Source organism: Dendropsophus ebraccatus, chromosome 5 (genome assembly GCF_027789765.1).
Source record: "Dendropsophus ebraccatus isolate aDenEbr1 chromosome 5, aDenEbr1.pat, whole genome shotgun sequence".
In the NCBI taxonomy this organism is placed as follows: domain Eukaryota; kingdom Metazoa; phylum Chordata; class Amphibia; order Anura; family Hylidae; genus Dendropsophus; species Dendropsophus ebraccatus.
Genome location: NC_091458.1, coordinates 20,652,192 through 20,875,850, shown reverse-complemented (window position 1 = coordinate 20,875,850; position 223,659 = coordinate 20,652,192). Strand labels below are relative to the sequence as shown.

Here is a 223,659-nt window from a genome sequence, read left to right as displayed (position 1 = left end):
CCCCCTGTAGAATTAACCCCCTTTGAGCAGCCCCTCTATAGTATTATCCCCTTTGTGCAGCTTCTCTATAGTAGTAACCCCTCTGTTCAGCCCCCATATAGTATTAACCCCCTCTGTGCAGCCCCCATATAGTATTAACCCCCTCTGTGCAGCCCCCATATAGTATTAACCAGGGGCGGATTAACTTTCCCATAGGCCCCGGGCTGTTCACCAAGCCTGGCCCCCCCCCCACCCCACTGTAAATATGGCAGCACTAGCATGGTGTTCATAGTACAGGACAGATAATGTCAAAATTGTCAAAATTGCCATTAAAAAAACAGATTTTTTGCAAATCATGGCGGAAGTGTAGCCAGGAGACAGTACACCACTGAAAGTATAAGTCTTTTTGGGTGGTCATGGGCCCCCCAGGAACTCAGCTGCCGCCCGCAACGCCCCTATTATAATCTACTACTAGTATTAACCCCCTCTGTGCAGCTTCATGCAGTATTAGGCTATGTTCACACAACATATGAGACTGGCCGTTCCGTGACCCCAGCCAGGTCAAAGTACAGCCGGTCTCTGGCCGGATCATCACTTAAGTACTGGCCGGGTGATCTTTCCGGCCGCAGAGCTCTGATGCGGGCGCATCAGCGCGCTCCCGCATCAGAGCTTCCCATGGCACGCAGTGAAGCAAGCGGCCGGAGCCACTTGCTTCACTGTGTGAACTGACAGGTCTTTCTGCGTCTGGAATTCACTGAATTCCGGCCGCAGAAAACTGACATGTCAGTTATTTGCGGGGCCGCACAGATCCCGGCCGGAGCGTATACGATGTGTGTACGTTCCGGCCGGGATCCCATTGCTTAATAGGCTGTGTTCCGCTGCACAAAAACTACGGCCGTTGTTGCCATCGGCAACAACGGCCGTAGTTTTACGTAGTGTGAACATAGCCTTAAAGGCAAACACTTGAACATTGAGTAGGTTGCTCACCCAAAGATCCAGGTCAGGGTGTTCTGGATTCCCGGGATGGAGGACTGGTGGACTGCGGCGGTCTGGGCACTTGCTGGGTTCGCCAGAAGTTGTTACCCCTTTTGGCTGATGGGGTGATGCGACCTAAGGGCCCTATTCCTATCTATCTATCTATCTATCTATCTATCTATCTATCTATCTATCTCCTATCTATCTATCTATCTATCTATCTATCTCCTATCTATCTATCTATCTATCTATCTATTATCTATCTATCTATCTATCTATCTATCTCCTATCTATCTATCATCTTTCCATCTATTATCTATCTATCTATTTCCTATCTATCTATCTATCTATCTATCTCCTATCTATCTATCTATCTATCTATCTATCTCCTATCTATCTATCTATCTATCTATCTATCTATCTATGTATCTATCTATCTCCTATCTATCATCTATCTATCTATCTATCTATCTATCTTCTATCTATCTATCTATCTATCTATCTATCTATCTATCTATCTCCTATCTATCTATCTATCTATCTATCTATCTATCTCCTATCTATCTATCTCCTATCTATCTGTCTCCTATCTATCTATTTCCTATCTATCTATCTCCTATCTATCTATCTATCTATCTATCTATCTATCTATCTATCTATCTAGCTAGCTATCTATCTCCTATTTATCTATCTCCTATCATCTATCTATCTATTTATTTATCTATCTATCTCCTATCTATCTCTCTATCTATCTATCTATCTATCTATCCCTCTATCTATTATCTTCTATCTATCTATCTATCTATCTATCTATCTATCTATCTATCTATCTCCTATCTATCTATCTCCTATCTATCTGTCTCCTATCTATCTATCTCCTATCTATCTATCTCCTATCTATCTATCTCCTATCTATCTATCTATCTATCTATCTATCTCCTATCTATCTATCTATCTATCTATCTATTATCTATCTATCTATCTATCTATCTCCTATCTATCTATCATCTTTCCATCTATTATCTATCTATCTATTTCCTATCTATCTATCTATCTATCTATCTCCTATCTATCTATCTATCTATCTATCTCCTATCTATCTATCTATCTATCTATCTATCTATCTATGTATCTATCTATCTCCTATCTATCATCTATCTATCTATCTATCTATCTATCTTCTATCTATCTATCTATCTATCTATCTATCTATCTATCTCCTATCTATCTATCTATCTATCTATCTATCTCCTATCTATCTATCTCCTATCTATCTGTCTCCTATCTATCTATTTCCTATCTATCTATCTCCTATCTATCTATCTATCTATCTATCTATCTATCTATCTAGCTAGCTATCTATCTCCTATTTATCTATCTCCTATCATCTATCTATCTATTTATTTATCTATCTATCTCCTATCTATCTCTCTATCTATCTATCTATCTATCCCTCTATCTATTATCTTCTATCTATCTATCTATCTATCTATCTATCTATCTATCTATCTCCTATCTATCTATCTCCTATCTATCTGTCTCCTATCTATCTATCTCCTATCTATCTATCTCCTATCTATCTATCTATCTATCTATCTATCTATCTATCTATCTATGTAAAGTATTCCACCAGCACTCCAGATTAGGTGAAAAAGAACACTTTGATTTATTCAGTGAGTATACAGCACAGCAGGCGTAATCAGTCGGCAACGTTTCTGTGGCCTCTCGCCACCATTTTCAAGCCATAGTAGTAAACAAACAGTGATCATTTATACAGGTGCAGGAATTAAAAAAACACACTCATTGGTTGTGCAATTAAGCACTTCATTGGTTGTGCAATATGTCAATCACATGTGCAACATTCTGATACTTGTGAAAGTTCCAGTGTATTTACCATACATTAATAAAGGCAATCGCCTTGTGGTTACAAGTGCATATTAGGTATAAACAAGTGCTAATCAAGTCCATTGTATTCAAAGTCCATTAGATCTAATCACCTCTTCCTTGCGGAGGTGAAAGACTTGCTTGAAAACCTTCATCCAGGACGCATAGGAGCAGGAACTGGCCGATAGAGCAGGAGAAAGCGTCTGGTTACATTAATGTACATTAATTATGGGAAATGCACATATAGGGCTATTTCCCTTAATTTAGTAGATCAGGAAGTGTTAGAATTCTCTCAGATCCAGTGACGTCACGACGAAAGGTGTAATTCCTATGGAGTGTCCAGCAGGGGGCGCTCTCTATATAGAAGTCTATGGGACTTTATTGTTTCTATGGATTTCTATGAAATGTAATGTAATGTAGTGTAGTGTACAGTGCTTTATTGAATGAATACATCTATGGAATACTTTGGGGAGCAAGTGTCCCTGCTCCCCAAAGTATTGCATAAATGTATTCATTCAATACATTAGGATATCACAGTAAGCGCGCTGATCCGCCGCATTCCCACCGCCCGCCGATCCGCCGCACTCCCGCCGCATATACACTGAACTACAGCTCCCATCATCTGCTTATAGTATGAACAGGTGATGGGAGCTGTAGCTGGGTAATGGATATCACTTGCCGCTGATGCCACTGCTTATGCCGCCGGGCGCAGGGGGGAGCCCCTCAGTACACAGGAGCGCTCCCCCCTCCTCCTCCTTCTTCCGGGAACCTTCCCCCTATAGCACTGCTGACTCCCTGCCTGGCCGCCGCTCTCTGCTCTTATATACCGGCTCCCGATGCATCCTGGTGTCCGCGCTGATGCATCGGGAGCCGGTATATGAGAGCGGAGAGCGGCGGCCAGGTGGGGAGTCAGCAGTGCTATAGGGGGAAGGTTCCCGGAAGAAGGAGGAGGAGGAGGAGGGGGGAGCGCTCCTGTGTACTGAGCGGCTCCCCCCTGCGCCGGGGGGCATAAGCAGTGGCATCAGCGGCAAGTGATATCCATTACCCAGCTACAGCTCCCATCACCTGTTCATACTATAAGCAAGGACCCGAAAGGTCGCTACAGAAAAAAGCCGCATCCTGTGTGAACTAGTTTCAATGCACTTGCCCAAGCCATATTATGATTATCCTCCTTGCTCAAAAATACACGGTTCAGTCAGTTGTTCCAGCCGCGTCCCCTTTCCAGAATCTAAAGATATAGAAACATACATGAGTAAATATTATGAAGATATAGAAACAAACATAGATAAGTATTATAGTACATCTTCAAGAATATATGAATTTATTGTTCACTTTTTTACTGCATGATAGCTTCAAGAAATTGAGGAGTGGAAGCAAACATGATTACCTGTTTAGGTGTTTTGCTCCTTTATATTCCACATTCATCCCATGTTCACCCCTGGCTTCTGTTTTGAATATCCATTCTAGCTCTTTTCTTTCCCCACCTCTGCTGAGGGGGCATATTCTGTCAACAATCATGAATTTTAGGTCCCATTCTGAGTGTCCCTTCTCTGTAAAATGTTTAGCTACTGGGAGGTCTACCTTCTTTTTCCTGATGGTGTATCTGTGGTGATTCATTCTCATTTTTAGGTCCCATGACGTCTCTCCCACGTATATGAGGCCGCACGGGCACCACAACACGTACACCACCCAGTCCGACACGCAGGTAAGATACTGTTTAATTTTGTTCTGGGATGTATAAATTCTGCACCTTTTTTCATCAATTTGCAGTTGACACAGTTTAGGCGGGGGAATGAACCAGTATTTTTTCTGCCTATAAATTTTTGTGTTTCCGTCCGTTTATCTTTTACCGTAGATTTAACCAGTTGACCCCGTAGGTTTCTACCACGTCTATATGACATTAGGGGACGGCATTGGAATTCTTGAATATTTTTATGACTGTCCTTAATTATATACCAGTATTTATTGATGATAGAATTAACCCTTGGTGACATGTCTGTGTAGGTGGAGACAAATGGGATACGGGTTAGTACATCTTCCTTTGTTTTGTCAGTCAATAGTTTTTCTCTATTCTCATTTTGTACTTCTTTTTTACAATTCTCCAACTTTCTTTGAAGTCCCTTTTTAATTTGCTCAATGTTCTCTCCAGATTTATAGGTCTCTCTATTATACGTTTTGCTCGGAGCATTTGGCTCCTTGGTAGACTTTTTATCATGCGTCGAGGATGACAGCTATCGTAACGTAGTGTGTTATTACAGTCCGTGGGCTTCGTGTATATGTCTGCAGTCAGTTTGTTTCCTTCCCTGGTAACCAAGACATCAAGATAATTAATTTTACTATAATCACATTGCATAGTAAATTTTATCATTCTGTCCACTGTGTTCAAGTAATTGACAAATGTTACCAGTTGTGTCATGTCACCATACCATAACAGGAAGACGTCGTCTATATAACGCCTCCACATTCCAACATGTTGGAAATGGGGCGCGATATAGACCGACGTCTCCTCCAGATGTGTCACTACTATGTTAGCGTATGTGGGTGCATAATGCGCCCCCATCCCTACTCCACGCTTCTGTAGAAAAATCTGATCATTAAACATGAAATAATTGTTAGTCAGAGCAATATCAAGAAGTTGCAGAACAAAGTCCTCCTCTCTTGGTGACAGCAGTAACTCACCCATCTTGCTTCTGACCGCTTCCTTGCCCATTTCTTTGTCTATGGACGTATAGAGACTCGATATATCAAGTGTTACCAAGATACATTGCTCAGGTGCATCAAGGGCCCCAATCTCCCGTAAAAATTGTGTTGAGTCACGTACATACGATCGTGCATTAGTGGCAAGTGGCCTAAGAACCTTGTCCAAAAAAATAGATATGTGGTTAATAACCGACTCTCTACCCGACACAATCGGGTGTCCCGGTGGACAAACCGGATCCTTGTGTAGTTTGGGTAGAAAATAGATTACTGGCATTCTGGGATTCTCAACCACCAGGAACTCATCCATAATACCCTGTGTTAAGGCCTCCTGTACCACATTCATAATGCATTTGTTGATGTGAAATTTGGGGTCATTTTGTACCAGAGTATAGACTTCTTCATCAAGCAATTGTCTATATGCTTCCTGTAGATATGTCTCCTTATTCATAACCACTATTGCCCCGCCCTTGTCGGCCGGCTTGATGACAATATCTTGGTTATCCATAAGTTGTTTTAAGGAGACCATATCTGTGGAAGTCAAGTTTCTGACCACAACAGTGGTCTTTTTCCAAGCCATAGTGCCCCACGTGCCCCACAGGGGTATAAAAATGCAACTCAAGTGATAATTAGTGAAATCAGCTGGATCAAAGGTAGTGACCTCACACAAATACAATGTCATGTGATAACAAGTCATGTGATAAGGGGAATAAGCCCAAGAAAAAATACACTATACGTTTATCATGTGATAATGTTACAAAGTGCAATGTAAATCTATAAAATCATGGTAACATAAAGGAATCAAAAGTGATTGATCACCATATGCGCCGGAGCTATACGGTTAAGACCATCCATATGGGCGACTGCTAAGACAATGGAATGCACGCCCGCTTGGAACGCAACCTAGTATGTGTACGTTCGGGCTGCGCATGCTCAAGTCGACTACCGTGGAACACTAAAGAATCTCAGGTTCGTCAAGGGAACGCCCCCTAGTATAGAGCATATGCATAGAGATCTGACACCTAGTAGTAGATCTATGTAATGGCAGGTAATTGAACATACGCTACCGAAACAAATGAATGCTGATACAACATAGCAGACTTACTCGTTGGTAACTGCAAATAGTTTGAGAATATACATAAACCCAGAATCAGAGTGTAGGGCCAACCCATTAGCACGGACCAAGGACTAGAGACCAAAGGTCCCATAATCATCCCTGAAGGCAATCGCCGCCGGCACACACCAGTGCCACTGGGAAGCCGCATCGTGTGTGAACAGCGGCGAAACCCGCTGGTGTCCATGGGGGCCCATGTAATCTACCGGGTGGATGCTAACAGGAAATAAGATAGAATAAGATGTACGGCAAGAGCATAAACAAAAAAATTAATACATGGTGCAGATCTCTATTCATGATGTATGTTGCAGCAGACGATTCCTGGTTAAATGAAAGAAGTTGGATGGTCACCATATGTTCCTTTGCAAAAGTCAGGCGATCACTTGTTCCCACGAAATGCTTGGATCTATGAACAAAAAAAAAACGGCAAAGGTAAGTACATGTAAGTCATTAATGTAGAAACAAAGTAGATAAATATGATAATATACACGTGTGTCGTGGACCTGGTGTGTCACGTCCTCGCCTTCGGTAACACAGGTCCCAGACACACGTGTATATTATCATATTTATCTACTTTGTTTCTACATCAATGACTTACATGTACTTACCTTTGCCGTTTTTTTTTTTGTTCATAGATCCAAGCATTTTGTGGGAACAAGTGATCGCCTGACTTTTGCAAAGGAACATATGGTGACCATCCAACTTCTTTCATGTGACCAGGAATCGTCTGCTGCAACATACATCATGAATAGAGATCTGCACCATGTATAAATTTTTTTGTTTGTGCTCTTGCCGTACATCTTATTCTATCTTATTTCCTGTTAGCATCCACCCGGTACATTACATGGGCCCCCATGGACACCAGCGGGTTTCGCCGCTGTTCACACACGATGCGGCTTCCCAGCGGCACTGGTGTGTGCCGGCGGCGATTGCCTTCAGGGATGATTATGGGACCTTTGGTCTCTAGTCCTTGGTCCGTGCTAATGGGTTGGCCCGACACTCCGATTCTGGGTTTATGTATATTCTCAAACTATTTGCAGTTACCAACGAGTAAGTCTGCTATGTTGTATCAGCATTCATTTGTTGCGGTAGTGTATGTTCAATTACCTGCCATTACATAGATCTACTACTAGGTGTCAGATCTCTATGCATATGCTCTATACTAGGGGGCGTTCCCTTGATGAACCTGAGATTCTTTAGTGTTCCACGGTAGTCGACTTGAGCATGCGCAGCCCGAACGTACACATACTAGGTTGCTTTCCAAGCGGGCGTGCATTCCATTGTCTTAGCAGTCGCCCATATGGATGGTCTTGATAAACGTATAGTGTATTTTTTCTTGGGCTTATTCCCCTTATCACATGACTTGTTATCACATGACATTGTATTTGTGTGAGGTCACTACCTTTGATCCAGCTGATTTCACTAATTATCACTTGAGTTGCATTTATATACCCCTGTGGGGCACGTGGGGCACTATGGCTTGAAAAAAGACCACTGTTGGCATGTGAATAAACTTTTTTTACCGTTTTTGCCATATCGGAGTGCTGCAGCCTTTCTTGGACCCTATCTATCTCCTATCTATCTATCTTCTATCTATCTATCTATCTATCTTCTATCTATCTATCTATCTATCTATCTCCTATCTATCTATCTCCTATCTATCTATCTATCTATCTATCTCCTATCTATCTATCTATCTATCTATCTGTCTGTCTGTCTATTTATTTATCTTCTATCTATCTATCTATCTATCTCTCTATCTATCTATCTATCATCTATCTATCTATCTATCTATCTCCTATCTATCTATCTATCTATCTATCTGTAGAAAATGGCGTTAGCACCTGTAGTTTATGGCTCGCCGCAGTAGGATGACATCAGAGAGGTTTCTTTATAAAATGGAGATTTATTGCTTCTTCTTTAAAAGTAGTGAAATTTACAGAAATGAATATAAAAGAATATCAGAGAAACGTCTTACAGTCTTTAGTGTCTAGTGTCCATATGAGAGTCCTATGAAGTGAAGAGTTTGTCTTACAAATCGTCACGAGCTTCAGGCAGCTGTTGCTTCACTCAAGCATCCTGGGAGACATTCCTTCCTTCACGCTTCCATCATGGATTCCTCACGCTTACATCACAACCTTCTCCTTGAAGGCTCTGGATCCTTCTTGTGACATAGGGCTCATACCTGCTGTACAGCCCTGATCCAACCAACCTCCATCTTGGTAACTCCCATCTTATATAGGTTCATGACTCACTGTCAATGTCATGTGTGTGGGCGTGTTTATTATAATTGAGTGTTTGTGTCTGCACTTATATGACCATAACAAATATAGAACTCTTTCTCTATACATCAGCATAACCTGTTTCCAGCTATGGATGTATAGTTATCGTGCTGTGTACAGCATTACCACTCTACATAGTCATGTAACCGTGAATAGTGCTGTGTACACTTATTTCCAACTTATACACGTCTCCTTAGTATAGAATATGATATTATAATGTCAGTATTACAATCACTTTATACAGTGAATAGTGTTGTGCTATTATGGTGAGGTCAGCAGTATATATATGACTTACATTATATTATACCAAGATATTGTTCATTGTAAAACACATCATATTTAACATTTCCCCCTCTTGAGGATGAAATACATTGTATTGACTCCTCAAAGTATCTAGACTTTCCAATGAACAATACCTTTTATACATTAGAGATCACGGAATCTTCTTTCTTCATTCTTCTTATAAACACACAGACAACGTCTATCACTTTAATAACAAGTCTATGGAAATTATCACTTTACCCATAATATATTTGTAGCATTTAAATTATTATGTTATGAGAAACTGTGATTTGATTTTATAAAAAGATAGAATTCTAGCTAGGCCTAGTCTAAAAAATGTATCTTCTTGTCTTCATCTGGATCCATGGAAAACCTGGTAGTTCAGATGACTTTACTCTTCTTGGTGTAACAAAGTCTTTAGGTTATACATTCCTTTGTTGTTAACTAATCAAAATAAGATTGGCAAAGTCTTTTGAAAAATAATTCCTTCGCTGAAAAAGTAAACAATAAAATGAATGTCTTGATATTATCCTTTGCATGGTAAAGAGTCTTTGAGTCTTTGTCTCTCTGGAATTGAAGCTGTCAGCTGACACCTGCTAGGCTACTGAAAAAAACACACAAAGAGTTAGCACTTCTTGACCCCCCTTGTTTGTGCAAACGACTTCCTCATTTCATCTGACTTCTGTAGTCTTTACAAGGGTCATCTTTAACTCTGTAACGTCAGTACCTAGAGCAGACATCTTGTAACATAACACAGTCATTTCTCATCCAGATTGTGGAGATAAAGATTTAGCTTATAGCACAAAGTCCATTGTTCTCAGACTTTAGGAGCAATCTTTTCCCAACAACTCGCTGAGGATGATAGAATCTTGTATAACTTACACTTGATAAAAGCATAGTCCAGCAACCATCACTTACATATGCCATCTTTTGTCCTTTGCCATCATGACCACTGGAGGAGATTTAATGAAATGAACAAAGTCTTTTAAAACTCACTTGTAGACTTGCTGTTAGCAGAAGAGGATTGTGCAAGCAGAAGAGGATTGTGCAGACTTTTAAGCTTCCCTCACATTCTGCCCACTCGACTTCCGGTCATGGCATCTGTAGTTGGCTTGACATAGTTAAAAATGTTACAAACAAAAGAATGTCAATCATGAAGATACTCTAGCATAGTCCCAGGATAGATCACCTGAAGAAATTTCAATAGCCATCTAGAAGCTTGTGGTACTAGAAGTCTCAGCATGCTAGTAGATCAAAGAAAAGAATAGTAAAACAGTCCATGATTTATCTGTTCCCTTCAAGTGCTTTACTTGGATAAGAATTACAGCTCAGTCTCTTTCTCTGGCTACTGATCAACGCTGGAAAAAATCAAAAATCTATACAAAAATTCTAGGCTTTGATGTCTTGATTGAAGATCTACTTTTTCTTCCCTATCCTACACCAAAAACTTGGTGATTATTACTATCCTATGATAATCACAGTGTACCATAGCATATCACTCTATTTTACCTTAACTATTCCCATATCTATTTTACTCAAAAATCTCATTTACTAGAATATTCATGTATGTATTCAGTAAGAATAGAATATGGTCTTGCAATAGTTAGATCACTTTAAATTATCTTAAGCATGAAATGACTTAGTGTGCTTATACCCAAAGATGTTTTCAACATTATTCAGATAGAATAAATAACAGAATGTTTCATTCAATGAATATGTCACCAAAAATAATATTATCAAAAATGCAGACTATTGTAACCATATTCAGTGAAGAAGCATTACCACAATTTACCAAAAATATAGTTTGAATGTTTTTACCTTTAAAAAACACCATTCCTAATCAATGAAACAATATTATTGTTATAGACCTTGTTTTGTTAAAAGTCAGTGTGCTTTCACATGATCTTATATTATATACTACTTCCTTTATTTACTGGAACACTATCACCACATGTATTTGCTATATTTATAAATAATACCGCAATATAATATTATTCACCTTCTATAACCACCATATTTGTATGAGTGAATGAAATATTTTATGTGATATGTCTTGCTATTCTTGGCAGACAGTTATCTTCTTGTAACCTGAGGCAGACATCAGTAGTATCGTAGTTCTAATGAGAACACATTAAAAATAAACATACCCAAATGAAACATAAAGTTGTGTGTATATATGTGTGTGTATATATTCATACTGTTATCAAACACATATGCTTGTAGATATATGCACACACTGTGTATTCACACATTTGTGTTTGTGTATTGGACTTCTCAACTGAAAGAACTGAAATGACACCATCAAATAGTCCTGTAAGAAACTGAAACAACATTTGTTAAAGAATGAACTTAAACTTCTGATAATGACATATTTATAATGACATGATTAAATATAACCCCTAAACCATTATGTATCTCTGAAAATGTGTCTTTGTATATTATTTGGATAAACATCAAATAAATATCAGTGTTCTTATGATGATACTCAGGATAATTAAAATATTGTGCACTTATATTCCCTCCTAATATTATCTCATGTTAACCCTTCTAACAAATAAGACACTTTCCTTACTCATGGTTTAGTCACAACACACACACACACGCGGTACCATACACATACTGAGCAGCTGCTATAACACATGTCACACATCACTTATACCTGACATGTGTACATTCATTCATCTCAGAGGATTTTCACATTTAGTCTCTTCTTAAAAAATAATGCGCATAAAAACCTTAAGTATATTCCTAGGATACTTCTAAAAAATAGATGTTTAATGGATCCAACAAGTCTTGGTGTATTGGTTGTACCTCAATATACCGATTCTTCCATGTTGAAGAAAAATATAGGCCTTTCTTTAAAATGGTCTTTTCACAGACGACAACATATAGCCATGAAACACGAGAGGGTGAGAGAGGGTGAGAGAGGGAGACATGTATACATTCCAGGCCCTCCTGTTCCCATCAATCACTTATCCAAACACATGCCTTAATACTTGCACTGAATGAGAATAACATGCAACAGTACAATACATTGTTTAATCTCAGCAAATGCAATTCCTCTTATATTAGTGACAGATTTTGTTATGACAAATTAGTTACATCATTAAAAAGCATTGCAGGCTAACACAAAACTATTACTTTACATTCCATCATTAACCACAAAAATGCTCATATTCTTTTTTGTGAAGACTCTATAATGAGAGAAAATATCATTAGAATCATATATCATACATTTAAGAATTTAGCCATTGGGAGTGATTCCTGAAATTAACTACTAAAGTTAATAACAAATGGAAAGGTAATAGATTCAATACAGAATCCCTGTACATACATATCCTGACCTCTGAGAAGTAATCCATACACTTATTTATAGCATTTGACATTTAAAAGAATTCCTAGGGGGAGAAAGGTTATTAGCTTAAACCATATACACTGTATATATCTATACCAGTTACACTTTTAAAACTGTCATTAATTCCCTTTCTATGTTCTCAGGATCTAAACTATGATTATAAGTGCTCCGGAATCTGCTGGTGCTATAAAAATAAAAAATATTATTCTTATTATTATCCTTATTAGTATGTATTAATTTGCATTGCATTATACATTTTAATAATATCTCATATATTACTAATAATACATAATAACTACTTTTTATTCCGTAATTAAATAACTCAAGTCCTTAGTACAAAGCCGGGTCATTTACCAGTAATTAATATCCTTCACATATCATATGAAACATCTAGCCAATCCCTATTCCAGGTCTGAACACTTCATGATTTAGAAAATCATTGACTATATGAAATGCATTTCTCAAATATTGAGGTTCTCCTAATTTATGCATTTTCCTGATCTTGTTATTTATGAGTGCAAGCATGTCAGCTTTGGAACCATTTGGTACCAATCTGTCTTTGCTTGACAGCTCTGTGACAGGCCGAGGATCACGTATCCTTGGTCTCTCCCTACTTTTAGGTGTCTGAGCAGCTGTCACACTCACTCCTGAATCATTTACTTTTGACATTGTCTCAAAGTAAGATTTGGGTTTTACATGAATCTTTTTACGTCTCTCTAAATAAATTTCATCATTGAAATATGTCTTAGAGATGCATGGCTGTTTTGACATTTTAATCTCTTTTTGACTAATTTGTGGGATTTCTCTGTGGGACTTTGACTTACTCTGCCACTCCTGCCGTCTGGCAATATCGATTACCTTGGCAGCTTCCAAAATAGATTCCTTGTCAGATGCCAATACTCTGGTTACAGGATCTAAGAAATTGAACTTCTGTATAAAGCAATTTTTTACATTGGACAAGTTAGAACAAATAACTTTATAAGCTCGTTTGTACATGGACATGAATGTAAAAGTACATTCGTTCCAGCCAATTCTTAATTTATTCAAAATGTCCAAAGTAAGAACCTCTGTAGCATTGCAGAGTAACCTTAACCGTCCTACGTCATCACAATGTAACCATTCATCATTGTCAAAACACTTTTTTAATTCTAGGCATCTACTTATATTTACTGGTAGCCAAAGTCTAAACAATTGGTTTTTTTGCTCATTTGATAGATCAAATTTCTCAGCAAAACTCTCAAAAAGCTCTGAATTTCTGCATATATGCACTTTCTCATCATATGCAGTTAATTCCTTACTTAGATTAAATAAGTATGTTTTCACCTCCAGTTTTAAGCTGGCTTCCTTTATATTTAAAAGTTTCTTCTGAAAAGAACTGTCTTCAGCATGGCCCATTGACACATTCTCTTCAGAAATACTACACTGCGTAGCTGTGTCTATTTTTGGATCAGTTACAGTCGTTACACTAGGATCCATACATTGTACAACAAAAGAATGATAAACATTCACCAAATGTGCAATGTTTCTTAATCTTAAATCTTCATCTAAGTTTCTATTCATAGCACTACATTGTGAATACAAATGCATCCATGCTATACTTAAATCTGGCTTATTACTAGACTTTACTGTACATTCTACAGTACATTTCCCAATAGAAGATAAAGTTTCCATACTTACAAACTTGTTCGTGATCATCAGCACAGTCACGTGGCTGGATTCCCGTTGTCCTTCCTACTGTCCTTAGGTTCTCCGTGTTCCGAAAGCTTGAAACGTATGTCTCTGGGGTCTCGACTCTTCCCCCCTGTTCAAGCTAAAGGAGCTTGGTATGGCTGGCACGCCAACTGTAGAAAATGGCGTTAGCACCTGTAGTATATGGCTCGCCGCAGCAGGATGACATCAGAGAGGTTTCTTTATAAAATGGAGATTTATTGCTTCTTCTTTAAAAGTAGTGAAATTTACAGAAATGAATATAAAAGAATATCAGAGAAACGTCTTACAGTCTTTAGTGTCTAGTGTCCATATGAGAGTCCTATGAAGTGAAGAGTTTGTCTTACAAATCGTCACGAGCTTCAGGCAGCTGTTGCTTCACTCAAGCATCCTGGGAGACATTCCTTCCTTCACGCTTCCATCATGGATTCCTCACGCTTACATCACAACCTTCTCCTTGAAGGCTCTGGATCCTTCTTGTGACATAGGGCTCATACCTTCTGTACAGCCCTGATCCAACCAACCTCCATCTTGGTAACTCCCATCTTATATAGGTTCATGACTCACTGTCAATGTCATGTGTGTGGGCGTGTTTATTATAATTGAGTGTTTGTGTCTGCACTTATATGACCATAACAAATATAGAACTCTTTCTCTATGCATCAGCATAACCTGTTTCCAGCTATGGATGTATAGTTATCGTGCTGTGTACAGCATTACCACTCTACATAGTCATGTAACCGTGAATAGTGCTGTGTACACTTATTTCCAACTTATACACGTCTCCTTAGTATAGAATATGATATTATAATGTCAGTATTACAATCACTTTATACAGTGAATAGTGTTGTGCTATTATGGTGAGGTCAGCAGTATATATATGACTTACATTATATTATACCAAGATATTGTTCATTGTAAAACACATCATATTTAACACTATCTATCTATCTATCTCCTATCTATCTATCTATCTATCTATCTCCTATCTATCTATCTATCTATCTATCTATCTATCTATCTATCTATTTTTTGCATTGGAAAAAAAAATCAGGCAATGCATTTACAGTAAATGGTTTTATTTTTCATGTAGATGGAATTATTTCCCGGCCTGTCTCACTGGATCCCTATTGTTACTGATTTTAGCCCATAAATTTTGTGGGTCAGATTTAAAAGCACATTTTCCATTTCTGCATAATTCACATGTCCTTCTTTCTTCCATATTTTTCCTGTATTTCAGCAAAATAAAAATGTAAATAAATAGTTAACTTTTCAAAAAGTTCCTGAGCTGCAGAAAAATACTCGATTTGTCCTCAGGATATGGCCAAAGGGTTTGATCAGCTGGAGTCTGAGGGGGACATTTACAAAGCATGGAACAGCAGGGAACTAACAATGAGGGCCTGAGATGAATATATGGGGTATAAATTAGAAAAATTCAGATCAATAAAGCCTCTTTAGCAGTTTTTATACCAGAATTTTATATCATACATCATGATGCTTGTTCCAGTAAAAAGTAATCTTTTATCATCTGTGGATTGTGCTACCTGGGCGTGGCTTCACGGGCGCAGCCCCACTTAGCCCCGCCCACATTGTCATCGTAGGTCCCTCCCCTCTGCAACGTAATCAGCATATAGGCCATTGGTATGGGCCAACCTAGAGGGGGTGGGGCCTTGAGCTTTAGGCCAGCCTGTTCCAATGGTCATCGAGGGGGCAGGGCCTAGACTGTTATGATGTCACAGAGGGGCGGGGACTACGGTGCAGTTGTGGGCGTGGCTAAGTGGCACTTTGGCTGTGAAGCCCCAGATGATAAACTTTTAACTAGAACAGGCCCCATGACGTATGATATAAAAAAGGTATCAAAACTGCTACATTTACCCATTACACCTGTGTAGAGAAGTCATAATGCAAAAAGGGGGGGACAGTGTCACTTTAAGTGTGGGATTTAAATCAAAGTATGGCCAACTGTACAAAAAGATGTAGCAGAGCTGAATCGCGCCTAGGACTTTTCTACTCCGTATACACTATTACCAGTCGTCTATGAGCCCTGAAGACCTATGCGCTTCACCTACTCCTATATATATGTATAGGTTGAGCTAAAGCAGCAAATACTAATGCTTCCATTCACTGTCAGCAAGCAGAGATGCTGCAAGTGAAGGAGCTGAAGTGCAGAGGAGGTTATCACCATAAATTACACTTTATATACATAAGAGCGGACGACCCCTTGGTGATAAGTCAGCATATACCTGCTGGATAACCACAGGTAACACATCATGATATCACAATGAGTCTGCTGCAGTGACGGGTTCAGCTCTGCTACATCTGTACTGTGTTGTAGACTTTTTCTAGGTGTGCACGTCTCCCGCTCTTCCAGTGTATCTTCATGTTATGCTGTGGTAGCCTGAAATACAAGAGAGGACATCATGAAAAATATTCACTTTACATAAGACTTGTAATATGTGCATGTAGTGCCAAGATGGTAGGTGACATATTTAAAGGGGTACCCTGGAGAATTTATTTTTTCTTTTTATCAACCGATGTCAGAAATTTATGTAGTTTTATAAATTACTTTATTTAGAAAAATCTCTAGTCTTCCAGTACCTATTAGCTGCTGTATGACCTGCAGGAAGTGGTGTATTCTTTCCAGTCTGACATGGTGCTCTCTGCTGCCACCTCTGTCCATGTCAGGAACTGTCCAGAGCAGGAAAGGTTTTCTATGGGGATTTGCTGCTGCTCTGGATATTTCCTGACATGGACAGAGGTGGCAGCAGAGAGCACTGTGTCAGACTGGAAAGAATACACCACTTCCTGCAGGACATACAGCAGCTGATAAGTACTGGAAGACTGGAGATTTTTGAATAAAAGTAATTACAAATCTATATAACTTTCTGAAACCAGTTGGTTTAAAAATGTAATGATAAGTGTGATAAGAGTGGGCATGTGTGTTATACATAGGGTGGTGATAGTAATGCTACGTGTGATGGATATAAGCATATTCTGCAGTATAAATGCATAAGCACAGACGACTTACACTGATTCTTCTTTTCTTTAAGCACGTGCCGCAGAGCACTCCGATGACGCCATTGATGACTTGAATTAGGCACAGGACCCCCTCAATGGCGCCAAGCCCCAATAGGATGGAGAATAAGACGATGTTCCACAGCACCACGTTCTTAGGTTCTTTACAAACACTCCAAGTTTCTTGGTGAAAGAGGTAATTCTCCCTGCAGTCAGAGAAACGACATGTATGTTATATAGTGACATCACTAGAGGAAGATGACATCACTCAGCTACATGAAGTCACAAGGCAGCGCCATCTGGTGGCGATACACTTCATCTCAAAAACTGAGTCTTAATGTGAGGCTTCAATACAAAACTGGACATGGTTAGGCCATGTTCCCACTACGTAAAACACCGGCCGTTCTGTGACCCGGCCAGAACACAGAATGGCCGATGTTACTGAAGATCATCCAGGCAGGTACTGCAGTACTGGCGGGATGATCTTCATTTCTACTGTGCGCCCGCATCCGAATTCCCCGCTGCACACAATGGAGCCTGGGGTCGGAGCTGCACTCTCCATTGTGTGAAATGACATGTCAGTTCTTCCTGCGGCCGGAGCGAATCCAGGCCAGAGCGTATACTATGTGGCTGGGATTCCGTTCATTCAAATGCAACGTATGTGTTGTATAAATGACGGCTGTTACTGAAATTTGCAATAACGGCCGTGATTACATGGCCTTATACTGTATAACGGCCGTGATAACATGGCCTTATACTGTATAGCACAAATGGCTTAAAGGAGAGCTTTGAAAAGTTGGTCTAAAGGGGTACTCTGGACAGTTCCTGACATGGACAGAGGTGGCAGTAGAGAGCACTGTGTCAGACTGGAAAGAAAAGACCATTTCCTGCAGGACATACAGCAGCTGAAGACTTTAGATTGTGAAATAGAAGTAATTTACAGTTTTATATAACTTTCTGAAACAAGTACCCCTTGAATAAGAAAAGCTGATTATTCCAGGAACTTTTATGATGGCCATGTCCACCATTTTTAGAGGTAGATATATAGACATGTATGTGTATATAGTGATGATGAAGTCACATACTCATCTGTATCATTCCTGAAGGGGTATATGTATTGTCCATCGCCTGTGTCACATAGAGGCCCTTGAACCAAACCCATGGCAGAGACCACCACACAGTATGCTCCTCCGACGGTGCCCAGTGCGGACAGGATTACAGTCAGGAACATCTGGTGAATGGTGACCCACAAACATGGTCATGAATAGTGCAAATAAACACATAGGGGAGATTTATCAACCATGGTGTAAAGCGAAACGGGCTCAGTTGCCCCTAGCAACCAATCAGATTCCACCTTTCATTTTCCAAAGAGTCTGTGAGGAATGAAAAGTTTGATAAATCTCCCCCTTAATACGTAATATCATGTAATAATGGTCATACATGTGAGATTATAACATGAAAATCTTTGTCCTGGAGCAGTGGTACATGTTCTATGATGCACAAAGAGAACTTCCCCGCAAGTGACACTTAGCTGGAGTCAGCCAAGCCATGCCGTCTCTGTATGTATATTGGTCAGCACTTAGTATTGTGTATGTTACAGAGTAATCTGTGGATAAAAGGTGCTTTCTACTTTTTAGCCACCAGATGGCACTATTTCTCTGCAGCAAACAGGCTGAAGTAAATTATGAGGTCAAGTGCTGATGTGACACTTGTTGAGAGCAAGTTGCTAGCTACGCCCTAAACTCTGAGCCTATCACAGGCCGACCAGTTCTGATCAGGTGTCAAGTTACCACACGGCCTGTTCCACCGAAACAGATCTAGATATAAGACTGGTGAGCAAGGCTAGTCTAGTCTAGTCAGTATGTTGAGCTAGTGTGGAGAGGGGAGCAATTAGCTAATGTAAGTTATGTAACCTTTCTTCTTCACGTTCATCCAGACTATGCCCTGCTAACAGTAAAGAAGGGGTAAACTACCACAGGCGAGGGGATTCTACCTGTTCACGCTGTTGGGGATTGTTTCTCTTAAGTTTCTCTAATCTTTTAAATCCTTTCAATCTAAACAAGGAATATTTTATATGTGGTTGGAGAAGCTGCTGCCAAACAGGAATAGGATGAGCCCCGACATACACATAATCCCAGTCATATACTGTCCTCCTTACCCCGCATCTGTTTGCGCAGCATCCTTCTCCCCCGGCACCAAGCATCATAAATGCTGGTAGGAAAGCCTGCAGAACAAAGGAGAACTATGATTGTAGACACAGAAATGCACTGGTAAGACACTCTATGCCTTTAAATGCCTTAAAGGGGACCTGTTACAGTGAAAATACAGTCCAATCAGCCGGGCAGCAACTTACAGAGCAGGAGGAGCTGAGAAGATTAATATGTAAGTGTATGGGAAAAGTTCCAGGATAATGTAATATAGTCATGTAAATTTCTGCCCATTCTGGGCTCAGGAGTCAGCTGGGTGGTCCTACTCTATGATCGACAGCTATATGTAAATAATTATGGACATAGAGAGAGCTGTCAATCAATGAGTAGGACTGCCCACTTTATCCCCCCCCCCCCCCCCGGAGCAGTGCGTCCGGGCTGCTATGGTTTATAATGATCAGGCCCCTGCCTGATCAGGCCCTGAGCTGTCAGTGTAATGCTGACAGCTCATACGCTGTATAATACATTACAGCACAGATCATGTGCTATAATGTATTATATATACATTTGCAAAAGCTGAAGTTAAAAAAAGAACAACACAAAAAGACATAAATAAGTAAAATAAATAAAAAATAAATATAAGTAAATAAATAAACAAACACATTCCCCATCCCCCTTTATAAATGACCCCTATAAATGAGATACATACAGTATATTTGGTTTTGCCGTGTCCGCAATAACCCTGACTATTAACCTGTTACATTAATTATCCTGCACAATTAACGCTGCAAAAAAAAAACAAAAAAAAAAACAACTAACCAAAATGAATTTTCTTTTGTTAAAGCCGTCCCCTAAAAAATATAGAAAAATGCAATCAAAACATCACACGTACCCAAAAGGTGTACCGCTAAAAACGTCAGCTTATGTCGCAAAAAAAAAGATCGCTCACATAACTTTATTGGCGAAAAAATAAAAATATTACTGGTCTTAGAATATGCAAGACATGAACAGTTTTTAGGCTATGTTCACACGTCATAAGAGACCGGCCGGGTCACGGAACTTAAGTACCAGCCGGATGATCTGTCCGGCCGCAGAGCTCTGATGCGGGCGCATCAGCGCACGCTCATATCAGAGCTTCCCCCTGCACACTGTGAAGCAAGCAGCCGGAGCCACTCGCTTCATAGTGTGAACTGACAGGTTATCTGTCAGTTATTTCAAAAAAATGGTGAAAAACTGCTGCTAAAATGTGTTTTTTATTCGTACCACCTCATAAAATATTAAAATAAAATATCTGCCCAAAAAATTTACATTTTAAATTTCCCCTCCAACTTGCCTAAATTTCTGAGAAACGCCTAAAGGGTTAACGAACTTATGAAATGTTACTTTGAATACTTTGAGGGGTGCAGTTTTTACAGTGGAAAGATTTATGGGGGTAACTAACATACAGGTCTCACAAATCTTCAGAACTGAACTGGTCCCTAATAAAATCAGAATTTGAAATTTTCATGAAAATTTGAAAAAGTCCTCTAACATCCTAAAAAGTAAAAGGACGTTCACCAAATGACGTCACCATAAAGAAGACATGTTGTAGATGTTGCATTAATAATTAGTTCATGTGGCATGACTATCTTTCTTAGGAAAAGAGGATTTTGAATATAAAGAAATATAATTTTTTTAAAAAATTTTGCGCAAATGTTCTTTTTTGTTTACAAAAAACTACTGAGTGTATCAACAAAAGTATACCACAAACATGAAGAGAAATATGTTGCGAAAAAAACAATCCCAGAATAACCACGATAATTAAAAGCATCACAGAGTTATCATCAAGTTATCACTACACAGAGAGAGAAGCAAGGGGTTGAAGGGGTTATCTAGCGAAAATCATTTTCTTTCAAATCAACTGGTATCAGAAAGTTATATAGATTTTTAATTTACTTCTATTTAAAAAATCTTAAGTCTTCCTGTACTTGTCAGCTGTTGTATGTCATGCAGGAAGTGGTGTATTCTCTCCAGTCTGACACAGCGCTCTCTGCTGCCACCTCTGTCCATGTCAGGAACTGTCCAGAGCAGCAGCAAATCCCCATAGAAAATCTCTCCTGCTCTGGACAGTTCCTGACATGGACAGAAGTGGCAGCAGAGAGCAGTGTGTCAGACTGGAGAGAATACACCACTTTCTGAAGGACATACAGCAGCTGATAAGTATGGGAAGACTTGAGATTTTTAAATAGAAGTAAATTACAAATATATATAATTTTCTGACACCTGTTGATTTGAGGAAGGCACTGATAGTCTTATATAAGCATTGATATTTAGTACCATCCCATTCAGCTTATGAATATGTCGTATAGACTCACCAATAATCCGGCCCCAACGATCCCTTGGAAAAACCACACAAAATCTGTAATCTGCTCCACTTCCAGGATCTGGCCGTTTGGGAAGTACAGGAGAAGATTTGCAATAATAGAGCAGATTCCTAATGGGAATAAGGCTTTGCCAATGAACTTCGCACATTTCCCAGTGCACATGGTCAGGTCGGGCTGCAATCACAGAGCATGCTGGGAGTTATACTCTTAGCTGAAGAGCTGAAGGTTGATGATCTAAGGTCTAACATACATCAATATTTTAAAGCCCCTAAAAATGTGACTGAAATATAGCGTCTTTGAACTATTTTTATATATCTAATATTAGCTGTCACCACATGTGACCTCACCCTTAAAGGGAACCTTTCACCAAGACAATGCTATCTTATGCTGGGTTTACACAGAGCGATAATTCGCCCGATCGTACGATTAACGATTTCGAAGTAACAAACCAACGACCAACGACGATTTAAGAAAATGTTCAAAGATCGAAATAAACAATTTCTCGCTCGCCGCTTGATCGTTCGCTGTGTTTACACGTACGATTATCGTTCGAATTCGATCGTTATCGTGCAAATTCGCACGATAATCGTTCCGTGTAAACGCAGCATTAGCTATCACCATCATGTTAAAGAGCAGAAAAAACTGATCAGATTGATATATAACTTTGTGTGAATCTTTTCCCAAAAAGATACATATGAATGCGCTCAGCTCCTTCTGCTCTATAACGTGATGTTGATATCTTAGGTAGCATCTTCATTGTGACCGGTTCCCTTTAAAGTGTCCCTATCACTTCAAGAAACTTTTGACATGTCATAGTCAATCGATTGGGGTCAGGGTGTTGAGACTGACCAAACAGGGAAAAGTGCTTGAATAAGCACATATAGTAGTTTTTAACATGTGAAGACAGAAAGTTGCAGGCACTCACCAGTTCAATGTGTTCACATCTGATTTATTTAATAAAAAACTGTACAGGTAGGGGGGAGTGTGAAGCGGGCATGCCCTCACTGACTGACAATTGTTTTGCCTGCACAAAAATCTTGTTGTCAGTCAATGAGAATGTGCCCGCTCCACACTCCCCCTCCCTGCATAGAAGAAGTTTTTTATTAAATAAATCATATGTGAAAGCATTGGACTGGTGAGTGCCTGCAACTTACTGTCTTCGCATGTTTACATTGTATGGCCATGTTCACATGGTGTAAGACACCAGGGGGTCACAGAACAGCCGGTGTCAGAGAAGATGATGCCGGACGGTACTGCACTACCTGCCGGGTGACCTTTAATTCTGCTGAATTCAGATGCGGGCACACTCGTGGGCGCTCCCATCCAAATTCCCTGTTGCACGCACTGGAGCGTGCGGCTGGAGCGCATAGTGCTATACCGGAGCCTACACCACAGTCTATTTCCATACTGAGCCCAGGAGTTTGAGATTGTCTAGTAGTAATAAATCATATGAGAACACATTGAACTGGTGAGTGCCTGCAACTTTCTTTCTTCACATGTTTATAACTACTATAATGCTGCCCCTATATACAGTACAAGGCTATGTTCACACTACGTATATGTCCGGCCGCGTGTGAATATACATATACGTGTGAAACTCCGGCCGGGGATTTACGTAAGTTGCGGCCGGCTACGTACGGTCCGCGAACTTACGCCCGTAGTCTACTTACGCTTCCCGAGCAGCGTACGTAGCGATCTGACAGCGGTATTTTACTGGGATATCTTCGTCTAGCCCCGGACACCCCACAGAACCTTTTGGATCAGCAAATCAAAGTGCAAAAATGAAGAAATCACCACTACGTACGGGACCGCATGTTACTCTACGGGCGTAAGTTACAGCATTTTCGTCCTCAAACAATGGTCTGGTTAATTTTTTACGGCGCTGCATACGATCCTGGCGTAAGTTCTTACGTAGTGTGAACTGTGCAGCCGTAGATCGTATACTTTCCATTGTACGCAAACTACGTAAATCTCCGGCCGCTTATTCACGGAACGCGTTACGGACGGAAACTTACATAGTGTGAACATAGCCCAAGAATATATCTACTATAAGGCTATGTTCACACACAGTATTTTTTCTTAGTATTTTGATCCTCATTTTACCACCAAAACCAGGAGTGGATTGAAAACACAGAAAGGCTATGTTCTCACACTGTTGAAATTTAGTGCATGGCCGTCATTTAATGGCAAATAATTGGCGTTATTTTAAAACATCGGCCGTTATGAAAAAACAACCATTATTTGTCATAAAATGATGGTCATCCACTAGATTTCAACAGTGTGTGAATGTGGCCTTTCTGTGTTTTCAATCCACTCCTGGTTTTGGTTGAAAAATGAGGACCAAAATACTGAGCAAATATACTGTGTGTGAACCGAGCCTAAGGCTATGTGGCTAAGTTATGTTCACACTTTGTATGACACCGGCCCTTCCATGACCCAGCCGGGTCACGGAACGTCCGGTGTCAGAAAAGATCATCCTGGCCAGTACTGCAGAACCAGCCGGATGATCCTTACTGCCGCTGAATTCGGATGTGGGTACATCCGTCTCCGAATTCCCCGCTGCTCACAATGGATCATGCGGCCAGAGCCGCTCGCTCCATTGTGTAAACTGACAGGGTTTTCTACGTCCACTGTTCATTGAATAGTGGCAGCAGAAAACTGAAATGTCAGTTTTTTGCTGCGCCACTAGGGATCCCGGCCGGAGTATATACCATGTGTATACACTCCGGCCGAGATCCCTTAGAAGGTAGCACTACGTTAATTACTATGGAACTTACATAGTGGGAACATGGCCTAATACAGATTTTTTTCATAGGAATCTAGGTGAGATTCTAACATGGTGATGTTCCTCTTCTCAGTACAGTGATATCAGATCCTGGATAAGAGACATCCATGGTGATATATGATTTTTTTCCCCCCTGCCGGTTTCTCAGCTTGTTTATATGTCTGAGGATACTGAATTTTGTTTAGCTTTTTTTGGGCCGTTTTGGGCCAAATTAATTTGACAGAGTAATCTCTCTTGTGAATACTGTGGTGATCCTGTGTAATAAATGTTCCCTTTTACTGTGATCCTGATTAGAATGACTGCTGAAGATCCATCTCTTCAGTGTGTGATGATGATTTAGTTTTAGAGGAGTTTTCCACTTTCTAAAATCACTTTTGGTTACGTAGGCCTCTCCTGGTAAGCAGAGAGGATTGAGAGCCCTGGCGATCACTTGTAATCAATCATACAATTCCGCTATAGCACCCCCGGAGGAGAAATGAGGTATTACATGGTGGAATAGTTAGGGCAATAAATCAGTATTGTTTTTCTCAGCAATACACAGGTGGGGAGGTCAAGGATTTGAAGGCCTAAGATATGGTATATGCCTGGACACCCTCTACCCAAGTTTGGGTAGTTATATAGCATGTGTGAGCCGGGCATGGAAACCAATGTTGTTTATTGGTTCTAAGAGCTTGTATCCTTGTTTCTAGATATCTTTAGGGGGTTTGTATTGACCTGTTTCAGTTTAGGGCCTACTCAGGGGTCTGTATTCATTCCTTGTCTATGGGGGGGTGGGGATCATGGGGGCTCCCAGTGGATAGACCCCCAACAATCAGAAACTTATCCTCTTTAATACATCTCTTCAGTGAGTTGGAATCATTGGACATGACGGTGATCAGGACAATACAATACATTATTCCCATAGAAAGTATACATTTTCCACCAAACCTTATTGATTATATTGATTTGTTGAGTACACTATGAAATCAGCCTCCATAATGTCCATACACGAGGTAAACATATGGCAGGAACCGATAGACATTCTAGAGTCTCTGCTTAATAAATCTTTGCAGATGGCATTGTGACAGGACTCCATGGGCTTTGTTTGAGTCTGCTAACATGGAAACACGAAGGGGTAGCTTCTACTATAAGGTGTAACCATGGTCCTAATCTATATCAATCCAAAGGGCAACATTATGTTTGCACTATAATCTATCATTTTTAAGATATGTTAACTCAATGGGGGAGATTTATCAAATATGGTGTAAAGTGAAACTGCCTCAGTTGCCCCTAGCAACCAATCAGATTCCACCTTTCATTCCTCACAGACTCTTTGGAAAATGAAAGGTGGAATCTGATTGGTTGCTAGGGGCAACTGAGCCAGTTTCTCTTCACACCATGTTTGATAAATCTCCCCCAATGTTTTTTGAGGCGAAAATACAGCTGTATTTTGATCATTGCAGCCGCAAATCGATCATTAATTTCAGCCGTAATGAGCAAAATACGGCTGTATTTTTGCCTAAAAAAATGTTGTGTGGTCATACTCTTTGCAGTACCTCTCCTGTGGTGGCGCTGTGGGTGAACTAAACACTTGCTTGTCGGTTCTCTCACAGATCACAGCCGATTGCTGTGGAAAATCCTGCGATTTAATATACATTCAAGTAAAAAAATCTATCAAAGCGGGGGCTCCAGACGAGTTACGGTAAGCAGCATCATGATTTATGTCATTGTTTATACGTCGGAGGACTGAACCTTCTCCATCGCATTGCTCTGTAAATCTACCGATTAATCACACTAATCGGTTTAGAGAGAGGCTGTCCTGCTTTCACAATGATGGAGGATATTTATATGTACAGACTGAAAATTCCTCTAATAGTATATATTACCGGGTTCACACTGAGTTTTCCGTTTATGTTTCTATTTCATTGCCTTTAATTTTGCTGTATACAAAAGCATTGTCAACTGCACTATTGTATACAGCAAAAAACGATATGCTGCAATGTGTTTTTTTTTTTTAAATATATCTTAAAGGGGTTGTATACCAAAAAAATGTTTTCTTTCAGATCATCTGGTGCCTGAAATTGCCAGAGATTTGTAATTTACTTCTACTAAAAAATCTCGAGTCTTCCAGTACTTATCAGCTGCTGCATGTCCTGCAGGAAGTGTGTTTTATTGCACTATGGTTGAGCAGTCACTTGCCAGATGGTGCTGAGTGACGCCATTACTGTAGTGGTTGGTCGGAATATAGCTACGCCGGATGGTAGGTTGTCGTAATGCCAGTGCCGGTTGGGCACACAGGTATGGCACAGCTGCTTTTATTTTTCCCCTTTCCCCTGTGGTCGATGACCTCCTGGGCTGTAAGGGGGTCCCTTGTGTGCTTATCACGGTGGTCCGGAGTGGCCACCCACAGAAAGTGAAGATAACCCAAGGACAATGTAACTATTGTGTAGGTGCTGGAGTAATAACCACTGAGTCCTGTTACCATAAATAAAAATAAATAATAGACTTCTGACTTGACTGGACAGAATCTGTGCTGAGAGCTTCAGAGGTAGAATAGTAAGGTTGAACTGGTTGTGTGCTGAGAAGGAGAGTAAGTTCAGAATAGCGGAGTAGAGTAGGTTGTGAGAGTTCAGAGTAGTGGAGAGGAGTCTGTCTTGAGGGTCCCAACCCAATTTAGTACTGTGCTCTAACGGAACCTTAGAAGAAGAAGTAGAATACTTGAGAATCCTTGAGAGTAGAAGAATACTTGTGCCCATATTTCGACCTCTGTTGTGATACCACCTATTGCCCTGCAGTGTCAGGTGATCTGTCCTAACAAGGTGACACAAGCCCCATTCATTGTTACCTGAGTTGAGCAAGGTGGCCAAGATTACCTGGTTATACCTGTGCTGCGAGATAGTGTACGTAGGCTTCTAGCAACTTTGCTCTATCTGGATCAGTTCCTCTTGTTTCAGGATACTGTCCTGCACCTTTAGAGATGTTCATGGCGTGGGTTGGGATGACCCCTGACTTGTCCTCTCTTGAGTGATTTAGCACTGCATAGATAGAAGAAGGCTTGCTTTTAAGAAGAAGGTCTCTGTGTCTCCATGTGTGTCCGTACACTACAGACTAGACTACATGTGCGTCTTGTTCTCTTGTCCCTAACAGGGGACCTGGCATAGGCCAGGGCCCAGCTTGACTACAGCAGGAAATGTCTTGTCTTGTGTCTTCTCTTGAGACTGAGCTACTTCCACTTCCTCCCACCAGTGTAAAACTCCTCCTACAGGGCCTAAGTGAACTTCCCTGGGATTGGTGAGAAGGTGTGTGTGTGCAAGAATAAGAAAATAGAGATAAGAGGAAGAAGCATCTCCATTAGTCAGCACAGACCAAGTGGTGCAGAAATAACAGTAACCCATTCGTACCTACAGCTGTGCAATACACAGATATATACAATACTGACATCTAGTGGTGGACATTAAAATAACTTCTAAACACTCCAGCACCACTTAAGCTGACGAAAGAACTTTTTGGATAGGTGTATGAGACACAAAAAAAAAGAAAGAAAAAAAAGAACCTCAGTGGTGGGACACCACAAGTGGTGTATTATCTCCAGTCTGGCACAGTGCTCTCTGCTGCCACCTCTGTCCATGTCAGAAACTGTCCAGAGCAGTAGACAGAGGACATACATCAGCTGATAAGTACTGGAAGATTTGAGATTTTTTAATAGAAGTAAGTTACAAATCTATATAACTTACTGACACCAATTGATCTGAAAGAAAAAGATTTTTGGTAAACAACCCATTTATTTGGAAACGCATTCTAAAATGTCTATCTCTTATCTATGCTTTCTATGTAAGCGCAGCACATTACACCTTTGGCAGCTCAGCTCCTGGGCACTTCAGTGGAAGACTGATGGTCAATCCTGAGAATAGATTATCAATAAATGTTGCATGGAAGACCTCTTTACTGCATAATAATATACACCTATTGAAGACTCCATCATAATGTTGAACTGGTAGCCCTCATGTAAGATATTGGTTCCTGCTGTACAGGAAATACATCTGTTTGAATGAGCACTCAGCCCGAAAAAGCTGGCTGTGATCATGTGATGCACAATAATTTACACACAGCAAATTTATATAACATATTAAAAACAGCAAAACCCTTTGTTTTCTAAAATCTTATATAGGCACAGTTTTTTTTGTCAAAATTTGCATACATTAATAGTACAAGTGAACGTAAATAACTAAATAATATATCTTATCAGACGAAAATTCTCTTGTCTACTATATATATCTTATCAGACAAAAATATATATCTTATCAGACAACAATTCTTCCTTCTCCTTGCATCAATTATCTTCCCATGTGATATTATATAGATAGTCCATGAGGCACATTCTAGAAGCAATTAAAAGATTCTATATGGATTATATATAGATTTTTAGGTGTATTCCCATCTAATAAAATGAAGACATATATCAGATATCAGACTGCAAATACATGATTTTCACCACAAATCAGACACCCCCCTTGACAAAGGGGTGCGGATGGATGGGAAAGAGAGTGTGGCTATCACAAAAGTGGATATATGATCTGTCAAATCTACATGGGTGAAGGGTTTGGGGGTAATGAAGAAGGCTCAATAATGGACTTCACATGTATACAGATATTATATACGAATACACATATGCTAACACAACATGGATTATACATAAAGTACAACAATGAGAACATTACAATTCTATCATCTTCCTATAGACCCCCCCCCCCCCTCCATAAATCTGTACCCTGCAGATAGTCGCCATGTTAGGTTCTCATACCTGGTAGCCTTGTAAAGATAGATATGGAGGCTGAGGAACAGAGTGAGATGAGTTCCACCCAGATGAGTAGTATGACTCCGCTACCAGGGAGCAGCGAATTTAGGCGAACGTTGATGATCTGCCTGAGAAGAATTTGGAAGGACCCTGAACTCCCCGGCCAGGTTGCAGGGATGACAAATAAGCGAGTATTGATTTTCTGAGCAGTGAATGTAGCAGTGTTCTCCTGGTCACTGTTCCTGATACCTATTGATTAACAGCCATGATGTCATTTTTAATATTACTCGCTAGATATCCTGAACAAATAAGTGACTGAGACGGCCAGGCACTAGGTAAAAATAATTTAACTTATTTTTCCACTTTATAAGATGCACCTGATGATAGGATGCCCCCGGGTTATAGAGGGAGAAAACAATCTTGGCATTATTTTGGTGCAGGTCCTGTTACTTATTAGGATGTTATGGGATGTAGAAATTTAGCAGCAATTTTTTAAAACTTCACATACAGTAACAGGGGTGACGATTAGGTACAGTACCAGGAGCGATGATCAGGTACGCTAAGCCTGTGATAAGTTCCTGGTTAGTTGCTGGGACCTGTCACCAGTTGCTGCCTGCTGATTAAGTTAAACTGCCACACACTGTGACAGTTTAACTCATTCACATACATGTACATGGGATTGTAGATGTACATGTATGTGAACTTCTACTATTAATTACTATATGTAAGGCTAGATTCACACAGGACGGATCTGCAGCGGATTTCACGATGCTAGCACGCAGCGAAATCTGCTGGGGAAGTCATCTCATTGAAAATGACAGTTTGGGATCCGCAGCAGATTTAGCTGGGAACTCGCAGCGTGAAATCCGCTGCGAAACCATCCTGTGTGAATCTAGCCTAAGGTCACATTCACACAATATATCTTTTGCATGAATCACGACCTGTGATTTATGCAGAAGATATGTTGTATGTGAATGAATGGAATCCCGGCAGGAGCGTATACGCATAGTACATGTGTTTCACCACTAGGTGTCAGTGTTTTTTTTTAAACTCTGTTATGTGTTGCACAGCTAAAGTAAGCAAAGTGTTACTGTTATTATTGTACCACGTGGTCTGTGCTGTCCTATAGGAGATACTCTCTCTTCCTCTACCTATCCCTGCTCTCCACACACACACACACGAACACACCCACACTTAGCCCTTGGGGAAGTAACTAGTTAGCCCAGTGTGGAAAGGAAGTTAGTTCAGTCTAGTCTACACAGTGTGTTTAGTGAGTCGAGACATGTGTATGAACCAGCCAGAGACACTTTGTCTCTTCAGTCTATCTACTTTCACTATGCAGTACTAGACACTACAGAAAGAGCACAAGTCAGGGATAAACCCAGCCCACACCGAGAACATCTCTACAAAGTGCAGGGCAGTATCCTAAGCTACAGCGGAACTAGCCTGGATAGAACAAAGCTACCATAAAGAAGGTCTACGTATTCTATCTCGCAGTGCATGTCTGTTTATATTTGATCATGTAATATTTCACTTTTTGTTCACAGGTTTACCAATCACGATTGTTAATGAAAATGCAATTGAATACTCATTTATTTATTGGATATACACATATATATGCATACCTCCCAACCGTCCCGGATCCAGCGGGACAGTCCCGATTTCGGGGTTCTGTCCCGCTGTCCCGGAACGGGCCTCAAGTGTCCCGCTTCCCAAAACATACCTGTCTCTTTAACTGCGACTGCTCTTGGTGAGCGCTCGCAGATGCGGGGCTGTGCACTGGTCGCTCTAGTGGCCGGAAGCTGCATTCTGCTTCCGGTCACAAGAGGTCTCTCTCATCCCCTGCGTTCCGGCGCAAAGCAGGAGAGTGACGTCACCAGCAGAGCCGAGAGGAAGGAGACGCTGCTGCTGGAGGGCTGAAGAACAGAACTGCAGTAAGTATGTCATTATTCCAGGGATGGTGGGGGAGGCTAGCTGACAGGGAAGGGGTTGGACATAGTGAGGGGTCCCTGGGGGGGGTGCCGCTGCTGCCACACACTGACCACTGACTGACACTGAAGGCCATCTGACACTCAGCAGCTGCGGCCTTCAGTATCAGTCAGTGGCCACTGACAGGTCACATGCTCTGTCCCTTTCAAAGTCCTGAGCAGGCAGCTCACATACCGCCCAGCCCCCGAAGCTCTTATCTCCGGCCCCGCGGCACTGGCATTCATCTTCCCCCCTGCTTATCTTTCCCACTGCTGCTGATGAGGTCACCTGTCCGGGACAAGCAGGAGAGAAGAGAGTGAAGGGGCCTGGACATAGGAGCTGTGTGTGAGGTGTGCAAGTAGCCACTACGGGGGAGAAATCCACTGCTGTGCTGCCATGTGAGTATCCTTTTCTATTTTTCTGGTACACAGGGGGCTTTACTTAGATAGGTAGATAGATAGACCATCTATCTATCTACCTACCTATCTCTATCTATCCATCCATCTATCTATCTCCTATCTATCTGTCTATCTATTATCTATCTATCTATCTATCTATCTATCTACCTATATTCTATCTATCTATCTATCTATCTATCTATCTATCTCCTATCTATCTATCTATCTACCTATATTCTATCTATCTATCTATCTATCTATCTATCTATCTCCTATCTATCTATCTATCTATTATCTATCTCCTATCCATCTATCTATCTATCATCTATCTATCTATCTATCTATCTATCTATCTATCTATCATCTATCTATCTATCTATATCTATCTATCATCATCTCTATAGATAGATAGGAGATAGATAGATAGATAGATAGATAGATAGATAGGAGATAGATAATAGATAGATAGATGGATAGGAGATAGATAATAGATAGATAGATAGGAGATAGATAGATAGATAGGAGATAGATAGATAGATAGGAGATAGATAGATAGATAGGAGATAGATAATAGATAGATAGATGGATAGGAGATAGATAATAGATAGATAGATAGGAGATAGATAATAGATAGATAGATAGGAGATAGATAATAGATAGGAGATAGATAATAGATAGATAGATAGGAGAGAGATAGAGAAAGAAGTTTTTATTCCATCAACATGCAAAGCATTAACAAATAGTGCAGCACAGCAAACAGTCACAAACGCTACGTTTCGGCGAGTCTATCACCATTTTGAAGTGTGAAAATGGCGATCGACTCGACCAAAACGTCGCGTTTATGACTTATTTAGGGGTGTGTCTTGTGATTTAGGGGCGTGTCTTTGGGCGGGTTAGGGGCGTGTCTTTGGGTGGGGTTAGGGGCGTGTCCATGTCCCTCTTTCCTCTCACCTAAAGTTGGGAGGTATGTATATGGTGTAAGTTTAATGTGTATTGTATCACTGCTTGAGAAAGGCTACACATAGGGTCGAAACATTGCACTGGTGGGATAAGAGTGAAGTTTGTTTAAATGTGCTGTCTCCGTACTGCTGCGTTGAATTGACATACGTATCTGGGTCTGGTTCAGTGAGATGAGCACCCACCCTCCATTTTGTCTTGGTGCTGTTAGGATTGGTATTTTTTGTGGACTAACATACACAAACACATTACTGACTGACTGACACACATTACTGACTGACTGACACACATTACTGACTGACTAACACACATTACTGACTGACACACACACACATTACTGACTGACTGACACACATTACTGACTGACACACACACACACACATTACTGACTGACACACATTACTGACTGATATACATTACTGACTGACTGACTTGACTGGCACACATTACTGACTGATATACATGACTGACTGACTGACATAAATTACTGACTGACACACATTACTGACTGACACACACACATTACTGACTGACACATTACTGACTGAGACACATTACTGACTGACTGACACACATTACTGACTGATATACATTACTGACTGACTCACTGACATACATTACTGACTGACTGACTCAGGTCCTTCATCCCTCCCTCTCTGCAGGACGCCCACAGGTCCTGCTCCATCTTCTGTGTCTTCTGACGTTCAGCTCTAACCCTGCACTACCGTGACTACCCTTGCCTGGGTAAGCCCTTTGCTGATGCCGGCCCTATATATATATATATATATATATATATATATATATATATATATATATACACACACACACACACACACACACAAAGTAAAAAATAAAAAATCTTCACAAGTTTAATGAAACCGCAAGACCTTAATATTTTATTGCTGATATTTCCTTACAATTAGTATTTTGTGATGTCACCTTTACCTTATATCACCATCTGCAGTTGTTTAGGCATTGGTTCAGCCAGCCCGGCGATGTAACTGGAATCTATAATTACTCAGTGTCTTCAGCTCCTCCATTAGATCGGGGATTTTGACGGGTGGTGTCTCTTGTTTTTCATTCAATTCCAATTTTCTATGGGGTTAAAGGGTTAAATTTTTTCTTTCAAATCGACTCAGAAAGTTGTATAGATTTGTAAACGACTTACTAATTAGTCTTCCAGTACTTATCAGCTGCTGTATGTCCTGCAGGAAGTGGTGTATTCCTAAGTCTGACACAGTGCTCTCTGCTGCCACCTCTGTCCAAGTATTTATTACAAAGGGGAAAACCACAGTAAGACTAGGATATAATTAAAATCTAACATATTATTCTATTTAAAGATCACATATATACTAGTCCCTACGACTACGTGTATAGAATACCATATATTGTAGAGCACAAACAGCAACAAAGAGGAAGTGTCACTAAGGGGAGATGGATGGAGGGAAGGGGAGGTGCACTCTAAGCTGCCCCCCAAATACTGACCCTCCTTTTTGGGGTGGGCCACTAATAATGCTAGGAATACATGCATTTTACCCGTCTGTGGTTTTACCATTGAAATGAATGGAGAGAATACATGATCTATTTGCAACCACAATGTAACAAGGCATGAAATAGATTTAAAACCCGGAATTTTAAGTCTTTCAAGTTTCTGATTATACAATAAGGAGCCGCACAGCCAGAGAGATTAGGAGATCAGTTTACATGACCTTGTCTGGAAGATATCCCCTTCAAGTGCCTGGAATGTCATGCTGACCTGTGACCTGGAACGTGAGAGTGACTGTAATACATCCAGTGACCTGCAGGTGGAGACACGTCACTTGTTCATGAACTTGTAGTTTCTTTCCCAGAAATGCAGGAAACAATGAAGCAGCAAATGCTTTATGCCCCATTACGTGTTCATAGTCAGCCAGGGGGTGAAGCTTACAGCCATGCACTTCTCCCATCTCATTCTAATGATCAGTGGGGGTCTGAACTGTCCAGAGCAGTAGCAAATCCCCCATAGAAATCCTCTTCTGCTCTGGACAGTTCCTGACATGGACAGAGGTGGCAGCAGAGAGCACTGTGTCAGACTGGAAAGAATACACCACTTCCTGCAGGACACACAGCAGCTGATAAGTACTGGAAGACTTGAGATTTTTTTTTTTTATAGAAGTAAATTACAAATCTCTGTCTCTTTCTGGCACCAGGTATTTTTAAATAACCTTGTAGCACTACAAAGCTTCACAGTGTAGCCAAGGCCTTATATAGTAGATTACATTGTGATCATTATGAGTGGAGTATGTATGATAGGGACGTACTTTATTTTATGAGAGGTGAGAGTATTGTTTTATTCGTTGGAGAGATTATAGGTCTGTGCATTTACATTGCTCATATGGTGCAGTTCTATCTGGTATTATACTGCCACCTACTGGTGTGTTCTGATATTTGCAGAGCGACAGAAGAGTCAGCCTTCCTTGTGTAAAAAAGACAGCAGTCTTTCATAACATCAGACGTTATTTGTGCAATGACAGACGTTGTTATGAAACATGGATGTCATTTTTACATAGTGTGAACTTAGCCTTACTGGAAAGATGTTCTAACAAGCAACACTACTCTACCCATCCTGGGAAAATGGCCTAGTAAGGCCTAAACCCGCAATCCATTGGGTTCCCTTTGCTCCTGTGAAGGATATAACATATATACTATAATATTGCATATGAGTTTATCCCCAATCCTGGATATGTTGGAAATATTAGAGAAAGCAGAACTTTACGTATTGCACAGAAGTTGTATGAGGACTGCAGAGTAATAGACTAGGACCTTTCAGGGCTTCTGGCCGGGCCTAGTGCAGTTGTGATAATTCATCAGATCTTTACCTTGCAGTTTGAGATTGTGAAACCAGGAAGATAGGCATTAGGGTCTGTTCACACTGAGCAAAAGACTAGGAATTGAAGAGGAAAGTCTCTCAGAATTCTGCCACTTTAGCTCAGTGTGAACAGAGCCTTAGCCTGGAAGCCATACTGAAGGCTAGATACTAGGAGGACATGCTGAACAGACCCTCATACCCTGCTACAAGGAACAGGTATCCTCATAATATGCAGTCACTAAAATCACCTTCACCCCTCTATCTGGCAGGGACCATGTCTGGGTGAAACCTAACCAAATTGTCAACTGAATTTGGTTATTTTAGGGGGTGGGGGGGCAATCACATAGTGCTAGATAGGTCTGAACAGCAATAAAGAAAGCTGCCATATGAATACAGCGTCTTGTGCTTCCTTCTGTTATCTGGTCTAATGGTCTGAAACAGAATGTGTGTGTGGCGGGGGGGGGGGGGGGGGGGGCAGAGACTTTTTTCCCAGCACCATATGACTGAATTGCTTCCTCATTCTCCCTCCTTGGATTCCCTCCACATTCTGGACACTCGGTTACTTGTGAGTGTAAGATGAGATGACGGCAGCCATGTATTCAGAGCCGGGCGTTCGGGAAATTCCCACATGTTCCCCCCATTTACACAGACAGAGCCCTCACTCTCTGCGGTCTGTAGATGCCAAGGAAAACATTACGGGGAGCGCGCCCTGCTGGGTCAGGCCCTCGCTGTAGACCTTCTATGATTTAAAGGGATTTTCCTGTATTATGTCTATAAAGTTCTACAACCTTCCAATATACTTTCTGTTTCATGTATGCTAGCGGATCTAAGACTGTTTTTTTTTCGTGACATATTGTACTTTATATTACAGGCAAAATTTGGTCACTATCTTGAGTGTTTTTTTGTGAAAAACATCAAAATATAAAAAATTGTAAAAATTATCAATTATTTTTCCTGTTTTTTTAAAAATCAAACATACGCTATTCAGCATGCAGTAAAGATAACATAATTATTGTATTCTCTGGGTCACTACGGTTATGTTGATACCAAATTTTATATATATATATATATATATATATATATATATATATATATATATATTTTTTTTTTTTTTTTTTTTTTTTTTAACTATTACCACTTTGGCACAATGAAACTATCTACCTGAAAAAAAGGATAAAAACTGTTGCCACATTGCAAGATCCATAGCGTTCTTATCTGAGCTAGTTTGGGGCTCATTTTTTGCGGGAATATGTATAGTTTTTATTGATACCAAGTTTTGGATATATATGACTTTTTGATCCCTTTTATGACATATTTTCTTAAGTAAATTGATAAAATACACCAATTCTGGTGCTTTAAAAAAAAAAAAAAATTTATAGCATGTGCCGTGCGATATAATTATTGATAAAGGTTTATAGATTGGATCATTATGGACGTGGTTTACACCCTTTGATAAATCTCCCCCTTTGTGTTTTCTAGGTGGTTAATGTAACGGTTTATTATATATAGGGAATAAAACTGTGGTGGCTGCCCTGCAGCTGCGACCGGTCACTTGCTAGGTGGTTTAGAGTGACACCACTTATATGGTGGATGGTCGGTGAATTTTTCTCTCCCCAATGGTCGGTGACCTGCCGGGTTGTGATGGGTCCCTTGGGTGCTGTAGTGCAGTGTATTGTATGTGTTAGCACTGGGCTGACAGGCAATCTACACAGCCATGCCATATACATGGCAATACCAGGGGCATTCAGAAGGCCCCTGGAAATGCTATGAAGCTGATCAGAAATCCGGACCTTGGTGCAGAACTTCTGACCATGTGAGTACCAACACTCATGCCACCAAAACCTGTTACATGCCGCTATCATGACTTGACGGGTAATAGGTTCCGCTTGACTTCTTCTGCTCTATAACATGATGCCGATAGCTTAAGTAGCATTTTTATGGTGACCATTCATTGAAAGCAAACAAATCCCTAGAACAAATAGAAAGTTGTAGAACTTTTCATGTATGTAGTGATTAAAGGGGCACTCCCATCTCATACATGAGAGGCCAATAAATGAATGAGGCCCCCATCTCTGGAACTTGCACCTACCCCTTCCTCACTAGTGATATATACGCTATTCACGCTATTTAATTGCATTTAAATATTCGAACGATAACGCAGTGAAAATGCGATTCACCCTCCAACATCCCCCGGCGCTTTTTTCCAGCCAATAAACATGCAGGGGGTTGGGACAGGCACTAGGAATAGGCCGGACTTTAAAAAAAACCCCTCTAACTGTGATTGGCTGGCTAAACCATGTGACCTCCTGAATATATGAATAGTGATTTTATATTCATGTCACTTGCTGGTTGGAGCTAGAGAGGGACAGACTGTATACCAGGAAGAGAAAGCTTTTAGGTGAAGTTAGGTAGGGAGGGACCCCCAAAAGCCCTTGTTGGGGCTAAAAGTATAAAAACCATATATTTAGAAGCTGTTGTGAGACAGGCAATAAGTTCAGTCGTCTACTGATGTATATGTACACGGCTGTATACTGTGATTGCGGGATAATACCTTTTATCTTGCTACTACTGATTTGCGCAGTCTGCATCCTGTAAATGAGTTAAAACGCCTCTTTCATTTTATTATTGTAAAAAACAATGATCTATCCGGTATACGTCTGTATACTGTGAGTGTGGGATAATATCTGTTATTTTGCTATGGGTATATTCACACAAACGGGCTCGCAGCGAGATTCTCGCTGCGAGCCCGGCAGGTCCTGGCAGTTCCCATACACTACATACTTGCTGCGGTCTAAACGACCGCAGCGAGTATGTAATTCTGCCGCCCTTAACCCCTTCTGCTCCCGCCCAGCTCCCCCGCTGTAAGCATACTTTACCTGTCCTTGCTGCACGGGGTCCCGGCGTCCTGCTCTCCCGTCCGGCCAATTAGTGTGTTGCCCAGCCGCAGCCACTGATTGGCCGGACGGGAGAGCAGGACGCCGGACCCGTTCGTGTGAATATACCCTATTACTGATTTGTACTTATTGTTAATTTTTGTTATTACATATGTTACACTGCACCTGACCTGATATGTACGCAAGTGCATACCGCTAGACCGAAATGTACACTTCTACTTTACGTTCATAATTTGTTAGTGAATCTTCGGCGTACAAGAACACGAACCGATCACAAACATTTTTTTTTTGTTCGTCTTCGGGATCCGAACCGAAAATTTCGATGTTGGCTCATCACTAGTGTTAGATGCAGCCAGGCATACTTCCCCTGCTGTCCTATATGCATTCCAGAGGTGTTGGCATCATTTCCTGAGGTGTCATTGTGCACTTGGTGACCTCCTAGTGGTTGAATATTGATTTTTCAGGTCCCAAGTATTTTTCTCACATAGACTATAATGGGATTCAATATTCGTTTGAATATACGAATATCGTGAGATATTTGAATCAAATTTCGAATTATCGAATATTTCACTATTCGCTCATCTCTATTCCTCACCTTTGTGCGGTGGCCAGGATTACTAATGGCAGCGCTGCTTCCTACACTGTTCCTGTAATGCAGATAGATGTGAATGTGAGTTTCAGTGACAGAGGTGTGACCTCCATCTGTCAGTCGAGTATGACTGAAATGAAAACACCTGTCTCTGTGACCTGTCAAAATTTTTTTAGGGTGCGTTCACACGCACAGGAACTGCAGCAGATTTGATGGCGCAGATTTGAAGCTGCAGATTCAAAGAAAATCAATTCAGGGCCATCAAATCTGCTGCGGATCTGCTGCAGATTCTAATCTGCACCATCAAATCTGCTGCAGAGCCTGTACGTGTGAATGCACCCTTCAAGTCAGAATAACGCTATGAATTATTCAGATTTTATTATGTTTTAATACCATTGTCATTTTAATTGTAAATTCAAATCTCATAGCACTCCCTGAAATATATATTTATATACTGTATATAGTAATGACAGGTTATACGGGCGACTTCCACACCCTTGCACTAAGATATACAAATCTCACCCATCACATTATGAACTTGTCACCTCCCTTCATGCTCTATATATGTATTCTGAGCATGAGAGGTGTGAGACACAGCAGATCGCTGACCCTTGTATTGTGTGATTCACACAGTGCTGATGTGGACTCCACAACACTGTTACAGTACCTTCCCATTGAGAAACATTGACTATTGCACATAGAGCAGAACATAGTTTTATAGTACGCTGAGTATGCAGGTGTCTCTTCTCCCCCAACCAGAGTTGTACACAGAAGTAATGGAGTCCTCTTCTAGATGTCAGGTTTATCTGGTGCTTCACCCTCTCAGCTCTCTTAGTTCCTATAGGAATCTTTACTCCTGGACACCATCACAGTTAGCATCCTGATGCAGGTCCCAGTGTCTGCTCCTAGCTCTGTAGATGTTTAATGGGTCTGGGGTCTGCATTAGTATAGTCTAGTAGGGGGTTTGTATTTGTTTAGAGGGTCTTATATATGTAACTGTCTGGTCTGGGGTCTGCATTGTTTAGAGCAGCGTTTCCCAACCGGGGTGCCGCGGCACACTGGTGTTCCGGGAGAACCCGCCAGGGGTGCCGCGGGATCCCGGAGGGAAATGTGCGCTGTCACGGGATGTCTCGGGATGCACAGAACACTTTGATGTTCCGCCCGCACTGTGAGCGGGCAGAACATTAAAGTGAGCATAATGTAGAAGCAGGAAGTGTCGGCATCCTGCTCCTACATTCCCTCCCATAGGCTTCCGGCACTTCACGTGACCTCTCCGGCAGGCGTGATGATGGGAGAGTTGCTGCCTGCAGCCACAGCGCGGATTAGGTGAGTAGGATGTTTTTTTGTTTTTTTTTTAGTGGCAGAGCAAGGGGCATTATTAGTTCATAGGGGGCACCTCTGGGGGCATTATTAGTTCATAGGGGGCACCTCTGGGGGCATTATTAGTTCATGGGGGGCACCTCTGGGGGCATTATTAGTTCATGAGGGGCACCTCTGGGGGCATTATTAGTATAAGGGGGCACCTCTGGGGGCATTATTAGTTCATGGGGGGCACCTCTGGGGGCATTATTAGTATATAAGGGCACCTCTGGGGGCATTATTAGTTCATGGGGGCACCTCTGGGGGCATTATTAGTTCATAGGGGCACCTCTGGGGGCATTATTAGCTCATGGGGGCACCTCTGGGGGCATTATTAGCTCATGGGGGCACCTCTGGGGGCATTATTAGCATATGGGGGCACCTCTGGGGGCATTATTAGCTCATGGGGGCATTATTAGTATATGGGGGCACCTCTGGGGGCATTATTAGTTTATGGGGGCACCTCTGGGGGCATTATTAGTATATGGGGGCACCTCTGGGAGCATTATTAGTTTACGGGAGCACCTCTGGGGGCATTATTAGTATATGGGGGCACCTCTGGGGGCATTATTAGTTCATGGGGGCACCTCTGGGGGCATTATTAGTTCATGGGGGCACCTCTGGGGGCATTATTAGTTCATGGGGGCACCTCTGGGGGCATTATTAGTTCATGGGGGCACCTCTGGGGGCATTATTAGTATATGGGGGCACCTCTGGGGGCATTATTAGCATATGGGGGCACCTCTGGGGGCATTATTAGCTCATGGGGGCATTATTAGTATATGGGGGCATTATTAGCTCATGGGGGCACCTCTGGGAGCATTATTAGTTCATGGGGGAACCTCTAGGGGCATTATTAGTTCATGGGGGCACCTCTGGGGATATTATTAGCTTATGGGGGCACCTCTGGGGGTATTATTAGCTTATGGGGGCACAGCAGGGGATCCTACATACAGGGGGCACAGCAGGGGATCCTACATACAGGGGGCATCCCACATTCCTACTCGCTTTACTGCACATAACACCATACAGCGCAGTTACTTTGGGAGCCGACAGGAGGGAGAAAGGGAAGGAAGCTGCTAGAAATGTGCGGAGCCTAAATTGTTTTTCTCGCAGGTTCTGAAAAGATGAAAAGTAGCTGGAAGAAATCATCATGGAGGACTGGACTGGATGGAGAGGAAAAGGGAAAGTGACGCCTCAGATGAAAGAAGACGTCCCCTGTGAGTCACTGTATGACGGTTTTCTTATTTTGTAGAACATTGTTTAGTAGGGGTGCCCCAAGGAAATTTTTTTTCCGAGGGGTGCCCCGAGGTGGAAAAGGTTGGGAAGCACTGGTTTAGAGGGTCTGGTATTTTTATAGCAGGTCTGGATCTGTATTTAGGGGTTCTTGTTTGGTGTCTGCCAGTTTTGTTTTGAGGGTCTATATTGATTTAGGCTCTAGTTTGACATCTGCAACTTTTTTTTTTTTTTAGTAAGGCCTGTATCTTTAGGGGGTAAGGTCTGAAGTCTCTATTTATATAGGCAGTCTATTTTTGTGGTGGTGGTGGTTTTGGTTTGAGGTCGTGTATTTTTTAGGCATTTGGTCAGGGTTCTCTTTTCATTTAACTCTTTCACGACCATGGATCATTGATGCATCAATGCCCATGTCATTTGAGGACATCAGCTTATGGGATCATAATGATCCCATAAACTGATGTCCCTGTGTCTGCCCCCCCCCCCTCTGTCTCCTGCCGCTGTTACAATCTTGTGATAGCGGCAGGGGAGAGAGGGGAGGGGGCAGAGCGCACGGGCGCACGCCCTGCCTTCCCTCTCCCCTCCCACTGGCCCCTATAGCCAGGAAACCGGAAGCCTGAGGCTTCCGGTTTCCATGGCTACCATCAGGGCTCTGTGATCACTTCGCAGAGCCCTGATGGACAGCAGACAGAGAATTCTCCCTCTGTAGAGGGAGAATTCTCTGTCAGAAGCCCTATAGATGCTGCTGTCGTACTGACCACAGTATCTATGGGGTTAACTCTCAGCACCGGCTATGGTGCTGAGAGATGTGGCGGGTCTCCTGCGCCTGTGTCATCCTGCGGCGTAAATTAACATCGCTGCAGCATCAGGCATAGGTTGCAGTGACGTTAATTTACTGCCTGGCGGCGGGAGGGGGTTAATCTATGCTCCAAATAGAGCTACTATAAGAAAAAAAATTCTGTTTTGTTATTTTTTTTAACCAACTGGTGTCTAACAGTTCTAAATTTAAAAGTGACTTCTATTAAAAAATCTCAAGTCTTCCATCCATCACACCTAGCATTACTATCACCTAGGTATAAGACACATTCCCACTCTTATCACACTAATCATTACATTTTTAAATCAACTGGTGTCAGAAAGTTATACAGATTTGTAAATTATTTTACTATTCAAAAATCTTCAGTCTTCCAGCACTTATCAGCTGCTGTATGTCCTGCAGGAAGTGGTCTATTCTCTCCAATCTGACACAGTGCTCTCTGCTGCCACCTCTGTCTATGTCAGGAACTGTCCAGAGCAGGAGAGGTTTTCTATGGGGATTCCCATAGCAAGCCTCTCCTTCTCTAGAGAGTTTCCGTCTCGGCCAGAGATGTTAGCAGAGAGCACTGTGTCAGACTGAAAATAAAACATTTCCATACAGCAGCTGATAAGTATGGGGAGACTTGATATTTTTTAATAGAAGTAAACTGCAAATCTATATAACTTTCTGACACCAGTCGATTTGAAAAAAAAAGATTTACGCTGGGTAAACCCTTTAAGGAGATTGAAAAAAGAGTCCATCAAGTTTAACCTACAGAAACCCCACTGTGTTGATCCAGAGGAAGGCAAAAAACAAAACAAAACAGGGAGAAAAATTCCAACCAGAATGAAATGGCGCAGATGCTGAATTCCCCTTAAAGTGTATTAGAAAGTTGCAGAACTTCTCAGAATACAGCGATTACAGTAATGGAGGAACTTCCCCACCACAGTCCCGTCTGCTCTCGGAGCTGGGGCTGCATTATGTCTGCCTTCCCCCCATACATGGCTGCGGCTCATCTTTCTCTTGTGACTATAGGAACCTATGGCTTCCACTTCTGCTAGACGTCCTTGCACAATTTCTCTTGTGTGTCCAGAGCCGGCCTCTGGCTGGCAGGAGGAGTGTCCTGTGTTCTTCACACTCTGCTCTCCTAGCAGGCAGGGCTGGAAGCCTTTCATTCCGGCTGGCTGCCACTGACAGGCACACAAATGCCTTCTGTATACTGTGCGACCATTGAAACTCTGCTGCTCCTCAGCTCTTTGTCTGGACTGGGGCAGTCGATTATAAGGACCTATTATATTGGCATTGCGGAGGAAGCCTGGGACTATGCGCCAAGTGGGCAAAATCTCATGTCCGGAGTGAATATATCTGAAGACGAGTAAGTGCATTGTGTCTGTCACCTATTCTTTTATGCTGTATACATATAACATTGAGTCATGTGATGTTGAGCAACTTATTTTTTTCCGCCATCTGCATGGAAATTGCAAACAGGTATAATCGCATCCATTGCCTCGTAAGGATTCTGAATGAATGGGACTCGTACATCTGCAGTGACCAAGGTTGCAACTTTTGCGACTTTGCAGACACATCATGATGCCGTATACCATGTTCTGCTGAATAGGATTTTTTAGTTGCAGTCTCTGCAGTCGTGACCGATGGCCGAGTCTAAACCCTTGTGATTGCTGAGGTCGAGAACGAATACTTCATCATCACACTTCATAAGGTCACGGTCACCGGCAATCTATGAGTAATGGGTTTATTGTAACGGAATCTATGATAGACTACAATGATGTATCCATAAGTGGTGTAACCCAAACCTGTAGTAGCTATGAGCCAGGGTGACATTGATGGGAGACCCAAATTGACACTATAATGAAATGCTTTACAGCTCTTCAAGGTTAATGCATCACAGACAGGGGGCGATATAGAGCTAAACATTACTACGTGAGTGAGTGGAACTCCGGTGGGGCACATCTGGAGCACACATGTAGTCTTTGGGTGGAGAGTAGAAATAGGGTTGTCTGAATTCTGAGTTGTTCAAGGGGGGGTCTCATCTTTTATCGGCTACAGAGATGATGTCCCTCTCTCTTTCTCTGTAGGACCCAGTCTAACAAGATAAACCCATTGAACTGTGTAATCCTTGATTTTATCATAGTTTAACCATTTTTTTTAAAAGTGGTACTGTCATGTGACCCTATTAACCAAAAACAAATATTTATATATATATATATATATATATATATATATATATATTCAAAGTGGGCATTACTATTATAACATAGCTTAGGATATTCTGATTACATGGCTTTTTACAATTTTTTGATATGCCATTTTGTTCTGGAGATATGTGGGTTTAGAGTTTGTCGGATAATTTAGTTAATAGCCAGATGGGCGTGAACTTAATTTTGATTATAGGAGGGACTATCAGGTAATGGGCGGGATTATACTGTCAGGGGAGTGAATGTTTTACATTGAGGGCTGTGTCTGCCAAATACATACCCTCAGACTGTATATCACACCTATCACTTGATATTCCCTTTATAAAAATTAAGTTCACGCCCATCTGACTACTAACTGAATTGTCAGAAAAACTATAAACCCACATATCTCTGTAACGGTATCAGGTTCTCTTTAAATCTTAAATTGGTATTCCGCTTAGGCGCTCCCCCCTCCCCTCAAGAAAAAACTCCCAAACCCCACCCTTATTGTTCACCGCTCCTCCGCGATAATTTTGAGACCTCCGTCTTTCTATGTCCCGCCATTCCTCCGTTCCATCTTTTTTTAAAACTTGGGACTATTTTCTAATATGTCGCTGACCAGGAAACTACCTTTCCCGTCATATTGCACGCCTCTTTGTTGTTCTGACCTGTACCTGCACCTGTCTTCTTAGAGACACGGCCAGAGGAACCTCTTCCAGCGGTGACGTCAGTGGTGGACTTAGCTTACTAGTACCAGGCCAGGCCCGCCTCTAAGATGCCGGATACCGCGTGGGCGCCATCATGGAAGGGGAGGAAGTGAAAGGAGCGAGACGGAATAGACGTCCAGAACAGCAGCCAGGGATGTAACTACCAATGTAGCAGCCTATGGGGAGCAGTGGCCCACTCCTGTAGTACACTGGGCCCCATGAGCCGTCATCATTTGTAGCCCCCGGTGGTGGAGCGGGCCTTGTGGGTGCTGCAATGTCCCTTCAACTGTAAGCACTCCTTACGAGGGTCTATCTTTTTAGAGAGGTTCTTCCTTTACTTTCACCAGAAATTGATAGCTCTTAGTTAAATGTAAATTTTAGGTAAAAGTAACCTAAGAAAGTCTGGTTGCTAGGGACGCGCTGCTTAGCAACGCTATAGAAAATATATTACTAGCCGTCAGGCAATGTGCTGACAGCAGAGAAGGTTGGCAGTCACATGACTATGTGAGGTGTTATAGCCGTGTTATAGTGGCACATCCAGAATCCAGGCTATGCCATAAATGTTCTCTGGGACTCATCTATGTCTAGAAGAGGGCACCATCTCACCAGGCCCCGTCTCACCTGGATGTGTTGGCTATAGGATTCTGAAAACCGCCCTTTCTGCAATTATTCCATACTTCCCAGGCTGGTGTTTCGGTAAAATAAGACCACCTTTTGGCTTCTGCCTCTAGATGGGAAGGGGTCAGGGAAGGTGCTGGTCCCAGGGACTATTACTATGTGTGGACACAAAAGAGGACACCATTATGATGTAGGGCACTGCCACTGTCTGCAAGATGGGGACAACAGATGTCAGAGACAAACTATGCCTGGAAGAAGCCTTCATGGTGGTCCAGACAGATGGAGAAGAGAGAGAAGATGTCACCTGTAGACTCCGGATGTATCTGTAATCCCTGTAAATATGCAGTCAATGTGAAACTTTTTTACACTTTCACTTTTTTTCTATAAATTATTAAGAAATTCCAGGAAACACTTCCTAGCTGTTGACTGTTTAACTTGGTGAAGATGGCATCCCCCCCCCCACGGCTGTGACCGAGGAGCTGGCACTGATGAGGGGGACCTTTGAGCTAGGCCAAAATATACCTTACCCAGGTCGTGTTGAATGTACTGAAACTCAATCTCTCCATTGGTTGTTATATTTGGCTGAATGACGAGTGGGATTAGACAGCTATTAGTGGATTATAATTATCAATTAGGTCTAAGAGGATGCTATTCTGTTAGTGGAGCATGAACATAATACCGCAGTAGGAGGCTTATAGATCCTAATCCCTTATTGTTGTCTCGTCCCTTTATAGGGGCTCCATGTCACTCGTAAACAGCATTTCTCCCTACCATCAAGCACTTACAGACAGGTGGACATAGAGGATGTGCAGATGCATTATGTGTGAATATAGCCTAAGACCTGACTTTATACTAGATGACCCCACTCCATGGTGGTCTGAGGGAAACGTGTGGCTGCTAACTGGTAGACTGTAAGGGAAGATATACCTTGTTACTTTTCAGTACTGTCTATAGTGTTGTCTCTTGTACTTCTAATCCCCTTTTACAGGTATACAGGGGTTAACTTTCCCCTCGGTATCCTGTGTGTCCACTACATAGGGAAATGCTTGAAAGATTTCCCATCTGCAGATAGCTGTTTCAGGGTACTAACTCTCATTAAGGAGAGTTTGTCATAAAGACGTATGGAGACTTACAGACCATTGCTACTCCATTGAGAAATACCTTGCTCTGCACTGAAGAAGGGAAACAACCCTGAAACAGCTGTCTGCAGATAGGAAATCTTTCCTTTTGGAGAGATTGTTGGGCTTGGCATACAATCTCCAGTAAATATTCTAAGACTGCTAGATTGAGTGAGACTTGTTTTGAAGGGACATCTCTTTGCTCAAGAGGTGTGAGAGCTATTTTGCATATTCTTTCTTCCGAGAATTACGTCTTTGTCACAAATTCTCCTTAATAAAAGTTAGTACCCTCTTGACCCACATAAAACCCTACCTAAAAAGCCTTCAGCATTCCTACTGGGGGATATATTTCCCTCAACACTATCTGTTAAGGCAATAAACCTAATAATACTACCGTGTTTCCCCGAAAGGAAGACAGTGTTGCTAGGCCTTATTTTCAGGGGATGTCTTATTTTTCCACTAGAAGTCTGCATTAAAGTTCCAGTGCACCCCCCCCCCCCCCATGTTATATAATGGGCAAACCATGGGAAACAATGCTGGGAACGATCTGCTTCATGTTAACATTCACCTCTGTTCGTAGACGACTTAAATGTTTCTGTCGAAAGCATCTGGAGCTTTGCCATAGGATTAAATAACACATGTGTTTTGGGCCATGCAAGGCCCCAGGGGGTTAAGATGTCACAACACTTAACCCTATGGTGACCACTTCTATGCTTTGTTCTGATATCTACCATATGCTCCAGTATCTAGTGTCATTCTCTTTTACTCAGTATAAAGGAGATCTATTTTTTTTTTTATTTGGCTCTGCTAAACTTAGGCTATGTTCACACTACGTAAAAGTACGGCCGTTGTTGCCATCGGCAACGACGGCAGTACTTTGTACGGTGTGGACCTGCCTTTTCTTGTATGGGATCCCGGCCGGAGATACGCTCCGTCCGGGATCCCGTACAGGGCCACAAAAAAACTGACATGTTAGTTTTCTGCGCTCGCAATTTAGTGAATTGCGGCTGCAGAAAGACCTGTTAGTTCACACAATGAACCTCCCACAGCTTCATTATGTGCTGTGGGAGGTTCTGATGCGGGCGCGCGCTGATGCGCCCGCATCAGAACCCTGTGACAGGAAAGATCATCCGGGCAGAGACCAGCCGTTCCGTGTCTTACGGCCCGTCTCTTACGTTGTGTGAACATAGCCTTAAAGCGACTCTGTACCCACAATCTGCCCCCCCCCCCCAGACTGCTTGTACCTTCGGATAGCTGCTTTTAATCCATGATCTGTTTTGGGGTCCGTTCGGCAGGTCATGCAGTTATTGTCCTAAAAAACAACTTTTAAACGTGCAGCCCTGTGCCAAACGGCCGTGGCCTAGAGCCTAGAGTGTGTGAGCATTAGGCTGGCACAACCTTTCTGTCCCTCCTCATCATTAGGAATGCTCCAAGCAGATTTTCTCCTATTCATCACCTTTGAGAACATGGCACATGGGTTGGATTCTTAAAGGAGAGGTCTGGTGAAAATTTTTATTAAAGTACTGTATTGCCCCCCCAAAAGTTATACAAATCACCAATATACACTTATTACGGGACATGCACATAAAGTGCTTTTTCCCTGCACTTACTACTGCATCAAGGCTTCACTTCCTGGATAACATGGTGATGTCACTTCCTTAATAAAATAACGACCCGACTCCCAGAGCTGTGCGGGCTGTGGCTGCTGGAGAGGATGATGGCAGAGGGATGCTCAGTGTCCCTCCAGTGCCCTGTGTCCCTCAATGTACCCCTGCCATCATCCTTTCTAGCAGCCACAGCCCGCACAGCTCTGGGAGCTGGGTTGTGACATCACCGATTTATCCAGATAGTGAAGCCTTGATGCAGTAGTAAGTGCAGGGAAAAAAGTTTATAAGCATTTCCCGTAATAAGTGTATATTGGTGATTTGTATAACTTTTGGGGTACAATAGGATACTTTAATAAAATTTTTCGTCAGACTTCTCCTTTAAGGCACCTGTGCAGTGTTCACTGCAGAGGAATAGGAAAAATCCTGCCAGTGGCATTCCTAATGATGAAGTGGGCGGGGAGGAGGGACAGAGGGGTAGTGCAAGGTTAGGGCACAGATATACTAGGCCACGGCCGGTTGGCACAGGGCTGCAAGTTTAAAAATTGTTTTTTTTGGACAATAACTGCATCACCTGCTGAATGGACCCCAGGACAGATCTTGGAGTAAAAGCAGCTATCCGAAGGTAGAAGTGGTTTGGGGGCTCGGATTGTGGGTACAGAGTCGCTTTAATGGCTATTTGGTACTATTGTCCTGGAGGTCTACAATTGGGTTGAATGAGAACAGATAATCCAGGACTAGTGTTGAGCGGATCTGTCAAAATGTTCGAGTTCAGCAACATTATCCAAACCCGTTGAATGCAGCCCTAAAGAGTAGTAATGAGGGAACATTTTCGTATATTTGTATGTTCGTATGAACATAACGCTAATTGTACACGTTCGCCGATCAGGACAATTTGTTTGATGATCGGAATGGTTATAACAATCATTTTTTAACATATTTGAACATGGGAACGTTTATCTTGTGATGTACAGTATGCAACTGTGTAGGTTTCCTCCCACCAATATGAAAGAGCCAATGAGTGTGTGGGGAAGGAAGGGCACATCAGGTAGTGTAGTAGCCGTGTTCACTCCTGGCATTACCGTGAGCGTCATTCCGTACGTTATGTACATGCTATAAAAACGTGTCGCTGAGGAGAATTTTCTCAGTCTTTCCTGATTCTTGTACCTTTCAGTGGGGAGAGTGACACGAGCAGGGACAGCATCTGAATTTAGTGAGGCAGCAATATTCACAGTGGTAGCTAGTCAGTGTAGGGAGGGAGAGCTGACCGAGTAGGGCTTAGAACGTTGTGAAATTGTCAGTCTAGGGAGGGAGAGCTTACCGAGCAGGGCTTAGAACATTGTGAAATTGTCAGTGTAGGGAGGGAGGGCTGACCGAGTAGGGCTTAGAACAATGTGAAATTGTCAGTGTAGGGAGGGAGAGCTGACCGAGCAGGGCTTAGAACGTTCTAAAATTGTCAGTGTAGGGAGGGTCACAGAATCAAGTGTTTTAGCACTATAAGCATTTATTTCTTAACCCTGTAGTGACCAGGCATCCATCATAGTCCATCCTGTCTATTTTCTTCACAATGCATTTGAGTTTTCTGAGGCCAAAAGGGGAGGCTCGCTGGGACATGTTGACTTGCTGAGCTGACTGTACGCTGTGGCCTAGCTTTCCTCGTACAAATTGTGTGATACATGTATGCACGTCATTGCATATATACACGCAGGCAAATAAAAGATATGCTAATGCTACTCACCTCGTAATTGCTCCGCTATGATAATTTGTACGCACTGAAACATACACTTCTACTGTATGTTCGTTATTTGTTCGTGGATGTTCGTACATGAAGAAATTACATGCAAAAAATGATAACTTATGTTTTTTTTACATATAATTTCTACTTATACTGCGCCCCCTGCTGGACCCTTCAGGTATAGACCGGGTCGTGATGTCACATTTATTTAGAGAAATTGAAGCCTTCCTGATCTACTAACCTGAGAGAAATAGAGCTATATGTGCATTTTCTATAATTAGTGTATATTAGGAATTTGTCTAACTTTGCTTATGTTATAACATATTAAATAATACATTTTGGCCAGAGTTTTCCTTTAACTTGTTATGATATTAGATCTCATTGGCATCAGCTCTGCAGACCATCCAGCCTTCTGCCCTAGAATGACTGGCAGCCTCTGTTTACTCTACTAAACAACTGTTTACCCGCGTCCATGTAATGGAATCAGTCAGTTGTCAGGCCGGACTGTAGACAAGGACTCTGTTTTTCCCTCTGAGGCTGCAGACAAGTTATTTTCAGACCACTGGGCACTCACATCTGTCAGCAGAAGCGATTATGTACTATGTGGAATGTAGGGAAATTGGAATTTCCCACAAGAGTAAGACTGGTGGTGGCTTCTTCACACTGTGCCCTTAAAGGGATTTTTTAACAATTTTTTTATTTTTCAAATCAACTGGTGCCAGTAAGTGCCAGAGATTTGTAATTTACTTCTATTAAAAAAAATGTCATGTCTTCCAATACTTATCAGCTGATGTACAGTATGTCCTACAGGAAGTTGTATTCTTTCCAGTCATGGACAGAGGTGGAAGCAGAAAGCACTGTGCCAGAGTGGAAAGAATACACTATTTCCTGCGAACATACAGCAGCTGATAAGTACTGCAGGATTTGAGATTTTTTTTTTAATAGAAATAAATTACAAATATCTGGCACTTGCTGGGACCAGTTTTTTTTTTTTTTTTTTTTTTTTTTTTGGGGGGGGGGGTGAACTATCACTTCAAGGGCTTGATCAAGAAGAAAACAACATTTCTTGCAGGACATACAGCAGCCGATAAGTACTATAAGACAAGATTTTTAAATAGAAGTAAATTACAAATCTGTACAACTTTTTGAAACCAGTAGATTTGAAAGAAAAAGATTTTTGCTGGAGTTCACTTTTAAGGGCTCCACGTTTGATTTTTCCCAGAGCTACCCTCGCTTTTTCCATGTTTCTTATTAGAGCACATGGAAAAGCATTGTTGGGATGATAAAACCCTTTAAATAAGTTGGCTTTAAACCTTTGATCATTTCATATCTAAGTGATACGGAGGATATTATTGGAAACATTCGAGTGGAAATTTCTCAGTGCATTTAGCATCGGCTCAGTAGGAGCGTATAGTGATTACAGGTGATTGTATTTACTATTATTGACAGACCATTTGGTCATTAATGTGATTGTAAATGTTATTGATTTCTATAGATCATAGAGGTCATACAGACATGGAGGGGAACACAAATAGTCAAGAGGTGATGTGGTCTCCCACTAGGGGTGTTACTATTATTCACACCCTTCGCAAAAGTCTGTACTTTTTGTGGTCATTTTACAGTGAAAGTAGTATGAGGAGTTGGCCACTAGATGTCGCTATATTGTGTATTAATGTATGGAAGCTGCACAGCTAAAGGATCGCAAAGGGTTATTGTATTTATGTGTACCAGAATCTGTGAACCAGTAGGATTTCTGCTTTCTTCTCTCCTATCACCTCTTCTCTATATTCTTCTATTGCACTCTTTTCACCCAGTCATGGCGCATCCTACATGCTGTAGAGGAAGTTAGTCCCTTGGGTGGGGGAGAAGCAAGAGCTTTCTGTTCGGGACAGTGTGGAGAGAGGACGCAAACTAGAGAGCTCTCCACAGCGGTCTTATCCAAGCACTGGCCCTCTGCCAGGTCCCCGAAGTTTAGTCTTAGTCACAACCCTGCATGGGTAGGACGCAGGACAGCACACTGTCACCAACTTTCCCATACGTACCCACACAAAGCACTATGCAGTGTTTAACCTCTTAGGAGAGGACCAGCCAACAGATAACCTCAACCCACACCGTGGATTAGGAGAAGTAACAGTGCAGGACAGTATCCACTATAGAGCCACAGAGCCAGGAAGTGATCCGGGTGGAGCAAAGTTGCAGTAAGCCTATGAACTCCATCTTGCTGCGCCGGTGTCAGCAGGGAACCCTCAGCATTCCGCTCAACCCAGGTAACAAGGTCTGGGACCTGTGTCACCCATTAGTACGGTTCGGCCAACGCTAGTGGTCATAAGGTGGTGTGAAGGCTGAAGTCAAAGGTCAATACACAGACACAGTGTTCTTCTTCTTCTTCTACAAGTATTCTTCTATATCCTCCAACATCCCAGCAGAGCACATTACTACATAGGTTGAGACTCTCACTGCATCCACCTCAGTACAACTCTATCAACACAACTATCTCCTACTGAGCACTTATCTCACAGATCTGGTTGTCCTATGTGCAAGTTTGTATTGGAACCTTTGTCAAGTGTATCTCAAAGCTCTTCTGTATTACCTGCTGCACATTTGCAAGTAGTAAACCAACTCAACGTTATCTCAGAGTCTGTGATTATTCATCACCACCTGCACAGCACTTACACCGCAACCTTGGGACACTTCCCCTTTCTGTGGGTGGTGGGTCCTACTATCCAGAAGGGTCATTACACCACTCTGGCCACCTGTGACTACATCATCTGTGACACTATCCCAAGGGACCTGGTAGCAACCCGGCAGGACACTGACCACAGGGGAAAAGGGTACAACCGGCCTTACACTCTCAAAGCAGGCGTGCCATCACAGCTGTGTGCCCACCTGGCGTCACGTGACAATCCATTAAGGTTTGGCTGTATCTCGGCCCGGCCATTGTTTTATTAAGTCTTTATGCTGCTTTCAAAGGGCCATGTTTGCCTGAAAGAGTCCTGGAGCTGTATCCATGTTTTCCAATCACCTGGATCAATCAAATCAATGGTTCAGCTCGGGTTTGGCCAAGGCTGCCTCTGGTGATCATAATATACTGTAAAGTGGTACCTCTGTTTTTGAACTTGATTGGTTCAGGAGGGCAGTTTGAGAACAGAGCAGTGTTTTCCCATAAGGAATAATGTAAATGTGTTTAATTGGTTTTAGCACCCACCAATAATTAGAAACAATTAACTACAGAACTCATTTATAGCATTGGAAAGTGCACAGTAAAGTAGTACTAGTAGTTACCCCCTCCCTTCAGCATGTCCCTAGTAGGTAGTTACTCCCTTTCAGCATGTCCCTAGTAGGTAGTTACCCCTCTCCCTCCATCATGTCCCTAGTAGGTAGTAACCTCCTCCCTCCAGCATGCCCCTAAGTAAGTAGTTATCCCTCTCCTTCGAGCATGACCCGAGTAGGTATTTACACCTCTCCCTCCAGCATGTCCCTAGTAGGTAGTTAACCGCCCTTTCTCCATCAGGTCCCTAGTAGGTAGTTACCCTCTCCCTCCAGCATGCCCCTAGTAAGTAGTTACCCTCTCCCTCCAGTATGACCCTAGTAGTAGTTGCCCCTCTCCCTCCAGCATGTACCTAGTAGGTAGTTAATCGCCCTCCCTCCAGCAGGTCCCTAGTAGATAGTTACCCCTCTACCTCCAGCAGGTCCCTAGTAGATAGTTACCCCTCTACCTCCAGCAGGTCCCTAGTAGATAGTTAACCGTGCTCCCTCCAACATGTCCCTAGTAGGTAGTTACCCCTCTACTTCCAGCAGGTCCCTAGTAGGTAGTTAACTGTGCTCCCTCCAACATGTCCCTAGTAGGTAGTTACCCCCTCTCTCTCCAGCATGCCCTTAGTAAGCAGTTAACCTCCGTTCTCCCAGGCAGGATTCCCCTATTAGACAGTTAACCCCCCTCCCCCAGACAGGATTTCCCCAGTAGGCAGTTAACCCCAGTACTCCCAGACAGGTATCCCAATCCCCTATCCAAAAATAAATAAATAAACATCAAACTCACCTGTCCTCCACTCCCGCACTGGCAGGATCCTCTCCAATTAGCTGTAGTCTGTGCTGAAGTGTTGCAGTTCCTCTGTTTCAGCCATTAGATGTGCGTCGTCCTGGGAGACACTACAGGAGGACAGGAGGAGTTGGGATGCCAGAAGGAGGGGCAGATAAGCGGCACATACACTGCAACTGCGTTAAAACACCAGCCGAAAACGTTCGGCTGGTGTTTTAACGAGGACCGGGCCAATTTAAATTTTAGCATTTTCGTTTTTTCCTCCTTGTGCTTAAAAGGCCATAGCACTTGCATTTTTTCACCTAGAAACCCACAGGAGCCCTTATTTCTTCTGCCACTAATTGTACTTTGCAATGACAGGCTGAATTTTTTCATAAAGTACACTGCAAATCCAGAAAAAAATTCAATGTGTGGTGAAATTGAAAAAAACCCAAAACGCATTTCTTTTATTTGGGTTTTTTTCGTTTTTACGCCGCTCGCCCTGGGGTAAAACTGACTTGTTATACATGTTCCTCAAGTTGTTATGATTACAACGATATGTTACATGTATAACTTTTATTGTATCTGATGGCCTGTAAAAAATTCAAACCATTGTTAACAAATATATGTTCCTCCATTCCCAGGCATATAGCGCTTTTATCCTTTGGTCTATGGGGCTGTGTGAGGTGTCATTTTTTGTGCCATGATCTGTACTTTCTATCGGTACCTTGATTGCGCATATACGACTTTTTGATCGCTTTTTATTACAATTTTCCTGGATTTGATGCGACCAAAAATGCACAATTTAGCACTTTGGGATTTTTTTGCGCTTATGCCGTTTACCGCGCAAGATCAGGAATGTGATTAATAGTTCGGGCAATTACGCACGCGGCGATACCAAACATGTTTGTTTATTTATTATTACTAGAAAATGTACCCGGCGCTGCCCGGGTATAAAGTGTCAGTGTGTTAATTAGATTTGTTCTAAGGTGCCCAGGAGGCCAAGCTAAAGGTATTGTTTCTATTATTGTTTCTACTGATTATAGTTAATCAGTGGAATTAGTGTATACCTGTAGTGCATAGTTGGAGGGGTTCTGTATACCCACAATGTATAGTTTTTAGGGGTCTCACATATCTGTAGTGCATAGTTGGGGGGGCTGTATACCTGTAGTGTGTAGTTGGGGGGGGCTTTATACCTGTAGTGTATAGTTGAGGGAGGTCCTGTATACCTGCAGTGTACAGTTGGTGAACTGTAGTATATAGTTTGTGGAGGTCCCGTGCACCTGTAGTGTATAGTTTTGGGGTCCTGTGTAGTGTCCTGTATCCTGGTATCAGGTCTGGTATCACAGTGTTATCCAGTCATAGTATGGCGGTATTGGTCAGGTCTGGCAGTGTTATCCAGTCACAGTATGGTGGTATTGGTCAGGTGTGGTATGACAGTGTTATCCAGCACAGTATGGCGGTATTGGTCAGGTGTGGTATGACAGTGTTATCCAGTTACAGTATGGCGGTATTGGTATATACATGTACTGTATAGATGGAGTAGGGGGCCCTGTATATACATGTACTGTATAGATGGAGTAGGGGGTCCTGTATATACATGTACTGTATAGATGGAGTAGGGGGTCCTGTATATACATGTACTGTATAGATGGAGTAGGGGGTCCTGTATATACATGTACTGTATAGATGGAGTAGGGGGTCCTGTATATACATGTACTGTATGGATGGAGTAGGGGGTCCTTTATACATGTACTGTATAGATGGAGTAGGGGGTCCTTTATACATGTACTGTATAGATGGAGTAGGGGGTCCTGTATATACATGTACTGTATAGATGGAGTAGGGGGTCCTGTATATACATGTACTGTATAGATGGAGTAGGGGGTCCTGTATATACATGTACTGTATGGATGGAGTAGGGGTCCCTGTATATACATGTACTGTATAGATGGAGTAGGGGGCCCTGTATATACATGTACTGTATAGATGGAGTAGGGGGTCCTTTATACATGTACTGTATAGATGGAGTAGGGGGTCCTGTATACATGTACTGTATAGATGGAGTAGGGGGTTCTGTATACATGTACTGTATAGATGGAGTAGGGGGCCCTGTATACATATACTGTATAGATGGAGTAGGGGGTCTACCAGTTATTACTGTGGATGTTGTGAGGCAGCTTCCCTAGCAACCATTGCTCCCTGTGAAAATGAAAGCAGTAATCCTATTGGTTGCTAAGGCTCCAACTGCCGTGTCTGCTGCAGCTAATTATATCACCTGTGTTTGCAGTGTGGAGATTTTCCCATTCATCTCTATGGGGCGCCTCTCTTTCCCCTCCCCCTCCCCTCCTGTACATCTGGCGGGGACGGGACCTTCGCAATAACCTTCCCGGGCACCCAATCCAAACGGTTCAGGCGTTTGGAAGTCTATTTGGGACAGACAGACAGACAGACTTTCATTTTTATGATATAGATTTATAACATCGGAAAAGGGGGTGATTCAGACTTTTACACTTTACTTTTACACTTATACTAGAAGCCCCCTGGGGTTAGGGTTATTCCCCCTGGGGTTAGGGTTATTCCCCCTGGGGGACTTCTAGTATAAGCACACTGATCTCTCATTGAGATCTATCCTGTATACTAATACAGGATAGATCAGTGAGATAGGCACTGGATTGCTTCCAGCTGCTGCAGCCGGAAGCAATCGAGTGGCGGGACGGGATTAGCGTCATTACGGCGCTGAGCCTGGATGGATGAGGATATGTGAATCCACCCCACACCAGGGACACCAGGGATGGCTGCATTCAAGTAATCGGATGCAGCTGTCAACTTTGACAGCTGCATCCGATTAGTTTATTAGGGGGCACGGCAATCGGACCGTGCCCGCTAATAGCCGTGGCACCCGGGACCGCTGCGCTTCAGAGTGCGGCTGCCGTGTGGCCCCACTCTGAACACACGTTGGCGGCTCTGGACGTACAGGTACGTCCTGGGTCGCCTAAGGGTTAAGTAATGTTCTAAAACTGAGGTATTACTGTATTTTTATCACCTGAAGGGGTACTTCAGAGAATTTTTTAATCATCTAGTCACTCCTAGAATTATAAACTGCTGCGTAGTATGTTGGCACTATGTATATAAAAAGTATTATAAAAATTTGTAAATTACTTCTATATAAAAATCTCAAATCTGCTCTCTGCTGCCATCTCTGTCCATGTCAGGAACTGTCCAGAGCAGGAGAGGTTTTCTTTCTTTTCCTTTTTTTTTTTTTTTTTGCTTCTGCTCTGGACAGTTCCTGACATGGACAGAGGTGGCAGCAGAGAGCGCTGTGTTACACTGGAAAGAATACACCACTTCCTGCTGGACATGCAGCAGCTAATAAGTACTGGTAGACTTGAGTTGTTAAAACAGAAATAAATTACAATTCTATATAACTTTTCTGGCACCAGTTGATTGAAAACTTTTCCCCCCTCTGGAGTACCCCTTTAATTGCTAACCACCAGAAAATTCTAGACTTCTGGGGATATAAGACATCAACCCATTACCCCCTAGCCCACCAGGTATAATGTTAATCAGTAATATCACCATTTTGGGAAGGCACCTGACTGTTGCCGCCTTGTACTTTATCCTAAGAGAATTGCTAGATTTCTAGACCAGAATAATAGCTGCAATTGTATTGTCCATTTAGAAGATTTTTATTTATTTTTAAATCCCCTTTAGCTTTCTGTTCTGTATTCCATTCCCTCCGGTTTGGGGGCAGAGAAGAAAACTGCTCGCCAGCACAAAACTAGTATTGTTATATAGAGCCCTATTCCCAGAACAGCTTAATGATTGTGGAAACAGTAAAAAGGGTCAGAGAGGAGTTCACTGTACAAGTCTAAGTAGTTATTAGAGAGTAGTAGACAGAAGGTGTGATAGATGGCAGGAAAACACAGGGGCCAAAGATTAGGAAGATATATGGTATATAGATTTTACCTACCTGCTTCAATCCAGTCTAAGTCTGTGGGAAAATGTACAGGGTATATACACTTATCTTCTATATTTTGTAGTTTGCCAGTGTTCTCAAATGAAAAACAAAGAAACTTTATTAAAAAAAAATAAAAAATAGTTTAAGGATAACAGCTCAGGGGCAGATCTATGTGTCTCCATGGTTACAGACTACAAACTGTGTTGTCTGATCCTGCAGTCACTCTTACTTTTGATAAACTTCTGAATAGGGGATTGGTGGCAGGGGGTTACAAAAACATGACTGTAGGGTCAGTCCCAGCTCCCACCCATTTCATATACCTCTTTAGAGAGTTTTGAGTTAACAGAGATGGGTCCCCCATTTCAGGACACTTATATATGCAGGGCCATTTCTGCCATGAGGCGGAATGAGGATTCCACCTAAGGCGGCAGATTTTCTGGTCCCAGAGGGGACGGCAAAATCTTCCTTGTCATTTTAGCTAAGCCATCTTTTATTTATCAAGTGTAAAGTATTGTATCAAGGCAAAGCTGTAATATCTGCTGCCTATATCAAATGTCTTCACAGTAAACAAGATTATATTTCTGCTAAAGAGACTCTGTGATTCTTCATTAAGCACCGACACAGCAAACACACCTTCCTTGGGTCATCTCCCCTTTCTGTGGGTGGCAGTACCAATAGTCCGGGAGGGTCACTACTCCACTACGGACCACCGTGATAATTGCCCAAGGGACCCCGCAACAGCCCGGCAGGTCACTGTCCACAGGGGAAAAAGGTATAGCCAGCCCACAAAAATAAAAGCAGGTGTACCACCATACCTGTGTGCCCAACCGACACTGACGTCATGACAATCTACCACCTGGCAGGGCTATATCTCGGCTAACTACCGCAGAACTGGCGTCACACCTAACCATCTGGCAAGTGACCGGCCGCACCTCCACACCGGGGGTCACCACATTCATGCATTACAATAAGGGCTGGATAATGATTTATTTCACGCGGAGTGATGATGAATGGGTATTGACCCATTACTCTCTATAAAGGGGACTCTTCCATTTACAGCACATTTTCAGAGTACATTTCAGGATACTGGTAAAAGTATTCAGCAGCATACCCATAGACTAATAGTTATTTCGAAAACCCTCAAGAAAAAAGTCCACAGACTATGTGTAGCCACTAGTAGACTATGTTCGATCTATAAATGTCAATAGGGTATCCTTTTTTTTGTTTTGGGTAACCCACTGTATAACAACCTACCCTGAAAAATGTGATAGGAATAGGAACCCGACAAAAAAAAAATTGTCTAAAACTCCCTTAAATAAAGGGTGGAGCAACAAAAACTTTCTATAGAGGCGATATACGTTTTATGAAGACAATCTTTAACAGTGACTAGTAGATATTTTGACCGTGTTTTATAGGAGGTTTTACTGATATATAATTTTATTTTTATTTTTTTTAACCAGATATGCCTCAGTATTTCTGGAACCCGGCAAAGACAGAATAGGCCGAGTTTATAAGAAGGCTGTATACAAACAATTTACTGATGACCGCTACACTGAGGAGGTCACTAAACCGGCCTGGCTAGGATTCCTCGGCCCCATTATCAAGGCTGAAGTTGAAGACACCATAATTGTACACCTGAAGAATTTCGCTTCCCGGCCGTATACTCTTCATCCACATGGAGTGTTCTATGAAAAGGATTCAGAAGGTAAATGTGCTTGTCCTGCGTGTTAATACTGGAAACTGGGGCAATAATAAAGTGGAGTTTGTGGGAAAACATATTGTTTGGGCAATTTTTTCGGACCATGTTCTGGGGATATTATTGTAAAACACTTGAGTGTACATATAGTCCAACATGTTGGCTGATTCAAAACTTCTCTTTATATAGCAATGGTTCCAAAGTTACTGTAGGTGACCCACTGATGGTCAATCTTGGTGAGATATCTACATATTTTTGAGGCCTGAAAGCAGTGACACATCTGCCTTGAGGCGAGATGAGTATCTCTCCTCAGGTGGCAGGTTGTGTGCAGTGGCCATAAATCATACTAGCTCTATTTACTCCATAACCTGCAAATGATGGCTGGACATAGATGTAGAGTGTAATACAGTCAGAAGTGTGAATACAGCCATTATTTGGTAACTGTACAACTATCATATAGAGGTATACAGTACACTTTGCTGGTATTGTTATACGTTGCAGATTTTCTGCACACACACTTACTTACACTCTTACTTATGGTTTCAAATGAGGACAGTGTGGGAGGGGGCACCATGTTAGTTTTTAAAGGGGAACTTTCAGCAGGTTAGAAGAATCTTACCAGTCAGAGGATTTCATAACTAACAGCACGGAAACAGTGCCAAGCATGAAGGTAACAGAATACCTTCATTCTCGGCACCATGTGCCAACTAGGGAGCTATCGGCAGGTTAGAGTCGTCTAACCTGCTCATATTCTATTCACACTATTCTATGCACAGGCGGATTACGACATTAGTGACATGTCAGTTCTTTTGACGGAACGCGAAATCCGCCCGTGCATAGAATAGTGTCTATGGCATGGGCGGAAAAGCGCGCTGCCACGTGCGGGTATGAGCGACGGAATACGCCGCAGATTATACGCAGCAATTCCGTAGTATGCACGCACCCTTAATCAGGTAGCAGATAAGCTAGAATTGGCCTTGCCTAGAAGACATCTCCCCCTTCACCCCTTTATTTTTATTAAAATTTGATGATAGAACAACCATGGGGTGTGCATATGCCCCATCATGACTTAGATGCCCTGGCCATTAGTCAAATATAGGTGCTCAATGTGGATTTTGTTAACAGAGCAGAGGGTCTGTTACAATCTACAGATGACAAGGGTGACACTTTGAGGAATTTGACTTTGGGCAAAGTGTTTTCCCCATGGCGGTTCCCCTTAATATACTGGCAAGGATTACAAAAGATTATTAAGGAAAGTTCTTGCTACCTTTTAAGTTTCATTTAAATGGTAGTGGAGTAGTTGTTGATACAGTCTGATCACCCCAGGGGGTGAAGAAGGAAATTTGTATCCCTTTATTGTCATGCCTTCTTCTTCTGGATAAACAAGGATAAACTCCCCTCAATGAGATAGCACAAATATAATTTTGGAGCTTTACTTTACTTGTTTATGTGATTTTTATTATAGGAGCTTTTTATCCAGATGGAACCAGCAAATCAGACAAACGTGATGATGCAGTCCCTCCCGGCGGGCATCACACCTACACCTGGATTGTTAAAGAGGAATATGCACCAACCCCTGATGACCCCAACTGTCTGACCTGGATCTATCACTCCCATATTGATGCCCCAAGAGATATAGCAAGTGGATTGATAGGTGCCCTGCTGACCTGTAAGAAAGGTAAATCACAATGGAGCCCATATATCGTGTGAAATGTTGCATTGTTAAGTGTGGCATTTGAGTTCATCATATGCATAATAGTGGCACCTCACATTTTTCATGTTTATTGGGTGACACAGGCATAAGCTATTTTAGAGTGAATTTTTAAATATGAGTCTCTAGGTTTACAGCTACTTTAATATCTGTGACTCAGTACAGAAAATCCATGTCAAAAGGCAGTAATTCCATAGGCCTGTGGTCATTCCATATGTTAATTGATGTAGCCATGCACAGATAGACATGGGCCTGTTTACCTTCAATGGCCTGGTCATTGTCAGAGCATATGGAAGTTTTGTCTATAATCCACTCTTTTGAGCCCGAGACAAAACTAAGGCCATTTAAAGTCATAGGGCCCAGACCTCTCCATGCATAGAAACATCGGCATCCATGGGCATAACTACTACCATAGCAGACATAGCGACTGCTACAGGGCCCGCCACATGAGGGGACCTGGTAGCCCACTCCTGCAATACACTGGGCCCCCTGAGTCATCATCATTTGCAGCACCCGTTGGCTAAGTGGGCCTCCTGGGTGCTGCAAATGTCCCTTTAACTGCAAGCACTGGCAGTTAACTGTTTTGACTACACTAGATGGGTTTGTAGTCAGTCGGAGTGGAAGGGGCCCAATCAGAAGTTTTCTATGGGGCCCAGCCATTTCCAGTTATGCCCCTACTTTGGAACAAATTTTAAAATGGGGTACCATTGGCACCCTATTTAAATATTTTTCCAAAGTATCCATGCCACGTAGGGCTTAAGAGTGATATGAACGTTCCCTATCCTACTCTTTGGACTGGTCTAAAGGTAATCATACACTTAGCTCATAGATCATTTGGCCAACAGCTATCTGTCTTGATCCCACTATACACTCAAATGTTCACCTATTCTGATTAGAGAAGGGGGGGGGGGGGCGCGTTGGGGGACACCGCTGCCAGACCCGTTGAGAAGAAAAGAATCAGACAGTTCAAATCCAGCATGCCTGATCCTCCTATTCCCTATCATTTGAGTTTCAGTCGAGGTCCAAAAAGATACTCAAAACTTTGCAAGGCACCATTGAATACAATAAGCCCCAGTGGTTTCTATGAATGTGAATACTATCCATGGGCTGTCAGCTCTGGTTTGTAGAGAACACATAAAAAGGGTTCATCATAGTGTAGAGAGTGGCTATTTGCTCTGGAGGACCCAGTACTGTATGTCCACAAGTTATATAGACAGACTGTTGACATTTATAGGAACTATGTAATGCTCAAATTGGTACTGTCATCAAAAACAACTTTGCATATTCTGAGGCATTAGTATCATTAAAAAAATGTATTTAAAAAACAAATTTTTCGGTGTGAAATTCAAATTTATAACATTGACTACTAGATGTCAATATTTTGAGCTCCACTGCCTGTTGTCAATGAATGAACGTCAATAATTATAGCAATTTAGACTGTGATTAGGAAGTGATGGAGGGAGATTCAAAGCTATGCTCCAATGCTGTCAATCACAGTGCAGGGAGAGACAGACAGAGAGGCACATTTGCTAATCTCCTATATACTTTGTGTATATGATTGTGACATCTATAATTTTATTTTTACTCTATAAATAAATTTATGCTTATATTGAGAAATAACTAATTGTGGTTTTTTTACTGCACTTTTGTCTTTAATTTGCCAAAATCACAGTAAAAATTATGCAATTTTACAGTGAATGGTACAATTTTCTATTCACTTAAAATCACATAATTTTTTACTGTGATTTTGACAAATTCACGACAAAATTGCAAATAAGCTATTTCTCAATATAAGCATACATTTATTTATACTGTACAAATAAAATGAAATTATAGATGTCACAATCCTATTTACGAAGTAGATAGGAGATTACCTCCTGTCTGTTTCTCCCATGTCTGTTGCTCTCTCCCTGCACTGTGATTGACAGCATAGGAGCAGAGCTTTGAATCTCCTGCCCTCACTGTCTAAACTGATGTACTGGCACTGGAGCTCAAAATAGTGACACCTAGTGGCCAATGTTATAATTTCACACAGAAAACTTTTTTTTTTTTTTTTTTAATGAAGTGAATTGCAAATATGCTAGATAGCAATGCCTTTGTCAGAATATGCAAAGTTGTTTTTAATGACAGGTATCTTTTTATTTCCTTTGTGGTGGTGCTTCATAAAAATTCAAGAATCAGTAAACCTCATTGTTATTCTTGCGTCTCCATTCTTCAGGCACGTTGGACGGCTCTATGAACAGGGTGGATGTAGATAAAGACTTTGTAATGATGTTCTATGTCATTGATGAAAATGTCAGCTGGTACCTGGAGGAGAATATCCAGACGTATTGCTCTGAGCCAGACACAGTGGATGTGGATAATGAAGACTTTCAAGAAAGTAACAAGATGCACGGTGAGGGTCCCTGAATGTCACAATGACAACATTGCAACAGCCCCTCTGTCTGTAAGGATTCCTGCAGCAGTAATAGGGGTTATAATACTATCCAGAGTTTACAGGTCTAAAACAGAGGTTAGTCCATCAATTTTTAATGGGAATTTGCAATGACTTTGCAGCCTTTTTACTGTCACAGTTCCATACACTGGTTTGGCAGGCGTTGGACCCCAATGATCAAGCACTGATCGTCTTTAATATAGATTAGTCCTGGAGTCAGTGGTACAGCCAGCATCTCTCTCCTGGTAGTTGGTGGTGCAGCCAGCATCTCTCTCCTGTTGGTTGTTAGTGCTGCTAGCATATATCTTCCGTTAGTTGGTGGTGAAGCCAGTATCTCTCTCCTGGTAGTTGGTGGTGCAGCCAGTATCTCTCTCCTGGTAGTTGGTGGTGCTGCCAGCATCTTTCTCCTGGTAGTTGGCGGTGCTGCCAGCATCTTTCTCCTGGTAGTTGGTGGTGCAGCCAGCATCTCTCTCCTGGTAGTTGGTGGTGCAGCCAGTATCCCTCTCCTGTTAGTTGGTGGTGCAGCCAGCATCTCTCTCCTGGTAGTTGGTGGTGCAGCCAGCATCTCTCTCCTGGTAGTTGGTGGTGCAGCCAGCATCTCTCTCCTGGTAGTTGGTGGTGCAGCCAGCATCTCTCTCCTGGTGGGTGGTGGTACAGCCAGCATCTCTCTCCTGGTAGTTGGTGGTGCAGCCAGTATCTCTCTCCTGGTAGTTGGTGGTGCAGCCAGTATCTCTCGTCTGGTAGTTGGTGGTGCAGCCAGTATCCCTCTCCTGGTAGTTGGTGGTGCAGCCAGCATCTCTCTCCTGGTAGTTGGTGGTGCAGCCAGCATCTCTCTCCTGGTAGTTGGTGGTGCAGCCAGTATCTCTCTCCTGGTAGTTGGTGGTGCAGCCAGCATCTCTCTCCTGGTAGTTGGTGGTGCAGCCAGCATCTCTCTCCTGGTGGGTGGTGGTACAGCCAGCATCTCTCTCCTGGTAGTTGGTGGGGCAGCCAGCATCTCTCTTCTGTTGGTTGTTAGTGCCGCTAGCATATATCTCCTGATGGTCGGTGGTGCAGCCAGCATCTCTCTCCTGGTAGTTGGTGGTGCAGCCAGCATCTCCTCCTGGTAGTTGGCGGTGCAGCCAGCATCTCCTCCTGGTAGTTGGTGGTGCAGCCAGTATCTCTCGTCTGGTAGTTGGTGGTGCAGCCAGTATCCCTCTCCTGGTAGTTGGTGGTGCAGCCAGCATCTCTCTCCTGGTAGTTGGTGGTGCAGCCAGCATCTCTCTCCTGGTAGTTGGTGGTGCAGCCAGCATCTCTCTCCTGTTGGTTGTTAGTGCTGCTAGCATATATCTTCTGTTAGTTGGTGGTGAAGCCCGCATCTCTCTCCTGGTAGTTGGTGGTGCAGCCAGTATCTCTCGTCTGGTAGTTGGTGGTGCAGCCAGTATCCCTCTCCTGGTAGTTGGTGGTGCAGCCAGTATCTCTCTCCTGGTAGTTGGTGGTGCAGCCAGCATCTCTCTCCTGGTAGTTGGTGGTGCAGCCAGTATCTCTCTCCTGGTGGGTGGTGGTACAGCCAGCATCTCTCTCCTGGTAGTTGGTGGTGCAGCCAGTATCTCTCTCCTGGTAGTTGGTGGTGCAGCCAGTATCTCTCGTTTGGTAGTTGGTGGTGCAGCCAGTATCCCTCTCCTGGTAGTTGGTGGTGCAGCCAGCATCTCTCTCCTGGTAGTTGGTGGTGCAGCCAGCATCTCTCTCCTGGTAGTTGGTGGTGCAGCCAGTATCTCTCTCCTGGTAGTTGGTGGTGCAGCCAGCATCTCTCTCCTGGTAGTTGGTGGTGCAGCCAGCATCTCTCTCCTGGTGGGTGGTGGTACAGCCAGCATCTCTCTCCTGGTAGTTGGTGGGGCAGCCAGCATCTCTCTTCTGTTGGTTGTTAGTGCCGCTAGCATATATCTCCTGATGGTCGGTGGTGCAGCCAGCATCTCTCTCCTGGTAGTTGGTGGTGCAGCCAGCATCTCCTCCTGGTAGTTGGCGGTGCAGCCAGCATCTCCTCCTGGTAGTTGGCGGTGCTGCCAGCATCTCTCTCCTGGTAGTTGGTGGTGCAGCCAGTATCTCTCTCCTGGTAGTTGGTGGTGCAGCCAGTATCTCTCTCCTGGTAGTTGGCGGTGCAGCCAGCATCTCTCTCCTGGTAGTTGGTGGTGCAGCCAGCATCTCTCTCCTGGCAGTTGGTGGTGCAGCCAGTATCTCTCTCCTGGTAGTTGGTGGTGCAGCCAGCATCTCTCTCCTGGTAGTTGGTGGTGCAGCCAGTATCTCTCTCCTGGTAGTTAGTGGTGCAGCCATTATCTCTCTCCTGGTAGTTGGTGGTGCAGCCAGTATCCCTCTCCTGGTAGTTGGTGGTGCAGCCAGCATCTCTCTCCTGTTGGTTGGTGGTGCAGCCAGCATCTCTCTCCTGGTAGTTGGTGGTGCAGCCAGCATCTGTCTCCTGTTGGTTGGTGGTGCAGCCAGCATCTCTCTCCTGTTGGTTGGTGGTGCAGTCAGCATCTCCTCCTGGTAGTCAGTAAATTCAGCGCCTCATGCCTGGTGGTTAAAGTCAAGAGTAGCCTCTCTTCCTTGGTGCAGTTAGTATATTTAGTGGTATATGGCACACTTAGCATCTCCCTCCTTCTTCCTATCAGAGTCAGTTGTTCCATGGCAGCCGCCAATCCTCCAGTAATAACTATGTAGGTGGAGGGTCCCATTCTTGTAGAGGGGTCCTGTGAAATTACAATAGGGCTACACCTGTAGCACAACCTAATCTGATTAGTGAGTATAGTAGTGCATATGAGGTTAGGTCGGAGGCTTTACATAACACTTAGCTGCTTGTCACATTATATACAGCTCGATGAACTGTTTGAGCTTATTAATAATTGTCCCTTTTTCCCAGGTCTCAATGGATTTCTTTTCGGGAACCTTCCGGCTCTGGACATGTGTCTTGGAGACAAGGTGTCCTGGCATTTGTTTGGAATGGGTAATGAAGTGGATATCCACTCCGCCTTCTTCTATGGTCACACAGTCACCAACCAAGGCCACAGAACAGACGTCATTAACCTGTTCCCTGCCACATTTGCCACCGTGGAAATGACCCCCTCAACGCCCGGGTCATGGATGTTAAGCTGTCAAGTAAACGACCACATTCAAGGTAAAGGTGGGGCTAATGGATTCGGCAGTCTAACTAGCCACACCACTACTGACTTTAGTTGCTATATACATAAGAAAAAAAACGTAACAAATGGAAACTCCAACAAATTTTGAACATTTCCTAATAATGGCATAACCATATCTACCATCATCCAGTGTGAGATTTCAATAAACTTTTGACATGTCCTAGGGATATGTCGAAAGCTTTGGTCATTCGAGGACTGGGTGTGAATACTCTTTTTGATCACTAGAATCAGAAGGAGTCTGTGCGAAGCGGGTTTTCTTCCTCCTCTGTGCCTTATGACTGAGAAAGTTTCATAATGCAAGTGTATAAGACTGTTTCAGGTGGCTGCGCGGACAGCGGGAAGAGGCAATGCTCAGCTGTGCACTTCTCCCCACTAGTTCTAGTCAGGGTATGAACATCCAGAACCGACTGATAAAAACATTTGACGTGTCTCTATGACATATCGAAAGTTTTCTTAAAGGAGAAGTCAGGCCAGACCCATTTTTAGCAAGTGTTGGGGAGGGGGAGGATTAAAAAAATAACATGCTCTTACCTCCCTGGTCTAGCGCTGGTGGCTGCATACAACCACTCTGGTCCCCAGCCGCTGAGTGGGGACCCAGGTTGTGACGTGTGAGCAGGGTACAGGGCCGGCTCCAGCTTTTTGTGGGCCCTTGGGCGACAGAGCCTCGGCGGGCCCCTTTGAGGAGCAAATCATGGAGAGACAGGCGAGGAAAGATTTGCAGCAGAAGAAACATGCGGCTGCTGCATATCTTTCTCCTCCTGTATCTCCTGATCTCTGCAGTAGTCAGGACTCTGGAGGAGTCAGACCCAGTCACAGGATTATATATATATATATATATATATATATATATATATATATATATATATAATGCTGGTGCTGCTAGTTCTCTAGTATACAGCTCCTTCTGTGTGTGTGTGTGTATATACATACACACACACAGAGCAGGAGCTGTATACTAGAGAACTAGCAGCACCAGCATTATATATATATATATATATATATATATATATTTATTTATTTATAATATGAACATGGTGAGACCTCTAGTTCTCCTATATACAGGCCCTGCAGTTATATACAGTGTGTGTATATATATATATATATATATATATATATATATACACACACACACACACACTGTATATCACTGCAGGGCCTGAATATAGGAGAACTAGAGGTCTCACCATGTTCATATGATAGATAGGAGATAGGGAAATAGATAGATAGATAGATAGATAGATAGATAGATAGATAGATAGATAGGAGATAGATAGATAGGAGATAGGTAGGTAGATAGATAGATAGATAGATAGATAGATAGATAGATAGATACAGATATCTAGTTGTTTTGTGTATAGAGGTCCTGCTGTAATATATATATATATATATATATATATATATATATATATATATCCTGCTGTAATAGATAGATATATATATATTACAGCAGGACCTCTATACACAAAACAAGTAGAAGAACCAGCACATACAGGACACTTAGTTTGCAGAGCCTACCGTGCTGCCCTCTATCAGGTCAGGTGTCCGATCACATGACCCGTGACATCATCAAAGGTCCTTCAGACTCAAAGGTCCTCTTTCCTACTCGGCTGTAGGGAAGATTTGTGATGGAAGACAGGTGCTCGGGGGCCCCAGTATGTATCGGCGTGGCCCCTAACTGTCACATGCGGCCACTAGGGGCCCAGTCCCCTTTGTTACTACACTTTTTTTTCTTTTTTACTAACAAAAAAAATGTAGTAACAAACGGGAGTGGGCCCCTAGAGGAGCTGGGGGCCCCGGCATTTGCCCTACTTAGCCGGGTGCTGACGCCGGCCCTGGCAGGGTAGATGGCGCCCTGTGCGAAATTTGCTCTCAGTGCCCCCCCCTCAAGTACCCCCAATCCCAATAAATACATAGTTATAATGAACAAGGATCAAGGAACAGAGTCTCGCACTCAGAGTCTCTTGTCTTTCAACAACTTTATTGTTACCTGCATTGCTATTTAAGCACCTCCCCAGCACTCACAGGGCGTTCCTAGCCCGACGAAGCGCCTCTGTAGGCGTGAAACATTTTGTTGCTCTTGCTGAACACACCTGCTTCACCATCTCCCCTCTCCCCGCCTAGCCTACTCTGATGTATCGGAAATAAACCACTTGCATCTTCAGTCCGGTGAGTGCGAGACTCTGTTTCTTGATCCTTGTTCATTTATCCTGCCTTTTTTGTCTCTGCACCGCCGCTCCACGGTTTGGATACAGTTTGTGTGCTATATACTCCAGTCCCGGGTTTCCCACATTGGGTGTACCTTGTAGTTAGTGCCGGCCGGAACTCTCACCATACGTATACCATTATGTCTTTTCCTCCACCGACCCAGGCACAACCAGATGGACACCAGGACCCCAGCATGGACATAGGAGCTTCAGCACCTACAGAGGCTCTAAGCGCAGGGAGAGTGGGTGCAGGTGTGTTCTTCACCTCCTGTAACAGCAAGGAGGAGGTGCAGGTCATTGGACTTAAGTCCTTGGAAAACCGGATCAGTTCCTTAGCTGAAAAGGAAATCAAGTCTTTCTGGACTGTGAATTCCCTGCAGTCTTACGTGGAAAGTAATCGGGTCCCTCGTGGACTCCGCACTTACAAGTCGCCTTCCCAATACCAGGACGACGAGGCGTTTTTGAGAGAATGGCAAGAGGCGCATCATCTGCACGCTCTAAACCTCACTAAAATCGTGCTGAAAAAAAGCCAAATTGAATATGAACGGATCACCACAGAGTTACTAAAAAGCAAAACGGAATACCGGACAAGACTCCCCGATAACGAGTCTACGGTTTTTCTGAACAAGCTAGAGAAGCGTTTAGTTACTCTTCAAACAGACATTAAAGATCGGAAAAGGGAAAAGTTCGTGAGAGATAAAGCCGATTATGACCAGGGGAGAATTTTTGACTGGAACACAAAAGGCAGAAAGAAGCCTAAACCGACCAGGAGAACACCTGATTTCTGGACAACTGATTCCGAGTCCAGTCAGTCTGACAGTGGGCCGAATTATCCCCAAACGTCAGCCCCTTTAGGCGGCCGACCCGCAGGGGTGGGAAGAAGAGGAGACGGCCCCAATCGGGGCCCACTGAAGAGAAAACAGGTCTCATGGCGGCGACAGTAGACCCTCCAATGGTGGTCAATTTGACAAACGTCACCCTCCCGGACGGATGCGAATCTTTGTTCAACAAAGGACTCAATTATGGCATAAATGAAAAATTTTCCATCACAACCTTCGAAGGCGATTTACATAAAGCAATACGCAAGATTAACCTCCATAAATTCTTCGCCACGCAGAAAAAAACAAACCCCACCAGCAGCGTCTCTGATATACAGTACCACATCGGTCCACTGGGGTTTTTTCCTCCAACCACCTTCGATACCCGTGAACAAGGATGCCTTGCAGACCTCATTTCCATGGCGAACAATACCACTGAAGTTGATATGACCCCGGTCTCGGTATCCACAGATACCCCTTTTACTGGGGGAAACCCCTCCACTTTTTCGCCCCAAGTTACCCCAGGGAGCCCATTGGATTTGTTCCACAAGGCTGTCCTGAGAGATGTCAAGGCACTCTCCTACCCGGCACCTTCCTCCAACTTGACAGACCGTGAACATCGAGCCTTGAAGTGGCTTAAATCCAGGCCCGATTGGCTGGTCCGCCGTGCGGACAAAGGCGGCGCTGCCGTCATAATGACCCAGGAAGATTACCATTGTAACGCCTGGAGTAGTGGATCCACTGGACCGGCACCAGCGATGGCACAAACCTCACCAGGGAGCGGAGTCTAAGGGGCCGCTGGTTTTCACCAGAGCCCGCCGCAAGGCGGGATGGACTTGCTGCGGCAGGCGACCCCCAGGTCGCTACCCCTGGCTTGGTTGCTGGTGACGGCAGGCGAGGCGTGGCAGGAGCAGTAGGCAGGAGATGGCACTGGCAAAGGTCAGCAGGTGAGAGCGCACGTGACAGGCTGAACGCAGGAACAGATGGAGTGACAGGGAAACAGGAACCAGGAACAGGGACTAGGGACCGGGTAACGGATAGGACTCAGGAACAGGGACTGGGACCAGGTAACAGATAGGACTCAGGAACAACAGGGGGCTGGGCCAAACGCTATGGGAAGCATGTAGAGGCTCCAACACTAAGGACAGGGCATGCTGGGATTTATAGGGGAGTGATTGGGTGCAACTACCAATTAGGAGCGCACTGCCCCTTTAAATCTGAGACAGCCGGCGCGCGCGCGCCCTAGGAGGCGGGGACGCGCGCGCCGGCCGGCACAGCGGGAGACAGGAGCGTGGAGAGGTGAGGCGCCCCCCGGGGCCGAGGTGACAGCAGCGCCGGGTCCCCGACTATGGACACCGGCTGCTGCATAGGGCAGGTAGCGGTCGCGGCGGCGGCCCGGAACGCGGGACGCCGCCGCGGCCGTAACAGTACCCCCCCCCTTTGGCCTCCCCCTCTTTCTTGCCTGCAAATGGTACAGGAAGCCACAAAGTCTTTGACATCTTGGGATAGGCTGGGCCACCAGTAGTGGCGAGAGATCCGTTGGCCGGTCTTACGGACTCCCGGGTGCCCGGCCTCCAACGAGGAATGTCCCCAGTTCAAAATACCTCTTCGAAGCGCAGGGTGAACATGAGTCTTTCCGGGGGGTACTCTCTGAAGAGTGGAGGTGACGACTGGTACTAGGCGATCAGGCGGTATAACGTGGCAAGGGACCTTCTGTAAGTTCTTCCGGTGGTGAGAGGACACGACCTTAGTCTTGGGTACGGGGAGAGGGTACACCTCAGCAGAGAAGGCATCCGCCGAGTCTTGGTCTTCTGCCGGTAGGCCGGATAGAGGCTTGGCCGGGACAGGAAATGACATAATACACTTGGTCTGAGGTGACTTGAGACACTGGTGGGAACAGTCCTGACCCCAACTGAGAATCTCCCCGGTTCTCCAGTCCAGCTGAGGGGCATGTTCTTGTAGCCACGGGAGTCCCAGGAGGACCGCGGGGGAAGAATGGGGCAGGACGTAGAAGGATATCTCTTCTTGATGTGAAGGACCCACCTGGAGGACTAAAGATGCGGTCTGGTAGTACACACGGTCGGTAAGAATTTCGCCCGTGACCGAGGAGATAGTCAGGGGCCTGGCTAGTCGGGTCACGGGTAGCCGCCATCTTTGGACCAATGTTGCCGCAATAAAACTGCCTGCTGACCCAGAATCGAGGAAGGCAGTAGTCAGATGATTTTGTCCTGAGGGAGTCCGGATGGAAACTGGCATAGACAGACTTGGAATGGTGGCATTTACACCTAGGGACACCTGTCCCACCGGACCTAGGTGCGAGCATTTTCCGGATGTTTGGGGACGTAGGGGACATCCCAGCCGGAAGTGATCGGAACCACCGCAATAGAGACAGAGATTCTGCTCCAGGCGCCGGATTCTTTCATCAGGCGTCAGGTGAGCCCGTTCCACCTGCATAGGAATCTCAGGAGAGGGTTGGGACATCGAAAGGTCAGGATTCTGGAAAACTGGCGCCAGCTGGGGATGGCGACGGGAACGGGTTAGTAAATGTTCATGCCGAACCTCCTCCTCCCTCTCCGAGAAACGAGTATCAACTCGGGTGGCCAGTAGAATGAGTTCGTTCAGGGAGGTAGGCAGGTCTCGGGCAGCGAGCACGTCTCTCACACGACTAGACAGGCCCTTCTTGAAGGTGGCCAATAGGGCGGCCTCGTTCCAGTCCAATTCAGCTGCCAGGGTGCGGAACTGGATGGCGTAGTCACCAACAGAGGAGCTGCCTTGAGAGAGGTTGAGGAGAGCAGTCTCGGCAGAAGAAGCACGGGCAGGTTCCTCAAAGACGGAGCGAAACTCGAATAGGAAGGCCCGGAGATTGGCAGCAACAGGATCATCACGGTCCCACAGTGGCGTGGCCCAGGCCAGGGCTCTACCCTCTAATAGGCTGATGATGAAAGCCACTTTAGAGCGCTCGGTGGAAAACTGACTACTCAAAAGTTCAATGTGCATGGTGCACTGAGTCAGGAATCCTCTGCACAACTTAGAGTCCCCAGAGTACTTGCTTGGGAGGGCCAGTCGGAGTGAAGAAGCAGCGTCAGGAGATGGTGTGCGCTGGGCAGTAGTCTGCTGCTGTAAGGCGGCAGTGAGTTGCTGGATCTGCTGTGACTGTTTCTGGATTTGTTGAGCCTGTTGCGCGACCACTCTGGCGACGTCACGGAGATCTGGCACCTCGCCGGGATCCATGGTTGGAGCCTACTGTAACGCCTGGAGTAGTGGATCCACTGGACCGGCACCAGCGATGGCACAAACCTCACCAGGGAGCGGAGTCTAAGGGGCCGCTGGTTTTCACCAGAGCCCGCCGCAAGGCGGGATGGACTTGCTGCGGCAGGCGACCCCCAGGTCGCTACCCCTGGCTTGGTTGCTGGTGACGGCAGGCGAGGCGTGGCAGGAGCAGTAGGCAGGAGATGGCACTGGCAAAGGTCAGCAGGTGAGAGCGCACGTGACAGGCTGAACGCAGGAACAGATGGAGTGACAGGGAAACAGGAACCAGGAACAGGGACTAGGGACCGGGTAACGGATAGGACTCAGGAACAGGGACTGGGACCAGGTAACAGATAGGACTCAGGAACAACAGGGGGCTGGGCCAAACGCTATGGGAAGCATGTAGAGGCTCCAACACTAAGGACAGGGCATGCTGGGATTTATAGGGGAGTGATTGGGTGCAACTACCAATTAGGAGCGCACTGCCCCTTTAAATCTGAGACAGCCGGCGCGCGCGCGCCCTAGGAGGCGGGGACGCGCGCGCCGGCCGGCACAGCGGGAGACAGGAGCGTGGAGAGGTGAGGCGCCCCCCGGGGCCGAGGTGACAGCAGCGCCGGGTCCCCGACTATGGACACCGGCTGCTGCATAGGGCAGGTAGCGGTCGCGGCGGCGGCCCGGAACGCGGGACGCCGCCGCGGCCGTAACAACCATCTAGAGGCAACACGACAATTGCAGGACACTACTACTTATAGTAGACTGAGTAGAGACCCCACAGTCTCGATCAAGGAGCAGCTGCGCTCCTTGCTGCACACCCATGTGCAGACTGGTGCCATAGACCGTAAAACAGCCGAGCGGCTCATCCCCGAGTCCCCCCGTTCCCCCAAATGGTATCTGCTCCCCAAGATCCATAAGTCGCTGAGCCGCCCGCCGGGTCGTCCCATCATCTCGGCGGTCGGCTCAGTGACCGAGGGTCTCTCACAGTACTTAGATTGGGCACTTCGCCCTATTTTGCAATGTTTTGTCACATATCTCAAAGATACTAATAGTTTCCTGCAGGTTCTGGCCGATGTCCACTGGCAACCCGAGTTCGCCTTGGCCTCCGTGGATGTAGAGAGCCTCTACACCCGCATCCCTCATGATGCGGGTGTGGAGGCTGTCGATTGCATCCTCGGTCGCCTTGACAAGCCTTTAAACTTTCGTAATTTTGTACGGGACGCTTTGTTATTTGTGTTGAGGAACAACTGTTTTACCTACAGAGGAGATTGGTACCGTCAGGAGACCGGCACCGCTATGGGCACGCCGGTCTCCTGCACGTATGCCAATCTCTTTCTGGCACAACTGGAAATGGATTTAGTTTTTGCTCCATGCAATCCTTACATCACGGGTATCGTTTCTTTCCACCGTTATGTGGACGATATTTTTGTTGTTTGGAATGGCACCAAAGAGGAATTTCAGGGTTTTGTTTCTTTTCTGAATGATCATAACTCACGTAATATGTTTTTTACATTTTGTTTTGGAGGCCATACACTTGAGTTCCTTGACGTTTTAGTTGAAGCCTCGCCCCAGGGTCTTACTACCACTGTTTTCCGTAAAAAAACTGCCGTAAATTCTTTGTTACATTTTAACAGCTCCCATCCTTTGCAGACTAAAAGGTCAATACCCTTCAGTCAGATGCTACGTTTGAAACGCATCAACAGTACTGAAGAAGGTTTTCAGCTGCAAGCTACCAACCTCAAGGCCCGTTTGCTCAATAGAGGCTATCCAGCTCACCTCCTAGAAGAGGCATACGCTAGGGCTAATACTCTCCCCAGAACCTCCCTCTTGTCTGATAAATCCCACAGACAATCCAAGAAGGTCTTCGACCCTAGCAATAAAAGATTCACTTTTGCGCTACAGAACAGCAACCAAAACGATATGGTGACCAACATTATTAAAAGACATTGGTTTTTGTTACAGCATGATAGTGACCTTAGAGAGGTAGTTGACCGGAAGCCACTTATCACTTTCAGAAAGAACATCACTATAGCCGATTCCCTGACCGAGAATCGCGCCACTCCGAATAGGAACTGGCTAGATCGCAACCTGCCGGAAGGCAACAAGCGATGTGGCACTTGTCATTACTGCCCCCAACTGTTGAACAAAGCCTATGTCAACCTTGGAGGCAGAGAGTGTTTTGTCCGTGACTTTATAACCTGCAGAACGACCCACGTCGTCTATGCCATCCTTTGCCCGTGCGGCAGATACTATGTCGGTAAAACTAAACGTCCGATGTGGACACGTTTTAAAGAACATCAGTATTCTGTCCGCACGGGTAAGGGTGTCCCCAGGTTGATCGATCATATACGTACTGCTCATAACAGTGACACTAAGTCATTACGGTTCATAGGTCTAGAACGTATAGATCCCCCCAGCAATGGAGAGGATAGACTAAAACTTCTCCTTAAGCGAGAAACCCGATGGATTCTACGCTTAGATGCTACCGGGCCAAGTGGCCTGAACGAGAGGAACGATCTAAATACTTTGTTATAACTGACCGCAATGTCTATTTGCTTTTGTTGTAGGTTTTTTTATTCTTGTCTTTTGTAACAACTTTATTGATGGTTTTTTTATTCTTGTCCTTTGTAACAACTTTATCGATTGTCTTTCAACAACTTTATTGTTACCTGCATTGCTATTTAAGCACCTCCCCAGCACTCACAGGGCGTTCCTAGCCCGACGAAGCGCCTCTGTAGGCGTGAAACATTTTGTTGCTCTTGCTGAACACACCTGCTTCACCATCTCCCCTCTCCCCGCCTAGCCTACTCTGATGTATCGGAAATAAACCACTTGCATCTTCAGTCCGGTGAGTGCGAGACTCTGTTTCTTGATCCTTGTTCATTTATCCTGCCTTTTTTGTCTCTGCACCGCCGCTCCACGGTTTGGATACAGTTTGTGTGCTATATACTCCAGTCCCGGGTTTCCCACATTGGGTGTACCTTGTAGTTAGTGCCGGCCGGAACTCTCACCATACGTATACATAGTTATAATATTGTTGCCAAAACTATTACCACTACACAGTGAATACATATTGCCTCCATACTACAGCTGAACATTACCAATGATACCACTACATAATGCCGCCACACCATGACCACTATCACTACCTCTACAGACCCTATAACAGAGTGCAGTTGCATCCAGTGACTCTGACGTCTTCTTTTTTCTTTTTCCTCTCCATCCAGCCCAGGCCATCTTGAATTTTTCTCCTCGCTATAAAGTCTCTCTCCAGAATCTGCCAGAGAAATAGTTTAGGCTCCTTGTTCCAGTTCTCCTATACAGTATAGACTACTCTGTAAACTCTCTGTAATATAGCCCCCTTATGTGCAGCATCCCCATAAATAGCCCCCCTTATATGCAGCATCCTCATATATAGCCCCCCCTTGTGCAGCATCCCCATATAGTGAATCTCACCCACCCATGCAGTGTCCCCCATAAAAAAGAGGACTGCGCTGGGCCAAGTGAGTACGTATGTGCATGGGGAGGCTTGGATCTGGGGCATGTAGCTCTGAAGTCCCAAAGTGAGCTAGAACAAGGTGTCCGACGAACCCCCCAAAGCCTGGGCTGACACTGAAACTGCACAAATATTCCACCATTGTATACACCCACACAAAGGCATATTAGAGACATACACATATGCACACACAACACACTTTACATACAGTATATACAGCCAATCATACTAACATACTAGACACATTACATAAATACACAATAGATGGGTGCACACACATATTACATAGATGCACAAGTATGCAAACACACAAAAATTACACAGATATAACATATGCAGATTACATATAAATATACACACATCTATAGTACTAACACTCATAGACACATGATGACACACATGCACCAACACACAGACATTGCACAGATATGCACACTCACAGGCTGACTTTTTATCCAGGACAGGGAACTCCAGGGGATCTTCATGTCTCCTCTTCTTCCAGCCTGGACCGTGCAGCCCCTCCCCCTCCTCACCGACTGCAGAGCTGTATACGGAAGGGGTCACTGCAGGGGAAGGGGGGTCAGGAGAGAGGAGGGGGCCCTACTGATGCTCTCTGAATCTTCCTGCCTGTTCTGTGTGGAGGGGGCACCAGCTAACAGGAAGACAGCTAACCCTGTTCCCAGCCTGTGAGGTAATAACGACCTGTGCACAGAGACTGCAGGGGAGGGACAGGCCCCCGGATTTTAGTTCAGGCAAAGAGCTGCCCTGCAAAGGACCCCATCTTTTAATGAATATTGATGAACGGTGAAAGGTAGCAGCGCCCTGACAGCCCAACTGCTTATACTGCCCTGCTATCAAAGCTAGATCCATGGAGGCAGACCAGCTTTGCCTTCATGGATCTAGCTTTTCCTCATGCTTCTAGTTAACAGGGTCAGCACAGCAGCTGGCCCCAGGGCCCTCCTTTGTTTACTGGAGTGAGGCACCCTGTGCAGTGGCTCTGGTCGCACACCCCTAAGGCCGGCCCTGCGTGTGAGGTCCACTCAGCCAGTCAGCGGCCAAGGCGGGTCCCCACTACAGCCTCAGACTGGTTGAGTGGACTTAACACCTCATGACCCGGGTCCCCACTCAAACAAGAAATTGGCATGGGACCCAGGGACCAGAGGGTTGGTATGCGACCAACAGAGCAGGAGAGGTAAGAGCATGTTATTTCTTTTATCCTCCCCAGCACTTGCTAAAAAAATGGGTCGGGACGGACTTCTCCTTTAAATAAGAACAACGCTTAAAGGGGTTTTCCAATTAAAACTTACCGGTTTCTTATGCACAGGATAGGAGACAAGTAAGAGATCGCAGAGGGTCCGACCCTCGTGCCCCTCAAGGATTTCCAAATCGCTCCCTTTAGGTCCTTTGAAGACCGCCAGGGGGCACGGAGGTTGGACGCACTGCAATTTCCTACTTGTACCCCTATCCATAGGCAGTATTTAATTGGAAAACCTGGTGGGGCTTTATGGGTCTGGTCCTGTGACATGAGGGTTGCAGGGCCGTTCCATGGCCCCCCTTCCCTGTACGTGCACGCTTTGTGGGGGATGCGGTCACTGACCGACACGATGTGGAGGTAGCGTAGGGACCAGTGTGAACCAGAGGACCTGCACGTTGGTACACGGGGCAATATGGCTTGATCAAATCATATACAGACACCCTGGTGTTGATTTTTAATATAGGCCTGGCGGCATTAGTGTCAGCCATAGATGGGATGTGCAGCCGTTCCTTTCTCTCCAGTTTCCGAGATTTAATTGGAAAACCTTTTTAATATATTCACAGCCATTTTTTGCTTTTGCAAGAGCAGATACGAGATCCCAATCCTGACCCCTCCATATGGCCGGGCTCCCCTGTGGGTAGTTTCCCTCTATATCCAGATGTTACATTGTTTTGAGTGGAATCTCATAAAGTCGGAATGACACGGTGGGGTTGAATAGCAGACATATCTGATGGGCATGCTTCATTTATGGAGAAGTACAGCGCATGTTCTCTTGTGTTTTTCATTATGCTTCTTCTATACAGTTTCCTACAACTGCTTAAGAGATTCTTTCAGCCTGGTGTCATACAATACTGCTGCAGTTTTTGATCCAGCTTTTGAACCAATCATTTTATATTCCACTTCTGGTTTAGGCTTAGAAAATTAATGAAATTTACCCCAAAACAGCATCAGAATGAAACTACCCTTAGGCTATGTTCCCACTATGTAAAAACAAAAGCCATTACTTGCACAACGGCCATTGTTATGAAATGCGGCTGTTGTTTTTATATATTGTGGTACCTCGGTTCTCAAACTGCTCGGAACTCAAACTGTATTTTCAAGAAAACTTTGCTTTGGTTCTCAAACACTTTTCGGGCCCCCAGTCTTGAAGTACTTGGTATCTGAACGTTTTTGCGAACGTGGATGGTGGGTTGTACCTGGTGAGTTTAGCACTGGTGAGGCTTCACATACAGTACAGTACTGTATAAGACTGCTGGAGTGCATATTCAGTACAGTAGTAGTACAGTCAGTGCACCACCATCTCCCATCCTGTACTGTATAAGACTGCTGGAGTGCATATACAGTACAGTAGTAGTACAGTCAGTGCACCACCATCTCCCATCCTGTACTGTAAAAGACTGCTGGAGTGCATATACAGTACAGTAGTAGTACAGTCAGTGCACCATCATCTCCCATCCTGTACTGTATAAGACTGCTGGAGTGCATATACAGTACAGTAGTAGTACAGTCAGTGCACCACCATCTCCCATCCTGTACTGTATAAGATTGCTGGAGTGCATATACAGTACAGTGGTAGTACAGTCAGTGCACCACCATCCCCCATCCTGTACTGTATAAGACTGCTGGAGTGCATATACAGTACAGTGGTAGTACAGTCAGTGCACCACCATCTTCCATCCTGTACTGTATAAGATTGCTGGAGTGCATATACAGTACAGTAGTAGTACAGTCAGTGCACCACCATCTCCCATCCTGTACTGTATAAGACTGCTGGAGTGCATATACAGTACAGTAGTAGTACAGTCAGTGCACCACCATCTCCCATCCTGTACTGTAAAAGACTGCTGGAGTGCATATACAGTACAGTAGTAGTACAGTCAGTGCACCACCATCTCCCATCCTGTACTGTATAAGACTGCTGGAGTGCATATACAGTACATTGGTAGTACAGTCAGTGCACCACCATCTTCCATCCGGTACTGTATAAGATTGCTGGAGTGCATATACAGTACAGTCAGCGCACCTCCATCTCCCATGCTGTGCTGTAAAAGATTGCTGGAGTGCATATACAGTACAGTCAGTGCACCACCATCTCCCATCCTGTACAGTACTGTATAAGATTGCTGGAGTGCATATACAGTACAGTAGTAGTACAGTCAGTGCACCACCATCTCCCACCCCGTACTGTATAAGACTGCTGGAGTGCATATACAGTACAGTAGTAGTACAGTCAGTGCACCACCATCTCCCATCCTGTACTGTATAAGATTGCTGGAGTGCATATACAGTACAGTAGTAGTACAGTCAGTGCACCACCATCTCCCATCCTGTACTGTATAAGACTTCAGGAGTGCATATACAGTATAGTAGTAGTAGAGTCAGTGCACCACCATTTCCCATCCGTTACAGTGCTGGGATGGGGGAAGTGTACTCCATACAGTAAAGGATGAGTGAGGAGTTAGTGACTACTGTACTATAATTGCTGGTTTTGTTGAATGTTTCTTGTATATAATGTACTGTACAGTATAGTGCTGTTCTGTGTAATGTACTGTACAGTATAGTGCTGACTTGAGGAACATAGATAACATGTCAGTTTTAATACAGTGCGAATGGTGTAAAGACCAACGCGGTCCCCCCGAAGAGTTTTCTCTTTTTCAATTTCCCAATGCAAATAATTTATTTTCGGTTTCATAGCATATTTTATGACAAAATGAACCATGACATTGAAAAGTACAATTGGTGTTGAGAGAAATAAGAGCTCATATGGGTCTGTAAGTGAAAAAATTAAAGTGCTATGGCCTTTTCAAACACGAGGAGGAAAAAACAAAAGTGCAAAAACAAAAATTGGCCTGGTCGTTACAGGGTTAAGGAATTCGTGACTACCCCACTCTTTTCTATAGCTGTACAGGTTGCACGTTTGATATGGCCACCAATGGCTTGTAGGGTGACGTTCAGCTGTAATTAGTGGGGGAATTAGGAAATAAGTGCTCATTTTCCCTGCAGCGCTCCTAGAGGGGAAATGAAGAATTACAGGACCATCAATTCAATCAGTGAATAAATATGTTGGGTCCTCCACCCCAAGATATGTTCTTTGTGTCCTTAATTCCATTATACTTGTAGATGGGTTCTCTAGCCTCGACAGCCCCCAGTCCTCTACTCTATCTTTACACTTTCTCTTTTCTTCAGTCAGAGACTAATGTCAGAGATAAATAGGAGAACGTGGAGTGTTGGCCTGATATTGTATACTATTATCTGTAGTCATAAAAGAATAAATCCTCCTCCCCAGGCTGATAGCGGTAGTGATGGATTGACCTGCAGGTTATTGCCCAATGTATAGTTCTCTTATGTGAAGCGTAGGGGCGGGTATTACACTCTATTAATAATACTGATATCTGCGAACACCATAAACGTATACAGCAAGGCCTGCTCACTATAATGTGTATCCAGAGATGGAAGGGGCCTCAGGTCTGAGTTCAGGCTGGGTACGAGGCGGTACGGGCAAGCCTCCAAGTGTCATAAAGGTATCTATGAGAAGGTTTATGGTCATGGATCATATTCGTTTTACATTTCTATCATTCCACAATAGTAGTGATAGTAATATAGCAGCTGTAGAAGGTGCGGAGGCTGTGGTTTTATCCTGGACTCCTAGGGGGCCAACGGGTTCCTACTACCACATAAGGCTGGCTATAGTAATAATAATTTAGTGAAACGCTGAGGGCCCATAGCAAAGCCTGGAAGGGGGCCTCACTCCATACATATACATATATATTACAGTATGGCTATGTTCACACATGGTATTTACGTCAGTCTTTTTTCGACCAAAGTCAGCAGTGGCACTGACAGGGCATAATTATAATAAAAAGATTTGCACAGATTGTGTGTTTTCAACCCGCTCCTGGTTTTGGTTGAAAAAAGACTGATGGAAATACTACGTGTGAACATAGACGTTATGTGTAATGAACATAGTGATGTCACAATATGGCCACGATCATACAACGTCTTTTTTTTTGGTCGTTTTTTGGCCGTTAGTTTCAAATAAATATTTGGCCTCAAAATGACAGCCGTCCAGCAAAATGGCCGTCAAATTGCCAAAGAAAGAAGTTGTGTGGTTGTGGCCTTTGTGTGTAATAAACACAGTGGGGGAGATTTATCAAACATGGTGTAAAGTGAAACTGGCTCCGTTGCCCCTAGCAACCAATCAGATTCCACCTTTTATTCCTCACAGACTCTTTGGAAAATGAAAGGTGGAATCTGATTGGTTGCCATGTATGAAAAATCTCCCCCAGTGAGTTCACAGTACCTACCAGAAGTTGTGGTGCCTTTCCCCACCCCCTTCCTTCACTATTGAAAATCACAAGACAAATCTTAGTCCAGAAAGTCTGCAGCATAAACAGTACTAGCATAGTGTACTGTATACCACTTTATAATAGTCATATAGTTACAAAAAAATTACTGAATCCTGACTGTCTTGTATTCCACATTGGTGTCCAGTTGTCATTTTTAGGTGATTGGGGTCTGTGGAGCCAACAGTACAGAACAAGAAAGATGAGGGATAGAATCAATTATGGCGACATGGGACTCTGGCCTGAGGCGAGACACTCATCTCGCCTCCTATTATATATAGCACCGGCTGGAGGTGAAGTCTTTACACCAGGGTCCAAGAGCTTTAAGTAATAAATTACTATTTCTATAATTTTTTACACATATTTATCACCTTCCATATTATTTCCCAGTTAAAGGAGAAGTCCAGGGGTTTTGAAAAGCCGTCAGGGGCAGGGGGTATTTTGAAAGAGTAGGCACTTACCTCGTCTATGCCCATGGTGAGCGGCGGCCTCGGGAGCCCCGCCGGAAGTCATTTTCCCCCAAGTTGTGATGATGTCATGACTGGTGGGAAAAGCCTGTCCTGGCTGATGGACTGGCCGCTCCACCAATCAGTGACTGGAGCATCGTCTTGTTCCAGTCATTGACTGGCTGAGTGGCCAGTCCATGAGCAGGAAAGTGCCTTCCCGTTATCAAACACCCCCCTGGACTTCGCCTTCAAAGGCTTAACTTAAAGATCTGGGTCACAATGCAGAATTTGTACCTGAGACCCCCACCTGGTCTTTTATCATGTAGTAGAAGGGTTAGGGAGTGGGGCGTATAACACAAGGAGTTAAAGACACCAAAAAGAGAAGATCTGTGTTATGCTCCGCCCCCTAGGATCTGCACTAGATATAACACAGTGTTTTTTGGAGTGTTCCTTTAAATGTGTCAGTTTGTATCACTGCATTCTCAGTAGCATTCATGTCCGTGTTCAATCCCATTAGTTTGGCCCAACATGCGAGATCAGCAGTATTGCAGTATGACATTAAGTACTTGCACAGTCATCTGTAAGGGAAATAATAAACTTAGTAATAAGATATAAAGTCCTGCTAGACGTTTGCAGAAGTGATAACGTGGCCCTTGTCATGTTTCATGATACAGCACAGGGACAGTATGACGGTATGTTTTATGGATAGTACAGTGGTTACAGGCTCAGTATAAAGTGCACATTTATTGAGTGGAGCCCAAGAGGAACAATGGTCACAGCTCAGAGCCATAAACCAGTGTCAGGCCAAGGGAACGGGTTAGTCAGCAGAAAGTGACAGGTGTCTAGCTCTCCTCTATCTGCCCTGGTGGATGTCAGCAGAGATTCATCACTGCCGTGTGACCCCTGACCCCTAATGCTGATGGAATGTATGGAAAATAACAATAGCCTGGATGAACTTGATGGTGGCTTAAAGGTGAACTCCACCCATAATATATAGTATCATAATGCTTAGTTAACCTCTAGCATATTGATCATATTGATAACAGTCAGTGATCGAGTTTACGCAATTTCCTATTATCTATCTATCTATCTATCTATCTATCTATCTATAATGTGGAAGCGAGTGGCACTACAAGTCCCAACGCGGCGGGTGCCAGCCGATATGGTTCCGACCACGAACTTCAATCAATAAAGTAACGATGATCAGCGGCACACCAGTAACGTGAAAAACCGAAGGGATTTATTGTTCAAACTTCAGAGCATTCAATACATGCAGCACAGCAAAGCACGACGTTTCGGCGGGGTAATCGCCATTTTCAAGTGCAAATTTGTGAACTCAATCGCAGGTTGAAATATCCCCACACAATTACAAATACAAGCGTGATAGGTGCAAAGATCAGTCGATCAAAGTAAGGGGCCAATTGGTCCATAGTGGTAATCCAGGTGAATGTATCAGTGACAAAGTGAAATTCATTCATAAAAAGTCCATAGTGCAGATCAATAGTATATACAAATGTAGTAATCACTTGAAAACTCGAGTATACGTGTATACATTATGAGTGAGTCACTAAAACCAGGTTCTTGGAGAGAGAGACGCCAGTAGGGAACTATGAAAATACATACAAATAATAAACATTTAAATTGTAAAGGTAGCGACTGGGGAATAGCTAGCTGCTATTCACATTGTGAAACCAAATATACGTATTTAGTTTGAGGCAGTATCGATGCAGACGATAGATCTGAATTCCTCAGCCGGACCACTCACAGGTGAGAGTAGTCAGCGGGTGGAGAACGGAGCCCAACAGTTTCCATGCGACTGTTGGGCTCCACCCGCTGACTACTCGTCCTTCATTGGAAGAGGATCGGTGGAGCCTCTCACCTGTGAGTGGTCCGGCTGAGGAATTCAGATCTATCGTCTGCATCGATACTGCCTCAAACTAAATACGTATATTTGGTTTCACAATGTGAATAGCAGCTAGCTATTCTCCAATTGCTACCTTTACAATTTAAATTTTTATTATTTGTATGTATTTTCATAGTTCCCTACTGGCGTCTCTCTCTCCAAGAACCTGGCTTTAGTGACTCACTCATAATGTATACACGTATACTCGAGTTTTCAAGTGATTACTACATTTGTATATACTATTGATCTGCACTATGGACTTTTTATGAATGAATTTCACTTTGTCACTGATACATTCACCTGGATCCTTGTGATTACCACTATGGACCAATTGGCCCCTTACTTTGATCGACAGATCTTTGAACCTATCACGCTTGTATTTGTAATTGTGTGGGGATATTTCAACCTGTGATTGAGTTCACTAATTTGCACTTGAAAATGGCGATTACCCCGCCGAAACGTCGTGCTTTGCTATGCTGCATGTATTGAATGTTCTGTAGTTTGAACAATAAATCACTTCGGTTTTTCACGTTACTGGTGTGCCGCTGATCATCGTTACTTTATCTATCTATCTCCTATCTATCTATCTATCTATCTATCTATCTATCTATCTATCCTGGGTTAGGTAATTCTGAATCAGTAGACAACATTCAGGGTCATTTTAGACCCTGGAATAGCCATATGTTACCCAGTGATTTAAGTAAGAAGTGTGTAATTCTTCCTTTCCCCTGTGGAGGCGCTACAGAAGAGATGAACATTCATGTGCTGTAGAGATCGCTTCTCACTATCGTCATAGATAGGATCAGGCCACTCACAATAGTGGATGGTCTCAGCTTCTCTTCTTCCTCTCCCTGCACAATGATCTCTTCAAAGGCACAGAGCATACCAAGAAAACTCTCTTATAGAAGTCAATGAATCAGATCCAGACTGTTGTTTTCTATGTCCAGGTAGCTGCTGTAAAGCAAAACTTTAAATGCTGTTAACAAAATAGAGGCTCTGGCAATATAGACAACCCCATAACAGTATAAAGAATAAAGAAAGGGAAATAGAATAAAAGAACATCTTTTATTATCTGACTAACCAGTAATAAAATAGATGACATCCCCTTTAAGGGATTGTCAAAAAATGTACATTTCCTTTAAGAAATAATGCAAATTCCTTGTGAGATTGTGCAAGTACATTCCTAAAACTAAAGGAAGGGAAGTGTGAGTGATATTACACTTAGAATACCATGAAATACTGTGGGGGAGATTTTTCAAACATGGTGTACAGTGAAACTGGCTCAGTTGCCCCTAGCAACCAGTCAGATTCCACCTTTCATTTTCCGAAGAGTCTGTGAGGTGGAATCTGATTGGTTGCTAGGGGCAACTGAGCCAGTTTCACTCTACACCATGTTTGATAAATCTCCCCCAATGTTTATAACTTCTATGGTACATCCTAGTGTGTGAATGGTGATAAGACTGGGCAGCCTAAAAAATTCACATAATATCTTAACTATAGCCGATGCCTGCGCTAAACTAATGTCCATTTGGCCTGCTACAGAGGGATATTGGGGCCCTAAACGCCCCCCCCCCCCCCATGTCCAGTAATAGGGACCAAACTCTTTCTACTGGGGGGATTATAGCATTCGTACATAGTTGGTCAGTAATATGCTTTAGCTTGAACAGATGCGTCCACCATTGGTTTTGTATCTATAAAAGTCTAAAATTTATCGCTGATGACTTGTATTCTATATTTCCACAGCTGGAATGATGGGGTTGTACAATGTTCGAACCTGTGGACGCCATCCTGCAGCTTTGACATCTGGTTCTGTGAGAAAATACTTTATTGCTGCCGAGAAAGTCTTGTGGAATTACGCCCCAAATAATTACGACAGGTTCACACATAAAGCTTTAGATGATCCAGAAAGGTAAGGCTATCTGTTCTGTCTACTACATGTCTACAGATCCAAATTACAGATCCAACTTTTTTTTATAATTTAGATTTTATCATTATGGTGATAAAATTATAGTTTTTTAAAATAATATATATTTTTTTGTAATACCTAACCTGACCACTTGGTGTGCTGTTCACATTAAACACATCTATCTATCTATCTCCTATCTATCTATCTATCTATCTATCTATCTATCTATCTATCTATCTATCTCCTATCTATCTATCTATCTATCTATCTCCTATCTATCTATCTATCTATCTATCTATCTCCTATCTATCTATCTATCTATCTCCTATCTATCTTCTATCTATCTCCTATCTTCTATCTATCTCCTATCTATCTATCTATCTATCTACCTATCTTCTATCTATCTATCTATCTATCTATCTATCTATCTATCTATCTATCTCCTATCTATCTATCTATCTATCTATCTATCTATTATCTATCTATCTATCTATCTATCTATCTATCTATCTATCTATCTCCTATCTATCTATCTATCTCCTATCTATCTATCTATCTATCTATCTATCTATCTCCTATCTATCTATCTATCTATCTATCTATCTATCTATCTATCTATCTATCTTCTATCTATCTATCTATCTATCTATCTATCTATCTATCTCCTATCTATCTATCTATCTATCTATCTATCTATCTCCTATCTATCTATCTATCTATCTATCTATCTATCTATCTATCTCCTATCTATGTATCTCCTATCTATCTATCTATCTATCTATCTATCTATCTATCTATCGTGTTTATGTACAAAAAAACCTCACATTTTCCACAGCGCCACCTGCTGGTAGAATAAAAAAATGTGACACAATTCCTTATTTTTCTTGTGTATTGTTTTCATCTTTCAAGAGGATAAATTATTCTTTTGTTTTATCCAAATAAATCGCAAATCGCTTTGTTAAATGTTCATCTCTACGACTATACACAACATTGGTAATGATGGATTTTTTGTTTTACAGTATGTCTGCTCCATTTTTTATAAAGAGCAGCGAGAGGATCGGAGGTTCTTATTGGAAGGTGCATTACACAGAATATACAGATGAATCATTTAGTAATAAGAAGACTCCATCTAAGGCCGAGAAACATCTTGGAATTCTAGGTAGGAGGAACAGGAGTACTTTTACATCTAGATCCTTTAAATTAATGTTTACACTTGATTATTTTTTAAAGAGGTACTCTAGCATTTTTTTTCTTTCAAATCAACTGGTGACACAAAGTTATATAGATTTGTAATTTGCTTCTATTTTAAAATCTCCAGCCTTCCAGTACTTATCAGCTGATGGATGTCCTGCAAGAAGTGGTGTATTCTTTCCAGTCTGGCACGGTGCTCTCTGCTGCCACCTCTGTCCATGTCAGGAACTGTCCAGAGCAGGAGAGGTTTTCTATGGGGATTTGCTGCTGCTCTGGACAGTTCCTGACATGGACAGAGGTGGCAACAGAGAGCACTGTGTCAGACTGGCAAGAATACACCACTTCCTGCATGACATACAGCAGCTGATAACTATGGGAAGACTTGAGATTTTTAAATAGAGGTGAATTACAAATCTATATAACTTCCTAACATAAGTTAAAAAAAATCACCAGCATTCCCCTTTAAGTTAATGTTTACACTAGATGATTTTTTTTATAAATTGGTCCACATTTTTTGTCAAAAAATTTCTGCCTGTATTTATAGCAGTTGAAGCGCCACTTGTTTGATTTGTTTGTTAGCCGAAATTTTATAAAATTAAAAACTAAGTTGAGACAATTCATGTTCAGTAAAGTTTACACTAGAAGGATAAGCAAAGCAGATCTGTGGCGCCACCTTTTGAAAGATGTGGGCATTGAACCACTTGATATAATAAATAAACAATAGGATTACCAACTAGTTGATAATTATTATTTTTTTTTTCTTTCTAGGTCCAGTCATCAAAGCTGAAGTGGGTGAAACCATTCAGGTTGTGTTTTCTAATAAAGCTGACAGGAACTACAGTATGATGCCTCATGGGCTGTCCTTTGGCAAAGACTCAGAGGGAGCACCCTATGAGGACGGTATGTCACCTTAAAGTTTTCTCTTTTCAATGAGTAATGTTGTATAAGGGGAAAATATCTATATATCCTGGTATCAGTGGTAGAGCTACCATGGAGGCAGACTACGCGACTGCTACAGGGCCTGTGCAGCAGGGGACCCGGGCGCCCATGATGAAGTGTGGTCTGCGTTTATGGTTGTTACTGCAGTGCTCACGGCACACTGTGGGAGGGCTCACTGCCTTGCCAGTCTTACTTGTGGCTGGAGGCGGCATTGAACCTCCAGCCACATGAGCCTCCCACCCTTACGATGCACATACTCAAAAGACTCAGCGGCCGGTGCAGTCCTGCATCGTTCCATGATCTCCGCTCCCCGGCAGGTCAATGTGTCCCAGGATCCCAGGTGTCTGTCAGCTCTCCAGGATCCCAGATGTCTGTCAGCTATCCAGGATCCCAGGTGTCTGTCAGCTCTCCAGGATCCCAGGTGTCTGTCAGCTCTCCAGGATCCCTGGTGTCTGTCGGCTATCCAGGATCCCATTATCTGTCAGCTATCCAGGATCCCAGGTGTCTGTCAGCTCTCCAGGATCCCAGTATCTGTCAGCTCTCCAGGATCCCAGGTGTCTGTCAGCTCTCCAGGATCCCAGGTGTCTGTCAGCTCTCCAGGATCCCTGGTGTCTGTCAGCTCTCTAGGATCCCAGGTGTCTGTCAGCTCTCTAGGATCCCAGGTGTCTGTCAGCTCTCCAGGATCCCAGGTGTCTGTCAGCTCTCCAGGATCCCAGTATCTGTCAGCTCTCCAGGATCCCAGGTGTCTGTCAGCTCTCCAGGATCCCAGGTGTCTGTCAGCTCTCTAGGATCCCAGGTGTCTGTCAGCTCTCTAGGATCCCAGGTGTCTGTCAGCTCTCCAGGATCCCTGGTGTCTGTCAGCTCTCTAGGATCCCAGGTGTCTGTCAGCTCTCTAGGATCCCAGGTGTCTGTCAGCTCTCCAGGATCCCAGGTGTCTGTCAGCTCTCCAGGATCCCTGGTGTCAGTCAGCTCTCTAGGATCCCAGGTGTCTGTCAGCTCTCTAGGATCCCAGGTGTCTGTCAGCTCTCCAGGATCCCAGGTGTCTGTCAGCTCTCCAGGATCCCTGGTGTCTGTCGGCTATCCAGGATCCCATTATCTGTCAGCTATCCAGGATCCCAGGTGTCTGTCAGCTCTCCAGGATCCCAGTATCTGTCAGCTCTCCAGGATCCCAGGTGTCTGTCAGCTCTCCAGGATCCCAGGTGTCTGTCAGCTCTCCAGGATCCCGGGTGTCTGTCAGCTCTCTAGGATCCCAGGTGTCTGTCAGCTCTCCAGGATCCCTGGTGTCTGTCAGCTCTCCAGGATCCCAGGTGTCTGTCAGCTCTCTAGGATCCCAGGTGTCTGTCAGCTCTCCAGGATCCCTGGTGTCTGTCAGCTCTCTAGGATCCCAGGTGTCTGTCAGCTCTCTAGGATCCCAGGTGTCTGTCAGCTCTCCAGGATCCCTGGTGTCTGTCAGCTCTCTAGGATCCCAGGTGTCTGTCAGCTCTCCAGGATCCCTGGTGTCTGTCAGCTCTCTAGGATCCCAGGTGTCTGTCAGCTCTCCAGGATCCCTGGTGTCTGTCAGCTCTCTAGGATCCCAGGTGTCTGTCAGCTATATCTTCCTTCTTCTTTTCTCTTCCCTCTTTCTAAAACTCAAAATGGACACAACAGAATTCTTCATCTCCCCCCGTCTCGCCTCCCCCCTCCATCTATTCTACCAGTTACAGTCAAGGCTGCCCTTTCCAGCCTCTCTGTGCTTAGGAGTCCAGTGGGCGGTCTTATCTTCGGTTGACACTGCCCACTTGACTCCTAAGAATAGAAAGAGCAGGAATTTCATTCAGTTATAAGTTGCACATATACAAAGATCTATATAAATGTGCTCAGCTCCTCCTGCTCTATAACAGGGATAGATTACATAGTATTTTCATGGTGACAATCCCTTCAAATAAAGGGGAAATCTGAAGTTATGATTAATATATATTTGTGTTTTGGGGTAGGAGGAGCCATGAAGCCTGGAGCCCATGTAGCACCTGGAGAGACATTCACCTACACCTGGATTGCCTTAGAGCAGGATGGACCTACAGACAGCGACCCCCAGTGCTTGACCTACCTATACTACTCCGCAGCTGACCATGTGAAGGACACAAATTCTGGACTCGTGGGGCCACTGCTGGTCTGCAAAAAAGGTTCTCTAGAGTCTGACAATACACAGGTACAATGTATAGTTATGTACATGTAAGTAGGAGGATATCTATTAGGAGGCCTGAAATAAGGAGTCACCCTAAACACATAAGGTGTGGAGTGAGGTGCGGGATCATTGTACTTTTTACATATTAGCAAGAACAGCTACAGACATCATATCTTGTTCTGGAGGTCTTGTCGTCTTTGCATGGATTGTTGATTTCAGTCAAGGCAGTGTAATACCACATTTCCCCAGTGGTGGCGCTGAAAATGAACAGTTGAGTTTCCCCATAGATTGCAGCTGATTAGTGGAGGTCCCATCAGTTGGAACCTAAATTCTTAGTTTATCATTGTTGGATGGCCCATTCAATTTTTTGACAGATTTGTAAATTACTTCTATTAAAAATGCTCAAATCTTCCAGTACTTATCAGCTGCTGTATGTCCTGCTGGAAGTGGTGTATTCTTTCCAGTCTGACACAGTGCTCTCTACTGCCACCGCTGTCCATGTCAGGAATTGTCCAGAGCAGCAGCAAATCCCCATAGAAAACCTCTCCTGCTCTGGACAGTTCCTGACATGGACAGAGGTGGCAGCAGAGAGCGCTGTGTCACACTGGAAGGTATACACCACTTCCTGCAGGGCATACAGCAGTGCGGGAACTGTAATTCGTTTGTCATCCATCTTTTCCATATAACCTGATTTTTGTGATCTTTTCAGGTACAGATAGAAAACGAGTTTTACTTGCTATTTACCGTCTTTGATGAAAACTTAAGCTGGTATTTGGAGGAAAATATTGAAGCTGCTTCTCTGGATTTATCTACCGTCGATGTAGAAGATGTGGATTTTCAGGAATCGAATAAAATGTTTGGTAATGTATACAGGAGACGTTCACGGACTATAGGGAACCTGTATAACTTTATAAGACCCACATCACGCAGTATATAGCAATGGCGCAGACCTTATACCTGGTGTTATGTTACTATGGGTGAAAACCTTTATTGGATGGACATATGTAACCGAGTACCTAAGTACCCATGTACATCTGTGTGCATGGATATGTAGTGAGTGTGCAAGCATAGGCACATGTATGTGCCCAATTTTCCACAGATATTGAAAGCTATTTACTGGCCAAGATGTGACCTAAAGGGTTATGCAGGAAAAGAAAAAGAGAGAGAATTTTTTCCAAAAACAGTGCCACCCTTGTCCTCAGGGGTGTATGGTATTACAACTTGGCTCTATTTACTTTATAAAAAAAAAAGGGCTGCAATACCACGCCCAAACTGAGGACAAAATTGGCGCTGTTTCTGGAAGAAATCAACTCTAAATCTCTAATCTTGGATAACCCCTTTAAGATTTCTACCCAGTATTACAGAACAGAGTGCAGTCCCTGTTTGGTGTACAGGACATTATGTGCTATTTCTTTGATAACACAGGGTTAAAGTAAAGTGTAGGATAAAATATGTATTGTTAGCTGCAAGCTTTAGGTTTTACTATATAGTTTCCAAACGTGGACTCTGTCGCCACCTGCTGTAAATATTCACTATTGCAACTTACTACAAATTTTGCTTTATTACTGACACTGGCCTTTTCATGATTGGAGTTTTCCTGTATGGACAGTAGACCAGTGACCCCAGAGTTCAGCATAATTTCATGGGTTCAATTTTAGTGTGAATCCAGAGAAGACGAGAAAATGCAGTGATCTGAGCCAGGGCCTGTTTTTTACAGCCAACCTTGTGGAGTTTTCTCATGTAAGGGTGTGGAGAATGCACAGAGAATGCTAGAAAAACATGAAGCAGAGGGGATCCCATGGATGTAAACAACTTGCAGCGGAAAAGAATCAGAGGAAGATGTCCTAAATTGTTCTGATGGAGAATGTGGAGGAGCGAAGTCAGGAGACTGCACCCGAATACAACAAAGAGGGTGCATATTACACACCCCAGTATCAGGTCCCCAGCATATTACACACCCCAGTATCAGGCCCCAGCATATTACACACCCCAGTATCAGACCCCCAGCATATTACACACCCCAGTATAAGGTCCCGGTATATTTCACACCCCAGTATCAGGCCCCCAGCATATTACACACCCCAGTATCAGGTCTCCAGTATATTACACACCCCAGTTTTAGGCCCCCAACATATTACACACCCCAGTATCAGGCCCCCAGCATATTACACACCCCAGTATCAGGTCCCCAACATATTACACACCCCAGTATCAGGTCCCCGGCATATTACACACCCCAGTATCAGGTCCCTAGCATATTACACACCCCAGTATCAGGTCCCCAGCATATTACACACCCCAGTATCAGGTCCCCAGCATATTACACACCCCAGTATCAGGTCCCCAGCATATTACACACCCCAGTATCAGGTCCTGGTATATTTCACACCCCAGTATCAGGCCCCCAGCATATTACACACCACAGTATCAGGTCCCGGTATATTACACACCCCAGTATCAGGTCTTCAGTATTTTACACACCCCAGTTTCAGGCCCCCAGCATATTACACACCCCAGTATCAGGCCCCCAGCATATTACACACCACAGTATCAGGTCCCGGTATATTACACACCCCAGTATCAGGTCTCCAGTATATTACACACCCCAGTATCAGGCCTCCAGCATATTACACACCTCAGTATCAGGCCCCCAGCATACTACACACCCCAGTATCAGGCCCCCAGCATAATACACACCCCAGTATCAGGCTCCCAGCATATTACACACCCCAGTATCAGGCCCCCAGCATATTACACACCCCAGTATCAGCACCATCTTCACTTCTATATAAAGTTCCCCTGCTATATTGGTCCACACTGTAGCAGTGCCTATTTTGTGGTCCCAATCTGGGCCCTCAAATAGTACTTAGTCCCCTCTGTGCCCTCACATAGTAATAAGCCCCCCATCTGTACCTTCATGTAGTGGATAAGCTCCCTCTGTGTCACCATATAGAAGACAGCACCCCTTTGTGCCCCAATATAGTACTAAGGCCCCCCTTTGTTTCCAATATAGTAGGCCCCTCTCTCCCTCTGTAGGTAGCCTCCCTGGTAGATAGTCATCCCCCTCAGGGGCGTAACTACCACGGTAGCAGCCATAGTGGCTTCTGTGGGTCAGAGGGCCTGATGGACTGCTCCTGCAATACACTGTGGCCCCTGAGCTGTGATCATCATTTGCAGCACCTGGTGGCCTCCTGGGCTCTGCAAGTGTCCCTTTAAATGCAAGCGCTCCTGACGAGCGCTTGCAGTTCTGAAGATATGACTACACTTGATGGCTTAGTGCTCAGTCTGGGGTGGGGGGAGTTGGGGGCAATCAAAAGTTTGTTAGGGGGCCCAGCCATTTCTAGTTACGCCCCTGACCCCCCTGCAGGTATCCCCTTATTATGTAGTTTTCCCCATGTAGGCCACACCTTAAGGTTATCTCCCCGGTAGTCATCCCCTCTGTCCCAGTAGTTGTACCCTGAAGGTAACTCCCCTGGCACTTAGCTCCCAATCCACTGTAGACATGCCCCTGTAAACCCCCCCCCCCTACCATCATGTTAGGCATCTCCTCCAGTTTGATAACCCACCCCCAGTCCCCAACCATATAGGCACCCCCCTCATGTGTAATTAAAAACAAACCAACCTATACTCACCTGCCTGCAGTGCTCCTCCAGTTCTCTGGTGAGTCATTTTCCTTGCTCTACATGAGTCTCGTCACTCATGCATCGAGAGACGGGAAGTGAGAGCACCCTCTTGTGGCCAGAGGCAGAATACTTCTGACAGTGGAATATTTAACTATAAGCACTGATTAGGAGGGCTTATGGTTAAATGTATGGGGGTGGGGTTTCCCGATGTCACCAGAAGGTGGGGCTTCCCAGTGTCGGGCGGAGCTGCCTGGGACATTATTATACAGGGACAATGATAAAAAGCTGCTGTTCTAAAAGCCAATGGAGGTCTAACCTACTACTACATAGGGGCTCTAATAAAGTGGCTATTCAGGTTGCCAGTCTATCTCGTGTCCTCTTACTAATTTTTGGAAGCTGACATATTACCCACCAGGACATGAGAGAAGTTTGTAGTGCCTGTTCACTGACCTCTGACCCTGTATGTCCTTTTCCTCCACAGCTATCAATGGCTATGTATTTGGGGACCTACCAGGTCTTGAAATGTGTCTGGGAGACCGAGTATCCTGGCATCTCCTAGGCCTGGGCACAGAGATTGACATACATGGCATTTACTTTCAAGGAAATACTCTGAACCTGGGAGGAACGACAAGAGACACCGTCAGCCTCTTCCCGCACACAACAGTCACTGCGTACATGCAGCCGGATCAAGCAGGTCAGTGACGTCCTCAGGACAGGGATAACCATGGGGACGGGATGGGAAGGGTTATTATTGCTTTATATAGTGACAGGACCATTCCTTGTGATTGGCTGAGTGTATTGTTTGTTGTGTGCCATTCTATCTGAGTCAGGGTGCTCATTATTTTTGTTTAAATATATACTATTTGTCTATTTTCCCCATACATCTGGCCATGGTGGCGTTATTTCTGTATAGGGCTGTTGTTGAGCGCAGGTTTATATCTTAGGGTTGTTACGTTTTTAATTTTAAGCAATAAAAAGGTATTATTTGTGCCCATGTGTCTGTTTCAGTATAATTTAGTTATGAGGACAGATTAAAAGAATTACATTTGTTTAGTCATATAAGGAGAGATTAATTTATTTAAAGGAGAAGTCTGTCCGTTTTTTAAAATCTGGCGGCCGACAGGGGGAAATTTTATAAGGCGTACGAACGTACCCCTGCCCTCCTCCCCGTGACTGCGGTGGGTGGCGGGACTGTCCTCAGGACCCCTGCTGGAATTAATTTCCCCCGCATTGTAATGATGGGGAAAAAAGGCCTGTACTGGCTGATGGACTGGCCGCTCAGCCAATCAGTGACTGGAGCGTCATCCCACCCCAATCACTGACTGGCTGAGTGGCCAGTCCATCAGTCGAGATGTGTGCATCGCGTGAAATCCCGAGGCCAGTCCCACCGCTTACAGTGGGCACAGGGAGAGGAAAGTTTGTATTCCTTATCAATTTCCCCCTGCTGCTGGATTTTAAAAATGGCCAGACTTCTCCTTTAAATATATAAATGGCCCCTCAAAACACCCTCAAAAGACAAGGGAGCACTGGAGAAAAAAAGGTTCAATCTCCAGAGGCGACAAGACGTCTCCACCATGAGAAAAGTGATCTGTGGAACAGTCTACCCCAGGATCTGGTCACAGCAAAAACAGTAGAGGGCTTCACTACAGGAGAGACAAGTTCTTGGATCAAAGTAACATAAATGCATATGTATAGAACCTACCCATCATCCGTCCCCCTTCCCTTTACCAACCCCTCCTTGATTGACATGTGTCTTTTTTCAACCATGATAACTATGAAACTATGGGACCATTCAGGGACTAGTCTGTTAAATGGATTCATCCAAGTCAGGGCAGTCAATGGACACCATTCACCCAACAGAGGCTAAAAGACGAAAGTCATGCCTGATATTTTAGGTTTTGCATGAACATAGCCATTAGGAGATCTTGGTCATCCACTGTTTTTTTTTAGAGTTTCTATCTAACTTTACATTGATACTCTATTAATGTAAATAATTTTTGAGCCGAATCTTAAAGAGCCCTGCCAATGTTCCTCAGGAATATTTGAAGTTGGCTGTAACACCATGAACCACAATATCGTTGGAATGAGGCACACATACACAGTCCAGGCATGTGAGCACTCCACTGTTGATCACCAACTCTACGGCACTATAAGAACTTACTTTATTGCTGCGGAGGAAGTGGAGTGGGATTACTCTCCCGATAGATCCTGGGAACTTGGAAAACACAACGTCACAGAGCATGAACAGAGGTATGTTATGTATACAACATCTTCAACTCCTGATAATGGGGGACAACGTTTTATCAATGTTTGGTCTTCTTTTGGGACCTTAAGCTTGTTCGTTGTCATCTCTCCATTCATGCTGTTGTTGGTCATACTTTTCTCACCGTCCATGTGGCGTCACTTGTCTTCTTTTATCCATTGTCTTTTTGCCATCCAGATTGTTGTTAGTCATTCTTTCCATCCATCTTTCCATCTCTTTTGTAGTTGGACCTCCACCAGGGGCGTAACTAAAAAATGGCTGGGCCCCAAAGCAAACTTTTGATTGGGGCCCCCCTTCCCGACTGACATCTTTGCCATCAAGTCTAGTTATAACTGCAAGGGCTTGTCAGGAGTGCTTGCCGTTAAAGGGACATTTGCAGAACCTGGGAGGCCCGCTTGGCCACCTAATACTGCAAATAATGACAGCTCAGGGGGCCCAGTGTATTGCAGGAGCAGGCAACAGGGCCCCCTAATGTGGTGGGCCCCATAGCCGCTGCTATGGCTGCTACATTGGTAGTTACGCCCCTGACCTCCACTTTATACCATTCATCTTGATGTTGGTCATTGTCCTCTCCCAATGTATCTTGCTGTTCTTTATCCTAGTTCTTTATCCTCTTTTCTTTATTTATCCATTTTTTAATTATCCTTTTCTCACTATCACTAACCATTTTGTTGGTCACCATTCTCTCTTCATCTGTCTTGTTATGGGTTGGCCTCATGTCACCATCCAGCTTGTTGTTGGTTGTCCTTTTCTCACCATCCATCTTATTTTTGGCCATCGTCTTCCCACCACCCATCTTGTTGTTGGTTTCCTTTTTCATTCTTTTTGTTGGTTTTCCACTTGCCACCATCCATCTTGCTGGTTGTCTTTCTCTCTTTCCATGTTGTTGTTTGTCTTCTTGTCACCGTCCATCTTGTTGCTGGTCATCCGCTACTCACCATCCAGCTTGTTGCTGGTTGTCCTTTTCTCACCATCTGTCTTGTTTTTGGCCATAGTCTTCCCACCAACCATCTTGCTGTTGGTTGTCTTCCTCCATTCTTTTTGTTGTTTGTTTTCCGCTTGTCTTCCTCCAGAGACTCTATGGGAGACACACGAGCCCTCCGATAGAGTCTCTGTTTGACACTGAGGTAGGCAGGATTCCGCTCCGAATTTACTCAGTGTAAACTGGCCCTAACATGGACAATAAGTAGTCCTCTCAATTATATGCATGAGCCCAGTAGTCCTGGATATTCAGAAGCAGAAAACTCTGACCACCAGCTGCGGATTGGCAGTTATCTATCCATGCTGTGTATAGCCAGTCAACTCAGTCACTCAGCAGCTTGGGGGCGGCAAGTGGGATGGAGGGGTGTGGCAAGAATCCTATTCTCCTGCATATTAGGAGAACGGCTGAACAGAATGATGTAAGTAATACACCGATCTGTTCAGCATTTCTGTCACTGGTTTATGCTGGCCTCATTGAAGATGTAATAAACCTAGTGACAATTTCCCTCGAAATTATGTTATATGTTATTTGGTATGTCATTGACGCTATATTGTACAGTTTCACATAAATTTATGTCATGTGTTTGTTTTTAGCCCGGGTCATATATTTGTTAGTTCTGATGAAAACCGCATTGGATCTAAGTACAAAAAAGTGGTTTACAGGGAATATACAGACGGACACTTCACAGAACAAAAGAAAAGATCTGCAGAGGAGAAACATCTAGAAATTCTGGGTAAAGCTAAATAGTTTCTTAAAGGTCATGTTTATTGAAAAGTCCTTAAAGGGATTGGCCCACTAAAACCATTTATCATTTATCCAAAGTTATAACATTGGCCACTAGGCCACTTGTCAGTGAAAGCACATCAATAATAGCACTTGTAATGGTGACAAGGAAATTAGGGTGGGAGAGTTAAAGCTCTGCTCCTATGCTGTCAATCACAGTGCAGGGAGCCAGCAACAGACATCAAAGAGATACAGACAGAGAAGCATTAACTCAACATTAGGTAAGCTCTAAGCTAATCCTATATACTTTGTGTATATGGCTGACACCTAGAATAAAATTTTTAGAAATTAAATTATGCTTTTATTGAAAATAGCATTTTTGTATGTTTTAATGTGATAATGCCACAATTGGTGGAATTCCGGCTAAAATGTCCATTTTGACGGCAAAGATGGGACTATTTTATAGCGATCAGAGCAATTCTGGGTAAAATAGCACCATTTTAACATAGAATCCAAAGTAAAAGTGGCGCTATTTTACTGTGGTTAGCCCGATTCTGTGTAAAATGACACCAAATTTTTACCGGAAATTTCACAGGCAAAATTGCACTTTTTTTTGCCAGAATTGCACTAATCACTGTAAAATATTGCCATGTTTGACCGTATGTTTGTGGTAAAAAAATTCCACTATTTTATCCAGAATTGCACCAATTGTGGTAAAAAATTTACAATTTTTACAGTGATTTTGGCAAATTGAAGGCAAAATTACATAAAAAAATACTAAAAAATCCCTTCTATGGGATCCCAGCCGGAGCGTATACACATCATATACGTTCTGGTCGGGAACCCATGCGGCACCGCAAAGAACTGACATGTCAGTTTTCTGCGGGCGCAATTCAGTGAATTGCGGCCGTAGAAAGACCTGTCAGTTCACACAATGAAGAAAGCGGCTCCGGACGCTTGCTTCATTGTGTGCTATGAGAGTTCTGATGCAGGCATCAGAACACTGCGGCCGGAAAGATCTTTGCAGAGACCGACTGTTCTCATACGCCGTGTGAACATAGCCTAATACTGCAAAAATAAAATTCGACGTGTCAAAATCATATATACAAAGTACATTAGTTCAGGAGATTACCTGATGTTCAGGTGATATCTGTCGGTCTGTGTTTCTCTGATGTCTTTCGGATGTCTGTTCCTGGCTTCCTACACTGTGTGTGCATAGGAGCAGAGTTTCTAATGTCAGAAGTGTTATTGAGCCAAAAACAGTGACACCTAGTGGCCAATGTTATAACTTTGAATTACGCATAGAAAACAACATTATTATCATTTTTTTTTAATAAAGTGAATTACAAATATGCCAGAAAATGCTAAGTTGTTTTTAATGACAGGTACTTTTTAAATCTCCGAGCCATCTAATGATAATGAGATGACTCATGTGTCCCAATCTATACAGTACTGCAAAGCTGATCTACAGAAAACAGTCATTCTCAGCCTATTGTGTACTTTTGTAGTTGGTATAAGAATATTTTAAGTCACATAAAAGTCTAAATAAACTATAATTTTTTTATGATATGTTCTCTTTACTAACACCATATTCTTGTCGTAGGTCCATTCATAAGAGCGGAGGTTGGGGACAGTATACTGATTGTATTCAAAAATAAAGCTTCACGACCATACTCCATCTATGCGCATGGCGTTCAGGTGGTGAATCTTAATGGTGGAAATGTGATACAAGGTACTCTACCAGGTAAGTTAATGGAGACCGTCCCAATCTCCTTCAAATAAATCATGCACCCAGAAATCACATCACCAGTATTGGAACACAGTGTCAGACTGGGATAACTTGGGTCCGCCAGTAGACATGCTTCTGACATCCACCATGCATCTATAAAGGACATGTTCATATTTACCGTTCTCATTGTACATAAAGCACCGATCACCAATAAGTTATTTTTGACCATTTCATAAGAAATAGACCCTAGTGGTCAGTGACTGGCTCTAAAGTCACCTCTAAATGGGGTTCTACTGGATATTTGGCATTCGTTATTGTGTAAGAGCCTGATCCTAAACAAGATTGTCATGAACCAGTCTGTCCTTGCCAGAATAACAACGATCCTGCTAGTGGATGGACTCTCAGGGGGTATTCATAAATTTACTAGTACTCCTTAAGTGAGTGCTTCTTCTGGCTCTATTTCATGATTGGTGGGGGCCTAAACACCCAGACCCCTACTGTTCAAAATAGGAATAATTTAACATAACTGGCTGCAGATTAGGATTGATATTGAGCATCACTATTATGGAATCACTACTCCTTAATACTTCTCTTCTGAAGTCTTTGCCAGCATAAATTTGCCGATATGATACTCAGATTCCTTCTCTCCAAGTGCATCATTGTACATTTAGAAACTTTGAAAAATGGAAACTGCAGTTCAATGTTTCCAAATGTAAAGTGAGGAAGGAATCAGCAGTTCTTGTTGGCAAAGACTTCAGAAGAGAAGGATTTAGGGGTAATGATTTCTGACAGCCTTAAAATAAGTCACCAGTGCAACCAGGCAGTAGGGAAAGCAAATCGTATGCTGGGCTGTATATATATATATTGGTATGCTGGGCTGTATATAAAATGGTATGCTGGGCAGTATATATATAATTATATGCTGGGCTGTATATATAATGGTATGCTGGGCTGTATATATATAATGGTATGCTGGGCTGTGTATATATATATATATATATATTGGTATGCTGGGCTGTATATATATAATGGTATGATGGGCTGTATATATATAATGGTATGCTGGGCTGTATATATATATTGGTATGCTGGGCTGTATATATATAATGGTATGCTGGGCTGTATATATATAATGGTATGATGGGCTGTATATATATAATGGTATGCTGGGCTGTATATATATATATATATATATTGGTATGCTGGGCTGTATATATATAATGGTATGCTGGGCTGTATATATATAATGGTATGCTGGGCTGTATATATATAATGGTATGCTGGGCTGTATAGCTAGAGGTATAACCAGTAGGAGGAGAGAGATTGTGATCCCGCTGTATAGAGCTCTAGTGACATCACATCTGAGATACTGTGTCCAGCTCTGGAGACCTCACCTACGAAAAAGTATAATGATAATTAGAACAGGTCTAAAGACGGTTACATAAATGGTGGAGGGTGTGAGGCATAAACCATATCAGGAAAGACTTAAGGATTTCAATCTGTATAGTCTAGAGGGAAGAAGGAAAAAAGGGTCATGATTGAAACCATTAAATATGTTAAAGGACTAAATAAGGTTAGTGAGAGGTTAGTTGGAGAAAAGATCAGAAGCAATGTGAGAAAATATTACTTTACTGAAAAAGTAGTAAATGCTTGGAACAAACATCCGGCAGATTTGGTTGGAAAATCTACAACAGAATGTAAACCGGCCGGGGATAAACATATATCTATCCTAAGATAATAAGAAGGGAAATACCATATTTTCCGGCGTACAAGATGACTTTTTAACCCCGAAAAATCTTTTTAGAAGTCGGGGGTCGTCTTATACGCTGGGTATGGTCGCCCCATATGATGGGGGGGGGTCAAAAATGGCCCCAGCCCCACACTATAAAAAAACAAACATTTAACTCACCTAGGGCTCATGCTCCGGTATTCTCCTGAAGCTCTCCCAACAGCCGAGCGTCTCTGGGTATGGTGCAGGAGGCGCGCAGAGGCCAGGAACGGGCCCTAGGTAAGTTAAATTTTTTTTTTTTTATTTAGCTGCAGTTAATCCATGCCTGGCCGCAGCAGGGCTGCCGTCAGGCAAGGGGTTAACATTTTCCAGCGTATAAGGTGAACCCCTGACAATCTGCTTAAAAGTCAGGGGTTGTCTTATACCCCCAGTCGCCTTATACGCCAGAAAATAGGTACTAAAAAGGCAGACTAGATGGACCAGGGGGGGCTTTTTCTGCCAGAAATCTTCTATGTTTCTAAGAACCGTATGATTTCCTTTACCTTTTTTGTCCATTTTTCCCAGGAGGAACAAACACTTATCAATGGAACGTTCCAGAACGATCGGGGCCAGGAAGTAATGATCCAGACTGCTTAACCTGGGGTTACTATTCCAAAGAAGACTTCAGGATGGTAACTATACAGAGCATAGGTTTTAGGTTAGGATCCCACCGGCGTCCACTAGGTTGGGTCACTCATGCTCAATTGTTACTTGATAAGTTACTTTACTAAAAACAGCACATATCAAAAGTTATTGATCCCACTGGGTCTCCCTGCTGAGACCCACTGGGATCGGGAGACATAGGCGGGGTGAGGAATTGGCAGCAGCCGTGGCCGCCTGCTCTGTCTGTCTAGGTCATGGGTCTCCAAACTGCGGCCCTCCAGCTGTTGCAAAACTACAATTCCCATCATGCCTGGACAGCCAAATCCAAAGCTTTAGCTGTCCAGGCATGATGGGAGTTGTAGTTTCGCAACAGCTGGAGGGACGTAGTTTGGAGACCCATGGTCTAGGTAGTCTCATAGACTACCATTGACGGACTTAGCTGTAACAGAAATACGGCTGAGGATTTGACACAGTTGTGCTGTATCTCCTGAGACCTAATAGGATTTGACATGTACTGTTCTAGTGAAGTAACTTACATCCCTGTACCATTTTTCTTCCCCATGGATTTATATACTCCCTGGTTTCCTCTCTGTACTGTGACCCTGCTGTTGCCAGGCAACAGTGCAGACACTTTCCCACAATCCCCCTTGCTTGCATGTGAAGTGAAAACCAACTGCCAGTACTAATGGACAGATCAAGTGACTGCGACTGAAATGAGCATGAGTGTCCAAAGATCATGGATGTTGGCGGGCTGTAACCAATGGCAACTGGTTATCAAAACAAATGGGAAATTAGTCAGCCTATATCTATATGTATCTAAGGATACATTTAAGGATACATTTGAAGAAATGCATCAGTATAGACCTAGCTTTCTTTGTGACACCACCCCTTTAATTCTTGATTTGATTTATGGTGCTTTATTCGTCACATTCTGCAGGACACGTACAGTGGCCTGGTGGGACCATTACTGACCTGTAGGAAAGGTGTCCTGGACAGCAGAGGTGTGAGGAAGGATGTGAGCCGTGAATTTGCCCTGTTGTTCTTTGTGTTTGATGAAAACCTCTCCTGGTATTTGGATGAAAATATCGAGAATTATATTCATAAAGAGCCGTCTGCTATCAACATGACAGAGGAATTCATAGAGAGCAACAAAATGCATGGTAGGTAGTTCTCCAGGGATGAATCATTATATTCCAATTTATCCAACAAAGAATGTAGATATAAGGTTAAAGTAGAAGTCCGGCGAAAATTTTTATTAAAGTATTGTATTGTCCCCCAAAAGTTATACAGATCACCAATATACACTTTAGTGATGAGCGAATACTGTTCGATCGAATAGATATTCAATCGAATAGTAAGGTATTCGATCTATCGAATATTATCGAATAGTTCGCCGAATATTCAAAAAATATTTGATAAGCATTCAAATCCCCCAGCTTCCGGGTTTTACCTCCAAGTGGTCGAATAGATGTTTTTCAATAATCGAATACTTGTTCCCATAGACTTTAATGGGATCGAATATTCGAACATTCGGGAGATATTCGTACGAATATCGAATATTCGAATATTTCACTATTCACTCATCACTAATACACTTATTACAGGAAATACTTATTTCCCTTTTTTCCCTGTACTTTTTTCCCTACACCTACTATTGCATCAAGGCTTCACTTCCTGGATAACATGGTGATGTCACTTCCTGGATAACATGGTGATGTCACTTTCTGGATAACATGGTGATGTCACTTCCTGAAAAAAATGGTGATGTTACTTCCTGGATAAAATGGTGATGTCACTTCCTAGATAACATGGTGATGTCACTTTCTGGATAACATGGTGATGTCACTTCCTGGATAACATGGTGATGTCACTTCCTGGATAACATGGTGATGTCATTTCCTGGATAACATGGTGATGTCACAACCCGACTCCCAGAATTGTGGGGGCTGTGGCTGCCTAAAAGGATGATGGCTGAGGGACACTGAGGGACACAGAGCACTGGAGGGACACTGAGCATCCCTCTGCTATCATCTTCTCCAGCAGCCACAGCCCGCAAAGCTCTGGGAGTCGGGTCGTGACATCACTGTGTTATCCAGGAAGTGACATCACCATGTTATCCAGGAAGTGACATCACCATGTTATCTAGGAAGTGACATCACCATGTTATCCAGGAAGTGAAGTCTTGATGCAGTAGTAAGTGCAGCGGAAAAAAAGGACTTCATAAGCATTTCCCTTAATAAGTGCATATTGGTGATTTGTATAACTTTTGGGGGCAATACAGTACTTTAATAAAAATTTTTGCCGGACTTCTCTTTTAAAGAGGACCTGTCACCCCTCCATGCCGGGGTGACAGGCTCCTGACCCCCTGTTAGATCCCCCTATACTCACCTGATCCCGCCGGGTCCCACTTCCTGATGCGGTCGGGTCACAGAGATTTCAGCTCCCGAAGCCCGGCGCGCGCGCACACAGCAGAGTCCGACGCTCATAGAGAATGAATGGGGAGTCCGATGCTCCGTCATTCTCTATGGGCATCGGACTCTCCTGTCAGCGCGCGCGCCGGGCTTCGGGTGCTGAAATCTCCGTGAACCGACCACATCAGGAAGCGGGACTCGGCGAGATTAGGTAAGTATAGGGCGCTCTAACGGGGGGTCGGGAGCCTGTCACCCCGGCACGGGGGGTGACAGGTATCCTTTAAGTATTTATGTACATACATGGCATTACTTTGTATTAATCCTGAGTTACATCCTGCATTGTACTCCAGAGCTGCACTCACTATTCTGCTGGTGGGGTCACTGTGTACATATATTACATTACTTATCCTGTACTGATCCTGAGTTACATCCTGTGTTACATCCTGTGTTATTTCCCAGAACTAACATCTCCTTATAGTTTAGTATGTGTACAGAGCATTTTTTCACTCCTCATGCATTTTACTATTCCAGCTATAAATGGAAAACTCTATGGAAATCTCCATGGTCTGACCATGACTGAAGGGGAAAAGACCAACTGGTATCTTCTGGGAATGGGGAATGAAGTTGACATGCATACAGTGCACTTTCATGCTCAGAGCTTCCTTTATAAGGTGAGTAAGCAATCGGTTTGGGTCTGAACACCAACACCCAGAGCTGTCTTTCCTATTGGGCAGGTTAGCCGGCTGCCCGGGGGCCCATGACTAATAGGGGGCTCCTCTGTGTTCTGGACTGCAGCTCGGAGAAGAGACCAGGAGGGCTACATGGAGGAGGAGGTCCCAGGCATCATCTACTTGAGCGGCCTGAAGAGGAGAAAGCAGTAGCTGGACCTTGTATTCTAGTTTTCCAGCTTAGTCTCTGCTGTTCCGTGTAGCGTCCTTACCCTCTAGCGCCCCCTGTAGTAGCCCCATTAGCATTGTAGATACCTCAGTATAGTAAGACACAGGGACCAGGCAAAGGAAAAGATGGAGATGCCTCCAAGGTCAGAGACACGGAGAGGCTGTCACTACCCCGGGTAGAGAGCTCCAGCTAACCCACCAGAAGTGCTTCTCACTGCCCGGCACAGCCTGCATAGAGAACCTGCTGCACAGCTCCGGCACGCGGACAGCGGCAGACACAGGCCAGAAAGTGAACCCTGTAGAGACGCAGCAGAGCTGGGTTTGTCATGGGGTACAAGGCTTAGTCAGTCATCTATAACTTTCACTGATCCGTCATACACTGAATATCACCTGACTCGTTTTATGTTTTTGAGTGAAGGTCACGTCTCCTTTATTCCTGTTTTACCAGTTTGTGCATTTTTTGTACTGAACGGACATGTAAGGAATTTGTGATATGTCTGAGATCTTGTAGCCTCCGGCAGTGGATTATGGTGAGGACCATCTGACACCAGGTTCTCTAGGTTACTTTGTTGTGAATCCCTAACCGGCCCCATCATATTTTATTTCAAGTGGTATTCCCATCTGGAGGGCGGCCGAGAACTCCCAACCTCTTTCTTAAAGGGGTTTTCCAGTCTGCACATTTATGGTATATGCACAGGATATGCCATAAATGTCTGATAGATGTCTTCAGATTGAGTAACCCCAGACCCCCATCAGCCTGGGGTGGTCGGGAAACTAGCAAAAGGCGACCTCATTAGGTACAGAAGACTATAGATGAAGCTCACAGCTCAGTCTGTGCCCAGACACCTTTCTAATTCATGTCAATGGGAAAGCTCCTGTCTATTGTTGCCTAAGTGTTAGGGCCACGGCGGCGTCCCGTGCTCCGGACCGCCGCCGCACCCTCTCTCCCGCATCTGCAGCAGCCGGTGTCCATAGGCAGGGACCCGGCGCTGCTGTTGCTTCGGCCCCGGGGGGCGCCTCACCTCACCGCGCTCCTGTCCGTCGCTGTGCCAGCCGGCGTGCGCGTCCCCGCCTCCTAGGGCGCGCGAGCGCTGGCTGTCTCAGATTTAAAGGGGCAGTGCGCTCCTAATTGGCCTGTATGTCAATCACTCCCCTATAAGTTCCAGCCCTGCCCCCTTCCAGGTGTTGGAGCCTCTACATGCTTCCCATAGCGTTTAGCCCAGCTCCCTGTTGTTCCTGATTCCTGTCCGCTACCTGGTCCCTAGTCCCTGTTGTTCCTGATTCCTGTCCGCTACCTGGTCCCTAGTCCTTGTTCCTGATTCCTGTCCGCTACCTGGTCCCTAGTCAGGTTCCTGCTCCTCTGTTACACTATTGCTCCTGTGTTCAGCCTGTCACCTGCGGTTACACCTACAGACCTCTGCCAGCACCATCTCCTGCCTACTGCTCCTGCCACGCCTCGCCTGCCATCACTAGCAACCAAGCCAGGGGTAGCGACCTGGGGGTCGCCTGCCGCAGCGGTGGGCTCTGGTGAAAACCAGCGGCCCCTTAGACTCCGCTCCCTGGTGAGGTTAGTGCCATCGCTAGTGACGGTCCAGTGGATCTACTACTCCAGGCGTTACAGTAGGCTCCAACCATGGATCCCGGCGAGGTGCCTGATATCCGTGAAGTAGCCCGAGTGGTCGCCCTACAGGCTCCACAGATCCAGCAACAGTCACAGCTGATCCAACAACTTACTGCAGCCGTACAGCAGCATACCACAGCCCAGCAGTCATCACCTCCTGCAGCCTCTTCAAAACTACGACTGGCTCTCCCAAGTAAATATGGAGGTGACCCCAAGTTGTGCAGAGGATTCCTGACCCAATGCACTATGCATATTGAACTTCTAAGCAGTCAGTTTGCCACCGAGCGCTCTAAAGTGGCTTTCATCATCAGCCTATTGGAAGGTAGAGCTCTGGCCTGGGCCACACCACTGTGGGACCGTGATGACCCTGTTGCTGCTAATCTCCGAATCTTCCTGGCCGAGTTCCGCTCTGTCTTTGAGGAACCTGCCCGTGCGTCGTCGGCTGAGACTGGAATGAGGCCGCCCTAATTGCCACCTTTAAAAAGGGCCTGTCCAGTCAAGTGAAAGATGTGCTCGCTGCCCGAGACCTTCCTACCTCCTTGAACGAACTCATTCTACTGGCTACCAGAGTCTACACCAGGTTTTCCGAGAGAGAGGAGGAGGTCCGGCAAGAACGGCGTCTGAGTCTGCCCCGTCGCCATCCCCGGCTGGCACCCGTGTTCCAGAATCCCGTTGCTCCTATGCCCCAGTCGTCTCCAGAAGTTCCTATGCAGGTGGAACGAGAGGGCCCGTCGACTGGAGCTGAATCTCTGCCTCTATTGCGGTGGCACTAATCACTATCGGCAGAAATGTCCCCAACGTCCTCAGTGTCCGGGAAACGCTCGCACCTAGGTCCGGTGAGAGAGGCCTCCCTTGGTGTGAATGCCACCTCTCCAAGGTTGACTATGCCAGTCTCCATCCAGACACCCTCAGGGCAAGTTCTCCAGACTACTGCCCTCATCGACTCTGGCGCTGCTGGCAGTTTCACTTCTGCTTCGTTGGTCCAAAGATGGCGGCTACCCGTGATCCAGCTAGCCCAACCCCGGTCTATCTCTTCGGTCACGGGCGAGATTCTTACCGAAGCTGTGCACTGCCAGACTGCACCCCTAGTCCTCCAGGTGGGCGCCTTACATCAGGAGAGGATCTCCTTCTACGTCTTGCGCCATTCCTCTTCCAACATCCTGCTGGGTCTTCCTTGGCTGCAATTACATACGCCTAAACTGGACTTGAGAACTGGGGAGGTTCACAGCTGGGGTCAGGACTGTCCAAATAGGTGTCTGAGGTCTCCTCAACCCAAGTGTTCTACGAGGTCACCTGCTTACGCCAAGCCTCTATCCGGACTACCGGAGGAATACCAAGACTTCGTTGATGTCTTCTCGGCCAAGGAGGCGGACTCTCTACCACCTCATCGGCCCTATGATTGCCCTATAGACCTTCTTCCAGGAACTTCTCCTCCACGTGGTCGAGTATACCCTCTCTCTGTGCCCGAGACTGAAGCCATGTCCTCCTACATCCGGGAGAACTTACATAAGGGCTTCATCCGTAAATCCACGTCTCCCGCTGGCGCTGGATTTTTCTTTGTGCAGAAGAAGGACGGTTCCCTCCGCCCATGCATAGACTACCGGGGCTTAAATAAGGTGACCGTCAAGAACTGCTATCCTCTTCCGCTAATCCCCGAACTATTCAACCGTCTCCGCGGAGCTAGGATCTTCTCCAAGCTGGATCTCAGGGGAGCGTATAACTTGATCCGTATACGTGAACGAGACGAATCGAAGACCGCTTTCAACACCAGAGATGGGCACTACGAATATCTGGTCATGCCATTCGGCCTATGCAACGCCCCAGCGGTCTTCCAGGAATTCGTGAATGATATATTACGCGATCTCCTCTATGTCTGCGTCATTGTCTATCTTGACGACATCCTGGTCTTCTCCCACGACCAGCAGACCCACGTGTCCCATGTACGGCAGGTTCTACGAAGACTACGGGCCAACCATTTGTATGCCAAGCTGGAGAAGTGCGTTTTCCATCAGCGCAGCCTGCCGTTTCTTGGATACATTGTCTCCGACCAGGGCCTACAGATGGATCCAGCCAAGCTCTCAGCTGTTCTCTCCAGTGGCCATGTCCTGTGGGACTTAGAGCTATCCAACGTTTCCTTGGATTTGCCAACTACTATCGGCAGTTCATCCCTCACTTCTCTACCCTGGTTGCACCCATAGTGGCTCTCACCAAGAAGAAGGCGGATCCCAGACGTTGGCCTCCAGAGGCCAAACAAGCCTTCAATAGCCTAAAGTCTGCCTTTGCCTCTGCTCCTGCTCTAGTCCGTCCGGATGTCTCCAAGCCGTTTTCTCTTGAAGTCTATGCATCTTCTGTGGGCGCAGGAGCCATCCTCTCGCAAAGGGACACATCAGGCAAGACCAGAACCTGCGGGTTCTTTTCTAAGACTTTCTCCCCTGCCGAGAGGAACTATACGATTGGAGACCGCGAACTCCTGGCTATTAAGTTGGCACTGGAGGAGTGGCGTCATCTCCTAGAGGGGGCTAAACATCCCGTTAACATCTACACGGACCACAAGAACCTCCTCTACCTCCAATCGGCTCAACGCCTCAATCCCCGGCAGGCCAGGTGGTCCCTCTTCTTCTCTCGGTTCAACTTTACCATTCATTTCCGTCCAGCCGAGAAGAATATAAAGGCGATGCATTATCCCGAGCATCCGATGTCATGGGGCAAGAGGAATCTCCTCGTCACATAATACCTCCCGATTGCCTAGTACCAGTTGCCACTTCTACTCTGCAGAGACTGCCTCCCGGTAAGACTTATGTGCGCCCCGAACTCCGAAAACGCATCTTGAAGTGGGATCATTCCTCTTTGGTGGCCGGGCATCCAGGAGCTTAAAAGACCGGGCAATTGATCTCCCGTCACTACTGGTGGCCCAATCTCCTTTAGGACGTCAAGGACTTTGTGGCTTCCTGCGCAGTCTGTGCCAGGAATAAGTCACCCAGTCAAAGACCTGCCGGCCTACTTTTGCCCTTGCCAGTCCCGGACCGTCCCTGGCACCACATAGGGATGGATTTCATCACGGACCTACCTCCATCTGTGGGCAATACAGTCATTTGGGTGGTGACTGACCGCTTCTATAAAATGGCTCACTTCGTGGCCCTTCCTGGACTACCCTCTGCTCCTCGTCTGGCTCAGTTGTTCTTCCGACACATCTTCCGCCTGCATGGGCTTCCTCTTCACATTGTGTCCGACCGAGGCTCTCAATTTGTCTCCAAGTTTTGGCGTGCCCTCTGTTCGCAGCTCCAAGTGAAGCTGGACTTCTCGTCTGCCTATCATCCCCAGACCAACGGGCAAGTGGAGAGAGTCAATCAGATTCTGGGTAACTACCTAAGTCATTTTGTTTCCAGCCGCCAAGACAACTGGTCCGATCTACTTCAATGGGCAGAGTTTTCTTATAACCATCTGGACTCGAGTTCCACAGGCAAGTCTCCTTTCTATGTGGTCTACGGGCATCACCCTCGTCCTCCTCTGCCTCTCTCTCCATCATCTGAGGTTCCTGCCGTGGAGGAATTGATCTCTGACCTTCAGTTGATCTGGGAACAGACTCGACAGTCCTTACTCAAAGCCTCTGAACGCATGAAGGACCAGGCTGATAAGAAGAGGAGACCTGCCACAAATTTTCTCCCAGGTGACAAAGTCTGGCTCTCGGCCAAGTACGTCCGGCTCAAGATTCCCAGCTACAAGTTGGGTCCTCGATTTCTTGGCCCTTTCTCAGTGCTAAAACGCATTAACCCAGTCACCTACAAACTCCGTATACCCCCTACTATGCGAATCCCGAACTCCTTCCATGTCTCCCTCAAGCCAGTGGTCCTCAACCGATTCTCCAGTAAAGCTTCGTCCTCCACTCCACAAGCCGTCTCTGACGACGTATACATTGTTGAAGACATCCTAGCGATGAAAACTGTCAGCGGAAGACGTTCCTTCCTAGTGGACTGGAGAGGTTTTGGTCCTGAGGAGAGATCCTGGGAACCCGAATCTAATATCCTGGATCGGGATCTCATCAAGGAATTCTTGCAGACCAGAAAGAGGGGGAGGCCAAAGGGGGGGGGTACTGTTAGGGCCACGGCGGTGTCCCGTGCTCTGGACCACCGCCGCACCCTCTCTCCCGCATCTGCAGCAGCCGGTGTCCATAGGAAGGACCCGGCGCTGCTGTTGCTTCGGCCCTGGGGGGCGCCTCACCTCACCGCGCTCCTGTCCATCGCTGTGCCGGCCGGCACGCACGTCCCCGCCTCCTGGGGCGCGCGCGCACCGGCTGTCTCAGATTTAAAGGGGCAGTGTGCTCCTAATTGGCCTGTATGTCAATCACTCCCCTATAAGTTCCAGCCCTGCCCCCTTCCAGGTGTTGGAGCCTCTACATGCTTCCCATAGCGTTTGGCCCAGCTCCCTGTTGTTCCTGATTCCTGTCCGCTACCTGGTCCCTAGTCCCTGTTGTTCCTGATTCCTGTCCGCTACCTGGTCCCTAGTCCTTGTTCCTGATTCCTGTCCGCTACCTGGTCCCTAGTCCTTGTTCCTGGTTCCTGCTCCTCTGTTACACTATTGCTCCTGTGTTCAGCCTGTCACCTGCGGTTACGCCTACAGACCTCTGCCAGCACCATCTCCTGCCTACTGCTCCTGCCACGCCTCGCCTGCCGTCACTAGCAACCAAGCCAGGGGTAGCGACCTGGGGGTCGCCTGCCGCAGCAAGTCCATCCCGCCTTGCGGTGGGCTCTGGTGAAAACCAGCGGCCCCTTAGACTCCGCTCCCTGGTGAGGTTAGTGCCATCGCTAGTGACGGTCCAGTGGATCCACTACTCCAGGCGTTACACTAAGTCCATAGGATTTGCTATAAAGGATATGTCTAAATGCTGTTAAAAACAGCTCAGGCAAGATTGCTGCCCCATAATCCTATGTTCCGTATAAGGGTCCATTTACACAAAAAGATTTGGAGCCAAAGCCAGGAATGGATTTGAAAGAGGAGAAATCTCAGGCTTTCCTTTATGACCTGATCTCTGTTTATAGTCTGTTTCTGGCTTCAAATCTTTGGCAGATAATCTGTCAGATAATCTTTCCGTGTAAATGGACCCTTAGCCGCGCATAACCAGTCACCTGCCTAGCCCAGGATCTACAGCTGCAGCTGGCAACCAGTGGTGGATTGGGGGCCACCTGGGGCCTACGGCTCCTTGGGGGGCCCATGGTCCACACCACTCATATTCGCCACTGCCCCCGCCACTACCTGGGGTACCTTTTAACTGTCAGCGCTCCTGCTAAGCGTCCACAGTTAAAATTGGAGCTGTGATTGACACAACAAGGAGCTGTTGGCTCCCCGCTGTGACAATCTCTCTTGTAGCCACAGACAGCATTCTGCCTGTCGAGGCCTGTACTCCACAAGACCTATAAAGGTATCCTATGGCCTCGAAGATGGTAAAAATGTTTTTTTTATGTGGATGTATTAAGTTTGTGAACCCCACAGAAGGCAGGAACTCATGTGAGTGATGGGACTGATGTGAATATGTTCTTTATAAGGGATGCAAGAGATATATAACACATTTGTCTTTGCCATTTGACATTTTAGAAAGATAAGACCCACCGGGCGGACGTGTTCGACCTTTTTCCGGGAACCTTTCAGACAATAGAGCTGGTTGCTGGTAACCCTGGGACCTGGCTGCTTCACTGTCATGTCTCAGATCACATTCATGCTGGCATGGAAACAACTTTTACTGTGAAGAAGAAATCAGGTAAGCATTATGGGTATTACCCTCCTGGTCCCAGCGTAAATATGGACAGTGGTCCCCTCTAAACTGCCCCTTTATACTGCTTATCCAATATCTGACTATGGGTATCACTGCGGTAACCTCTTCGCCCCTGTTTGAGGACAATACTACTCCATAATATTGTGGTAGGGCGTTTGGTTGAATGCCAGATTACTGAAGACGTTGAATTAATGGGTGGTAGTCGATTATGGGATCGTCTGTTTTAAATAATCCTTCATTTTGTTAAAAGCTTATTGAAGCATGATCCCAGTTGATCAGCTATAATCCAAGGAGAAACCTTATAGTCAGGGCCGTTTTAATACATTGGTGGGCCCAGTGCACAGCCCTCAAGAGTGGGCCCCCCCCCTCCCTTTTGGCACATTGTATAATGTACTGAATTTGCCCCCACACTGTATCAGGAGCCCCAATACATACAGTAGTTACCTTATAACACTATTTCCACCATACAGTGATTACATATTACATAAAAACTGCATTAAACAAAACAGAAAGATATCACCAATGATACCATTACATAATACCGCCACATCATGACCCCTAACACTACACCCCTATAACAGAGTGCAGTTACATCCAGTGACTCACCGGGGGCGTCTTCTCCGATCAGAGTCTGTCACCTTTTCTTTTTCTCTCCATCCAGCCTGGGCCACCATGAAGTCTTCTCCTGGCTGTGAATCTTCTCTCCAGAATCTGCCAGACAAATATTTTAGGCTCCAACACATACAGTAGTTAGGTCCCTTGTACCCCTATACAGTAGTTACACCCCTCTGTACCCCTACATAGTTACACCCCTCTGTGCCTCCATAGTTTTAAGGTGTCCCTGTAGTATATAGACCCTCATGTGCTCCTCCAGTTATATACAGCCCTCCTGTGCTTTCCCCCATTAGTATATAGCCCCCCTGTGCACTCTCCCCAGTAGTTTATAGCCCCCCTGTACTCTCCCACAATAGTATATAGCCCCCCTGTGCTCTCCCACAATAGTATATAGCCCCCCTGTGCTCTCCAATAGTATATAGCCCCCCTTTGCTCTCCCACAATAGTATATAGCCCCCTGTGCGCTCCCACAATAGTATATAGCCCCCCTGTGCTCTCCCCCCAATAGTATATAGCCCCCCTGTGCTCTCCCCCAATAGTATATAGCCCCCCTGTGCTCCCCCCAATAGTATATAGCCCTCCTGTGCTCTCCCCAATAGTATATAGCCCCCCTGTGCTCTCCCCAATAGTATATAGCCCCCCTGTGCTCTCCCCCATAGTATATAGACCCCTGTGCTCCCCAATAGTATATAGACCCCTGTGCTCCCCCATAGTATATAGCTCCCCTGTGCTCCCCAATAGTATATAGCCCCCATGTGCTCCCCAGTAGTATATAGCTCCCCTGTGCTCCCCCATAGTATATAGCTCCCCTGTGCTCCCCCATAGTATATAGCCCCCTGTGCTCCCCCATATTATATAGCCCCCTGTGCGCCCCCATAGCATATGCGCTCCCCCTCCCATATAACATTGAAAAAAACAAACACTTTTACTCACCTAGGTCCACGCGTTCCTCTTCTCTTCCTTCTTGTGGCCGCACTTCCTGCGGTCACAAGAGGCTGGAAGTGCGGCCACAAGAGTGACTGACAGGGAGGGAGCCAATGGCTCTCTCTCTGTCAGTATCGCTGCTGCTAAGGCGCCGCAGCAGCAGCGGGCGGGCGGGGGCAGCGGCGGACGGGGGGCCCTGCAGGGGGCGCCATAGAGGGGTAAGTAGGTTACCCATCCATGGCGCTCCCCCCTGTCAGGCTGGTGGCCGAAGCCCTGTGCGACCGCACTGGTCGCACATAGCAATGGCCGGCCTGCTCGGGGGGCCCCTTTAACCAGTGGGCCCGGTGCACGTGCACCATGTGCCCTCTGGTTAAAGCGGCCCTGCTTATAGTGAGTGTTTAATTCTCCTGCAGCACCCCCACAGGACAAATAAGGTATTACACAGATCCCAGTAAAATCAATAAGCTGTGTGTGTATCACCCAGAAGTGCCAGGTCCTCCAAACTGAGAGACACTCTTTGTAGGTTCACTCTTCACTCGGGACTCTCTATAGTAGTTCCTCATTTCCTAATAGGGTATTGGGATTTGTAAATAAGATAACTTTATGACCAATGTATCAATAAGACATAACAAAAACAAGATGAGTCCCCTTCCTCCCAGCCACTCCCTCCATACAGATATAAGGGGGCCCAACTACTGGCTCTGGTAGAAGAAACCAGAGTCAGGACAAAGTCATGTGGGTCCCATAGTGCTTGGTGTCATACATGTATCCTCTTTCATTTTTAGGTCAAGAAAAAAAAGAAGACTCTATTATTCCAGGTAAGAGTCCATAGACTTGAAAGAGAAGTCCCATGAATTTAAAAAAAGGCATGAAGGCAGGGGGTGCAGGGACAAGATATAATTTCCCATACCCCTATCTCCATAGCACCGCTTCCGGGTCTCGCTAACAGCTGCCGGCTGTCACTTTCATCCGGTTTCCAGGTACATCACATACCTGGCTCCCACAGCTGCAACGTGACTGCATGGGCTGGTTGACTAACTGCTCAGCCAGTCAATGACTGCAACAGTGTCCCACCCCAGTCACTGATTGGCTGAGCAGGCAATCGATCATCTGGGTACATGACGTTTCATCTGGAGGAGCTGCAGTTGGACAGCGTCTGTGAGTGAGACCCGAAAGTGCCACTACAGGGCATGAGAATTGGTAAGTATAACTTGTTTATTATGTCGTCCCCCTCTCAGTCATTTTTTTTATTTTATTTTATGGTAGTTCTACTTTAAATATCAGATATTTTAGTTGTCTTCTTTTGCACATTTTTTTTTAATTATTATATTTATATTATATATACTTATTCTACTTATATTATATATATTTATTATTCTTATAATATATACCTATTATTACACTTATATTTATTATTATACTTATGCATACTAATTCTACTTATATTCTAATTATATACCTATTATTCTACTTATATATATATATTTATTATTATACTTACATATACTTATTATTGTACTTACTGTATATATATATTTATTATTATACTGACATATACTTATTATTATACTTACTGTATATATATATATATATATATATATATATATATATATATACTTATTATTATACTTATAAGTATAATAAGAAGTATAGATAAGTAAAATAATAAATATATATATATAAGTATTATAATAAATATATATACATATACAGTAAGTACAATAATAAGTATAATAATAAATATATATAATATAAGTGTATATATAAGTATAATAAATATATCTATATATATAAAATATACAGTATATATATATATATATATATTATACTTATCTATACTTATATACTATATGTACTATATAAGTACTGTATATATAATATATTATTATATACTGTATATACAGTATTTATTATTATACTTATTATACTTACTGTGTATATATACTTATTATTATACTTACTGTGTATATATACTTATTATTATACTTACTGTATATATATATATATATATATACTTATTATTATACTTATAAGTATAATAAGAAGTATAGATAAGTATTATAACAAATATATATACAGTAAGTACAATATTAAGTATAATAATAAATATATATAATATAAGTGTATATATAAGTATAATAAATATATATATATATATAATATATTATATACAGTATATATATACATATATTATACGTATCTATACTTATATACTATATGTACTATATAAGTACTGTATATATAATATATTATATACTGTACATTCAGTATTTATTATACTTATTATACTTACTGTATATATATATATATATATATATATATATATATATATATATATATATATATATATATATACTTTTTATTATACTTTTATATAGTTATTATTATACTGATTTAATATATATTTTTTTCCTTGTAGTTTCTGATGGGCAGGATGGAGTTCCGTTCCTGGGTAGAGTCCTTACAGTCAGCCAGGCAAATACAGCTCTGCTCTCCCTCCTGGGCATCGGAGTGGCTCTTCTCGTACTCGTGGTGGTGGTCCTGTCCCTTCTTAGTTCGCAAAAGAACAAAATGCACTATAGCACGATAACCAATGGTGGCATCGCAATGAACAATATATGAGAAGGTTGCCGGGGGCCTGAAGAAGTGCCTTGGGATAGTGTACGTGCATTTGCACTTTACTCTTTTATGTTTACAAGCACAGTATCTACTACACTGGAGGGGATCGGCAACTCTGGATCATGGAGGAGGCCGAGGATGGGATGGCTGGATTACCAAAGAGGAAGACCACAAGGTCCTACATGACATGAACAGAATAAAAACAAAAAAACTTTCACCTATTTTATCATTAGTAACTGAACTATATTGTTTTACTCTATTCTTGATTATAAAGGTTCCTGAATGTATCTGCCCCCTGTAACCTGGATGTTGGAAAATATTTTATGATAATGTATTTTTGTATGGAAGTTACATATGGAACTGGTGCTTTAGCTCATTGTCTGTATATGTGTCCCATCTGCAGGTGGCGCTGTTTATTTACCTTATTCTTAGATGCCGCTTGGCGGGGTGGGGGTGGTAGTAACACATTGAAGAGACCCAGTGGTGTATGGAGACTTATTGACAAACAAAGCTGCCTGGGAAAAAGTATGCAAATTAGCTCTCCTCCAGGATAAAAATGCAGTCTTTTTACTGCCACCTATAGTTAGCTACCTGTAAGTCAATGTCCAGCCCTTGGTATACGGTAAGGTGCTGAATTTCTTATACATATATCTTTAAAACCAGACAAGTAGGGGGAGATTTATCAAACATGGTGTAAAGTGACACTGGCTCAGTTGCCCCTAGCAACCAATCAGATTCCAGACTCTTTGGAAAATGAAAGGTGGAATCTGATTGGTTGCTAGGGGCAACTGAGCCAGTTTACACCTTGTTTGATAAATCTCCCCCATAATCTATAAGATTCAACCAATTGTGATGAGTTAAATGTGATCGTTATGTTACTGAAATTCTATTTAAGGTTCACTTCATCAGTCTCTCACCGATCACATCCCCCCCTATTTATTCCAGCATTGTCCAAAGCTTTCAGAGGTTCACTGTGATTGCTAGTAGAAGTCGCCGGCTGGCATTAATGGGGTTGTACGTGATTAGAAAAACATGGCTGCCGTCCATGTGCCACAGCTGTCCATGTGGTTGAGTTGATCTGCAGTACCTCACACAACCTTTCAACAGATATGGCGCTGTTTCTTAGTTTTGAGAATTTTGAGAATAACATTTCTAAATAAATAGTAATCGGAGGGGTTGGGGGGCTACCTGTCTAGTTCATAATGGTTTATATAACCAGCTCTGCTTACTCTGCTTAACCCTTTACTGGTTCTAATTCACCCATAGAACACAATTACTATATAGCACAATATGGCCAATATGGCACCCTGTCCTTTACACGTAACCTCCTCTCTTATTCTCACATCCTCCAACCTCCTGTGCTGCCCCCCTCCTCTACAAATCTCTACCACTAAATATCAGACAAACCTTCAAATAGAGCCCAAAGCCGCCCGCTCAGACCCGCTCATATACATCAATACCACATTGTCATCTGTTTATATAGCTTGCACTGCGTCTATATACCACCACCAGTTCCAGGCCCTATAGACTGTAATTTTGGCGTCTGTCTTACTGTATCTGTTACTGTCATGTTGCCTTTTGTATATTGTGTTTATGTATTGATGTATTCATCCCCTGTATGTCATATAGTATACAGCCATGGAATAAGATGGTGCTATGTCTACATCCAATAATCCGTTTGTTATGTGAGATTATCTTATATACATAATAGTGTGTCCATAGATATATTAATAGTAATAAAGATTGTGTACATATATAACCGTAATATTGTGTGCATGTTAGTTTCTTGCCATGACCACATCTCTTATCACACAGTACAGTGGTACCTTGGTTTAAGAGTAACTTGGTTTGAGAGCGTTTTGGTTTAAGAACTCACAGTTTTTCAAAATTGTGACTTGGTTTAAGAGCATTGCTTTGGTTTAGGAGCTCCCTGTGCTGGGCGGGAGGAGGAGTGGGGGAGGGGCATGGTCTGTATAGCGGGGTCTACAGCCCTGTACTCTGCCCCAGGAAGTCTCCTTCTCCTTCCAAATCATAGCAGATCCACTTCAGGCTGGGGCTTACATCAGGGGACAGGACAGTGGAGGTAATCTCTCCATAGCTGTAACCCCCCTCTCCCCGGACAGAGAGTGCTGCATGTATGTGCCCTATCTGCCCTGCTCATTCCTTCATGCTCCCTGCAGTCTCTGTCCGCCCTTGTGTTTCCCATCCTCTCCATTACTGTACAGTAACTTATAATATCACATATTCTGCTTTTTCTGAATGTTTGTTTCATTATTTTTACATGTTATTCAGAATAATAAATCATTATTTTTGGGGTGTGGAACCAATTGTCTGCATTTCTCTATGATGGAAATGAGAGGACCAGAAAATGGCAATGGTGGTCAGAGATGGTGGGATAGTGCAGGAGGCAGGTAATGGTGATCAGAGATGGTGGGATAGTGCAGGAGGCAGGTAATGGTGATCAGAGATGGTGGGATAGTGCAGGAGGGAGGTAATGGTGATCAGTAGAGATGGGAGGATAGTGCAGGAGGCAGGTAATGGTGATCAGTAGAGATGGGAGGATAGTGCAGGAGGCAGGTAATGGTGATCAGTAGAGATGGGAGGATAGTGCAGGAGGCAGGTAATGTGATCAGTAGAGATGGGAGGATAGTGCAGGAGGCAGGTAATGGTGATCAGAGATGGTGGGATAGTGCAGGAGGCAGGTAATGGTGATCAGTAGAGATGGGAGGATAGTGCAGGAGGCAGGTAATGGTGATCAGAGATGGCGGGATAGTGCAGGAGGCAGGTAATGGTGATCAGTAGAGATGGGAGGATAGTGCAGGAGGCAGGTAATGGTGATCAGTAGAGATGGGAGGATAGTGCAGGAGGCAGGTAATGGTGATCAGTAGAGATGGGAGGATAGTGCAGGAGGCAGGTAATGGTGATCAGAGATGGTGGGATAGTGCAGGACAGGGCCGCTTTAACCAGAGGGCACATGGTGCATGTGCACCGGGCCCACTGGTTAAAGGGGCCCCCCGAGCAGGCCGGCCGTTGCTATGTGCGACCAGTGCGGTCGCACAGGGCTCCGGCCACCAGCCTGTCAGGGGGGAGCGCCATGGATGGGTAATCTACTTACCCTTCCATGGCGCCCCCTGCAGGGCCCCCCCCCGTCCGCCGCTGCCCCCGCCCGCCCGCTGCTGCTGCTCCCTCCCTGTCAGTCACTCTTGTGGCCGCACTTCCTGCGGTCACAAGAGGCCGCACTCTCCCTCTAGCGCCCGACGTCACTGGAGCGTCGGCGCGAGGGTAAGGGGAGTGCAGCCTCTTGTGACCGCAGGAAGTGCGGCCACAAGAGGGAAGAGAAGAGGAACGCGTGGACCTAGGTGAGTAAAAGTGTTTGTTTTTTTCAATGTTATATGGGTGGGGAGCACATATACTATTGGGGAGCACAGGGGGCTATATACTATGGGGGAGCACAGGGGGCTATATACTATTGGGGAGCACAGGGGGCTATATACTATGGGGGAGCACAGGGGAGCTATATACTATTGGGGAGCACAGGGGAGCTATATACTATGGGGGAGCTATATACTACTGGGGAGCACAGGGGTCTATATACTATTGGGGAGCACAGGGGGCTATATACTATGGGGGAGCACAGGGGGCTATATACTATGGGGGAGCACAGGGGGCTATATACTATGGGGGAGCACAGGGGAGCTATATACTACTGGGGAGCACAGGGAGCTATATACTATTGGGGAGCACAGGGGAGCTATATACTATTGGGGAGCACAGGGGAGCTATGTACTATTGGGGAGCACAGGGGAGCTATATACTATTGGGGAGCACAGGGGGCTATATACTATTGGGGAGCAAAGGGGTCTATATACTATGGGGGAGAGCACAGGGGGGCTATATACTATTTGGGAGAGCATATGGGGGCTATATTCTATTGGGGGAGAGCACAGCGGGGCTATATACTAATGGGAGAGCACAGGGGGGCTATATACAGGGGCGGATTAACTTTACCATAGGCCCCGGGCTGTTCACCAAGCCTGGGCCCCCCCACCCCACTGTAACTATGGCGGCACTAGCCTGGCGTTCATAGTACAGGATAGATAATGTCATGATGTCCTGATTTGTGCAAAATTGCCATAAAAAAAAACTGTGATTTTTTTTTGCAAATCATGGCGGAAGAGTAGCCAGGAGACAGTACACCACTGAAAGTATAAGTCTTTTTGGGTGGTCATGGGCCCCCCAGGAACTCAGGGCCCCGGGCTGCCGCCCGGAACGCCCCTATTATAATCCACTACTGGCTATATACTATTGTGGGAGAGCACAGGGGGGCTATATACTATTGTGGGAGAGCATAGGGGGGCTATATACTATTGGAGAGCATAGGGGGGCTATATACTATTGGGGGAGAGCACAGGGGGGCTATATACTATTGTGGGTGAGCACAGGGGGCTATATACTACTGGGGAGAGTGCACAGGGGGTCTATATACTAATGGGGGAGCGCACAGGAGGGCTGTATATAACTGGAGGAGCACATGAGGGTCTATATACTACAGGGACACCTTAAAACTATGGAGGCACCGAGGGATGTAACTATATAGGGGTACGGAGGGGTGTAACTACTATAAAGGGGTACAAGGGACCTAACTACTGTATGTGTTGGAGCCTAAAATATTTGTCTGGCAGATTCTGGAGAGAAGATTCACAGCCAGGAGAAAACTTCATGGTGGCCCAGGCTGGATGGAGAGAAAAAGAAAAGGTGACAGACTCTGATCGGAGAAGACGCCCCCGGTGAGTCACTGGATGTAACTGCACTCTGTTATAGGGTTGTAGTGTTAGGGGTCATGATGTGGCGGTATTATATAATGGTATCATTGGTGATATCTTTCTGTTTTGTTTAGTGCAGTTTTTATGTAATATGTAATCACTGTATGGTGGTAGGAGTGTTATAAGGTAACTACTATATGTATTGGGGCTCTTGATACAGTGTGGGGGCAAATTCAGTACATTATACAATGTGCCGAAAGGGAAGGGGGGGGGCCCACTCTTGAGGGTTGTGCACTGGGCCCACCAATGAATTAAAACGGCCCTGGTGCAGGAGGCAGGTAATGGTGATCAGAGATGGGAGGATAGTGCAGGAGGCAGGTAATGGTGATCAGAGATGGGAGGATAGTGCAGGAGGCAGGTAATGGTGATCAGAGATGGTGGGAGGATAGTGCAGGAGGCAGGTAATGGTGATCAGAGATGGTGGTATAGTGCAGGAGGCAGGTAATGGTGATCAGAGATGGGAGGATAGTGCAGGAGGCAGGTAATGGTGATCAGAGATGGTGGGATAGTGCAGGAGGCAGGTAATGGTGATCAGAGATGGGAGGATAGTGCAGGAGGCAGGTAATGGTGATCAGAGATGGGAGGATAGTGCAGGAGGCAGGTAATGGTGATCAGAGATGGGAGAATAGTGCAGGAGGCAGGTAATGGTGATCAGAGATGGTGGGATAGTGCAGGAGGCAGGTAATGGTGATCAGAGATGGGAGGATAGTGCAGGAGGCAGGTAATGGTGATCAGAGATGGTGGGATAGTGCAGGAGGCAGGTAATGGTGATCAGAGATGGTGGGATAGTGCAGGAGGCAGGTAATGGTGATCAGTAGAGATGGCGGGATAGTGCAGGAGGCAGGTAATGGTGATCAGTAGAGATGGTGGGATAGTGCAGGAGGCAGGTAATGGTGATCAGTAGAGATGGGAGGATAGTGCAGGAGGCAGGTAATGGTGATCAGAGATGGGAGGATAGTGCAGGAGGCAGGTAATGGTGATCAGTAGAGATGGGAGGATAGTGCAGGAGGCAGGTAATGGTGATCAGAGATGGGAGGATAGTGCAGGAGGCAGGTAATGGTGATCAGAGATGGCGGGATAGTGCAGGAGGCAGGTAATGGTGATCAGAGATGGTGGGATGATAGTGCAGGAGGCAGGTAATGGTGATCAGAGATGGTGGGATAGTGCAGGAGGCAGGTAATGGTGATCAGAGATGGCGGGATAGTGCAGGAGGCAGGTAATGGTGATCAGTAGAGATGGCGGGATAGTGCAGGAGGCAGGTAATGGTGATCAGTAGAGATGAGTGAAGCAGATGGAAATTCAGATGGAAGCTTTGTGAATTTTCGGGTCAAACTCATTAAAATTACTGAACCTCCTTATATAGAGGGGGAGGGGCTGATATCACAGAGGGGTGCAGCTGATTGGACGGCCGCTAGGGATTATGGTTAATCTCTTTCTCCCGCCCAATGACGCTCCAGAGAGCATGCGCGGCCGCCATTTAGTTTTTTTGCGAATTTCTGAACAAATTGGCGGGAATTCGCTTTGCAGAACAAAGTGAATTGACGGCCCAGTTCGCAGCGAATTTGCTTCGCTCATCTCTATTTATATGTATAAAATGATAACAACTGACCATGAATAAAGAGATTCTAAGAACAGGTTTTATACAGCGATTACAGTGTTATGGTGGAGACACGATATAATGAATGGAGCGCACTGTTCTCTATCAGGGACATTAACCATGTGATGGGAATTAAACTCAGATGACTCTGTATATAAGTGGAAACATGTCGGGCAGGGTGTATAGGAGAGACGTGTTATCCTCACAGTCAGGCGACTTTAATTTTAGTGCATATTCATTGGAAAAATCATATACACTGGACAAAGAAGCCTACGTGATGTCCTGGATCAGACTTATTTCTGCCTTATGTTAAAGGGGTACTCCAGTGAGCCATCCAATATGGCTTCGATAGCCCCCCCCCCTTCTCTAGAATTACCGGCTTCGTTCATACTTAGAAGTATTAGGAAGTATTTGGCCTTGCACAACATTATCCTAATTCCCCACATTCAAGACTGGAAATCCCCCAAAGCCTAGTAAAGGGATATAAGAAGTGTAAGGTTCTCCATGTGAGCAGAAAGCCATGTGCTTTCCTCCAAAATAACCCCATCTCAGTCACAGGAATTACTGCAATAAATCTGACGCATGTGAAGCCAGACGTATAGGCGCTATAGAAACACTGACCTAAGGGGCACACACAGTGGGGAACAGCAAGGTCCCTATACTTCCCTTATAAAGGCTGAGCAGATCCAAGAGATCCAAGGTTTCCTGCACATACATGCTTGAATCAACTGAGAGAGGATATACTCGGGAGAGGACAAAAAGCTGCGGTCAGATTCTTTTTTTGTTAGTGGCTTATCTCCCTATGAGCAAAGGGATTAAGCAGCCCATAGGATATAGTGGCGGTCTGCTGCCGCCGCTCCTATTCCACAGAGCAACAGCAGCAGATCCTTGCTATATAAGTTATTTGTCTTTCAACATGTTGAAAGACAAACAACTTCAACGATCAGCCGACATGAACGATGTCGGATGATCGTTGCCTCCTATTCCACGGGATGATTATCGTCCGAATACGGCCGATAATAGTTCCGTAGAATAGGGCCTTTAGGAGGCCATATAAACTTAAGTTCAGAAATGTCAAACTCTGGTCTGTGGTGCCAGGTTTTTTGACCCACCAAAAAAGTCAATAAATTCCATTAAAGGGGTACTCCGGTGAAGAAATATTGTGTTCAAATCAATAGGTTTCAGAAAATTACACAGATTAGTTAATTACTTCTATTTTAAAAATTTACATCTGCTGTATGTTCTGCAGGAAGTGACGTATTCTTTCCAGTCTGACACAGTGCACTCTGCTGCCACCTCTGTCCATGTCAGGAACTGTCCAGAGCAGGAAAGGTTTTCTATGGGGATTTGCTACTGCTCTGGACAGTTCCTGACATGGACAGAGGTGGCAGCAGAGAGCGCTTTGTCAGACTGGAAGGAATACACCACTTCCTGCAGGACATACAGCAGCTAAGTACAATTGTTTTTATCGGAGTACCCCTTTAAGCTGGCCCACATGATGTCAAAGCTGATTATAAAATTAAAATCTTCTAGGTCGCGGGCAGTTTAACGTCTGTGGCATAGCGCCGTGTTCCGGTGCAGGCAGTGTGTTCACATCATCATAAGTGTCCTGTGCTGGGTGCGTCATGCAGCCAGTGGAGCCACAGTGGGGGAGCCAGGATAGGTAAGTGCAGCCCAGTCTAATGGCTGGCGTGGGAGTGGGTTATTGTCGAAGTATGTGACATTATTGGAGGAATGAACTCAATGGGGGACTGTTAGGGGAAGTAACTACTATATGGGGCATAATTATAAAATGACCTACTGCGTAGGGGAAATAATGGGGTAACTACTATGTGGAGGCAACTACTTTATGGGGCAGTATTAGGGGTTCTATGAAGAGAAATAATACCTCTTGGGCTACAGAATGGAAGCATTATTACCATAACCATTAGTAGTTCAATAATTTTCAAGGTTGGTTCACGATTCTTGAGTCCTCCAGATTCCTGAGTACTCCCCTCAATGAGGTCTATATTCTCCAATAGGACATATGGACAGGGTTGCCTTGTTCTTTAACAGCATCCACACACATGGCCTCCATAACACTACAGTAGGGGGACATGAAGCTATCAGTAGTGCAGCCTAAGGCTTTGGGCCTGTAATGTAAAGTGCTCATCTCTCACCACAGACTATAGGGGAGATTTATCAAACACGGTGTAAAGTGAAACTGGCCCAGTTGCCCCTAGCAACCAATCAGATTCCACCTTTCATTCCTTACAGACTCTTTGGAAAATGAAAGGTGGAATCTGATTGGTTGCTAGGGGCAACTGGGCCAGTTTCACTTTACATCATGTTTGATAAATCTCCCCCTATAAGTCATTTTCAATGTCTTTCGGTGGGGTCTCCTTTAAGGGAGTACACTCCATTTACCACCTGTCTTCTTTATTTTTTGCATCATGTAACGTAATCTTTTCCCGAGTTCTGGGAAGAAAGTCCCGACATGTGGATGACAAGAGATGGGAACAGCTGCCTTATCATTTCCCGACAGTTCTGTTACTTGATCTCCATTGATCGGTTATAGACAAATCAATGCAATGAGTAAGACGTCTGACTGCTCCATCAAGCCCCAGGCGGACAGGTGATCCCCCCCATCTGGTTCTGTAGTGTACATGTCTGATGTTATATAAAGGAGGTTTCTTCACAGGCCAGGGCAATATACAGGTGCAAGAAGAAGTAAGTGAACCCTTTGCAGTGACACAGTTACCAATGAGATGGGATACAATGTTTTTGAAATTTTTGAAATGTTCGACATTCGTAAAAAGTAAAGAAATAAAAAACAGTACAGTGTTATAGAGGCAACTAAGCTGTTTTTAACAGCATTTAGAGATATGCTTTACAGCAAGCCCCATGGACATACACACAATAGGGCCCTATTACAGATTTCTGACCAATTTATTTGACAGATTTTTAAAGCCAAAGCCAGAAATGGAATTCAAAAGAGGAGAAATCTTAGTTTTTCCTGTATTACCTGTTCCCTGTTTTTAGTCTTTTCCTGGGGGCATCTACCCTAAGGCCGGCCCTGATCTTATCCCTATACTAGTGTCACATATCACTGTAGTCAAGTCTGTGATGATAAGGAGTCGATTGCTAAGAAATTTTCTCTACAGAACAGGAAGAGTAGACCTTTAGGATCATGTTATAATATAGACTGTAATAATGGAAAGTTAGAAAAAACTTTGAAAATTCTTTAAAAAAAATGCTATTCAGGATTAGATGAAGCACATTTTTTTTTTTTTTTTGCAAAAACAGCACCACCCATGTCGACAGGTTGTGCACGGTATTGCAATTCAGTTCCCGTGGAACGTCAAACTCACACCCAAACTGAGGACATGAGTGGTGTGGGGAACCCCTTAAACAATGGATCATTGTCTGATGAGACATTGCCTGTACAAAATCTGCTTGCCTGCAGCCACCACTAGGGGGAGCTTAGTAGCTTGCTGCATACTATAGTACAAAACTCCACATAACCGTGGCTAGAAACACATGCTGCAGCTTTGAGCATGTAAAAATGGGGAGAGTCGTGTAATAGATGGAATATGGAATAAATTGTGAATCTAAACTCACGCACTTTGGGACTATTAGAGCCTGGAAGTGAAGGACTACAACAACCATTGCTAGCACCACTTCCCGCAGGACATGCAGCAGCTGATAAGTATTCGAAGAGATTTTTAACTAAAGGAAGTTACAAATCTTTGACACTTTCTGGCACCAGCTGATTTGAAAGAATTTTTTTTTTGTGAGCTACCCCTTTAAGGTTCTTGTGCTTTGTCATTTTCATCTACAGATGGTTTTGACTGTTTTGCCGCAATAGTTATTGGGAAGGAAATTACTCTTCAAAAATATTTATTATAAACAGGAAACGTCTGAGGTTTTCAATTCGGTGGAAGGGCAGGGGCATTATGAAGAATGGGGGCAAGAATGGGTTCAGGCCCGTCCATTTGCTAAGGCCCTACTACCCTATCTATAGGTTGTCCAGTGGAGTTGAATCAAAGGAGTACTCCAGTGGAAAATCTTTTTCTTTCAAATCAACTGGTTTCAGAAATATATACAGATTTGTAATTTACTTTTAGTTCAAAATCTCAAGTCTTCCAGTAATTATCAGCTGCTGTATGTCCTGCAGGAAGAGGTGTATTCTTTCCAGTCTGACACAGTGCTCTCTGCTGCCACCTCTGTCCATGTCAGGAACTGCCCAGAGCAGCAGCAAATCCCCATAGAAAACCTCTCCTGCTCTGGACAGTTCCTGACATGGACAGAGGTGTCAGCAGAGAGCAGTTTGTTAGACTGGAGAGAATACACCACTTCCTGCAGGACATACAGCAGCTGACAAGTACTGGTGTGGTGGATGCCCCCGATGGTGATGTTACTATGTCGGAGGATTGGCCGTTCACTTGCTAGGTGTTGTAGTGTGACTCCACTCCTGTGGTGGTTGGCGAGATACAGCCTGACCTTTGGGTGTTACTTCGTGACACCAGTGCCGGGTGGGCACACAGGTGTGATGGCACGCCTGCTTTTATTTTACAAGGCCGGTTGTACCTTTTCCCCTGTGGTCAGTAACCTGCCGGGATGCTACCGGGTCCCTTGGGATAGAGTGAACACGGATGGGCAGAGTGGTTAAGTGACCCTCCTGAACTATAGGACCCGCCGCCTCTAAAAAGGGGAAGTGTCCCAAGGTTATGGTGTGTGCTGTGTCGGTGGATAGCGAATAATCACAGAGTCTCTTTAACGCAAGGAAGACTGGTTTACTAGTTGCAAATGTGCAGCAGGTCATACATAATAAGCACTATGAGGTTTCTCTTAATAACACACTTGATAATACATTTGACAAAAGTTCCAAATAAATACTTGACAATACAACAATCTGATCAGTAGTAGAGGTGCGGTGTAGGATATAGTCCTGTTAACTGAGTAGTGCTGAGTAGTACGAAGAAGCAGAGTAGTAGAGAGGAGGATGCCGCGAGAGTTCCAACCCAAGTAGTAATGTGCTCTGTCGGGATGTTGAAGGATGAGGCAGAATACTTAGAAGAAGAAGAACACCTGAGCCCGTGTATTGACCTTGAATTAGTCTTCACACCACCTCATGCCCACTAGACTCGGCTGAACCTTCCTAGAGGGTGACACAGGCCCCAGACCTTTTTACCTGGGATGAGTGGAATGCTGAGGTTTCCCTGCTGACACTCGCGCTGCGAGATAGAGTTCATAGGCGTACTGCAACTTTGCTCTATCTAGATCAGTTCCTAGCTCTTTGGCTTTCGTGGATACTGTCCTGCTCTGTGACTTCTCCTAGTTCACGGTGTGGGTTGAGATTGTCTCTGGTTTGTCCTCTCCTAAGAGGGGTTTAACAGTGCGTAGTGCTGTATAGTGTTACTGAGAAGAACTGAGTACTGTCTTGCGTCTTTCCCATGCAAGGTTCTGACTAAGACTGACTTTTGAGGGTACGGGGACCTGGCAGAGGGCCAGGGCCCAGATAGGTCCACTGTGGAGAGTTATCTAGCTTGCGTCCTTCCCCCACAATGCCTAGCACGAAAGACCTTTGCTCCTCCTCCACCCATGTGACTTACTTCCCTAGCGTAACTAACGTGCTCTGTGAGTGGGTGAAGAGTACAACAGAAGAAATAATAAGAGAGTAGATAGGAGAGAAGAAAACAAGACTCCTACTGGTTTACAGATTCGGGTTACACAGATGGAAGCAATAACCCTTTACATCCTTCAGCTGAGCAGCTTCCAAATACACATATATAATATAGCGACATCTAGTGGCGAGCTTTAGTACTACTTTCATCTCCACACAAGTACAATAAGTACAGACTTTTGCGAGGGGTGTATAGAACTGTAACACCCAAGGTAGGACACCACACTGGAAGACTGGAGATTTTTTAAATAGAAGTGAATCTATATCTTTATAACTTTCTAAAACAAGCTGATTTGAAAGAAAAAGATTTTCCACTGGATAACCCCTTTGAAGGATCCCAAATGTTCTCTCCATGAGGTATTTGGTGGAAGCACTAAGGAATCCCCCTACCTACAGCTCTAGGGAACCACTATGGGGGCATCTTGTGCATTCGCCTATGCAAATGTGTTCCTGGGGTTGTAGGGGAGGAACATTCTACTTATGGACCCTGTACTATCTACTGAGAGAGTACAACCCTGATACATAGGCGGCATTATCTATGTGCACGTCCGCTACAACTACAATAAGAAATAAAGGGAAGTTCTTCAATTTTTTTTATTTTCCATAGAAAGGAACAGTTCCTAGAAAAGCTTTTCATAGAAGATGTGAACGGAATTGTAGCAGAATCACAGATTTCCCCATCCTCTGGGAGTCTGCCAGTCTGACATGTTACCCTTAAAGGGGGAGTCTGCCAGTCTGACATGTTACCCTTAAAGGGGGAGTCTGCCAGTCTGACATGTTACCCTTAAAGGGGGAGTCTGCCAGTCTGACATGTTACCCTTAAAGGGGGAGTCTGCCAGTCTGACATGTTACCCTTAAAGGGGGAGTCTGCCAGTCTGACATGTTACCCTTAAAGGGGGAGTCTGCCAGTCTGACATGTTACCCTTAAAGGGGGAGTCTGCCAGTCTGACATGTTACCCTTAAAGGGGGAGTCTGCCAGTCTGACATGTAACTCTTAAAGGGGGAGTCTGTCAGTCTGACATGTAACTCCTCAAGGGGAGTCTGCCAGTCTGTCATGTTACCCTTAAAGGGGGAGTCTGTCAGTCTGACATGTTACCCTTAAAGGGGGAGTCTGCCAGTCTGACATGTTACCCTTAAAGGGGGAGTCTGCCAGTCTGACATGTAACTCTTAAAGGGGGAGTCTGCCAGTCTGACATGTAACTCTTAAAGGGGGAGTCTGTCAGTCTGACAGGTTACCTTTAAAGGGGGAGTCTGCCAGTCTGACATTTTACCTTTAAAGGGGGAGTCTGCCAGTCTGACATGTTACCCTTAAAGGGGGAGTCTGTCAGTCTGACATGTAACTCTTAAAGGGGGAGTCTGTCAGTCTGACATGTTACCCTTAAAGGGGGAGTCTGCCAGTCTGACATGTTACCCTTAAAGGGGGAGTCTGCCAGTCTTACATGTAACTCTTAAAGGGGGAGTCTGCCAGTCTGACATGTTACCCTTAAAGGGGGAGTCTGCCAGTCTGACATGTAACTCTTAAAGGGGGAGTCTGTCAGTCTGACATGTAACTCCTCAAGGGGAGTCTGCCAGTCTGTCATGTTACCCTTAAAGGGGGAGTCTGCCAGTCTGACATGTTACCCTTAAAGGGGGAGTCTGCCAGTCTGACATGTAACTCTTAAAGGGGGAGTCTGCCAGTCTGACATGTAACTCTTAAAGGGGGAGTCTGTCTGTCTGACAGGTTACCTTTAAAGGGGGAGTCTGCCAGTCTGACATTTTACCTTTAAAGGGGGAGTCTGCCAGTCTGACATGTTACCCTTAAAGGGGGAGTCTGTCAGTCTGACATGTTACCCTTAAAGGGGGAGTCTGTCAGTCTGACATGTTACCCTTAAAGGGGGAGTCTGCCAGTCTTACATGTAACTCTTAAAGGGGGAGTCTGCCTGTCTGACATGTAACTCTTAAAGGGGGAGTCTGCCTGTCTGACATGTTACCCTTAAAGGGGGAGTCTGCCAGTCTGACATGTAACTCTTAAAGGGGGAGTTTTCTTTAATACATATTCCCAGGCTGTATAATGAAAGGAGATTGTACTGTCTTGCTCCCCCGCAGCCTCCGTCATCCCAGCACCCAGTCCCGCCATTATATATGTGTAGCATCTGACAATTCCAGTAATCCAGAACCCTGTTAGTCCTGACATGCCGGACTATTGGAATTTTACTATATACATGTTGATATGGTGTCTCACTACCGCCCCCTATTGGTGAAAATTGCAAATTTAGTGAAAATCATAAATCCTACTAATTTCTATCAGGAAGGACCCCTCTAATCTTATCATGAATGGACAATCCCTAATGTAATATAATATTTATACGTAAAGCAGTGTTCCACAAGCTCCAGCCTTTGTAAAACTACAACTCCCAGCATGCCCAGACAGCCGAAGGCTGTCTGGGCATGCTGGGAGTTGTAGTTTTACAACAGCTGGGAGAGCAAAACACAGCTATGTGTAAATCACGTGTCTCGCACCTCGCAGGCCACGCCCCCTCCACACACCCGCGCTTGCACCGCCCCCCGGCCACGCCCTCTCCACGCCCCGGTCTCGTCTCCGTACTGTCGCTCGAGTAGGGGACAGTATGCGGGCGACTCGGGTGAGTCGGGTGTGATTGTCTCCCGCTCCCGGTGACCCGGCCCCCGCCATGGCCATCGCTCACATCGCCACCGAGTATGTCTTCACTGACTTCTTACTCAAGGAGTCTCCCGAGTCTAAGTACAAGGGTCTGCGGCTGGAGCTGGCGGTGGATAAGATCGTGGCGTGTATCGCGGTGGGGCTCCCCCTGCTGCTCATCTCTCTCGCCTTCGCCCAGGAGATCACTATGGGTGAGTGGTGGTCCCGACACAAAGGCAGCTGACGCCCCGCCCCCTCCGGCACAATGGGCACAGCGGTACCGGCACTGTATAGGAGCGGTCACGTGGGTTGTGGCTGTCACTCTGCAGGTGCTGTGTGACAGCTTTGTGGTCAGCCGGGTGCTTTGCTTTACGGCAGTAGTCTTCTCTATGTGATTTATTACAGTCTGGATTCGTCCTGGTGTGAGGTGTCTCCATATGGTACTACTATATATATATATATATGTGGTGCAGGTGCCTGAGGGGACACTATATTCATTGGGGTCTTGGTCTCATGCGCTTTCTGTGATTGGGGGTCTCGCTGTCGGGTACTCTCTGTGATTGGGGGTCTCGCTGTCGGGTACTCTCTGTGATTGGGGGGTCTCACTGTCGGGTACTCTCTGTGATTGGGGGTCTCGTTGTGATTGGGGGTCTCGCTGTCGGGTACTCTCTGTGATTGGGGGTCTCGCTGTCAGGTACACTCTGTGATTGGGGTCTCGCTGTCGGGTACTCTCTGTGATTGGGGGTCTCGCTGTCAGGTACTCTCTCTGGGGGTCTCGCTGTGATTGGGGGTCTCGCTGTCAGGTACACTCTGTGATTGGGGTCTCGCTGTCGGGTACTCTCTGTGATTGGGGGTCTCGCTGTCAGGTACTCTCTCTGGGGGTCTCGCTGTGATTGGGGGTCTCGCTGTCAGGTACACTCTGTGATTGGGGTCTCGCTGTCGGGTACTCTCTGTGATTGGGGCTCTCCCTGTCAGGTACTCTCTGTGATTGGGGGTCTCGCTGTGATTGGGGCTCTCCCTGTCGGGTACTCTCTGTGATTGGGGGTCTCGCTGTCGGTCACTCTCTGTGGTTGGGCTCTCGCTGTCGGGCACTCTCTGTGATTGGGGGTCTCGCTGTCAGGTACACTCTGTGATTGGGGTCTCGCTGTCGGGTACTCTCTGTGATTGGGGGTCTCGCTGTCAGGTACTCTCTGTGATTGGGGGTCTCGCTGTCAGGTACTCTCTCTGGGGGTCTCGCTGTGATTGGGGGTCTCGCTGTCAGGTACACTCTGTGATTGGGGTCTCGCTGTCGGGTACTCTCTGTGATTGGGGCTCTCCCTGTCAGGTACTCTCTGTGATTGGGGCTCTCCCTGTCGGGTACTCTCTGTGATTGGGGGTCTCGCTGTCAGGTACTCTCTGTGATTGGGGGTCTCGCTGTCAGGTACTCTCTCTGGGGGTCTCGCTGTGATTGGGGGTCTCGCTGTCAGGTACACTCTGTGATTGGGGTCTCGCTGTCGGGTACTCTCTGTGATTGGGGCTCTCCCTGTCGGGTACTCTCTGTGATTGGGGGTCTCGCTGTCGGTCACTCTCTGTGATTGGGCTCTCGCTGTCGGGCACTCTCTGTGATTGGGGCTCTCCCTGTCAGGTACTCTCTGTGATTGGGGGTCTCGCTGTGATTGGGGCTCTCCCTGTCGGGTACTCTCTGTGATTGGGGGTCTCGCTGTCGGTCACTCTCTGTGATTGGGCTCTCGCTGTCGGGCACTCTCTGTGATTGGGGGTCTCGCTGTCGGGCACTCTCTGTGATTGGGCTCGTGCTGTCAGGTACTCTCTGTGATTGGGGGTCTCGTTGTAAGGTACTCTTTATGATTGGGGGTCTCGCTGTCAGGTACTCTCTGTGATTGGGGGTCTCGCTGTCGGGCACTCTCTGTGATTGGGGGTCTCGTTGTAAGGTACTCTTTATGATTGTGGGTCTCGCTGTCAGGTACTCTCTGTGATCGGGGGTCTCGCTGTCGGGCACTCTCTGTGATTGGGCTCTCGCTGTCGGGCACTCTCTGTGATTGGGCCCTCGCTGTCGGGCACTCTCTGTGATTGGGCCCTCGCTGTCGGGCGCTCTCTGTGATTGGGGGTCTCGTTGTTAGGTACTCTTTATGATTGGGGGTCTCGCTGTCAGGTACTCTCTGTGATTGGGCTCTCGCTGTCGGGCGCTCTCTGTGATTGGGGGTCTCGTTGTTAGGTACTCTCTGTGATTGGGGGTCTCGCTGTCGGTCACTCTCTGTGATTGGGCTCTCGCTGTCGGGTACTCTCTGTGATTGGGCTCTCGCTGTCGGGCACTCTCTGTGATTGGGCTCTCGCTGTCGGGCGCTCTCTGTGATTGGGCTCTCGCTGTCGGGCGCTCTCTGTGATTGGGCCCTCGCTGTCGGGCACTCTCTGATTGAGGTCCTGTTGTTGAGTCATCTCTTTAGCTTTTTTTCAATATACTCTCTTTAATTGCCATCATGCTGACAGCTAGTTTTATTGCTGTCGGGCACTCTCTGTGATTGGGGGTCTCGTTGTTAGGCACTCTCTGTGATTGGGGGTCTCGCTGTCAGGTACTCTCTGTGATTGGGGGTCTCGCTGTCAGGTACTCTCTGTGATTGGGGGTCTCGTTGTTAGGTACTCTTTATGATTGGGGGTCTCGCTGTCGGGCACTCTCTGTGATTGGGCCCTCGCTGTCGGGCACTCTCTGTGATTGGGCTCTCGCTGTCGGGCGCTCTCTGTGATTGGGCTCTCGCTGTCGGGCACTCTCTGATTGAGGTCCTGTTGTTGAGTCATCTCTTTAGCTTTTTTTCAATATACTCTCTTTAATTGCCATCATGCTGACAGCTAGTTTTATTGCTGTCGGGCACTCTCTGTGATTGGGGGTCTCGTTGTTAGGTACTCTCTGTGATTGGAGTCTCACTGTCGGGCACACTCTGTGATTAGGCGGTCTTGCTGTTGGGCACTCTCTCTGTGATTGGAGTCTCAGGGTACTATTACACTAAGCGATTTTTTTGGCGACTTATGAATAACGATGAACGATCTCAAACGACCGCTATGGCAAACGACCCAAAATCGTTTGCCCAATTACACGGAACTTGTTACTTATGATCGTTCTTGCTGTCGTTTTGTCATCGCTATTGCGTACATTTCACCTATGACGTCTTATTCCATGCGAACGATCAAACGATAAAAATAGGTCCGAATTCTACCATACGACCAACGATTTCTTGTTGGTCGTTTAATCGTTGTCTGCTATTACACGAAACTAAAGGTATTATTGTACTTTGTTGCTCCTTGGATACTCCGTCTCGGGCAGCATTGCTGCTGAAGTCAGCTCCAGTGTGGCTGAGTAGGTGCTTCATTTATACATGAAATCTTCTATGTGATACTTCTCATTTTCTCATTATCTTCAGTATTGGTTTAGTAGTTTATAATTTTATCATTTATTGTAATTTTCCTGAACTGTGCTGCAGTGTAAAGCATGGGGGACTCCAGATCTGCAATACACAATGTACACAATGATGACATATGATTATCAGCCTGTGGGGGTATATACCATATCTGTAGGGGGCGCTCACACTGTACCTGAATATGGTCAAAGCCTTGGGGTGCTATGGTGGAGTCTGGGAGGGATGTTCAGAAACACCATCCTCAATGCCTCAATGTCAGACTGTCCCGGACTCCTGTGACAGAGGCTTTGGCTCCAGTGACCTGCACAGGGCTGAATGGGGCAACTTCCTAGGGGTAGTTTGCTTTACGTAATGCTGCAAACCTCTAGGAGACCCTAACACAGAACCCCCTATAATATGAGGTTTCTGGTAGTAAGCGCCACCTACACATGTATAATACCTAGAATTAATGAAAACAAAGAACGTCTTCTCTTCTGTATATATATATATATATATATATATATATATATATATATATATATATATATAAGACGTGAAAAGTAAGAACTGTAAAGTGAAAGTAACAACTCACAGGGAAGTGACAGAACTGCATTCTAGACGGGTCTCTTCTTTAGCCCTTTTCCAGATACTAAAAAGAATTGGAACCAAACTGGTCCTCCTGCCACCGTGCAAGAGGAACAACCGACCATAACACAACCATATCAGGAACATTGTGGTTAACAAGATTAAAGGGATTATCCGGGTAACAAAAACAATATTCTAAACAATTCCCCTTCCCAATACGACCCTAGGTGTAATATACATGTATAACCTATCTTGCACCCTTTCCCTGTTTTTTTTCCCCTTATTCTTATCCGCTCTGGATGTCTAAAATCCTCTACTCTGGGTCCACTCTGACCACATTCATCTCCCGCTTCTTCCCACGCTTTGTAGACACAGGACATGTGATCTCCTCTCTGGGTGCTGAGTTAGCTGTCTAATCTGACCCTTAGGAGACATTATCTGCATCATCTTCATGCACCTGTGCTGTTTTCATAGACTTACATGTGTCCCTGAGCCTAGGTTTCTGTAATATGAAAAGTCATAGTTCTATCTCTGCTTGCTGTCAGTGAATGCAGGCTTATGTACCTGTCTTTGTGTCTCAGCTCTGCATATTGTAAGTGTTATGAATGTTCTTAGAGTCTAGATGGACCTAGAATGTTTCATGCACAGTCAGCAAGCAGAGATCTAAACCTACACCCCCACCCCCTGGTAAACAGATGCCCATTATGCAGCACATAGCTACTCCATGCGTGCGTCAGCTCTGCTACATCATCAGCTAGTATGGAATACATATTGGGGTGATGTGATGCAAAATCAGGGAAAAAAACAGTCCTGTGTTTACTGTGCAATAGTAATGACAACAGTGGGCAGGAAAGAAAGCTAAGGGGGCGAGTACGCAAATGGACCAATCAGGGAAATGCATGATGGGAAATGTAGTTTCCTATCTTTGATATAGATCAGCTTTTAGAAAAACTTATAACTCAGAAACGGCAGCAGCTAGAAAGATGGGAGACGGCTTAAAATACTCAGGGTGACTTGGTGAGTAAGATCAGCTAGCATTAAATTTTTCGCTCTTAGGTGGATAACCCCTTTAAGGGTTGGGTTACACATAGTGGAAACTGAATTTTTGGCACAGAGCTAGAATGTGGACAATAGCAGCAGAATGAATGAGATCGAACGACCTGTCACTTAAAAAACAATTCTTTCGAGATGCCGAGTGATCAGATCCCCAGCAATCCCCAGAGTGAGCTGGGAGAAGGGCGTGGCTGAGTGTGTAACCAAGATGGTCTCGGGAGAGTATACACTCAAAGAATTGCACGCTTCTTAGAGTGCTGATGGTTTCAACCGAGATGGTTCCATTGGGTGTCAGGGAGAGTCGGGAGAGAATACAGTCATAGAAGTGCACGCTTCTCCCTACTTATTCTAGCAGTCAGTCTGAACACTGAGGGCCCAACAGATCAATACTTTGGTGGTGGATATGCTGCAGATATATCGGACTCCATGGTCTTGCACTTGGTTTCACTTTTCGGTTGTGTCACCCGCTTGCAGGATCCTAAAATATATTCTTAGCTCTCCCATAACCAGTGGGTGGAATCACTCACCTCTAAAATTAGATGTCAGGGGAGTTACCTGGCGGCATTGTCACCAGAGATTAATAATAATAATAATAATAATAATAACCTACATGAGGGTTTTCTCCGCACCCTCCTGCAATAATGAAGGTGTTACTGTGTGAGCCCTCTAATGTGATTAGGCCCTGGCACGGAGTGACCCCCCCTCCCCCAGCTTATGCTGAGTCATCGCCTCTTAAAGGATTACTCTCTTTCCGTGTCTTCGACCTCAGGTGCTCGCGATACAGACGGGTTTCAGCACTCTTTGCTTCAGTGAGAGATTTGGGGCAAAACTCTGTTAGGGTGTGTTCACATTGAGGAATTCTCGCGGATAAACTCGGAATTCCGCCGGCTGTACATGCTCACGGACACGCGCCTTTCTGCCGGTTCTATAGACACCATTCTATGACATAGAATGGTGTCTATGGAGCCGGCGGAAAGGCGCGTCCGTGAGCGCGTACAGCCAGCAGAATTCTGCGGAGTTTATCCGCGAGAATTCCTCAATGTGAACCCACCCTAAAAAGTTGATGAACTTTTTTTTTTTTTAATGGGGCAGTGGAAAGCTGCCCAGTGTCTGCACCATGACCCTCTCCTAGCTTTATAGTTGTTGGATGATCCAGTCTGATACAGGGCGCCCTCTGCTCCCTCTTGTTCTGCAGCATCTCCTGGCACCGCTCTCTGGCGTCCGGCCCGGGGCCACGTGTTGTTTCTGTGGTTTCTTGTCGCAGTGGGAGCAGCCGGGGAGCCGCACCTGTACGTCTGTGATCAGCGCCCTCACTGTAGTACACAGTCCTGACATGTGGTCATACCGGCTCCTGTACAGTGACGTCTGCAAACACCAGAGCCCCGGCCTCCTCTCTGCTGCACAGTGTGTAACGCTGCATAGAGATCATTCATCCGTATTAAAGGGACAGTGCACTCCTTAGATCACCCTCACCATTAATCTGCTTGCTGTCAGTGTATAGAAAGCTTCTTGTTCACTTCCAGTGTTAGGAATAGCAATCGGGGTAGATGCACACATATATACCATGTCAGGAACTGTTCAGAGCAGCAGCAAATTCCCATAGAAAACCTCTCCTGCTCTGGACAGTTCCTGACATGGACAGAGGTGGCAGCAGAGAGCACTGTGTCAGACTGGAAAGAATACACCACTTCCTGCAGGACATACAGCAGCTGATAAGTACTGGAAGACTGGAGATTTTTAATAGAAGTAAATTACATATCTCTGGCACTTTCTGGCACCAGTTGATTTGAAAGAGAAAAAAAAATTAGTGGCCATCTGTAGCATGCATCTGCTTCAGCATGGGCCGCCATGATGGAACTTGTCACCAAACCTGTAGGGAAAAATCAGGCACGTAAGATGGAGGCGATCACGTGGCCGCCATAACCTCATCCTTATATACAGCCGGGCCGTGTCACCCTCTGCCTGCAGCCAGGGGGCGCTGTGATGTAGTGAGGCAGTTATATAGCGATAGTATGGTAGCTGTTCTGGGGTAGATGGGTGTTGGTGATACCCAGCTGCAGGTATATAGATGGCTGCAGGCTGAGGATGTGGTTTTCCTTGTATTTGTTGCTGTAATAGATAAGGACGGCTGAGGTTTTCTGACTGACTGCCAGGACCTGTCTGCCGCACTCTTGGCAGGACGCCTGTAGAAGACACCATGCTAATGTATTACTGATACTTACTGCAGTGCACTATTCTTACATATCACCGGGAACACCCAAGCTGCTTCATAGAAGACAGTGGAGGATCAGTCATAGTTGGCTACAGGGTAGGACCCCCACTGATCAGCTGTCACCTATCCTATGTATAATCAGGTAATGTTAAACGGGTTGTTCATCCCCCCAAAAAAATTTATTCAAATTAACTGGTCCCAGCAAGTGCCAGAGATTTGTAACTTCCTTTATTAAAAAAAAAATTTCTTGCAGTACTTATCAGCTGCTGTATGTCCTGCAGGAAGTGGTGTATTCTCTCCAGTCTGACACAGTGGTCTCTGCTGCCACCTCTGTCCATGTCAGGAATTGTCCAGAGCAGCAGCAAATCCCCATAGAAAACCTCTCCTGCTCTGGACAGTTTCTGACATGGACAGAGGTGGCAGCAGAGAGCACTGTGTCAGACTGAAAAGAATACACCACTTCCTACAGGACATACAGCAGCTGATAGGTAAAGGAAGACTGACGATTTTTTTAATAGAAGTAAATCACAAATCTCTGGCACCTTCTGGGATCAGTTGATTTGGAAGTGAAAAACCCCTTTAAATCTCTGCTTCAATAGTCAACAGCTCTTCTTCCCAACCCTCCTCTTCTATACACATGCATGCTCGGCTCAGTCGAGCACTCTTGCGTTTTCAGTAGGTAGTTGGATTTAAGCTACCACCAGACACCAAGTGGTGGGGTCTAAAATTATTCACACTGTGCCGACATTGGTGGCCATCTCCACTAACCGGACTGCTGCCGGCATTGGGATGAAAGTGCAGTTGATGCCGGTGCGGCCCTGGCGGTCTAGGCATTAGATATGCGAATCATATCTTATAGAGTGAGTGGCGGCTGATTTGCAGACCACGTCTGTACCAAACACTATGTAACGTCTCTCCCGGCCTCTCATCTCTTACCATAACCACAGTGTAATTGCATCCTCCCGGCAGCATGGCGTCCTCATGCAGCCGACTGTCAGGACCCATCTGCCCCGCGCTGCACAATGGGAATGTTCTGCCGTGAACATTGGACGTCATTTTGTCCTCGTGATCAGCGGCTTCTTTATTAGATATAAACTGATCACAAAAGCAACAAACAGTCACAGCAGCGGAAACACGCCATAATCTGCCTGTCCAGCTCGCCATCTGCCAGGAATACTACATGACAGCCGCCAGTTGTCTGGTACATTCATGGATTATTAATGGATACTATACGGTCCATATAACGTCATGTAGCGCTGACTGGAATGGGATGAAAGAGACATGATTTGGAAATTTATTGTGGTCGATGTGGCTTGGATTTTTATTTACCAGTCTATAGTGTATGTCTATGTGCTCTACCAGTAATAGCCATACACATACGGTTAGTAATATAGTTTTCGGTCCCCCCCCCCTCTGATTCTCCCATCACCCATCTGGCCTCTTGTAGTTGGTTTGCAGCCTTTGTCCTGACACTGCTCTTAGTAGGTCGGTGATGTAAATGGCGGCAGAGGCTTGTATATCACCTCATGATCCCCGGCGGCAGGTTGTCACCCCGGGGATTACTCTGTTGGAAAAAATAATTGGATCTCCCAGGGGTCAGTGAGCGGGAGGGCCGGATAGTGGAAGCCTGCTGCTAACACGCATAGCGTTACTAGGTAGAAAACTGTCTTATGTCCTATGTATACACAGCCAGGACTATATATATATTTTACTTTATTAGGTACACCTGTCCAACTGCACGTTACCACTTAATTTCTAATCAGCCAATCACATGGCGGCAACTCAGTGCATTTAGGCATGTAGACATGGTCAAGACAATCTCCTGCAGTTCAAACCGAGCATCAGTATGGGGAAGAAAGGTGATTTGAGTGCCTTTGAACGTGGCATGGTTGTTGGTGCCAGAAGGGCTGGTCTGAGTATTTCAGAAACTGCTGATCTACTGGGATTTTCACGCACAACCATCTCTAGGGTTTACAGAGAATGATCCGAAAAAGAAAAAACATCCAGTGAGCGGCAGTTCTGTGGGCGGAAATGCCTTGTTGATGCCAGAGGTCAGAGGAGAATGGGCAGACTGGTTCCAGCTAGGGCTGGGCGATTAATCGAATTAATTCGATTAATCGTCCAGAACGTTGAAATCGATTTGATTTTTTGTGAAAATCGTAAATTCGATTTTCACAAAAAATCATTTCGGGCTGCGGTGCCGGGGAGGAGCTGAGAGAAGGGGGGTTGCGGTGCAGGCCGGCGGGAGAGCCGTAGAGGGGCGGTGTGGGTGAGCGGGGAGAAGATGCTGGGTGGCCAGGCTGGAGAGGGGCGGTGCAGTGCCGGCGGCCTCCAGCCACTGACAGCGCCGCCGCTTACCTGCCCCCGCCCCTTCCACTGAGCGTCCCACTCCCCTCCCGGCCAGATATGGAGGTCCCGGGTCTGTGGAGGAGGAGGCCGCAGGGACTACAGTAGGTGGTGATCGCGGCGCTGCTCGTCCTGGAGCTATACAGCGGGATCGGGGGGCTCGGTGCAGACCGCCGTTCCCGCTGTATAGCTCCGTGACCCGCAGCTATGCAATCACCACCTACTGTAGTCCCTGCGGCCTCCTCCTCCACAGACCCGGGACCTCCATATCTGGCCGGGAGGGGAGCGTGTGTGTGGAGGTGAGAGGAGGAGGAGAAGTATGTGCCCTCCTGCTCCAATCACCTCCAGCTGCACCAGTCACCCCCCAGTCCCCTCAGTGTCCCCCCAATCCCCTCATTGTTCCCTCAGTGTCCCCCCCCAGTCCCCTTCAGTGTCCCCCCCCCAGTCCCCTTCAGTGTCCCCCCCCAGTCCCCTTCAGTGTCCTCCCCCAGTCCCCTTCAGTGTCCCCCCCGTCCCCTCATTGTTCCCTCAGTGTCCCCCCGTCCCCTTCAGTGTGTCAACCCCCAGTCCCCTTCAGTGTCCCCCCCCCAGTCCCCTTCAGTGTGTCCCCCTCAGTCCCCTCATTGTTCCCTCAGTGTCCCCCCCAATCCGCTCAGTGTTCCCTCAGTGTCCCCCCCAGTCCCCTCAGTGTCCCCCCCAGTCCTCTCAGTGTCCCCCCCAGTCCCCTCAGTGTCCCCCCAGTCCCCTCAGTGTCCCCCCAATCCCCTCATTGTTCCCTCAGTGTCCCCCCCCAGTCCCCTTCAGTGTCCCCCCCAGTCCCCTTCAGTGTCCCCCCCCAGTCCCCTCAGTGTCCCCCCCCAGTCCCCTTCAGTGTCCCCCCCCAGTCCCCTTCAGTGTGTCCCCCTCAGTCCCCTCATTGTTCCCTCAGTGTCCCCCCCAATCCGCTCAGTGTTCCCTCAGTGTCCCCCCCAGTCCCCTCAGTGTCCCCCCCAGTCCCCTCAGTGTCCCCCCAGTCCCCTCAGTGTCCCCCCAGTCCCCTCAGTGTCCCCCCAGTCCCCTTTAGTGTCCCCCATTGTCCCTCCAGTCCCCCAGTGTCACACCAGTCCCCTTTAGTGTCACCCCAGTCCCCTTTAGTGTCACCCCAGTCCCCTTTAGTGTCACCCCAGTCCCCTTTAGTGTCACCCCAGTCCCCTTTAGTGTCACCCCAGTCCCCTTTAGTGTCACCCCAGTCCCCTTTAGTGTCACCCCAGTCCCCTTTAGTGTCCCCCAGTGTCACCCCAGTCCCCTTTAGTGTCCCCCATTGTCCCTCCAGTCCCCCAGTGTCACCCCAGTCCCCTTTAGTGTCCCCCAGTCCCCTTTAGTGTCACCCCAGTCCCCTTCAGTTTTACCCCGTCACCCCTCATCTATACCTGTACTACTACACCCCTTATCCACTATACCTCCACTCCTACACCCCCTATCCACTATACCTCCACTACTACACCCTACGTAGATGGAGGCACAAACATGATTTCCTATACTATATGGGGCCTCTGTTACACTGGAAATCAATACAGATGTTGTCTAAAATATTAAAATAGTATCTGATGCTGCAGGGAGAAAATGTTCTGTTTATTTAGCAAAAAAGGAAAAAAATCGAGATTTAAATCGAGAATCGTCAAAAAATTTTAAAAAATCGAGATTTTATTTTTTGCCCATATCGCCCAGCCCTAGTTCCAGCTGATAGAAAGGCAACAGTGACTCAAATAGCCAACCGTTACAACCAAGGTAGGCAGAAGAGCATCTCTGATCGCACAGTACGTCCAACTTTGAGGCAGATGGGCTACAGCAGCAGAAGACCACACCGGGTGCCACTCCGCTCAGCTAAGAACAGGAAACTGAGGCTACAATTTGCACAAGCTCATTGAAATTGGACAGTAGAAGATTGGAAAAACGTTGCCTGGTCTGATGAGTCTCGATTTCTGCTGCGACATTCGGATGGTAGGGTCAGAATTTGGCGTCAACAACATGAAAGCATGGATCCATCCTGCCTTGTATCAACGGTTCAGGCTGGTGGTGGTGGTGTCATGGTGTGGGGAATATTTTCTTGGCACTCTTTGGGCCCCTTGGTACCAATTGAGCATCGTTGCAACGCCACAGCCTACCTGAGTATTGTTGCTGACCATGTCCATCCCTTTATGACCACAATGTACCCAACATCTGATGGCTACTTTCAGCAGGATAATGCGCCATGTCATAAAGCTAGAATCATCTCAGACTGGTTTCTTGAACATGACAATAAGTTCACTGTACTCCAATGGCCTCTACAGTCACCAGATCTCAATCCAATAGAGCATCTTTGGGATGTGGTGGAACGGGAGATTCGCATCATGGATGTGCAGCCGACAAATCTGCGGCAACTGTGTGATGCCATCATGTCAATATGGACCAAAATCTCTGAGGAAGCTTCCAGCACCTTGTTGTATCTATGCCACCAAGAATTGAGGCAGTTCTGAAGGCAAAAGGGGGTCCAACCCGTTACTAGCATGGTGTACCTAATAAAGTGGCCGGTGAGTGTATATATATATATATATATATATATATATATATATATATATATATATATATTATACAGTGTATGTGTGTGTTTATATATATATATATATATATATATATATATATATATATATATATTATATAGTATTTTCCTGCGTATAAGACTACTTTTTGACCCAGGAAAATCTTCTCAAAAGTCAGGGGTTGTCTTATACACCGGGTGTCGTCTTATAAGACAGGTGCTGAAAAACTTCGGAACCGAACTGGAGAATCTGCAATCGCCACATAGGGGGAGCTCAAAAATGTCCGCAGCTGCTGCTTGAAGGGTAGAGCAAGTTTCAGGTGTGGAATAAAAAGATACGGTAGAGTGGTGCTGTGCCCAGAAAAACACACCTCTTTCACCCGTCTGGCACCCCTTGTATCCTACTGGTATTATTGTACCTCCTTCTCTGCCTCTCGCTGCTGTCTGATGTTTTTTGTAAATTTTTATTTGGTGTGTGTTGGAAGAGGGGTAGTCTTATAGGGCGAATATATCCTAAACTCTATATTTTAACTGGAAAAGTTGGGGGTCATCTTATACCCCTAGTCGTCTTATAAGCCGGAAAATACAGTATATATAATTTTTTTTTTTTAAAGGTTGTCCCTTGAAGGTTTGTAGTCTGATCAGCTGATTGCCACAGGTCTGTTTGCACTTACCCCTGACAGTCAGGTGATGGTTGGAGGTTATGCTGCGTTTACACGGAGCGAGTATCAAATGATGAGCAAGAAATCGTTCATTTTGATCTTACAACTTGTTCTTAAATCGTCGGTCGTCGTTTGCAAAAAAATTTGCAGATCGTTCCGTATAAACAGTTGTTCACAGATTTTACCTTTGTGCGAGATGGGCTTAAGCGATCGCAAAATGATTTTTCCGTACGATCTATCGTTCAGTCTAAACGCTGATTGTTATAAAAAAAAAAATGACTTCAAAATTGTTCATTGTACGATCGGGCGAATTATCGCTATGTGTAAATGCAGCATTAGAGAAGTCAGTATTGTGGCAATAGGCTGATTATTGGGGGTGTAAAAAATGAGACCTGTGTTGATCAGCTGGTCATCAGGGATCTGAAAAGTCAGACCTGTGGTGATCAGCAGATCCTAAAGAGTTAGCCGCCCTTCACATGTCAGGAATACTGGATAGATTTTCTGACCCTAAGGGTTCCATTGGGCACGGACACCCTTCAGGATTTTTCCGGCGTCCATTCCGGAAAGTAGGTCCAGGAAATTATAGGACATGTCTGGAATTGTGGAGGCCCCCATAGGGTTCTATGAAACTGTCTGGCATTCAGGATGCACTGCTTAACAGCTTGGGCCAAGGCCAGCACCAGGGCAAGTACCACCATTTGCTGACGCTGGCCCTTTAACTGTACTCGCTCCTATTTAGGAACGCACACAGTTAAATGCGGTGCTGTGTTTGACAGGGCTGGGAGCCATTGACTCTCCCGGCCCTGTCAACCACATTTCTGGCTAGGGGCAGCATTATGCCTCTTTCCATGTAACAGACATTGATCTGCTGATGACAACAATCATCGGCTGATCATTTCTCTAGCCCAGACCTAAAATCATCAGCCGCCGTCCGCGCATCAATATGTGTAATCCCAGTACTGTGCACTGCAACTTCAGAGCGGCCGGTCTGAGCTGACAGGCCGCTCAGCCAATCACTGTCCGAGACCAATGTGGCCAGTGATTGGCTGAGCAGCCTGTCAGCTTAAACAGGCCACACTTGCTATGAAGCTGCAGCACACGGTGCTGGGATGGTGACAGGTAATGTATTACCTGTTTGGGCAAGGGCTGCACGGACATCACTAACAATGTCTGTGCAGCCCTTACTAAACAATTATTGGGCCGTGTAATAGAAGATCGGCGCTCATTTACAATATTGATTGGGCTGCCATCAACCCGTGTAATAGGACCCTAACTATTGACCATCCGCTGATCACCCCAGGTCTGGCTTTTCAAACCTCTGATGATCAGCTGATCACAACAAATCTGGCTTCTTTGATCCCTGATGATCAATTGAGTTCACTTTTAGTTTTTTTGATGCAGTTTTTGATACCCAAGCTTCATCACAGATTTCCATCCTCCTATCTGGCGGTCAGTGGGAATGGCTCCGCTGATCTCGCCACACTGACATAAAGCAGATGCGGGTGCGGTAACCGCCTGTGTATAATGTGATAAACCATGACTTGTGCCGCGGTCATGTGATCAGCACAATCCCCTCCTTGTGCAGACTATCAGTCCGTACCCTGCAAACAAATGATACCAGTATATAGTGATACAATACCGCCCTCTGTTCTCACCACTAATAATTATTCTTCTTGGTCTCAGTGGTCACATCGCCCTATAGAGAGTCACTGTAACAGGACAAGAGCCAAGTGTCTATTCTATAGTATGGATTAAAAATGTTATGACAACTCTCCCTGGCCTCCAAGCATCTTCTATTAGCAGGACTGTCCCTGTAGAATAGTGAGTGCAGCTCTGCAGTATAATACAGGATGTCACTTAGGATCAGTACAGGATTAGTAATGTAATGTATGCACACAGTGACCCCACCAGCAGAATACTGAGTGCAGCTCTGCAGTGGTGATCCAATTAGTTTTGGGTGTGGTCCTGCTGTGTGAGGCTGTGCGAGTCTGCTGCTCCTGAGCTCCAGGCAAGGAAGATCTGCCCCTGGGCCTGCTCTCTCCTCCCCAGGGAGGGAGCAGGTTTTCAGGCATGAGCGAGCCAAGGAGAGTCCCAACTCCTGCCCCCCGAACCAGGTCCGTGGGGGGCAGAGGAATCCAGCGACCAACAGAGGGAATACCATCAGAGGTCCAAGGGCTGAGGCGTTCTACTAGGAGGTGCAGCGATGCTTCTCCAGCCACCCCTGAACCTGAGGTAACAAAGGGTAGCCGCAAGGCTACAGCAAGTTGTGGAACTACAAGTGCCAGAAGTTCTGGAACAACTGTGGAAACCAGCCAGGAAAATCTGTGCAGTGACACTCCTCCTGGAGCAAGGCTGTCCGCCCATGAAGGTGTGGAGGAAGATTGGGGGGTGCAGCGGTCCCAAGAGACGGGGCAGACCTATGGCCTACGGATTGCTGCAAGCCTCTGTGGGTATGAGGAAGCCAGGAACCAGCTGTACAAGCTCCAGGAGGAGGTATGTTCTGTAAAAGCATTGATGGACACTGCTGCTAAGCAGCAAAAGGCTGAGTTATCAGCGAAAATGAAATCTCTGAAAGCTGACATCAAAAAAATAGTGAAAAAGAGAACTTTTATTTTGGAGAACAGTGGGCCGTTTAAAGAGAAACTTCAGAATGACGATCGTTTTGCTCAAACGGAGAGAGAAAGGCAGAGAAGGCTGAGAGGGCTCCAGCCAGAGAGCCGGGTGGAGGAGGAAGGAGACGCTGCGGAGGTACGTGATGTTGAGCCGAATCCACCCGGGGGTCCGCAACAACAGACCCCATACAGTGGGCTCCCTGCAGGGCAAGCAGCATTGTCATCTAGCCGCTGTTCGGGGGATGAAAGCAACACCAGTTACCAGGGAGGGGCGCTGATGGCCCAGATCCAGCTCCTGGAGTCACCAGGGCGCCTCCAGGACTTCGTATTCGGAGATGAGTTACCAGAGGAGGCGCCTGGGAGAAAGACCAAGGTAAAGACCACCAAGCTTCAGGAGCAGGTAACATTTGTATATTCCCCCCTCCCTGTGCCCCCCGGACTGGCCTCAGGGTCAGCTCACTGTGTGAACCCCATATCTCAGCCCGGCCTGAGTTCTGTTGTGGACTCAGTGCAGGAGAATGGGGAGAGTATGGAGGCTAGTATGGCGGTAAGCTCCATCTCTGTTTGCAGTAGCAGAGGTGGAGCAGGTGAGGAACCGGCCGTAAGGTCGGACAGTGATATTGGCCCAGTGGCGGGCAGTGGCAGGAGAGGTGGCCCAGCGGTGGGCAGTAATGTTAAAGGCACTGGTGCATCAGCTCGCTCCCTGACGGGAGGGGGGAGCGGGTGTGTGCCGGTGTCAGCTGCGGGAGCTCCGGTGGCTCTTGGCGCTGCTGTTCCTTTGGGGCAGCGGTGTCGTCGTCGGGATGCTGCCGGGGCTAAGATGTCTTCACCTCCCAAAAGAAAGACTGGACTTAAGCCTTTATTTTGTATTGGTGCTGCTGGACCAGATCGTGCGGAGGAGTCTAGTACTGATGAGGCAGAGGGTACCAGCAGAAATAGGGCAGGGGCTGCCTCTAAACAGTCCAGGCAGGCTGTTCGGTCCTTTCTAAAGGGACCAGTGGCCTGTCCTGTGGAGGTGGCTCCGGTCCTGGTACCCAATGACGCTGATGGTACAAAATCTCTTTCTGTCCCAGAACACACCGGTCCACCCAGTGTGAATGGGGGAATTAATGTGGGGGGGAAGGCAGGAGTGAATGTGGGGCGGAATCTGTCTGGGGCTTTGGAGGGTGGTCGGGGCAGTGTGACAGGTGGTATTGGTGTGGGTATGGATTATGTGGAGGAGGGTGGTGAAGGGGCACAGACTAGTGGTGGGAGCATAGGGCCTGGTCCAGTTGCACCCCCAGCGGCTGCAGCAGTGGTACGCAGCTATGCAAATGTTGCCGCTGGGGGAAGTGGGGTGCTTTCCTCGTCCTCGGGCCCTGGGGATGGTGACTTGCATCGACGTGTCCTGGAGGCCTTAAAGAGAGGGGAGAGAACAATCAATGTAGAGGGTAGGGAGGTTGATCTGTCTTTCTTGATAGAAAGGCATGGCCTTGCAGCCTTCCGAGAGGAAAGGGGTAGGGAAACTGTGTGGTCTCTCCCAACAGCCGGGCCGGGTGGTGTCCGAAGGAATGTGGTCCGTCTGAGGTGGAGAGGCAGTGATACATGTCCCCCAAGATCTAAAGTTGTTGAGCTCCTGCTGAGGATGAGCTTCAAGGCAGCCGACATCTTTGCCTTGATACATCCCTTTGGTACCCCTGAATTCGATATCAGCTTTGTTCGGCCGGAGGGGCTTGAGCTTTTTTGGTCGAACTATGAGCTGATAAGGGATGAGCCCGGCTGGCGAGACTTTGCCATTCAGGCGGTGTCTCGCCAAAATAACATCAAGAGAGTGACCGTTTTAACCCGTAACGAATCACTCTCTTGTATTGACATCATGACGTGGCTTGGCCGGTATGGAGAGGTGGTGGAAGTCCCAAAAAAGAACAGGGACGAATATGGCATCTGGTCAGGGGCTTGGACCTTTATGGTCAAACTTAGGTATTCAGGAAACACCGTTACCCACATACCATCTGCCACCTTCCTAGGAAGGGATCGAATCCAGGTCTTCTACCAGGGTCAGCCTAAGCTCTGTCACAGGTGCGGTGACCCCACACATTTCAGTGCTAGGTGCACAGTGATGAAGTGCTCATTGTGTGGGGAAATAGGCCATCTCGCTGCATCCTGTGTGGAGATTAGGTGTCACCTGTGTGGTGACTTAGGTCACCCATTCAGTCGCTGCCCTCGTTCCTTTGCCAACGCAGTTGTTACCCCGGTGGAGAAAGGTCGTGAGGAGGAATCTACTGGGGGGGCAGCTGGCGGGGGTGAAGGAGTAAAAGAGCCAGGGAGGAAAAGTAAGCAAAAGACGCCAGCCCAACTGAGGCGTCGGGATAAGCGCCAAAGGGAGAGGGAGATGGGGGAGTCTCAGGAGCCTTGCGCAACTGTGGTGACCTCTGATCTCATCCCTGAGGCCAATCTTACTGCTGAGGCTCTGAGGGACAGTGATCTGGATGAGGAGATTTGGAGGATTCGGAAAGAAGAAGGTGCCATCTCTTCACTGTCCTCCCATGGTGAGAGCGCGGATGAGGATAGTGGGAGATGGGTGGAGCACAAGCGGGGTACTAAAAAGAATAAGAAAAGGGGAGATGTAAGATCTTCTCCCACCCCCCAGATGCCAAAGGAAGGTACAACCATCCTCCCTCTGATTGGTCTCTCAAACCGGTTCCAAACCCTCCAAGATGTTTCCTCCTCAGAGGTGCAGGAGGCACAGGGTGAGGTTCTGGTTGTCGCGGTGACGGAGGGGCCTGCAGGGGACGTCGAATCCTCTCTCCCTGGGGAACGTATTTCCTTTGGGGGGAGGATCTGCCCAGAGTCGGGGGACGAGGAAAATGTAAATAAAGGGGACATGGATACATCCATTTCACTAAAGAGAGGTAAACCATCATCAGATGAGGAAGGTGGCGGGCAGGATGGAAAGGATAGTGGGAAAAAGAAAGCCGTCTAACTCAATCACCCATGATGGCGGCACCCTCTCCGTTGACGCTGGCTTCCATTAATGTAGCCAGCATTAAGTCAGATACGGCTAGATTTGCGGCCTATGATTATTTTGCCCACATTAATGCTGATATTTTCTTTTTGCAGGAGACCAGGCTAACAGACCTGTCATCTATATTTAAAGCCAGAAGGGAATGGAGGAATGGGCCCTCCTACTGGTCTCTTGCGGCCGAGCCGTATAGCGGGGTGGCGGTACTTTTTGCCGCACCGGTAGAATGCCGACGGGTTATTGAGTTAGAAATGGGGAGGTGCCTGATTCTAGATGTCCTCATGAAGGGACAAGAACTTCGCCTTATTAACATCTATGGTCCACAGTCCAAGTGGGATCGGAAGTGTCTCTTTATGAGGATCAAGCCCTATCTTTTTACAAGTCGGCAGGTGGTCTTTGGAGGGGACTTCAATGCTGTCACGAGGCCCCAGGATAGGGGAGGTTCCAGAGACAAGCTGACTTATGATGGCGTCGCTCTGAATAGTATAGCTAGTGAGGCTCGCCTGGTGGATGTTCACATCCGGCATACACCAGGCCACGCGGGATTCACCTATCATAGGGGTAGTTGTAGGTCCAGGATAGACAGGTTTTATTTAAAGGAGGAAGCCGTCTCTTCAGCGGTGTCCGTTGTTGAGGTGGAGTTCTCCGACCACTGTTTAATTTTGTTTTCTCTGAATGTTACAGAGACCCCCCGGATGGGTAGAGGCTACTGGAAGCTCAATTCGTCTCTCTTGGAAGAAGCGGAAATAAGACAGTCCTTTGAGGATTTTCTTCAGAGCCAGGTACCATTGCTGGGCCTTTGTAGCAGTAAGTCAGAGTGGTGGGAGATGTTCAAAAAAAGGGTTGCGAGATTCTTCCGCCAGCTCTCGAGCCTCAGGAGTCTGGACAGGTATCGCCTGTACCAGGGCCTGAGGAAGAAACTTGAACGTCTTGTCTCGACTGGAGGTAGTCGTGATGATATCTCCAGAGTGAAAGCCTTGCTACTGAGGTGCCAGTACGATAGACACGCATCTTTGGTTTTTGAGAGGGACTACGGGAAGTACCGCTCGCCCGACCCTTACAGAAACTGCAAGATGTCAGTGAATAGTAAAATCGTCTCAGGACTGATTGATAGTACAGGATCCCTGAAAAGGTCCAGATCAGGGATCCTGGAGGTCGTCAGATCCTTTTACTCGCACCTCTTGGGGAGGAAGGATCTAGATCGGGATAAGGCCTCAGCTTTCTTGACTGAAACCGTCCCTGAACCAGGGGTAGACCCCTCTCTTGACGTTTTGACAGAGATGATCCAAGAAGAGGAAGTCAGGGTGGCTATTGATGGTCTTGCCCTCAAGAAGTCACCCGGTCCAGATGGCTTAACATCTGAGTTTTATAAGACCTTTAAGGACACTTTGGTACCCCTCTTGACTGAGGTATTTAATGAGTGTCTCTCCTCGGGCACTCTGCCGAGGTCAATGAGGAGGTCAGCCTTGATCATCTTGTCAAAGGGTAAAGACCCGACCCGCATTGAGAATTGGCGTCCCATAGCGCTTCTCAGTGTGGACAGAAAGATTCTGGCAAAAGTGCTGTTTAATCGGCTGGTGAAGTTTGCGCCCCAGCTCCTTTCGGGGGCCCAGCATTGCTCTGTTCCAGGCCGCAGTACCTTTAGTGCTGTGCTCGGTGTCCGGGAGGCTGTGGAGCAGGGTAGGGCAGGTCACTGGAAGGGGTACTTGCTGTCCTTGGATCAGGCAAAAGCGTTTGATCGGGTTAACCACGAGTACCTCTGGTCTGTTCTTCTGAGATATGGCCTGCCGGGGGGGTTTGTTGATTGGCTTAAGACCTTGTATGCAGGGGCAGAGAGTTTCCCGCTTGTGAATGGTTGGATTGGCCGCTCTTTTGAGGTTGGGTCTGGTGTCCGTCAGGGTTGCCCTTTGAGCCCACTGTTGTACGTGTTTGCAATTGATCCTTTCCTTAGGAGGATTGATTGTGGACCGTTGGCAGGGGTGAGAATGGACCCTGCGGTGCCGGATTCCACTCTGAGGGTGGTAGCGTACGCCGATGATGTCACCATATTCGTCTCCTCGCAAGAGGAGGTGCAGTGTGTGATGTCAGAGGTGGAGCGCTACTCAGAGGCATCTGGGTCCAAGATCAACCAGGGAAAGTGTGAGAGTCTCTGGCTGGGAGGTGGAGATCCTGGATTTGATCTCCCGGACACCCTTCCAGAGCCCCAGGAGTTTGCAAAAGTTCTCGGCATTGAATTTGGCCAAGGGGATTACCCCAAACAAAACTGGGACAGCAGGCTTAAGATCGCCGCTCAGAAGGTGGATCAGTGGAAGGGTTGGTCTTTGACCCTCAGGGAAAGGGTTAACCTGATCAAAACATTCCTGCTCCCTTTGCTGATATATCTGGGCAGTGTTTGCATTTTGCCAGAGCCGCTCTGGACTCGGGTCTACAGTGTGTTCTTCCAGCTGTTATGGGGGAATAGACTGAACCTAGTCAAGAGGGAGGTTACTTACCGTACGAGGAGACAAGGGGGGTTGTGTATGGTCAACCCCGTGGTGTTCCTGGTGAATACCTTTCTTAAGACCAACATTGCAAACCTCTGGAAAGAGAGGGCTCCTCCGTGGGTATTCTCCTGTAGGGGATGGTTTCGGCCTTTCTTCCAGGAATGGGAGACAGGAGGGCAAGTGAAGGATCTCCGCACACCACACGGGCATCTTCCGGCTTATGCTACCCTGGTTCTGAAGGTCATTCGTCGGTGGGGTTTGGGGATGTGGGAGATTAGGACACTGTCGAGGAAACTCCTTGACAATAGAGTCCTGTCATCCCATTTCCGAAAACCGCTGGCGCTCAAGGATTGCCCAAGCCGGGATCTGGAGGTTGGTTTGGGCCTATTGAATTCCATCAGGATCCCCTTGAAGTTTTGGGACTTGGCTTGGCGCTGCTTCCATGGGAAACTGTATGTGAGGGACAATCTGAAGTGCAGGAGCTCTGAGGATCGGGGATGTCCCCGGGAGGAGTGTGGAGGCATGCTGGAAAGCATGGAGCATTTTCTGCTTCATTGTCCCTTTAATACAGAGGTTTACAACAGGGTGGGCGCTTCCATCGGGTGGCCCAGGTTGGCCCGTCTCTCCTATGCGGAATGGGCCTATGGAGCATTCAGAAACCTTGGTGGCTGGGACCAGAGCACTTTATTCCTAGTCAGCATAGTGGTCAGGTACCACACGTGGAGTGCACGGTGTTTAGTGTCGACGCAGCGTAAAATCCTCCCTGTGGATGAGGTGGTTAGGGGCACACTCGGTGACCTGGTGAAGGTGCGCTCTCTGGAGTACGAGAGGCTGGGGGCTGGTAGGGCCTCTTGTCTTTGGAGGGGCTTTGCCTATAAGGTTCCTTAGCCTGCGTCTCCTCTCCTGGTGGTGGGCTGATGCTGGCACATTAGTCTTTTGTTTTGTGCTGTAGAGATACTGGAGTATAGGGCTTGCAGGCGCTGAACTTGGGCTTTCGGGCTGTGTGTGGGGCTGAGAAGTCTCATTATTGTTGGGTTTAGTATGTTATATATTTTTTCAAAAGTTTGTGTATTGTGATTGTCTTTGTGATTATCTTTGTATGTTTGTATAAATTGTATATATTATATTGTATACTGTATATATTATATATGTTTTGTTTGCACCTGGGGTTCGGGTTTAGTGATAGGTTGGGTGGTGGGTAAAAGGGGGGAGGGGGCTTCTGTGGGACTTTGTTGGGACTTTTATATATATATAAAATCCTGGGCTGGTTCATGGACGTCCGTGATCATGTACTGGGGGCATGGGATGCGGGACCAGCTCAGGGCCAAAAAATAAAAAATAAAAAAAAAAAATAAAAAATAAAAAAATATTTAAAAATATCATGTATTGTTTAGTTGTAGGTTATTATTTTGTATTGTGTCTTGTTTAGTTTTAGTTTATTTGTGTAGTGATGTCTTGTTTAGTTGGTGTTGGGTTGAGTAGAGTTATGTCTGTGGTATTAGGTTGTGCACAATGCAACTGGGCCAGGGGGTTCACAATTAGTTAGTTATATAGGTGTATATATAGTGGTGTATATAGGTGTGTTTATAGGTGTATAGTATATAGTAGTGTATATATAGGTTTGTATATAGTAGTGTATATAGTTTATTAATATGTTTAGCTAAATAGTTTATATTGTGTATATATTGTATATAGGTATATGGGTGTATATATTGTATATAGGTATATGGGTTGTCTGTGTGGAGGAATGAGTGCGGGGATGGACCGGTGCTTTATGTTATGGTTTCATTTTTCTATTTATTGTCTTGTTCTGGTCAGATATGGTATATGGGGTGTTATTTCTGTATTTATTTATTGTTATGTTTAAAATTTTAATAAAAGAAATACAGGATGTCACTTAGGATCAGTACAGGATTAGTAATGTAATGTATGCACACAGTGACCCCACCAGCAGAATAGTGAGTGCAGCTCTGGAGTATAATACAGGATGTAACTCAGGATCAGGGTGGTTGGGTGGTGGGTAAAAGGGGGGAGGGGGCTTCTGTGGGACTTTGTGGGGACTTTTATATATATAAAAAATCCTGGGCTGGTTCATGGACGTCCGTGATCATGTACTGGGGGCATGGGATGCGGGACCAGCTCAGGGCCAAAAAAAAAAAAAAAATATTATATGTATTGTTTAGTTGTAGGTTATTATTTTGTATCGTGTCTTGTTTAGTTTTAGTTTATTTGTGTAATGATGTCTTGTTTAGTTGGTGTTGGGTTGAGTAGAATTGTGTCTGTGGTATTAGGTTGTGCACAATGCAACTGGGCCAGGGGGTTCACATTTAATTATTTATATAGGTGTATTGTATATAGTAGTGTATATAGGTGTGTTTATAGGTATAGTATATAGTGGTGTATTGTATATAGATGTGTTTATAAGTGTATTGTATATAGTAGTATATATAGGTTTGTAGTGTATATAGTTTATTAATATGTTTAGCTAAATAGTTTATATTGTGTATATATTGTATATAGGTATATAGGTTGTATGTGTGGAAGAATGAGTGTGGGGATGGACCGGTGCTTTATGTTATGGTTTCATTTTCTATTGTTTTGTTCTGGTCAGATATGGTGCGTTATTTCTGTATTTATTTATTGTTATGTTTAAAATTTTAATAAAAGAAATACAGGATCAGTACAGGATAAGTAATGTAATGTATGTACACAGTGACCCCACCAGCAGAATAGTGAGTGCAGCTCTGGGGTATAATACTGGATGTAACTCGGGATCAGTACAGGATAAGTAATGTAATGTATGTACACAGTGACCCCACCAGCAGAATAGTGAGTGCAGCTCTGGAGTATAATAAAGGATGTAACTCAGGATCAGTGCAGGATCAGTAATGTTATCCCCAACCACTGCTTTATTTATAATCTCTGGCACTTCCAAACATGGCAGAGAACAGAACTCGGCTATGCTCAGACGACCCATAGATAGTGTATAGAGTGGTGGTCGGGCATGTGCGCTTCAGCAGCATTCACTCAGCATGAGGGAGCTCTGTTGTAGTAGTCTGAGCCCCCACTGATCACCTAGTGATCTTCTGTCCTGCGGATGCTTGTAACCCATGTAATAAATGAGTTAATAGGAATCGGAGCACCAGTTTTCAGACACAATGATGTTCTGTCTCTCATTGTTTCATCTTGCATTGTAAAATGTCTATGCAGTCAGCTCCCCCTGGTGGTGGCTACAGGCTAAGACTGTCAGGGATTGTGAGATGCTGTAAAGTGCTGGGTGCTGCTTTCCTTAGAGGTCCTGTAGTAGTTGTATAGTTTTGTCTGTCGTCATGTATGGATAAAGTATATTTATAATAAGGTGCCATACTGTGCACTAGGAATAACAGGTAATTGATAGAAATGTGTGCGTAAAGTAATTACACATATAACATCAGCACCCTCCATATACAGCCTTGAGACCCCCTCACGTAATCAAGGTCATTACTGACAGCTTTGCTCTGTGTTTCGTTGACAGGTGCCCAGATCTCCTGCTTCGCCCCCAGCAGCTTCTCCTGGAGACAGGCCGCGTACGTGGACTCCTTCTGTTGGGCCGCCGTCCAGCAGAAACACCTGTCACACAGCGACTCCGGGAACATCCCCCTATGGCTTCACAAGGTAAGAGGATCGCCCCAGCGCACCATTCACCTGTTCTGATCTCCTGCTTCTGTCACCTCATCTGTTGCTTCTGGTCCCCGATGGTTCCTGTGACAAAGGGTTAAAGTCCAAGTCAGGTACTGTTGCTATTGAGGCCACTGCCCATTGAATATAGTGTATCTGAGCTTCTTCAGAACTAAGCTTCGGTGGATAGCGGGGATAGTGGCACTATTGGGGGTCGCAGCAGCTGAAGTGTCATGTCATGTGGTGCTGCTGCCCATCAACAATAGGCAACAGAAAGAGGAGGGTCTCCTATAGCTGCATGAAAACATACAGCTTACAGGTTGGCAAAAATGTTTAAAAAAACTATAACCTGTGCTTTTTTTTTTTTTAAATAAAAAAAACCTCAACTGCTCAGAGTGCTGTGAGTGATCTGTGAAGTCTATAGACTGTCAGTGATTCTGTCTACTAGACATAGATGAACGGTAAACAGGAGATCCGCACATGAATCTTCAAGATCAGTACTTAAAGGGGTTGTCCAGTGAAATGTTTTTTTCTTTCAAATCAACTGGTGTCAGAAAGTTATATAGATTTGTAATTTACTTCTATTTAAAAATCTCAAGTCTTCCCATACTAATAAGCTGCTGTAGATCCTGCAGGAAGTGTTGTTTATTTACATTCAGACACAGTGCTCTCTGCTGGCCGAGTCAGGAACTGTGCAGAGCAGCAGCAAATCCCCATAGAAAACCTCTCCTGCTCAGGATAGTTCCTGACTCGGCCAGAGATGTCAGCAGAGAGCACTGTGTCTGAATGTAAGTAAACAACATTTCCTGCAGGACATACAGCAGTTTATAAATAGAGATGAGCGAACTTGCCGGATTCCTGGTTCGCTGCGTGCTGTGGGTGGATACAGCGTAAGGAACACCTGGAAAACTGGGATACAGCCATCGGCATTGGCTGTATCCCAGTTTTCTAGGAGTTCCTTACGCTGTATCCACCCTCTTCATGGAGTGAGCAGACAGCGGGAATCAGACGCTGAGATTTCTGGTTCATACGAACCAGAAATCCGGCAAGTTCGCTCATCTCTGCTTATAAGTACTGGAAGACTTGAGATTTTTAAATAGAAGAAAATTACAAATCTGACACCAGTTGATTTGAAAGAATTTTTTTTTCACTGACAACCCCTTTATTACTGACTTTAAAGGGAAACTTTTTGGTAATTTACAGCGGATTATGTACAATCTTATGTCTCCTACTGTACTAAAGAGTCACAGAGCAGTTGTTTGTGCCGCACTCTGGCATGCATCCTCCTTCCTCTTCATGAATAATCAATGCTGCCCGGCCTCCTGCTTGCTCAGCTGTCAGATTGCAGATCAGTCCTCTGTAGGCAGTTTTTCTCTTTAAAAATGTGTGGAGCTGTGGTGTAGGGGTAACTCGCCTGTCTAGTGATCTGCCAGCAGTTCATTCTCTGGTTCAAATCCCCTGATAGAAATTACATAGATGTCTTTTTTTTCCTCATTATTGTATGATTTTTAACACTATGTTCACACACATTATTTTTGCTCAGTATTTTGGTCAGTATTTTGCAACCAAAACCATAAGTGGATTGAGAACACAGAAAGGCTATTTTCTCACACTGTTGAAATTGAGCGGATGGCCGTCATTTAATAGCAAATATTGGACGTTGTTTAAAATAACAGTAATTATTTGCTATTAAATGGCGGCCATCCACTCAATTTCAGCAGTGTGAGAACATAGCCTTTCTGTGTTTTCAATCCACTTCTGGTTTGGGTTGCAAAATACTGAGCAAAATACTGAGCAAAAATACTGTGTGTGAACATAGCGTTAAAAATGATACAATAATGAGAAAAAAAAAGACCTCTATTTAAATTCCATCAGGAGATTCTAACCAAGAATGAACTGCTGGCAGGTCGCTAGACAGGTGAGTTACCCCTAGACCAAAGCTCCAACACATTAGGGAGAAGAGATTCAATTATACCTGAGTGTTTCTTTCAGACATAAACTGCCTACAGAGGACTGATCTGCAATCTGACAGCTGAGTGAGCAGGAGGCCGGGCAGCATTGATTATTCCTGAAGAGGGAGGAGGATGCATGCCAGAGTGCGGCACAAACAACTGCTCTGTGACTCTTTAGTACAGTAGGAGACATAAGATTTTACATAATCCGCTGCACGGAAAATTACCAAAAAGACACCATGCTCTCTGGGGGCTGCCAGCTACAGCACACTGTCAGCACCTTAGGTAGGGCCCGGAAGCTGACAGATTCCCTTTAAGGAGTTAATTAATTGAGTCTGCATCCAATATAAACAATGAGAATTTTTGAACTGCTGTAATTCTACAGTTAGGACACTAGATGGCAGCATCTTACTAATTTGCTTTGGGATTTTTCTAGTATTCTAGCATTTACTCCATAGCCCTCTATTCATCTCAGCCCATTATTCTTGCTGTGTCCGAGTCTAGGTGGTACAAATCACAGTAACATCCACATGATGCCAGGACACAATGCAGAACATTACCCATCATACTGCCCCCCGCCATCTTGTATTCTTCCCATAGTGCATCCTGGTGCCATCCCTTCCCCAGTTAAGTGACGCACACACACCTGGACGTCCACATCATGTAATGTAATCCATCAGACCAGACGCCTTCCACTGCTTCATGCACCAGTTCTAATGCTCATTGTTAAAGCTTTCGGCGAGGGACAGTGGTCAGCAGGGGGCGCTCGGAACATTTTATAAAGCAGAGCAGTGAGCGAAGGGAGTTGTAATACCTGTTTACATAGTCCTTGTTTTCTGCTTGCAGTTTTTCCCATACATCCTCCTCCTGGTGGCCATTCTTCTCTACCTGCCGGCCTTATTCTGGAGGTTTACAGCAGCCCCTCATCTCTGCTCTGACCTGAAATTTATCATGGAGGAGCTGGACAAATCCTACAACCGAGTCATCAAAGCCGCAAACGCCAAGAGCAGCGGCAAGAAGGAAGGCGCCAATTCCCCAACGCTGAGCGACAACGTGGCCCAGAGGTGACGACTGAGTAACAGTTTTGTTATTCTCACTCTGTGAATATAGACATGGGATTGGAATGAAGAGAATAAATAAAACCCCGCTTATGAAAATGTATCTATATATTTGGAGTTGTACCTTATCCCTAATTTGATGATCAGAAAGTAGCGCACACAGGGCTTTCGTTCCCTTACTTCTCTGGCCAATCACATGACCGCACACACTCCTCTCTGCTATACTCTGACATAGTGCTGGTGAAAGTGCCCTGAACAGGCTGCACGGTGTACACCAGGGATGGGGAACCTCTGCCCTCCAGCTGTTGCAAAACTACAATTCCCATCATGCTTGGACAGCTGAAGCTTTAGCTAATGGAAATTGTAGTTTTGCAACAGCTGGAGGGTTGAAGGTTCCCTAAACCTGGTTTACACAGTACGCTACTATAAATGGTATGTACACTATATAAGTGGTATGTCAGCAGAATTGAAAGGGACCGCAGCACAACAAAGAATAGTTAATACTAAACACTGGACTGCTCGGTGGTGGTGGGGAGATTACACTGCAGCACTGTGGTCATACAGCAGTAGATACACTGGTATTTACACAAGGCACAGCTGCATTTAGCTTTAGAGATGAGGGAAGCCTTGATTTACCTTTCAGGCAAAGTGTGGATCTTCAGCAGATAGACGGACTCAGAATTAGAGGTACACATCACAGGCTTTCTCACTTTCCTACACATAGTGCCTGCAAAGCCCCGCCCCTACCTCATGTGTTCTGTCTTGATCTAGCTGTTACTAGAGACAGATTTCCCTTAACAACAGACAGTGGATAGCAGATTGCAAGTAAGAGCCAATCCTAGTGGCCAAGACATTAGAGTTTTTTCTGGAGTAAATGAAGGGATTTCGAGGTAGGTTAGGGATCAGTTAAGGTTACATTTTTATTGCATGTGATACCTGGAACCATTGACTACTGACCTGTATAATACACGTTTCTCTACAGCGCGTGGGAGATTTCGGAAGGACCCATCAAGTACCCGTTTGTTGAGCAGTATCTGAAGACAAAGAAGACCTCATATAACCTGATCATCAAGTACCTCATCTGCCGATCCCTGACGCTGGTGATCATATTCTTGGCCTGTATCTACCTCGGCTTCTACATCAGCCTCTTCTCCCTGACAGACGAGTTCAGCTGTAACATCCGCACCGGCATCCTGAAGAACGACACTACGCTGCCGGCGCTGATCCAGTGCAAGCTGATCGCGGTCGGGGTCTTCCGGCTGCTCAGTTACATTAACCTGATCGTCTATTCTTTTGTCCTGCCCTTTGTCATCTACACCATGCTGGTGCCGTACCGGAAGCGCTCCAACGTCCTGACCGTGTACGAGCTGCTGCCCACCTTCACCCTTCACCAGTGTTACTCCAAGAGCTACAACGACCTCAGCATCTTCCTTCTCTTCCTGGAAGAAAACGTGAGCGAACTAAAGTCTTACAAGTTCCTTAAGGTGCTAGAGAACTTGAAGGATACGGGAGAAGACTTTGACACCCTTCAGCTTCTGACGACACTGGGAACCGTAAAGACGGACACGGTGGATGGAAAGCAGACGGCGTTTAAAAGCGCCACTCTGCCGCCTGAAAAGCAAAATTCTACGGAGCTTAAAGGTAAATGTGTATTTCCTGCTTCTCCTTATTGCCTTTATAGGATAAGAAAAGACATGTCTACTCTCTTACAAAGACAGCACCACCCCTGTGCTCAGGATGTGTGCGGTATTACAATTCAGCTTCATTCACTTCTATGGAACTGAGCTGCAAAACCCCCACACCCAAACTTAGTACAGGAGAGAGGTGCTGTTTCTGGTAGAAAGCAGCCATGTTTTTGTAAGTCTGGGCATCCCCTTTAATCTTACTAATATTCTCTATAGTTGGCATGGTGCCACCTGATTCTGATCTTGGTATACTGCCTCATAGGGACCACAAGAACGGGCAGCAGTGCCAAAGTTTGTCCACTACTCCATTCATCCTCTATGGGAGTTCGGAACTTTATAGAGGGCTGAACTGTTATGTATTAAGCAGTGGTCAAGTACGAGCACTGCTGCTTTGTTCCAGAGCTCAGGCTGCCGCCAATCCATATATATATATATATATATATATATATATATATATATATATATATGTATGATAACTTTAAGGCCGCTGTTAAATCGCCTGTCCTCAGAATGTTATATATAGATTTGTAGTTTACCTTTATTTAAAAAGTCTTCCGGTACCTATCAGCTGCTGTATGTCCTGCAGGAAGTGGTGTATTCTTTCCAGTCTGACACAGCTCTCTCTGCTGCCACCTCTGTCCATGTCAGGAACTGTCCAGAGCAGCAGCAAATCCCTCTCCTGCTCTGAACAGTGTGGTTCAGGCAGACCAGTCTAACTAATTGATGCAATGCCAAAATTTAAGTGTGAAAAAAACCCTCTCTATGCTCTTGTCATTGTGCGAGCCTTAAAAATAAGCCCTAGTTATAGTCAGCTGACCTGATCCCTGACACTGGTTGCTGAGCATCAGCCAATCAGGGCCAGACTTGTTATGCTCCGCCCCCACCTGCTCAACACTGCTGGGGAGGCAAGAGGGGTAAGAAGATGCACAGTAGGGAACATTACATAAGGGGAGAGGGAGGTATACAATATGGGGAAACAGCTACAGAGGGGGCAGGGATGTATACAGTATGGAGGCTTAAAGAAGCAGTTCACAAAAAAATTATCGTAGTCTTTAACTACAGGGGAACATACAGTATAGGAGCCTAACAGCAGTGGGACACACAGTATGGCGGGTAACTACTGTATAGAATGGAGCTACAGTGTAAGGGTATACTGTGTTTCTCTGAAAATAGGACCTACTCCAAAAATGAGCCCTGTTTGTTTTTTGTTTTTGTTTTTTTTTATTTTATAGAAAAAATTAATATAAGACCCTGTCCTGTTTTCCGAGAACCGCAGTTATACACATACATAGAAACCTTTCCGTGATAAAAGTTCAAATCCATCCATCCCCCCCCCCCCCCCCACACACACACACACTTTTTATATCAGTGTGTGTCCATGTCCATATCCTTAGGATGGCCATAACTATTACAGCGCTATAGGTTCACACTCACACTGCACTGTGTTTCTCTTTACAGATCTGGCAAAAAATGACGGAGTAAAGACGTCCACAGACGACAAGAAAGTCCGACAGAGACTCCTGGATTCTTCGTGCTGATCGATGCCGCGACCTTTTCCAACTATGTTTACAGCAGCCACTGCGCTTCCTCGATCCGAGAGCCGACGGCCAGAACGTGGCCGGTGCTCCGCTATGACCACTCAGGTCTTGCTAATAACGGGCCGGGAGAAGTAGCCGTCTGTTCATGCTGGACCTCATAGACGGCACCGGAATGCTCGCTCATTGATTGTTTGCCATACTATCATGAGCTGACAAACCACTACAGACTGACCAGTACCTCCAGGTATACAGCGCCTGGAAGTAACGGACTATGTGACGTCAACACTGGATGTAACAAAACTGGGGAAAAACTGCTAGAATTGTAAAATAAGTGTTTTTACAAGGTTATTAAGTTTACGTTAATGCACTGAACTATTGTTTCTTTGTATCTTAATATTGTCATTGTTAGGAAAAAAAGTTTTATGCCCCCCCCTCCCACCACCATCTGATCGGTAGCATGAGAAGAAAGAAGCGCCCAGCCCTTCTCTCCCAGTCTCTCCTCGCAGCACTAGACGGGCTCAGCTTCTTCCTACTTGTTCTGGTATTTGGTGGAGGGCTCCCAGACAACGACTGATGAAATGATTGACATGTCAAAGCTTGGTTCCACTATCAGCCCTGTCCACATCTTTCTGGAAACGCTTTGGTTTTGGTTCTAAGCAGTTCTCAAGCAGTCTGACTTCTGATCTGTTAACAGGGGCAGATGTGGCTTTTGTGCGTTGTTCTATGCTGATAGAAGTGAACACAGAGCGCCTTTAAAGGGGCAGGAGGGTATTTTTCACTATGGCCAGGGAGTTGGCGAATGAAAGCAACAGCATCCACTTACCTCCCTGATTCCAGGGGTTCCGCCTCTGCCCGTTATCCCTAGACAGTCAAAGGGCATGATGGGAGTTGTAGTTTTGCACCCCTGCACTAGACTGTCTAAAGATGTTTCAGATTCTCCGACAGCCTGAGCCACTGTGCTAGATCTGGTGCCGTCGTAGACTGTCTAGTCTAAGTTTATACCCTGTAAGTGACAGATTTCATCATCTCTTTTAATGTGTTTTTTTTTTTTATTACCAAAAACCACAAAATAGTCGACGTGTAAAAAGTTCTGAAACCTTCATAAAGAATCAGGCAAGTCTGCTACATTGGAGGCCCATGTCTCCTGAAAATGTTTCCAAGTCTGGATGATGTTCTATAGACATATAGGATGCATAGAGCTTTCATCCAGAAGAAAGAGCACCCTATGCCCCCTCAGCTTTTGTAGTACTACAGCCTGTGCCTGTTGGGGCATGCTGGGAGTTGTAGTTTTACGTTTGCTGGAGATCCATCAGTCGAGGATTAGTAGTCTAATGCCACTCTAGGTGGTTAACACGGCTGTGTTGGGTTCTGGAATACAACCACTAGGTGGCATTAGTGAGACTTGTTTCTCTCTTCTATAGGAGAGCTCTATTGCATGGGTTATACCTCATAGCGGAATCTCTGCAAGGAGATTGTGTCTTTCCTTGTTTATACAGGTCTCTACCTGACCAGACCTAAAGCTGCACTGGGTACGAGTAGTCACTTTTTTTTATGCTTCCCTCTTTTTACATATCTTATTGATATCAGATGTTGGTACCAGTGGGTTAAATCTGTCAAGAGCCACCATGATCAATAGAATAAATCGTGTTTTGTAGATACGAGTGGCTGAAGTGGATTATTGTTGTACATGTATATGTATATGTGGGTGTGTGTGTATGTATGTATGTGTGTGTGTTTATATATATATATATATATATATATATATATATATATATATATGTGAAAATTATTTATGTTAATTTGTTTTCCCTATGACCCATTGGCATCACAACATATGGGGTATTATCGCCCCTGCGAGCCCCTGGGACGAAGGAATATTTAATGAAGTAATCAAAATAAATTTTATTCCCCTCCTCCAGGAAGTATAAATAGGCCCCGCCGCCCTGGATCATCAGTCAATTATAAAGAGTAGAAACAATAGGGAGGGAGTCTTGTGATGCCAATGGGTCTTAGGGAAAACAAATTAACATAATAATTTTCACTTCCCTTACGTCCCATTGGCATCACAACATATGGGGAATTAGCAAGTACTGTCCCCATCGGGTGGGTTACTGATCACAGCAACATTAAGTACAGATTTAGCAAACATTGTTCTTGGAGAACAAATGGACTCCAATCTATAATGCTTTACAAATGTAGAGAGAGAGGACCAGGTGGCAGCCTGACAAATATCCTCAAGAGGTACAGATGATCTTTCAGCCCAGCTGGAAGCCACCGCCCTGGTAGAATGTGCTTTGGTGAACTCCGGTGGAGTTAGATTGGCGGTAGAGTAACACAGGGAGATGGCATCGCAGATCCATCTGGACAAAGATGGTTTAGACGCCTTCTTCCTTTTATTGTTCCCGCAAACAGGACGAAAAAATTCTCTTCTTTTCGTAATGCACCTACCCTATCTAGATATATTCTGATAGATCTTACAACGTCAAGCAGCGAGAGGTCCAACTCTTCTTCAGAAGATGCTGCGGGAGAAAACACCGGTAAGACCACTGACTGGTTTATATTAGAAAAGGAAGCCACCTTAGGTAGGAACCCCGGAAGAAATCTCAATATGACTTTATCTTGAGAGAAGGTTACATACGGTGGAGAAGATCCAAGGGCTTGGAGTTCTCCTACTCTTTTGGCGGAGGTGATAGCCACGAGAAAGGCGACCTTAAAGAGAACCAATCATGGCCGAAATTAAACATTTTTTTTTTTATAATTAGCTGTAAATTAATATTTTATTAATATTTGTAATTGGAATTATTTAATTTTACGGTCGCGTTTTTAAAATATACACATTCTCTTTTCCTGTCTCGCGCCGGCTCTTTTTAAAAGAGCCGGCGCTAGACAGGAAGCTCCCGGCATGCCGAGCGGCGGGAAGGGCTCCCATGAGCCTTTGCCGCCGCTCTGTAAATACACAGTGATCCCGCGCTATACAGCGCGAGATCGCTGTGTATGTCTATTCTAACTGGGCCTTTATAGTCTGTCCCTGAAGATACAGACTGCCTGTGCAGTCTGCATCTTATGCGTTTACCTAATCCTGTATAGCGGAGCAGTAAGGGCGGGGGGCGGCCATCTTGATGATGTCACTGGTGCGTTCCAGCGCTGGAACGCAAGGGACGTAATCAAGATGGCGCCCGGCTTTACTGCACCGCTACAGAGGACTGGGTAAAGTATAAGATACAGACTGCACAGGCAGTCTGTATCTTCAGAAATAAACTACATGAAGATACAGACTGCCTTTGCAGTCTGTATCTTATACTTTACCCAGTCCTCTGTAGCGGTGCAGTAAAGCCGGGCGCCATCTTGATTACGTCCCTTGCGTTCCAGCGCTGGAACGCACCGCTGTGACGTCATCAAGATGGCCGCCCCCGCCCTTACTGCTCCGCTATACAGGATTAGGTAAAAGCATAAGATACAGACTGCACAGGAAGTCTGTATCTTCAGGAATAGATTTAGGGAGAGATAATCTTTTATTATAGGGACAGTTAATTTGAGGTGATTGGTTCTCTTTAAGGGTAAGAAATTTGAGATCCGTCTCTTCCAGTGGTTCGAATGGAGGAAGACACAATTGTCTCAGCACAAAGGATAAATCCCAAGTATCCACAGTCCTCACTAGGTTAGGTCTTAACCTGGTTACAGCTTTGACAAAGGCTTTAATTTCCATAAACTGAAACAAACGCAAGTTTAAGTTAGCAGAAAGGGCAGATATCTGTACTTTAATGGAATTAGGTTTTAACCCTTTGTCAAACCCCTCCTGCAGAAATTCCAAAATTTGTGGAGTGGATGGTTTAGTCGGGTTAATATTCTTAGGAACACACCAATTCTGAAAAATCTTCCATATACGAGTATATGATTTATTAGTGGCCTCACTACGGGCATGAGAAAGAGTATGCAAAACCTTCTCAGAATACTCAGTATTTAGAAGGGACCCTTCAACCTCCAAGCCGTTAGGCTGAGACTGGCTAGATCCCTGCACAAATGATGTCCCTGGGATATCAGATCCGGATCTAGAGGAAGTTTCCAGAAGTCTCCCCTGCCCCTCCCCAATGGTCATTGCATCCACTATTGTCGGATTGTCTGAGGTGTAAAGGGTACAAAATTGGCTCAGTTTGGCATTGCTTGCTGATGCCATTAGATCTATTTGGGGAATTCCCCACTTGAGGGTTAGTTGAATGAAGACTCTCCTGGAAAGAGACCATTCCCCCGGAACTGTGAGACCCCGGCTCAAGCGATCCGCCAGAGTATTGTGGATACCTCTGATGTGAATGGCAGATAACCTGGACACCCTGGTCTCTGCCCAAGTAAAAATCTTCTCTACTTCCTTGAGAAGCAGAGGGGATCTGGTACCTCCCTGTTTGTTTAGATATGCAACACAGGCTATGTTGTCCGTTCTGATCTTCACCGCCTTGTGTAAAATGACTGGAGAGAAATGAAGTAGAGCAAGATATATTGCTCTGAGTTCTCTTACGTTCGAAGGCAGGCTAGACTCCAACGTACTCCATGTTCCTGATACTGTGAGGTCTAGATGGAGAGCTCCCCATCCTGACCCTGAAGCATCCGTCGTGATTATTGACCAATGTGGTTCTGAAATCGAAACTCCATGACTCAGTTGTCTTCACCAGATTAGGGACTGTCTTGACTGTGTGGACAGGGCGTGCATCGCATCCAAATCCTCGAGTCTCCGGTTTTAAACTGATAGGATCTCTGTCTGAAGATACCACCATAGCGCCCAAGGTACAGCATCCGCTGCTGATGCGAGGAGTCCCAGAAATCTCATCAAGAGTCCTTATCGAAACCTGTCGGGGAGGTATAAGGAATTGCGCACCTGTCTGAATACGATCCACTCTGGGTGCTGAAAGAAACAATCTCATCTGGAGGGAGTCTACCAGAAATCCTAGGAATAACTTTGTCTTGGATGGTACCAGATCTGATTTTTCGTGGTTGATTAGCCAACCTAGTTGCTGAAGAATGTCCTGGACATAATCCAACTGTAGGCTCAGAAGATTCTGAGTCTGAGCCATAATCAACCAATCGTCTAGGTATGGTATGATCCTTATTCCCTGTAACCGGAATAGGACCATCATGGAAGACACTACCTTCGTGAATACAAAGGGGGCGGAGGTTATCCCGAAGGGAAGAACCTTGAACTGCAAGTGTCTTATGTTCCCTTGTACCTGAACGGCAATCCTCAGGTATTTCCTGTGGGCCCTCATTATTGGAATGTGGAGATAGGCATCCTGTAGATCTACTGTTACCATAAAGTCTCCCTCCTGGAGAAGAGGCTTTACAGATTTTATATTTTCCATACGGAACTTCTTTTTTACTATGAATTTGTTTAGATACCTTAGATCTATAATAGTTCTCCACTTTCCTGACGGCTTCGGCACGAGAAATATCGGAGAGTATACGCCTTGACCAACTTCTGACGTAGGAACGTCTTCTAGAGCCTCTATGGATAGGAGGTGAAGGACTTCCTTCTCTAGAGCTATTTGTTTCTCTGGCCTTAGTCTGTGGGATACAAGAAACCTTGGAGGAGGAGGAAGAGAGAAATGAAGGACATAGCCATTGCGAATAATGTTTATCACCCAGATATCTTTTATTAGCGTCTCCCAGGCTGGGAGAAATAGACAGAGACGCCCCCCCACCGGGATACCTCTGGCGTCAAAAATCTGGTTTCTTTGTGGAATCTTTATTCTGTTTTCCGGCGTTTCTTTTGGAATTATATCTTCCTCTTCCTCTGAACTGATATCTTCCTCTCCCACGCTGAGGCGATCTTTGTCTACGAAAGGAATCGCGTGACTTGTATGATAATGGAAGAGATTTCCCTTTTTTATCTGACATCTCCTCCATCAGTTTATCCAGCTCAGTGCCGAATAATCTACCAGGTTGGAATTCCATATTACAAAGCTGGAATTTAGAATTTGCGTCTCCAAACCATGGTTTCAACCATAACGCTCTCCGCCCCGCGGTGGAGAGTGCCATTGATTTAGAAGCAAGCCTTGTTCCTTGTGATGCTGCATCACACAGGAAATCTATGGCCATATTAACTTTTTTGAAGGAGCAAAGGACCTTGTCCATGCTCACTCCAGACTCCAGGTTCTCTTGGACTTTGGCTAGCCATCTTCTAAGGCTTCTAGAAACCTCAAAAGAAGATATAGACACCACCCCTTGGGCAGCAGCCGCCGTATAGGATCTTTTGTGGGCTACCTCTACCCTTCGATCCATAGGGTCTTTTAAATTGGACCCATCCTCAGCCGGTAAAACCGTACGTTTGGATAATTTTGCTATAGCCGTATCCACCTTAGGAGGTTCCATCCATTCCTTGCAATGTTCTTCCTTGAGAACATACAAGGTTTTAAACCTCTTACTCAATACTGGAGCCTTTTCAGGTTTTTTCCATTCGGTCTCTAACATGGACCTTGACGTCTCACCCACATGAAAAGCCCTTGGCTTTTTAGCGGAGGACGAACCTTCTCCCACTTCTTCAGGATGTATCTCAGCTTGAACAGCTTTGCGTAACTTGAAAATTCTATCTGTGGTAAAATATCCCTTAAATAATTCTTTTTCATCCTCAGAGGTGGAAGAAGAGGAATCAGAGTCAGATGATGATCGTACTTCAGCAATTGTTTTCAATTCAGACCCCTAAGGTAGAAACAATATGAATGTGTGTGTAACTAATTTAACACAATATTCCAGCCGGAAGAAATATACTCACAGGCTGAGAGGTAGAAGGAGAAATACTCCTCTTTCTCTTTTTCTTAGGACAGGAATGACGACAATCCTTAGATATAGCTAATGTTTTTTGCACATAATCTTTTACCCAGACTACCACATCTTGGACATCTGGTTCCTCATTATTAGACGGAAGCGCTTTTGGTCTGCAGGATTCACAACGCACTAGAAACACATAGGTACTATAAGTTTCCTTATGAAAAAAACATAGTAAAAACTTATCTGAATCAGATGCTCTTCATACGGTATTCATAGCCGTCTGGTAGAGGAGTCTCACAATCCGCACACTGAAAGTGCTTTCTTTTGCCAGACCTCTTGTTAGATGGGCTGGTATCCATGTCCGACATCTATAAACATAAATGCATATTAACACCCTATAATAGACCTAGTCTATAAGGGAGATGCAATACCATATTACGCCACAAGATGGCACCAGAGTACAGCATAGCATACCTGCAGTGGATGTATGATAATCCTACAATAATCAGGCAAACGAATTTAGAAAGGGAAGTTAGGCACAAACACAGCTTCCCTATTGCTCCTGGTAAGTCAGACTCCAAAGGACTCGAAGACAGACCTCAGACCAGCAGAAGGAGTTACCTTAAGAATGCTCCTGGACTGGAGGAGGAGAGCCACGCTCCCCGGCCGCACCGGAAATGACGTCAGACGCCGAGTCCACAGAGCAGAACGCACGCGGCGCCTATGCGTTCCATAGGCCGGAAGTGACGCATCGGAAGTACGTCATTGGAACGCACTGTGCGTTCCACCTCGGCCTTGACGCTGTAAGAAGCGGCTACTGCATACAGCAGAAGCTCCTAAGAAGGAGAAAAGGTTATAATACACAGCCTGACCCAAGATCCTGCGCAGGCTGTCCAGACTGGAACCCTAAAGTTACCTAAATAGAAGAAATACACAAGTTTTTTTAAGGAGGAGGGACAAAGTCCCCTAGGGCTAACAGACACGAAGAAAAAAAGACTGATGATCCAGGGAGGCGGGGCCTATTTATACTTCCTGGAGGAGGGGAATAAAATGTATTTTGATTACTTTATTAAATATTCCTTCGTCCCAGGGGCTCGCAGGGGCGATAATACCCCATATGTTGTGATGCCAATGGGACGTAAGGGAAATATAAGGAATATAAGGGATATATATATATGTATATAAAAATATTCCAAATCCACTCTTAAACCAAAGCAAATTTTCCCATAAGAAATAATTAAAATGCAGACTATTGGTTCCATACCCCAATAATAATGATTTATTATTCTGAATAACATGTAAAACAGATGACACAAACTTTCAGAAACAGCAGAATATGTGATATTATAAGTTACTGTACAGTAATGGAGAGGATGGGAAACACAAGGGCGGACAGAGACTGCAGGGAGCATGAAGGAATGAGCAGGACATATGTGGGCACATACATGCAGCACTCTCTGTCCGGGGAGAGAGGGGTTACAGCTATGGAGAGATTACCTCCACAGTCCTGTCCCCTGATGTAAGCCCCAGCCTGAAGTGGATCTGCTATGATTTGGAAGGTGAGGGAGACTTCATGGGTCAGACAGTTCAGTTCTTTAGACCATGCTATGCAGGCCATGCCCCTCCCCCACTCCCCCTCCCACCCAGTACAGGGAGCTCTTAAACCAAAGCAATGCTCTTATACCAAGTCACAATTTTGAAAAACTAAATGCTCTTAATGCTAGTTACTCTTAAACCAAGGTACCACTTATATGTGTATATATATATATATATATAGCCTTATAGTTGTGTGTTTGTGTTATGTAGCCTTATTTTTGCGTCTATCTATCTATCTATCTATCTATCTATCTATCTCCTATCTATCTATCTATCTATCTATCTATCTATCTCCTATCTATCTATCTCCTATCTATCTATCTATCTATCTATCTATCTATCTATCTATCTATCTCCTATCTATCTATCTATCTATCTATCTATCTATCTATCTCCTAATAGTTGTAAACCAGTTGCCACAAGAATACAGGCCATCCATCTACCCCATTATGGCTGGGTACACACTCAGGAATCCTGACATCTGAAATTTCTCAGAAAAGAGAAAGTTGTCACTTCCACACTTTTCTGTTCCTCCTGTGTGTTTCTCTCTCACTTATGTCTTTTACACATTTTTCATACCTTAGGGCCAGTTCCACTGAGCAAACACGGCGCAATTGTGCTCAGTGTGCTGCTTTGAGTGAGTGGGAGAGCGTGCGCTTGTCCGCTTGCTCTCCACTCCGCTCAAAGAATGAATGTGCGCGCTCTCCCATTCACTCAAAGCAGAACACTGAGCCAGAATTGCGCGGTGTTTGCTCAGTGTGAACTTGCCCTTAAAGCTGCAGGATGAGGGGGAGGTATACAGTATGGGGAACAACTGCGGAGGGGGGACATACAGTATGGCGGCTAACTACCATATAGAGACAGGCTACAGTGTAGGGCAGTGTTTCTCAACTCCAGTCCTCAAGACCCACCAACAGGTCATGTTTTGCAGATATCCCATACAACGAACAGCTGGGGCAGTTACTGGTGCACTGACTAGAATTATGTCACCTGTGAAATCCTCAAAACATGACCTGTTGGTGGGCCTGGGACTTGAGGACTGGAGTTGAGAAACACTGATAAAACCTAGCCATTTATTTAAAGAAAAAAAATAATATAAGACCGTCCTGTTTTTGGAGAAACACGGTACTTTGTTTGCCATGTAGCAAGTAGAGTACAGTCTGATCTGACCAGCTTTCCGGCTTAGATTCCAGAACGGCTTGTTGTGATGTGATAATTCCCTTAAATTTATGTATTTAACAGTTTCTTACAGGGATTCTGCAGGATTCTGCAGAGTTTTGATGCAATCATGTGTTATTCAGGTTACTTTTCTGGAGCTATCTATTTTGATATGGCATTTTACGTAAAAATCTGTGCCCCCCCCCCCCTCGCCACTTACAAATGCGGCACAAAGCGACACTTGTTACATAAAAGGCGGAATGATACAGAAAAAAGATTTATTGTTCCTGAACACTTAAGGACGTGCGGTCTTTGTGCCGCGCTCTTGTTTGGGAACATCTAAAGTTTCAGAATTGCGCCTCCTGTCATCGGCACATTGGATGCTGAGTAATTTGCTGAAGATTACTCCGAAGTTATAACCATTTGCTGTAATTGTATATATTTTATTTTTTTTATAGTGGCGAGTGCATTCATTGTGTGCATGAAAATTTCCTCCTAAGGAGACTAACTTTAAGATTGGTGACTGTTCTTGCCTTAGTAGAACTATTACTGGTATTACAGCATGTGTATAGGATCGGCTATTTCCAGGTCTGTCCTGTCCAGTCCATGGATTTAGGGTCATATCCACTTTTAAAATTTAGTATCATAATGATGCCTTGAGAAAAAGAAAGCTTGTGAGTCCTGCTTCCCCACCATACATAGAGAAAACCTGTGAGTCCTGCTGCCCCACCACTCATAGAGAAAGCCTGTGAGCCCTGCTTCCCCACCACTCATAGAGAAAGCCTGTGAGCCCTGCTTCCCCACCACTCATAGAGAAAGCCTGTGAGCCCTGCTTCCCCACCACTCATAGAGAAAGCCTGTGAGCCCTGCTTCCCCACCACTCATAGAGAAAGCCTGTGAGCCCTGCTTCCCCACCACTCATAGAGAAAGCCTGTGAGTCCTGCTTCCCCCACCACTCATAGAGAAAGCCTGTGAGTCCTGCTTCCCCCACCACTCATAGAGAAAGCCTGTGAGTCCTGCTTCCCCCACCACTCATAGAGAAAGCCTGTGACTCCTGCTTCCCCCACCACTCATAGAGAAAGCCTGTGACTCCTGCTTCCCCCACCACTCATAGAGAAAGCCTGTGACTCCTGCTTCCCTCACCACTCATAGAGATAGCCTAGGAGTCCTGCTTCTCTCACCACTCAGAGAAAGCCTGGGAGTCCTGCTTCCCCCACCACTCATAGAGAAAGCCTGGGAGTCCTTCTTCCCCCACCACTCATAGAGAAAGCCTGGGAGTCCTTATTCCCCCACCACTCATAGAGAAAGCCTGGGAGTCCTTATTCCCCCACCACTCATAGAGAAAGCCTGGGAGTCCTTCTTTCCCCCACCGCTCATAGAGACAGCCTGGGAGTCCTGCTTCCCCCACCACTCATAGAGAAAGCCTGTGAGTCCTGCTTCCCCCACCACTCATAGAGAAAGCCTGTGAGTCCTGCTTCCCCCACCACTCATAGAGAAAGCCTGTGACTCCTGCTTCCCCCACCACTCATAGAGAAAGCCTGTGACTCCTGCTTCCCTCACCACTCATAGAGATAGCCTAGGAGTCCTGCTTCTCTCACCACTCAGAGAAAGCCTGGGAGTCCTGCTTCCCCCACCACTCATAGAGAAAGCCTGGGAGTCCTTCTTCCCCCACCACTCATAGAGAAAGCCTGGGAGTCCTTATTCCCCCACCACTCATAGAGAAAGCCTGGGAGTCCTTATTCCCCCACCACTCATAGAGAAAGCCTGGGAGTCCTTCTTTCCCCCACCACTCATAGAGACAGCCTGGGAGTCCTGCTTCCCCCACCACTCATAGAGAAAGCCTGGGAGTCCTGCTTCCCCCACCACTCATAGAGAAAGCCTGGGAGTCCTGCTTCCCCCACTACTCATAGAGAAAGCCTGGGAGTCCTGTATCCTCCACCACTCAGAGAGAAAGCCTGTGGGTCCTGCTTCCCCCCACCACTCATAGAGAAAGCCTGTGAGTCCTGTATCCTCCACCACTCAGAGAGAAAGCCTGTGAGTCCTGGATCCTCCACCACTCAGAGAGAAAGCCTGTGAGTCCTGTATCCTCCACCACTCAGAGAGAAAGCCTGTGAGTCCTGTATCCTCCACCACTCAGAGAGAAAGCCTGTGAGTCCTGTATCCTCCACCACTCAGAGAGAAAGCCTGTGAGTCCTGTATCCTCCACCACTCAGAGAGAAAGCCTGTGAGTCCTGTATCCTCCACCACTCAGAGAGAAAGCCTGTGAGTCCTGTATCCTCCACCACTCAGAGAGATAGCCTGTGAGTCCTGTACCCCCCCACTCATAGAGAAAGCCTGTGAGTCCTGTATCCTCCACCACCCAGAGAGAAAGCTTGTGAGTCCTGTATCCTCCACCACTCAGAGAAAGCCTGTGAGTCCTGCTTCCCCCACCACTCATAGAGAGAGCCTGTGAGTCCTGTTCCCCCCACCACTCATAGAGAGAGCCTGTGAGTCCTGCTGCCCCACCACTCATAGAGAAAGCTTGTGAGTCCTGTATCCTCCACCACTCATAGAGAAAGCCTGTGAGTCCTGTTCCCCCCACCACTCATAGAGAAAGCCTGTGAGTCCTGTTCCCCCCACCACTCATAGAGAAAGCCTGTGAGTCCTGCTCCCCCCACCAGAGAGAAAGCCTGTGAGTCCTGCTTCCCCCACCACTCAGAGAGAAAGCATGTGAGTCCTGCTCCCCCCACCACTCAGAGAGAAAGCCTGGGAGTCCTGTGAGAGAAGATCAGCTTCTTCTACCCTGAAGGTAACTGATGCACAGTGGGTCTGTGAGTCCTGTACAGGGAGGATAGAACAAACACCATCTCACTGCACAGAAGAAGAGGATATGAACTAAAGAAGAACAGTGGGCATTACCTACACCTGCTCAAACCGAGTAAAGCATACTACTGCAAGACCTATCCTCAAGCAATAAAGAACAAAATAAAACTTGCATTCTTGGACTTTTTGTGGAGTAAAAGACTGGAGACTCTTACTTGAGAGAAAGTTAAATGATAGACTTTGAGTGAGCTCCCACCAGGCCTGACTGTCATATCTGTGACTGTAATTCTTAGGACCTGCCCAATCATGTCTCTATAGCTCTGGCTGGGGCTAATCCCCTCAGCTGTGCATTGCTGGGAAGACACGCAGCTCTAATTGTCACCTGTGTGCGCAGTGTGGAGATTCTCCCATTCATTTCTATGGGACAGCCTTCCTCCTCCCCCTGCTCTTCTCTACATCTGGCAAGGACAAGAGCTTCGCAATAACCTTCCCGAGCATCCAATGTATCTGCCTGCCAAATTGGGGTTCAAACAGTCCAGGCATTCAGAAGTCTAAAGCGCACAGACAGACAAACATACAAAAATTCATTTTTTTATATAGATATATAATGTCTGATTGGCACATAGGTAAATCAGGTCTCTGCTCTCGGAGCTGAAGACACCTCGCCCCCTGAGTGATGTCATTACAGCTTTCTAGCCCCTCCAGCTTACATCACCATCCCCCTGTAATATACACAAATACATATGTATATGTTTATTGGAACATTTAGGGAAGGCTGCCTAGTGCTGAACAATGCCACAAGCAGAGGAGCAGACAGGGAATCCATACACCAGCTTTTGTAGACTTGCTGCGCAAATGATAATCTGACGTAGGAAAAGACAAACAAACACATAAAACAAATAGATTTTGGTGATTTAAGATGTGAGGCAGACAGGTAAGAAATGTTATATTTATATTATGGAGTACCCCTTTAAGAGTCCCCCGGCTTTGTCTCTTTGGCTGTCACTGAATTACCTACATTGCCTGTGATGTATTTCCCCCATTGTTCTCTGTCATCGTCCTCTGCTCTATACGCTGACATTTAGAGACGTTCCCTCGGCCTGGTGGAGCATTTTGTTGTTTGCGTTTTAAGGTATGGAAAAACAATCTTCTTCAAGGGCTGGATAACAAGCACGCTCCTTTCCCAGCCTGATGATGAGGCCAACACAATGACAGGCGGTGACGTGTTTGCAGGACGCAGCTGAGCCCAGTTCTTGGTCATTGTGATTCATCTTCTTACGAGGCCCTGTAGGAATCCAACATTTCTATTCCATCTTTTAAGATTTCTTTGCTCCTCCAGAAGAGTTCCCCTTAAAGGGGACCTGTGACCCCAGCTGCCGGGGTGAAGCCCGCCCGATCCCCCTTTGGAGCCCCTTATACTTACCCCTTCCTCGAAGTCCCGGTCCCGCCGCCCAGAAATCCCTGTCGGAAGCCGTGCGCACGTTCACCAGCGTCTGAAGCAGTCATTCTCTATAAGGGTTGGACTCATCTCTGGCCAGCGCACATGGCTTCCAACGAGGATTTCTCATCGGTGGGATGGGGACCGGGACCTCTAGGAAGGGGTTAGTATAGGGGCTCCACCAAGGGTCGGGCGGGCTTCACCCTGGCAGCCAGGGTGACAGGTCCCCTTTAAAATCCTAAATAATCACAAAACTGGCCCCAGTTTATTATAAAGTTTTGACTGTGGTCTTCTACACGAATAAGAGCCGAGGGTGGCCGCCTTACAGGGACTATGATGATCATTGATGGTCCGCCCCTCCTGCTGCCCCTGTATTACCCCTCTACTTGTTTCTCAGTCTTTTCTATAAGTCTGGAATTCTATTCGTGAACCAGGAGTTACAGGATGAACAGTTCTACACATTGGACATATGTTGGCTGATCCTTCCGAATTTGGCGGTATCAGCCAATCAACTTAAGTTTAGTGGGGGTTCCCGACTCCCCCTCTGTGGCAGGTCTTGGGGGAAATAGGCACTGGGGTTGATGAACTTCATCTACCAGATCCCTTTGTTGCGATATACCAGGGGTAGAAAACCTTGGCTCTCCAGCTGTTGCAAAACTACAATTCCCATCATCTTTTTTTTTCACTATTTGTACATTGTTATGGGGGCTGCTATATTGCCTGGGCTCCTGTTAACAGCATTTAGTGACATGCTTTACAGCAAGACTCATGGACATAAACGACAACAGACAAACTCTGTCCCCTTGAGATGAACGTAATCCTCTACTGAGCACGCTCTGTGATGAGATCATTCCACAGGGAGCTCCTCTATCTACTGGTGTCACATGTCGCTGCAATGATGTACAGATCACTTTACAGCAGCATCCTCTTTTTACTACAGGCACAACAAGAATCTTAGCTTAGTTGTAGCCCCAGTGGTAAGAATGAAAACTTCAAGATTTCAGGGTTATTTTATAATATATAGAAAAATGGAAAATTAAAAAAAAAAGTTACAAAAAAACTTTAAAAATATGTTTAACATTATTTAAACAGTAAATCATTGTCCAATTACATATTGCTTTTTAAAGGAGAAGTCCGGCAAAAAAATGTATTAAAGAATTGTACTGTCCCCCCAAAGTAAATCTCCAATATACACAGGAAATGCTTATAAAGTGCTTTTTTTCCCTGCACTTACTACTGCATCAAGGCTTCACTTCCTGGATAACATGGTGATGTCACTTCCTGGATAACATGGTGATGTCACTTCCTGGACAACATGGCGATGTCACTTCCTGGATAACATGGTGATGTCACTTCCAGGATAACATGGTGATGTCACTTCCTGGATAACATTGTGATGTCACGACCCGACTCCCAGAGCTGTGCGGGCTGGGGCTGCTGGAGAGGATGATGCCAGGGATGCTCAGTGTCCCTCCAGTGCCCTGTGTCCCTCAGTGTACCCCTGCCATCATTCTCTCCAGCAGCCACAGCCCGCACAGCTTTGGGAGTCAGGTCGTGACATCACAATGTTATCCAGGAAGTGACATCACCATGTTATCCTGGAAGTGACATCACCATGTTATCCAGGAAGTGACATCACCATGTTATCCAGGAAGTGACATCGCCATGTTGTCCAGGAAGTGACATCACCATGTTATCCAGGAAGTGACATCACCATGTTATCCAGGAAGTGACATCGCCATGTTGTCCAGGAAGTGACATCACCATGTTATCCAGGAAGTGACATCACCATGTTATCCAGGAAGTGACATCACCATGTTATCCAGGAAGTGAAGCCTTGATGCAGTAGTAAGTGCAGGGAAAAAAGCACTTTATAAGCATTTCCCGTAATAAGTGCATATTGGTGATTTGTATAACTTTTGGGGGGCAATACAGTACTTTAATAAAAATTTTGCCGGACTTCTCCTTTAAGTAACTCAAATCTGATTTGCTTATCTTTAGCGCTAGTCTCTCCTGTACGTGAAAGTGATGGGGAAAGGAGGGAGAGTCAGGTGTTATCTGGATCCTAAAGTAGTACTGGGGGCTCATCCAGCCCTTCTCGTTCCCCTGTTTTTGATGGCTGGAGCTTGTTCTGTTCCCTCATCACTTTTCTCCTGCAGTTCTAATCCATCTCATGAATAAATGACGAGTCTATGTTCCACACACCGATGTTTTTTTTTCCCGCTTTATATTTAGATTCTTTCCACTTTCAGTGTTTTTGTTTATTACGTACTTAATAACCACGAGTAGCTGAATGGCCCGCAAAGCTGAAATCTTCTAAATGAATCATAAAAATGCGCCCCTTCAAATGTGAATGGAGTTTGTGAGGCAGGAAATAGGAGGCATAAACGTGGTGCTCGCGAGTAATCCGCGCCATTTGTCTCCATTGAGGAGAAGATGGAGACTATTAATGTGAATAATGTCCGGCACCCAAAATGTCTAATGGGGGTTATGGTCGGCTCTGGGTGACTGCCATTTGCATAGATGATTTAATGGACTCATCTATGTTGAAGCTTTCTGATAACCTAAATGTTTCCTTGTATATATTTTGGGGCAGAAAAAATAGGACAGGGTCTTTTTTCTCTGAATAAAGGGCTAGGGCTTATTTTCAGAGAAACACAATAGGGGAGATTTATCAAACATGGTGTAAAGTGAAACTGGCTCAGTTGCCCCTAGCAACCAATCAGAATCCGCCGTTCTTTTTCCAAAGAGTGTGTGAGGAATGAAAGGTGGAATCTGATTGGTTGCTAGGGGCAACTGAGCCAGTTTCTCTTTACACCATGTTTGATAAATCTCCCCCAAGATACCCCTACACTGTATATAGTAGATAGCTGCCATTCCGTATGTCCCACTGTTGTTTGGCTCCTTCACTGTAAGTTCCTCTGCAGTTAGGCCTCCATACTATATACCTTCCTCCCCCCCTGTAGTTGTTCCCCCATACTGTATACATCCCCCCACTGCAGTAAGACCCCCATACAGTACAGTATGAAACATGATGGACAGGAGATGTGTAGGGTAGTAGTAGCCCACATCTGGTCCTAAACTGCTGGTTGGCAAGTGGCACCGGCCCACTGGAGCATCAGAGGGACTAACATATTAGTGTGTTCAGGGTTTCTTGTTTCATTTTTTTAATGAGTTTGGTCAAGACTAAGGGGGGCAGGTTTGTTGGAAAGCCCAGGGCACAAGGTTCATTTAATCCACCACTGGTCTGGTAGTAGTAGAAGTAGCAGTTCAGTATGGGACATGATGGATAAGGGCAGGAGATGTGCGGCTGTGCAGTGTGTAGGGGTAGTAGTAGTAGTAGTAGTAGTACAGTATAGCATATGATGGATAAGGCAGGAGATGTGCGGTGTGTAGTAGTAGTAGTAGTACAGTATAGGACACGATGGATAAGGCAGGAGATGTGCGGTGTGTAGTAGTAGTAGTACAGTATAGGACATGATGGATAAGGCAGGAGATGTGCGGTGTGTAGGGTAGTAGTAGTAGTACAGCATAGAACATGATGGACAAGGCAGGAGATGTGTAGGGTAGTAGTAGTAGTACAGTATAGAACATGATGGACAAGGCAGGAGATGTGCGGCTGTGTAGGGTAGTAGTAGTAGTACAGTATGGGACATGATGGACAAGGCAGGAGATGTGTAGGGTAGTAGTAGTAGTACAGTATAGAACATGATGGACAAGGCAGGGGATGTGCGGCTGTGTAGGGGTGGTAGTAGTATTAGTAGTAGTACAGTATAGCATATGATGGATAAGGCAGGAGATGTGCGGCTGTGTAGGGGTAGTAGTAGTAGTAGTACAGTATAGCATATGATGGATAAAGCAGGAGATGTGCGGTGTGTAGGGGTAGTAGTAGCACAGTATAGTACATGATGGACAAGGCAGGAGATGAGCGGCTGTGTAGGGGTGGTGGTGGTAGTAGTAGTACAGTACAGCACATCAGGGCCGGCCTTAAGGTAGATGGCGCCCTGTGCAAAACTTTTTTCGGCGCCCCCCCCCCCCCCATGGTGACATAAAGCTCCTACAGCCTCCCACTCCTCCAGACGACATCCAACACCCATCACCCGACCCTCCCAGCCATACACACAACTACTACCTCCCCCAGCCATACACACAACTACTACCTCCCCCAGCCATACTCACAACTACTACCTCCCCCAGCCATACACACAGCTACTACCTCCCCCAGCCATACACACAGCTACTACCTCCCCCAGCCATACACACAGCTACTACCTCCCCCAGTCATACACACAGCTACTACCTCCCCCAACCATACACACAGCTACTACCTCCCCCAGCCATACACACAGCTACTACCTCCCCCAGTCATACACACAGCTACTACCTCCCCCAACCATACACACAGCTACTACCTCCCCCAGCCATACACACAACTACTACTCACCCAGCCACACACAACTACTACCCCCGTCAGCGATACACACAACTATTACCCTCGCCAGCCATACACACAACTATTACCCTCGCCAGCAATACACACAACTACTACCCCCACCAGCTATACACACAACTACTACCCCCACCAGCCACATACACAACTACTACCCCCACCATCCATACACACAACTACTACTTACCCAGCCATACACACAACTACTACCTTCCCCAGCCATGTAGTAGTTGTGTGTATGGCTGGAGGGGGAAGTAGTATCCAGTACACACACATGCACACCTACACATTATATAGTACACACATATACAATGTCACACATATTTAAACACACATTATTCATATATAAACCTCCAGTACACACACACCTACACATTGACTATACATTATATAACAGTACACACACTATGTACATTCTATATACATATACTTGCACTTACATACATCTAGCTGGCAGCTGGTTGTGGATAATGCAGCAGCTGCTGACAGGACTGGGCGCCTCATGCTGCTGCTGACTTCCTGCTCTCTCCTCTTGTCCCGACTACCCAGCAGTGTAATATAACACCAGCTGCACCAGGACAGAAGAGCTTCCCTGTATAGGACCTGGGGGAAGGAGGGGAAGGGGCGGCTGTGCTAGGAGCAGTTACAGCAGGGCTCACTCTCAGATGGCAGAGGCTGCTGCCGTATGTTCCTGAATCTGACCCACAGGGACCACGGCAGCTGTGGGGGGATACTGGAGCAGGGCAGCCAGCTAGTGGGACAGCGCTCGGGCAGAGAAACAGCTGCCCTGACTGTGCACAGACCAGGGGCATAGGCAATGTCTCTTGGGCCCTGGTGCAAGAGGTCAACTTGGGTCCTTTCCTCGACCAAGCGATGCTATTGGGGGTATATATATATATATATATATATATATATATATACACATACACACACGCTATACTGTTACTGACCAAATCCTGTATACTGAGACCAATATTACCAGTATATAGGGGGGAAATATTACCGCCACACCACAACCACTACCATCACCACCATATTGTTGCTGACCAAATCCTGTATACTGAGACCAATAAAACACAGTACCAAATTACAAGTAACAAATAATTCCACCACTACTGACTAACATCACTACATACTGACTAACACCACCGCCACTACTGAATAATCCACTGTACACAGATCACTATCACCTTATACAGTCATATAGAGGTAGACCCAGCCCTACACAGGCTCTGTACACCATATACATCAGCAGTTACATCAGGTGACTCACAGGGGACTCTCTGATTAGAGTTGTTCCTCATTCATTTTCTTCTTTTTTTCTTTCTCCATCTGCCCTGGGCCGTTATGAGAACTTCTCCGAGCCACGAATCCACAGAATCTGCCAGACAGACATATTAGGCTCCACACTCTAACACCATCCTTATCAAACTGCACATCTGTATTGGCCCCTTTACCCCCTCATTTAGTGGGTAGGCTGACTGTATGTGATGCCCTTGTAGTATATACCCCCCCCCCTCTGTGTAGCTTCCTTATAGATGGCCCCTTGTTCAGTCTTCCCTATATATGGCCCTATGTGCATCTCCTTGAGAACCCCCCTCTGTGTAGTCCCCCTATAGTATATGCCCTCCATGCTGTCCTCTCTTACAGGTGCCCCCACCATATAGATTGCCCCCTTCTGTTGTCTCCCCCCTTATAGATTACCCCCCAATTGATTGCCCCCTTCTGTTGTTTCCCCCTTATAGATTGCCCCTTCTGTTGCCCCCCTTATAGATTGCCCCTTCTGTTGCCCCCCTTATAGATTGCCCCCTTCAGTTGTCTCCCCCTTATAGATTGCCCCCTTCTGTTGTCCCCCACTTATAGATTACCCCCCCTATTGATTACCCCCTTCTGCTGTCTCCCCCCTTATAGATTGCCCCCTTCTGTTTTCTCCCCCCTTATAGATTGCCCCCTTCTGTTTTCTCCCCCCTTATAGATTGCCCCCTTCTGTTTTCTCCCCCCTTATAGATTGCCCCCTTCTGTTGTCCCCCACTTGCGCAGGTTAAAACAAAGCACATAACTCACCTGACACCTCGCTCCCCAGACGCGGCTCCCGTCTTCTGTATCACCCCCGGCCGATGCGCGCTCCCTGAGCATGTCCTGGCACTGCACGCTCCAGTGACCTCACGAGCGCCAGGGCCGGTACTTCCTCCCTGTGCCGGAAGTACAAAGACGCCGGCTGACGCTGAGGTCACTGATGCGTGCTCTCCTGGGGAATCCCGGGGAGCGCGCATCAGCTGTAGGCGTACTGTCCTATCAAGCTTGTGACCGCAAGGTCACAAGCTTAATAGTACAGTATGCGGCGCCTAGGTGGAGGCAGGGGGGAGCCCGGGAGGAACCACCTCAGGAGGAGGGCGCCGGGCAGCCAGCTAGAGAAGCGCTCGGGCAGAAAGACAGCTGCACAGCTGTCTCTCTGCCTTAGCGCCCCCCTGCTGGCCGGGGGTGATGCGCCCTGTGCAAGCGCACAGGTCGCACACCCCAAAGGCCGGCCCTGCAGCACATGATGGACAAGGCAGGAGATGTGTGGCTGTGTAGGGTGGTAGTAGTAGTCAGGGACGGCTTTAGGGTAGATGGCGCCCTGTGTGGAATTTGCTCTCAGCCCCCACCCATGGGCGCAGTAAACATGACACACTAAATCTACCTACACGGCATATAAATAGTTATAACATTTGTGAGACACTGAAGGGGTTAATCCTGGATGGTCGCTATGTTTCACCTGGGTTCAGCCATTACACCTACTAGGACTGAGGGAAGTTCATGTATTACTATCTGAGACATGGAAAAACCAGGGATGTGTTGGGATCTCCAGCGAAGGTAGTTGCTGGGGATGTATTGATAAAATGTGTTTGGGCCTGGTTTTTAGGAATGGATGGCAGGCTTGGTAGTGGGGCAGGAATGGATGGCAGGCTTGGTAGTGGGGCAGGAATGGATGGCAGGCTTGGTAGTGGGGCAGGAATGGATGGCAGGCTTGGTAGTGGGGCAGGAATGGATGGCAGGCTTGGTAGTGGGGCAGGAATGGATGGCAGGCTTGGTAGTGGGGCTGTCCATTCCACTTCCTCCACTCCAGATATTGTTTGGCGTCAGGAACCACAGGTGCTGAGACTGGGTCATCAGCAGCTTCATAAAGTGTTGCTGAGCCACGGACAGAGTGAGGCTGGGTGCAGCTGAGTGTGCAGGAAGGCTGCAGCCTCAGGAAAGCCATATACCTGACCAAGGTAAAACACTGGACTCTGTATAATAGGTTATGTTCGTGCGACTGCAGCTAGTCGTAGCGTATAGACAGGGCCGTCTTCTGTTAAGTTAGTGCTGGACAAGCAGAGTTTATTTTGTGTTATGCCTAAAGCCAAGGCTGTTTATTTGTTTTCTTGTATTGGATAATAAATGCAGGCAAAGCCTGTACTTGGACTTCATTCGTTGAGCCTGTTGACTGCTGTTCACACTGCAATCCTGCACTCTACTGAGCAAATCCTTCCACACATTGTTGCAAAAAATATTTCCTCTATACAGTATTTACATACTACAGCTGCACATTACCAATGATACCACCACACCATGACCACTATTACTACCACTACAGACCCTATAGACACTATAGAGTGCAGTTACATCCAGTGACTCACAGGGGGTGTCTTCTCTGAGTTGTTCACTTTTCTTTTTCCTCTTCATCCAGCCTGGGCCCTCTTGAATTCTTCTCCTTGCCATGAAGCCTCTCTCTCCAGATTCCAGACCATATAGTATTTAGGTCCTGTATATTCCTATATAGGAGTCGACCCTTGTTTCTTCATATAGCATTAAAGCTCCCCTGCGCTGCCTCATAATAGTTACATATGCTCTCCTATTTAGTATAGACTACTCTGTGCAGTCCCCATATAATATAGCCCCCCCAAGTGCATCATCCTCATATATAGCATCCCCCCTGTGTAGCCCCCCATGTGCACCATCCCCATATATAGCCCCCATGTGCGCCATCCCCATATATAGCCCCCATGTGCGCCATCCCCATATATAGCCCCCATGTGCGCCATCCCCATATATAGCCCCCATGTGCGCCATCCCCATATATAGCCCCCATGTGCGCCATCCCCATATATAGCCCCCATGTGCTCCATCCCCATATATAGCCCCCATGTGCGCCATCCCCATATATAGCCCCCATGTGCGCCATCCCCATATATAGCCCCCATGTGCGCCATCCCCATATATAGCCCCCATGTGTGCCATCCCCATATATAGCCCCCATGTGCGCCATCCCCATATATAGCCCCCATGTGCGCCATCCCCATATATAGCCCCCCCATGTGCGCCATCCCCATATATAGCCCCCCATGTGCACCATCCCCATATATAGCCCCCCATGTGCACCATCCCCATACATAGCCCCATGTGCACCATCCCCATACATAGCCCCCCATGTGCTCCATCCCCATATATAGCCCCCATGTGCGCCATCCCCATATATAGCCCCCATGTGCGCCATCCCCATATATAGCCCCCATGTGCACCATCCCCATATATAGCCCCCCATGTGCACCATCCCCATATATAGCCCCCATGTGCGCCATCCCCATATATAGCCCCCATGTGCGCCATCCCCATATATAGCCCCCATGTGCGCCATCCCCATATATAGCCCCCATGTGCGCCATCCCCATATATAGCCCCCATGTGCGCCATCCCCATATATAGCCCCCATGTGCACCATCCCCATATATAGCCCCCATGTGCACCATCCCCATATATAGCCCCCCATGTGCACCATCCCCATATATAGCCCCCCCATGTGCACCATCCCCATATATAGCCCCCCCATGTGCACCATCCCCATATATAGCCCCCCCATGTGCACCATCCCCATATATAGCCCCCCCATGTGCACCATCCCCATATATAGCCCCCATGTGCACCATCCCCATATAGAGCCTCCCATATGCACCATCCCCATATAGAGCCCCCCATGTGCACCATCCCCATATATAGCCCCCATGTGCACCATCCCCATATATAGGCCCCACATGTGCACCATCCCCATATATAGCCCCCATGTGCACCATCCCCATATAAAGCCTCCTATGTGCACCATCCCCATATAGAGCCTCCCATGTGCACCATCCCCATATATAGCCCCCATATGCACCATCCCCATATATACTGTAGCCCCCATGTACACCATCCCCATATATAGCCCCCCCATGTGCACCATCCCCATATAAAGCCTCCTATGTGCACCATCCCCATATATATAGCCCCCATGTGCTCCATCCCCATATATATAGCCCCCATGTGCTTCATCCCCATATACAGCCCCCATGTGCTCCATCCCTATTTATAGCCCCCATGTGCTCCATCCCCATATATAGCCCCCATGTGCGCCATCCCCATATATAGCCCCCCATGTGCACCATCCCCATATATAGCCCCCCATGTGCACCATCCCCATATATAGCCCCCATGTGCACTATCCCCATATATAGCCCCCATGTGCACCATCCCCATATAGAGCCCCCCCATGTGCACCATCCCCATATAGAGCCCCCCCATGTGCACCATCCCCATATATAGCCCCCCATGTGCTCCATCCCCATATATAGCCCCCATGTGCTCCATCCCCATATAGAGCCCCCCATGTGCACCATCCCCATATAGAGCCCCCCATGTGCACCATCCCCATATATAGCCCCCATGTGCACCATCCCCATATATAGCCCCCATGTGCACCATCCACCTATATAGCCCCCCCCCCCCCATTTGCACCATCCCCTTTATGCTCCCTCCCGCTGTAATGTTGATCTTAGTCATTTACTCTAGTCTATTTTTTTGTGTATTTAAAAATTTTGTCAAGTTCTTAATTCTCGGGTTCATGCAAGTTGCAGAAAACCCACCGAACGCTTCAGTCTTTAGGCAGTTTCTCGTAAAACAAAAAAAATTCTCTGTTTTTGCACGCCTGAAGCCGGTACCCACCACATCCTGGAGGTTACATTTGTAGACAGCATTATTACATTACAGAGATTGTTATAACATTGTTTTAAAGTAATTTCCATGACTACTACAACATCTTTCCTAAGACGTCTTGGTAGCAGGCCTTAAAGGTGAGACTTGACAATTGTTGGAAAAGCTTTTAAACAGAAATATGTAATTCCACACACCATAGCATCTGCCATGGAAAACAGTGTACTCATTGCTTCCTGCTCCGGAATTACATTTCAGTTTTCCTTCTTATTGCTTGTTTTATCCTTGGTTGTTCTATTTTGTTGGGGGATAGGATTTTGTAGCATTTTGTACACACATTTTTCATTGGTTTTGCTATGTTGCTGCCCAGGGTGACACTAACAATTCCTCCCATAGTTGTTATTATTTATTTAGTCTCCTTCCCCCTGTTCTGAGCTGCTGATTTCTGCTGAAGACACAAAAACCTATATGTGAGCCTTTATCTCCGTCTTCCCCTTCCTTCTGAGAAGGCTGATGTAAACAAGTCCCTATCTGCAACTTGGTGTCAGCTTTGTAATACCAGAAAGCATAATCACAGTGAGTTTATCAGCAACTTGACCACAGTTTAATCCCCCGAGCATTACAAAGGAGGTACAGTGTTGCAGATAAGGAACTTGTTTACATCAGCCATCTCAGAAAGGAGGGGGAGACAGAGAGAAAAGCGCACACACAGTTTTTTGTGTCTTCAGCAGAAAGCAATGGCTCAGAACTGGGGGAAGGAGACAGAATAGATAATAAAGTATGGAAGGAATTGTTAGTCTCACCATGGGCAGCAACATATGGAAAGTTATGTTTGAGCGGAAAACCTCTTTAATTTTTGTCTAACTTTGGCTTGAAGTTCCCTCTGAATAAGAGGAAGGGGTTGATATTGTAAAACACTTGAAAGACTTCTTTCACTTATTGTGAGGCCACTTGGGCCATTTATAGTTAAAGGAAAAGCCCCAGCAAGGATGTGACAGGCAGAAGGGGCAGGGGAGAACATAGCAATGAAGCATTGCTTACCCCCCCCCCCCCATTTTCCACCGAGTTGTGATGACGTCACGACTCAGGGGAAAAGGCCCTTCCCCGCTGATGGACTGGTTGCTCAGCCAATTAGTGACTGAAGCTGTGTCCCTTCCCACTCACTGACTGGCTGAGCAACCAGTCCATCAGCTGGGTCGTGCCGTCGGCTCTGGTGGGGGTCCCAGAGCGGCAATCTGGCTGGGAAAAGAGGTGAGTATGACTTGTTATTTTCTCCTCACGCCCCCCCCAGGTTGGACGTCTCCTTTAAGTCAGGAAAGTATTCGATGGAGAACCAAGAATATTCAATTATTCCCACATCAACAGTAAATGGAATATTGCTTCAATCTTACAGAGAATTACACTGTGTATATAAATTACCCTTGAGAAAATTTTAAACCAGAAAGAAATGTCTATGATTGTTGAATAAATCCCTTATATATTACAGTAAACGCCTTCATAGAATGGCGGACCTAGATCCTTCAGGACGTCAGCGCTTCATCTTAACACTTTGCTGCTGAGGCGCTTCTCATACCTGTGACTCATACACATAACATCTAAATCATAATTACATTATAACTACATGGTCATGTGTATGTGTGTATATATATATATATATATATATATATATATATATATATATATATATACAATTTTTTTTTGTCATACTATCACCTAGTAATTTCAGCTCTATTGCGCCTTCATGCAACTTTCATTAAACCTTGATTTATTGTAAAGCACCAAGAACATATGTTGGTTGCTTAAAGCGGTAGATTACTAATTTACTTCTATTTAAAAATCTTAAGTTTTCCCTTACTTATCAGCTGCTGTATGCCCTGCAGGAAGTGGTATATTCTTTCCAGTCTGACACAGTGCTCTCTGCTGCCACCCCTGTCCATGTCAGGAACTGTCTAGAGCAGTAGAGGTTTTCTATGGGGATTTGCTACATCTCTGGGCAGTTCCTGACATGGACAGAGGTGGCAGCAGAGAGCACTGTATCAGACTGGAAAGAATACACCACTTCCTGCAGGACATACAGCAGCTGATAAGTAGTGGAAGACTGGAGATTTTTAAATAGAAGAAATTTACCTCTATTCGCCTCTGTTCACTTCACCTAATGGCGCTCTGTCTTGTCAACCGGGGAAACAAAGAGATTAGGAACATCAACCCTGGGCTTGGCAAGGTTATGTATAGCGGAGTTTATTATACATGTATAGTCATCATAAACATGAAGTCTATTGATGTGCTGCATAGTGTAAGAAGATGTAGCATAACTTGTACTCTATCTGGGGTTTGGAGTCCATTGGGCGGTGTCACTAAATGATTGACAGCCATCTCTGCATAAGCACACATGTTAAAATAACCAGGACCGCCCACTGGACTATAGGTGGAGCAAGGGGCTGGGAGTCAGTGCATGAGAAGCAGACAGTGCTAGAAGTCCCCGCCCATGCTGAGGCTTGATTGACGGGTCTTTCCGCCTATAAGGAGCAACCTGTTATTGAAGCCAAACTAGGAGGGGAGGGACCAGAGGAACACGCCCACCAGACACCTACTCTGGTGCCAATGTCACACCATTTTAGAGTAGATCTGTAGGTCTTTGTAATGACAGGGCCTCTCCCATAGAAAGGGCTGAATGATATGGATGTCAGGTTCCCTTTAAATGACTCAGCCTCCATAGTTAACCATGATGCAGGACCTGGACGTCTACTTCTTACTCCGTAGATTCCTGCTGTGTAAGACATGAAGAGCGCAGTATTGATGACCGGCGGCCATACTGTATGTAATTCTCAGTCCGTTAATTAGTAACTATAAACAACATCGTGGCAGATGCGGTACAGAACGGACGTTTCTGGTAATTGGTTCTGGAACAATAGGGGTCTCTAGCAAAGTTTTTATCTATCGTGTAGAGCAGAAATCTATCAGGATGAGCTACTATGAGTATCTCCAGGAATAGATCGGTTCTTCTCCTCCAGGAATAAAGAATATACAAGATGGAAAAATAATTGAAGGATACTTATGTATTCTATTCCCTAGTACTTAGACTTATCAAATTTAAAGGGGTATTCCAGCTAAAATCATCTTTTGTTCAGTAAGGGAGATCAGTGAAAACCAGGGGTTAAAGGGGTACTCCGGCAAAAATCTTTTTCTTTTAAATCAACTGGTGTCAGAAAGTTATTTAGATTTCTAATTTACTTCTATTTCAAAATCTGAAGTCTTTCAGTACTTATCAGCTGCTGTATGTCCTGCAGGAAGTGGCGTATTCTTTCCAGCCTGAAACAGTGCTCTCTGCTGCCACCTCTGTCCATGTCAGGAACTGTCCAGAGCAGGAGAGGTTTTCTATGGGGATTTGCTACTGCTCTGGACAGGAAGCACAGGAAGCGATGGATTCTTTCCAGTCTGACACAGTGCTCTCTGCTGCCAGCTCTGTCCATGTCAGGAACTGTCCACAGCAGCAGCAACTCCTCATAGAAAACTTCACCTGCTCTGGACAGTTCCTGACATGGACAGAGGTGGCAGCAGAGAGCACTGTGTCAAACTGGAAATAATACACCACTTCCTGCAGGGCATGCAGCAGCTGATAAGTACTGAAAGAACTGATGTTTTTAAACAGAAGTAATTTACAGCTATGTATAACTCTCTTACACTGAAGTAAGTATTATCGGGGAAGAGACTTCGGTATTATATGTACAAACTGAACATTCCAGATAAATAGCAGAGCAGGAAATCAATTATCGGAGCCGACGGACCAAGGTCCTAGGATGTTATTTGTTTGCAGACACGATCTCGGCTGGTTACCTTGAGGTCTATTTTGAGGTCTATAGGACATAGAAAAAGGCCAATAGTGAGAATTAGATTTGGGGATCAGTTCTAGGATGAAAATGGTAAAGTAAATAGATGAATGTTATATATATATATATATATATATATATATATATATATATATATACATACACATATATATATAAAATCTCCGGACGGCTTTGTATCGTTCATGAACAATTGAGCCGGCGCCGCCATCTATGCTGCTATTTCCTCCACAGTCTCATGTATTGTGCAGAATAACAAAGTTCTGTTCGGCCAGTCACTATTCAGGCTATGTTCTCACATTGTTGAAATAACGTCCGTTTTTATTAAACCGCTTTCATTTGACAAATAATATTTTATATGGATAACAGTCTTTGTTAAAAAACAGTGGCCGTTATTTGTTGCTAAATGACGATTTTCAAAAATGTCCGTCATTTTGATGGTGTGAACATAGCCTCACCTTTGTGTTACGGCCACGCATGGCGTACCCTGCGATGTTTACATATTGTCAAATTTTTGACCACACGCTGAGGTAGACATTGGCACAAACTAAGTGGGGAAAATTGAATTGCTGGATAGTTTTCAATTTACACTTTACAATTGAAGTCAAAGCAAACAACGACTGTTGCTCGACTGGGCCGTAAAAATAATGAACATGTCAATTATTAACGGTCGTCATTTTTAGTTGTTCAACACAGTACCTTGTTTTGGCCCGTCCTTTGCATAGAAGTCAATGGAATTTTATTCCAGGACTCACCCAAATGGGACAGCAGTCATGATTGAGCTGAAATAACGCATTGGAGGAGATATATCAAACATGGTGTAAAGTGAAACTGGCTCAGTTGCCCCTAGCAACCAATCAGATTCCACCTTTCATTTTCCAAAGAGTCTGTGAGGAATGAACGGTGGAATCTGATTGGTTGCTAGGGGCAACTGAGCCAGTTTCACTTTACTTCACTTTACTTTACTTTGTTTGATAAATCTCCCCCAATGTTCCAGGAACATAGTAAACAATGTCCATTGTTTGTACAGTGTTTGAACATAGCCTTAATCTGTGCTGTTGAATCCAAATTTTTCCCACTGGCTTCAATAGGAAAGACAAAGTCTGCAAGATGCATCTGAATAGGTGGCAGATCTGCAGGGAAATCCGCAAATTGCAGTACTGAAATACATGGACTTTCTAATATTTTAAATATAAGTTTATTCATCCCCAAATCTGCTGTGGAAATACTTTACGCCCCATCACACATCAGGAAAATCTATCTGAATTTCTTATCAGGAAATCCAGATAGACTTCCTGACCATTAGAGGTCTATTGGCGCAGGATTTTTCCTGAAGGGTGTCTGTGACGGAAAATAGAAAGTATAGAGTGTGTCCGGAATTCCAGATGCGCTCTGGATGGCCATGTCATAGCTAACAGTGGCAGGCTGTGCCAATACTGCATTGATCTGTATAGGCAATCAAGAGATTGCTCATACAGGTCCCCTATGGTGACTATAAGGCTATGTTCACACTATGTATATTTTCGTAAAACTACAGCCATTTTTGCCGATTACAACAACGACCGTGATTATGAAAATATACGTAACATTGCTGCCTATGGAATCTCGGTCGGAGTGTATACACATAGTATATACTCCGTCCGGGATCCCTAGCGGCGCCGCGAGAAACTGACATGTCAGATTTCTGTGGCCTTTATTCATTGAATAGCGGCCGCAGGAAACCCTGTCAGTGCAGAGAAAGCTCCACTGTGTGCAGTGGGGAGTTCTGATGCGGGCACACACACGGATGCGCCCGCATCATAACTCTGCGGCACTAAAGAACATCCAGCCGCTACTGCAGTACCGGCCGGGATGATCTTTTCTGAGACCGGCCATTCCTTGACCCGGCCGGGTGATGGAACAGACTCTTATGAGGTCGGAACATGGCCTAAGGCTATGTTCACACTACGTAAGAGACCAGCTGCAGAGCCGCATCAGCGCGCGCCCGCATCAGAACTTCCCCCTGCACACTATGGAGCGAGCGGCCGGAGGCGCCCGCTTCATAGTGTAAACTGACAGGGTTTCCTATGGCCGCAATTCATTGAATTGTGGCCGCAGAAAACTGACATGTCAGTTATTTGCGGCGCCGTATGGGATCCCGGACGGAGCGTATACAATGTGTATACGCTCCGGCCGGGATCCCATTGAAAGTAAGACATTGTTCCACCTCGCAAAAACTACGGCCGTTGTTGCCATCGGCAACAACGGCCCTAGTTTTAAGTAGTGTGAACACAGCCTAATAGTGTATGAAATTTAAAAAAAATCCCTTCCATAGAAAAAAGAATCATCTCTGGGTACAGCCTTGAAAAGTTTTGTGTTTTTGGATAACTTTTTTTTTTTCATGTCTATTCCTCATGTTTTATGGACTAAACCTCTGTGGATTTCATACCTACCAATTGAATACCCGAGATGGGACAAGAGTGGTGGCGGATGTGGTCAGCGAGGGGACCCGGAGACGCTGCAGGAGGACACCAGAGGAGCACAGAGAGGTAAGGATGAGATGTTATGTTTTATATAAGGGCAGCATAGAAACATAGAAGATTATCAGCAGAAAAAGACCACCGGGTCCATCTAGTCTGCCCTTTTAGTATTTTCTTTCTTATTATCTTAGGATAGATATATGTTTATCCCAGGCGTGTTTAAATTCTGTTATTGTAGATTTACCAACCACCTCTGCTGGAAGTTTGTTCCAGGTATCTACTATTTTTTCAGTAAAATAATATTTTCTCACATTGCTTCTGATCTTTCCCCCAACTAACCTCTCACTGTGTCCTCTTGTTCTTGAGCTCAGTTTTTTACTAATAACATACTTAAAGGTTTATCATGTCCCCTCTTTCCCTTCTTTCCTCCAGACTATACAGATATATATATTTTTTTAAAGTGTCGGAATACCCCTTTAAATATGTTTTAACCCCCATTTCTTCATTTGTCAGCTGAAATGATCAGACTATTCGGCCAATAATAGTCCAATGTATTAAAGCCCTAAGGCTCCAAAACCAACATTTCAGTTACATTTGATAGAAAAACCGGGGTAAACCAGAAAAAGATTTAGAATGTTAAAAACCATGAAGAACAAGCTGTGCCCTATACATTACAGTATATTACAGTCTAGTGTGACAGATCCCGTATTACTATAACAAGATACAAAGGATCAAAAACTGACAAGAACGCCTCAGAAGATTACTTTGTATTGACACAGCTGGAAGACATATACCAATTAGCCATAACATTAAAACCACCTGCCTCGGGCTATGGCCAGGCAGAGCATGCGGTAATACGCCCCTCAGTGTACTCCTATCTGTGATCTGTCACTTTTATTCTGGACTTAAAAAAAAAAAAATTATGTAACTTTTAACACTTTATATTGTTGCTGGATCACAAACTAGTAGTAAAAAATTCAGCTCACCGTCTCAATGGAGTCCAGGGAATGACAGCGCAACTCCTGATTTATAGCTGCCAAATAGCAACGTGAACTCCAGCTCTGATAAAATTTGAAGAGGGTTTTTTTTCTTTCATATCAACTGTTGTTAGAAAGTTAGACAAATTGTAATTTATTTGTATTTAAAAATCTCCTGTCTTCAATTACTTATCAGCTTCTGTATGTCCTGCAGGAAGGGGTGTATTCTTTCCAGTCTGACACAGTGCTCTCTGCTGCCACCTCTGTCCGTGTCAGGAACTGGCCAGAGCAGGAGAGGTTTTCTATAGGGATTTGCTGCAGCTCTGGACAGTTCCTGACATGGACAGAGGTGGCAGCAGAGAGCACTGTGTCAGACTGGAGAGAATGCACCACTTCCTGCAGGACATACAGCAGCTGTTAAGTACTGGAAGGCTGGAGATTTTAAAATTTTAAATTTGGCATATTATCGCTCCGTGGAATAGAGACAACGATCAGCCGATGATTGAGTCATCAGCTGATCCTCTTTTTAGGTTCAAACCTAAAATCATTGGGCACCGACTGCGCATCGCTGCGTGGAATAGCGATGCGTGGCGGGTAACCGACGATCTCACAAGCACCATGCTTTACCTAAGCATGTTGCAGGGCTTTTCCTGCATTCCCGGTCCCGCATGCAGCAGCAGCTTCGGTGCGGCCTGTCTTAGCTGAAAGACCGCTCAGCCAATCACTGGCCAGGACCGCAGCGGACAGTGATTGGCTGAGCGGTCTGTGAGCTCAGACAGGACGCATCGAAGCTGCTGCTGCGCGTGGAACCGGGAGGAAGAAGGAGTGCAGGAGAAGCCCTGCAACATGCTTAGGTAAGTATGATGTTTAAGCAAGGGCTGCAAGGACATCGGTAACGATGTCCCTGCAGCCCTCGCTAAACAATTATCAGGCTGTGGAATAGGCCCAGTAAACGAGCGCCGATCTAGCAGATCGGCGCTCGTTTACATTATTGATCGGGCCCACATTGGCCCGTGGAAATAGGACCCTTAACCATGAATATTGGTGGAAACCATGAAAGATTACTTCAACTGTGACAGACATCTCTTACATGCAGCGTACAAGAAAGAGTTAACTAGTTTTACCCTATACATCTATATGTATGACGCCAATAGGACTGAAGAGAAATACCTTGGGATCTTCCATCAATCCAGCAGAGAGTTATCTATTATTAACTCCCAGAAGCCTCCTATCCTAATACTTGTGTAGGTGTCACCACATGGATGAGGATATGGAAGCAGGCTTATATACTCTACTAGAAAATGTACCCGGCGCTGCCCGGGTATAAAGTGTCAGTGTGTTAATTAGATTTGTTCTAAGGTGCCCAGGAGGCCAAGCTAAAGGTATTGTTTCATCTAAGTTAATCAGTGGAATTAGTGTATACCTGTAGTGCATAGTTGGAGGGGTTCTGTATACCCACAATGTTTAGTTTTTAGGGGTCTCGCATATCTGTAGTGCATAGTTGGGGGGGCTGTATACCTATAGTGTATAGTTGGGGGGGGTCCTGTATACCTGTAGTGTGTAGTTGGGGGGGGCTGTATACCTGTAGTGTATAGTTGAGGGAGGTCCTGTATACCTGCAGTGTACAGTTGGTGAAGGTCCTGTATACCTGTACTGTATAGTTCGGGGTCCTGTATACCTGTAGTATATAGTTGGTGCTGTATACCTGTAATGTATAGTTGGTGGAGGTCTTGTATACCTGTAGTTTATAGTTTAAGGGTCCTGGATACCTGTAGTGTATAATTGGTGGAGGTCTTGTATACCTGTAGTATATAGTTCGGTGGTTCTGTATACCTGTAGTGCATAGTTTGAGGGTCCTGTATAACTGTAGTATAGAGTTGGTGGAGGTCCTGTATACCTGTAGTGTATAGTTTGGGGTCCTATATACCTGTAGTATATAGTTGGTGGAGTTCCTGTATACCTGTAGTATATAGCTTTGGGGTCCTGTATACCTGTAGTGTATAGTTTGGGGTCCTGTGTAACTGTAGTATAGAGTTGGTGGAGGTCCTGTATACCTGTAGTGTATAGTTTGGGGTCCTATATACCTGTAGTATATAGTTGGTGGAGGTCCTGTATACCTGTAGTATATAGTTTGGGGTCCTGTATACCTGTAGTAAAGAGTTGGTGAAGGTGCTGTATACCTGTAGTATAGAGTTGGTGTAGGTCCTGTATACCTGTAGTGTATAGTTTTGAGGTCCTGTATACCTGTAGTGTATAGTTTGGGGTCCTATATACCTGTAGTATATAGTTGGTGGAGGTCCTGTATACCTGAAGTATATAGTTGGTGGAGGTCCTGTATACCTGAAGTATATAGTTGGTGGAGGTCCTGTATACCTGAAGTATATAGTTGGTGGAGGTCCTGTATACCTGAAGTATATAGTTGGTGGAGGTCCTGTATACCTGTAGTGTAAAGTTTGGGGTCCTGTATACCTGTAGTATATAGTTGGTGGAGGTCCTGTGCACTTGTAGTGTATAGTTTTGGGGTCTTGTATACCTGTAGTGTCCTGTATACCTGCAGGGTCGTATTTACCATTAGGCACCCATGGTCTGGTGCGTAGGGTAGCACCTTGCAGAGGGGCAGTACCCTCCCGTTCAGACTTGCCAGAAAATCTTTGGTCACGTCTTGTATAGCGGTGTTATCCAGTCACAGTATGGCGGTATTGGTCAGGTCTGGTATGGCAGTGTTATTCAGTCAGTGTGTCGGTATTGGTCAGGTCTGGTGTGGCAGTGTTACCCAGTCACAGTTTGGTATACCTGTAGTGCCCTGTATATACATGTACTGTATAGATGGAGTAGGGGGTCCTGTATATACATGTACTGTATAGATGGAGTAGGGGGTCCTGTATATACATATACTGTATAGATGGAGTAGGGGGTCCTGTATATACATATACTGTATAGATGGAGTAGGGGGTCCTGTATATACATATACTGTATAGATGGAGTAGGGGGTCCTGTATATACATATACTGTATAGATGGAGTAGGGGGTCCTGTATATACATGTACTGTATAGATGGAGTAGAGGGCCCTGTATATACATGTACTGTATAGATGGAGTAGGGGGCCCTGTATATACATGTACTGTATAGATGGAGTAGGGGGCCCTGTATATACATGTACTGTATAGATGGAGTAGGGGGTCCTGTATATACATGTACTGTATGGATGGAGTAGAGGGCCCTGTATATACATGTACTGTATAGATGGAGTAGGGGGTCCTGTATATACATGTACTGTATAGATGGAGTAGGGGGTCCTGTATATACATGTACTGTATAGATGGAGTAGGGGGCCCTGTATATACATGTACTGTATAGATGGAGTAGGGGGTCCTGTATACATGTACTGTATAGATGGAGTAGGAGGTCCTGTATATACATGTACTGTATAGATGGAGTAGGGGGTCCTGTATATACATGTACTGTATAGATGGAGTAGGGGGTCCTGTATATACATATACTGTATAGATGGAGTAGGGGGTCCTGTATATACATGTACTGTATAGATGGAGTAGGGGGTCCTGTATATACATGTACTGTATAGATGGAGTAGGGGGCCCTGTATACATGTACTGTATAGATGGAGTAGGGGGTCCTGTATATACATGTACTGTATAGATGGAGTAGGGGGTCCTGTATACATGTACTGTATAGATGGAGTAGGGGGTCCTGTATACATATGTACTGTATAGATGGAGTAGGGGGTCCTGTATATACATGTACTGTATAGATGGAGTAGGGGGTCCTGTATACATGTACTGTATAGATGGAGTAGGGGGTCTACCAGTTATTACTGTGGATGTTGTCAGGCAGCTTCCCTAGCAACCATTGCTCCCTGTGAAAATGAAAGCAGTAATCCTATTGGTTGCTAAGGCTCCAACTGCCGTGTCTGCTGCAGCTAATTATATCACCTGTGTTTGCAGTGAGGAGATTTTCCCATTCATCTCTATGGGGCGCCTCTCTTTCCCCTCCCCCTCCCCTCCTGTACATCTGGCGGGGACGGGACCTTCGCTAAAACCTTCCCGGGCACCCAATGTATCTGTGTGCCAAATTTGGGGTCAAACGGTTCAGGCGTTTGGAAGTCTATAGAGGACAGACAGACAGACAGACAGACAGAAGGACAGACAGACTTTGATTTTTATGATATAGATGAAGACAGAACATCTGTGAAATTTCAGTAAGTGAGAGATTACAGACACATTGTACGACACTTGACCATTGTACATCAGTTATATTTCCAATCTTCCTCTTCCAATTATGCATATTAATTAGACGTAATTGTACGTATGTCAGTGAGTCACTGGTTGTCCTTTTTTGGAGCACTTTTGGTAGGTACTTGCCTTTGCATACTGCAAGAAAATCTCACATCTTCCAGTACTTATCAGCTGCTGCATGTCCTGCAGGAATTGGTGTAATCTTTCCAGTCTGACACAGTGCTCCCTGCTGCCACCTCTGTCCATGTCAGGAACTGTGCAGAGCAGTAGCAAATCCCCATAGAAAACCTCTCCTGCTCTGGACAATTCCTGACATAAACAGAAAATACCACTACCTGCAGGACATAAAGTAGCTGATAAGTACTGGATTGCTCAAGATTTTTTTTAAATAGAAGTAATCTACAAATCTGTATAATTCTTTGACACTAGTTTATTTGAAAACACTTTTTTTCCCCTCCGGAGAACTTTAACCCCTTAAGGTCAAAGCCAATTTTTGTTTTTGCGCTTTTGCTTTTTCCACTTAATGTTTAAAAGGCCATAGCACTTGCATTTTTTCACCTAGAGACCCACATGAGCCCTTATTTTTTGCGACACCAATTGTACTTTGCAATGACAGACTTTATTTTTCCATAAAATATGCTGAAAAACCAGAAAAAAAATTATTTGTGCTGTCAAATTAAAAAAAAAAGGAATTTGTTCTCATTTCAGGGAGTTTCGTGTTTAGGCCGTTTGCCCTATGGTAAAACTGACTTGTTATCTATGTTCCTCACATCGGTACGATTACAACGATATGTAACTTGTATAACTTTTACTTTATTTGATGGCTTTTAAAAAATTAAAACCTTTTAAAATAAACTAAATGTGTTTAAAATTGCTCCATTCCCATGCTTATAACACTTTTATCCTTTGGTCTATGGGGCTGTCTGAGGTGTAATTTTTTGCGCCATGATGTGTTCTTTCTATGAGTACCTTGTTTGCACATATGCAACTTTTTGATCACTTTTTATTACATTTTTTCTGGATTTGATGCGACTAAAAATGCACAATTTTGCACTTCTGAATTTTTTGGCGCTTACGCTTTTTACCGTGAGAGATAAGGAATGTAATAAATTAATAGTTCAGGCGATAACCCATGCGGCGATACCAAAGATGTTTATTTATTTATTTAAGGGGGGTGATTTGGACTTTTATTAGGGGAGGGTATTTTTTATTAATAAAAAAAACATTTTTTTTTTTTTTTTTACATTGACTAAAAGTCCCTCTGGGGAACTTGTATATACACAGCACTGATCCATGTGATCAGTGATAGATTGCTTTGGCCTGCTTCTGGCCTGGGCCAGAAGAACAGATCTCTCCCCCCCCCCCGCGATCACATCGCACGGGGGGAGGGGAGGGCCGTCCCACTAGACACCAGGGAAGTGATAAACAGAGCATCTAAATGCAGCTGTCAGGTTTTCCAGCTGCATTTAGATGCTAATAGAGGCGCTCCCCGGCTACAGATAACACCCGGGAGTGGCGCCATTCAGAGCGGGGTCCCGGCGGGACCCCTCTCTGAACTCCCCCAGCGTCACCATGACGTACCAGATACGTCATGGGACGCTAAGGGGGTTAATGTACCCAGAGTCTAAATGACAGTCTCTCATCTTAAAGGGGCTGTCCAGCCAAAATAATTTTCTTTCAAATCAATTGGTATCAGAAAATTACATTGATTTGTAATTTACTCTCAAGTCTTCCCATACTTATTAGCTGCTGTATGTCCTGCAGGAAATGTTGTTTTATTTTGTCTGACACAGTGCTCTCTGCTGACATCTCTGTCCGAGACAGGAACTCTGTCTCGGTTTTCTATTAATCCCCATAGAAAACCTCTCCTGCTCTGGACAGCTTCTGTCTCGGCCAGTCACCCAATCTTCAGCCTGCCCAGGCTCCACAAGGACTGGGGCTTCTGCCTCCAAAGTGTGCACACTGGAGCTTCTCACACCCAGAACAGACTTTTCCCTCTGCAAGACCAGAAAACACAGGTAACCTGTCCCCTCTGGTTGCTTAAAGGGACAGATTAAAGGGACTCTGCTTAAAGGGAATCTGCTCTTTCAATGGGTTACATCGCCATCACAGTTCGGCCTGAAACTTAAACCATTTCAGCCAACTTTTTCAACGTAATATTTTACTCACCGTTCTATTTCTTGTCACCTTTTATCTTCCTTTTCTGTAAACACTTCTATCAAAGAAGTACAGTACACCCACCGACTCACATATGTCAAGCGGCGGCGGAGTACTTGGAGTGAGTGTTTATAAGGCATGAATCATAAGACTCTCGCTTTATTAAGTCTCCAGACACAAGAGGGGTCTCTTTGAAGAGATCTTTGCATCCACACTCCAGATAAAATTGGCCACTTGGTGCAGACTATTCATCGAAAAATTGTCATTATTAAAAAAAAAGCTGATTTAATTTTAGAAAATTGTTCTGAACATTTGTAAATGAGAACCCCCGAGGACTTTGCTTGATTTTAAATGTTAAAGAAGAAAAAAAGTTTCTGGGTTTGAAAGAAATTTAATGCAAATTTCTAAGGTGATGGACGTTGTACACGAGGGATGAAAATAGTCACGATGGCCATTTTAGTTCTGAATATGAAATGACTGCTTTTAAGTTATAAGTACATGGTTGGTACGGCAGAGAAAGGAAAAACTACACGTCTGTCAATTTCAGCCAAGGAAAGATGATATGAAGGTTAGTCTTGATTTTACCTTTTATTATACTGGAAAAAGTGAGAGAAATACTGACATATTGAAAGTTTTTTTAGTGTGGGGGCAGATTATCTTAAGGGCAGTTTTAGGGCTTAAGATGCTCCCTTGTTCCCCTTTAGGCTATGTTCACACACTGTAAGAGACCGCCCGTTCCGTGACCCGGCCGGGTCACGTAATGGCCGGTTTCTAAAAAGATCATCCTGGCCGTTACTGCAGAGTTCTGATGTGGGTGCATCCATGCGCGCTCGCATCAGAACTTCCCACTGCACACAATGGAGCGTGCAGCCAGAGCCGCTCGCTCCATAGTGTGCACTGACAGGGTTTTCTACAGCGCCGCTAGGGATGCCGGCCGGAGTGTATACTATGGGGGGGGGATTTACGAAGACTGTCGTACAAGTACGCCGTTCTTAAATTAGGCCTCGCCCCTTTTCCCCGGCAGGATTCACTAAGAGGCGCACGCCTCTTAGTGAATCTGGCCGTTCGGGCGCCCGAATCTGCGCCCAGCGTACCAAATCTACACCTACTTCCAGCAGGTGTAGATTTACGTCATGATTTGCGCCTGTGAGCAGGCGTAAATCATGATAAGTGAGGCGCGGGAGGAGGTCACGCCTCCTCCCCACCTTATCACACCCCCCAAGCTCCGCCAGCCCGCCCATCGGGCGAGCCAGGCTTACGGGAGGCGTACGCCAGGGAGAAGAGGAGAATCTGCACCTTCTCCTTGGCGTACGCCTCTGGCGTACCTTTCATAAGTCTCCCCCTATGTGTATACACTCCGGCCGGGATTCCCTCAGAAGGCAGCACTACGTAAGTTCTGTGGAAATCACGGCCGTTGTTTCACCTTACGTAGTGTGAACATAGCCTTAAGCTGTGTGGGCGCTGGTTTATGCCGCCACCAATTGGCCAGTATTACGGGCTGAGTATTACTTTGAACTGTAGGAGCCCTCTTATATGGAGCGATAATCGACCGCGCATCGCTACGTGCAATAGTCATGCGCGGATGGTGGCTGACGATTGAACAAACCATTTACATTACCTGTCCACATTCCCGGTCTTCTCCTGCTCTGCTTCCTCTCTGGTCCCGTGCACTGCAGCTTCAAAGCGGCCGGTCTGAGCTCACAGGCTGCTCCGCCAATCGCTGGCTGCGGTGGTCCCACACAGGACCGGGAGAAAGCAGAGCACAAGAGAGAACGGGAATGTGGGCAGGTAATGTAAACCGTTTAGCCCTTGCTAAACGATTATCGGGTCGTGTAATAAGCTCAGTAAACGAGTGCTGATCTAGCAGATTGGCTCTCATTTACAATATTGATTGGCCCATGTGATAGGACCCTACATGTTTCCCTAAGACGTGCATGTTGTTGAAAGCTGTGAAGGAGCCAAGGGTCTATCTAATGGGCCTATCCTCCCACCCACCTATCCTTTCTATCTTAGGCTATGTTCACATGACGTTTTCTTCTGGCCATTGTTTGATACTGAAAGGAAAAGTTCGGCTAGTTAAACTTTTTTTGAAAATGCAGGGGCATGGGGGAACATAAAAAGTATACTAACTCACCTCTCCCTGTGCCTCTTCAGCGGTGCATGGCTTCTCTTGGACCCGCTTTGGGATCTCCACCAGAGCCGACATCATGACCCGGTTCATGGACTGGCTGCACCCAGTCACTGATTGGCTGAGCGGGCTGTCCATCAGCCGGGACGGACTTCATCACAACTCAGGGGAAAATGCCTTCCAGCGGGGGTCCCAGAACTGAGCACGTATTGAATGGCAGGTGCAAAGAGAGGTAAGTAAGGATTGGTTGTTATGTTCGCTGCTTTATACCCCTGTGTAAACAGGGCATGTGTGGCCAATAGCAATAGATTAAAATGGCCACACAAATGATTCAGTGATCGTTCATGTGACCCAACTGCTCAATTGATCAAGCCTTCTGAAGGCACTGCAAACGAGTGTCGATCTCACTGATCAGCACTTGTTTGCAGCTACGGATGGCCAAAGATCTTCTAATGTACAAAACCCTAAGGCTATGTTCACACTTTTTTTTTTACGCTGTTTAGCAACTGTTATTTTGGATGGCTATCATTAGGGATGGTCCGAACCTGCCGAGGTTCGGGTTCGGATGAACCCTCGGTAATGATTCCCGCTGTCTGCCCACTCCGTGCAGCGGGCGGATCCAGCGGGAGGACCGCCTGGAAAAATGGGATACAGCCTATGGCTATGGCTGTATCCCAGTTTTCCAGGCGGTCCTCCCGCTGGATCCGCCCGCTGCACGGAGCGGGCAGACAGCGGGAATCATTACCGAGGGTTCTCGGTTCGGACCATCCCTAGCTATGATTTTGGTGCTAAAACGTGTCAGCTTTATGCAAAATACGTTTCCAAAAAGTTTTATACAAAAAAAGTTTCAAAGCCTCAGGCTATGTTACCACAATGTAAAAAGAAAAGGCAAACGGCCGTTATTAATGATCATGATTGTTAGTAACGGCCATTGTTTTGCAACAACCACCGTTAAAGTAGTTTTCCACACAATTAGAAGTAACTTTAGCTGCGTTTGTTGTGTTTTTTTTTCTTTTCTCCTTTTGGTGTGTTTTTAGATATTATTTTAACTTTTTACTTTTTGATTATGTTGGGTTTTTTTTTTTCTGTGAAATGGTCAAATTTTCTGTTTTCTAACAAGTTTTTAGACTTATGGCGCAATGTACCTGAATTGCTTATTTCAAAACCTCTAGGGAAAAAGTTGAGTTAAAAGCAAAAAACACATTTTACAAACTTACATAGTTGTTAAATTCCCTCCGGAGTCTTTCATCTGTGCGTCAATTCCTGTATCCCTGGGGATGATGTGGGCAGAGGAGAGGAAGATTTGAATAACTGGCTGCCTGGCCATTTAGATATTCACTTGAAACGGGCAGCATTGATTACTGTGCTGCATTTTAATACTTTTATTGTTTTGTAATTTGAATTTTAAACAAAAATGTATTGGAAGTAATTGTGCTCGAGGGAAGTAGAGAATTAAACTGCAAACGGTGTGCGCCAGGATATAGGATAGAGTATGGATCTAAACCCGCAACCACATACATACTGAAATGAGCATTGACCTCCAAAGTTTTTTTTTTTTTATCCATGATGCTCCCAATGAACTGTTCTTAGTATGGTTACACAATAGAATGTCAACCTCTGTGTGAAAATTATTGGTAGAGATTGCATTGCTGGGACCAGGCAGGCCTGGTTTCTAACATTCACAATTGAAAGATCACTGTTGTAATGGGCAACATTTAAAAATCAATAGGGCCAGTGAATATAAACATTCCCAATGTATTTTGATAATCCAAATTTAGGAGATTACTGCGGGAAAACTCCTAGCCAGTAGTTCTCTGCCTCCATGTGTGTCTGTTGTCCACTGCCCATCACTAATGCAGTTCTGTCTCTAGCAACCGATAAACCAAGACAGAATGCAGCAAGTGAGGGCACATAGTGTTTGCTCTTACGCTGGGATGCCAGGTTGAGCTCCCAGGTCATCTCCTTTATTTTCTTAGCCAGTCATCCCTTTCCCCTCTGTCGTATATAGCTGTATGAATGACATGAAGGGGTTAAGGAACGTAAACATCTCGTGCTTAGAAGGTCAGCGCCATATTGGAATGGCTTCACTACATCTACAAGATATGACTTCCATAACACACCTATTGTGAGTAATGAGTAAGGGGTGAAAAGGGAAAAGTTGTTATTGAGCAGGACTAATAGATCCACAGGTTTTCAATTCAAAAATGAAAGAATTTCCCTTCACGGCTTTAATATTACAGGAAAGCAGTCAGTTTGTGGAGATTGCTATAATAAAGTAAATTAAATCCTGTGGTTCATGGGTCGTAGACATTGACAGATAGTGAGAAACATCCAGTGTTCTGTGATTAAGCGATAGGAAGAAATACGTCGGCTAATAATAGGGCTCCCGCCAGTTTGTGTAAGATAAATCAATCCAGTTATCATTTGGATCCCATGACGTTCTCTGGCAAGTAATAAGCCGCCAGCTGGTATTGGGGAGAGTTCGGTGAGTCAATACGAATTTAATAAGACATTATAATGTGCGGATCTGATTTAATTACAGCATTCAGTTATCTCCACTGGCCTTGGGTTTATTTCATTTGAAGCTTGTGTATGTGAGGGTCCAGCTCATAAGAGCTTACAATCTGTGAGGATAGGGGGGGCACAAGGCCCTGGTCACAAGAGCTTACAATCTATGAGGAAGAGACACAAGAGGAGTGAGGACCGTACTCACAGGAGCTTACAATCTATAAGTGCAGTGTCCCAGAACATGCAGACTACTACTCCTATTATGGCCATTTCTATTTCTGTGTCAATGCCTGTTCTGGTAAGTGTTTGCACTGCAACTGCTGCTGGTTTTCCCCTAGTATTCTCTGGTATTGTGCATTTTCATGTGTATTCTCATGTATTCCTGTGTATTATTACATTGTACACTGGTATGCAAGGCTGTTGATCACGTGACCTGTAACCATGGTTCCTCCAATGGCTGACTAGCTCTGGCCAGGAGCAACCATGTGACCTCCCACTTCCTCCTAACAAGTGAGTCTTCCCCGTGCTTCCAAGCAAGGAGGATGTGTGTCGTCCCTCTCCTGCCTCAGAGGAGTTGGGCTTCTTCTCTGCAGCTCCCACTTCACCACTAGAAGTGTGGATCAGGTGCTCTGCTATATTCAAGTCTTCGGCTGTATCTGCCTGCTCAAGTGACCGGATTCTTTTCTCTCATCTGGGTGTCATTCCGTTATCTCTCCTCATCGCTACAAGGATTCACAGCAAGTATTATTCTCAAGCTAATCCACCCAGCAACGCTATTTCTCTCATACTCCTACTCCCATCATCCGGCACGTATTCTCACAGCCTATGCAGCACCACTCCTGCTTTATTTGTCAAAGCCTGCTATATACCCGGTTGCATCCGGACAGAACTGTTGCTACTAGTTACCTTTTCTATAATAAAACCGCTGTTACTGAACCCTGGCATTGGTGTCCACTAACTGGTGCCCTGACTAAGTGCAGCGAAGAATCGCATGCCCATCATCACCCGCAGATTCCACAGACCGGCCCTACAGCTGTGCCGCCCTCAGGCCTATACCGTGACAAGTATAACCCCTGCAGCTGCCCCGGTCATTGCCCGCTCATAACACCAGCACTGCGGAAGTGGCCCCCAGGGGCCAGGGCATCGCATTTTTGGCGTCACGAACAGGATACAGACTGTGTTGTGCCAACTGTCAGTGTCCCCAGAACTGTACTGCTAATCCCCCCAGAGACTTTGCTATTGCCGCGCTGCGGCCTGCTAAGGGGTCAAGTCAGCCGGTGACGCACTGTCTTCGCGCGCGCGCGCGCGCTCCGCACCGGCCCTGCAGTATCCAAGCCTCTGTTGCAGGAGGGAAGGAGATTGTGCCCGGACCGCCGGAAGTGTTGATGCTGACTTCCGCCCTATTCCTCTCCGGTCCCGGACACCCTGCCTATCGGTGCCTGCTGTTCCCGCAAGCTCTCCTCGCCCCTACTTTCTTCCAGGCGCCTTACACCAGAACCCCTCGTCATGTCCACCGGCCAGCACAGTGACTCTGACGGGTCCGGCAGTTCGCCGACGGCCCGAAGAAGGCTTCCCGCGGCTCCCGTTGCTATGGCTACCGCAGCGGTCCCATTCTTCATTGGGCCCAACAATCTTCCCAGTTATAAAGGAGAACCCCACACGTTGGCTGATTTCAAGGAAAAAATTTCCCGCACCCTTGAACTTGTCTCACTCTCTCCCACTCAGCAGGTGCAGTTGCTGCTAGGACAACTTGAGGGTCCCGCTGCCGAGGAGGTGCGGTCATGGCCAGCTACGGAGAAAGCTAATGTACAACAGATCCTGACCCGGCTGAGTAAAGAATTTGAGGTACAGTCACCCACGGAGGTCCGCCTTAAGTTTTATGACCGACGACAAAGGCCAGGTGAGACCCTCAGAGACTATGCACTAGCACTCCAATCTGCCTACCGGGCCCTGAGACAGGTTGATACCATAGACCCCTCGGCTGTGGAGAGTATGATCACTGACCGCTTCATAGAGGGGGTGGACTCTAGACTCATCCAGAGCCAACTGCGTATGCTAGCTGCCCAAAACCCTACAATGCCTTTCCTGGACTTCAAGACTCTGGCTCTGAGGGTGGTTGGCATTGACAATCCCTGTGCCGGCTGTACTCCAGGTTCAGATTGCCCGGATCCGGTGGGACCTATACCCCCACCTCCAGTGCCCACTATGGTTCCACCAGTTTCCGCTATACAAGCTGCCCAACAGTCTATCCCGGCTAATTCACCAGCGATCCCTGCTCTCCTTACGCAAGTGGTTGACTCTCTCTGCCAAGCCCTAAGGGGGCTACAAGGGGCCTATCCAACACCTCCACCACCACAGGACCCCTGCCCTGAGTATTCAGTTCCCGATCGGCCTCCTCCACCGAGACTTAGATCCCCTGAGCGCCCCTATTGCCGCCACTGTAGGCGACATGGACACTACCGCTCTCAGTGCTATCAGTTAAACGGGCTACCCCTGGGTCCGAGGGCCAACACCCAGGAGGTCGAGATCCAGGCCCGCAGGAAGCACAGTGGTTCTCAAGGTTCCTCTCACAATGCCCGCATGTGACTCTCTGGGTGGACGGAGTCCCCCTGGAGGCTCTGGTAGATACAGGTTCCCAGGTTACCACTATCCCGAGGCATGTGTTTGAAGAACATTGGGATCTGAGAACCCTAGGTCCAGTTGAGAAATACAGTCTGAAACTTATTGCTAGTAATGGTCGTCCTATTGTGCAACTAGGTTACTGGGAACCCACTGTCTGCATAGGGAAGCGGGAGCTAGCGCGTCAGGGTATCATTGTTACTGAGGCTCAGGGAGATAGTGGGACCGTGGTATTAGGCATGAATATTATCCGTCATGTATTCACTGAAGTGTTGGATGCCTTGAATGCCTCTATGTCTTGTGCTATGTCTCCTCAGTACAGGCAAGCCGTTCAGAAGACCATAAAGGTGCTCGCCGCTCAGCGGAAATTTGCCAATCCTCGAGGAGAAATCTGCCGTGTCCGCACTAGAGATGCTCGTCCGATCACCATCCCAGCTAACAGTGAGTTCCTCATCTGGTGCAGGGTCCGTCCAGGCCTCAACAATGCTGATTATGTGGCCCTTCTGGATGCTATTGAAATTGAGGGGCAACCTCTTGTCAGGGCCGCTAGAAGCCTGGTGACCGTCTCCAATGGTCAGGTCCCTGTCCGTCTGGTGAACCTTGGAGACTCCTCAGCTGACCTACCCAAGTTCACCACCGTGGCCATGTTATACCAACTCGATCCTGAGGACATCATCTGTGAGGAGACCATCGCCTATCAGAGTTCCATCCGTGGCACTCAAAGGGACTCAAACAGGGCTCTCGCCCCTTGGTGGGATGAACTCCATATTGGCGATGCCAATACCCCACTTGAATACCTCCACGGCATCCTCAAGGTGGCCAAAAGGTATCACGAGGCCTTCAGCAAACACTCCCTCGATTTCGGGAAGACCAACCTGGTCCAGCATCGGATCAACACTGGGGACCATTTGCCTATCAAAGAGAAACATCGGCCAATCCCTCCTGCCAGCTATCAGCAGGTCAAGAAACTGCTCAAGGAGATGAAAGACTCTAACGTTATCCAAGAAAGTCAGAGTCCGTGGGCTGCCCCTATTGTCCTCGTGAGGAAGAAAGACGGTAACATCCGGTTCTGCGTGGATTATAGGAAGATAAACACAATCACCCACAAGGATGCCTATCCTTTGCCCCGGATCGAAGAGTCTATTGCTGCTTTGGGGTCAGCCGCCTACTTCTCCACCTTGGACCTCACCAGTGGGTACTGGCAGGTGCCCATGGCACCCGAAGACCGTGAGAAGACGGCCTTCACCACCCCCATGGGACTATTCGAATTCACCAGCATGCCCTTCGGTCTGTGCAACGCCCCCGCTACCTTCCAGCGGTTGATGGAAAGGTGTCTCGGCCATCTCAACTTTCAGAGTGTCCTGCTCTACCTAGATGATGTGATTGTCTATTCACGTACCTACGAAGATCACGTCCATCATCTGGCTGAAGTGTTCCAGGTCCTAATCGATCACGGCCTGAAAATCAAGCCTTCCAAGTGCCACCTTCTCAAACCCCAAGTGAACTATCTGGGGCACGTTGTGAGTGCTGAGGGGATACGACCCGATCCAGAGAAGATCTCGGCTGTGGAACACTGGGATACCCCTAAGACCGTCAAGGAGGTGAGAAGCTTTCTGGGATTTGCCGGCTATTACCGCCGCTTCATTCCCCACTTTGCCCAAGTGGCCGAGCCCCTCAATGAGTTACTCCGGGGTTGCCCTCGAGAAAGCTACAACCGACGACTCCCCGTCGAGTGGTCCGAACGGCAGGAGGTTGCCTTTCAAACCCTGAAACGCCTGTTGACTACGCCTCCTATCCTGGCCTACCCAGACTATAACCTTCCTTTCCGGCTCTACACGGACGCCAGCTTCCAAGGCCTGGGAGCTGTGCTGTCCCAGGTTCAGGATGGCCAAGAGAAAGTTGTAGCTTATGCCAGCCGGAGTCTTCGGGGCGCTGAAAAGAACGACAACAATTATAGCTCCTTCAAGTTGGAGTTACTAGCCCTAGTGTGGGCCGTCACCGAAAAGTTCAAGGACTACCTGGCTGCCACCCCTGTTACCATCTATACGGATAACAACCCGTTGGCGCATCTCAACACTGCTCGGCTGGGCGCCCTGGAACAGCGGTGGGCTTCTCGACTGGCCAATTTCCAGTTTGAAATTAAGTACCGCAGTGGCAAGGCTAACGTCAATGCAGACCTCCTGTCCCGACTACCCAAGGGCGAAGAGGCCCCAGAGGACAGCGATTGGGAAGATGTAGAAATGCCTCCCTTCTACCAAAGGTTCGCTACCCAGAGTGCTATTGATGCAGCTAGGCCTGAAACGCCTTCGCCTCCACCTAGGGCCCCGCAAGACTTGGCCAGGTGGCAGACCATCCAGGAAGAGTCCCGCGTCCTGGGGGAGATCCATGACTACCTCTCTACTGGTCGGGTCCCCATGCGGATAAAGAGGCCCTATCCTGATGTCGAGCTAAGGCGACTCTGGAGGCAAAGAAAGAGGCTCTTCCTACAGAAGGGACTGATCCTGCGGAACTCTCTTGACCCGGTCTCTGGGGAGAGGTGTCACCAGATCCTCATTCCCCGACGAGACGCTAAGATGGTGCTAGATGCCTACCATGACCGGTCCGGTCATTTCGGGGTACACAAGACGGAGGCCACTATCCGACAGCGGTTCTACTGGATCGGGATGAGGGCTGACATCGAGAACTGGTGTGCCGAGTGCCCTGCCTGTAATATCTCCAAAGCTGGGGGAAGAGAAGTCAGGGCCCCTTTGCATCCAATCACCTCCCACCGGCCGAATCAGCTAGTCGCCCTGGACCATGTGAAGCTAGCCCCTACAAGATGCGGGTATACCTACGCCCTCACCATGGTTGACCACTACTCCAAGTGGGTAGTCGTGGTACCTGTCAGGGACTTGACCGCCAAGACCACTGCTCTTACTTTTTACAAGGAGTACGTAAAGCACTATGGGTGCCCAGAGTCTCTGCTGACGGACCGGGGTCCGGCCTTCGAGTCGCAACTTTTCCAGGAGCTGTGTGCCTACCATGAATGTAAGAAGCTCCGCACCACGGCCTATCACCCTCAAGGGAATGGTCTGTGTGAAAAAGTTAACCAGGTCTTTATCAACATGCTCCGAACGGCTTCAGTGACCAAGAGAGTAGAGTGGCCCCACTTGTTGGATGAACTAGTGGAGATCTATAACAATACCACTCATTGTTCCACTGGCTACTCCCCATTCTACCTGATGTTCGGCCGCCAAGGCCAACTTCCTCAGGACCGTGCTCTTGGAGTCCAAGCTCCTGACACCTTCAACCCCCTACCTGAAACTGACTGGGTTCGGGAACATCAGAGGAGAATCCAGGATGCCCGGGAAATTGTTGACCGGAGGATGGGGGAGGCTCAGCAGCGCCAAGAGGATGCCTACAACCTAAGGGCGAATGCCACACCACTACAAGTGGGGGATAAAGTTTGGCTAAAGAAATATCATCGCTCTCACAAACTTGAAAGCCTTTGGGAGCCTGAGCCCTATGTCATCTCCTCTATCCCTTACCCAGAGACTGATGTGTACGAAGTCAAAAAGCCTGGGCTAGCCCCACAGACGGTGCATCGGAATAGGATAAAACGTTGCACTAAGGAGGACCTACAGGGCCTTACAGCACCGTGTCTGGTACCTGCATCCACGCCTCCGGCTCCCCCAGCAGCTCCAGCTAAACCTCTCTCTCTGGAAGAAATGTTCCAAGTTGAACCGTTCCTCATGGCCGTAGGCTATCCAGCGTTCCCTGTACCCGTTTCAGCGGTTTCTCCACTTCCAATTGTACCTCCAACGACTCCATCTTTACAACCAGACACTGGGGGTGATCTTCCACCGGTACCTGCACCAATCACTGTTGAAGAGGATCCTCCGCTGAGACGGTCTGAGCGCTCTACCAGAGGAATTCCTCCACTTCGCTACAGAGACCAGAGTCCTTAACTGTTTCTGTTGTCTAACTGTTTTGTTCCAGTTCCTGCAACATTCAAGGTTCGTGCCTGGTCCTCCTGACCAAGTTCCCTGTACTAACCAGCCATGAGCTGATGGACACTTACCATAACAAAAGGTTCTCTAGTGCCTGTCCCAGAGCCTTTTACATGGACAATGTCTAATTGCCTAAAAGAGACTCTACCTAACAGAGACACTTAACCCATTCCTTCCTAATGCACTTTCCTGTGATTGTGTGTTCCACACAGGGTATTATTGCACTTATTTCATTATTGCACTTTTTTCTACCATTGCATTCCAGTGTTATCGAAGTCTTTGTATTTCCTCCTCTGAGTAAGCACAAAGTTACATAGATTGCCTCAGAGTAGAGCGCCTCTTTTGTAAAACAGTATATTTTTCCAGTGTCTAAGACAGATAGCTCCTCCTCTGAGTAAGAGAAGTCAGTTTACATATACCTCAGAGAAAGTCCAGTTTATGTAGGAGTGTATTTTCTCATCCAGTCTCATTATTGTGTATTATTATCATATCTATAGCTGGAAAGATTTAGTTGAGCCAGTTCGTATGCAGATTGTTCTCAGATTTTCATTCAGATTTCACTCAGGTTTCATTCAGATTCATGTGAGCCAGTTCTCCTCAAGACCTCGCAGTATTTGTTGTCTGTTGTGTTTCCCTTCCTTTTGTTTCCAGTATTTGTTCACCTCTGTCTTGTCCCAACACAGTAGTTATCACACATAGTCTTACCTAACCTTCACACTTGTCCATACATACAGCACCTTGGATACCTTTTCGTGTGTTTGGCCTGTGGAGTGCTTGTGTGTGTGATCGAGTGGTATGAAAGGGAGCTCCCCATGTATGTTTGCTTTTATTATTTTGTTCTTTTCTCTTTCAGGTATCCAAGACACTACTCAGACACGCCAAGGTAGTACACAGGTCTTCACAGTTCTTTTCCAGTAGGGTAACACATTTAACAGAAAACCTACTGTCTAACTGGCTGGAATATTGAGGGTCACCCGCCAGCAGTTAAGTTGTCCTGGCTTACATGTCAGATGGTTCACGCACTAGCTACCTGGTCGCCAGAGTACGTTAGGCACCCCTAGGTGACGTCCTGCCACTAGGGTTTCTCATTCTCTCTCTCTTCACACCTGTGCCTTGGGCGTGGGAAACACACACCTCATCACACTCACTCTCATAATTCATTCCTGTTGTTTGATTGTCCAGTCTATTCATGTTTGCTGCCTTCTAGATTCGCCGAGGTCGGCTCAAATTTGCTAGGGAGGTATGCAGTGTCCCAGAACATGCAGACTACTACTCCTATTATGGCCATTTCTATTTCTGTGTCAATGCCTGTTCTGGTAAGTGTTTGCACTGCAACTGCTGCTGGTTTTCCCCTAGTATTCTCTGGTATTGTGCATTTTCATGTGTATTCTCATGTATTCCTGTGTATTATTACATTGTACACTGGTATGCAAGGCTGTTGATCACGTGACCTGTAACCATGGTTCCTCCAATGGCTGACTAGCTCTGGCCAGGAGCAACCATGTGACCTCCCACTTCCTCCTAACAAGTGAGTCTTCCCCGTGCTTCCAAGCAAGGAGGATGTGTGTCGTCCCTCTCCTGCCTCAGAGGAGTTGGGCTTCTTCTCTGCAGCTCCCACTTCACCACTAGAAGTGTGGATCAGGTGCTCTGCTATATTCAAGTCTTCGGCTGTATCTGCCTGCTCAAGTGACTGGATTCTTTTCTCTCATCTGGGTGTCATTCCGTTATCTCTCCTCATCGCTACAAGGATTCACAGCAAGTATTATTCTCAAGCTAATCCACCCAGCAACGCTATTTCTCTCATACTCCTACTCCCATCATCCGGCACGTATTCTCACAGCCTATGCAGCACCACTCCTGCTTTATTTGTCAAAGCCTGCTATATACCCGGTTGCATCCGGACAGAACTGTTGCTACTAGTTACCTTTTCTATAATAAAACCGCTGTTACTGAACCCTGGCATTGGTGTCCACTAACTGGTGCCCTGACTAAGTGCAGCGAAGAATCGCATGCCCATCATCACCCGCAGATTCCACAGACCGGCCCTACAGCTGTGCCGCCCTCAGGCCTATACCGTGACAAGTATAACCCCTGCAGCTGCCCCGGTCATTGCCCGCTCATAACACCAGCACTGCGGAAGTGGCCCCCAGGGGCCAGGGCATCGCATAAGGATAGGGGGGACACAAGAGCTTATAATCTATAAGGATAGGGGGGACACAAGAGGAGTGAGGACCGTACTCACAGGAGCTTACAATCTATGAGGAAATAGGAGACACAAGAGGAGTGAGGACCCTGCTCACAAGAGTTTACAATCTATAAGGAGGAGACACAAGAGGAGTAAGGACCCTGCTCACAAGAGTTTACAATCTATGGGGAAATAGGAGACACAAGTGGTGCGCGGACTTGCGCTGAGCCCCGGTTACCACTTGCCTGATGGTATGTCACGGTATGGGCACGAGGGATAGCAGCTGTAGACCGGAAACCTGACCAAGCGGAGGCCGAGCAATTCTTCATTGTCCTTAGTCAGGGCACCAATAATTACACTAATGCCAAGGTTCAGAAACAATGGTTCTTGTGCATTTATTGAAACGGTGGGAACTAGTAGCAACAGTCTCTCCGGATGCAACCGGGTATAAGGCAAACTTGGATAAGGCAGAGTAATGGGTGATGCTGCAATAGGCTGTGATGGTAGTGTACTGAATGATGGGAGTAGTAGTAATACTGAGGATAAGATGCTGGGCGGAATGGAGCTGAGATGAATACTTGCTGTTACTGATGATGAAAGATGATGGGAGTAATAACTGAAGACAGCACCCAGATCTTGTGGTTAGGATGAGAATCTTGAGAACTTGAGAATAGAACACAGCCAGGTCCCAACTGGACCAGAACACTTCTAGTCAGTGCAGCAGCAGGTACCACAAGGTTGCGGCCTTGTGACACAGGAGCAGCAGCAACACACACCCTTCTCCCCTAAAGGTGGAGAGAAAGAACGAAGTAGGACAGGAAGTCACATGGTATTCCCAGCCAAAGCTCGATGGCCATTGGGGTTACCATGGAAGCAGGGGACAGTCACTCCATTAGGACATATAGGACCAAATATACATGAAAATGAGTGAAACAGCAGACCTGAATACTGAGAGGGGTGACACATGATACAGTTTGCAGTGGACCATAACTTTCCAGAACAGAGGCAATAACATATTGACTGACTCAGATATAAAAATACACTTTGAAGGAAACAACAAAAGAAGGAACTCTGTTCGGGACACTGCATACGTCCCCACTAAGAATGAGCCGACCTCGGCGAATCTGAAGTTGAGGTAGTATCTCGATAATTGAAATACAGATGGACAGGACGACCAAACAAGAGGAAGGAATGTGATTGTGAGTATGTAGGTGTGTGTTTCCCACGCTCAAGGCACAGGTGAGAGGAGAAATGTGGAGAGAAAAGAGAAAGGAAAACCCTAGTGGCAGGACTTCACCTAGGGGTGCCTAACATACTATGGTTACAGGTAGTTAGTGCGTGGACCATCTGACATGTGAGCCAGGACTACTTAACTGCTGGCGGGTGACCCTCAATATTCCAGGCAGTTTGGACAGTAGATTTTTAATGAAATACGTTACCCTACTGGAAAAAAACTTGAAGACCTGTGTAATGCCTTGGGTGTCTGTGTGAAGTGACTTGGGACACCTGGAAGAGAAAAGAACAAAATAAAATAATAATAATAAAAGCAAGCATACATTGGAGCTCCAGATATACCAAACACTCATTTATACCACACAATCGTTCAATAGACCATATACACGAAAAGGTGCCCAAGGTGCAGCATGTGTGAAAAAGTGTGAATGTTGAGTATGACTATGTGTAGCAACTAAGGTGTGTTAGGACAGAACAGGGATGAACAAACAATGGAGACACAAGGAAGGGAAACATAGAAGACAAGAACACTGTGAGGTCTTGAAGGAAGCACTGGCTCAAGGAATCTTTCTAGTTGAAAATACCATGACACAATATATGGTGAAGAATACGATACTTTGTTAGAAAACACACTTTACTCTGAGGCTATCTATCTATCTATCATTTCTTCTTACTCAGAGGAGGAAAAATATCTGACTTTGAAACGAAAATATACTCTGGCTACTGAAGTGCAATAATAGAATGCCATAATAAACCTTTTGTAATCACATACTCCTGGAAAGTGCTTTAGGAAAAACTGAATAAGTGTCTCTGTTTTGGTAGAGTCTCTTTTAGGCAATTAGACCATCGTCCATGTAAAAGGCTCTGGGACAGGCACTGAAGAACAATATAACAACCTGAGTGTCCTTTCAGCACATGGCTGGATAGTAAACAAGGAAGCTTGGTCAGGAGGACCAGGTACACAGCTTAAACGTTGCAAATGAACTTGTCCAAACCTAAAACAAAACAGTCATATGAACAGTCAAGAACTTTGATCTCTGTAGCGAAGCTTAATGAAAGGATGCAGGAGGACCCTGAGTAGGCTTCTTCTTCTTTTTCTTCCATGGATAATAATGTGAGGGTGCTGGAGTAGGAGCCTCACTAGACGCAGTAGTGACCACGATGCTGGGCGTCACTGTGGTGATGGGGGAGATGATGGGAGCCACGTGATATGTCACTGACGTGGTAGAGCAGGCGGCTTTAGCCACGGCAGCAGGAGCGGTAGAGTGGGCTGAAGTAGTGGCTGAACCTGAAGCTTGGGAAGCAGCAGTGAGAGAACCCAAAGGTTTAAAATCCTGCCAGTCTTCATCCCAATTTTCTGAAGGGGTTGGCAAGAAGGTCTTTGGACCGGGTTCTTGGGCCTGGTAACGGCTGCAGCCCAGGGACCCTTTGGGGACCCCACGAGAGTATACTCCACAACTTCCCCAGCAGTGAGGTTGTTCAAGTAGGCTGGCTGATCTCTCATCACAGCCCTCCGGTTGACCAGCACCAGCAGCCCAGTGTAGGAGTCCATGATCAGCCCATATCCCCTACGCTTATCAAATTTAGTGACAGCTCCTCTTCTTCTCTCCAGAGGGGCTGCACCTGGCCTGGGTCGTTCCAATTTTCGTTTGAAGAGCCGCTCAGACGTGGCATTAGACTCCAGGTATGGGGTGTAGGGATGACCCCAGAGCGGGGCATAGTCGGGATAGGGCACCGCTGGTAGTGAGAGGGGTGATACTGAGAGGGGTGACACATGATACAGTTTGCAGTGGACCATAGTTTTCCAGAACAGAGGCAATAACATATTGACTGACTCAGATATAAAGATACACTTTGAAGGAAACAACAAAAGAAGTAACTCTGTTCCGGGACACTGCAGACTCAGATCACAAGAGTTTACAATCTATGAGGATTAGGGGACACAAGAGTAGTGAGGACCCTAATCCACAAGAGTTTATAATCTATGAGGAAATAGGGGGACACAGGAGGAGTGAGGACCCTGCTCACAAGAGCTTACAAGGCCTGAATTTGCCACCAGACACCCATGGTCCGTCGCCTAGGCCGGTACCCAAACAACTATTCTCTTTTACTCTTTTATGTATTGCTGTGCATCTCCGCCTAACTCTTTCAGCCAGGGAGTGACCAGTCATCTGTTTATACTTTCTCCCTCTTAAGTCATTTAAAGGGAAACCAACAGTAAAGATGTGCATATATCCGTGCTGTCAGTTTCCCACCGCCGATCACATGAGCAGTGTGCAGCCTGTGTTATTTGCTAGCCGGAACATGTCATAATACTCAATGAGGGTCAAACAGCTGGGTCTCTATTACACGGCCGATTGGTGCTTCTTTATTTCGCTCATCGCGTCATGTAATAGGGCAATGAATATAATGAAGGTTCAACAAAGACATGATTTATTGGTTAATTGATCCTTTAACATGAATGGTAATCATAGACCATTGATAAATCATCAATACCCTCATCATCGGTTATCCGTACCCAATGTTACCAACTAGAATTATCCTTTTGCCATCTGTACTATGAAGTTTCTTTGCTTCTAAATCTACAGACTCCATAGTGTTTCAGTGTTAGCGTTTCATCACCTTCGGATCTGTTGAAATAGCTCTCACTATCCTGCAGAATGGGATGGCCCCTTAGATAGTGCCGGCAGCGACAGCAGCACGTTATATCCTGCGGCAAGGACATATATATATATATAGCTGTTACTAATGGGAAAGTAAACAGCCGTAAGCTATGGCAGAAAGAGGCATTGCAACCTATTGTACAAAGGCCATATATTTCTAAAGAATTTTTTTAATTATTGTTCTGCCCCAAAGTAGAATTTTATAGAGATTCCATGTATTAGAAGAGCAGAAGGCCTGCTTTGATTCATTGAAATTTTACAGAAATTTCTAGCCTTATTCTCTTTGAATATTTTAGCACAAAAAAACACATTTTAATAATAACATAAACATAGAGGTTTTCTATGGGCATTTGTTCCTGCTCTGGACAGTTCCTGACATGGACAGAGGTGGCAGCAGAGAGCACTGTGTCAGACTGGAAAGAATACACCGCTTCATGCAGGACATACAGCAGCTGATAAGTACTGGAAGAATAGAAATTGTTAAATGAAAGTAAATTACAAAACTTTCGGACACACTTTTTTTGTCCTCTTCTGGAGTGCCCTTTTAAAATCTCTCATAAAGATAAGTAGATTTTACAGATGGCAGTGGAAACATTATTATGATATATATGATGCGGTAACCAGCTACTAGGTTAGTTCCTAAGTTACTATTTTTATTTCTGTAAGAAGGCTTACATTAGTTCTTCTCCTGTGAGTGCTATAGATAGTGATGTTCTGCTTGTGGCCAGGCCGCTCTATTAGTTTCACGCAGCTCGCCTCCAGATACGTACAGGCTAAGACCATTTGGGAGACATTTTTCTGTTATTGATAGATATAGTGCATTGAAGAATCCTCACAATCCTACTTTTAATGTGTCCCAGAAGTCTGAGTGGTTTATTTTCTAGGTTATTTTCTAGGATATCTATATATATATATATCTATATATATCTATCTATATATATCTATCTATCTATCTATCTATATATATATATATATATATATATATATATATATATATATATATATATATATATATATTTATTTAACCAGTCTGTTATTCTGTGCAGGGAGGGTAAATCTTTTAAAAATTTCCTTCATAATGTTTGAGAATTTTTACTGCAAAACTGCAACCGAACTTAATGAATCTATACTTTCACTACCGGTCAAAAGTTTGGGGTCACCCAAACAATTTTGTGTTTTCCATGAAAAGTCACACTTATTCACCACCATACGTTGTGAAATGAATAGAAAATAGAGTCAAGACATTGACAAGGTTAGAAGTAATGATTTGTATTTGAAATAACATTGTTCTTACATCACACTTTGCTTTCGTCAAAGAATCCTCCTTTTGCAGCAATTCCAGCATTGCACACCTTTGGCATTCTAGCTATTAATCTGTTAAGGTAAGCTGGAGAAATTGTACCCCACGCTTCTAGAAGCAGCTCCCACAAGTTGGATTGGTTGGATGGGCACTTCTGGCGTACCATACGGTCAGTGGCGGAACTACCGCCGTAGCAGCCGTAGCGGCCGCTACGGGGCCCCGCCGTATCGGGGCCCGTGGCGCGGGCCCCCGGAGCTCACATAGCCTGTAGCACCCGGCGGCCGAGCAGGCCTCCCGGGTGCTACAGCTGGCGTCCGCCGGGGGCCAGTATAAAGGAAAGAACTCCGATCAGAAAAGACGTCCCATGTGTGTCACCTGATATAACTGCACTGTAATGTATATGGTGTATAGAGCCTGTGTAGAGCTGGGGCCACCTCTATATGACTGGATGAGGTGATTTAGTATACTGGATTTGGTCAGTAACAATATGGTGGTGATGGTTGTGGTGTGGCAGTAATGTTTCCTTCCTATATACTGGTATTACTGGTAATATCGGAGGGGCCGGAGGGGCTTGGCGTCCGCCGGGGGCCAGGGTAAGTATTTCTGGCGCAGGGACTTCAAGCACTAACAAGCGTTCCTGTGTACAGGCTAGGGGCGGACTCTGAGCTCACTGTACCGGTGCTTCCGGGGATGCTGCCCCCCCCTTGCCACCGTATTGCTGTCCTGGCAGCACAGGTACCGGGGAGCTCAGCGTCCGCCCCCAGCCTGTACCTCCGGCACAGGAGCACTTGTTAGAGATGCACCCTGCGCCGGAAGTACTTGCCCCGGCGGACACTGAGCCACTCTGAGCCCAACACCTGTGCTGCCTGGGAATCCCCAGGACGCCCCCCCGGGAGAAGAGGAGAAGACAGCCGACGGGGGAGTTAGGTGAGTTGTGTTTTTTTTAATTTTCTATCTGCTTTGCAAAGGGGGATAATACAGGGTGGGGCCATCTATGTGGTATATACAGGGGGCCATCTATGGGGGATATACAGGGTGGCCATCTATGGGGGATATACAGGGGGGACATCTATGGGGGATATACAGGGGGGACATCTATGGGGGATATACAGGGGGCCATCTATGGGGGATATACAGGGGGCCATCTATGGGGAATATACAGGGGGGACATCTATGGGTGATATACAGGGGGGACATCTATGGGGGATATACAGGGGGGACATCTATGGGGGATATACAGGGGGGACATCTATGGGGGATATACAGGGGGCCATCTATGGGGGATATACAGGGGGGACATCTATGGGGGATATACAGGGGGGACATCTATGGGGGATATACAGGGGGCCATCTATGGGGGATATACAGGGGGCCATCTATGGGGAATATACAGGGGGGACATCTATGGGGGATATACAGGGTGGCCATCTATGGGGGATATACAGGGGGGACATCTATGGGGGATATACAGGGGGCCATCTATGGGGGATATACAGGGGGATATACAGGGGGGACATCTATGGGGGATATACAGGGGGGAAATCTATGGGGGATATACAGGGGGGAAATCTATGGGGGATATACAGGGGGGCCATCTATGGGGGATATACAGGGGGGTGTATATATAGGGGGATAATACAGGGGGCCATCTATGGGGGATATACAGGGGGGACATCTATGGGGGATATACAGGGGGGCCATCTATGGGGGATAATACAGGGGGGACATCTATTGGGAATATACAGGGGGCCATCTTTGGGGGATATACAGGGGGGGCATCTATGGGGGATATACAGGGGGCCATCTATGGGGGATATACAGGGGGCCATCTATGGGGGATAATACAGGGGTGCCAATCTATGGTGGATTATACAGGGAGGTATACATAGGGGGATAATACAGGGGGCCATCTATAGGGCGACACCATGAGGGGGCATTTATAAGGGGACCAAATGAGAGTTCATCTATAGGGGGACCATCAACATGTGGGACCATCTTTAAGGGGGATGGACAACATGGGGGGTAATTTATAAGGGGCCAACAAGGGTGGCATCGGTAAGGGGGAATACACAGAGGGGCAAATACTATAAAGGGATCACATAGTGTCAGGGCTATCCACTAAACAAGGGGGTAAAGGGGCCAATACAGATGTGCAGTTTGTATAGAGATGAGGATGGTGCCAGAGTGAGGAGCCTAATATGTTTCTCTGGCAGATTCTGTGGATTTGTGGCTCGGAGAAGTTCTAATGGCCCAGGAAGGATGAAGAAGAAAATGAAGGAAACAACCCCGATCAGAGAAGACGTCCCCTGTGAGTCACTTAATATAACTGTACTGTAATTTATATGGTGTACAGAACCTGTGTAGAGCTGAGTGTGTTGATGGCGTAGTGGTCGATTGAGGGGGTGGGGGCCCCAATCAAAAGTTTGCTATGGGGCCCAGCCATTTCTAGTTACGGCCCTGCACACTGTCAAGCTGCTCCCACAACAGCTCAATGGGGTTCAGATCTGGTGACTGCGCTGGCCACTCCATTACCTATGATAGAATACCAGCTGCTGCTTCTGCTGTACATAGTTCTTGCACAATTTGGAGGTGTGTTTAGGGTCATTGTCCTGTTGTAGGATGAAATTGGCTCCAATTAAGCGCTGTCCACTGGGTATGGCATGGCGGTGCAGAGTGATAGCCTTCCTTATTCAGAATCCCTTTTACCCTGTACAAATCTCCCTTCTTACCAGCACCAAAGCAACCCCAGACCATCACATTACCTCCACCATGCTTAACAGATGGCGTCAGGCATTCTTCCAGCATCTTCTCATTTCTTCTGCGCCTCACAAACGTTCTTCTTTGTGATCCAAACACCTCAAACTTGGATTCATCCGCCCACAACACTTTTTTCCAGTCTTCCTCTGTCCAATGTCTGTGTTCTTTTGCCCATCTTAATCTTTTTCTTTTATTGGCCAGTCTCAGATATGGCTTTTTCTTTGCCACTCTGCCCTGAAGCCCAAAATCACGCAGCCGCCTCCTCACTGTAGATGGTGACACAGGTGTTTTGCGGGTACTATTTAATGAAGATGCCAGTTGGGGACCTGTGAGGCGTCTGTTTCTCAAACTAGAGACTCTATCTTCTTGCTTAGTTGTGCAACGCGGCCTCCCACTTCTTTTTCTACTCTGGTTATAGCCTGTTTGTGCTGTCCTCTGAAGAGAGTAGTACACACCGTTGTAGGAAATCTTCAATTTCTTAGCAATTTCTCGCATAGAATAACCTTCATTTCTAAGAACAAGAATAGACTGTCGAGTTTCAGATGAAAGTTCTCTTTTTCTGGCCATTTTGAGCGTTTAATTGACCCCACAAATGTGATGCTCCAGAAACACAATCTGCTCAAAGGAAGGTCAGTTTTGTAGCTTCTGTAACCAGCTAGACTGTTTTCAGATGTGTGAACATGATTGCACGAGGGTTTTCTAATAATCAATTAGCCTTCTGAGCCAATGAGCAAACACATTGTACCATTAGAACACTGGAGTGATAGTTGCAGGAAATGGGCCTCTATACACCTATGTAGATATTGCACCAAAAACCAGACATTTGCAGCTAGAATAGTCATTTACCACATTAGCAATGTATAGAGTGTATTTGTTTAAAGTTAGGACTAGTTTAAAGTTATCTTCATTAAAAAGTACAGTGCTTTTCCTTCAAAAATAAGGACATTTCAATACCTGTACCTGTCCTCACTCCGCTCCCCCGTGTCCTCATGTGGGTCTCCAGCCGCCTCCATCTTGCTCAGACAATCACTGATGTAAGGACAGAGCCACAGCCAGTGATTGGCTGAGCGGGC

General features: G+C 45.4%; 3 protein-coding genes across 7 annotated transcripts; 2 read left to right on the top strand and 1 right to left on the bottom strand.

Annotated features, from left to right (window-relative positions):
- Positions 1-15,337: 15,337 nt before the first annotated feature.
- LOC138792341 (transmembrane 4 L6 family member 1-like) lies at positions 15,338-29,971 on the bottom strand. Of its 4 annotated transcripts, none has more exons than XM_069969647.1 (7): positions 29,737-29,971; positions 29,366-29,608; positions 21,792-21,974; positions 19,449-19,514; positions 18,376-18,521; positions 17,304-17,496; positions 15,338-16,673 (listed from the first exon to the last, which is right to left on the bottom strand). In XM_069969647.1, exons 3-7 carry the CDS (start codon positions 21,960-21,962, stop codon positions 16,659-16,661), a joined length of 591 nt encoding a protein of 196 aa, XP_069825748.1. In that variant the 5' UTR covers positions 21,963-21,974; positions 29,366-29,608; positions 29,737-29,971; the 3' UTR covers positions 15,338-16,658. The 4 variants fall into 4 exon arrangements, with proteins under 4 accessions (XP_069825748.1, XP_069825749.1, XP_069825750.1 ...); XM_069969648.1 differs by having other exon boundaries at positions 29,898-29,969; XM_069969649.1 differs by lacking the exons at positions 29,366-29,608; positions 29,737-29,971 and adding an exon at positions 26,121-26,219.
- A 13,582-nt stretch (positions 29,972-43,553) lies between these two features.
- HEPHL1 (hephaestin like 1) lies at positions 43,554-117,950 on the top strand. Of its 2 annotated transcripts, XM_069969646.1 has the most exons (19): positions 43,554-43,776; positions 59,818-60,062; positions 61,519-61,731; positions 63,983-64,159; positions 67,089-67,343; positions 86,820-86,985; positions 88,002-88,141; positions 88,942-89,073; positions 91,086-91,300; positions 91,986-92,136; positions 95,381-95,593; positions 96,936-97,149; positions 98,738-98,877; positions 100,471-100,611; positions 102,890-102,996; positions 103,905-104,127; positions 105,910-106,049; positions 113,485-113,695; positions 117,621-117,950. In XM_069969646.1, the coding sequence occupies exons 1-19, from the start codon at positions 43,607-43,609 to the stop codon at positions 117,821-117,823; spliced, it is 3,456 nt and encodes a 1,151-aa protein (XP_069825747.1). In that variant the 5' UTR covers positions 43,554-43,606; the 3' UTR covers positions 117,824-117,950. The 2 variants fall into 2 exon arrangements, with proteins under 2 accessions (XP_069825747.1, XP_069825746.1); XM_069969645.1 differs by lacking the exon at positions 117,621-117,950 and having other exon boundaries at positions 113,485-113,710.
- Positions 117,951-132,454: 14,504 nt separating this feature from the next.
- PANX1 (pannexin 1) lies at positions 132,455-164,984 on the top strand. Its single transcript, XM_069971982.1, has 5 exons — positions 132,455-132,755; positions 156,955-157,094; positions 159,896-160,113; positions 161,090-161,748; positions 163,251-164,984. Exons 1-5 carry the CDS (start codon positions 132,575-132,577, stop codon positions 163,328-163,330), a joined length of 1,278 nt encoding a protein of 425 aa, XP_069828083.1. The 5' UTR covers positions 132,455-132,574; the 3' UTR covers positions 163,331-164,984.
- The last annotated feature ends 58,675 nt before the right edge of the window (positions 164,985-223,659 follow it).

What these genes read in the sequence shown, in the direction of transcription:
- HEPHL1 (XM_069969646.1), top strand. Translation starts at nt 43,607, where the DNA reads ATGCCTTCTGTATACTGTGCGACCATTGAAACTCTGCTGCTCCTCAGC. An exon ending in GAAACATCTAGAAATTCTGG is followed by an intron (nt 98,878 to 100,470) that starts GTAAAGCTAAAT and finishes TTCTTGTCGTAG; the next exon opens with GTCCATTCATAAGAGCGGAG. An exon ending in TCCCAGCGTAAATATGGACA is followed by an intron (nt 113,696 to 117,620) that starts GTGGTCCCCTCT and finishes TTTTCCTTGTAG; the next exon opens with TTTCTGATGGGCAGGATGGA.
- PANX1 (XM_069971982.1), top strand. Translation starts at nt 132,575, where the DNA reads ATGGCCATCGCTCACATCGCCACCGAGTATGTCTTCACTGACTTCTTA. An exon ending in CGCCCAGGAGATCACTATGG is followed by an intron (nt 132,756 to 156,954) that starts GTGAGTGGTGGT and finishes TTTCGTTGACAG; the next exon opens with GTGCCCAGATCTCCTGCTTC. An exon ending in AAATTCTACGGAGCTTAAAG is followed by an intron (nt 161,749 to 163,250) that starts GTAAATGTGTAT and finishes TTCTCTTTACAG; the next exon opens with ATCTGGCAAAAAATGACGGA.
- LOC138792341 (XM_069969647.1), bottom strand. Translation starts at nt 21,962, where the DNA reads ATGTGCACTGGGAAATGTGCGAAGTTCATTGGCAAAGCCTTATTCCCA. An exon ending in TCGTTGGGGCCGGATTATTG is followed by an intron (nt 19,515 to 21,791) that starts GTGAGTCTATAC and finishes TTTGTTCTGCAG; the next exon opens with GCTTTCCTACCAGCATTTAT. An exon ending in TTCAGGAATGATACAGATGA is followed by an intron (nt 17,497 to 18,375) that starts GTATGTGACTTC and finishes CTCTGACTGCAG; the next exon opens with GGAGAATTACCTCTTTCACC.